Source organism: Ctenopharyngodon idella, chromosome 11 (genome assembly GCF_019924925.1).
Source record: "Ctenopharyngodon idella isolate HZGC_01 chromosome 11, HZGC01, whole genome shotgun sequence".
Classification (NCBI taxonomy): Eukaryota; Metazoa; Chordata; class Actinopteri; order Cypriniformes; family Xenocyprididae; genus Ctenopharyngodon; species Ctenopharyngodon idella.
Genome location: NC_067230.1, coordinates 1,657,864 through 1,925,411, shown reverse-complemented (window position 1 = coordinate 1,925,411; position 267,548 = coordinate 1,657,864). Strand labels below are relative to the sequence as shown.

The 267,548-nt window shown below is 36.8% G+C and overlaps 5 protein-coding genes and 4 long non-coding RNA genes across 16 annotated transcripts; 7 read left to right on the top strand and 2 right to left on the bottom strand.

Moving 5' to 3' along the window:
* The first annotated feature begins 4,681 nt into the window (after positions 1–4,681).
* On the top strand, positions 4,682–17,224 carry il12rb1 (interleukin 12 receptor subunit beta 1). Of its 2 annotated transcripts, none has more exons than XM_051912945.1 (15): positions 4,682–4,910; positions 5,951–6,077; positions 6,865–7,037; positions 7,299–7,435; positions 7,517–7,550; positions 9,438–9,578; positions 9,697–9,776; positions 9,873–10,092; positions 10,170–10,301; positions 10,394–10,492; positions 11,225–11,368; positions 11,511–11,660; positions 11,798–11,882; positions 16,364–16,439; positions 16,817–17,224. In XM_051912945.1, exons 1-15 carry the CDS (start codon positions 4,856–4,858, stop codon positions 17,165–17,167), a joined length of 2,004 nt encoding a protein of 667 aa, XP_051768905.1. In that variant the 5' UTR covers positions 4,682–4,855; the 3' UTR covers positions 17,168–17,224. The 2 variants fall into 2 exon arrangements, with proteins under 2 accessions (XP_051768905.1, XP_051768906.1); XM_051912946.1 differs by having other exon boundaries at positions 4,684–4,910; positions 5,954–6,077.
* Positions 17,225–20,353: 3,129 nt separating this feature from the next.
* Positions 20,354–21,518, top strand: LOC127522732 (uncharacterized). The gene is made up of 4 exons (XR_007932667.1): positions 20,354–20,465; positions 20,591–20,665; positions 20,758–20,964; positions 21,080–21,518. It is a non-coding gene; the product is annotated as an uncharacterized LOC127522732 (long non-coding RNA).
* LOC127522739 (uncharacterized) lies at positions 21,150–28,488 on the bottom strand. Of its 2 annotated transcripts, none has more exons than XR_007932676.1 (3): positions 28,147–28,488; positions 21,741–21,844; positions 21,150–21,285 (listed from the first exon to the last, which is right to left on the bottom strand). It is a non-coding gene; the product is annotated as an uncharacterized LOC127522739 (long non-coding RNA). The 2 variants fall into 2 exon arrangements; XR_007932675.1 differs by having other exon boundaries at positions 21,162–21,302.
* A 216-nt stretch (positions 28,489–28,704) lies between these two features.
* Positions 28,705–59,379, top strand: homer3b (homer scaffold protein 3b). Of its 3 annotated transcripts, none has more exons than XM_051912968.1 (10): positions 28,705–29,155; positions 35,684–35,840; positions 35,979–36,110; positions 43,411–43,518; positions 49,807–49,943; positions 50,570–50,726; positions 54,284–54,394; positions 54,843–54,935; positions 57,837–57,917; positions 58,034–59,379. In XM_051912968.1, exons 1-10 carry the CDS (start codon positions 29,151–29,153, stop codon positions 58,217–58,219), a joined length of 1,167 nt encoding a protein of 388 aa, XP_051768928.1. In that variant the 5' UTR covers positions 28,705–29,150; the 3' UTR covers positions 58,220–59,379. The 3 variants fall into 3 exon arrangements, with proteins under 3 accessions (XP_051768928.1, XP_051768930.1, XP_051768931.1); XM_051912970.1 differs by lacking the exon at positions 54,843–54,935 and adding an exon at positions 47,668–47,676 and having other exon boundaries at positions 28,709–29,155; XM_051912971.1 differs by lacking the exon at positions 54,843–54,935 and having other exon boundaries at positions 28,709–29,155.
* Positions 59,380–59,532: 153 nt separating this feature from the next.
* Positions 59,533–69,910, top strand: si:dkey-13m1.5 (uncharacterized). Of its 2 annotated transcripts, XM_051912962.1 has the most exons (8): positions 59,533–63,438; positions 63,514–63,626; positions 63,711–63,811; positions 65,171–65,295; positions 66,221–66,333; positions 66,419–66,608; positions 66,977–67,065; positions 67,965–69,910. In XM_051912962.1, exons 1-8 carry the CDS (start codon positions 62,949–62,951, stop codon positions 68,103–68,105), a joined length of 1,362 nt encoding a protein of 453 aa, XP_051768922.1. In that variant the 5' UTR covers positions 59,533–62,948; the 3' UTR covers positions 68,106–69,910. The 2 variants fall into 2 exon arrangements, with proteins under 2 accessions (XP_051768922.1, XP_051768921.1); XM_051912961.1 differs by having other exon boundaries at positions 63,514–63,811.
* Positions 69,911–73,341: 3,431 nt separating this feature from the next.
* On the top strand, positions 73,342–78,701 carry arrdc2 (arrestin domain containing 2). Its single transcript, XM_051912967.1, is given in 9 exon segments — positions 73,342–73,885; positions 73,887–74,049; positions 75,032–75,101; positions 75,208–75,355; positions 75,441–75,543; positions 75,629–75,885; positions 75,970–76,132; positions 76,240–76,394; positions 77,433–78,701. Coding segments are annotated over 9 exon segments (1,227 nt in total). The 5' UTR covers positions 73,342–73,774; the 3' UTR covers positions 77,490–78,701.
* A 33,108-nt stretch (positions 78,702–111,809) lies between these two features.
* Positions 111,810–143,665, top strand: LOC127522729 (uncharacterized). 2 transcript variants are annotated; one of them, XR_007932663.1, is made up of 6 exons: positions 111,810–111,824; positions 138,542–139,136; positions 139,788–139,884; positions 142,521–142,674; positions 142,898–143,034; positions 143,149–143,665. It is a non-coding gene; the product is annotated as an uncharacterized LOC127522729 (long non-coding RNA). The 2 variants fall into 2 exon arrangements; XR_007932662.1 differs by having other exon boundaries at positions 138,452–139,136.
* LOC127522735 (uncharacterized) lies at positions 143,481–161,856 on the bottom strand. Of its 2 annotated transcripts, none has more exons than XR_007932670.1 (5): positions 160,464–161,856; positions 151,597–151,737; positions 151,402–151,480; positions 145,999–151,305; positions 143,481–145,680 (listed from the first exon to the last, which is right to left on the bottom strand). It is a non-coding gene; the product is annotated as an uncharacterized LOC127522735 (long non-coding RNA). The 2 variants fall into 2 exon arrangements; XR_007932671.1 differs by having other exon boundaries at positions 143,481–150,179; positions 151,074–151,305; positions 160,464–161,850.
* On the top strand, positions 161,844–253,204 carry wdr18 (WD repeat domain 18). The gene is made up of 10 exons (XM_051912966.1): positions 161,844–162,098; positions 163,076–163,186; positions 163,914–164,047; positions 181,512–181,653; positions 203,732–203,875; positions 212,154–212,218; positions 213,432–213,556; positions 241,175–241,341; positions 247,847–247,915; positions 252,909–253,204. Exons 1-10 carry the CDS (start codon positions 161,889–161,891, stop codon positions 253,035–253,037), a joined length of 1,296 nt encoding a protein of 431 aa, XP_051768926.1. The 5' UTR covers positions 161,844–161,888; the 3' UTR covers positions 253,038–253,204.
* The last annotated feature ends 14,344 nt before the right edge of the window (positions 253,205–267,548 follow it).

The following is a 267,548-nucleotide window of genomic DNA, read 5'->3' as shown; positions in this document are numbered from 1 at the left end:
GTTCTGAATAATATACACTTGGCTTTGATATTTACATCAACAGGAATTATGGTAAATATTTTGGGGCTTTTCTTCTGCTCTCTTTCTCTTTGTGTTGAGGACTTGAACACCGCAAAATAAGAGAGAGCTGAGGTCTCTCAGTTACCATGGTGATGAGGACCTACCTTCTCCTCTCCCTTTCTTTTTTGCTGATTATAAATCGGTGAAAAACAAAAGTGAACTCAGCAAACACACACAGAATGACTGTCACAACAACTTTTGTTTTTGGATCAAAAATTAAATATATTGGTGGTGCAATACTGCAACAGTGGAATATGAGTAAGTGCAGCATGACCACAGATTTTTAAATCATTCACAGACATGCTTTTAATATTAATATAATCATGAAGAATCTTGAAACGAGAAAGTTTTCGCCTCTCAGCACAAGTACTAAATGTGAATCATATCACTGTTATGTTTTTACTCATTTAATTTTGCTTGTATCAAGAGAAATCATATTGTGATTACCTAGAATATTTTCATCTGGTTAACCTATAACATTCAGCAGGTGTTAAAGTTTTTTTATTTTTATTTTTTTATTGAGGTAGATAAGGTAAAAATAGAGATTTTAGATGCATGGTCAATACACATTTTGAACACGAGATGGCGACAAAATGTCTGAGAGTCATGAAAATCTTATTATTGATCATTAATTAACACTAAATGTAGTTTATTTTAAATAAAATAAATCAAGAGTCATTCATTTAATTTAGGTTATAATTTTTTATTAAGTTATGAATTTTCAGCAATGTGCAAAATATACAGAAAACAGGAATCCAATACATCAACACTAGCAACTTTTGAGAATTTGTTTTAGTTTACAAAGAAAAAAGGTTATAGACATGTTGTTCCCCACAGAATTTGTGATGTACATGTTAAACATTTCCAGCATAATGTAAACAAAACAGGGTACGTATACAGGCAGTGCAAAATGAACATGAGGAACAGATTGTGGGAACATACAGCTGCTAAATAAACAGGTAAATATGTCAAAAGTCCTCAAAACACAAGAGGCCTACTACATTTCTTCTAGGAATTAACAACACAAAGAGCAGGATAACTGAGACAGGAACAAGACTTCAGGTAAGAGTCGAATCCTTTTCACACTATACTTGAGCAATACTTATCTTTAATAGCTGAGGAGATATAACAATACAAGAGAAGCAAACACAAGTAAATCCTTCTGGGACGAAACATAAACGAGAAGGCGAGTCGGTAATCCTTCAACACTAACACAAACACAAACAAGGCCAGATAATGAGTGCGTCTCAATCAGCTCCATAGTTAAGTAGTCAGGGCACTGATCAGGGAGTAGGCCATTTTAAGGGCGGTCTCAATCGCAAAATCCTTCCAGTGTACTGGAACGTTCGCTATTTGAAAAATCCCACAATGCACTGCAAAAACCAGGGAGCATTGACGCTCGCTATGCTCCCTTACCGGAAATTACGTCACATCTCTGAAGCAAGAAACATAAGCATGAAGCCCAAAGTATACATACGCGAGGGTCAGCATACAGTGTGCATGAAGCGTGGATTTTTGTACACGCAGGTCGCACATGCGCATTTAATTACTTTATCCACAAGGTGGCAACCGTGCCCTGGGGGCGTTGATTCACAAGATAGTCGAAGAAAATCTGCATAAACAGAACAGACCGGAATACATGCAAGCTACAGAGAGGCCAACATAGATGAGTGATTGTGCGAAGAGGTTAGAAAATACCCTCATTTGTACAACTCTAGCATGAAAGAATACAAATATATTTACATGAGTTGTAACTCGTGGCGAGAGATTGCTCAAAACTGAGCATGCGTCGAACGCCTGTGTACACGTATGAGTCAAGCGAAGTATACTTTGCAAGGCTGTGCCTTGGACTGTGCATGTGTGTTATAGCATATGCATAAAAAAACGAAGTATACCCAGGGCTTGAGCCAACTCAATTATGACCATTGTTGGGGGTAACGTATTACAAGTAACTCGTAACTCTTATTTCAAATAAGTAATGCAAGTTACTTTGTTTTCCCATGTATTGACTGACAGCTCTCCTGTCCACATGTTGAGAGGAATTGTAAGTACAGAGGCGTCGTGTGTAAACATGATGGTTATTGTATTTCTAGACTAAATGTGAGCATGCATTTACTGATCTCACTTGCACAAAAAAGATTCGGTATTCCTCAAAATGAATAAAATCAGTAAAATGCAAAATCAGAGTATTACGCAAACCTCCAATAATTAAATGTGTTAAATAAAACAAATATTTTTATGCATTTAGTCTCACTTTATTGACCAATATACTTGCTGACCTTCGATGATTCAGTTAAACCGTAAGCAAAAATGACTTTTTTGTTTTTATTTATTAAGTAAGTGTTAAACTTTCTTCTGCATCCTATTGTTCTGCAATCCAGAATGGCAGCACAGCTGAAAGGTTTGTTTGAGCTCCGTCCTCTACATGTATGAATTTGCATTTCCTTCAGCCTTATTTAAATTTTGGTTTGAAAGGGCCTTTACATTTGGCCAAAAATAGAATTTTCTTATTATAAAAAAAAGCCCAGCCCAGGAAAGAAAAAGTAACGCAAAAGTAACATAACACATTCCTTTTTCTTAAAAAGTAACTAACACAGTTAACTAACTAAATGCTGTAAGTATACGTAACAGAATAATAATGTGTTTACACTGCATAACAAAAAATATCAAAAAGATCCTGTCTGTAGTTGATTAATACCAGCTGTGACGTTCTACATAGTCATGTCGCTGGAAACTGAGTAATCGCACTGTCCCAATGTGTAGTGAGCCAGGGTCCTTATCGGTACTTGGATTCGTATACACAATTTACTGATTCACGAGCTTGGGAGCTAGGGAGCTGATTGAGACGCACCCAATGGCTGGCTGCAACCGAAATCACATACTTCCCTACTATATAGTAGGCGAAAAACAGTATTTGACATCCAAATTTACAGTACTCATAAAAGAGTAGGCAAAAAGTACCCAGATGACCTACTATTTCCAGCAAGATTCTGAGTGTGCATACGATGGGCACTTTCCCATGAGCCCATGGGAGAGGATTTGTGAATGGTGGTGACGCAACACAACTGACGCTGCTCGGTCACGTCATAAGGGTAACATGGCGAATGTAGTATGTACAAATTACATTCATTATACACACATTCATACCTTTTTTAGTGGTTGTGAAGCTACTTATTCAAAATAAGTACCTAAGAGAGTATGCGATTTTAGATTCAGCCTGTGTGACTGAGTGCTGCTTAAATGGCAGTCCAAATGAGCAGGTGATAAGGTGCGGGTGTGTGATTAGAGTCCAGAGTGAGCATGTGAGAAGTATAAATAGTTGCTATGTTTTTCTGGGAATTGCTTTACTTTAATTGATTTACTTTAATTCATTTGATTACTTAATTCATTTTCTCAGTGGATATAACAGTGTTATAGAACACAGCTGATTGCAGTGCAAGCTGGGACTCTGTAATAACTGTGAAAGTGAAACAAAAAGTAGCCAGGAACTTGGTGTACATTTATATATATATATATATATATATATATACATATATATAAGAAATTTTTACAAGTGAATCACTTTTTTTTTTTTTTTTTTTGACATTTGAACAAGAGTCAACATCACAGGAAATGGATTTCACCATTTCCAAGAAACATTTCAGTGACCTTTTTAAAAAATGTGCAGTCATCATAAACAAGACATAAAAGCATTTTTTGTGATCTACTTTCAATCTAAATTTGCATAAGCTCTAAAAAACCGTCAGTGAAGTTGGAAAGTTCTCCTCTCACAAGAACACTCAAAGTACCGACACTGCTTACTATTAATAACTTAAGGAAGCAGTTGATATCACTGTAATAGTGGCCGCAGAGTGTGGTTGAATTGAAGCCTTCCTATTCACCTCACCCACAAGCACACCTATAAGAAGTGAAACCAAATTGCACTAATCATTTGACAGAAACCAGCATAGTTGACCAAGAACCGACACTTAAGAAACATAAAGACAGACTAAGCAGAGATCTCAGAGAACAGACAAAACAAAACAAATAGAACAAAACAAAACAAATAATAAAATGAAACAAAACAAAAAAACAAAACAAAGAACATTTAGGAGGTTTAATATTTGGCATGATACGTGTATTTGGCATCATCACAGGTTTCATTGCTCTGATGAATGAGTGAAAGGGGATTTTTGCCATTGTTTGGCTCAAGTGTAAATTATTTACATAGTTACAAGTAGCTACAAGTATTTAAATTCTGAGTTCATGAAAAGTTTTCAAGAATTTGTGTGTTAAGGAAAATGAAGTGTGCTACAAATGAAATGAGGATGTAAAAATGGAGTCAGTTTCAGGGGTCAAATCCTGATTACTCTAAAGCACCACTTGATTTACTAAAAGCCTCCCACGTCGGGTTAATGATGATTTTGTTGGAAAGCGATCTCAATAAGTTTGTACAATTAGGTTTATGATTTAATTTGTAAACAGAATGTAGCATCTTTGTCTAATGTGTTCACGTTTGAAAGTAAAGGCAAAACATAGTGGTGTAGCAGGCAACAAAACCTGCTTTTTCTCATGAAGTGAGATGAGCTTCCCCTGCTGCTCTCGTGTTGTGGTTTGTGGTGATGCAGTAGTTAGCACCTCATTCTGCCCCAGAAAGAACACGACTAGTGAGTACAGACTAACCCCTCATTTATCTAGTCTAGATGACTTTGAACACAACGACTGTTAATGTGAGCTCTGGCTACAATGATCGTCTTGAACTGCCGGTGTATTCGCTATGTCTTATGAGTGAGGACCTTTCTGAACACTTGAAGCGATGGGGATGAGAGTGGCTGTGCTGTTGTTTGTTGTTTCTGTCAGTTTGACTGAAGGTATGTTTTGCGACTCACTTTTGTCTGTCATGGCTGATGGTATCAGTGCAAATGGCACATATACAACACCGCAGAGGAAGATGATATTGAGATTAGCTTGACAGACTTTACGGAAGTAGTAATATAGATTTAAGATGATTGCAATGGTGTGTAGATTTTATCAGTTGTTTCCCAGGCGCCATTTGGCTAAACCACCATTAAACAACTATAAAACCACAGGATGTAAACAAATTAAAAGAACAGCTCTTTATTGCTGTTGTTTTTACTGTTACATCAGTCTGATTTAAAAAGTCAAATACTTATTGAAATGTAAATAGATAGCTTTGTATGAAGTCAAACGTTTGTGATAATTTCTTAATATTTTTTCAATGTCCTTTGCTCTCACAAAGCCTGCATTTCATCAAACATACAGTAAAAACAGTAATATTGTGAAATATTATTACAATGTAAAAAAAAACATTTTCTATTTGAATATATTTAAAATGTAATTTATTCCTGTGATGCAAAGCTGAATTTTCAGCATCATTACTCCAGTTTTCAGTGTCACATGATCATTCAGAAATCATTCTGATTAAAAATGCTAATTTGGTGCTCAATTATTATCAATTGTCATTGGTGATTGTATTAATAATGTTTATTATTATCAATGTTGAAAACTGTGAAGCAGCAAAACTCTTTTCAACATTGATAATCATATAAATGATTCTTGAGTAGCAAATCAGCATTTTAAAATTTCTGAAGGATCATGTGACACTGAAGACTGGAAAAATGATGATGAAAATTCAGCCTTGCTGTCACACAAATAAATTACATTATAAAATCAAAATAGAAATTAAAATAGAAAACAGTTGGTTTAAATTGTAATAGTATTTCACAATATTACTGTTTTTAATGTATTTTTGATCAAATAAATGCAGCCTTGGTGAACAACATAAACTTTTTTAACAAACTTATTTGGTGGGATCAGGTGAGTTACAACAGTCAAATTTACACAACAAACTTAAAGATTTTGTTTTTCCATGATGTAAATGTTCTTAAAGCAGCAGGATGTATACCTAAAACTAGTCCACGGTGTTACAAAAATTCAACTATCGAAGAAGAGGACTTTATTTGTGAATGGGATAAGATAAACTCTGAGGAGAACCAGACACACACTCTTTATATACGGTGAGTTCAACCAACACATTGAAAGTAAAACAAACTAATTACACTGTCTTTACAGTTATAAAACATTGTAAAACTAAAGAATGTGCCACATATGTGTAAAACATAATAGTACCATGGAGACCAGGGCTAGTTGTCAAACTTTTTTGTTTTTTAGGGTGGGATTATTTTTGAAAGTTAAATGGTTAGTTCACCCAAAAATGAAAAAATAAAAAAATGGCCATCAAGTACTCACCCTCATGTCGTTGCAAACCTGTAAGACTTACATTCATCTTTAAAACACAAATGAAGATGTTTTAAATGAAATCTGAGAGATTTCTGTCCCTCCATTGACAGTCTATGCAACTACCACTTTGACACTTCAAAAAGTTAATGAAGTCAAGATTGTTTCAAAGCAGCTTTAAAGTGATAACAGGAAAATTATGCATTTCAGATGTTGTTCAGCTGAAGTCAGTTCAGTGTTTATTCAGTTCTGTTGTAAAGATCAATTATTAAATGAGTTCATTAAATCTATAAGCAGCTCTGCAGAAAACAGTGATGTCATCCTCCAGCTCAGTTCAGTTAGCGTCAGTACAGTCAGATCAATAATTTAACATATAGAGATTATAAAATAATTGGGTGATTTAGTCCAAATTTTCTGAAGAGACTCGACTGCTTTATATGAGGAACATATCGAATTGAGTTGCCACAATGTGTTCATTTGGCTAAACTATACTAAATAACATAACCTGAGGCTTGATAATGTATGTCAGTCTGCATGAATGTAACTCTCATTTCCTGATGTGCACAGGGACAGTGAAAAGAAAAGTCTTATGTATGTGAACACTGGCAATGAAACATCTATATACATTCCCTTGGAGGAACTAGGAACCACAGGAAAAAAAATGGACATATGGGTACAGACACAAGTGGGCAACCTCACCTGCAATTCTAGCAAAATCTCAGCCATCTTTGAATGCTTGGGTAAGAACACAGTAGATCTATTCAAACTGCTTTTTTTCTGACAGTTTATATGGTGAGATCTTAAAGTTGTAGCATGTTTCTAATGAACTGGTATATTATATGGTAAATATGGCATATTATATTACATTATATTTAAATTTATAATTAATTAATGCATTATTTTAATAATTAGATAATTATATATTATAAATTTAATTGTAAATAATTATATTATCAGCATAACATTTTGCCCATAACATGTCACTCTCTTGTTGTCAACAGTCAAATACAGTACACCTCAGATTTTCAGCATGAAAAGGTCAGCTGGAATCCTGAATCTCACACTGAACAAAACAGAAGATAACAAAAGTGTTATATACGAGATCAGATGGAGCGAGATAGACTCCGAATGGCAGAATGTAAGACATTTCAGAAAATCTGATATTTTTATATCCTGAAGTGAATCTGTTATTTTGCTAACATGTGTTCTGCAATTATAGGCAACATTTGAAACTGAAGAAAGCGCTATCCAAGGTTAGAGTCCTCTAATACAAATTATACATGTGCAGAAATAAGGTCGTCTGTATGATACATTGATTTGTCCTTGTATTTATAAAAAATTAGTTGATGACTTAAATAACAAGGGTTTAAATAGGTCATGTCACAAGAAATCTAACTGTACTTCTCTTTTTAAATAAAAGAATTCAGTGTAAATATTCTGTAATTTTCAGAACTCAAGTATGTTGTTAATGGGGCTGTTGAGTGCTTGATTCTGATTGGTTGATGAACATTCTAAGGTGTGCAATTATTTTCCAGTAAAGGCACAGCTAAAGTAGTACCAGACAGACTTTACTGCATTACAGCTCCATGACTTCGCTGAATTATTTCAGTTATTTCAAAGGTCCTTACAGCCTACAGCAGCAAAAGAACCAAAATCCACGAAGACCATTGATCAAGCAAACAATATGTTGAAAATAACAAAAAAAAAAAAAAAAAAAAAAAAAACAGTCCATGTTTTCCCCACAACATTTTAATTATCTATGGAAAGCATGCTCTTTTTCTCCCTCTCTCCCATACAGATGCACACACATATAGTACAGACACACACACGGAAACATACACGTGCACAGACTCTTGCCAGCGCTGCCTTGAGTCTTTATCAGTAAAATAGTTTTGCAACTGAAAAGCTACACAATATTTCTCAATTGTGAGGTAGTGATGTTGCTGTTCTTGAAGCAGTTAAACTTACAGCTTCGTTATTAGTAAAGACTATATTTTATTAGTAGAGACTATTAGTAGAGCTTATTTTCTAATAATTCAACTGAAGGTCAATCAAGTGTATTGGATTATGGAATACACTGGATCATGCATTGCTGTATATACTGCACATTTCGGCACATATAGTATATAATAGGCCATTGAGGTATTCTATTCATGCAGAAAATGTGCATAATAAGTGCATACTAAATAATGGTATTAAGAATAGTATGGCAGCACTGTACGCTATTCCAAACACAGCTCATAATGCTAAAGATAAACAGTAAAATGTGGGAAAGTTTGTCAAATGTGGATTTGTGTAGCACCTACTACTCTGCAAATCCTTTTTATGCAGTCTCTGATTCTTTGAGCCTTTAACAGTTTGACATATACAGTGAGGGTGTTTACATGGATTCTTAAAGGTACAGCAGCAAACAACGGCTCTAAGGCCATGTGTCCACCACTTTTTATCCCGCCGCTAGCGTATTTTTCCAATTGTTTTCAATAGGAGGGCCTCATTTTTTAAATGCCAGGAGCGTAAAGAGGCGATGAGCGTCTATTTCACGCTGAAGTGCTGAGCTGAATGTTCAACTCTGGGTAAAACACAGCGCTCATCACTGTCACTTTGTACCCAGCCGTCCAATCACAGTGGAGGAGGGGCGGGACAAATACAACACCAACCAACCGCCACATTCTGCTAGTACTACGTCAACAGTTGACAACAACAAGCATAATAACGGAACAAAATAATTTAAAACAAGAGCCAGAGCATGTTTATGTAGAAACAGTCCAGAAACAAACTATCTGTCAAATGAGATACTAGTAGCCTAACACTTCGGCGGATATTCCGTATTTTAGCAAGCAAAGCTTCTCGATTCTCAGCTGAAAAAACGCTGCTCTGCCGCAGCACTCTCAAGCGCCCACAGGTAGGTGTTGTCAGCAGAGCGCCTAGCATTTTCAGCTGGCTAAAAACGCTTTGGTGGACATATGGCCTAAGGGTCATTGAAATGTTGGAAAGTAAAAACAGTAATGAAAAACTAAATTACTTTTAGTTATACTAAATACATTGTTTTTGGTGTGGAAAAAATGTAATGATTATGTATGACCCCTTTAAATAATTTGTGTCCAAAACATAAAAACTGACTGAGATGAATGTGTCTATAGATTTCTACAAGCTACATCTACAGAAACAGACCATCTACCAGATCCAACTGAGGCGGCAGGCTAGACTGCAGCCACATCTATGTAACGACTCACTACATACTCTCTGGAGTGACTGGAGCGAACCGGTGAATGTTTCCTTAGGTTCGATTTCAGCTGTATCTGTCAATGAATGCTGTAATTTCACTGTGCAAATAAGAAATTTTTAATAAGTAAAAGCATCTGAAAATATTTGGTTAAAAGATGTAACACCTTTCTGCAGAAATCAGCCTCCCACCTGTAATACGCTGGGCAGAAAAAAAATGGATGAATGGTACCAGGGAAATTAATCTCAGCTGGGATGTAAGTAAGAACAGAGGACATCAGAAATGTTTTTGTTTGTTGGTGCGAGATGAGTGTAATTTGATTTGAATGATGCTTCACTGTCATTTTCTTTAGGAACCACCTGCGGAAGAGTCTGCTGGGGGTGTGAAGTACAAGCTGAACATCACTGTTTGGCCTTGTAAAAAAAACAGTACAAAGGAAATCTTAACATCAAATCGAACCTATAAAACCTCAATTACATATTCAGAGGCCAGGATTTCCATTATTGCAATTAACAATGTTGGAAGTTCACCTCCAAAGGAGATCATCATTCCCGCTGTGAAACATCTGAGCAGTAAGTGTGCTGCAAGTGTGAACTGTGAGTGTGAAAAAAATAAAATGGAAACTCATTTGAATTTTTTGAATTTTCAGATTGTGACAAGCCCTCTAATATCACCAAAGGTAATAAAATCTGCTTAGAATGGTACAAGCTGGAAAACGGTGAGACCCGAACAAGTAAAGTAAACAGGTCAAGCAAAAACTCATTCAAGGACATTGAAAAAGGTAGAGATAAGTCATTCATCCAATGTAGAGCATGTGTCATATTAGCATGTGCTAACTTGTATGCTAACTCGTGTTTCTGGTTTTAATTACAGGGGTGGAGAAGTTTGTACGTCATTATTACTTTCTTCACACCATAAGCAAGAAACATCATATAACTGTTGAAATGTGTCCCTTTTACTCAGAACAGGGAGGTACGTTCAGACTAAGGATGCGGCAATAAAGTTAGCATCTTATCGACATCGATAAGATGCTAACTTTTTCTGTTATGACCAATAAATGGTGATATTAAAATTTTGTCTAAATAAATTCTTAAAATAAAACACTAAAAACTAAAATAAATCAGAAAATGATTCAAGTAAATCATAATCTACAGTATTTTAAGATTTGATAAAATTATATTCAAGTGTTGTTAATTATTTTTGTTTTATAAAGATTATCTTTAAGTATGTGTTAGATGACGGATAAATGTAAAATTATGGGAAATTGTACTACTAAATATCCAATAAATGGCAATATATACTGTATATACTATATAAAAAAAAAACTCATATCGGCCAATAACTACGAGATAAGTAAAATAACTAAAAAATATGAGATAAGAGGGAAAAAATATATTTCAATGCTTTTGTGTTCCCTGAGAAACTTTGCATTTGCTCACAAATCATTTGTTTTCTTTGTTAGCGAACGCAAAGTTTTTCGGGTGAACGTAAAATTTTTATGAGCAATCACAAAGATCCTCGTGGAACGCAAAACATTTGCGAGAGAACGCAAAAGTGTTGACATAATTTTTCCTCCCATCCCATATTTTTTTCCTTCACCATGTCCATTTAGGGGCTCCGTAAATAACCAATATGGTACCGATATGTTGTGCAAGACCAGAATGATCTCTAATTTTCACAATGGAATGTTTGCCTTTGTTTCAGCACCCAATAAAGGTCCAGGGAATATTACTATTTCTGAAGTGACACATGAATCAGCTTTGGTGAGTTGGCTTTCCATTCCTGTGGCGGAGCAACGAGGATTTCTACTGCATTATCTCGTTTGGATTTCAGGACAGGGAAATACGAGTAAGGCGAAAGTTTGTAGTTTTACTGATCATCTATTTGCTATGAAACCTTTATGTCACAAATGTAGTGTTTTTTCCTTGTATAACCAACAAAATAATCTATTATAAACATAGAGTTTATAATACCGTTCCGCTTGCTTCAGCACTCCATGAAGTCCCAGCAAATGAAACCAGCTTCAGGATCAAGAACCTCCACCCAGGGGCTTCATACACTATTTTTATTGCCGGAAAAACAATAGCTGGTGAAGGGCTGAAGTCAATGAAGTACTTTGAAACACTCTCAAAAGAAATGGGTACTAAAACAGTCATTTCAAAATGAAAAATGATGTTGCAGAACTGAAACCTTTATCTGCTTTTGTGTGAAGTACTGTAAATATGAGGCATGAGAATATACCTGCCAACAGCAAATGTGTTTTGCCCTTTCATTCAGGCTTATCATGGCAGGACCAGACCATCCTGACCGTCTGTGTGGTAGCCCTCTTGTGTACTATAATCTGCTCTGTAGCTGTCAGGAGGTGAGATTATCACAACCCAGATGAACTGAATGACGACCAAGATATGTTATTATGTTATATTGTACGTAACCTGTAGCTTGATCGTTAAAGCATTGAGCTAGCAAAACCAAGTTAATCACATTGAATCTTGAATTTTTTTTTAATCACATTGAACTTGAATCACATATTGTTATGACACTATTCTTGTAATTTTGACTTTATTCTCATAATACTATATCTTTGACTTTATTCTCAAAATATTACAACTTTAATCTCATATTGCTACGACTTTATTGTCATCATTTTCACTTTATTTTCAATCAGGGCTTGACATTAACACCCGCCAACCCGCCAAATGCGGGTGGATTTCAGCAGTGGCGTGTAACGTAGTCACTCCTACTAGCCATTTTTGTCGGGTTGAATATTATATATAATACATACATTTTTCAACTGTAGTCTTTTAAAAAAGGCATCTGAAAATGAAATACTAAACTAATTGAAATGTAGTGTTGTCAAAAATATCAATTTTTCGATACATATCAATACTGAAATATCTGAAAAGCTTCCAATACTCATTTTCTGCAGAATAGATACACGATACCAGCTGCGCTTTCTCACTCTCTCATCTCTCCGACAGCGAGTTGACACACAAACCTGCCTCCCCTCTCTAACTCGTTTCATTTGCTCCGGATGAATATTGTTGGTGTTACAGGGCTTTAATATCAACTGATATTAAAAATAAATACTCCCTCTGGTTTCCTTGAACTGTTGGAATGTGCTTTGTGGTGTTGGGTATACAAAATGTGTGTGTGTATATACAGTGGCAAGAAAAAGTATGTGAACCACTTGCAGAATCTGTGAAAATGTGCAAAATTTTAACAAAATAAGAGAGATCATACAAAATGCATGTTATTTTTTATTTAGTACTGTCCTAAGTAAGATATTTTACATAAAATATGTTTACATATAATCCATAAGACAAAAAAATAGCTGAATTTATTAAAATGACCCCATTCAAAAGTTTGTGAACCATTGATTCTTAATACTGTGTGTGGTTACCTGGATGATCTACGACTGTTTTTTTGTTTTGTGATGGTTGTTCAGGAGTCCCTTGTTTGTTCTGAGCAGTTAAACTGAGCTCTGTTCTTCAGAAAAAATCTCCAGGTCCCAAAAATTCTTCAGTTTTCCACCATCTTTTGCATATTTGAACGCTTTACAACAGTGACTGAATGATTCTGAGATCCATCTTTTCACATGGAGGACAACTGAGGGACTCAAACACAACTATTAAAAAAGGTTCAAACATTCACTGATGCTTCAGAAGGAAACACGATGCATTAAGAGTCGGGGGGTGAAAACTTTTGAACAGGATGAAGAGGTCCAAATTTTTCTTATTTTGCTTGAATATCATTTTCTTTCATTTAGTACTGCCCTTTGGACGCAACAGAAAATACTTGCATGTTTCCCGAAAGACAAATTAAATACAATTTACCTTGATCTTCAAATTCCAAATGTTTTCACCCCCCGACTCTTAATGCATCGTGTTTCCCCCATGTTTTTTTCTGGAACATCAGTGAATGTTTGAAACTTTGTGTTTGAGTCCCTCAGTTGTCCTCAGTGTGAAAAGATGGATCTCAAAATCATTCAGTCACTGCTGTAAAGGGTTCAAATATGCAAAAAATGCTGGAAAACTGAAGAATCTGCAGGACCTGGAGATTTTTTCTGAAGAACAGAGCTCAGTTTAACTGCTCCGGACAAACAAGGGACTCATGAACAACCATCACAAAACAAAAAAACAGTCGTAGATCATCCAGGTAACCACACACAGTATTAAGAATCAGTGGTTCACATACTTATGAATGGGGTTATTTTAATAAAAAAAAATTTTGTCTTGTGGATTATATGTAAACATCTTTTATGTAAAGCATCTTACTCAGGACAGTACTAAATAAAAAATAACATGCATTTTGTATTATCTCCCTTATTTTGTTAAAATTATTAACATTTTCACAGATTCTGCAAGTGGTTCACATACTTTTTCTTGCCACTGTATGTATATATATATATATATATATATATATATATATATATATATATATATATATATAATATTCTGAAAATATTACAACTTTAATGTAATACTATGACTTTGTTCTGGTAATTTTTAATTTATCCTCAAAATATTATGACTTTTATCACGTATTTCTGTGACTTTATTCTCGTGAATTTTCACTTTATTCTCAAAATATTTCAACTTTATAATCATAATGCTATAGATGTATTTTCGTAACTTAAAATTCATTTTGCTTCTACAAACCCGATTCCAAAAATGTTGGGACACTGTACAAATTGTGAATAAAAAAGGAATGCAATAATTTACAAATCTCATAAACTTATATTTTATTCACAATAGAACATAGATAACATATCAAATGTTGAAAGTGAGACATTTTGAAATGTCATGCCAAATATTGGCTCATTTTGGATTTCATGAGAGCTAAACATTCCAAAAAAGTTGGGACAGGTACCAATAAGAGGCCAGAAAAGTTGAATGTACATATAAGGAACAGCTGGAGGACCAATTTGCAACTTATTAGGTCAATTGGCAACATGATTGGGTATAAAAAGAGCCTCTCAGAGTGGCAGTGTCTCTCAGAAATCAAGATGGGCAGAGGATCACCAATTCCCCCGATGCTGCGGCGAAAAATAGTGGAACAATATCAGTAAGGAGTTTCTCAGAGAAAAATTGCAAAGAGTTTGAAGTTATCATCATCTACAGTGCATAATATCATCCAAAGATTCAGAGAATCTGGAACAATCTCTGTGCGTAAGGGTCAAGGCCGGAAAACCATACTGGATGCCCGTGATCTTCGGGCCCTTAGACGGCACTGCATCACATACAGGAATGCTACTGTAATGGAAATCACAACATGGGCTCAGGAATACTTCCAGAAAACATTGTCGGTGAACACAATCCACCGTGCCATTCGCCGTTGCCAGCTAAAACTCTATAGGTCAAAAAAGAAGCCATATCTAAACATGATCCAGAAGCGCAGGCGTTTTCTCTGGGCCAAGGCTCATTTAAAATGGACTGTGGCAAAGTGGAAAACTGTTCTGTGGTCAGACGAATCAAAATTTGAAGTTCTTTTTGGAAAACTGGGACACCATGTCATCCGGACTAAAGAGGACAAGGACAACCCAAGTTGTTATCAGCGCTCAGTTCAGAAGCCTGCATCTCTGACGGTATGGGGTTGCATGAGTGCGTGTGGCATGGGCAGCTTACACATCTGGAAAGGCACCATCAATGCTGAAAGGTATATCCAAGTTCTAGAACAACATATGCTCCCATCCAGACGTCGTCTCTTTCAGGGAAGACCTTGCATTTTCAATGCCAGACCACATACTGCATCAATTACAACATCATGGCTGCGTAGAAGAAGGATCCGGGTACTGAAATGGCCAGCCTGCAGTCCAGATCTTTCACCCATAGAAAACATTTGGCGCATCATAAAGAGGAAGATGCGACAAAGAAGACCTAAGACAGTTGAACAACTAGAAGCCTGTATTAGACAAGAATTCCTATTCCTAAACTTGAGTAACTTGTCTCCTCAGTCCCCAGACGTTTGCAGACTGTTATAAAAAGAAGAGGGGATGCCACACAGTGGTAAACATGGCCTTGTCCCAACTTTTTTGAGATGTGTTGATGCCATGAAATTTAAAATCAACTTATTTTTCCCTTAAAATGATACATTTTCTCAGTTTAAACATTTGATATGTCATCTATGTTGTATTCTGAAAAAAATATTGAAATTTGAAACTTCCACATCATTGCATTCCTTTTTTATTCACAATTTGTACAGTGTCCCAACTTTTTTGAAATCGGGTTTGTACTTTATTCTCATAATTTTGACCTTATTCTTGAAATATTATGACTTTGTTGTCGTAATTTTGACTTTATTCTAGGAATATTATGACTTTGTTGTCGGAATTTTGACTATTCTGAAAATATTACAACTAACAAATCTTATATTGCTGACTTTATTCTCATTTTCACTTTATTCTCAAAATATCACAATTTTATTCTCATAATTCAGTGACTGTTCTGGTAATTTTGACTTTATTCACAAAATATTACAACTTTAATCTCATATTGGTCATCATTTTGACATTATTTCAAAATATCACGACTTTTATCTTGTATTTCTGCAACTTTATTCTCGTAATTTTCACTTGATTCTCAAAATATTACAACGAGACAGCTTTTCACCTCAACGAGAAATCTCGTCACGTTTTAATCTTGCGATATCTCGTGGCACGAGATCTCATCACACCCCTACTATGTACAGCTTCAAAGCATATCCCTGTGATGATGATGATTCAATCTTTAATCAACTTTACAGATAAAAAAAACAAACATATAATATATACATAGACTTGCACCATCTGCTAAATATAAATGTATTTAACTATAAAATTTCTTTAACTGCCTATTTGTTTTGCAGATTTAGGAGTAAGTTGATACCTGAGGTACCCAGTCCTGTGATTGATACAGCAGAATTCATATGTCTGCCAAATCAGGTTAGCAACACAAACTGCTGAAGAATCGAAACCTATTTCCAACGAAACAACCTCAATATTTTAAAAGGGCAAGACTGATTATGCTACACATTATAATGACCCAAATTTAGAAATCTCCCATCACAGTCAACAGGAAAAAAAATCTCAACCACAACACATCACATCAGTGCATTTACAGTGACGTACCTAAAAACAGCTATCATACACAGAAAAGCATGAAGGAAAGCTATTTTGCAAAATCATCTCATTTACATAAACTATAGAGTTGACCTACTAATGAAAGGAAAGCCAAATAAATGGAGGGTATATTTTGCAATTAAATTGTGCATGATTCATCAGTGCATGATATTCCAAATGAGAAAATGTTTGTGTCGCAGAACCAGAGCCAGATGACGGAGGATGTGCATGAATTTGTTCTCTTGCTGCGTCAAGATCTCTGCAAACCTAGTGAAAACGATACCACTGAACAGAGCACTTTACTGCAAGGCTTTGGCCTTGTCGTCTTTGAAGAGGAAGATGAGGAAGACGAGGAGGGTGAAGTTGCTGACTTGAGCTCTATGAAATCATGTTGCTACCCAAATCCTAGTTACAGAGGACAGACGCTACACCTGCCAGAGCCTTTCCACATGACAGATAGCACATTAAAAGACAGTGACACAGAGTCCACATACAGAAATGGCCTGTTCTTTGAAACGAGAATCATTGAGAGTGATAAAACATCACTATAGTCTTGTCTGGTCTTGTTTGTGACGAGTTCTGACAAATAAACAACCCTAAACAAACTTCTATCTGCTGCATGTGTCTTTTGTACAACCAGGTGCAGTCAGTAATGGTGTCTTTTGCTTTTCTTTTCTTTTTTTTCCCTTTTCTTTAAACTGCACCTGAGACTCAATACTGGAAATAACCCAGTTCTGAGAACAGTGTATGATTCTCAGCAGTAACTGAGGTTGCAAACACATCCCCACTTTAAAGCTTTGTTGTGGTTACTGACGTCACATTCTGAATTCTCATTATGTCTATGTTTAAAGCCTACTGCTTATTGGTGTTTTTACTAATAGAGTTACGGTTAGTCTACTCAACACATACAGGTACACTACAGTTCAAAAATTTAGGTCAGTAAGATTTTTTTCAAAGAAATTAATACTTTTATTCAACAAGGATTCTACTAATCAAAAGTTTCAGTAAGACATTTCAGTGGGCTTCAGTGGGCAACCAGTCTTGGGCTACAGGGGGATATGGTTTTCAACAATGGTAATAAAAAAAATGTTTCTTGTTTACCAAAATATGAATATTAAAATGATTTATGAAGGATCATGCGACACTGAAAACTGGAGTAATGGCTGCTGAAAAACCAGCTTTGCCTTAACAGGAATAAATTACGTTATAAATAAACATTATATATAAACTGATGAGCCAAAACATCATGACCAGTCACAGGTGAAGCGAATATCACTGATTATCTCCTAACAAGGCCACATACAAGCTGGCTGCGTCCGAAACCGCCTACTTCTCTACTATTTAGTAGGGGAAAAGCAGTAGGCGAGCGAATAAGTATGTCCGAAGCAAAAAGAGTAGGCGAAAATTACCTGGGTGACGTATTAATTCTCGCGAGATGCGGACGTGCGTCTACTTAAAGTGCGTCCGAAACCGCCTACTTCTCTACTATACAGGTGCTGGTCATATAATTAGAATATCATCAAAAAGTTCATTTTTTTATTATAAATTATTTTTAAAAATGAAACTTTCATATATTCTAGATTCCCTACATGTAAAGTAAAACATTTCAAAAGTTTTTTTTTTTTTTAATTTTGATGATTAGAGCGTACAGCTCATGAAAGTCCAAAATCCAGTATTTCAAAATATTAGAATATTTCCTAAGATCAATCAAAAAATGGATTTGCAAAACAGAAAAGTTCAAGTTCTTTAAAGTATGTTCTTTTGTGCACTCAATATTTGATCGGCAGGACATATTACAGCAAATGACTTGCTCCTAGCACAAATTACTGCATCAGTGAAGTGTGGCATGGAAGTGATCAGCCTGTGGCACTGCTGAGGCACTATTGAGCCTTCAGATCATCTGTATATTGTTGGATGGACTGTTTCTCATCTTTCTCTTGAAAATATCCCATAGATTCAGGTCAGGCATATTGGCTGGCCAATAAAGCACAGTAATATCATGGTCAGCAAACCACTTGGAAGTGGTTTTTGCACTGTGGGCAGGTGCTAAAGTCCTGCTGGAAAAGGAAATCAGCATCTCCATAAAGCTTGTCAGCAGATGGAAGCATAAAGTGCTCCAAAATCTCCTGGAAGATGGCTGCATTGACTTTGCACTTGATAAAACACAATGGACCAATACCAGCAGACGTCACGGCCCCCCCAAATCATTATTGACTTCAGAAACTTCACACTAGACTTCAAGCAGCTTGGATTCTGTGCCTCTCCAGTCTTCCTTCAGACTCTGGGACCATGATTTCAACATGAAATGCAAAATTTACTTTTATCTGAAAAGAGGACTTTCGACCACTGTTCACTGTCTAGTTCTTTTTCTCCTTAGCCCAGGTAAGATGCTTCTGACGTTGTCTCTGGTTCAGAAGTGGCTTGGTAGTCCTTTTCCTGAAGATGTCTGAGTGTGGTGACTCTTGATGCGCTGACTCCGGCTTCATTCTACTCATTGTGAAGCTCTCCCAAGTGTTTGAATCGGCTTTACTTGACAGTATTCTCAAGCTTGCGGTCATCCCTGTTGCTTGTGCACCTTTGCCTACCCAATTTCTTCCTTCCAGTCAACTTTGCATTTAATATGCTTTGATACATCACTCTGTAAACAGTCACCCCATTCAGTAATGACCTTCTGTGACTTACTCTCTTTGTGGAGGGTGTCAATGATTGTCTCCTGGACCATTGCCAAGTCAGCAGTCTTCCCCATTAGTGTGGTTTCAAAGAACAAAAGATACCCGGAATTTATACTGTAGGGATGGTCATTTAATGAAACTCAAATGTAAATATTCTAATATTTTGAGATACTGGATTTTGGACTTTCATTAGCTGTACGCTCTAATCAACAAATTAAAAAAAAAAACTTTTGAAATGTTTTACTTTACATGTAGGGAATCTAGAATATATGAAAGTTTCATTTTTTAAAATAATTTACAATAAAAAAATGAACTTTTTCACGATATTCTAATTATATGACCAGCACCTGTATAATAGGGAAAAAGCAGTAGGCGAGCAATTAAGTATGTCAGAAACCTCAGTAATCATAAATGAGTAGTCGAGAAGTTCCTGGATGGCCTACTGCTTCCGCCCAGATTCTGAAGTGTTCCTCGAGCGATACTTTTCTATCCCAGAAGGCCACAGGAGAGGATACGTCATAATTGAACACGGAGGAGAAAAGCGGCGCGGATGCTTTCAAATGTGAGTATTGAAAACTAAAAACACGGTTCCTTGTAATAAAATAGCATTTGTTGAACTACTGTAGAGTAAACCGCTGAATGTGTAAAGATGCTAGACACTATAGTTGTGATTTTACAGTAAAAACACGATTTATTATGATAACAGGGGAGCTCTAGTAAACACACATAACTTAATTCTCCGAAGTGGATTTACATATTCTAAACCACATCTTAAAGGTGCTTATTAAATGTTCATTTAACATCTGACAGGAACATCTTCTTTAAGTATTATGGCTTATGAGTGATGGATTATGTATGAGTGATGTATGTGTGCTATTATGTAGAATTCACTGTTGTCAACACTGCTTACATTACATGAATGAAAATAACGTAAATAAATAAATCTACATAAAATAAACATAAGTTTAATCTATTTTATTTGTCCATTAGTACTGTTGGTAAATTAAGGAACATTTGTATTGGATAAAAAGAGAGTTAACACATCATCAACATGTAAATGTAGTATTGAGCACATAAATCTCAGAGGAAACTTGAATCTTGTCTGGATGTTACAGGGACAGATGATCACACGTGTGTTTATCCGGTGATGAAGGAATGCTGCCATCAAAGGCTTTGAGTGAGGATACTACAAAAATGAATAAGTCTATTTAAATCTAAAGTCTAGTTTATTTTAATTATTGTAATTTAAACAGAGTTATCACAGCACTTTTCTGAATCTTGATTTCTGTGCATTTGCTGCAGAGCTTTGTGGTGAAGCAGGACCTACAAGACAAGGTGACTGCAGCAAAAAAGGAAAACCTGAAACAAAAATATAAAGTAAGATCATTTTGTTACTTCTAATACAGAAATCAAATGACACTGTGCTGTTAAGATGACTGCTTTTGTATTATATTTGTGCATTATTGTAGGATGTGAAATGTCCTTAGACTGGTGTGAGCACTGAGGATGGAGAGCCACAGCAGATCCTGGAAATGGTGTAGAGCCATGGATGAGACCCTCCATCACTCCTCCTTCCAAGTGACTTGATCAAGGACACACTGGAGGTGATGCTGCAGAGATTGAACCAGCAACCTTCTGCTGACCAGCTCAGTGGTTTAGCCTACCACACCACAAAAGTAATGAATCTATGACAAAAATTAGCAAGTAATTGTAAAAATATTAATTGAAATACGGCAAGAAACAGAATGCTGACATTAATGAATTGTAAAATGTTTTAATCTGTTTATTTAGTCATGCTGATGGAGAGCACATGAATGTTTGCAGCAGACACAGCAGCAGCCAGATTGTCCTGCACACCTTCTCCCACTCTTGCTTCAAGGTTGTGGGGTTCAGGGGTCCATCATCATCATCTTCCTCATCCTCTGGATCAATGATGTCCCCATTGAGAAGAGCAGCAGTGAGGGACATGATGGATGAAGGTGTTCATCAGAATAAAGCTGCAGAATGGGCACAGCTGTGTGAGATGGCAGTAGGATTGTAAATGCGTGATTGTTAGATCAATAAATTTGAATAAAGCTTTGTTTCATGTTGTTGACTTGTATATGCGTTTATTTATTGTCATTATTACTTTTATTAATTCTTTTACTTTTTTATTAACTATGCTATTATTATCAGTAAATTTATATATTTTATTAAGCAATGAATTAATGCATGAATTGACTATAAATTGAGATGTATTCACATCAGCTGTATTTGTCTAGTGTGTATTCAGGCATAGCTATGTCATATGACAAAACATTACGTTTTGCTTGTTTTACTAAAGAAGTAAAATGAAAAGTAATATAATGAAGTATTGGTCAGCATTTATCAATATCATTGTGTGTAAGTGTTGGGGTGGGCTAGCAAAGCAGTTCATTCTGGGGTAATCTTAATTTTAAGTAGTTATACTTACATTTTTTTTGAGTATAAAATCAGTCTTCTCCAAAGGCGAGATCTTCAAGCAGCTGCTGATATCTTCTTTGGCTTCAGACATTGATAACACTGAAGAAAACCGAACTAGGTAACAATAAACAATAATAATGACAATGGTAACATTAAAATGTGTCCATATAAATATTATTTAAATGTCACATTGTCAATAAAATAGCCTAATTTCTGTACAGCTTATTTTTGTGATGTAAGTTAAAAATGAAATGCATAAGTTGTATACATTATATTTGTAATGTAATTTATTTGTAAATGAGCCAGAGTAATTTCTGTTAATTTTTTTTTAAGTATGTTCACATGTGTAAATAAAAGAGAATTGTTCTGTTCATTGTTTATTTCTTTTATGCAGCTTATAATTTTACATGAAACATTATACATATACAACATATACAATCATTTTTTCATCATGTAAATTAAATGTTTTTACATTAAAATACATTGTTCTATAGCTACATTACTTAAAGTACCTTTTACAACTATTTACAACAAAACTTAGGTTTAACATCAAAAAAACATTTTCAATTAACAGTACATAAAACAGAACAAAACATATTTGTGTACACTTTCATTCGGCTGAGCAGGGAGACCCTGGTGGAGTTGCTGGACCTGGATGGGCTTCAGAGACCCTGGTAAGGCCTCTCTGCCGGTGGGACATAAACTGGGACAAGTGCATATTTCCACTGTCCACTGCGTATCTACCAACAGGTTTGCAGGGCTGACTCAATCGACGGCTGCCATGTAACAGATATTTTCAGAAAGGGGAAAGAATAAAAGAAATTAACTCTCAAACTCAAATCAAACCATAAAATATTTGAACATACAAAACAGATCTATGGTCCATTCAAATTTTGTCTTGGTCATCGTAGCTTTAAAATTCTTGCTTGTTACAAATAGTCATGCTCAGCAGGTATATTTTAAGATATGTCAGTGCAAGTTTCTTTTAGTTAAAACAACTGACACAGTTAACATTTCATTTAACATAAAAAACAAACAAGGTTAACTAATAGTTGCTAACGATATAAAACTAACATTACATAGTTTAACCATACATAATTTACCTGTTCGTATAGTCCAGTGTCCCGTCGTCACCGGCAGTGAAAACTTTAAAATGCACACAGAAACGTCAACTGTCAGCTGTCACACAGCCGCTAGCCATGTAACAACGCTCGGCTCATTGTTGCCATGTCTGGGATTGGGATACTTTTACACTTGTGCTGTGATTACGCTACTTTTAGGATGGTTTTGTTGCGCAGACCTGGCAACCTTCCATTCCAAAGCCTCACCTCTTTCATGCACTCCGAAGTGCACAGCCCCTGAATTGGGGCACAGCTACAGTCTTAAGGTCTGGGTAGATTAGATGGTAAGCAAACAATCAGTTCCAACCAACATGTTGGATGCAGGAGAAATAGGGAGAAACAAAGATCTGAGCGAATTTGACAAGGGCCAAATTGTTATGGCAAGGCCACTGGGTCAGAGTATTCTGAAACACCAAGGCTTCAGCAGTGGTCTCAGGAGGGACAAACCACAAACGGGTGACAGAGTGTTGAGTGGCCAAGGCTTATCGATGCACGAGGGCAACGAAGGCTATCATATCTGGTCCGAGCCAACAGAAAGTCTACTGTGGCACAAGACACACCAAATTTTAATGATGGTTATGGGATGAATGTGTTACCACACATGGTGCATCGCATTCTGCTGCGTATGGGGCTGCGTAGCTGCAGACCAATCAGAGTGCCTATGATGATCCCTGTCCACCATCCAAAATGCCTACAATGGGCATGCGATTGTCGGAACTGGACCTTGGAGCAGTGGAAAAAGGTCACCTAGTCTGATGAGTCCCGTTTTCTTTTACATCACGTGGACGCCTGTGTACGTGTGCACCATTTACCTGGGGAAGTGATGGCACCAGGATGCACTCTGGGACGATGACAAGCCGATGGAGGGAGTGTGATGATCTGGGCAATGTTCTTCTGGGAAACCCTGGGTCTGGCCATTCATGTGGATGTAAATTTGACAGATGTTACCTACCTAAACATTGTTGCAGACCAGGTACACCCCTTCATGACAGTGGAGTTCCCTGGTGGACGTAGCCTCTTTCAGCAGAAAAATGCACCCTGCCACACTGCACACATTGTTCTCAATCCAACTGAGCATCTGTGGGATGTGCTGGACCAACATGTTCGAGCCACGGTGGCTCCACCTCGCAACCTACAGGACTTGAAGGATTTGCTGTTAACATCTTGGTGCCAGATACCACAGGACACCTTCAGGGCTCTTGTAGAGTCCATGCCTTGGCAGTATATTTGGACCAACAGCATATTAGGCAGGTGGTCATAATGTTTTGGCTCATTGGTGTATACATGTATTTAGACCATGGTCTGTCTGAATACTCGATTCTGATTGGCTGGAAGGTGTGCAATATGAGGACCCAAAGTCCTTATATTGTATTGTGTATTCAGGTTTTAGGCCACACCCCCTACATTATGAGGACATGCCAGTGTCCTTCTAATTCAAATCGCTAAATAAACAAACTAAACAAATTTGTATTAAAAATGTAAAAATGCAGAAAGTTTTCTTTGAAGGGTAGATTACATGTCACGCCTATGGAATGTTGTGTGTGTGTGTACAGGTTTAGCTTTAGTTGTGAGGGCCAAAGGTCCTCACTTATATAGTGAAATATTATGACAACCAACTAATGAGGACATTTCATTGTTCTTCACTATTTAAAAAGGCTTAAAAATCAGTCAAAACATGTTATTATTTATATCTAGTGTTTTGCACACGTTTCTGTGATGGGTAAGTGTAGGGGTTGGGTTAGGTGACAGAAAATATCCTTAACCTGTTATAAAATCAATGGAAGTCTACATGTAATGTGACTATGTAATATAGAGAAACAAACATATATGTCACGTGTGGCTGCTATAAAGAGCTCACGAAGAAGGAGATTATAACACAAAAAAGTCTTTTAATATATCCACATAAGAGAAACACAAGGAGAGCAGGCAAACGTATCCGCTTTACATAGACATCACCAGACCGAGAACAGAACCAAACAGGAAGCATAAATACGAAGAGGAACTAATAAGATAATTAATGGGACACCAGGTGAATGGAATATATTAATCAAAGAAACAATTTGAAACACACTAGGAAACTGGGTCATCAATCTTAGGCTGGCCACACACTTGAAGATTTTAAGCCCAATTTGCACCCCCGAACGATCAGGGGTGCGTGGACCGATTCGAGGCTTGTCGCAAATGATTTTTTGTCCAAAAAAATCCTCTATTGAGTGATGTCATTACGATTATTTAACTGCTCTCGATTGAGATGGAGCGTCCCCGATCTCAAAATGTAAATATCAAACATTTTTAATATTTACGACTCTTGATCGGGCTCCCCTGACGTGATACCCGTGATAGCCAATGAGAGTGAGCAAGCATCACCTACCGGACGTATTTAGCTGAAACTTGGCAGCCATAAACATGCCACGAAAATGGAGTATTGAGAAAGAAGATCACTCATATTATTTCTTTTCTACTTTGTTTTTTGTAAAACAGAACGCTCTCTTAGGAGAGCCAGCTGACAATGTTGATTGTCCTCCATTTGTTTTTTCTTCTCAAGTCACGTTTGATCTCATGAGTCTCCGTGAGATCTTGTCTCACTGTGAAATTGTTCCTGCAATCAACAGGTGTGTGGTCTTGCAGTTTGGTCGAATAATCTAGTGTGTGCATTCAGAGGATTATAATGCTAAAAATCGGTTGAAACTGTCATTATGTCTGTGGTTTCCCACAGTTTTAAAATCGGTTAAAGGGTTAGTTCACCCAAAAATGAAAATAATGTAATTTATTACTCACCCTCATGCCGTTCCACACTTGTAAGACCTTCATTAATCTTCGGAACGCAAATTAAGATATTTTTGTTGAAATCCGATGGCTCAGTGAGGCCTGCGTAGCCAGCAATGACATTTCCTCTCTCAAGATCCATTAATGTACTAAAAACATATTTAAATCAGTTCATGTGAGTACATTGGTTCAATATTAATATTATAAAGCGACGAGAATATTTTTGGTGCGCCAAAAAAACAAAATAACGACTTATATAGTGATGGCCGATTTCAAAACACTGCTTCATGAAGCTTCGGAGCGTTATGAATCTTTTGTGTTGAATCAGCATTTCGGAGCGCCAAAGTCACGTGATTTCCGCAGTTTGCTGGTTTGACATGCGCTCCGAATCATGATTCATAACGCTGATTCATAACGCTCCGAAGCTTCCTGAAGCAGTGTTTTGAAATCGGCCATCACTATACAAGTCGTTATTTAGTTTTTTTGGTGCATCAAAAATATTCTCGTCGCTTTATAATTTTAATATTGAACCAATGTACTCACATGAACTGATTTAAATATGTTTTTAGTACATTAATGGATCTTGAGAGAGGAAATGTCATTGCTGGCTATGCAGGCCTCACTGAGCCATCGGATTTCAACAAAAATATCTTAATTTGCGTTCTGAAGATTAACTAAGGTCTTACGGGTGTGGAACGGCATGAGAGTGAGTAATAAATGACATTATTTTCATTTTTGGGTGAACTAACCCTTTAAGATTTGAAAATCATCTAGTAGGCCTTAGAATGACAAAACTGAACATAATCCTGACAATATGTGTGTGTAGTAGTGTGTATGCATAATTAATGTGAAATCAGATTTGATATGTTTGATACCTTTACACTCTTGTCCACTAGGGAGAGCAATTCAATCTGTCTGAAAAGACACTGGAGTTTTTACAGCATTTTCATAAACATACATCACAAACCGAGTCTTGGGTTTCCCCATACCAACCATAGTAACTACAGTTAATATTGCTACTGTAAAACCAAGATAAACTGGTATGAAATCTACTTACATGGTTTAAGAAGTTGAGTATGAGTGAACTTTTTTTGTCATTTTTAAGTATCAGATAATACTGAAGACCAATTCTTGTATATTTAATTCACAAATATAATTTTTTTAGGGATAAATATTTACTGAAATTTTAATCTGTTATCAGGTGTTTAACAGCACTTATTCAACTACATACCCTAAATACACCGATCAGGCATAACATTATGACCACTGACAGGTGAAGTGAATAACACTGATTATCTCTTCATCACAGCACCTGTTAGTGGGTGGGATATATTAGGCAGCAAGTGAACATTTTGTCCTCAAAGTTGATGTGTTAGAAGCAGGAAAAATGGGCAAGCGTAAGGATTTGAGTGAGTTTGACAAGGGCCAAATTTTTATGGCTAGATGACTGGGTCAGAGCATGTCCAAAACTGCAGCTCTTGTGGGGTGTTCCCGGTCTGCAGTGGTCAGTATCTATCAAAAGTGGTCCAAGGAAAGAACAGTGGTGAACCAGCGACAGGGTCATGTTCAGCCAAGGCTCAGTGATGCACGTGGGGAGCGAAGGCTGGCCTGTGTGGTCCGATCCAACAGACGAGCTACTGTAGCTCAAATTGCTCAAGAAGTTAATCCTGGTTCTAATAGAAAGTTGTCAGAATACACAGTGCATCGCAGTTTGTTGCGTATGGGGCTGCATAGCTGCAGACCAGTGTGGGTGCCCATGCTGACCCCTGTCCACCACCACGGAGCAATGGAAGAAGGTGGCCTGGTCTGATTAATCACGTTTTCTTTTACATCACGTGGATGGCCAGATGCATCGCTTACCTGGGGAACACATGGCACCAGGATGCACTATGGGAAGAAGGCAAGCCGGCGGAGGCAGTGTGATGGACAATGTTCTGCTGGGAAACCTTGGGTCCTGCCATCCATGTGGATGTTACTTTGACACATACTAGCTTAGCCTCCATATTCCCCAGATCTCAATCCAATTAAGCATCTGTGTGATGTGCTGAACAAACAAGTCCGATTCATAGAGGCCCCACCTCGCAACTTACAGGACTTAAAGGATCTGCTGCTAACATCTTGGTGCCAGATACCACAGCACACCTTGAGGGGTCTAGTGGAGTCCATGCCTTGACGGGTCAGGGCAGTTTTGGCAGCAAAAGGGGGACCAACACAATATTAGGAAGGTGGTCATAATGTTATGCCTGATCGGTGTAAGTGGAAAATCACATAAAAACTAATTTTTTTTTTTTTTTTTTTTTGTATTGTATTGTATTAAATATTACTTAATTATTGTTTAATATTCAAACTGTATATTGTTTTTGTAAATTATTTTATTTTGTATTATCTGTATCAATTATTTGAGAGAGACAACCGTGTTGGTGACTGAATATAAAATGTTTGAATCTATCAGAATTGAGCAGTGTTTAGTTAGAACAGCATCCAGATACACAAGTGAAGTGCTGCTGCCCTCTGTCTTCACAAAAGTACCTTTGTTTCCAATTCTGTGTTGTGGCTGCCTGCTGCCTCTGTCTCTACTCCATGACTTCAGATTACTGTTCAGGATATACAGGAACAAAACACAAATGAAGATCTCCACCTCCTCAGAATCTATAAAGATTAGAAAAGAACCAAGTCACTTACAGGTACAAGTGTGAAATAAAACATAAAAAATTAGCATAAGAGCAAGCCTTCACGTTAGTAGTAGAATGACAACTCTTAAAGAGTTACCATGGTAATCATCATTTTCACAAACATATAAGTTACTAGAGTTATTGTATACTATATATCTTATAACTTGACATTAGCCACCACTGTCTCTGAGTGTAAGTTCAAAACATTAAATTTACTAAATGATCATTTTAATAATTTAACCAATGTTACAGTTCAAGAGACTAGAAGATAGATAGATAGATAGATAGATAGATAGATAGATAGATAGATAGATAGATTAGATTAGATTTGTTTCTGTCATGGAAAGATGGAGTCCGTGAAAATTTGATTGTTTTGTGGACAAGATCTACAGTAGCAGCCCAATCTGTCCATTATCTCCTGCGACCCGTGGCCAGTAGGGGGCAACAGATTTCATTAGCATGAAGGAGTGGGGTAGGTCAATGTGAGTGAACGTAGTATTCAGGGGGTGCAGATTACTTGAGAAATTTGACCATGAGGACTCTACGAAACGTAGCATCAGAAGTGCACGCTTACTTCGTGCTTTTCAACAGTGTGGAAATAGCGAGGCCAATGGAGAAAAACTAATAGGATTATGAGGACAAGAAACCGAGAGCCAACAGAGACACTAGACAAAGGAGAGCACCATTTCCATAAAACACTCCATAACGGAGCAAACAAAGCACAACAACTGTTTTGACACTTACATTGCTGTCTGGTTGTCGCCATATAAACAGGACAGACTGGACTGAAACCGACCCTCCGTGGATCCTTTGGGAAAGAAAGCTGGAGAGATCGAAATTCACTGATTTACTTCTGTAGAAATGGGGTAAGTTCTGTTTTTACTACAAATTTCAGAAAAGCGACGACGATTGGTCTTGAACAGCGCAAGTTACATCTTTTTAAACATTTAGACACTGACACTTAACGATGTGTGACAGTTGTAAATTCTGTGTAACTTTAGTTTGGATCAGTATTTTGGACGGCGTAAGTTTGGAAAAGGGCGAGCGCGAGCTCACATTCCGGCCGTTTCAAAATATACTGCGCTGTCTAACTAGACATCATAAGACGCGTTCCGAGTTTGCTGAAAAATGCTCAAAGTCATGCCTAGAAATGATGCACTTGCCTGCAATTCCCCAAAATGCTGTCTACTAGTTAGGCAGCTCACTGGATTTTGAGATGCAGTCTCTCAGCTCTGTTTTATGGGTAGATTTTCTCTAATTTTCCATCAGAATGTTTGTAATATATGTATAAATATGTGTGTGTGTGTGTGTGTATATGTGTATATATCTATCTCTCTCTCTCTCTCTCTCTATATATATATATATATATATATATATATATATATATACACACATTACATGCACAGATAAGCTGTTGTCTGACTAAATTTATGCATGTGACATTGTAAATGTCGTCATCTCCAGATTTTACTGTTTTCTTATGAGGTTTGCACTCAATTAAACTAGTACGCCAGAAGTATCTTCTCCTTTTTATGTATGTTAACCTTTTTGCATGACTATAAAGAATAACCTTGAAAGCCTGAAGCCAGATTATTTGTCACTATTCATGAATATGGTTACAAAACAAACAAACAAAAAATCTTTAGAAATATATGAAAAATGAGGTGTTCAGAAATTGTTGATGGTCAACTAATCATAAAAATGTATGTGAATTGTTTTATGTCGATGTGAAATGGAAATTCTTCCTGTCTATTTTCTAAATGCATCTAAATAATCTTATTGTGAACAATTAATGTATATGTTTCAGTTTTTTTATATAAAAAAGAAACCATGTTTTTAATCAGAATGTCATAACTGAATTTTTCAGTTCTTGTGATGACGTCTTCAATCATTACATCCACATTAACAAAATATTGATTTGTAGTTATTGATGAAATATATATTTCACATAAATTAATGAGAAATATGTGTTTGATAATTTTTCCTACAATAACGTAGATATGGTTGAGCTTGTTGTGTGCGTCAATTTAAATTTGATCAATTGCTCAAATAAAATTGATCAATTGTTTGCTTGTCTTTCCCAACATCTTGTTGATGTCTGGCAATGCAATCTTGTTTGACCTCATAGGTAAAGATGCTATGATATATAAAGAGCTCATGAAAGCATCATAGTGTATTCGTTTCACACAAGTACACTGTTTAAACATGTCTGTTTGAAGGTGCATGACAGGCTGGCTTTATTGACATGGATTCAAATACTCCTTTTCTGTGCAGGCGAGGAAAAATTGGCTGTTCTCAGATGGGCTCAAATGGCACTCTGTAAATACATTTGCTGCTATTGGAGATTTCCTGGTAATTGGGTCAGAGGATCTTATAAATCAGATGTGAAATTTTAGAACAGTGTGGTATTACCCAGCAGGTGACTTCTCCTTAATAGAAAGACTTGTCTCTTTCCATCCTGTTTATTGTGTGTTCTGCTGTTACTGGTTTCAGTATTTGTAGGATTTGATCCGGTCTTTGATCTTATTTGATCTTAGAGGTGTAAAGAGATGCTATGGAGTCTTGGGAACAATCCAGGAGGCTCAGTCTCTGAATGAAGGCCTTGGCTGTGGTGTGAAATTACTGTAGAAGTTGGAGTGGAGACCTTTTTTATATATCATACTGTGCAACAGAAGTGCTTGATAAACAGTTTCTGCATGGAGCACCTGCACTGCCTTTTCTGGAGGTGTTCTGTCCTAGATAACCTTCCCAGAATGCCAGAGTGATTAAGCATTACCAAAATGTCACTTTGGCCTCTGGAGGTTTAATTCAGGAAAGATTGATGGACCCAGAATTTGCTATGGAGCCACAACACTGATGACACAGGTGTGACCTTCAGCATTGTGTGGAAAGGGCTGATGTGCCAGAGCGAAGCCTGATATGAATCTGATCTCCTCACTGGACTGATGGGTAAAATTCGATGAGAGATTACTCACTGATTTGCCATTAGCATCAGACCATTACTTTCTGGCAGTGGAATTCTGGCTGGCAGGGAGAGGGTCAAGAGGGCACATAAGAGAGTGATGTGAATCTAGTGGTTTTAAAGGGATAGTTCACTTTCTTCTGCAAAACACAAAAGAAGATATTGTTTATTTTTTTTCGTCCATATAGTGAAAGTCAGTGGGGTCCAATGTTGTTTGGACCCCATTGACTTTTATTGTACAGACAAAAACAGTTCTTCAAAATATCTGTATTTGTATTCCACAAGAGATTTGGAGGTTTGGAACCTCATGAAGGTAAATAAATCGTGATAGAATTTGGTGAACCACCCCTTTAAAGATTTTTTCACATGCCCTTCTGATGATGGTAAGAATGCAGCATGTACTTTTGTCTTTTGAGTTGCATTTTGACACATTTCGGAAAGCAACATTGAGAAATTGAGCTTGCATAGCTAGAAAATTTGTTCTCATGCACTTGTGTAGAATGTTTCAAATCTTATGAATAGCATGTTAAACCGAATATGCATAATTAGTGGTGTTTGAGTTCACATACTTGCATATGTTTCAGGTCTTATGAATTGTGTTCTTACGGATTTCGGAAACCAAGCCCTCAAAAAAAAAAAAAAAAAGCTCGTTGTGTGTGATTTACAATGTGGAGATACACTACAGTTTAAAAGTTTGGGGTCAGTAAGATTTTCTTTTTTTCGTTAAATCAGTACTTTTATTTAGGAAGGGCACATTAAATGAATCAAAATTTACAGAAAAAGATGTATCTCAGTTTCCACAAAATATTAAGCAGCACGACTGTTTTCAACATTGATAATAATAAGAAATGTTTCTTGAGCACCAAATCAGCATATTAGAATGATTTCTTAATGATCATGTGACACTTAAAGGGGTGGTATCACACACAGTTTCTGCCAATCTCATGTTAATCTTGAGTACCTATAGAGTAGTAGTGCATCCTTCATTACTCAAAAAAGTCTTTAGTTTTATCATATTTATAAAAGATACATACGCTGTACCGAGTCTTTCCGAAAACAGCCGAGCGCCTGGAGGCGTGTCGTGTGAGTGGAGTTAAAGAGTGACGAGTACGCGCAGCTTTTGCGTAGCTATCAATGGTCAGCTAAACAACTGTATTTAAACACACACAATACATCATCGCATTATCCCTGGATAACTTTTGAATCACTATAATGAATATAGCGTATAGTGAATAATGAATTTATGAATTTACTACGTTCGTGTTGTTTACATTATATGCACTTAGGCGCCTATTGTCAACAAAGCAGACATTTGAAGCAGTTTTACTCACCACCTCATGATCGGGATCATTACCGCTGTGACCGCTCCATCTTTCAGTTTCAAACGATCTGTAAATCCAGCGTAGAACTGGGCCTTGTTTATGAAACCATAAGCGCCGATCCTGAGGGCTCGAGCAGCCACAGAAAAACACGAGATATTCTCCATTCATTTTAACCAATAAAAAAGTGATTGCAACTATCAGTTTCTATGGTTATTTTAATAACAAATATCCAGAGCGCATCAAAGTAATGCGTGAGCACAAAACTCTCAGCTTCACTTAACGCTAGGTTCTTTGGGAAGCAAGGTTATCTTTCCCTCACAATGTCACTTTGGTGACATTGTTGATTTCATGAAGTCCTGTGATCTGTGCAGCGCTGCCGACGACTTCCGTAAAGCCAAACACACGTTGATGGGCGTGCTCTTGCTCTCTCGCTCTGGTCGATGTGTGCACACGCGCTCTTCCGGGAGTGCCCGTACAAGGAATTCCGACCTTTCTGATGTCACACAGGCACATACTGCAAAGTTTATGAGGATTTGAAAGAGTATTTTTGGCACAGAAATACTCCATCATACGTCCAACTCGTGTTTTGAAACTTAGGCCATGTTTAGCATGAGAATCCAACTCTTTAACAGTGTAAATAAGTCAGAATACATGAAATAGCATTAGACCCCCCCTTTAATACTGAAGTAATGATGCTGAGAATTCAGCTTTGCCATCACAGGAATGCATGACATTTTTAAATATATTTAAATAGAAAACAGTTATATTGTGAAATACTATTACAATTTAAAATAACTGTTTTATTATATTTGTTATAAATGCAGTCATCAATGCAGCATAAGAGACTTCGTATAGAAACATGAAAAAAGATATGAACAACCCCAAACTTTTGAATAGTTTTTGCTTTTATCATAATGCGTTTGGTTTCGACAGGGTGTAACGTAAAAATTGCTGGATTACTCTGGATTACATATCTAGATTACATATTGTAGTAAGTAGTCTTTTAGGAGATGCTTCTATTGATGTTCTCAAGGGCATAATGCTGAGCTCCTTGCAGAGCTCAAACCAGCAACCATCTGGTTAGCAGATTCGAGTTTTATCCACTATTCCATGTCACTCCATACTTCGTGTTCCTTTGCTGTCTGTGTTGAACAGCCTGCAGTCTGAGCCATTCTCACGGGTCGGAAATATATCTTTGATTAATCCATCCATAATCATCTCCTGTTGATTTGACAAAAAGAGGATGTGGTGATGTGTCAGACAGTTCTGGTAGGGCCTTTCTCAGCCTGTTTGCATGGCTGTGCCCCTTCATAATCAGATCTGGCTTTGATGTCCCACACTTGACCTTGCATTAGGTGCTTCTCAGTCCCATCGCAAGCGCTGCTGTTTCTGTGATCACACTTCTTAAATAATATTGACCTACAAACCCGATTCCAAAAAAGTTGGGACACTGTACAAATTGTGAATAAAAAAGGAATGCAATAATTTACAAATCTCATAAACTTATATTTTATTCACAATAGAATATAGATAACATATCAAATGTTGAAAGTGAGACATTTTGAAATGTCATGCCAAATATTGGCTCATTTTGGATTTCATGAGAGCTACACATTCCAAAAAAGTTGGGACAGGTAGCAATAAGAGGCCGGAAAAGTTAAATGTACATATAAGGAACAGCTGGAGGACCAATTTGCAACTTATTAGATCAATTGGCAACATGATTGGGTATAAAAAGAGCCTCTCAGAGTGGCAGTGTCTCTCAGAAGTCAAGATGGGCAGAGGATCATCAATTCCCCCAATGCTGCGGCGAAAAATAGTGGAGCAATATCAGAAAGGAGTTTCTCAGAGAAAAATTGCAAAGAGTTTGAAGTTCTCATTATCTACAGTGCATAATATCATCCAAAGATTCTGAGAATCTGGAACAATCTCTGTGCGTAAGGGTCAAGGCCAGAAAACCATACTGGATGCTCGTGATCTTCGGGCCCTTAGATGGCACTGCATCACATACAGGAATGCTACTGTAATGGAAATCACAACATAGGCTCAGGAATACTTCCAGAAAACATTGTCGGTGAACACAATCCACCGTGCCATTCACCGTTGCCGGCTAAAACTCTATAGGTCAAAAAAGAAGCCATATCTAGACATGATCCAGAAGCGCAGGCGTTTTCTCTGGGCCAAGGCTCATTTAAAATGGACTGTGGCAAAGTGGAAAACTGTTCTGTGGTCAGACAAATCAAAATTTGAAGTTCTTTTTGGAAAACTGGGATGCCATGTCATCTGGACTAAAGAGGACAAGGACAACCCAAGTTGTTATCAGCGCTCAGTTCAGAAGCCTGCATCTCCGATGGTATGGAGTTGCATGAGTGCGTGTGGCATGGGCAGCTTACACATCTGGAAAGGCACCATCAATGCTGAAAGGTATACCCAAGTTCTAGAACAACATATGCTCCCATCCAGACGTCGTCTCTTTCAGGGAAGACCTTGCATTTTCCAACATGACAATGCCAGACCACATACTGCATCAATTACAACATCATGGCTGCGTAGAAGAAGGATCTGGGTACTGAAATGGCCAGCCTGCAGTCCAGATCTTTCACCCATAGAAAACATTTGGCGCATCATAAAGAGGAAGATGCGACAAAGAAGACCTAAGACAGTTGAGCAACTAGAAGCCTGTATTAGACAAGAATGGGACAACATTCCTATTCCTAAACTTGAGCAACTTGTCTCCTCAGTCCCCAGACATTTGCAGACTGTTATAAAAAGAAGAGGGGATGCCACACAGTGGTAAACATGGCCTTGTCCCAACTTTTTTGAGATGTATTGATGCCATGAAATTTAAAATCAACTTATTTTTCCCTTAAAATGATACATTTTCTCAGTTTAAACATTTGATATGTCATCTATGTTGTATTCTGAATAAAATATTGAAATTTGAAACTTCCACATCATTGCATTCCTTTTTTATTCACAATTTGTACAGTGTCCCAACGTTTTTGAAATCGGGTTTGTACATCAGCCCAAGAATAATGATGGCATCCTAATTTAGAATTAAATAATGCAGAGTATGTTATGAATATATTGTCTTGTTTTTTTCCTGAAAGGGAGCAGCCACTATTCAGCATGAAGGCTCACGTCTTCCAAATTGACCCAGACACTAAACGAAATTGGATTCCAGCCAGCAAACACGCCGTCACAGTCTCCTTCTTCTATGATGCTGGCAGGAGCGTGTATCGCATCATCAGCGTTGGGGGCACTAAGGTGAGAGACCTCGGCTATAGGTAGTCCAACTTTTTTGTCGTTGGTGCAAATTTATCAATAAAAAGTTGCGATTTTTGTTATTTGCACCTTGATTTTATTAATCAAACAGTGTTATTTTTGATATTTGCTCTACTTCAGGCGATTATCAACAGCACCATCACACCTAATATGACTTTCACCAAAACGTCACAGAAGTTTGGCCAGTGGGCGGACAGCAGGGCGAACACAGTGTATGGCCTTGGGTTTGCCACAGAGCAGCAGCTTCAGCAGGTAAATGCATATTGCAGAAGTTAATTTTAACTAATGCAGTTAACTAATGTTAACAAATGGCAGCTTTTGTAAAGTTTAATAATTTATTTGTATCTTTTTGCAATTTGAGGGATGATTTTAAATTAGTACCTGTTATAATTAGGCAATAACTTAATGACTTTAGCCTGGAATATTTGACCCAAATGCTGTGAGTGATTGACCAATCAGAGTTAAATATTCCAGATAGCCATGTCATAATGTATTAATCGGCACATAGCAGATTAGTTAATGGTATCCAAATCTTGCAAGTTAATTGGCTAGCAAAGATAGCATATTAATCTATTAGAATTATGCTGGCTAACTTGGCTAGAGGTATGGGTCAAAGTTTATATTAAGTGTCTTTAAAGGGTTAGTTCACCCAAAAATGAAAATTCTGTCATTAAGTACTCACCCTCATGTCGTTCCACACCAGTAAGACCTTTGTTCATCTTCAGAACACAAATTAAGATATTTTTGATGAAATCCGAGAGGTATATGACTCGTCCATAGACAGCATATAATATAATATGCAAGAACAAAGAAAAGACCAAAACAATACAATACAAAATATATATTCAAAACCCCAACTCCACCCACCCCACTACCCATCAGACAAAAAGTATTAATTACATAAAAAAAAACAAAAACAAAAAAAAACCCTGAGTTATACAAATTTGGGACTGTATCCCCTACTTGAGTTTTTCAACAAATGACAGAAAAGGTTGCCAGATTGCATAGAATCTCTGGGTAGACCCTTGAAGTGAATATCTTATTTTTTCCAGTTTAAGTTGTTGCATGATGTCCTTAATCCAGTGAGAAAAAGTAGGGGGACGACGGTCCTTCCATTTAAGCAATATTAATCTTCTGGCAAGTAAAGTGGAAAAGGCCAACATTTTACAGTTATAACCACTTAGGCGCATATTCTGTGCTGTGATGCCAAATATAGCAATAAAAGGAGATGGAGCTATTGGCAATTCTATAATTTCTGAAAAAGCATCAAAGATCAAATTCCAAAAATTATACAAAACTGGACATGTCCAAAACATATGTATAAGGCACGCAGGAGCCTGTCTACACCTATCACAAATCCAGTTATAGTCTGAATCTAGATAACCTAACCTTTGACAAATGTAGTCGGTGTACCACCTTGAATTGTATAACCACATGACGTTGACATATAGATGATGAGTAGATATGTTTAATAATATTCTGGCAAATTGTTTACAGGGTTTGTTCATTCAAATCTTCCTCCCATTCATTTTTCATATGGTCTAAATTTGCCAGGCTGTGCTGATTGAGGAGCTTATAAATTTTACCTATGTTTTGTTTTAAGTCTTGTCCTATCTTAAAAATAGAATCTAATAGAGATGTGGGAGGATATGAGGGAAAACAATCAGTATGTGAAACCAAAAAATTTCGTATTTGCAGGTATCTAAAGAAATGGGACCTAGGAATCTTAAATCTATTAACCAGTTTGTCAAAAGATACAAAAATGTTATTTATATAAAGATCTTGAAATGTACAAACCCCACTTTTAGCCCAAACATCAAAGGCTTTATCTAATATTGAAGGAGTAAACATGCAGTTATTGCTTAATGGGGCACATAAAGAGAGACTACGGAGAGCAAATCACTTTCTAAATTGATTCCAAATTTTTAGTGATTGTATCACCATAGGATTCGAGGAATAGTGAGAATCAGGTTTAAGCATTGGAAGTTCAGAGCACATTAAAGAAGATAGGGAAACAGATTTACATGAGGTTTTCTCCAATCTAAGCCATTTAGGGGCGCAAGGGCTATCACTGTCCCTCATCCAGTAAGTCAATCCTCTCATATTAGCCACCCAGTAATAAAGCATAAAATTGGGAAGTGCCATGCTGCCTAAGGCGCGGGGCTTTTGTAATACACTTTTACGAATCTGAGGATTTTTGTTGTTCCAGATAAATGCTGACATAAGATTCTCTATGGAGTTGAAAAAATATTTAGCTAGAAAAATAGGAAGATTTTTAAATAAATATAGGAACTTAAGCAATACATTCATCTTAATAGTATTAATTCTTCCACGTAAAGAGAGGGGCAGCAGATCCCAGCGTTTGATTTCCTGTTTCAGACCTTCTATCAAGGGCAGAAAATTAGCTTTATTTAGATCCTTGTAATTGCGTGTAGCCCAGATTCCCAAATATTTAATCTTTTTTATGGTAACTTTAAAAGGAATCGAATTGAAAGGAATACGTGTAGCTGCTGCATTGATTGGCATTAACTCACTTTTTTGAAGGTATATTTTGTAACCGGATATCTTGCTGAATCTTTCCAAAATATTCAATAATTTAGAGAGACCTGGCAAGGGATCTGATAAATACAATAATAAATCGTCCGCATAAAGCGAAATTTTACACTCCACATCCCCCCTACGAATCCCTTTAATAAAGATGTCTTGCCGTATGGCTATTGCCAGTGGCTCAATTGCAAAGGCAAATAAAAGTGGAGACAGCGGGCAAGACGTCGTGCTAGTAGTTTCGCAAGAATCTTGTCATCGAGTTTAGGAGGGAGATCGGGCGGTAGGAGCTACACTGAGAGGGATTCTTTCTTCAAAATAAGAGAAATAATTGCTTCACGCATAGTTGGGGGGAGAGAGTTTAAGGACAAAGATTCTTTAAATACAGTGAGAAGCAGAGGGGCAAGTGTGTCTGAAAATTTTTTAAAGAACTCAGATGGGAAGCCATCTGGCCCTGGTGATTTGCCACATTGCATACTTCTAATTGTGTCTGTGATCTCATCTACCGAAATGTCTTTTTCTAGATGCCAGATCTGGATCCAACCTGGGAATATCCAAACTTTGAAAGAATTTGTCTAGGGCAGATTTATCATTGGGTGGTTCTGAAGTGTAAAGGGCAGCGTAATAGCGATGAAAACATTAATTTATCTCCATATGATCTATGTTTTTGACCATGTTCATCACTAATCTCCAATATACTGATTAGCAGTCTTCTGGCGCAGCTGATGTGCTAAGATTTTTCCAGCCCTCTCCCCATATTCATAAGAAACGTGTCTAGATTTTAGTATAAGGTTTTCTGCTTGACATGTCAAGAGGAGATCAAACTCTGTCTTAAGCATCAGACGCTGTTTAAGTATCTCATCGGATGGTGAATGACTGTATCTAATATCTAATTTCAAAATAGCATCCGTTAGCTGCCTAAGACGTTCAGTAGTGGTCTTCCTTTGCATTGAACCATATGAAATGATCTGTCCCCGCAAATATGCTTTCAGTGATTCCCAGATTGTTAGAAAAGACATCCCCAGAGTTTTATTGTGAGATAGAAAGAGATCGATCTCTGATGTAATAAAATTCATAAAAACTTCAAAAAAGGAGGGGGTTGAACCTCCATGGGCGGTATCCAGGATTAAAGCCTGGAATGCATAGCTTCATTTTCAAGGGGGCATGATCCGATATGACTAGGGCTTGATATTCACAGTCAGAAACCATATGAAGAATTTTATCATCAATAAAAAAAAAATAATCAATTTGTGTAAATGAGTTCTCTAATGAGAACTGGGGAAAAAAAGGAATAACCCCTAGAGGTAGGATTTCTGAACCGCCGAATATCAGTCTTATATCCCCAGTTTATATCCCCCCCTAGAATGAGGTGGTGGGTGTCTATATTGGAAATTCGGGAGAAAGTGTGAGTAAAGAAAGTATTATCATCCCAGTTTGGGGCGTAAATATTCATTAAAATAACGGGGAGTCCATACAATCTTCCCATCACAATGATATAATGCCCCAAGGTATCTGAGTCTATATTAGACATTACGAATGGTATATTCTTACGTATTATGATTGCTGCCCCCCTCGTCTTGGAGTTAAAACTAGAATGAAATGATTGCCCTATCCAACCACCTGTTAGTCTAGTCTGGTCTGCCACCTGGAGATGAGTCTCCTGGAGAAATGCTATGTCAGCCTTTAGATAGTCAAGGTGTAAGAGTACCTTTTTCTGTTTCACAGGATGATTTAAGGATTTAATGTTTCAACTAAAAGTTGATCTTTCGCCCTGCATTTCCTATTGGACTGGTGTTAGCCATAAGGGGACTTAATGAGCGAAATACTGTGAACACAACCCAATAATTCGATACAATGAAATTTTCAAAAATAAAAACAAAACAAAACAAAAAAACCTTCAAACAAATTGTGTCTGATAGGGCCCCAACCCCCGCCACCTAAATGAACGTGGTGGCTATGACGTCTATTGCAAGATGTGCCATACATTGTTATATGGCAAGGGAGAACCACTTTAGTGTCCTATAAACCAGCTTCCGTCCAGCCTAGTAGGAAAAAAGAGAAAAAAAAAAAAAAAAAAAAAAGGGAAAGTGCTTATATCAACAGTGAGCAACATCAGTGGAACATTATGAATGTAATACGCATACATCCATAAGAACGCCAATTGACCATACTTAAACACTGCCGTTTAGTTAAGCACAAAAGTCCCAATGTCTCTTATAACTTAATGAGTGACATCTATGTGCTCTCAGCATCTAAAAAGGAGGAAGACTAAAATGTGTGCTGATAATTCTTTAAAGTGAGAACAGAGCATATGTATCGAAGCAATAAATTGCAAGGAGTCTCGTAACTTTAACGCAATGGACTCTGTCAAAGTCTGGGGGAGAACTGAGCAAAGTCCAGGAAAAAAAAAAAAAAGGCAGAAAAAAAACTTTGTAGAATGGGATGTTAAAGGGTTAGTTCACCCAAAAATGAAAATTCTGTCATTAATTACTCACCCTCGTGCCGTTCCACACCCGTAAGACCTTTGTTGATCTTCGGAACACAAATTAAGATATTTTTGTTTAAATCCGATGGCTCCATGAGGCCTACATAGGGAGCAATGACATTTCCTCTCTCAAGATCCATAAAGGTACTAAAAACATATTTAAATCAGTTCATGTGAGTACAGTGGTTCAATATTAATATTATAAAGCAATGAGAATATTTTCGGTGCTCCAAAAAGAACAAAATAACGACTTATGTAGTGATGGCTGATTTCAAAACACTGCTTCAGGAAGATTCGGATCGTTATGAATCAGCGTGTCGAATCATGATTCGGATCACGTGTCAAACCGCCAAACTGCTGAAATCACGTGACTTTGGCGCTCCGAACTGCGAATTCGACACGCTGATTCATTATGCTCCGAAGCTTCCTGAAGCAGTGTTTTGAAATCGGCCATCACTAAATAATTCGTTACTTTGTTTTTTTTGCCTGCACCAAAAATATTCTCGTCGCTTTATAATATTAATATTGAACCACTGTACTCACATGAACTGATTTAAATATGTTTTTAGTACCTTTATGAATCTTGAGAGAGGAAATGTCATTGCTCCCGTTGTAAGCCTCATGGAGCCATCGGATTTAAACTAAAATATCTCAATTTGCGTTCCGAAGATTAACAAAGGTCTTACGGGTCTGGAACGGCATGAGCGTAAGTAATAAATGACAGAATTTTCATTTTTGGGTGAACTAACCCTTTAAGATTCACTTTGCCATTTCCTCACCTTGAATCGTTGACTTCACATAAGACATTGCTTTCTCCGGGTTCAAGAATTCTTTGTTATCTCCCTTGTAAGAGATTTGGAGTCGAGCTGGGAACATTATCCCGTATCGAATGTCACGTCGGCCTCGGAGCAGATTTCGGACATCGTTGAAAGCGGCCCGTGCTCTGGCAACATTCGCAGTGTAATCTGGAAAGATGGCTATTGGCTCACCTCTGTATCGGAGAGGACCTTGTTCTCGGGCTCGGCACAGAACTTCAGCGCAGTCCTGGTAATAGTGGAGTTTAGCGACAATTACCCGGGGCTTTCTGTTAGGCTTTTTAGGTGTTAGTCCTCTGTGTGAGCGGTTGACCAGAATATTTTTCTCTAAGTTTAAAACTTCCTTCAGCAGCTTAGAGACTGCAGCGGTAGAGCTCGAACCGGTCTCTTCTGAAACCCCCGCGATGCGTACGTTACACCTCCATATCCTGCCTTCCAGATCATCGTTCTTTTCCTTCAAACTAGCCAGCTCTGTTTTTAGTTCTGCAACTGTAGTCTGTAATGAAGTGATCTCATCCAACCATGTTGACAGTCCTCCCTCCACATCACTGATAGCGGCCTTCATGTTGTCCATTTCGGAACGGATTGCCACCGTGTTGCTTGCAATTTCCGATTTAACTTCTTTTAGCTCATTCTTAAGGAAACTAATGTCTTCAAAGAGAGTGTTTTTGAGTTCCGCCCTGATAGCGACCGAGATGTCCTCCCACAGAGAGGCTAGAATATCGGCTTTCCATCGTCGATTCTTGTTCCGAAATAGGAGGCAGATCGCCAGAGGCGGCGGAAGCTTGAGTCGAGGACGTCTCTGGCCTAGTGTTCGCAGGGCCGCTGTATTTATATTTACGCAACTTAGTCACCATTTGAGTAAACGACACAGGTACTCGTTATTCAGAGGGGTCTTATGGGTATTAGGAAACGATGTCCACCATAAATTTGCCGGAAATGCACTATAAAATAATAATTTTAGCAAAAACTAGACAGGAGCTAAGTTCAACATGATTTACTCCATTGTATGCTCACTAGCACCCCATTCACATTGTCTATTTTAACAATGTCTTTAGTACTTTCCTGGATCTTGAATGACGGTAATTACGTTGTTTTCGATTGGAGATAAACAAACCTTGGATTTCATCAAAAATGTCTTAATTTGTGTTCCAAAGATGAATGAAAGTCTTAAAGGTGTGGAATGACATGAGGGTGAGTAATTTTTGACAGAAATTTCATTTTTGGGTGAACTAACCCTTTATTAGTTTCATGTCTTATTGATTATGCAACATATTAAAAGACATTTAGAGAATATTTTGTGGTCCACTGCGTGTCATGTCTAACTACGGCCTTTAAACCGCATGCTTTATAGCTGAATTGAACTCATTCCATAATTTATGAACTTCACAGTTATTGAACCAAACTGAATCAACACTGAACTGATTTCAGCTGATTAATGACTGTTTACTATTGTCTTTCTAGAAGCTGATTCACAGCAGAATTGAATTCTGTTTGCAACATTGAATCATTATTCTCCTGTTTATCTCTGTAAAGCTGCTTTGAAACAATCTCTACTGTATAAAGTGCTATATAATAAAGTCTTGACTTGACTTCACAATATTGCACAGCCTCTTGTAACTTATTGCTATAGTGTATTTTGCTAAAGTTTTGCTCAAAAAATGTTACTATGAAGCTTTTAATCATGTCACTGTAATTGTCTGTGCAGTTCTCAGAGCAGTTTAAAGAGCTTAAGGAGGCTGCACGGCTCGTCCGGGATAAATCACAGGAGAAGTTTGAGCTGCTGAGTCCTGGCCTAAACATCTCTGCTCCACAGGTAAACACAATAACTTGTAAATAACTTGAGTTAATCTTGAACCTTTTAGAAGTGTGACTGAAAAAGACACAGCAGCATAACGTAATGATTAAAATTTAGACAAGTAATAACTCATGTCATACTTTCTCAGCTGCTCGATTCAGATAACATGCCAGAGCATTTCATTCCATCAATATTAACCACACTAACAATAGCACAGAGGATCGACTGGCCTTCAGTGATATGATACCTAATGCGGCCATCTTTACACGTGGTACAGTGTATCAAAATGCTAATATCAGTCACATAAGAGAAGTGTTTTACTGTGTTTTTCTGAATTCTTAGGAAGTGCAATAAACAAAGCATGTCCTCACATGCCAGGAGGTGACACAGAGATACTGGTTGTAGCCTGTGTGGAGTTATGTAACGGTCACCCGGGGAATTCAAATGCCTTGTTAATTTTGCTTTACAGTTGGCTGACCTTTTTCATTCACCATTTGTGACGCACTCAGCCCTTAATTATCATGCCCATTACAGTCCTTTATAGCAGCCTGAGAGTATATCAAAGTCTACTTACACATAAGATTAGAATATGAGTTTATATAATTTGCATTTTTTTTTATTAAACCGCTCAGTCCAGTTTGACTTGTTTGCCACAAGAGCTGTGCAGTAAATTTAGTCAAGAATGTGTTCAGGTAATATTTCACCCCCAAATCAAAAATAGTAAATTAGAAATTGTATTATATTATATTAAGTGTATATATTATATATTTATGCTAATTTAAAAGGGTCATGAACTGAACTCAACAAATCAAAAAACACCCTAATTTAGAAATAAGCTATTTTCTATCCTGTTTTTAACCGTCTTTTTCGAACACTCCATTTTGATAGACATGCCGCATTCAAGACATTGAAGTAAAACGCTCACTGCTAAAAAATGTCTGTGATTTTAAAAGAATGTAAAAATGTTACAGTACAAAATTGTTAATTGATTAACAAAGTTTCCGTACTATATACAGTGAATAACTGTAATAGATCTAACTGTACATTTAATGTATAGTTAACAATAAAAAAAAAGTTACGTTTACATCTGCTGTTTTTTTTTTTTACTGTAAATTTAACTGAATTTTTTTTGGTGTATGATTGGGTAATAGTTTTGCATGGAGTTACCACAGTTATAATTGACAAAGGATGACTTATGGTGTTTTGTGTAAATGGAAATATGAATTAATGTACCATCGTTTGTCACAGTGTCGTTCTTATAGGCTATTCATAGTTCATCCTTTTCGATAAAGTGAAAAACATATTAATAGTAATTAAATAGTGTCATTATATAATATAAATGTAATAATAATAATTATTGTCATTTGCTGTGTCGTGTTTTAATTAAAATGAAACGTGTTGTAATGTCTTACTGATGACAAAACAGAAAATGTCTCTCACTGAAGCTTTTATTCAGGATTACAGAGAATGGCTTAGATCAAAACAATAACAAAAGCAGCGTTCTCTATGTGCTTTCTTCCATATCCGATAATCCAATGCATTAACCCCATAAATACTGAAGCAAAAAAAAAAAAAAAAAACTGCAAATCACAACTATCACAACTTAGATTTGACATTTTTTACATTTAGTTTGACTGCGGCATTACAGTATAAATACTCAGTACATGTCAAACGATCTGTATCAAACAAAGCAATAGTGAGACATGGTAAAAACACTGTTACTCACACTTGTGTGTAGCGACATTACTGTCAGACCCAATATAGTTGTCACTGCGTCACCTTTTATTTTCAGTCTCTTTGAAAAGCCTGCGTCGAACTGTGTCGTTTAAAAACAAATTCACAGTAAAATGAAGCGAATAAATGAACAGTGTCTCTCTGATGTGATCTGAGTGGAACTTTGTTAAAAATAAAGTTCATCCACACTTTCTTAACTTTAGGATCACAAGGATGGCAATGCAAAGGCTGTTTTTCCACAGCTTGGCACTTCAAAATGTCTTGTAATCCTCAGAGGCATCTCTATAATTTTGTTGCTGGAGTAACCCTGTGTTTGCGTCTGTCTCACATTTACTACTACATGATGTGTGAATTGGTGCGCGGGGCTAAAGAGGCAATGATGTACTGTAAGTAGGCATTGATCTTCTGCAGAGATGGTCTTTTATCACACTATGATGTAGTAATGTGACAAAATCCAAAACTAGTCTTTTCTGAGCTTGGTTTCAATAAAAGCTGTATTTGGACTAATGAGGAAGTTTTGAGTTTTTGAGTACAATGACCTCTTATATGTCAAAACATCAAGGAAAATTTGATTTCTTAATTCATGACACCATAAATTGTAGAGTATTTAATTAATTAAATTACTGTTACAGTAATGAGAATCACCTTTTAGAACAATGGGAATTTCAAAAAATTCAGTGCCCAGTGGTAATGAGAATTTGGAAGGGAAATGTGCTTAAAGGATTAGTTCACTTTCAAATTAAACCTAACCCAAGCTTTACTCACCCTCAAGCCATCCTAGGTGTATATGTCTTTCTTCTTTCTGATGAACACAATCGGAGTTATATTAATAAATATCCTGGCACAGCCAAGCTTTAAAATGGCAGTGAGCGGAATCAACGAGTATGAGCTGAAGAAAGTGCTTCCATCCACATCCATCCATCATAAACATACTCCACACGGCTCCGGGGGGGGTTAATAAAGTCCTTTTGAAGTGAAGCGATGCATTTGTGTAAAAAAAAAAATCCATATTTAACAAGTTAAAAAGTAAAATATCTAGCTTCTGCCAGACCGCCTTCCGTATTCAAATTACGAGAAAAGAAAAATGGAACTAGTGTTGCATCAGTTAAGCTTTTTCTGTAAGTTGAATAGGGAAGGCGTAGGATGTAGCGTAAGCTTTTTGAACTGCGAGAGTTTTACACTTTCTTCGTACGTTGAACACGGAAGGCGGTCTGGTGGAAGCTAGATATTTAACTACTACAGAAGGCCTTTATTAATGTTTATGATGGATGGATGTGGATGGATGCGCTTTCTTCAGCTCATACTCGTTGGTATCGTTCACTGCCATCATAAAGCTCGGATGCGTCATGATATCTATTAATATATCTCAGATTGTGTTCATCAGAAAGAAGAAAGTCATATACACCTAGGATGGCTTGAGAGTGAGTAAAGCTTTAACTGTCATGAAAAATCAAATGAAATAAATAAGAAATAATATTATATATACAGTTATAATATACCCTATCCCAACCCCCTTTCTCATTACTACATCCTGAAAAAAAAATCCTATTTTTATATATAGCTTTTATTCTTATTTAAATTTAAAAAAAAGCACATTACAGTATTTCTATACAGTAAAAATAACAAAAAAGTTGTCCAGATACATTATGGTAATGAGTATTCTGCTGGAAAATATGCTTCATTTTCATTAAAATAATCTCAAAATACAAAATATCTTAATAGTACTGCAGTATGTTTTGTGTTGTGTGCCCATATATACAGTATTCTGTAGTGGTTTAATGGCCATGACAGGCTTTTTCTTCCCATGAAGCCCATAAGCTCTTTTGCGTTCAAACGTGCCTCTGTAGAGCATATGAAACAGACCGCTGACTGAGAGCTATTCATTATTTAATCAAACCTGAGTGTTTAGAGTTCAAAACGGCAACAGTGTGCGCTGAATAATGCTGCCCTTATTAATTAATAAAGTGTTTTTTCGGGGTTCTGCATTAGACCAGGGGTGATGGGGGGGAAAATGGAAGTGTATAAATAAGTCAAACAGAGAGATGTGCTCTTTGATCACTGAATCTATATGTGTCTGCTTCTAAAAGCTTTCTGGTCAAATCCAGTGTTCTGTTTATATTACAGCTATTTTTACTGCGTAACATTAATGAACCTCTCTCACACGTCAAAAATGTTTTTAGCCAGACCGTTTTGTCAGAGTTTTGAATTTTTTGCAAGAAAGTGTGTGTGCTTGCCTGTGCAGAACTTGCCACAATTTAGTTTTTGTTCAGACTCTTAAGTAGGACTGTTAGTAATAGCAAGGTTTCCCTTGGCAAGCATCGCCTGTCTACATTCAGCCCACTTACTAAATGATATGTTAATTAATGAAATGCTTCTATCTTCTTTCTCTCCATGTCTCTTCTGTGGTGATGGAATTCTCTCTCTCTCTCTCAGCTGTCTCAGGTAAGCTGTCAAACTACCATCTGCATCTGTTTCCACATACAATGTCACACCTGTGTCTCCTTTGCAGCTGACACACCACCGCACATTCATTCCGCTCTTGTGACTGAGATCCTCAAACCCCTCAGGAAACTTTGGATATAAAACCCTGCCATGCAAGATGACATATTCGTGTTTTTGTCCCAGTTTGCACAGAAGCTATTTTTCTAGATCTCCTGACATCAAAATTGGCCATCTGTATGCAAATGCACTTATAAAAGTTGATGAAATTATCTTTTACGTGTGTAAAACAGTCTCTTTTTCCCCCCTGAGAAAATGTACTAAAAACATTATTGAAATCATCTTAAAGGATTAGTTCACTTTCAAATGAAAATTACCCCAAGCTTTACTCACCCTCAAGCCATCCTAGGTGTATGACTTTCTTGTTTCTGACGAACACAATCGTAGAAATATTAATAAATATCCTGACGCATCCGAGCTTTATAATGCAGTAAGCGTTACCAAATGAGTATGAGCTGAAGAATGTGTCTTCATCCACATCCATCCATCATAAACACATTTGAAATGTTGCCTTGGCAACTAACTTAAAATAAGTTGAAGTACTAATACTAAAACTAAAACAAAAATAAATTAAAGCTAAATAGAAATATTTAAAAAAAAAAGAAAGAAAAAAAAGAAAGACTAACTAAAAGGACAAAATCTCAATGTTAAACAAAAAAAACCCTTGAACTAAAATTATACTGAACATATAAAAATTAAAGCTAATTCAAAATATTAATAAATACTATAAAAGTGTATAAATAATACTAAAATAACACTGCTCCTACTAATAGCTGCTGAGTCTAACTAAACCGACTTCCTAAACTTTGGCCCGTTTTTCAACATGTCCTGCCCTTCTTCTGATTGTTTCAATAGGAATGATATTTGGGGGAAGATGGCGGTGGTTTAATTTGAGCTATTTCTTATAGTGTTGCTAAAGTTCAGTGTCATTTTATTTGGTTTGTGAAGCAAAAAACAAAACAAAATTTTCACTCATGATAGGAATATGCTGGAAATATGTGATCCCTCATTAAAAATGTAGAAATCTGCAAGATACATTATTGAAGCAATCGGGCACCCAAGCCATTGACTATGCAGTGGAGTTGTCATCTCTGATTCCTCTTGCTCTTCCTTTAAATATATTAAACACACAGAGAGCTCCATCTCAAGCTCCCTACGCCTGCCATGAACCACTATAGAGAAGGCAAACAAGTCATCGGCCTGAGTGGTCGGATTAGAAATAGAACGTCTTCCTTTGGGGAATGCATCTGAGATTGATGAATTATACAAGCTTTTCTGAGAGCAAGCATGCAGTGCTCCACAGAAACACTGTACATGTTTGAGAAACCAAGGCTGTGCTTGCTGTTATACAGTGTAAGCAAAATAGCCGAGTTTGTTCAGAAGTACTGTTCTGGTTTTCTCAAGTCATCATGAACAGCAGGTTGAAATAAACTGATGTCCTTTAAAATTTGAATCAAAGAACAATGCCATATGTTGCCTCATGCCCTGTTTAGTCACATGTGCAAACTCTTTTAGAGTTTCTTCATCAAACACACAGACTAAGAATGTGTTGTTTAAAGAAGTTCCTTTTTGAATTATCTAACTCTTACCATAGGATGGAAAATGTGAGCTCACTGGGAACTGTCGGTCATTTTAAATGTGGACATTTCCTGTAAAGCACCAAATTTAAGTGGCATTTAAGAGGAGAGATTTCATAAATATTGCATATATCTTGTAAATATACTCATTTATATTGCATAAAGCTAAATTTTCAGCATCATTACTCCAGTCTTCAGTGTCACACGATCCTACAGAAATCATTCTAATATGCAGATTTTGTTTTGCTTTCGTTTTGATTTTGTATTGCTTTAATATGTTTGTGGAAAACGTGATTCATTTTTTCAGGATTGTTTGAGTTCAAAAGAAAATTTATTGGAAATAGATTATTTTTGAAACAATGGAAAAGTCTTTACTGTCACTTTTGACCAATTTAATGTGTCCTTGCTAAATAAAAATATTAATTAAAAAAATTCTTACTGACTCCAAACCAAATATATATATGTTTTAATTGCCTGTCATGTGTCTGTAATACAGGCACTGTCGGTGGACCGTCAGTCTCCTCCACTGCTTGGTGTCAATGGCTCTAGTGAGGACAAGTTGTTTCGCAGCAAGAGTGCTGATATGGAGCAGTCCATGGAAAAAGAACAGATGAGGAAGATGCTTTCCGAAGGGTAAAACATTCAGATCTAATGTAATATCTAATTGCAACATTAATTTGGGACAAACTTTAAATTTGATGTATTTGGTCATTTAATTTGCTTCATATTTTTAATGGGGTACAGTAGCTTCACATGTTTTTTTCCTTGATATTTAACCACAACTGTCTCACTCAGATGCACGTGAATCTAATCAATCCGCCTGATGTACTCTTCCTCCTCAGTAGTTTTCTGGGGTAATTGGTAGTGAGTTTAACATCAAAAGTTTTACAGATTCAAGCATAAAGCACTTCATCATACAATCAAAACACCGAATATGCTAATGTTGAAAACAGGTTGAAAACCCACAGATTCAGAAAGTTAACCTGCAAATGGCTTACTTAAATCTGTCTCTGCAAAATAAGATGATTCTCCTTTAAATCTAAAATCTGACAGGGACATCAGAAATCGTTTGCACACCTTCTGTTTACAAAATATAAAGGTAACACAAAATAAATTACATTTCAAAACTCAGCCATGTGTCTAGTGTTTACCATCTGCTGCCATTGGAATAAAATTCTTTGATGAAATTTGTCTTTGCCTCAGGATCCAGAAGGAAAGACTCGAGTATAACTGAAACCCAGATGTTGGTTTGTTCACAGGTCGATATGTGAGAGAAACTCTGAAGCGGAGCTGTTTTCTCTTCGGGACAGCAACGCTAAGCTTGTGGCTGCTCTGCATGAAGCTAACAGCAGCATTGAACATTGGAAAAAACAATTAGCCGAGTATCAGGAAGAAACAGATCACCTCCGAGAACAGGTGAGGAATGAAGAAATAGTTCACCCAAAAATGAAAGTTTCCTGATTATTTACTCACCTTAAGGCCATCCAAGATGTGCTGTACATGACTTTCCTCAGCCGAAGAAACATTAGGTTTTTGGAGGAAAACATTCCAGGATTTTTCTCAATCAAATGCAAGTGAACGGTGCCTAACGTGGACCATTTTTGATGGTCTAAAATCCATATTTAGACAGCTTCAAAGGGCTTCACAGAACCCCAGCTGCCAAATAAGGGTCTTCTCTAGCAAAACAATTAGTTTCAGAAAAAGTAAAAAAAAAACAAAAAAAACTTTTTAACTACAAATGCTCGCCTTGGTCCAGCTCTGCAAAGTGTTCACGAGACAGTTGAGTTCGCAGCCTCTTGCATGACATATGCACGTTGGGAAGGTTTACAAGAGAAGTTTACATCCTGGATACACACATGAACAGACTATTTTTAACAATAAACAAATATTGAAGGGTTATAGTTCACCCAAAAATTTAAATTCTGTCATCATTTACTCACCCTCATGTCATTCCACACCCGTAAGACCTTTGATGAAAGCTCTCTAACCCCTCCATAGACAGCAATTTAATTACCTACTTTCAAGGCCCAGAAAGGTAGTAAAGACATCGTTAAAATAGTCTGTGTGACTATAGTGGTTCCACCTTAATTTTATGAAGCAACGAGAATACATTTGTGTGCAAAAACAAAACAAAAATAATGACTTTATTCAACCATTTCTTCTCTCCCCTGTCATTCTCCTACACTGTTCACGGTGTAGAGACAGTTCAGCGTTTCCAGGTTCTGTGTCAGAATCCCGACTCAGTATTGGCCGACGCTGTTCATGTGAGCAGCACGACGCATGTGTGTGATGCTGACGCAGGAGCCAGCCAATAAAGGGGCAGCATTCTGATGTAAAATCTGGAAGCTCTGCACTGTGTCTACAATGTAAACAGTGTAGGAGAATGTCAGGGAAGAGAAGAAATTTCCGTTATTAATGACAGAATTTTTATTTTTGAACTAATCCTTTAAAGGGGTGGTTCATTGTGATTTCACTTTTTTAACTTTAGTGTGTAATGTTGCTGCTTGAGCATAAACAATATCTGCAAAGTTACAGCTCTGAAAGTTCAATGCAAACGGAGATTTTGTCTTTTAAAGTTATGGCAATTTAATGCCTAGAATTACGACCGGTTTGGACTACAACAAGCTTCTTCCCGGGTTGGTGACATCATAAACCCTGCAATTAACATAAACCCTGCCTCCCTGAACACGCAACAAAGTGGGCGAGGCCATGTCGCTCGCATACAAGTCTTCTGTGTTTGGCCGTCCTAGGGACACTGGACTTAGGAAAAAATGGTTAAAATTTACGTTTAATTTTGTTCCTGACAATTATAAACCTAATTTAGCTGTCTGTGCTGCACATTTCACGGAAGACAGCTTCCAGAATCTACACGAGTTCAATGCTGGATTTGCATAAAGGCTATTACTGAAAGATGGAGCAGTTCCCACTTTAAAATTAGAAGCTGCTGTTTATGGGCCCGAACCTGTAAGTAGGTTATATTGTTTGTACATGTCTTTTAAATGTATAGTTTGTTGCTATTTTTGGTTGCATCAGTGACGTAAACAAAGCGGTTTGGCTTCGCTAGCCAGATAGCTAAATTCTATTTCATACTTCTCCAACAAACTAACTACTGTTGGTGTTTCTTGGCGTTGTTCATGCTATAAATTAAACAATACCTTTACAAAAATGCTACTACTCAGTCATGTATTCAGCTACGCTAAAGCTTTAATCAGGATAAAACCATATATCGAAAGCTAACATAAACAGCAGTAACATTTACAAGTGACAGCATATCTTTGACACAAATACAAACAGAGATACTTACCATTCAGAAACGCCCTTTAAAAGCCGTGCTTGAAGAGGTTCTGCTTGACCCTTTTCATCATTACTGCTCTCTGGGTCTGATTCGGGCTCAAATTGATATGGCAATATCGATGCCATTATTTACAGTTCCACTTAAGCACATGCAACGTAATGGTAAGGGGCGTGGTGTTTCCGGAGCGAATCACAATACACTGGGCCAGCTAACCAATCGGTGCCCTTTGCGTACTTTGGAGGGAGTGGTATCATAGAACCAGGAAGTCAACCGGCCGTTCAAATGACAATGGAGACAGCGGTGTAGAATAAAGGTAAAATATATGAAAAATACAGCGTTTTTTTTTATTTTTTAAACGAAGCATGAAGACATATTAATCTGCGCCCCATAAACACAATCAAGCCTAGAAAAAAACATTGAACCACCCCTTTAATATATAGCAATGACCATTTGTTTTGGACAGTGCTCCTCCTCCACACTTCTTCCTCCATACTAAACAATTCTTTCTGCCTGCTTGATGCTTGAACTTCCCAACATGCATTGGGCTGAGTAAATAATCAGGAAATTTTAGTTTTTGGGTGATCTATTCCTTTAAGGGCAATAAAAGTTCCATTTAGATAGTTCAACCAAAAATGAATGTTCTGTCATAATTTACTCACCACCATGTCATCCAAACCTGTATGACTTATTTATCATTTGCGGAACTCAAGAAGAAATTCTTTTTAAAATCAGTGGGGTTCAATGTTTTTTGGACTTCCACAGTGCTGGACATTTTTCAAAATATCTTCTTTTCTGTTCCACAGAAGAAAGAATGTCATACAGGTTTGGAACGATATCGGTTGTGTTAATTAATTGTTCATAAAGAGTTTTGGGAGATACAAGAAGAGGTTTTAGATAAAACAGTTTTTCCACACTGCTGTTTTTTAGGACCACATAAGGATAACATCCACATTTAAATGTTCTCATGTGTTAACAATTTGTTTTAGCAGTTGCTCAAGCAAACTGAATATTTTCCCTTAGGCAGTCTTTGGCAGTGTTTTTACATAATCATACATAAATGATTCCACAACACACTTTGAAGGTCTACTGAAGCAAACATCAACCAGGTGACGTATGTAGTTCAGGTCTTCGGAGAGCGTGCAGAGGGATATTTTTAGGAAAAGACAATACGCCTTCATTGCCCAGAACAGGGGGAAGACAAATGACCATGGGGAAAATGAGACAGCTAAGTTTCTCCCTAACTCAAACAGAAAAAAATGGCTCTGAGTTGTGACAGTGCTAAAAAGCTCCAGTGCAGTGATGGCCTGCTTTACTTTCCCTCAGGGGTGGGCATGAGTGTAATGTTGCCTGTGAATTATAATGACCTCTGAAGAAAAGACGCTCAGTCACAGAAACCATGGCTGTGTGGAAAGTAAGAGTGTGGTAGTGACTTCTGGACAGTGTGATAGATATTTTATTTTATTTTTCAGTGTGTTCCAAAACTCTGAGAATGCATTAAAGGGATAGTTCACCCAAAAGTAAAAATTCTGTCATCATTTACTTTTAAACTAGATTTTTATTGTACAACATGGCACGTTCTCAATTTTTCTAAGATTTTATAGATTTGGGGACCGATAGTTCAGCCAGAATTTGATGAGAGAACTTGGAATAGCTGTGGTCTGTTGGTTTCATATTTCAGGTTGCAGAGCTGGAGGCTCAGAGCAGGGTTTCTGCTTCCAGTGAGATGGGGAGCGAGGAGCTCACACAGTCTATGGCCGAGATGGAGGCTCTTATAAAAGCTAAAGATGAGGTAAAGATTACTTTATGTAATAACAGTACTAACTGACACAAGACAAGAGAGTCCAGTTTTTTCCTGAATGATACACTATACACTATGAACTTATACTATGCTTAGTGCCTTATACTCATCTAGTGTATAAATTTGATAAGATTGTTTTGTCATTTAGCATTAGAGTCTGATAGCCCCTCCCCCTCCGCTATGTAAGGAAAGATGCAACAGTTGAGTGCATGAATAGAGTGGTGGAACGATGACACATTTTTGTAGGCCAAAAACTGGAAGCGAGTTAGCATTATAGCACATTTCCGGTTCCATCGTCCCAAAGTCAATGGGTTTTTTGAATGGGTTTTTGGTTAAATGGCTGAAATAAGGTCTGTGGTTAACACAAGCTCAAGATACTTTCACGTTTTATTCTACGACATTAAATACATCAGTATTAACCTACCCATGATTTTTTAAGCTGTTACATGTCTTGAAAATGATGGTTGCTAACAAGTGGCAAAATCAGACTACAGAGGCTGTCAGCGACATTAAACGTCATCACGCCGAACAGGTAAGCTCAGTCAGCTTTTACAGCCTTGTTATGCTTGTAGCTGCGCTCTTACAAACTATTCTAATTCAAACTTTCAGGGAAAATGTCTTTAGATAAAGAAAGTGTTGTCGGAAGCTTAGTGGTGGTGACGTTGAAACTGTGCGACCGTGGTGTAGTTTGTTTATAGCCTACCTTTAGCTTTTTGCTTCTGCATTTAGGCATTAAAATTCATAAAAGTTGTTCCATCTGTGAAAATTATCTTGATCAGTGTTGGGGGTAACGCATCACAAGTAACTTGAGTTATGTAATCAGATTACTTTTTCAAGTAACTAGAAAAGTAACACTTTTTCAATTTACAACAAAATATCTGTTACTTTTTCAAATAAGTAACGCAAGTTACTTTTTCACATTTATTGACTGAGCTCTCCTGTCCCCATGTTGAGAGAAATAAAGTGCAGAGGTGTTGTGTGCGCTGTGTGAACATGATGATTATTGTAGTTCTAGACTAAATGTGAACATGCATTTACTCTTCTCACTTGCACGAAAACATTAAGTATTCCACAAAATGAATAAAAACAGTGAAATGCAATCTCAGAATTTTACGCGAACCTGTAATAATAAATTATATTAAATTACACACATATATTTTATGTATTTAATCCCACTTTATTAACTAATGTCTTTGCTGCTTACCTTCAATGATCTAATTCAACCATACTAATAAAGCAAAGATTACTTTAGATTTAGAAATAAGAGTGTTGAACTTCCTTCTCCTGTATCCTATTCTTCTTTAATCCAGAATGGCAGCACAGCTGAAAGGTTTGTTTGAGCTGCGCCCTCTACTGTACAGGTGTAAATATGCATTTTACTTTTGGTGTGAAAGGGCCTTAACATTTGCCAAAAAAAGAACTTTTTTTGTTATTAAAAAACAAGAAAGCCCTGCCCAGGGGCCTGATGTATAAACGTTGCGTACGCACAAAAAAAAGGCTCTGAAATGTGCGTACTCAATTTTCCACGCACATATCAGGATTTATAAAAAATAAACTTAGCATAAATATGTGCGCATAATATAGGAGCTCAAGACCGTGCGTACGCACTCTTTTACTGGAGTGAGCAAAATTATGAAGTAAACAGTATTATTTTAAACTGTTTTCCATTTAAACATTTCAGTTTCCACATTTAGATTAAATATATCACTATCCTTAATTGAGTTAAGCACCAAAATTACATGAAATCATTATCCAGAAGTTACAACATTTTATTTAATTGAAATAGAAATATTTGTAGTGAATGCACTGCTTTTGAACACTTTACCCGTTTCAGTGTTTTAACTACAGCGAGGATTGCTTTGGTGCATGAAGATTCCGCTTTATATTGTGTTCTAAATAGCAGAACTCATGTTCTGAGAAAATATTTTCGTGTGAATAATGATCAATGATGTGCACTTCATCTAAGCAGATAGCTTAGCAACATAATGGCATAATGACAGACACCGAAGGAATCGCTCAGTGGTCGTCCGACGAGTAGCTACTGTGCACAGTACTGTACAACGCAGGTGTGCTGCTGATGCCGTGCACAGAAAGACAGTAGCCTAAAGATAACCCATTTCATGGTCTTCCCAATATTATAAAAAAATGCTATTGCATTTGAAGGATAGAGTTTGAAGGAAACGGTAAGATATGCATTTTATTTTTAAAATGTTTTGTCAGTGATGGTCTGAGTCAGACAATAATTTACAATGCAAAAATAAGGCCACCTATCTGTTTCAATTAAAAATATATAAATATCCTTTTTATATTTCTAAGACAAGACAAGGATAGTGAATGATTTTTAGCAATGTAATGTGACACATTTATTGTCATTTTCCTAATGTCTTGTACAGTTAAACACGGTGTAATGTGGATGGGAATATGCATGGAAATGATATGCAGATGACGTAACGCATAGTGTAACTAGATGTTGTAAGCTCCATATATGGTGATTTCGGGGAGGAGACGGGGCGGAGATTCATGTACTCACAATCTTCCGTTGACTGGATTTTATAAAGGGAATTTTGTGCAGGTTCTGGCGTACGTTTTATAAATGGTTTTATGAATCTGTAAACTTTGTGTGTACGGAAAATCTGGCTTTTATGTGTGTACACACAAATCTACGGAAAGTTTTATACATTAGGCCCCTGGTGAGAAAAAGTAACACAAAAGTTATCTAATGCAAAATAAAAGTAACTAAATAACACAATTAGTTACTTTTTTAGGGAGTAACACGATATTGTAATGCATTACTTTTATAAGTAACTTTCCCCAGCACTGATCTTGCTGGACAAAACGTGCAAGTTTCATAAACTTTTGTTGATCACAGAACTTATTTTTTGCGTTCAATTGAAAAGCCTGTGGGAAAAACCTATTGGGTTTTTGTCGAGCGAGCCAGCGCGATGCTAACTTGGCCTACAAAGTGACGTCATAGTTCCACCACTCTATTATCCAACATTCCACACATAATTTTTTCGGTGCATCATTTGGGTATTTAAAGTGCACTTTTTCTTTTTGAAATTTTCAGTGTGAGCACACTACTCGCACAATTAATACTTCAAAACGGCACAGAATAGTTTATAAGTACACAAATTGAGAAGCACCTTCAAATTTTAGATTCACCATGTCTACACTGGACACTTATGACGTGTTGCGACGCATCAGAACTAGACTGATCCCATTATATTCAGTAGCGCTGTCTTTACACTGTAAGCTGCAAAGCTACTCCAGACATTGTATTTTCAACATCTGTTTCAAATAAAATGTTTTATTATAAAACAGCCCATTTAAATCCAATGAATTTCCATTGAAAATAAAATAGGACTCCTGTTTCGTTTCACTTGTAAGATGAAGTTAGTAAATAATATTTCTTATTTAACAATGGTTATTGCAGGAAATAAAGACTCTGCGGGGCAAGAAGCCAGATTTTAGTGAGCTGGAGAAAGAAAGGGAAGAAGCCAGTCAAAGGATGCAGGTACAGTTCTTTATTAACTTACAATAGAAGTATTTTCACTAGCTCTGGACTTCACTGTATAAATATGATTATGTTTTAGTGACCTAAGGATGAATGTTTATTTGTCTTGGCATTAGGACCTGGAAGTGAAGAACTCCGAGTTGGAGAAACGAGTGCAAACAGCAGAAAGCGCTTTAGCTTCCTCCCAGGATGCCCAGAACAGGGCGGAGAATGCGGTGCAGAAGGTCATCGAAACTTTAGACGTCAAGATCTACGACTTGAGTGACCTGCGACAAAACCTAGCCAAGCTCCTGGAGAAATGACTGGGGGTTGGACAAATATTGTATGGCAAAACCACCAATATGAGGTAGATGAGAACTTGTTCTCTACTGCAATATTCCCAAGCTGCACAACTCAACGGTTCATCAAAGTACTAGGCTGGTAGTAAAAACTAGAGAGGTGATAAGTAGCATGACAATACCTGAATTTAGGACAATATTTGCATCCACATTCCACATTTTCTTCCTGAGAGCTTAAAGCCATTAGTGTAACTTACCAGGTGTTTCACGCCCATAGAACAGGGCCTGTTTGATTAAAATAGTTAGGAGGAAGACCATTAAGAACTGTCCAAAAGTCTACAGCTTTTAGACCTGTTTATTGGTACTAGATATCAATATAGTTGAAATTGTTGTTGAGATCTGTGATTGGTTTTGACTAGGTTTCTAAACGAGTAATTAGAGAAAAACTTTGAACAGAACGTTCTGTAGATATAAGCTACCGTTCAATGTATTTACCAGTATTATTGTTAGATGCATAACTAGAACTGAAGAATGAAAATATCTCAATATTTACAGACACCAGCATGTCTCTGTTAGGACATTTAAGTGATTTGTTGAACTTACAGTTTCTCTTACATGCCTCATAAAGTTTGCTGAAGAGCAGCAGGGAAATCAAAGCACATAGCACTAACAAAACATGATATTTCTCTTAGTAACAAATGATAACAAAAGTGAATGGTTAACCTTAACTTCCCTTTTTCATTAACTAATTTATTCATCATTTTAACTAGTTTGCTGCAGTCTGTTTAAATATGTAGGTAGTTATAAATCTAATGCATTTCTGCAAGGATCAGCTGGTTTGCAGAATACTTCAATTCAATTTTCACTGATTCCATTAGTTCAGAATGGCACTTCTAACTGCAACAACCCTTTAGGAAAAACACTTTAGACTTTTTATAGACCACTATCGTTTTCAATATGTCAACATGCATCTTTATATCCACCTTTATACTATCCTCTTTTTAAAAACATGTCTTTAGCCTAAACATTCACTTTAACTGTTGATTTTTTTTTTTTTTTTTTTTCTTGCTTGGACATCTGCTCTATAACCTCAAAGACATTTGCACAAATACTATTTTTCTATTGTGCGCCTGTTGTTGTTGGTTTTATATGAATTCCCAATAAAAGTATTTGCTTTCTGTGTACATGTCCTTTAATTTAACTGTTGTCCCCCCACCCCACCCCACCCCACCCCACCCCTAGATAGCCTTTATGATACTTTATGAAGAATGGTACTTAGAAAATTGTTATTTATTAGGTTAAGTTGCATGACATAAATTACAAATTAATAAAGGAATAAAGTGCTGCACTGATTGCTTTACTATGTGTTTTGGTGTAATATTGAATTATGATAATTATGGTGCATTTTTGAAGCAGTGTTGCTGTTTTTTTAATAAAATGGGATCCAAAGTAGCTTTTTTTTTTCTTCTTCAGGATTTTATTAACAAGTAAGAAAAGTTGTGCTTCATTGTAGAATGATGCATGACACTTAGCAAAATATGATGGAAAATATAAACATGGATTCTTCTCCTCATGATCCCTGTCCTCAGGCGAAATATGAAACATGTTATTTTATTTATGTTTAGTGAAGCTGATAAAATTTCAGTCAGTACTCTTATATGATCCTTCACGATAATATTATTAATCATTTGTTTAATAATTTGGGCAAATTAAGGTCTAGTAACTCATCCTGTTACACAGTGGCCCCAAAAGTATTTGGTCATATTTAAAAATGTCTAATATCATTGCATTGTTAACAAAATATTAAACCAAGTGGCATCTGCAAACAAATATTGTTTTGCCATCTGAATTGATATTTTGTTATATAATGCAAATCCATTCATACATTTACATTCGATTTAAATAAATTTTTACATGTTAACTGTGAATATTATAAATAATAACCTGTAACTAAGGATTCTTATTAGCAACCTGTATGTGTAGCTTTGAGAATGACCATACATTTTATTTTTTTATTTATTATAATTTAATAATTTATTCATTATTTTTTATTATTATTATATTTTGTTACATTTCTCTGCTCTCTCCTTGCTTTTTATTCTTGTTTGATCTTATAAATGTCTGGTTTCAAGGAATGTTTGTCTTCATGAGAGAAAAGAGAATGTCTCCATTTCAATTTTTAAACAATTAAGTATTGCTTAGTGTTTATGTATAACATTTATACTTATTTATTATATAAATGTTAAACATAACATTTATTTATTCAATAACTACTGCTCTTTTTTTTTTTTTCATCCTCACTTCATCTCCGATTTCTGCTATTTCACGGCTTCCTCTGTCAACCTCTCAGTCAGTTATGGGTGTGAGACAAAACTGCTGACAGTTTTGAATACCAGACAAACCGGATGTCTTCTGACGGGATCTGGTAAATAGACTTGATCCAGTATTCCTGGAGTAAAGATTCGATCTAACATTTTATTTTGGTCAGCAGTATATCGACACGATCTAACAACTATACATATATACTTGTATATTTAAAAGTTAATTTTGTTACTGTTTTGGGATCACTATAAATGTGCCTGATTGCAGTTGACCCAATACTGCCACCTACTGAAGATTAAAAGTTCTCAATCATGCTCTAAATACTTAAAGGATTAGTCCACTTTCAAATAAAAATTTCCTGATAATTTACTCACCCCCATGTCATCCAAGATGTCCATGTCCTTCTTTCTTCAGTCCAAAAGAAATTAAGGTTTTTGATGAAAACATTCGAGGATTTTTCTCCTTATAGTGGACTTCACTGGTCTCCAAACAGTTGAAGGTCAAAATTACAGTTTTAGTGCAGCTTCAAAGGGCTTTAAACGATCCCAGACGAGGAATAAGGGTCTTATCTAGCTAAACGATTGGTCATTTTCTAAAAAAAAAAAAAAAAAAAAAATGTATATGCTCTATAGGCACAAATGATAGCATCACAAGTGCTTCCACCAGAACGCGATTCCGTATTGTTCAAAAAGCTTACGCTAAATGTCCTACGCCTTCCCTCACAGACATTATAATAAACACCTTCCCTATTCAACTTACGGAACGAACGCGGCGCCAGTTCCGTTTTTTCCGTAAGTTGAATAGGGAAGGCGTAGGACATTTAGTGTAAGCTTTTTAAAGAATACGGAATCGCGTTCTGTTGGAAGCACTTGTGATGCGATCATTTGTGCCTATAAAGATATATTTTGATTTTTTTTTTTTTTTTTTTTATTTAGAAAATGACCGATCGTTTCGCTAGATAAGACCCTTATTCCTCATCTGGTATTGTTTTGCCCTTTGAAGCTGCACTAAAACTGTAATTTTGACCTTCAACCGTTTGGAGACCTTTGAAGTCCAAATAAGGAGAAAAATCCTGGAATGTTTTCATTAAAAACCTTAATTTCTTTTCGACTGAAGAAAGAAGGACATGGACATCTTGGATGACATGGGGGTGAGTATATTATCAGGAATTTTTTTATTTGAAAGTGAACTATTCCTTTAATATCAAAAAAGATGTGGAGGGTTCAGTAAGCGTCCTAAAATGTGTTAAACCACTTTGACATCTCCAAATAACTTGAGTGAGCAACATAGAGACCCTGCTACAATGGTTGTCTTGGAAAACATTTAATAATTAATGTCTCCACAACAAATTGAAAAGTCCCTGACCCCCCTTTGCCTTTGTGTTTGGACAAGAACGTAGCAAGAATACAAGGTAAAATAATTGTATGATTTTATGTATAAAATACGTATGTATATATTACATAACTCAATGTAAAATAATATATCTTATACATCTATTAATTTGAACGATATTGGAGGGAATTATGGAGAGGCGCATTTCACCAGCATCATTATGACAAAAAAAAAAGAATTGTGACATCATAGATGCTTCGATGCAGGAGAGAGATTTGGTGAGTGAGCTGCTTTAACCCTTTGAGCGGTACGGTCCCACATATGGGATTTTTATTTCTGTGCCTCTGGGCATACGGTCCCACATAATGGGACATAATGTTTTTTTTTTTTTTTTTTTTTAAGGTTTCAGACATTTAAATACGCATAAGCACCAGTAAAACAATACATTTAGAATTTATAAAATACACACTGATGTCAGACATCAGTGGAAGCAGCAATAACAATCCATTCAAATATAATTTGCCGACATTTATTCATGTCAGACACACATAATGGGCCTAAGTAACTATAAAGTTTACTCTATTATTCTTCCAGTTCACCAGCCACTTACTTGCATGTACTTTGGGAGAAACTGATGAATTCACGTGCTGTAAATCCGACTGACAGGACTCTGCGAACTGCAGCGCAAACTAAGATGGCGGCGCCCATCTCGCATTATAGATCAAGATAAAGATCATTTATAAAGGTTTTAAAAAGACAAAACAAACTCACTTACACATATTTGAGAATCGGAATATCAGATAGTTGATGACATGGTAAGCAAGTCTGTGAATACTTTAAATAAAAAAGGATAAACAAAATAATAGCGATTCATCCGTCATACAGTGTTATTGTGGCTGCGTTCAGCGCACGTGACACGCATGACGCGTCGCCATGGAAACAGTAAGGGCAAACGTTCTAAAATAACGGTCGCCTTAAAAAAAACTCACTCTAGGGGGGTCAGTTAATATTTTAAACTTCACGCTCAATAGATTTCAATCGTACATTTTTGCTTTTTAAAATCTCCAAAAACGTTCTAGGTTTACTTGCTCGTGACGCTATGAAGATGATTCAGTCGAGGATTTCAAATGTACCATTTTTGGATGGAGCAAACGACATGTATATAACAACTAACAAGAGCAACTTTAAATTAGCGGACAACATCGCCATGCAGAAAAGAGATATTATCCGTCAGCCTGTCTCAGAACATTTACAGCGTGAAGACCACAATGACCTGGGAATGTACCAGACAGAGACAGCGCTGTCCTTCCCATCCCATTCACCAGTACATGTCATCCAGCAAGTGTTAACCCACCTCACGATGCAAAGCACCAACATTAAAATGCATTCTGGGAACAGCTGTGGAGACTTTGAGACCACTCAATCAGACTTCAAGACCCTGCCGATGTCTGCAGCCCAACTAATTCGTCCCACCACTGCAGTCAGGATAGCTCTGCCGGGGAGCAAATGTCCTGAAAGTACGTACAGATCCAGTTACACCGAACATGAAGTGTCCCCAGTCCTCAGGGCACAGGAAACGCTGAACACAGGTAGCCTACTGCATACTCACACGTACCTTTTGTATTTTGTGAGTAGATATAAGATGCTTTCTTTTTATCAATAAGGTGTCGGTTCAAGTCTGAACGAGGACAAAAGGGACCAATTCAGCTCCAGTTATCGTAAGCAGTTCAAGTACAGATGGTGTCCTACTCCTTCTCCTTCTGAGTCCTCGAAGAAGGTAATTCTACAGTGGCTTCAGAGAGTGCCAGTAATGTTGCAGTTCAAAAACATCTTTCTTCTTCTTTCATTTTCTTTTATTCAGCAACGAATCCAGTATTCATCTGTAGCAATGGGAGACCGAGAAAAGATACTGAACAAACAAACAACATACTCCACCTCTTTCAGTGAATCAGGTGCCCACAGGTAAACGTTACTGATTATCCATCGTGCTTCTGCACGCGGCATAAACACAAAACATGTATAAAACCTAACAGGAAAGCTCTATAATAGGGCTGGGCGATACAGCTAAAAAATGTATCACGATATAATATTTCATATTGACCGGTATCGATAATTATTGAACATTTTTTTATAACTTTTTTTTTTCTTTTTTTAAAAAGACCAGTACAAAATAAAAGTTTAAATTTAACCAATGCATTTTTTTAAATTAAGGCAAACAATAATTTTAAAACAAAACAAAATAAAAAAGTAAAATGTAAACAAATCTTTCTTATATTTATATGAAGATTATATAAATAAGTGTTAAAGAAACTTAGAGCTGCACAATTTTGGATAAACTGAGAAACACTTTTTGTTTGTTTCAAACTGAGATTCTGATTCTGAATGAAACTAAACGAAATAACATGTACTTTACCAGAGGTTCTGAGAAAATATTAATTGCTGCAGTCTATTTTAAAATTTTAAATTCATTTGAATTCATTATTTTTTTAAAAATCTGTGTATGATTTAATGACTCTAAATACTCTTGTGTCATTACTGGATGAATCTGTTGAATAAAGATTCAAATACATTTTTGTCTCACTTGTCGCCACCTGGTGGTGAAACAATATAATCGATAAATGCGTCATTTTCAGCGCCAAGTTTCTTTCTTTCTTTTTGATCGATAACATAGACATTACTATTTATATCTGAACTATAAACTTTTATCTCAGTACTTCTGTGATAATTTGAATATTTGTAACACAGAAATAAAGATACTGTGTGATTGAAAGAACTGTTTGTGCAGCTGTTAATACCGACATGACAACTGCTCTCTCAAGACGAACTTTGAAGCAGATCAACTGTAAGACGTAAGGAAACCATGAAACTGCCACACTGACGAGCTGATATGTCCTTTTTATTCACAATCTCTTCGTCGCCGGCTGGTACCGCATTCATTTTCATGTGTTTGTGTGATTTGATCTCACGTGCTGATTGAGCATCTGAACTCCACAGCAACTTGTTTGCGTGTCACTCGTAGCGCATCTGTTTGTGATCCAGGGACGGATCGAGCTAGAGAGTTGTTCATGCAACCGAACTAAATGTCTGTTTACATTTTAACGCATTTAAGTGAAACTATATCGAGAGTTATATCGAACATTTTTTCTATCGTTATCGATGAAGGCGTACCGTCGATAAATATAGATACCGTTTTATCGCCCAGGCCTACTCTATAAATAACATTTGATCACGTCTACTTTACAGTTTGTCATATTAGGTTGAGAGCAGTATGAGAAAAATCTAACAACATAATGTGGATAATCAGAAACTTTTTTTCAACAGCTTTGCTAAATTCAGGGAATATCTGCTTCCCAAGATAAATAAATCTCGGCCCTTCAACCTTCGGGAACTTGCTGATGAAAAATGGATAACAACCTCATCTGAGGAATTTCGTGCACATAAATGTGGTATGTACAATAATTGTATGCCATGTATTTTTTGTTATGCCATATAATGTTCTCAAGCTGTTTAAACCATAGACAGTTTAAAGCATTGCCTCAATATATTAAAAGATAGTTCACCCAAAAATAAAAATTCTGTAATCATTTACTCACTCTCAAGTTGTTCCAAACCTGTATGAATTTTAAGACAAAAAAAAAAAAGAGATATTTTTAAGAATATGGGCCCAATTGACTTCCATAGTTGAAAAAAAAAATACTCTGGAAGTCAATGGGACCCATCAACTGTTTGGTTACAGACATTCTTCAAAATATCTTATTTTGTGTTCAGCAGAAGAAAAAAATCATACAGGTTTGGAACAACTTGAGGGTGAGTAAATGATTTTTGGGTGAACTATTCCTTTAATTAAATGTAATATTTTATTGCTTTTTCAGATTTAATATTATTGTTTTTTAATTAATTAATTAATTTTATTTAATTATTTATTTATTTATTTATTATTATTATTTAATTCTGCTTTCTAAAGACTGAAAATCGTGATATTAATTCAGAAGATTTGTATTCTTTATTATTTTATTTTAAGGGCTTTATATATGAAAATCTATAGCTACCTTTACAGTATATTCCTCACAAGGGGATCATCATATTTGTGTTTACACATTCAGTGCATATATAGTATTAAGAGTTTGGGCTCTCTTTTCAAAAAATGCAAATCCGGTTTATCTGTTCACTGGGCTTTTTTTTCTCATCAAGTCGCAGCATTAGCCAGCAGGTGGTGCCATTTCAAACATTCCTGACTAACTTTTGTGAATTTCATGTAGACTCAATCATCAACATGCCTTCAGCTTCTGCTTTACATTCATCACACACTGGGCAAATCAAGTGAATCACTTTTTTTTTGTTAAACTTTACCTCGTGTTTTGTTTTCACCAGGCCCTATTCACCTAGAGCGCAGAAGTCCGACCCTCAGCTTTGTGTTCAAAGGAGAGATGCTTAAAGGCAACCAAGAAAGACTGTCAACAACAAACCAGAGCTTCTTCCCAAAGGTGTGACCTGTTGCATCTCGCCTCTTGCTTGAAGATGTAAAAACAAAGTGTGTGTTTCCTAACCGAGCGGTGTTTGCCTTATCAGATAGACCGCGCGCAGTTCCCAGTGCATGTGAATGGTGCCAGTATCAGGACTTTGAGCAATGTAAAATTCGGGTGGCCTGATCTGGCTGGAAGATTCTACAGCACAACATCACAGGAGCAGTTCCCATCAAAAGAGGTGGTCCGTCCCAAGCCACCCATCTACCCACCTAGCTATGTGCTGCTTGAGCAAGGTACTTTTGGTTTACTAACCTGCATTTTCATATTGAATAGTCACCTAAAATGACCTGCTCGCATTACTGCACATCATGTCCTTACTCTGTAAAAAGTGTGTATAGGCAGCTGTTACTTTAGACCTATTTCTACCTGATCTGACCCTTAAAACCAAATATTGTCAGGTTGGTTCATATATGTGTATATATATTATTTAAATGTTATTACATCGGGAATATTTTTAGGTTACCTACAACAAACAAAGATTAAATGTTCATTAAAAAAACTCCAAAAATAACATAAAATGTCAACATTTAAATATTTTTTTAATGATCTCTGCAATATATTTATTAATATCAAATATTTCTCTGATCTTCTTGTTTTTTAGCACCAGATCGGATGCTTACAACTGTGCAAAAAGATTTTGTCCCCTTGAACTCTAGAAGACAGGAATTGAGCCCTAGCCAGCTTCAGCAGGTAAAATATTTACATTTCACATCAGATAAACTCCAGTTCACTGGTTTCCCATTTATTCTGCAGTCCATGAAAAGTAAACATAGACATTGGTCTCTTTTTACACTGTCTTGAGCTGTGAGATGGGCCTTGGTGGTGTAAATGTTTAGTTTAAGCCATGTGATAAGTAGTTAACTTAAAAGTCTCCATAAAATTGCAGTGATTATGTCTAAATAGGGCATTTTGTCTGATGCTACCAAATATTTATGAACTGTTTTCCCCCTTTTGGAGGTTGTATAATAGGCCTATTTGTTCAGTTACCTTTGTTGGCTTTAGTCCGGCTAATTGATCATGTTGAAACGGGAAACAAGATCACTCTGATTGGCTTTGTAAACCAGCTCATGGGAAGAAAAACAAAAGTGACAAAGCATATGATGAAGACAAGAGAGCACACAAAGAAGGCGTTTATAATATTACCTTCATCTTCATCTTCACAAGAATATTTTCATAACGGCATAGCTGTATGTAGCCTAATTAATATAAGTGAAGACAAACTGATCAGCATGATTCATATTCAAAATGTTAAGCGAGCGCTGTTTTGTTTACGGTTTGTATATTCACACTTCTAGTTCATGTTCTTTTTTTTTGAATGACAAATACAGACTACTGTCATCTGCTGTTGTGGGCGGTTATTATCTCTCACACAGGCACAGAATGTACATGCTAGTTGGCCGTCGGGTAGTTTTTGCGGTGTGGTCAAGCTTAATTTTTTTGCCCAGATGCAGCCGACGTGAATCGACACCACCCTCGACATTTGTCGCTGATAGTTTTTTTATGTCGATTTGGTGTGTACCGGCCCTTAAGGTGTTATAAGTTTACTAAGTTTTAGAGTGGATCTTGACCTTGTGCTAATCTCTTTCTAGGTTAAAGACAGTCATATCAGGCCCCAGCACAGCAAACATGACTTCAGGACAACCCACAATGAAGCTTTTGTGCCCAAGCCCTGTTGCAAGGCATCCCTGGACAACCCACCCCTACAACACATCAGCCATATGCCGTTTTAAGTCGAAAAACATATAAATTAGAAAAAAAGGTCTCGCTCTAAACAAATGTTTAACGGTTTTAGCACAGGAAAATTAGCTGAAATCCTTCCTCAGCCTATATGCCAGTCTGTGAGTATTATCAGGTGTTTGACCTTAAACACAATCCACAAAATCCAGCTCAACTCCATCATACAATAAGAGCAAATAGAAACAAATACTATTTGTTATTATTTATTGATGAACTTGATTTTGTTGAAATATGTTTTTGATCGCAGACTACCATACAGGGATATTTGTTTAGAGTGCAGATCTTTTTTTGCTTTTGACTTTAAACATTAAAAACTTTTAAAGCATCACTTTTGTCTATGTATGCTCTTAAAAGACAAGGTTCTATATAGAACCTTAAAGGTTCTTGTCAGTTCCTTCATATATAGAACCTTTTTAGGATTCCCATTATGGAATCATTTTATTGATTTAGTTTAATTCATTTTAATTTTATTAGATTTTATGAATTATACAGCTCGTAAACACTTTATCACTAGAAAAAAAATAACCCATTGAATATAAAAGTATTATGAATTATTAAGTATTACTCTATAGGGTTCATTTTCTACATAGAACCTTTTCTTCTAAGAGTGATATGTCCTGTGAAAATCACATCAGAATTTGGCACACAACATCATTACCTCCATAACTATGAGTGAAAAATTCTTATCAGCATAAAAGAGCACTTTGAGGTGTGTTATGACAACAGAACATGTCCTATACAGATCAAATGTGTGTATGTGGAAGCTCAAGGTTAAATGGCAGTCTGGAGCTCATGGTATTAATGACTACAAGAAGTGTTTTGAAGAAGTGTTTTGGGGCAGTAATAGTTAGAGAGTCGAACTTGAAACCCAAAGGTTGTGAGTTCGAGTCTCAGTACCGGCAGGAAGTGAATGAACGGCGCTCATTGAGCAAGGCACCTAACCCACAATCGCTCTCTGGCCACAGCAAAAAACAAAACAAAATAGCTGCCCACTGCTCCTGGTGTGTGTGCACTTGGATGGGTGAAATGCAGAGCACAAATTTACCATACTTGGCTACACGTCACGTCACTAAGTGTGTCAGACGGTGACTAACTCACTGACCTCACACAGCACATTTGGACCATTTAAGGCATGTGCAAAATATCATGGTAGAGTGCCAGAGGTTACCCATTTAAACATAATGCTGTCTGCCAGTGCGTAGCCTCTCCATGCAGGTCTGTGTTTGTGTACTGAAGTGGCATGATCCTCTACCTGCACCTTATTTAAACAGAGCCTGTGTGTTATCAAACCATATGTTGGAGTAATGGTGCCGTGTCGAATTCAGCCTTGCATTCTCACACTCAAACACAAAATCTGCTCCTGTTACAAGTTGTAACCTTGAACTTAAGCTTTTTGGTGTTTATGCAAACACCAATTCAACATTTCATTTTGAGTGATGTTTGATCCTTTGACATGTCTGGTATTACATCTTATTGCCTTTGCAAATCAAAACAGTTAAGAATATTGTCATTATCATGTCATATCATGTATGTGTGGCGGCCGGGGTCCAAAATATTAAGACAATATTAAAAGGGTCCTTCTACTTTGTATGTTTATAATTTAGTAAAATTGTTTTCGTTATAAATTATATTATCAGCATAACAATTTAAATGTAAAAAGAATTTTACTGTTGTATTTGTTGTATGTGTATTTCAGTGTTTAGTAGGCTGTTTGATTTTGTCTCTCTACTCGTGCTGCTTTTTTTGTTTAGACTGAGACCTTTGAAATAGGGCAGAATATTAAATAGCCTATTTTTAACTTATTATGTTGTTTTCTTTGTTTTAAATTGGTTTATTTTCCGATTTAACTAAAAATCTATGTCGTCTCAGACGTTTGAACACCACTTAATCCTGCCCGGCAGGATTACAAAAATAATAATAAAAAAAAAACTGTTAAAATTACTTAGAAAGACAAATATATCGATTAACAACTTTACGTCTTTCCTATGGCTTCAAAAACGCAAGACCCGTTATACACCAAAACATCTGCTCGGAGGCATATTTACGTCAGCGAATGGGCGTGGTTAATACCACAAAAGGGCGTGTGTCTAGTTCTTATTGGCGCACAATCGAAAGTGGGCGGTCCCCTAACAACAGAGTACATTTAACTTTTACTCTCGTTTTGTTGTGGCTTACACGCAGTTTGTGGGTTTTTAAAAAAGTGAAAGGTACGTTCCTCTTGTTTTTGACCTTGCTGTAATGTCACCTATGTAACTTAGTAACGTTTTAACTGATTAACACGGAATTTTAATGACTGTAACCAGTCGACGTTTGAATTAAGCACTGTACTTGCATCTTGGTATATGCATATAACGTCTCTAATCACAAGAGATACATTGTTTATTTTTATGTCTTAAACTCCATATTTTGTGCGTCATAGTTATGGCTTTCCAAAGCTTTAAACTCTTTGCTCTTGAGCTGGACGGTCCGGATGATACTGTGTACAGCAGTGGAGAGATGATCACTGGCGTGGTGGTCCTGGAGCTCAACCGGGAAATCAAAGTCCGAGCCATGAGAGTGCTGGGAAGAGGGGTCGCCACAGCCCACTGGCTGGAAAACCGCAGTGTTGGAGTGAACACAGTCTATAACGACTACACATCCAAGATAACCTATTTCAGGAAGAGACAGCACCTTATCCGAGGTGGGTTTGCATGGATTTATCCACTTTCATTCAAATATTAAGAACCCGTTTGAGTTTCTTTTATCTGTGTAACACAAAAAGAAAAATTAACTTACAAATGGTAACTGATGTTTATCGCAAAAGCTGCCCAAAATCAACATAGGTATCTTAAAAATCATAAAACTCTTGCAGAATATTCCAAATCATCTGAAACATTTTTGTAGTTCGTAAAAACAAAAGTTTTATTTATTTATTGCTGTAACCGTATGGAACAGGAGAACCAGAGTCAGTCTAAATTGTGAACGAAAAATAAGTTTTGTAAACCGGATCAACCGATTCTGTGAACAGATTCGACTCGAACGAATCTTTCGTCCAAGAAAAAAGTCGACATTTCGCAAATACATGTATTTGAGGGAATCCTCTATGAGTTCTGTCAGATGAATAACTATCAATGAATAACCAGGCTACGTACGCAACACAATGGTGAGTTTCCAATCACCATCATATCATATATGGCTCCAAACTATCACTATCATATCATATATGGCTCCAAAAGGCACGCTGTCGTGAGTCATACAAAGATAACAATTTTTGGTTTGCAGAACGTTCTGGAATGTTATAGTTTCTGGTTCCCACAACAGACATCCTAACGTTTTATGTTGGTTAGCCAGGAACGTTTTCTTTACATAAATAGAACATTCCCTGTAGTTTTGGAGAAAGTTCCCCTAATATTCCCAGTACGTTCTTATTTGGTTCCCAAAAAATAACCATATGGGAAGCATATGTGAATGTTAGGGGAACGTTCTTTGTTTGCTTGGTAAGGACTGCTGGTACTTTTATGGTGATATTTATGCCAGTTTTTAGGCTTTACGTTTTCAGGTCACAATTTATTGTGAATACATGAAAATGATGATGAAAGAAAGCCATACAGGTTTGGAATAACACGAGGATGAGTACTTAATGACAAAATGGCGAACTGTCCCTTTAAGGCTTTAAAGCTCTTAAGTGTGAGTGCAGCCATGCTGTAGTTTTGTTGATCCGGCTTCTTCTTCCTGACCTTTAACAGCTGGCACAGGAGTGATAATGCTGAGCAAATGTGTGATGTGGTTAATTATTCAACTGTTTAGGTGGAATACACAAACCACCAACTGCACTTCACAAGCCAAATGCTTGTCAGAAAGGGGATAAAAGCACAGCTATTGTCATTAAAATGAAATCACAATAAAGGCCACTTATGGGTTGATGGGAAGTACTGATTTACAGGTAATCAGGTCATGTTTTACTTCTCTAATACTTAAAAACTTAACATCTTTAACTATCATGTTATATTATGACCTTGATTTCTCTCGATTGTATCTAACAATTCAAATTATACAACAATAACAATAAACAGTATAATTTTGACAACTGTCTGTAATGTTTTAAATATATATATTTTTTACATTATTCAATAATTTGTGACATTATTTTAGGCTACATTTATTTTTACACAAAAACCAAGCTCATCAATTAAATGTACCAAAGTTATTTTAAGAAAAATTATTGAAGAAATATTTCATTTTTAAAAAAAAATAAAACTTTGTTTATAAATAAATTGTACATTTATTAATTACCCAAGTTACCAAAGGTTATCAGAATATAAACAGACAGCACTAAAACTTTATTTTCAGTGATGAAGAGAAATGAGGCAGTGGATAGATAGATCAGCCATCACAGCCAATGTTTTGTCAGATATCACAACTGACAATGAAGAGTCCTTTAGGGAATATGATTATTAATATGCATTTCAGGCACTGCCTTATGTCTGCTCGTATTTGAGGGTAAATTAATTGGTCGATATTTATCTGTTTTGTATCTTCTGCAGATTAAAGTTGGTTCTTGTTTCAGTTTAAAAATAGATTGTCAACAATTTTCTGTTTTTATTTTTAAATATCATAAAATAGTAGTTTTTTTTCTTCCCTTTTTGTGTACATTTTAGTGGTATTATCTATCAATCATCTGTCGCCATGACTCTATATATCGCTACTGGCATCTGCTATGAACAACCATATTGGTCGACACTTTTGTGAGAGCAGTGATGCAGGCATCCAAACGGCACATGTTTTTTTTTTCCATACTTGTGGATATTGAGACCTAGTTTTGTTACGTGATTACATACCGCAGTGTCAGTTTAAGAAATTGTACGGCCTGGGTTGCTTATCGTTATCTAAATAAACAGCTTGTTTCTTGGCAGCACAGACGTGACAGTCCTCACGTTGTAATTTCAATTTAACACAACTAGGGGGAGAACGAACCACACTGACAACTGTAGGAGTCCCTAAAATCAGTGCCGCGAATCCGCCACAAGAGAGCGATACGTGAACTCTTTTTCGCTGGTAACAAAGAAGCAAGTTGTTTTGTTCTTTAACTGTCTTAGAAAAGTGTTTACACTTTTGTTCGACAACCTTTTTGGCAAACACTTTTTTGCAAGTTTGCAATTCATATTCTTTTTGCAGTGTCACTAATTTCTGGAGCTTGAGCTAAAATGGTTTGCGTTTAAATCCTTATTTGTATTATCGTATTATGCAAAGGAAGTTCACATATGCATATCTTTCATAAAAATGATTGACAAGAAAGTAGCACAACAGCGAAGAATGAACCAGTTTTTGTTTTTCTGAACTTCTTCACGGGGAGGTTCCTCTGGTTCGGGCATGCTCAGTCAGCTTGTTTTTGTCTAAGAACCTGTAAGCATCAATCATCCGAGCTCTCCATCCACACCCAGTTAAGATGTTTATGAGCAGGCAGCGATTCCTGCCATAGGCCTTACATAATAAAATCAGTAAGACCGCCCACAAGAGTTAAAGGCCGACCAGGGAACATGCACAGCTTCAGTTTTGTTTTGAAACTGAAGGAAGAACAGCTTCCTTGCACTCGAATGCACCCTCTCGCTCTTTGTTTGACTTTACACGTCTGAAGGCGACATATTTTAAGGGCTGCACTTGGAAAACTTTTGCAAGACCAAAGATGATTTTCGACAAGCTGAAAAAGTTCGATATCGTGTTTGATTCTCCGGAGATGGACAGTCCTCCGGTGTTCAGTAGTGGAGATGTTGTCTCAGGGAAGGTTGTGCTCGAGCCTCTCGGCGGAGAGTAAAGTCGAGTCGCTGAAGTTGCATGCAGAAGGTTTCGCTAAAGTTCACTGGACCGAGTCTCGCAGCGCTGGGTCCAGCACAGCGTACACGCAGAACTACAGCGATGAAGTGGAGTACCTGAACCGCAGAGAAGTGCTCCTGCAGGCAGGTCAGTCATTCACAGCCAGAGATAATCTAAAGCTAGTGGGCTGCCTTATTAGACAGTGCTGGGAGTCGAAGACGAGATGTTTTGCGCGTGCAAAAGTGTCCAAACATCCCAGTTAAACCCTTTTCCTCTGTTAGTCAATATGAGTAGACTCTTAAAGGAGTTCATCCCAAAATAAAAATAGAAATTTTGTTTTTACTCACCTTGTGGTGTTCTAAAACCGCATGACTTCATTTCTCACGTGGGACGTGATTTAAAAAACACATTAGCCATTCTTTTCAGTATAATGAAAGTGAAAGATGAATAAAGCTATCATAAAAACAGTCGACTCCTTTTATAGTCTTACCTTTAGTTAATGTTAATCATTAGACGATTGATTAAAAAGAACAGAACTCGATAACGAATCATTCAGAACCGTTTTTCAATTGGATTAATCGATTAGTTTAACATATTCGAATTAAACAATCGTTCACTAATCTGGTATCGTTGCATTCTTGTGAACGGTAGATGTCAAGATTGATAACGACTTAGATTTGTCTGTTCTTCACTCAAAACATACGATGTTTCTATATAACTTTATATAATACATTTTATTGTGTGTGGTGTGCGTTTAGTTTGAGTGAACTTGTACACTTAACATGCTTCGACAGCAGTTTGGTTAATGTGTAAACTAATCATTATGGTGAGCAGTATTTATGGCTGTTGAATAAACTAATTCAGTTATTATTCAAGAGGCTGTTGAATGAGAGAAATATTTTAGAGAAAGTTCTACCTTATGCCTTTTATAACTTACAAAATATTAACCTGAAGGTTAATGTTTTTGTGACAGACAAAGATACCATATTTCATAGTGATTTCTGGTATCAGCAGTTGGTGTCATGTTTTGTCATATCATTAAGCATTTTTGACACTAGTACTCTTGGTATTGTGTTTTTATGACTTATTGGTGGTGCAATTATCTTTCTTTACTTTTATTCCCCTCCAGATAATGGAGAATTGACAGTCCTGCCTGCCGGGAGACACGAGTACCCTTTCAGTTTTCAGCTACCAGAGGAGTAAGTGTTTGCTGCTTTTATTAGTCTTATATAAATGTTATCAGAGAGCTTTATTTGGAAAGTTTCACAAGGAAATAAGCTTTAATGTAAGTGTTTTGTCTGTCAGAACTCTAGTGACGTCCTTTGAAGGGAAGCATGGCAGCATTCGATACTGGGTGAAGGTTAAGCTGCATCGCCCATGGGCCACCGTCAAGAAGATCAAGAAAGAGTTCACGGTTATCGAGCCCATTGACATCAACACACCTAGTTTACTCGTAAGTGCTCAGATTATCTGTTGCTTTGTCATTTTCTCTTCATAATTTTGGTGGCATGTGCACTAAATTTGACATTTTACTTCAGGCACCTCAAGCTGGAACCAAAGAGAAGATGGCCCGCATCTGGTACCGCAACTGTGGGCAGGTGTCAATCACTGCAAAGATCGACCGAAAGGGCTACACACCAGGTGAGGATAGGAACCTACCATCACATATAAGACATACTCAAGTTCTCGCTGTGGAAACTCTTAACATGTGGTTATTACTCTCCAGGAGAAGTGATTCCAGTCTTCGCTGAATTCGATAACTCTACTTCTCGCTCCGTGGTGCCAAAAGCTTTAATCACCCAGACACAGACCTTCATTGCCAGAGGCACCATGAAGCAAAAACGAGCCGTGGTGGCCACACTTTGTGGGGACATAGTTGGCCCACACCGCAGGGAGACCTGGCATGGCCGAGCCATCAAAATCCCTCCTGTAGGCCCCTCCATTCTGCAGTGTCGCATCATCAAAGTAGAATATATGCTCAGGGTGAGTTTGTTGGACCTTCATACTACAGAACTTTTGACCAATCTTTTGAATCATCTTACTAAACATTGCTTATTATTTTTGTAGGTGTGTGTTGACGTTCCTGGGACGTCCAAGCTTTCCTTGGAACTTCCGCTGGTGATGGGCACAATCCCTCTGCATCCGTTCGGCAGTCGCACATCTAGCATCAGCAGCCAGTACAGCGTGAACATGGAGTGGCTTCGCATGGCCATCCCTGAGCAACCTGAGCGTAAGTAAATGCCCAACCCTAGGTTTCATTCTCTTTCATCCGACTGAAAGTGATGTCATACAGTGAAATATCTGTCACTCACCTTGAGTCTTGTTTTTTAACCACAGCTCCTCCAGAATATAGCTCTGTTGTCACAGAAGAGGAAGCAGTCCAGAATTCCACATCAGTCCAACCTGAAGAAGACCTCAGCGGCATACTGCAGCGCTCCCTCATGGCCTATGTACAGGAGTTCAGATTACGCCCACCTCCAGTGTACAGCGAGGTGAGCAGATGGTTACATTCAAGACAATATATATAAGACAGCAGTTCTCAATTGGTTTTACTTCAGAAGGGACCCAAAAATTGGTTATCGACCCAAAAAAAAAAAAAAAGTTTGGAAGCCTGTTTCTACCTCAGAGTAAAAAAAACCAAAGAACTTTTTTTTTTTTTTTTTTTTTTAGTTTAGTTTTTTCACACTTTTTTTTTTTTTTTTTTTTTTTTTTTTTTTTTAAATCTCACATTGTCACTGTATCTCGCAACTTTGTCTTGTGATTTTTCCATAATTGCAAATTATATACTGTATTTTCAGCTTTAAATCTCCCAATTTTGACTTTATTGCGATTTTAATACCACAATTGCGACTTTATTTCTCATAATTCCAACTTTAGCTCACAATTTAACTTTGTTTTCTAACATTCTCCTACAGTTAACTTTATTTTTTACTTTGAGGCAGAAACAGTGTTTCCTGCCTAAAATCAAATATTAAAATATATCAATATTTTACTACAAGCAATGACACAAAATAGGTGTCTTCCAAATTTGGCTAGTGACTGCAAAGTAACAAATTCATTTGCATCAAATGGCCTGTTCACACCTGGTATTAAGATGTGTTTTGGTTGATCGGATCACAAGTGGACGATGTTAAATACAAGTGTAAACGGGGTCTAAAACGTTTTGAGCTTGTCCACTTTCAACCACTTCCAGAGTAGTCGAAAACACATTGTTGTGGTCGAATGCGTTTGCCACAAAAGACCGCCTACTCTACGCCTACTGACCTAAACATTATGTGAAATGCGCTTACCAGATGGAATGTGTCTCCTTCATCTACTTGTGATCCAATTGACCAAAATACATCTTGATACCAGGGCCAGATATTGAGTTTGATTAGATGTGCAGTCTTTGACAACAACAAACAAGATACATGAAGCGTTTTGTTCTAATTTATTCTTTCCCTGCAACCCACTGGTATATGAATCTGGTATATTTTTCGAAAAGCATCATATTCCAAATGTTCTGATTTGTTTTGTTTTTCTCATCATAGGTGGACCCAAACCCTCAGCCCTTCACCAACATGCGTCCTCGTTGCATGACCTGTTGAACTCTCTGCCAGCTGAGCATCACTTGATGTTTGAAACAAAAGCCGAGATTTGATTCTCCTGGACGCCTCTCTGACTGAGACTGGTACTTGTTCCTCGTACGAGCCGTTCGCATCTGTGCTTCCTGCAGTGGGGCCGAGAGAGGAGGAGATGTCTGGACTAGGCGAGGCAGAGCGCTTTCAACAAACAAAGAGGACATTCAGTACCGGGGCGAACAAAGGTTCTGCCCATGTTTGTGTCTCAAAGAGCGATCAGACTCTGTTCTGTGCCTAGAATGATTCGTAGCCTGTTGCACCTGTACGTAGAATCAGGGAATTTTGGGCATGATCACTAGAGAATTATGGGTGGGAAGCCATTCAGAGATACTACCCATAGTGCCTTACTTTGCTGTGAATGAGGGCTGAGACCCTCTTAACCAGCTGCAGTCTGCCACCATAGATGTTAGCAGGCATATGTGATGCCGTCCTCTCCCACAACTGTATCATCACGTACAGCACGTTTGGTGTTGATATAAGCCAAAGAGATTGGTTTAATGTTCATGTGTGCACTGGTAATTCTATGCAAAAGGGAAAACTTAAAGCTTTAAAGAAATAATGAGGGGGAAATTTCAAATGTCAATCCTGAAAGTAGTAAATTGCATTCTTCGCCCCCCTCGGAGTGGGAAAGAACATCTCCGCTCCAACTTGTTGTTGGTATAAGTTTCATCTGGCTTGACAAAGGTCAAGTCTGTGACCTGGAATGTCTTAATGTCTTGCTGAATGTGTCTGTATAACCAAGGATAACTTTTCTTTGCGCAAAAACATTGTTTTTCTTTGTCATTTTTCTTGAGGTAACGAAATGTAGGGCTAGAACAGCCCCTGACAGTGAGCTTTACAAATAATGGGGAAAAAGACAGAGCCATGTGTATCCAAGGTGCCTTTTTTTTTTTTCTTTTTTTTTTTTTTAGAAATAACGATGAACAACTACAGGGATTATGTCACGTTAAGCTTTCCTAGTGTTACGACTCCCTGAAGTGTCCTTACAAACATTCCAAAAATACCACAGACTTGCTTCATTTCCAAATGATGAAAAAGTGTAACTTCAGGTTAAAGACAGTGATTGTTTATGGCACTCATTTCAAATGAATGTATTTTATAGATTTTGTTGTTGTTGAAATTTGTGACAAGTATATTTTTTGTTAACTACTTTTAAGTAAATAAAAAAAGAAAAACATATGAATATGGTGTTTTATTTCATATGAATTTGGAAATAATTATAATGGAATGTTTCATTACTTATAATATTATCATTTTTAATATTACACAAAGGATAGGTACAGTATAAGCAACATATTTGCTTCAGCTTATTTCAGCACAACAAAAGTTTTAGTTCAAAATACATTACTTGTAAGGTGCATTCAGAGTTCATCACTCATATACAATTATTTGACATGAAAAATTTGTTTTCCGTCCAAGAGAATGTCAGAGGACTACAGCAGTTTTCATGGGGGTTGTGCTTTTACTATATATAACATAAGTAGAGCCTGAGGCACAGAGTGTCCTTTTTCCTGCTGTGTTGTTTTCTGAAATGCTTCCATTCTTTCACAATCCCATAATTACTTATTCAAAATTGAACCTCATAAAAAAAAAAAAAAAAAAAAAAAATCTTACGGGAACGAGGTTAATAATGTATCTTGTATCATGATTCAAATCTATAAACACACAGCATCATAGAACTGCATTCTTTTGCCATTAATACACCTTTGTTTTGGAAGACATGAAAAGTTTTTATGATTTGAACATGGCATTGTATCAGGGTCACCTGATCCTGTAAGCATAACACATGGTGCTTTCATAAGTGACTCACAGTAAAATCACTTATCATAAAGAACCTGCCCTACAATAAAAGGTACCTCACAAAGGATCTTTATTTTTCCATTTATAACAATTTAAAGACCTTTGAGCTCATGACTAACAAAAGCAAATGAGACTGTGGAGCTACATGCCTTATTTTACAGTAGATAATGTTGTGTATAATGTATACCCGTGTGTGTTTGTGTAAAGTTTCAGCCCCAGCACTGCTGATTCATCTGTTGGTCTTCTTTTCTTCACAAAACAAAAAACTGGGTCAAATAAGATATTCAATGAAGAAAAATGTAGGTCTGATCTGATTTTATTGGTAATTTATTAGATTGTGAGGTAGATTATTATTACATTTTGATAAAGATTGTGAAAACATTTGAAATATCATGTGCTGATAAATCATACACAGTAAGACAAGACACGTGTGTAAAGTTCTCACAGAATGCGTTCTTGAATTTAAAGGGTTTGTTCACCCAAAAATGAAAATCGTCATCATTTACTCACCCTCATGTCATTCCAAACTCGTGAGACTTTCGTTCATCTTCAGAACACAAATGAAGATCTTTTTAATGCAATCTGAGAGATTTCTATCCCTCCACTGACATCTACATACCCACCACTTTGATGCTTCAAAAACGATCGTAAAACTAATCCATATGAATCGAACAGTTTTGTCCAAATTTTCTGAGACACGATCACTTCTTATGACGAAAAGGTTGAATTTACGCCTTTATTCACATATAAACATTCATCAGCAAACATTAACAGAAGCACAACTTGACGCGTGAGCCGTGAGAACAAACCTCATTGGTTCTTGCGGGAGCTCAAGCGTGCTGTGTAACACACAAGAATGAACCTCATTGGTTCTCACATGTCAAGCAAACATGCTTGAGCTTCTGTTTACCATCATTTATGTGTGCATTGATGAATGTTTATATGTGAACATAAGCCTGAATTAAACCTGTTCATTATTATAAAGCGATCAATCTCTTCAGAAAATACGGACTAAACCACTCAATTCATATGGATTAGTTTTATGACGTCTTTATGAACTTTTTGAAGTATCAAAGTGGTAGTTGCATAGACCGTCAATGGAGGGACAGAAATCTCTCAGATTTCATTAAAAATATTTTCATTTATGTTCTGAAGATGAACAAAAGTCTTACAGGTTTGGAACAACATGAGGGTGAGTAAATGATTTTTCAGAATTTTCATTTTGGGGTGAACTAACTCTTTAAAAATGAGAGAAGTCACTTGACGGAATAAAAAAGAATTCAGCTCTTGACACAGTTTTAAAAGTTGAACTACTTTTAACTTAAAATGGTGTTTAAAAAACATAGTGAATCGCAGTAAAACGTTCAAATACAGTGTGTCCGTCTAGCACAAGTTTACGCAGAAAAACAAAAAGCAGCTAAATGAAACTCAAAACGCATTCTAAATAAATTGTAGGCCAAATTTTATGTTGACTTTATCCTGTAAGATACTGGTGTGTGATTGACAACATAATAATTGAGTAAAGGACATATACAGAAAACAAAACAAAACAAAACAAAAATTCCCAAATCAAGATTAAGCACAGATTAGAGGTTTAGAAGTTAAACAAGTTTTAAAGCAAACAGAGAATTTGCTTCCTAAAATAGTTTTCTACAGATGAATCTGTAAACAGTATGTTTGGTATAAAATAAAACTCCAGTTAAACAGGTGTAGCGACACTCAAGAAATAACAATATTTTCGGCCTGAAAGCTTTACTAAAGATGATAAAACTTTAAGCATGCATAAATGCAATTTAATTATGTCTTAAATATGTTTTTGGCACATTCATCTTATGGTCTAAATATGTCTACAGGCACAAGAAAACATTTGAAATCAAAAAGAAGTCACTTCATTAAACTGCACAAACAATTCAGCAGTGATATTTGCGTCTATCTGTCCTTAGAGAGGCTTCCTTAAATGGAGACATGACGTTCAAGGCTGTGCATCTGGGTGTGAGACCCTTGTTGACTTCACACGGGCGGATCAGTTTGCTGTGAAGCCCGGGGACTTCATGGAAACCAAGGAAACTTAAGGGGCAGATCAAGAGGCTACTATTACAGTCAAGGAATCTCCAAAAATATCCAGACATTCACGCAGACGAAAAACAACACATTTCTTGACCTTGTTTATGCCCATTTATGACTTAAAACGCACTTGTTTTGGTTTGGTTTGTATCTCGAACACATTTGGAGGTTCTGAAGGCTGAGTTGTTTATTGCCTTTCCAGCTGCCTCTTCGCTTTGTTCTCTTTGGACAGCACTGAGCTTTGTCCGTTTCCCGAAAATTATGCTGAATCAAATTGCCAAATAGATTAAGTCAGATTTTTCCCACTGATGTGGTACTAGGAGGCGTTTAGCCCCAAACCAAAACACTTGTGTTATCATTATCATTGCAAAGGATAAAAAAACATAATAAAGCAAAACTTATGCTTGAACTATTTGCATTTAACATTCTGCACTTGGATCTTGGCACAATTATGAATCAAGAGAAGGGGCTAAGGCCAGGAATTAAGTGTCGTTGGTATATTCCTGCATGCACATGAGCAAACACTGTTGATATGGGCGACAATTGTTAAATGCGTCAAAAGCACATGCATGTTACTTCCCCCATCAGGCTGTGCTGCACGTGGCGACGTGTTCCACCTCCGCTCCTGGCTCGTGTCCAGGTCTCAGACAGAGCTGTGAAGCTATGGTAAATATTGTGAGGAATGTATGGAGGGGCTGAGAAGGAATGTATTTACCTCGGGTCAAAAGAAAGTTTCGTACATATCTTTCCTTGGTGAATTGAAAAAGCATAAACAAAATGTGTTTGCAGCTTTTGTACTGCAATTGCACAATTGCAATACTAGAGGAACAGGATGTTCTTCAAGATTATTTCTCCCTCTCTTTTGCTCTCAAAAGTGGTGGTCAAACTTCTCCAGAACCACAGTCTTCTAAAAAACAACCGCCATTTCCCTTCGGTAATTCATTATAGGTAGTATTCCATTGTACTCTAAGTTTTACAACCACTAAAGGGATCGGTTCACCGTCGTTTTGCCAAGTAAGACCAACGTCTTTGTTGTTCCTGGAACAACATTCCAATCAACCAATCAGATTTGAGGGACAAGTTTGCAGTTTATATCAAGTTTAGGCTTACAACCAGGCTTAGGTGCTTCTACACCAGCGTTATTGATATATCATTTCCCACTGGTTTTAGGGATAGGTTATTGGTAGGGTTAGATTTAGGGGTAGGATAGGGTTAGGGTTAGATTTTTAGATGGGAATGTTGTTCCAGGATCAACAAAATATGTTGATCCAGGAATATTTCATACTTGGCAAAATCACAGTGACTATATTGAGCAGAACATCCAATCTGCTCTCCATACAATGAAAGCATATGGACTCATTTCACAGACTGAGATGATGCGTTTCCATTGTTATTACCCGAAAATTGATCAATGTTTTTATATTTTCCTTTAAAAAAAAAAAAAAAACGATCGAAAAATCGAATGTAAATTTATAACACTATACTTTGTGTTATATTGGCATTCAATTTCAGAAAACTAGTTAATGCCGCTGTTTCTAATATAACTGCTGAGGGAGTGATGGCAAATTTGACATCTTTCTCTCTTCTGACCACCATAATCAATGTCTCAGTATTTATTTATTTATTTATTTTGCTATTCGACTAAATGGGAACGCAAAAATATATTTGTTAAACTTTCTGTTCACCACAATACACTTTCAGAAAAAAAGGTACAAAAGCTGTCAGTGGGGCAATACCTTTTCAAAAGGTGCACTTTTGTACCTAAAGCGTGCATATTGGTACCTTAAAGGTATATATTAGTACCTAAAGTGTACATATTAGTACCTAAAAGGAACAGAAGTGTACATTTTGAAAAGGTGTTGCCCCAGTGACAGCTTTTGTACCTTTTTTTTTTCCGAAAATGTAGGGTTTACCCAATTATCATGACTTCTGCTTTGGAGAACCCGGAAATGTGAAAAGGGTCCATGGAGTTCCACGGGTTTGAAACCACATTATGTTGAGTAATCGATCAAAGAACTTTTGGGTGGAAGATCCCTTAAACATCTCTCATGCTTTTTTAGAGAAATGTGTCTTCAGGGTGTAACTGTGACCAATGACTCTCCTTAACTCTCCTTAGTTCACTCAAAAATGCAAATTCTGTCACTTACTCTTCCTCAAGTGGTTTTGGACTGCATTGACTTTCATTGTATGGACAAAAACAACTCGTCAAAAATCTTTTATGTTCCACAGAAAGAAAGTCATACAGGTTTGGAACGACATGAAGGTGAGTAAATCATGACAAAGATCGTATTTTTTGGTGAACTACCTCTTTAAGAGCAACAAGTTGTATGCCATATGCTGTTCCAGCTTTGGCCATTAGGAGGAGTTGCCATTTCCCACACATGGTAATCCTGAGAGAGTGCTGAGAACCTATGCCTAGTTTAACAGTGCACTCTAAACACCTTCGGTTAAAAACGGAAGCTTCTTCTAAACTTTCGTCTGCGCATTTTGTTTCCAAAATGCTGAACTGTGAAGTACTGACTGAGTCATGTGCGTATACTAACATCAGTCAGACTTTCTGGTCAGCTCTTCCCTATTTTAAACTTTCCAAACAGTCATCATTATCCACAAACCCCCACTCAAAACAATGACACTGTGAGAAAGAGAACAATTTGGGTCATAATTGGTAGAATGCGATGCATACCAAACCACAAGACACACTCCCACTCGGCAGGAGCATGATAAGAAGGCTGCTGGATAAACAGGGAGGTTTGGGAATAATGTGATTTTCTTTTCATAGATCTCTCAGGAGACGAGTAGAGATCCTTGCTTCTCTGACGTCACACTTTATGTACAAGTAAACAACCAGCACTGAGGGGAATAACCAGACGTAAACACTCAAGTGGTGACTGTCAATAAGATTTAAAGTGTTGACAAGACCACAGATCTGATAAGGAAGGAAGAAAAAAAACGGGAAGAAAATTATGTTTGTGGCTGGCTTTGAAGGTAGGACGGTCAGGATTAAAAGATCGAAGGACAGAAAGAGTATGTAGGTCAGTGTATATTCTGGAAGTGACAGCAAACTCGATGACCTTTCAGCCATTAAATACCTCCCCTACCACTGTCAACTTTTGCTGACACTCAGTTTATTTGCAGCACACTGATTCGGGTTTCACTTATTACAATATTTGTTGTGTATTCTGCTTTAAAGTACTTGCTGTTCAGTACTGGCAGCAGTGAATGACGAAATTACTACAGCAGGCCACGTAAAACACCATTGAACCTGATATTGAAGGGATGAGGAAATCAGGATGACATGTTCACTATGCCTGTTCTTCAAAGCTAATGACAGATTTGGGATTTGCAATGTCCTGTTGAGCTTCGCGTCTTGCATCTCCTGATACTGCATATTGTTTTACAGCTAGTTCATTCAGTTTGTCTTCAAACAATGTCTAACAATGTACATACATGCAGAGGAATTCTGACATTTTTTGTCATTTTTTAGCCAAATTTGTTTTCCACAAATTTGCTGTATTATGACATTTATGGAACCAAAGGGCCAACTCATTTGTCTTTCAATGGCTGATTTCATAAATTTAATATTTTCATAATTTTCATATTTTTGTACATTTTCACAAAATTACAACTTTGATTTGAAATGACAATATAAATAAAAAAATCTGTTAAAATGTAACTTTTTTGTTTACATTACTTTTCACATCTGACAGAAAGTCATAATTTCAGTACAATGTAAATTTTCTTTTAAAGGATTCTCTGTTTAAGGACTACAACAAGCTTCCTCCCGGATTAGTGACATCACTAACCCTAAAATTTACATAAACCCCACCCCCGAGAACACGCAACAAAGGGGTGAGGCCAACACAAATGCAATAGCATGTCATAAATGCAAGATGAAAACATATAACCGTAATTAAACTAAACTATACCTGTTCTATCTTCATGCAGCATATATTCTCTGGCTCTGTAGGATCTTACAACATTTATCACACGAGCGATTTATAGATTATCATGACAGAATATGCTAATCAATGACTTTAAGATAGTTAACTCCACATCAGCTACATAAATTCATTAACTAACCATTCAGAAACGTCCTGTTGCATTCTACATGTTGACACATCTTCTTCAGTCTCTCCATCATTGTCCGACTTCGGATTGAACATAAAAGGCTGAACAGTTTCTGACATTTTCAGTGAGTCTGCAGGAGCTCTTGAAACTCCGCCCTTTTCTTGTGAGCAGCAGCTCATTTGCATTTAAAGGGACACACACAAAAACTGAGAATTTTGCTCACCCTCAAAAAGTGACAAATTTAACATGCTATAAAAAATTATCTGTGGGGTATTTTGAGCTAAAACTTCACATACACACTCTAAGGGACATCAGAGACTTATTTTACATCCTGTAAAAGTGCCATTATATGACCCCTTTAAAAATTAAAAGTCTTGGTTTGAGACAAGGGTAAAATAGTAGTTAAAATATGTATACATAAAAGTGCAGAGCGCCACACATAACATGTGGAAGAAAAAATAGATATCATGGCCAAGAACTAAGAATTAATTCCAACTTTTTCCCCTAAAACTGCTGCTTGTAGTTTTGAGCATGGAAAACACTGTGCTTTTTTTCAAAGTGCTTTGTTATCAAGTTATCACCCCTGTCCTGGCTGTACAATGAGAATGTACAGACCACTCTTTGGCTGTCTATGTAGGTCAATCTAGCATGCCTGCATCTTTAACTAACAGAGAACTTTTGGCTGCTGAAAGCTGCTAACCAAAACAAGACTACACCTTCTCCACTTACGGCCAGCCCTGAACAAACTAATGTTAAACAAAGCGTGGGCAGGGCAGCCAAACAGGACGGTCACATAATAATAAAGAACATCTTTTCCTACGTGATTTATCTCAGGTCCTGCTCTGAGTGAAGTGTCAAATAACCCTCTATAGACTGAGAATTTGTTTACGAATACAACCCTAGTTGAACTCATGTTATCATGGCTTAGTAGCCTAATCAAACCGTCTGGTTGGTTGGATATACAAAATATTTAAAATATTGACAAAAAATATAAAAATCCATTTTTGATAGTTCTTATACTCTTACTGTTTTTATCACTGTACTGTTTTAATTTCTCCTATAGAATTTCACTAGAAACATCTGAGACAAACATAACTGAGAAATAGAGTAAGGATGTGATTCTGAAGACCTAGCCAAGCAGCAAACTGACATTTCCATGAAAAAGGCCTGTTAGTCCTGTGGCCAGAGCTATGGTGGTTTGAAAACACACCCTTGGTGTGGATTTCCTGCTGCCATCCTAACGTGACATTCAGAAATTAAGTCTCAATCTCATATTTTTGCTGAGATATTTATCTTTGTCACCTGTGAAGGAAATCATGATGTTTTTGAGCTGAACAAATGTTTTGATGGTCTCCTTACCTTGTAAGAGGGTCTCATCTTACAAAAAAACAAGGCCTACGTTTCGCCCGTGCACATGAAATCAGAAGCTGTGGAGGCAGATCTAAAGGTAAATGCACTGAGAAGTTCATATACTGAATAAATACAAATGTGTTTTTACGTGAAACTATTTTTTTACATCTCAAATGCTCAATCCTTATCCCAGAAGTCCGTAAACAAAATGTGATTCCCTTAGTTCTCACGCAAACCTTTTCACATGAATTGTTGTGCAGTTTATGGGGTTTTCCCAATTTAGCTAATGAAAATTAATCTGAGTTACACCACTGTTACATCATTTTGTGACGCAGTTTACTCAGTTTACACTTGATATATTGTTGCCTGCAGTTAAACTGCACATATTTGTCATATTTTTTTTATTTACACCAGCAGGAATTAAATAATCTGCATCTACACTTTGAAAGAGCTGCAGTGTTTTTTTTTTTTAGTATCAGCTGATTGGTCCACATGCTTGGTCCTGTTCTGTGGCTCACTTTACATGACAGAAATATGTCTTTAGATAAAATGTGTTTTTAATGATGTCATAACTTGGCAAAAGCTTTCAGTCAACCATTGTAGACTAAACAAAGACAGACATGTGCAATAATAAGAGTGTACATTTAAAGGGATACTCCACCCAAAAATCAAAATTCTCTCATCATTTACTCACCCTCACATTTTCCCAAAGATTGTTGTTTTTTTTTTTTCTTTTTATCACTGCAAATCCATCACTGCAAGTCTATATTATACAAGTTTACATTACTCCCAAAGTTTAGGCTTAAAAAAATAAAATAAAATAAATACAAAAAAAAAAAAAATAACCACACACAAAGTGACCATGACAGAATACGAACCCAGTGAATGAATCAATGTCTTCTGAAGTGAAACAGTAGGTGTGTGTAAAATAATAGTAACATATGAAACATTTTTAACAAAAACATCCCTTTTGGCCAACTGTCATACAAGGGTTCATGAGTTCACGTTGTGAAATGTGATATAAGCCAAAGTCCCTTTCAAGGAAAGTCTGTTCACACGGCGACCATATTTGTAACGTCTCTGGGCAGCTATTTCGGGCATCCAAGACCAAGTCCTATCTATCTGAATAGGGGAATCCTGAAATCTCAAAAACTGCTTAGCGAACTTACAATTAAATAACATATTTCAAATAAACAAAAAAATCTGACATGACTTGTCCCATAAATGTTGTTTCTTATACTCAAATAGCATTTAAAAAGCACATTTTTCAGGCTAGACGAGCCAATGCGCATATGCAGTCATAAGCAAGGTCTCAGCTTTCTATGGGAACCGGAGCGTCTAACGGCAGCTACAATGACTTTATCAATCAGGGATTGGCTTTTTTACTTAGAACGCGGGACGTATTCCTCCATATTGCGCCTTGCAGTATCTCCCATTCATAAGTAGGCTAATAGGATTGAACCATCTTTCTTTATCTATAGGCTGCGTCCGAAACCACGTACTATTGAGTAGGTACTACATTTGAATTTAAATTTACTTCACCATCGTTGAAAAACTACGTTCTATATAGTACGAATGCGTGTAGTACAAATGAATTCGGACGTACTACATCCGTCATGTTGTTACTGTCACATGACCTACCAGAGTCAGTTACGTCCCTTCAACTCCATTCACAAATCCTTTCCCGTGGCCTCATGGGATAGTAAAGTGTCCATGATATGCGCCCTTCAGAATCTCGCCAGAAGTAGTAAGTCATCCGGGTACTTTTCGCATACTGTTTTTCACGTACTATATAGTAGAGAAGTATTAAATTGCGGATGCAGCGTAGTCTTTGTGTAAGCGCGCTTCACAACATGCTAACGTAGCGTTTTAGGGTGCTCTCATGAACCCCCGTGTGACAGTTGGGAGGCGATGGTTTATAGTTTGAAAAGTTTAACATATCAGTATTTTTCACACACACCTATTGTTTCACTTCAGAAGACACTGGTTTGTCCACTGGGTCTTTTTTTTTTTTTTTACAATAATTAGTTTCTCTTTACTTGGTCCAGAGAAATGAACAACAACAAACTACTGGAAACTGGGACAAAAAATAAACGCTTGCCTTGACATGCGCTTATATAAGGAGGTTGAGAGATACACGCAAATCTATTTTTTTTTATCACTTGTTTATCACTTTTTTTTAATCACTCCTTTATCACTTCTGGAGGGAAATAGCGCAGACACTGAACATGGATGAAACTTTATAGTGAGAGTCTGTTTGAGCACACCATCAAATGGAGTATACTTTAAAAGGCTATTTGGTTGTACGCATACGAAACCAAAGTACATTTTTGGGCTTTAGAAGCTGCTTCTACAACCGGGTTTCACTGTTTTTATCACTTTGCTTGTGTTTGTGGTGTTTGTAGTATGGAATGGAAGTTGGCCCAGAGTTGTGTGATTCTTTTGAAAGTTGGTACGTCTCTTGTCAGATGGTTACCGGGAGTTGGATTTCTCTTACAAGGGAAATGCAAAACATCGAATGGAGTGGATGAAGGGAAATTGTTGTCACTCTACTCCATTCATATACTATCCAGATTTGTCTGAAGCATAAGTTACTCAACATTAGTTCACAAAAAATGAAAATTCTGTCATCATTTACTTACTCTCATATGTGTGACATATGTGTTGTTTTTGGCTTTCACTGTATGGACACAGAAATGTTCTTCCTTGTGGGAAAAAAAAAGGTCATACAGGTTTGGAACAACAAGAGGGTGAGTAAGTCATGGTGAACTATCCCTTTTTATCTTAGTTCTGGTTCTCTAAACTGACCAACTTCTGAACTCAGTAAAGTTTCTTCAGCCAACTGCATAGAAGAGAAGAGACAACAAGCAACAAATTTCAGAGTTGGGCAGTGATGCTGAATTGTGTGGCTTAATAACCAGATCGACCTGACAGGCTGGTTTAGAATGAGAAGCAGGTGGAGAGAGGTCACTGGTGCCAAATCACAGAGAAAAAAAGCACATGAACCCAGTGCCAAACAAAAGAAAGCCAAGAATCTGAGTGGTACAAAAGCCCTATTGTGCCATACTTCACAAACATCAGGACCAGGAGCAGGAAACAGAGGGTCAAATATTACAGTAGAGCATAATCTCGGATAGACTTTCTGAATTTAGTTGCTACCAAAAATGTTTCAGCATGCTGTTGTTTGTTTGTGTGCTGGTGTGCAGTGACTTAACATTTGGCTGACTAACAGTAGTAGAGGCTCGTGAGGTCATTCTGCTGTGGGTAAGTGTATTATGGAGGAATAACACAAGCAGGGCCAAACTCATGGGAATTATGGGTCACCTTTAACGCAAAACAAGGGGAGAGGGCAGGAAAGGGCACAGCTGGCCTAGTGCACAGAGAGTTCTGTGTGACATGAGACATCCGGAGTAGCGCTGTGTGGTTGTTCAGGAAACCAGCTTGGTTCAACATATGGTGAAGCAGCCCCTACCTCGCTCTGCTCTGATTGGCTCTCCTGTCTCCGGGCATGTGCCTGCAGAGAACAAAACAGTATTTAGCCAATCAGACGAAGGCAAGAATTTCCCTTCTCTTGCTAAAAAAACTCAAACTGAACATCAGTGACATCACTGGCCCTTTAAACTAAACCACAAACATTTAAAAAGCAACGTGAGTGACAGGCTGCTTCTGGTGACAGGTACACCACATTGTCTAAGTGGAACATGACTTATGATCATGTTTTTGTTTTGTTTTGTTTTTTTCCCACAAAACATAATTGACATTTTATCCTGTCTTTTCTGCAAATACAAAATGCATTGTTATGAAAGAACAACATTCATGGATGATTTACTGATTCACCACTTTACTTTCTGAATTTATTATTATTTTTTTTTTTCATTTGTTTTTCCATTTTTCTACTTTTTCCATTTGGACAAATTCCATTTTAAATCTAGGTCATTTTCACACATTAAGGTACTAAAATATTTTCTCATCCCATTTTGACTGCAAAAAGTCTAAAACAAGATTGAAACAAGATATTAAAGCTTGTTTTTACAGATAGTATCTTAACAATGAGTGTATTTTTTCCACTAGTTTTTAACTCGTTTATACTTGAAACAAGTAAAAATAATAATAAAAAAAGGCTGAAAATGCATTCTGTGAAAACAAGTCTTAAAGGAGAAGAATTTTGAAAATTGTTGGTAACCAAACAATTGGTGGCCATTGACTTCCATTGTATGAAAATGCTGCAAAAAACTGCATTCTAAATCACATATACTGTCTAGTAGGTACTACATTTGGTTTAAAACTAACTTTGTGACCATTAAAAAATGATGTTCTATATAGTATGAATATGGGTAGCATGAATGAAATTCAGACGTACTACATCTGCCATGTTGGCACTGTCATGTGACCTACTGTGAAGCAGCCTCAGTTGCACTTCACTGCAATTCGCAACAGCAATTCCTGCAGCCTGATGGGATAGTAAAGTGTTTATCAGATGCAAACTTCAGAATCTCGCCAGAAGTATTAGGTCATCTGTGTACTTTTCTCCTGTTTTATGAATAATTCAGACATACTTACATTTTGTTTTTTTTTCACTACTATATAGTAGAGAAGTTGGCATGTTCAAACGCAGGGTGAGACATTTCTCAAAATATCTTCTTTTATGTTTTGCAGAAGAAAGTCATGTTTGGAACGACATGAGGATAAGTAAACGATGACAGAATTTTCACTTTTGGGTAAACTATTCCTCTTGCAGTGTTGCTTTTCAAGTAAATTTATCAATGATTTTTAGGTATTTCACCTGGAAAATTAATAAAGACAAAATGAATAATTAAGAATAGAAATTTTCACTTTTTGAAGTGTGCAGAAAAAAGTCCACACACTGCTCTTTGTCTGAGAATTCCGACCAGCCTGACATAGCAACAGTGGCTCAACCAATAGTGTGAGTTTGGGGCGGGGCTATTAGTTGTTTGGCCAATGCAGTATTTAGAAAAGTTGTCTGGGAACGATCATTGTTTTTGCCATTCTCTTCAATGATGCTGGTGGAACAGAAATGGTTTAATACTTCACGTTTGGATACATGCATTATGTTGCTTCCTCACAGTAAATATTTGCAAAGGTAATAAGTCAAGTCATATAATTATTGGAGGGAATGCGTTATGTATAACAAACTTTATCTGTCTGTATTCTTTTTGTTTGCTTCACTCTTTGAGGACTGTAAAGAAACAAAAAAAAAAAAATGCATGAGTGCGGGGGAAGTGCTCACTATCAGTCTGCTTTTCCTGTTTGTAAATGATTGGTCAAGTCCCCTGAAACTCCTACTGAGGAGGAAACAGAGACACTCTGCTGAGAACAGTGAACTGCACTGGCTTGTTTACACAGAACACAATGTATAAATCTCTTTGGGGAAGAGAGAACTACACACAAATTTGGTGTGTGAAATAGCATGCATGATTTATTCAGATCACAATAAGAATATTTCATCATCACCAGCAGAATTCCAGGACTGCTGGACACAACGGTCACTCCTCTCAGATGATATCTGATTACTAGGAAGAAAAAAACATAAACTGATGCCCTAGTGTTACATTGATTTGCCTCCACATTCGTTCCACAATGGAATGCATAAAGAAGTCATTGTTTATACTTTTATTAAAAGAAGTAGACATGTCTTCGAGCTTTCAAGGACACTGCTGGAAAAAATCAAGTCTTTCTCTGTATCAGAATGCCTAAACTTAAATTAAATATAATCCCTACTCTGACCTAAAATTACATGTCGTCATCCAAGCAAAAAATAAAATCAAGTGTTTCATGCAAGCTACTCTACTGGAATATATACAATTAATATCTACACTTTGTATTGTTTTCCAGTAAAAAAATAAATGCTTGTGTATAACAATAGTCCAAACCCACATTTCATATCATTCCTTCATCTGTGCTTCATACTTAATGACTGTATAAATGCAAAACGCCTTTTCCTTGCACAGCAGCTGAAATAGAAAAATATCTGTATAAGGTGGTGGATCACATGGATGACTTTAGTTTCACTGTGCCATTGGAAGTTGCTGTATAGTGTTGCAGGGCATTTGCATAAATTTGAACTCTGCTTAACTTTTCTATTAGTCATTGTCACTTACAGTATGTTGCATCAAATAACAAACTCAAATTGAAAACAAATGACTTCTGAACACTTTGTTGCTGGAACCTATAATGTGATAAGTACAAAGTATAGCCTATTGAACACACTGTACTTCTGTCCCTCACAGCCCCATTTTCATTCACATCAAATTAAATATGCCGTGTACCCTGACTAACCATATTAAAAAGTGAAGAATGACATTGGAAGATTAGTATTATGTTTATCCCAAAGGCTGGTTCACAGTACCTCAGCAAACACCAACAAGGTTAACACATTGATCCAACAAAATCCAACAGCTGTTGGAATTTGGTGTTTGTTGGGCACTGTTGGGGAAAGTTACTTTTAAAAGAAATGCATTACAATATCGTCTTACTCCCTAAAAAGTAACTATTTGTGTTACTTAGTTATTTTTATGGAAAGTAATGCACTATATTACTTTTCTCACATGGCCTGGGCTTGCTTGTTTGTTTTTTAATAACAAAAAAGTTCAATTTTCATGCCAAAAGTGAAATGAGTATGCTTCAGGCTGAAGGAAGTGCAAATTCACATCTTGCCAGTAGTGGGCGCAGTTCAAACAAACCTTTCAGCTGTGCTGCCGTTCTAGATCGCAGAAGAATAAGATGCAGGAGAAGAAAGTTCAACACTTACTTTTACTCAAGTTATTTTTGCCTATTCATATGGTTGAATTGAATCATCAAATGTCAGCAGCAAAGACATTGGTTAATAAAGTGAGATTAAATACATAAGGTATATTTGTTTTATTTAACATTTAATTATTGAAGGTTTGCGTAATATTCTGAGTTTGTATTTCACTGTTTTATTCATTAATGTGTTTTTGTACAAGTGAGATGAATAAATTCCTGCTTACATTTAGTCTAGAACTACAATAACCATCATTTTTACACAGCGCATACAATGCCTCTGCACTTACTCCTGATTTCTTTTAAAATAGGCACATGAGAGGTGTCGGTCAATAAATGGGAAAAGAAAGTAACTTGTGTTATTTGAAAAAGTAACTCAGATATTTTGTTGTAAATTTAAAAGTAATCTGTCATTTTAGTTACTTGAAAAAAGTAATCTGATTACGTAACTCATGTTACTTGTGTTACCCCCAACAATGTTGCTGGGCCAGTATGAACTACCAAACTACTGACTGGGTTATAGGTGAGACAGGAACAAAGCTTCGCCAAGGACAGTGCATCTGACCATCACTGATGTCTGTGGATGACACTATTTTCGGAGCCCTGGCAGTGGCTGTCCGTGGTGTAAGCAGAGGGTGGGGGTAAAGTCACTTACCAGAATAGAAGCTTGAAAAACAAACAAACAAACAAAAAAAAACAAGACGCCCAAAGTCACAGTTTTTTCCCGAATTGCAGCTAATATCCGCCTTGTCTTTCAATGACAGTCCATTACAGTGATGTTGTTTTCTAAAATGTGTTTAGAATTACCAAAGCTAGTTCAAAACAATGCAAAAAAGCATTTTAAATGTGTCTTTACCCTGAAGTGTTGCTCAGTTGCTATTCTTTTCCAGGAAAACATCCTAGTTACTCTAGCACGGAACCTGATTGAAAGCAGGTGTGACATCAGAGTTCCAGCCTACGAGAAAGAGGCACATGTGTGAGGCAAGACAAAAGACTGTAAACAGTTAATTTTCATATTTTCTTAGTTTCCAGGCAGGCCATTTCTGGGAACCAGCGAAGTGCAACGAAAGCATGACTATATTTATATGCTGAGCTATCTGAACAATCTGGCATTAATACAGGTTATTAACTTCAACTAGACAAACAGTGTTTGGGAATAACTAACTACAAGACAGCGATGCTACTAACTTCACTACAATTTTCAGAAGGCTACCATGAAAGGAGCTTGACTTATATATATATATATATATATATATATATATACATATATATATAGCATAGCTTTTCTAGTAATGCTTAACATTTCTAGTTTGCAAGACTAACGAGTGGCTGTGTAGTATGAGAAAATGCAACACTGCTATTTTTTTAGATGTTGTTTTTGTAACAGTTATGCTCTGTTATGTCCTGTTTTAGTTTCATTTTTACTCTGTTTTATCGTTTCCTGTTTTCCTGTGTTCCCTAGTTAGTTTCCCTGGCTGTTAATTAGTTCTTATACACCAGTTTCTGTTCTACTCATTATCTCCATGCTCCATGCTTTAAGTCAACGTCAATGCGGTTACATTATTCTCCGGCTGCACCTGCGTGTTCCCTTTTGGATTAACTAATCATTAAAAACTAAAATGTTTTGTTCCTATTTCTTCATCGTGTGCTTCTTTTTACAACCCACTGTGACATTATAAAAAGAATGGTTCATTGACTCGTTTGATTCCCTGCGATGTATTTTATATCACCTTTTGTAGTTAAATACTACTGTTCACCATTTTTATGTGAGATTTAGAAATTTAACATTTTTTGTTGTTGTAAATTTGCATGTATGAAATTTAATGTGGTATATATATTCAAGTCAAGTTAAACTTATTTATAGGACTGTTTACAATACACATCGTTTCAAAGCAGCTTTATGTCATGATGTTATTGTTTATAATATCTTCATACCTTATAGTTGCATTTAGCAGATTAGAGTTGGGTGATATAGGCCCGGTTTCACAGACAGGGTTTAGCCTAAGCCAGGATTAAGCCTTAGTTCAATTAGGGCATTTAAGTAACTTTTATAAACGTGTCTTAGAAAAAAATATTAGTGATGTGCATCTTGAGACAAAACAATTGCACTGACATATTTTGAGATATCTCAGAGCAAGTTTCTTTCAGTTGAAACAGTTCAAACATGCATTTTAGTCTAGGACTAAGCATTGTTTGTGAAACTGGGGGATAGTTTACAATTTGTGACGATACATGCAATCAAACAGCTGAGATAATCTACATAGTATATATTGCTTTACACAAGTATTATGTATGTGTGCAGATAAAGTTGGACATACTTATATATCAACCTTTATATAAAAAGCTGGATGATAATAGTTACATTTTACGTCAAAATAAAAATTTTTAGAGTTGATATTTGCATCGCTTTATGTGAATATACTGTGTGTATGGGGAAAAAGTTGGATATAATATATCCAGCATTATATATGGAGCTTTGCGTTAATACATATTTTGTGGTTAATATTCTTTAAAAGTTATTATCCCCTAAAATAGCATCAGTGTAGTTAGCTACTTATTGTAACTTGTAACTTTGGAAGCACAGGAAACAGCAAGAAAAGCATGTAATATTTATGTTCAGAACTAGAAATGACATAAGAGAAAAGGAGAGAGAATGAGACTGAAACAGAAACCAGAAAAAAACAAGCATGTGTCCATGAGTGTGTTTGAGGGTGTCTGGAATGGTCAGAGGGGTTTGAGTAGTAGTGTCTGGGAGGGGTGGGAGGTTATAGGGATCTCTGTCATACTGGCTTACTCTGGTTTGCTCCGCATTTGCTTGGCTGTGCTCCAGGTGAGGGGCTCAAGGCAGAGATGGCGAAGACGGCTCAGCTCACACCTTGTTTGTCCTTTCATGTAACAGTCTTGATGGGGGGAAACTTCGCTTGGTCCATATTGTCCTCAATTTGGACCCCTGAGTCTTTCCTTCCCATTTTGAATGTCACGTCAGACTCTGGATTTCATAATATGTTCTTAGGGTATTTTTAAACAGCCAGTACCGACAGAGTACTGCAATTATACTTAATTTACTCTGTCAAAGATTTACATGGAAAAGCCAAAAATAGTATACACCTGAATGATAACATGAGAATTTACTGGCAAAAAAAAAAAAAAAAAAAAATGGTGGGCAAGATGGTGGGGGGGTCAAAGAAAGTAGTCTACCCATAGTATGAAGCTTTCCCAGTAAATATGAAGATTCTAGCTCTGACTGATTTTAAATCATAATTTTGCCCATCCCTGAAATGGGTCATAGAATTAACTTTATCTGAGCTGTTGAATTAAATAAGCTATAAAACCATTTATTGCATAGATGAAGAACGTAATGTGTTTAAAATGCATATACACAGTTCATAACAAACCCTCTTTAATGCTGTTAAACTGAATGTATGAAATAAACTGTTTGCTGAAAATATACACTAACTTAACAACACTGAAATGGGAGCATGCACTCTTGTGACTCTCTGTCTATGCCGCAAACTATACAAACTTCACATGCTTTTGAAAATCCAGCATTTAGTTGATCCTGATAAGCGTTCATTGTCACAGTTGTAAACATAATGCTGGCTTCTTCCATAAGGGGGTTTGGCATCATGGCATCATGGCATCTTTGTTTCCAGGCAGACTTTGTTTTAAAGAACGCAACAAACACGTCTCCCGGAAATCATGTAGAATTCAACCGATCAGATGACAACTTCAAAACTCTAGAAGTGTTTCCAATTTTGTGTGCCATATGCATCAGACGTTCAGCCAACGGTTCGTTAGGGGTAGTGTCTCTGGTTTCTCTCGTAACCTTGGTTCCCTGAGAGGAGGGAACGAGACATTATGTAGCTACGCTATGGGGTTATTCTCTTCCTTCCTCAAATATTGAAGCCTGATTGCATCGTGCCGGGAAAACTGGCCAATGGCGCTCAAGCACACAAGTTATGGGTGGAGCCCTCCACTATATAGCTCGGTGCTCACCGTCATTGACTCAGAATCTTTCGGATGCTAGAACAGGCATACAAGACTCTGGGAGTAAAACGCAGCAGCGTGCACAATGTCTCATTCCCTTCTCTCAGGAAACCAAGGTTATTAAAGTAATCAGAGATGTTCCCTTTCGAGTCGTTTTCTCAACATTGCGTAGCTACGCTATGGGGATCACGTACAATCCCAATGTGTTGTGAGCTAACATAGTGAGAAGAGTACATGAGCGAGACTAAATAGAGCCACGCCTGTTGACCATTTCAAATCCACTATAGCACCTAGAAGAAAAGATAGTAAGGAGACAAATAAGTGCCCTCCAGCTCATAGCAGAGTGGGAATAAGCAACAATATAGGTGTATAGTCATGACAACTTCACATGAACTGGCAGCTGCATCGCTGGTGCCACGCACATTTGCAGCATATAAACAAATGAGTCGAGAATGAACGAAAGGATTCCATTCAGTCAGCATATTCAGGATATGAAAGCACACCAGATCTGGTCAAACCACCTTGCTCATGAAGGGGGCGTGGCCAGGTGCAGACGAACAACTGATCCGGAATGGCTGCCATCTCAATGCACAGACAGAACAAGCGGTGCAAAAGATGGAACCTCAAGGTAGTAAAATCTAGCTAAAGGGATTTGTAAAGACCAACCTGCCGCCAGACAAATATCCTGAATCGACATTCCTCTAGCCCAAGCCCATGAAGAAGCCACACTCCTCGTGGAGTGAGCGTGAACTCCAAAAGGACAGGTCTCATACTTAGAAGCATATGCCAGTGCGATCGCTTCTACAATCCAATGGGACAACCGCTGTTCTGAAACTGGCAGCCCCTTAGTGCGGCCTCCAAAACAGACAAACAGCTGCTCAGACAGTCTAAAGTGACTGGACCTATCCAGATAAGCATGCAAAGCTCGGACTGGGCATAGTGTTGTAAGCATTTTAGGCACATAAAATGCTTACAACCCCTTCGGGGCTGTAGTCTGACCATACTGTAATCTGACCATACAGTCATCCTTTCCGAACTATATACAAGCAGCATCTGTAGACAGTGTGTGCAAATCACCCACACTCTTACTACATGCTAAAATGAGCAAAAGCACCCTCTTGAATAAGAGCTTTCCAACCCAGCGGCCATCGATGGGTAAATGGAAAGCCGAAATAGCAGCCACATACACCAATCAGGCATAACATCATGACCACTGACAGATGAAGTGAATAAGTCTGATTATCTCTTCATCACGGCACCTGTTAGTGGGTGGGATATATTAGGCAGCAAGTGAACATTTTCCAAGGAAGGCACAGTGGTGAACCAGCGACAGGGTCATGGGCTCACTGATGCACGTGGGGAGCGAAGGCTGGCCCGTGTGGTTCGATCCAACAAATGAGCTACTGTAGCTAAAATTGCTCAAGAAGTTAATGCTGGTTCTGATAGAAAGATGTCAGAAACGAAAACCTTCCATTTCCATACATACCAGCATCAAGTCGAAGGAGCTCTTGCTTCCGCGATTGTATCCAAAACCCACTGAGATACACTTAGTGCCTGTCCCTCGCGCTGACCTGCCAAACATGCAGGCAACATAGCTCCGACCTGGTTTCCTCCTCTCCTTGCCTTTCGCCTGAGATAAAAGATACCTCCACAACAGAATTAGCCACGGAGGAGCCGTAAGGTGCTCCTCTAGCTCCGGAAACCATAGGTGGTTGGGCCAGTTTGGTGCAACCAGAAGCACAGTCTCCTGTTCCTTCTGCAGCACCGGCGGCATGATCTTTACTGGGGAAAACTCATACTTGCGCTTCCTGGGCCATTGACTCGTAAGCGCATCCCCATCCAGGGGAACGCTCATCAGCGAGAAGAACAGTGGGCAATGCGTGTTCTCCTCCGAGGCAAACAAGTCGACCTCTGTCATCCCAAACAGACTCCAGATCAGATAAATCATTTGCGGATGCAACCTCCACTCCCTGCTGCCTCTGGACAGCAGTTCTGACAGGGGTGCATGCCGGGGGTGCATTCTTGAAGGCAGCAGAATCCGGGCCCTGTTGATCGTGCGCCTGCAACATTTTGGCCCGAAAGACCTGGAGAACTGCCATAGTGAGGATTGCAGAGGCCTGCCTGCCCCGCCGCCATGTATGCTTTTTCAGCAATGTGAGCAGTGGTGCAACACGGCTTAGATGGAAGTGATTGCGATGATTTCCATCCATGTGCAGTCAGACATAGATAGGCTGCAATGGCCTCCTTGATGGGCGGCGGCTTAGTATACCCCAAGTGGTCGGTTCCGTCGACAGAGGAGGGCAAACGCAATCCCTTGGCTCGGACTTGGGGGAAGACCGCGAGATCTCATCATGGACCTCAGGGAAGAATAGAGTGGGTCTCTGGGGGGTGGCAGCATGGCGACCCGACTGCGGAAACCACATATCCATTCTATTTCTGGTTGGTTGCTCAATGGGTGACCAGTCAAGGCCCAGATCCTGAACGACCTCAGTCAGGATCCTCAGCAGCTCCTCATCTACTGGAGCCGGAGGCTCACACACTTTACTGTGGGAAGCCTCAGACTCCAGGCAGGTGGACCAGTTTCTAGACTCGGAGGCCGCAGTCGACATGACGTTGTCATCTTCGCATCATTATCCACTGCTGCACCAAAAGAGACCAGTTTGCGGGCAAGCTGGACTCGGTAAAAGACACGGACGCCCTCCTAGAACAATGAGCATGCTGGAGCTGAGTCGAAATGCGTTCATCAGAGGGGCCTGCTTCATGTGGCTGCCTCTGCCTTTTCCTCCGTGGCTCAGCGGTGACGGGGGATGAAGGCAAGGGGGCAGCCGGTGCGCAGCTTAGGATCATGGAAATCCTGGCACAGAGGGCTTTGTCATCTGTCATCTGCTCACAGAAGGGACAGTCAGACCCATCCAGCGTGGCCTCTGTGTGGGCTTGGCCCAGACAGAAGATGCATGCATCGTGCACGTCAGAGACACTTCTTAAGCGACATCTACGTCTTCTTTCCGGATCACATGTGGGGAACGGCGAGTGAAAATGTCCTCTTAAGGCGTAGTCAACGGCGAGAAGTATTCGATGCTTGCTTCGTGAAGGAGAAAGATTCTGAAGATTATTGCAACATTGTAAATAAAAATCTCATTTATAGTTACTGCAGTAAAATATAATAAATTAATATGGGATCTTTAAACGCTGTAGGAAGAAGCTTTAAGATCACAATCACAATAATGGCTAAAACCAAGTTACCACAGTTTTATTGTCATGTGGTACATAATTGTAAGGGATAGTTTTTGTTTGCAATAATGTTCTTTATGGCACCACAGAACAACAAACCCCAGTAAATGTGAAAACTAGTGCACACAGTGCCACAGTATTCCAGAAGCTTCTAGCTGGCACAGTAAGCAGGACATGGGCATCTTTCTTCAGTTAGCGAGGGCAATATTCCAGACGTGTCTGTCCTGTGACCCTGCCTGCATTCTGGCTGTGGCTGCAGCAGCTCTTTGTATGTGCATTGTGTCAGCTGGGGGAAACAGGAGCTTGTGAAAGAGAATCCCAGCAGGAAGCAGTGCGCAGCTGTTCAGGGGAACACAGGGTGTTTATTCTAAAAACTTGAGTGTGGGTTAACAGTTCTGCTAACATTTAAATTATTCTTATTTCTAAAAATTGGCTCTGGTGAAAATGCAGGGTGTTGATTGGGTCAAAGTTCTAATAAATTCCAGTTATTGTTTTGTTTTGTTGTGTGTTTTGTTTTGTTTTGCTATAGTTAGTTGTTTTGTTTTGTGGCAAGAAAGGAAAACAAAATGTCCAAAAATGCAACATGATTGCAGTCAAAAGCATGTAATGGAAAAATAGTTGGTCAAACTCTGCCATGCATTTGGAAGTGATTTTTTTTAAATGAACCAAAACCACATTTTTCCCTTACCTTTTGGACATCTTTGATTCTTTTAAAAATGAAAAAGCAGCTCGGCCAAATGGCCAAAGGCTATAAATTAATTTGACGTACAGAAGAAGCACAAATGAATGGCACCTCCAGGAACACTGGGTTGAAAAATGACCTCTGCACCTGGATGTGCTTATGATGACTTATTGAAGGAGGTCAGAGGTCCTGACCACCTCCCCAGCACAACTTTAGATAACAGGCAATCTGTATAGAGCACCTTCATTTGCTCAAATGAGGGTTATTAAAGGGCTGCTCATGAAAATGTAATACATGTAAAGGATGTCTGATTTAATACTAGTAATCATTAAACACAAATTTGCTTGTTAAACCTTTATTTGACTATTAGGTAGATTCATGTGGCCAAGCTGATTTACTGTGGGGAGCTGTAATCTGTATGTGAAGTCTGAATCATTTTAACTGTATCACCAAGTAGTTTTAGACTCCATTTTATGTGGTATTTTTTGTAGTGAAATAATTGAGTTACATACTACTTCGTATGACTATGTTTTACATTGTTATGCAGATCATCTGAAACGTTTATGGTCCCACCAGTTTTACACCGTTCTGTCATGAAGGGTGTTGCAAACACATAAATAAAAGGCAGTATCTTCTTTAATTCTCTTGAACTCAAAGCATCAATGCGCATGACGTCACTGTTTTCACAAATTCAAGTTTTTCTAGTTTACACAGAGACGATCATCCCTTACGGAACAAAAATATATGGGAATATACAGCAAAATATATTGTGAAAAATTACATAATACATTTCCATATATGGGAAACTAGTGCTTATATTTTTCAATATACTGCAATATATTCACTGACCATGTATGGCTATATATTGATACATATAAAATATTTAGAAATGAAGACAAAAATAGCATTACATGTAATATTCATAAAAATTCCTTATGTATTATTCAATATATTGTAATATATTAACACAATATATTATTATGTATATTTACAAATATACCATTAAATCTTTTAATATATTGATCATTCATATATATGGAAATATATTTTCTTTTCATAAGGGATGGTTAGGTCCCCAAAATGTTGTTGTTGAGTAAATGAACGGCCATAAAAAGTTCACCCAAAAATGAAAAGTGTGTCATTTATTACTCACCCTCATGTCGTTCCACACCCGTAAGACCTTCGTTCATCTTCGGAACTCAAATTAAGATATTTTTGATGAAATCCAATGGCTCAGTGAGGCCTGCATTGCCAGCAATGTCACCAAACCTCTCAAGATCCAGAAAAGGTACTCAAAACATATTTAAAACAGTTCATGTGAGTACAGTGGTTCAACCTTAATATTATAAACTGATTCGAAAAAAAAAGATTCGTAAAGCTTCGAAGCAGTGTTTTGAAATCGGCCATCACTAGATATTGTTGAATAGTCGTTATTTTGGGTTTTTTTGGCGCACAAAAAGTATTCTCGTCATTTTATAATATTAAGGTTGAACCACTGTACTTACATGAACTGTTTTAAATATGTTTTGAGTACCTTTTCTGGATCTTGAGAAGTTCGGTGACATTGCTGGCAATAGAGGCCTCACTGCGCCGTCGGATTTCATCAAAAATATCTTAATTTGAGTTCCGAAGATGAAGGAAGGTCTTACGGGTGTAGAACGACATGAGGGTGAGTAATAAATGACATTATTTTCATTTTTGGGTGAACTAACCCTTTAATTGAAAACTGTGTAATTTAAATGGCCCCTGAGACCAGTGCGAAAACTAAACTCAGACCCCTTACAAGTTATAGATTTTTTATAGATTTTAGGATTATATGGAGAATTTTATTAGAAGGAAAATTTGTATTGTTTTATGTTGGATGATTTTGACATTTGTATATAAACTAGGCTATAATTTCAAGGAAAATTTAAATACATTTTTATTTTTACTTTTTATATATACTCTGTATATTTTTGCTTATTATTGTATTACTTTTTATCATTTTTTTTTATTTTAGGAAAAATATACATATTCAACATTTTTTCATGTTCATAAGAAGAAATGGTCAGACCAAGTTTAATACTTCCATAAAATACAGCACTTGTTTGAAAAGCTTCATTAAAGCAAATCAATTTGACCAAATCATTAAAAGGAACTGATTCAAAAGAGTGATTCATTCTCAGTTCGGACATCACTGGTATCTTGGACAGCACAAGTGTATTCTATCCCTGTCTCATGTCAGCAGCATATAGTTGGTGACGCTAAAATACCAAAAGTGATAGTCTGGAATATTTCTTCCTTTCCTGACATGGACATGACTGCAAATTCTGAGTCATGCAATCTCAGAAATGTTTGTCAGACGTGCGCATGCTAATCAAGACCTGTGACATCCCCATGACACGTTATATATTACGCAACGTGAAAAGACACCTGGACTCTGCAACCCTTCGGTCAGCTGGGATTAAATGGGGGTCCTCTTACATTTCCTAGTAATCTGTTCCATAGACCCTTCCAGGAGACGGAATGTCACCAGAGTGCTTGAGGGAAGTTCATGAGGTCCTACATTTGAATCAATGACAGAGAGAGAGAGTGAACAGTCTTCTGGAAAGGCCCTTGCGAGTCGGTATGCACTGGTTCAGACCGGTTTCTCTTCCACAGTGCAGACATGTAAATAGCGGCCTGGAAATACGCCAGCATTACTCACCATTCTCTCTTAAGGGCTAGAGAGAGAGAGAGAGAGAGAGAGAGAGAGAGGGGAAGTGAGTGAGTGTGGGCGGGCTGACACTTCCCAGAGTCTATCAGTTTGTCTCTGTTTCAGCACACTCATGCTGTCAGATGCTAGTATGTCTGTGTGCTGAGATGAGCTCATGAAGAGGACTGATTTGATCTGTTATAGCTTTGCCTTTTTTTTTTCTTTTCTTTTTTGAAGAAAACTTGATTTCAAAACTGATAACACAAATTAAGATATTTTTCATAAAATCCAATGGCTCAGTGAGGTCTCCATTACCAGCAAGAAAGCTACTATAGACATATTTAAAACAGTTCATGTGACTACAGTGCGCCAAAAAAAACAAATAACGACTTTACTCAACAATATCTAGTGATGTCCGATTTCAAAACACTGCTTCATGAAGCTTCGAAGCTTAAGGAATCTTTTGTTTCGAATCAGTGGTTCGAATGTGTATCAAACTGCTAAAGTCACGCCCCCCACTGGTGAACCATTAGTTGCGTCCCAAATGACGCACTATACACTATGTACTTATACACTATGTACTTATGCACTATGTACTCATCCATGTAGTGCATGAATTTTATAAGGTTATTTTGTCATTTAACAACGGAGTCTGATCCTCCCTCCCCCTCCACAATGTAATTAAAGCTGCGACAGTTAAGTGCATGAAGTGTCCAACATTCCACACTTAGTTTTTTTAAATTAAGTGTGTTTAAATTTAGTGCATCATCCGGGTATTTAAAGTGTACTTTTTCTTTTTGGAATTTTCAGTGTGAACACACTTCTTGTACTATTTATACTTGCACTATACTAAAACGTCATGGAATAGTGCATAAGTACGCGAATTTCGAAACACTTATCAAAGCCACTGGAAGGCAAAACTGCAGCCAAAAAAGCGTAACGGCTAATGCTAACGCTCCGCCTCTGGCGGTATGCAGGGAAGGAGACCAGAGGCTGTTTTTTGAATGGATGTCAATGGATGAGAGGCTTCACTATGCTGATTAAACAGCTTTTGTGGGGAAATAGCTAATCATTTAATTAATCGACAGTCTGTTTGCTAATCTTCAGCATGTTTTACACTAAACAATACTTTTGTTGGGAACTATATGTAGATTTTAGCTTGATAAAAATGTATTTTTTTAAGAGAAGGCAGACTAGGGAATGTTGCGACTGATGTCAATGCCATTACACGATAGGCTGAGAGGTGAGCATGTGATTAAGTTAGCCATTACGCTTTCTCCAATGGTAAGAGATACAGACCCTCTCATCTCCCTATAATATACAATCTCTGACACTTATGATGTAACGAAGCCCCGTTTACTGAAATCACGTGACTTTGGCAGTTTGATACGCACTCCGAACCACTGATTCAAAACAAAAGATTCGTTAAGCTTCGAAGCTTCATGAAGCAGTTTATATCACTCATCACTCTATATTTTTGAATATAGTCGTTATTTGTTTTTTTGGCGCACAAAAAGTATTCTCATCGCTTCATAACATTAAGGTTGAACCACTTTAGTCACATGAACTGTTTTAAATATGTCTTTAGTAGCTTTCTGGGCATTGGAAGTGTTAATTGTCTTGCTGGCAATGCAGGCCTCACTGAGCCATCGGATTTTATGAAAAATATCTTAATTTGTGTTCCGAAGATGAACGAAGGTCTTACGTGTGTGGAACGACTTGAGGGTGAGTAATTAATGACAGAATTTTCATTTTTGGGTGAGCTAACCCTTTATTACCAAAAATACAAAAAAACAAAATAACAACAAAAACCAAACAAACAATACACTTAGTGATTTATATACGTAAATGAAATATCAAACAGCCCTTTTTGTAGTGTATTGCCAGATGGTGAGCTAAAAATCATGTTTTTGTCATTCCAGTGATACAGGTTTCTGTTTGACATAATGATGTTGAAATAAGGAATGATTTGGTGTACAAGTCAGATTTAATCTGTAGGTTAACCTGTCTTCACCTGTGAGGCATGTTGAGGCATGTTTGTTATACAGAGAGATGAACCTGTTTAACAGGACCTCTGCTGCACTGCTGATTCTCCACTTCTCAGGCAACATTTCTGAAAGGCCACTGATGGTCTGTAGATTAGTCAGTTAGGCTGTAAACAAGTACCAGAAGCTATTGTTCCTGTAGCCATGCAAATATTTAAACCCTGTCCTAGTTTGTACAGTTTGTACAGTAAGCATTTCCCCATGTGATCTGTAAAAAGCACTCAAGAACAAACATATGCACACAGCAGCACGTAACTGATGTCAGTGTCAAAAAAATGGGTTAATTAACTTTTATTCACATGCTCAAAGTTAAAAACGTCAAGAAAAGTTTGCAACTTTTAGCAGTCTCTTTTTGTTCTTTATGATTCACGTGGAGTGCCAGTACACAAGTCTCCATGTGCACACAAGCCGGTCTAAAGTGTGCCGTGCCCGTGTCACACTTCAGTGTAGTCAGCAGAACTGTCTATAGCTGCATACTCAGAACTGTCGCCCGACTCCTCCCATCAACCTCCATTGGATATGAGAAGTTTGGCCTTAATTCATTCCAATGGGATTCCTCAACCCCATATGCTACATATCTATTAGATATTCCCCTAGGACATTGATGCATTCATTTATGTCTCAAAATAAAATTGATGATGGGACAAGGTATTTTTTGTTACATATTGCGCTATTGTGCTATATTAATTTTCCAGCTTTGATTATATATATATATATATATATATATATATATATATATATATATATATATATATATAATTTATCAACAAGGGCTGTACTCATGACCTCAGATTTTCAACAAAAGCATACTGACGTATGTTGTTTTCCATTTTAAACAAATGTAATTGGACAATTGATTACAAACCCATTCAAAAGAATAAACCTCAAAAAATGTTTGTGTTATCCAGCTCACATTAGAAACATTTTTGCCATTGGAGTCAAAAGAGAAACTGATTAAGCCTGTATTATTGTATTAATGTTCCAGTTAGAATGGAACAAGTGTCATGCCAACTGTTTCTGAAAGTTAGGTGTCTGTGTCTGTCTGTCTGTACTGCCCTTCTCATGACCTTTTATTGAGGGTTTCAGTAAACAGCTCTTACATTAAACCTTTAGCGCCCCCTTGTGATTCTTCAGTTGCAGTTACATTGATGTCTGCAAATCGTTGAATAGGTACTCTATAATAAAAACTCATATTTTGTGTGTATCACATAAAAGCAGAAAAACGTGTCTAGCTAACCAAAGTTGTGCAAAACTAAACAAAAACAAAAAAGTATATACAGTTTTCATGGCAATTTAAAGGAAACAATAATCACGATAATAATAATTTGCTTAAAGAAAATTAATTTTATTTTTTTATTATATACGGTCATGTTTTGTTTGCATCACATAAAAGAAAAATGTGTGTAGCTAACCAAAGGATAGGTGCAAAACAAAACAAAACAAACAAAACAGTATATACATCAGTTTTCATGGCAATTTAAAGGAAACAACAACAACAACAACATTAATATAATAATAATTATTTGCTTAAAGAAAATGAATTTTTATTTTCTAATAAACCATATTTTGTTTGCATTATAAAAGCATAAAAATGTGTCTAACTAACCAAAGAAAAGGTGCAAAACAAAACAAAGCAAAACAAAGCAAAAAACAACAACAACAAAAAACAGTATATACATCAGTTTTCAAGGCAATTTAAAGGAAACAACAACACTAATATAATAATAATAACAATAATAATTTGCTTAAAGAAAATGAATTATTATTTGTATAATAAACCATATTTTGTTTGCATTATAAAAGCAGAAAAATGTGTCTAGCTAACCAAAGAAAAGGTTCAAAACAAAACAAAACAAAACAAAAAGTGTATATGGTTTACATGGCAATTTAAAGGAAATAATAATAATAATAATAATAATAATAATAATAATAATAGTTTGTCTAAAGAAAATAAAGACTATTTTGGAAACATTATATGTTTATATATCATTGTAGTATTTTGTTTTACTGCCTTTAATTTATGATGATTCAATTAAAGAGAATCATCATTTTAAACAGTAAAACATCCTAATGCATCAGCTATACTGAGAATTTGGCAGCAAAATGCAATGAAAATACTGTGACAATTTTATTAGGACACAATTACAGTCCCTCAGGAGGAATGCAGAGAGACGACTCTACCTTATCATAGTAAAATGGTCCTTTGTATGTCACCTCACACCTGTACATATTCTCACGACTCCATTTATGAGCAAGAACTGAGTACAGTCCCACAGCAGAGAATGTACCTCCAGGCTCTCTTTGCACTTGTGGAGAGCTGCCATATTTTTTGAGGCCTGTTGCTCCATTCACCTTCCATGTGATCCTCACCATTGTAGACTGTAACCCAGTGATAACACACGCAAGTGTCACTCTCTCGAGCGCTGCTTCTGAACTCCAACAGGAATTAGAACATGCACCTGCGGGGTTACCGGGCGCTCAACATGGACATGTGGAACTAAAAAAACATGGCAATAATATAATGATTAGTATGAAATGAACAACCAGGAGCAAAACTACATTTATAGACTTCCTATAGGGGCCGTTCACAAAGAACGTGTTTTTCTATTCCACTGCACTACTTTTCCATTATTTTCCTGTATAAACACATGCTGGATGGACGTGTTTGTCCGTTGTGCCCGTGTCTTGCTCCTTTTGCATCGTCTTGTTCATAACATGGCGTTCTAAAAATGCGGCGCTCAAGTTTAAATAAGTTGAACCTTTAACCCTCTGGGCCTCTTTGGTAAAAAATGACTGAAAAATTTTACATTTTGAAATGTTTAATTCTTTTGCTTTATTGGAATGGGATGACACTTGATGACTTTTGTCATATTAGTTATGTGAACACACACAAAAAAAATCATGGACATGATTCAGATATGTTGTAGAAGTGTAGTATTCGCAAAAATTACGGTGGATTTGCTCGGCCGCCTATGACGGTCGCTTCAAGCGGAGTGATACAAACGGTGAAAAGGTAAGAGTGCTGTTATCACTAGAATATCGCACGGCTATCAGCCAATCAGATTCGAGAACCAGAAAGAATATATATATATATATATATATATATATATATGAACTAATGTGACTATAACAGAGTAAGTTATTGCAAATGTGTGAAATAAAATCAATAATTCAGCCACAATGCAGTAAAAAAAAAAAAAGAACAGCAAGGAAGAGGTTACACAAAGTACAAAACAGACACACCCACTCAAACACACACAACACATTATTATACACAAATGAACTGGTGTGGCTGTAACAATATGGTTACATGTTACATTTTTATTGAATTTTGATGTTTTGTGTAACAAAATGTCCTCCTCTGTGTTCAGGTTTGACTGTAGTAAAATTAATGCAAAACCTGACTCTTCAAATCAACATTTAAAAAAAAAAAAACCTTGACAAAAAGTAGTCTTTAAGAATGTCTAAGTATAAATCCAAACCCTAACTTAATAAAAATAAGTATTTATGTCTAAAAAACACTAGAGAATTTATAAGCCACTTTTTATAGAACTATATAGGAATCTAGTGGTTACACTATGGCATTGCATAAGTTTTACTCCCACCAGATGGCACTAATCTACCTTCAAAAATTGGATTTTAAATGCCTTGTCTCTATTTTAACATGGAATACTGCTTTAACTAAACAAAATATTTAAAAATTGATTAACATTTTAATCAATTATTTTTTAGTGTTGTTTTCAATGGGGAAAAATAGCTAATAAAAATTGTATAAATATTGCATAGTATCATAAAATTCCCTCAAAATTCTTAATAATAATTAAAAAATATTATTAAACAAAACTATATTACATTAGTTTTCCTGAAAAAAAAAAAAAAAAGGCTTCGGTCAACCTTGCGGTTTTTCCCCATTTTTCAAAAGCAAAAACTCGTTCTGTGTGAACCAGCCCTAAGGTATTCTACTTTCTAGGATATTTAGCTGAAAGCACCTCTTACCCTCCACAACAAGTCGAAGTCCTCTGCTAAACATCTGGCTCATTCCGTCCTTCTTGCCTGAGGCAATGCTGTAATAGAAAAGCTGCTGTGAGCCACACGATCAAGACATTGAATGATTTAATTGATTTTGTCTTTAAAATCTCACCTTAACAGAAGAAGAGAGATAACAATGATAATCACACCCGGTGCCTTTGCATTCAAATTCATTTCTGTTCTGTTTCATTTGCTTCCTTATATATCATATTTATTGTGTGCTACTGCAATGTAATTTCCCTCCAGAGCTAGTGAAGCTTGATTTGTTTCAGTGTTGGCTCTTATAAAGTTGACACAGAGGAAGACGGTTAAGGGAAGAACGTCCCATGTGCTCAAATGCCGCGTGCAGATGGTCCATTTGAAAACAATCAACCATTACACTGCTGAATCCTTCGCAGGATAAACGAATTGGGTTTCAGGGAATTATTTGAATTATTCATATTGTTGGATTTTATTTTCATATAGTATTTAGTTATTTTGTTGCCTTAAAGGATTATTTCACTTCTGAATGAAAATTTCCTGATAATTTACTCACCCCCATGTCATCCAAGATGTACATGTCTTTCTTTCTTCAGCTGAAAAGAAATTAAGGTTTTTGAGTAAAACATTCCAGAATTATTCTCCATATAGTGGACTTCAGTGGGGTACAATGGGTTAAAAGGTCCAAATTGTAGCTTCAAAGGGCTCTACATGATCCCAGACAAGGAATAAGGGTCTTATTTAGCGAAACGATCGGTCATTTTTTTTAAAAAAAATAAAAAATGTATATACTTTTTAAACACAAATGCTTGTCTTGCACTGCTCTGCGATGCGCCACGCATTACGTTGAAAGTTCATGCTTGACGTAGGCGTAAGTACCGCGGTAGGGCAAAAAACTTAATCTAATTTTCTCTTCCAATTTCAAAATCGTCTGATATAGTTGTTTTACCTTTTTTTGTAAAGGGCGTTTGGCTTAATCTTTGCGCGTTCGCTTTGTAGACACTGGATCGGTAGTTTTGCCTACTTCACGTGCCTACCCTTCAGGGAACATTCAGGACGTTCTGGGAATGTTTAGGGGACTATTACTATTGGACGTTCTGTTAACTTCCCAAATGTCCTCTTTGTAACGTTCTCGCGCAACCATAAAATAACCAAAATAGAACGTCCCCCTAAACTCATATCGGGAACGTTATTAAATGACCAACAGAGGACCGTGTGGGAATGTTCTATTAATGTCCCAAATATCCTCGTTGTAACGTTCTTATGTGACCATAAAATTAACCAAATTGGAATGTCCCCCTAAAGTCATATAAGGAACCTTGAACTGCAGCACTTTCATTACCAAAAGAAGACGTTTTAGGAATGTCCCTAATGTTCTGTAAAGGTTCCTTAATTTTGTCACCTTTAGAGAACTTTTAGACAACGTTGCGCAAGGTCACAAGAATGTCACCTTCTACGTGGGTAGAGACCTTTGAAGCTGCACCGAAACTGCAGTTTGGACCTTCCACCCTGTGAAGCGCACTGAAGTCCACTAACTTATATGGAGAAAAATCCTGGAATGTTTTCCTCAAAAGCCTTAATTTCTTTTTGACTAAAGAAAGAAAGACATGAACATCTTGGAAGAAATGGTGGTGAGTAAATTATCAGGAAATTTTCATTCAGAAGTGATCTAATCCTTTAACAACACGCTGGAATATTATAAATTTATTTTAGTTAACAATAATAGCCATTACGGGCAGGTTGTATGTTATTTTATGCTGTTTATTTTATGCAATATTTTACACTTTTGAAAATCACATTGAATCATTTATATTTCATCGATCATGCCACATGTGTGAGGATCAGTGGGCCTTTTCTTTTTTGAAGTGCAAAAAGATATAGTACACACTTGCTATTGTGTTTTATTAACATTTTTGCATGATAAACCTGATACATGAATATTGTTTTTCTTATGATATACAGCATAGAGTAGCTGTGTGTTAAAAACATATTTGACTGTTATTCGGTTAAGAGGGACACAAAAACAGGAAAGAGCCGTTTACTGGCAGAGACAGATGCACATTCTATCACAACACAGCAGCACTTCTGCACACATCTCCTGGGAACCAACTAATCCAATTAGAACAAAGTTTGCAAGTTTTGCAATGCAAGACAGAAATATTTGAACATTAAAAAGACAGCTTTCATGATGGAAAATAGAACGCCTGATATAGTGTAAAAAAAAAAAAAAAAAAAAATGCATGTTTATTTTTCCCATAAACACTGTATAGTTCATTTGCACAGATATGCATTTAAGATATGTAAAATATCTAAAACATAATGGCCCGGTTTTAAGGACAGGGCTTAGATGAAACCAGGAAAAGGCCTTAGATCAATTAGGGTATTTAAGTAGCTTTTATAAACATGTCTTAAAAAACATTATTTGTCTGCATCTTGAGACAAAACAATGGCACAGACATATTTTAAGATATGCCAGTGCAAGTTGCTTTTAGTTAAAACAGCTCAAACTTACATTTTAGTTTCAAGCCTTTTCTGTGAAACAGGGAGAATACAGCATTCAAGCATTTGCATTCAATTGCGTCAGGTTTTTTTCTGAAAACCCGCAATAATAAGTGCCAGTGTCATTTTGCAAGGTTCTGAAGATTTGTAAGAGGTGACGGAGCTTTAACCCTTCCCTGGTTAAGATGGCATATCTGCTCTGTTCCAGTCCTGTGCCATAGCGCACCTCTGAAGTGTCGGTCACATTGTAGGAGAGGATCAACTGTGGCCCCTGCCCGGGAGTCTGTTTGTACCAGCTCAAAACCCCCTCGCTGCTGTTGGGCATCAGTGGGCAGCTCAGTGTGACATTTTGACCCTGCAGCACAGAGACGTTTAATGAAGTCTTCCAGAAAAAGCCTGAAATTACATGCACAGTGAAATATTTAGTCAAAGTGTAAATGAAATTATCATGAATGTTTTCAATATTGTTAGTGTTTTAATAGTTTTTTTCCAAATATACTCATTAACATTATAATGGAAAAAAAACAAAAAAAACACATAAAAATAAATAAGCAATATGTTTAAGTTTATCTAAACTTCAAATAACAAACTAAGTATATATATATATATATATATATATATATATATATGAGGAGAAGATATGATTTTGAAACACTTACAGTGCAGTGCAAGACACAGAAGTGAAAACAGCTTTATGTTGCAGCTTGTTTGAAGATCCATTGTTTTATTATCTATATAAGAGAACTTAGCTGAGTGCTGTTGAAATTTGGCTGTCTATATGACTATGATGCCACTTCCTGTAGGATGTTGAGTTCAGTCCTTAAAGTCACAAGAGTCTCTCAGGAGAAACGAAACCGCTGAAGGGAGGTTTCAGCGCACGTCAATATCTGCCTATGCTTTATTTGCGTTAGATGTGTGAATCTCTCTGTACATATTAAACTTATAACAGAGCCACAAACCTTTATCCAGTGCAGTGGTTCTCAACTGGGGGTCATGACCCCAAAATTATACAGTACATGTAATTTAAAATAAGGCAATACAATCATGCATAGTTTGAAGGGGAAATAACTAGGCTTATTAACTTATTAAAAGTGATGATAAACACTTCTTATGCAGTACTGTATCTTTTAATTTTAGACTTTTAAGGCTGTGCATCCAATCAACTATATTTTTGTATAAAATAAACAATATTTAATAACATAAATGTAAAAAAGAATATTGTCATGGTTTTTATAATACAAACCCGATTCCAAAAAAGTTGGGACACTGTACAAATTGTGAATAAAAAAGGAATGCAATGATGTGGAAATTTCAAATTTCAATATTTTATTCAGAATACAACATAGATGACATATCAAATGTTTAAACTGAGAAAATGTATCATTTTAAGGGAAAAATAAGTTGATTTTAAATTTCATGGCATCAACACATCTCAAAAAAGTTGGGACAAGGCCATGTTTACCACTGTGTGGCATCCCCTCTTCTTTTTATAACAGTCTGCAAACGTCTGGGGACTGAGGAGACAAGTTGCTCAAGTTTAGGAATAGGAATGTTGTCCCATTCTTGTCTAATACAGGCTTCTAGTTACTCAACTGTCTTAGGTCTTCTTTGTCGCATCTTCCTCTTTATGATGCGCCAAATGTTTTCTATGGGTGAAAGATCTGGACTGCAGTCTGGCCATTTCAGTACCCGGATCCTTCTTCTACACAGCCATGATGTTGTAATTGATGCAATATGTGGTCTGGCATTGTCATGTTGGAAAATGCAAGGTCTTCCCTGAAAGAGACGACGTCTGGATGGGAGCATATGTTGTTCTAGAACTTGGATATACCTTTCAGCATTGATGGTGCCTTTCCAGATGTGTAAGCTGCCCATGCCACACGCACTCATGCAACCCCATACCATCAGAGATGCAGGCTTCTGAACTGAGCGCTGATAACAACTTGGGTTGTCCTTGTCCTCTTTAGTTCAGATGACATGGCGTCCCAGTTTTCCAAAAAGAACTTAAAATTTTGATTTGTCTGACCACAGAACAGTTTTCCACTTTGCCACAGTCCATTTTAAATGAGCCTTGGCCCAGAGAAAACACCTGCGCTTCTGGATCATGTTTAGATATGGCTTCTTTTTTGACCTATAGAGTTTTAGCCGGCAACGGCGAATGGCACGGTGGATTGTGTTCACCGACAATGTTTTCTGGAAGTATTCCTGAGCCCATGTTGTGATTTCCATTACAGTAGTATTCCTGTATGTGATGCACTGCCGTCTAAGGGCCCAAAGATCACGGGCATCCAGTATGGTTTTCCGGCCTTGACCCTTACGCACAGAGATTGTTCCAGATTCTCTGAATCTCTGGATGATATTATGCACTGTAGATGATGATAACTTCAAACTCTTTGCAATTTTTCTCTGAGAAACTCCTTTCTGATATTGCTCCACTATTTTTCGCCACAGCATTGGGGGAATTGGTGATCCTCTGCCCATCTTGACTTCTGAGAGACACTGCCACTCTGAGAGGCTCTTTTTATGCCAAATCATGTTGCCAATTGACCTAATAAGTTGCAAATTGGTCTTCCAGCTGTTCCTTATATGTACATTTAACTTTTCCGGCCTCTTATTGCTACCTGTCCTAACTTTTTTGGAATGTGTAGCTCTCATGAAATCCAAAATGAGCCAATATTTGGCATGACATTTCAAAATGTCTCACTTTCAACATTTGATCTGTTATCTATATTCTATTGTGAATAAAGTATAAGTTTATGAGATTTGTCAATTGTTGCATTCCTTTTTTATTCACAATTTGTACAGTGTCCCAACTTTTTTGGAATCGGGTTTGTACAACTAAACACTTGTGATTTCAACAGTTGCTTTTGAATGTCTATCAGTCCTTCCAGGGTTTCGTGGGACGTTTTTCTGATTTTTGCGGCCTAAAAGGACTGAATTTGTGGCGGCTTTTCTAAAAATTTGCGGCAATATTTACAGCATTTCTTGTTGTTTTGCAGTGAAAATATACAATAGACAACATTCTTTTAACATTGTTATTACTTTTCTGACCTTGAGAACCATTGCAGGGCAGTAGCACCGGTGCCATTAAGTTCTAAGGTAGCACCAGCCCCTGATTTGGCAGCGCTGTGAGGGCTGACAGAAAAGCACTGAGCTTGAGTTGAGATGCAGATAATATTAACTTTTATTTTATTACTATATTTAATAAATATTAAAACTATATACTAGGGTGTGGAAATGGCTAATAAGCCAATATGTGCTCCTCTGCAGCATCTACTACAGTGGTAATTTATTGTATTTTTTATTTCTAAATAAGTATTTGCTTTCCCTCATCGTGAAACTTTTAGTTTTACAAATGGGGACAAACTATGAAGGATGAACAAGTAATGTTTTGAACATCACATTAAAAATAACATTCAAATTGGGCAATATTTAAAGCTGCAGTCTGTAAGTTTTGCCTCTTTGTCGCCATCTCTGTTTGAAACCTGGAATTGCAGTTATTTGTGGAATTATCATTTTTACGTGGGTTGTGGATTGGCACGACTCCTCAGCGTGGATGAATCTAATGTTTGCTGTCAGTCACCACACCTGTGTGGATACTGTACTTCAGAATCACAGATTCTATGTCTGAAGTATGACCAAAATAAGAATTATCACTGGAAAATGTCATCTGAAGGAGTATGTAACAATTCTGCCACTTTTGTTCTGACCAACTGAGAAAAAGCATAAATAGATTTCTGTAACCACTCTGCAGTCTTTTGCTTTTGACTACGGGTGAATCTCCAGTTGTCACTGACAATTGTCATTTGGACATTTCTGGATTACAATCCACCATCAAAATGATAAGTTTAATTATTTCAGCTGCTGTGAGAAAAGGCTATAAATGATCCGCTACCAGTAGCATCCTCTCATATAGCCTACTAGCTGGGACTCCTTCTTTCTGTTTACAGACGTGATGTAATGACGCAAAGACGAACGACTGCATGCTCGAATTTCCCGCGGAAACCCACCAGTGTGATAATAAAATAATAAAACATTATTACAAGCTTTATAGTAAAACATTATTACAAGCTTACTGTTGTGAATTGGGCTAAGGTAAGGAGATAGCTTTGAACACTGGCTGGTTATGTAGGCTACTTGCTCAAAAATTGATTTTGGATCATTTTTAACCAAGTTACGGACAGCAGTGCAGGGAAAAAGCTGTGAAAAGTGCTGGGAAAAGTTGTGTGACGCAGGTAAAAAACCTGCGTGAAGTTGGCCCCACACCCAATGCAAAACGTCGGCAAAATAGTCTCAATCGTTTGTGCTCCGTTTGTGCTGTAAAAATTTTCTTGTGCTGCTTTGGTTTTTTTTATATATTAAAAAATATTTATAGGTCATTCTTTATATATATACCCGTCAGGCATAACATTATGACCACTGTCAGGTGAAGTGAATAATCAAAAATCAACATTTATTTATACAGCCTATTACAACACTCAAGGTGAACCAAAGTGCTTTCCAATAAAAACAAAACAATAAAAACAAAAATTAAAAGGCAACAACAAAAAAATACATAAAATACACAAAAATGTCACAACAATTGCTATATATTAAAAGCCAGTCTAAATAAATAAGTTTTAAGCTTAGCTTTAAAAAGGCCCAGGTTAGTAATGGTGCGCATATCAGCGGGAAGCTTATTCTAGAGTCTAGACCCAGCTACAGAAAAAGCCCGGTCACCCCAGTGTTTGTACCGTGACCTTGGGACTTCTTTAAAAACAAACAATAAAATCTTAAAATCAACTCTAAAAGAAACTGGAAGCCAGTTGAGCGAATAAAGAATTGGGGTTATGTGCTCACGTTTGCATGTGTTGGTTAAAAGACGGGCTGCAGCATTCTGCACCCGCTGAGGGCGCCTGAGGGACGACTGTGAGACACCAGCATAAAGCAGATTACAATAATCTAATCTTGAACTGATAAAAGCACGAATAGCTTTCTCAAGGTCAGAGCGATTCAAAAATGATTTGACCTTGGCCAAAAGACGTAGCTTAAAAAAACTAGCTTTAACCACGCTGTCAATTTGTTTATCAAATTTCAGGCTACTATCAAAAGTCACACTGAGATTTCTGATAGTTGGTCTAAGCTTTGAAGTCAGCACATCAAAGTCAGAAGTTACAGACTCTCCAAATAAAATATATTCAGTCTTTTCTTCATTTAAATGAAGGAAATTTTGCTCTAACCATAGTTTAATGTCATAAATGCAATCAATTAGAGACCCAACAGCGTCAGCATTTTTTGGACTCATAGGCAAATAAATTTGCAAATCATCCGCATAGCAGTGAAAAGCTATATTATGCCTGGCTATGATGGACCCAAGAGGCAGCATGTAAATTGAAAATAAAACAGGCCCGAGAACAGAGCCTTGTGGCACCCCGCAAGAGAGAGAAGTGGTGGAGGAGGACGAGTCCCCAATCACTACAGAAAAGGTTCTATTGGTCAAATATGACGAGAACCACAGAATTGTGGTACCCTGAATGCCAACAAAGTAATTAAGGTGAGACAGAAGGACTTCATGGTCCACTGTATCAAAGAACAAGTAGCACTAGAATAACAGGGCTCTTGGCATCAACAAACCGAGCAATATTGTTGTGCACCTTTAACAGTGCAGATTCAGTGCTATGTTGCGATCTGAGTCCAGACTGGAATTTCTCAAAAATAGAGTTATTTTATAAAAAAGAATGTAATTGTATAAAAATGACTTTTTCTAATATTTTTAAAAGAAAGGGCAGGTGGGAAACTGGTCTGAAATTAGACAAGACTGAGGGATCCAGATTTGTTTTTTTTAAGAAGAGGCTTAACCACAGCATGTTTGAAAGCAGCAGGGACAGATCCTGAGCTAAGACATATATTAATGAAAAGCAACAGAAAAGGCCCTACAGTGGTAAAAACCTCTTTTAGCAATTTGGTTGGAACAAGGTCCAAGGGGCAATTTGTAATTTTCATTTGTTGCACTACGTCATTAAGGAATGATAGTGAGACCGGTTCAAACTGTTGAAACACCACAGAATGTGCTGCAGCGACAGCTAAATCAGTTCCAGAGCTCTTAGTCGTGAGTTGTCTGACAGACTCCACTTTATTAATAAAAAAGTGAAGAAAATTCTCACAAGTGGAGACTGAGGCATCAGTCAGAGGACAGGTATGTGGGTTCACAACAGAATTAATTGTGTTAAACATCACCCTGGGACAATGCCCACTATTGGTGATAATATTTTACAAATATTTCAACTTTGCACTGATAATCTCTTCATCACGACACCTGTTAGTGGCTGGGATATATTAGGCAGCAGGTGAACATTTTGTCCTCAAAGTTGATGTGTTAGAAGCAGGAAAAATGGGCAAGTGTAAGGATTTCAGCGAGTTTGACAAGGGACAAATTGACGACAGGGTCAGAGCATCTCCAAAACTGCAGCTCTTGTGAGGTGTTCCCTGTCTGCAGTGGTCAGTATCTATCAAAAGTGGTCCAAGGAAGGAACAGTGGTGAACCGGCGACAGGGTCATGGGCGGCCAAGGCACAATGATGCACTAAGGGAGCGAAGGCTGGCCCGTGTGGTCCGATGCAACAGACAAGCTACTGTAGCTCAAATTGCTCAAGAAGTTAATGATGGTTCTGCTAGAAAGGTGTCAGAATACACAATGCATCGCAGTTTGTTGCATATGGAGCTGCATAGCCGCAGACCAGTCTGGGTGCCCATGCTGACCCCTGTCCACCTCCGAAAGCACCAACAGTGGGCACGTGAGCATCAGAACTGGACCATGGAGCAATGGAAGAAGGTGGCCTGGTCTGATGAATCACGTTTTCTTTTACATCATGTGGATGGCCGGGTGCGTGTGTGCATTGTTTACCTGGGGAACACATGGCACCATGAATGCACTATGGGAAGAAGGCAAGCCAGTGGAGGCAGTGTGGTGCTTTGGGCAATGTTCTGCTTGGAAACCTTGGGTCCTGCCATCCATGTGGATGTTACTTTGACATGTACCACCTACTTAAGCATTGTTGCAGACCATGTACACTCTTTCATGGAAATGGTATTCCCTGGTTTCTGTGACCTCTTTTAGCAGGATAATGCTCCCTGCCACAAAGCAAAAATGGTTCAGGAATGGTTTGAGGAGCACAACAAGTTTGAGGTGTTGACTTGGCCTCCAAATTCCCTAGATCTCAATCCAATCGAGCATCTGTGGGATGTGCTGAACAAAGAAGTCTGATCCATGGAGGCTCCACCTCACAACTTACAGGACTTAAAGGATCTGCTGCTAACATCTTGGTGTGACGAGAATACTTTTTGTGCGCCAAAAAAAAAAACAAAATAATGACTTTTCAACAATATCTAGTGATAGCTGATTTCAAAATACTGCTTTTGTTTCGAATCAGTGGTTCGGATCGCGTGTCAAACTGCCAAACTGCTGAAATCATGTGACTTTGGCGCTCTGAACCACTAATTTGAAACAAAAGATTCTAAGCAGTGTTTTAAAATTGCCCATCACTAGATATTGTTGAAAAGTTATTTTGTTTTTTTGGTGCACAAAAAGTATTCTTGTCACTTTATTATATTAAGGTAGAACCACTGTACTCACATGAACTGTTTTAAATATGTTTTGACTACCTTTCTGGATCTTGAGAGGTTTGGTGACATTGCTGACAATAGAGGCCTCACTGAGCCATCGGATTTCATCGAAAATATCTTAATTTGTGTTCCGAAGATGAATGAAGGTCTTATGGGTGTAGAACGACATTAGGGTGAGTAATAAATGACATTATTTTCATTTTTGTGTGAATTAACCCTTTAAGTAGAAAATCAAATTAGCCTACCAGGTACACGGACCCCAATAAAACATACAATATAGTTATTTCATTATTTCTTTACAAACAAAAACGAAAAAAACAAATAAAGAATTATCATCAATTAATTATGTGATCATGATCAATTATCATTCAGGAAACATACAATATTATATAAACCTTTCAACAACGTTGATTTGTGTACTGGGAGTATTTTCTGTGATGATTCCATATTTCTTTTAAACATGAAACTGTTATTCTTGGTTTTACATATTATGAGAGAAAAGAGTTGGATGTTTTTTATTTAATCAATCTTATTTGTTTTTGGCTAAATATTTTATATACACAAGTGTAAAGTTAGTAGGCTAAGAGTAAACATTTCTTTAACCTTTTACTTGAAGACTTAAAATAGATTATATAATTTCTGATTCTTCAAATAATTTTCTAATAAGTAAGCTGTGAAAACTATAAAGGTGGAGCAGCGCTAACAGCATGAACTAAGACAGATAGATAATCATATTTGAAAAGACAAGCAGCAAGATTATAGGCTAAGGATGAAGGTGCTGCAGATCCGGACAGCTGATAGCATGACAAGGACATTGAGTGAGCATACATGAGCGGAGTGAAGCAGCACAAAGAAAATTTCACCGACACAAACCAGCACAAACGAAGCACAAATGACTGAGCCTATTTGGAGTCAAATGGGAGCATGTAGGGGGCTGGTGACATCATTGCTTATAATTCAATGTCTAATATTTTAAAAACCGAAGCAGCACAAACCAAAATTTTACCGGCACAAACAAAGCACAAACAAACAAGACTATTTGGAGCATGTTGGGGGCTGAGTGACCTCAGAATGACCTAAAAAATGTTCTTTTGATATTTTAAAAACTAAAGCAGCACAAATGAAACTTTTACCGGTACAAACCAGCACAAACAAAGCACAAACAAACAAGACTATCTGGGGTGAATTTGGAGCATGTGGGGGGCTGAGTGACGTCATCACCTATAATTCAAAGTTTAATATTTTAAAATCGGAAGCAGCACAAACGAAACTTTTACCGGCACAAACCAGCACAAATGATTGTGACTGTTTGGGGTGGGGTGGGGTGGGGTGGGTGGTGACCTCAGAATGACCTATAAATATTCTTTTAGTATCTAAAAAATCAAAGCAGCACAAACAAAAATTTTTACGGCACAAACCAGCACAAATAGAACACAAACGGTTGAGACTGTTTTGCTGACGTTTCGCGTTGGGTGGGGGTACTTAAAATCTCTCAAAAAAATTTGACCATTTCTGCCACAAGTTATTTCTGTTAGTGTTAGTGGCACAATGTCTCTCATGGTTTCCAGACTGCACAGCGCTGGGAAGAAAGCTCTTGAATTCACCGCAGAATTAACATCGCTGTGAAATCTTGTGAGAAGCATTCATCACAGAATTCTATGTTAAACCACAGATATCAGATCAAACAGTTTCCACGTCGACACTGTTTCACTAGTTCACATATCCATATAATTAAATAAAGTTATGCGTATTTGGTGTGCTGTCCGGGGGGAGGGCTCCGAGCTCGGAATTTTGGCCCAAACCCAGAGTACTCCCCCCGATGTGGTAATAATAGATAGAAATATAAGTGAGGAGGTGGGGTGGTGGAGGGATGCTGATAAACTGTCAACGAACAAAGGTAAGTCTGCAGCAGTGGCACAAAGAAAAAAAAAAGAAAAAAAAAAAAAGAATTAGAGATGCAGAATGGGTTAATTGTTAAATAATGTGATGTAATGTATCACTACTGCTTATCTAAAACATGGAAAATTCAGTATTTAAAGCATGCCATAGGGCATTGTTTGTAATATTTTTCTACAAACAATGTTTGTATTGAAGGCTATGAAAACAAACATGAATGTAACCATGTAGTCTATGTTATATTATGCGCAAAAAAAGGGGTCAAATTACATGAGGCCTACATTCTAACATTGTGACACTACAATCTAAAAACAAAATAATGCTTTTTAAAGCAGAAGTTACATTCACTAAACTAAAAATAAAAATAAAAAAAGCACAGACTAATTTTTAGTCTATTATGATTACCCTACAATAATCACTTTACAGTTACTGCTATCATAAAAATACACTTAGGTGTAAGTTCGAAATTCTACATATGGCACATTTATGTTCGCAAACAAAAACAAATAATCAACAACAAATATTTTAGCTAAATGTATATTTTAGTCAGAATTCTTGCGCTCCGTCTGTTTGGAGCGCACAGCGGCGCTCGTTCACGGAAGTTTGTGTTTCCACTCCTGTCTCCTGGACAGCAAAATGGAAATATTTTCTCAACTTTCTAACATTTACAGATGGAGAAAATGTCTGTGAAATGTAAGTTATGCACTAAGGAAATTATTGGATGTCACTTTAGCTTAGGGATTTAAAAATAGAGACATTTCCACCAATCGCTGCACAAGTTAAGGTTACGTATGATGACGAAAGCATGTTAGTGCCAGTCCTCCCGGAACCCATAGAGAATGCATTGCAGTGCCTGCAGTTCAAAAAAAAAGTTTTTTGAATGGAAGTCTATGGGAGCACTCGGGGAAAATCTCGGCCAGAGTGAAATCGCCCAAAAAGAGGCGGTGCTCTACAGAACGTGATTGACGCTGATTAGACTATAGCCTATATCCAGAGGCAGAACAAAACAGCCTAGCAGTGACAGCTAGCGTAACACTGTGGTTGAAAAAAATCCGTCCCTTTCTCATTTGGTGGTGCGTCACCCTATTGCCCTAATGAAGAAACCGCCCTGTTCTGCAGTATATATACCTCTTGTTGTTGGTTGAATTGATTAGCTGAATGCTTTCCACTTGTGCTAATTAGGTTAATTATCTGAACCTGCTCCTCCCGAACTTTGTTAATAAAACATCATTTTAACTGACCTGTGGTTTAACAGAATTCTGCAACGAATGTGAGTTTCCTTTCTGTCAAGTTAAATTTCACCTTAAACAAAGCAGCACAATATTTTGTAATTATGAAATAATTTATCATTATGGATACCTGACTTCAGTTGTCCTGTGATGCACCAAAATGAAAATTCTTGAATGAAACTGATAACCGTACCTCTGGACACCCTGAAACTGACAATGATTATCTTAAATTGTACAATGTGATTTTCTTATTATATTTTGTGTTTGTTTGGATTTCTACAAGAGTCTGTCCATGTTTGTTGGCTTTCCATGTTTTATGGGGACATACCAGAGACAAAATGATTTTTATACTGTACAAACTGCATGTTATATCCCCTAACCCTAAACCTACCCATCACAGAAAACTTTCTGCATTTTTACATTTTCAAAAAACATCATTTAGTGTGATTTATAAGCTGTTTTCCTCATGGGGACCAAAAATTTAACGTAGGGTTTACCTTAATCACACACACACACACACACACACACACACACACACACACACACACACACACAGACAAAGGTGCGCGTCTCTCTCAACTGTAAACAAGCACAACCTTGTTGCCGTCAACATATCAACCATCATCAGTCGTCGTTTAGATCAAATGTAATTAAACCTGGATCATTCACAACATTTTAGATCTGGCTTACTTTAGCTTTATTGCAGTTCACTTAAATATTTATGAATTCTGCCTTCTCTGTCTTACTGTGAATGAAGCACTTGTTATATTTTTCATATTCTCAGTTGTGTAGTTAATAATCATTAACAGAACATTAAATAAGAATGTGTGTACATAAAACTCACTCTTGGTTTCTCTATCTGGAATCTGAACCTGATATTTTTTGCCCAGAATAGTCACAAATGGAATCTAGAGCTCTTCTGGAGTTCAAATTCATTAGGTTAGTGAGTGAGTCAGAGCACTGGTGCAAAATGCTTGTCAGAGTGCTTTATTATTGCTGGCTGGGTTTACTGCATAGGGTAGATCTTGACATTGTCAATATACACAAGCAAATTTTCAGGGCAAACAAAGAACAAGAGTAATGTGGAAAGCCTGTTTGGTGTTAAGAGACTGCCAACATTCAATACCATGTAAAGTCTGACATATGAAACTTTTTGAAATGGAACAGTTTATTGAACCTTTAGACAAAACCTAAAAAAAATCCATATGTGTTTTTCTGTATCATATTTAATACATTAAACTCAAGGAGAGGAAAAAATTATATAAAGGACCAAACTTAGCAAAAATATGCAATGTGGTGCATTTGCAGATATTTAAATGGCCAAATCAATGAGATCTTTGTTAGGGTTTTTTTTTTTTTTCTTCAAGTCACCTTTTTTTCTTTAGCGCTTTTTTCTATTATGACTTAGGCAGCATTACAGGTCAGACGTGAGATTGGGACTGGATCCATATTTAATCCGGTTCCATCTGGTTGAAGATCGGGTTCATCACGCTGGTATGGAGACAGATTTGTTGAGGATCTGTGTCATTGGCTGTCGTGCCGATGAGGCTATAGCAATTAGTGCATCATCAAAACAGCTGGTTAATCTGGGGGAGTGGCACTCCTACTAGACAAAAGACAACATAGTAACTTCTAATACTAAAACAACAACAACACACATGTGTTTATATGCTGTAATATATATAGTATCTCACAGAAGTGAGTACACCCTTCACATTTTTGTAAATATTTTCTTATATCTTTTCATGTGACAACACTGAAGAAATGACACTGCTACAATGTAAAGTAGTGAGTGTACAGCTTGTATAACAGTGTAAATTTGCTGTCCCCTCAAAATAACTCCACATACAGCAAATAATGTCAAAACCGCTGGCCACAAAAGTGAGTACACCCCTAAGTGAAAATGTCCAAATTGGGCCCAAAGTGTCAATATTTTGTGTGGCGACATTATTTTCCAGCACTGCCTTAACCCTCTTGGGCATGGAGTTCACCAGAGCTTCACAGGTTGCCACTGGAGTCCTCTTCCACTCCTCCGTGATGACATCACGGAGCTGGTGGATGTTAGAGACCTTGCGCTCCTCCACCTTCCATTTGAGGATGACCCACAGATGCTCAATGGGGTTTAGGTCTGGAGACATTCTTTAGCAAGGCAGTGGTCATCTTGGGTGTGTGTGTGGGGTCGTTATCATGTTGGGATACTGCCCTGTGGCCCAGTCTCTGAAGGGAGGGGATCATGCTCTGCTTCAGTATGTCACAGTACATGTTGGCATTCATGGTTCCCTAATGAACTGTAGCTCCCCAGTGCCGGCAGCACTCATGCAGCCCCAGACCATGACACTCCCACCACCATGCTTGACTGTAGGCAAGACACACTTGTCTTTGTACTCCTCACCTGGTTGCCGCCACATGCTTGACACCATCTGAACCAAATAAGTTTATCTTGGTCTCATCAGACCACAGGACATGGTTCCAGTAATCCATGTCCTTAGTCTGCTTGTCTTCAGCAAACTGTTTGTGGGCTTTCTTGCGGGGCTTTCCTCTTTAGAAGAAGCTTCCTTCTGGGACGACAGTCATGCAGACCAATTTGATGCAGTGTGCGGCGTATGGTCTGAGCACTGACAGGCTGACCCCCCACCCCTTCAACCTCTGCAGCAATGCTGGCAGCACTCATACGTCTATTTCCCAAACACAAATCCTCTGGATATGACGCTGAGCATGTGCACTCAGCTTCTTTGGTCGACCATGGCGAGGCCTGTTCTGAGTGGAACCTGTCCTGTTAAACCGCTATATGGTCTAGGCCACCGTGCTGCAGCTCAGTTTCAGGGTCTTGGCAATCTTCTTATAGCCTATGCCATCTTTATGTAGAGCAACAATTCTTTTTTTAAGATCCTCAGAAAGTTCTTTGCCTTGAGGTGCCATGTTGAACTTCCAGTGACCAATATGAGAGAGTGAGAGCAATAACACCAAATTTAACACACCTGCTTCCCGTTCACACCTGAGACCTTGTAACACTAACGAGTCACATGACACCGGGGAGAGAAAATGGCTAATTAGGCCCAATTTGGACATTTTTACTTAGGGGTGTACTCACTTTTGTGGCCAGCGGGTTAGACATTAATGGCTGTGTGTTGAGTTATTTAGAGGGGACAGCAAATTTACACTGTTATACAAGCTGTACACTCACTACTTTACATTGTAGCAAAGTGTCATTTCTTCAGTGTTGTCACATGAAAAGATATAATAAAATATTTACAAAAATGTGAGGGGTGTACTCACTTCTGTGAGATACTGTATATACACACACACTATATTGCCAAAAGTATTGGGACACCCCTCCAAATCATTGAATTCAGGTGTTCCAATCACTTCTATGGCCACAGGTGTATAAAATCAAGCACCTAGGCATGCAGACTGCTTCTACAAACATTTGTGAAAGAATGGGTCGCTCTCAGGAGCTCAGTGAATTCAAGCGTGGTAAAGTGATAGGTTGCCACCTGTGCAATAAGTCCATTCGTGAAATTTCCTCACTACTAAATATTCCACGGTCAATCATTCCACGGTGGTATCATAACAAAGTGGAAGCAATTGGGAACAACAGCAACTGAATCACGAAGTGGTGAGCCATAAAATCACAGAGCGGGGTCAGCGCATGCTGAGACGCACAGTGTGCAGAAGTGTAGCATCTGGACCAATCAGACACACAATTATTCATTATATTTAATGAATAATCCAGAAACTCACTCTCTCAAAGTTCTGTGAACCCATCCCCCTAAACTGCAACTAGCATCCCACATGAAGCTAACACACAGACAGAACTAGGAGTCCTGTTACAGGACACAAGAAAACTGATAAGAACTTTTTATGACCATCAGGAATTTGTGACTCTGATTTCATTCTTTCTGAGAAGGACAAATAAACCCTCTTAATCCTATATATAACCGCATGAGAAATGTATAAACGTGTATCCAATTTTCCCCTCTCATGATTTTCCTTTTATAGGGTTTATTCTATGTATTAATTCTCTCTTTTGAACTATTTTGGTATTAATGTTTCAGAGTTGCAAATTTATTTAATTAATGTTACATGTTGCTAACTCTGTGACACATTAGTATTATAAGAATCTAGAAGGTTCTTCTCTCATACATCCAATCCAATGTCTTATGCTAATATCTTGCTACAGAACAAAGACTCGTAAAACCTCCCTCTAAAGGACAACTCCTTATTGGCTCAGACACCTCAAGAGGGTGTGACATCTTCACCCTTTAAAATTACTGATCACAAGATCACACTCTCTCTTTTCCTTTACTGAAAACGCTGATGTGAGGATGATGGTGTATTAGAAGCTTCTAAGGAACCCCAAGCTTGTGCCAGGCTTCGGCCTAGACCTTCCATTCACCAAAGATCCTCTGAATCCAACTGGTTCTCTTTCATCAAGACAATATCAGCAAAGATTCAACGGGAGCCTCCACAAATTGCATCAGGACAGTTTTAATTCAAATGGGCGAGACATGCAAGTATCAAACTTAGTCTCATTATTTGATACATTAAGTATCCTTATCCCTTTTAAAGAAGGGCCTGTTAAAACTAAACTGATGGTTTGCTCAAGGCTGTTGATCTGCTGAATTTCAAACAATGCTGTAACTTCTTGCTTTCCTGTATTCTGCTTCAGCTGTCTCTTTCCCTTGGTAAACTGTATGCATGTATGTGTGTGTTTGTAAGTTTAGTTATGTGTTTGTGATTTAGTTAAATAAAACTTGTGTGCACATTCTTGCGAGTTGATTCTGATCTGCTTATAAAACCAATGCTCCTGATAATGATTACGATCACAGCTACATACTAAGAAAGCAATATTTTTCTGTGGCCACGGAAAATATCTTTTTTGAAAAGTTGATAGATGATCAATACTGAGTGTTCGCTGGCCGAACCGATTAATTGATTGTAATATTAATTCAGCTACATTAAGTTAATTTGATTAACTGATTCATATATTTATAATTAAGTAAAACGAGTTATGCTTAATTATTCATATTTCTTTTGAGCTAATTTGCTTACAGAAGTCCCCAACTTTCTGCAGAGTCAATAGCTACAGACCTACAAACTTCGTGTGGCCTTCAGATTAGCTCAAGAACAGTGTGTAGAGAGCTTCATGGAATGGGTTTCCATGGCCGAGCAGCTGCATCCAAGCCTTACATCACCAAGTGCAATGCAAAACGTCAGATGCAGTGGTGTAAAGCACACCGCTACTGGACTCTAGAGCAGTGGAGATGTGTTCTCTGGAGTGACGAATCACGCTTCTCTGTCTGGCAATCCAATGGACGAGTCTGGGTACTTGCCTGACTGCAATGTACCAAGTGTAAAGTTTGGTGGAGGGGGGATTATGGTGTGGGGTTGTTTTTCAGGGGTAGGGGTTGGGCTTGGCCCCTTAGTTCCAGTGAAAGGAACTCTTAATGCTTCAGCATACCAAGACATTTTGGACAATTTCATGCTCCCAACTTTGTGGTAACAGTTTGGGGATGGCCCCTTCCTGTTCCAACATGTCTGCGCACCAGTGCACAAAGCAAGGTCCATAAAGACATGGATGAGCAAGTTTGGTGTGGAGGAACTTGACTGGCCTGCACAGAGTCCTAACCTCAACCCGATAGAACACCTTTGAGATGAATTAGAGCGTGGACTGCGAGCCAGGCCTTCTCCCCAACATCAATGCCTGACCTCACAAATGCGCTTCTAGAAGAATGGTCAAAAATTCCCATAAACACATTCTTAAACCTTGTTGAAAGCCTTCCCAGAAGAGTTGAGGCCGTTATAGCTGCAAAGTCAGGGCTCCAGACTACGCCTAAAATGGTCGCATTTGCGACTAAAAATATTAATTTGCGAGTGATATTTTTGCTGAGGTCGCCGTTGACGACCATACAAATTCACATGTTATGACTGTAAAATTTGCATGTTATTTGCGTGTTCCATGACCAATAGTCTATCCCATCATTTGCTGTGTTGACATAATTAAATGAGATACTGCTTCACTGAGTTAGAGCACCGAATAATAAACAGGTAGGGAAAAATTTCATACACCAAACAGACGCCAAAGAACTAGAGCTGATGAAAGCCGACTATGTTGTTGCCTCGCGTCAATGCAAAACACAACGTTCTGCTCCTGCATAAAGGAGACAACTGCCTATTTCTTCATATAAATTCATCTAAATTCGTCATTCAAAAGGGAAAACCGGCTCTACAGACTGCAGATACACACACAATGCATCGCATGTTTACCGTTTTGAATATCAATCATGCTGATCATTTTCATTATTTCACTCCGCTCATGCTCATCAGATAAATTTAAGGTCATTAAAAGTCTTCAGTGCCTTAAACAGTATAACAAGAGTATAAACGATCATTTTAAGGCGTCTTATATTTTGTGGATAGAAAAACAAATCGCGATACTCCCTAATGTGATTATTATTAATTTCATTAAATAAATGTTAGTGGTGCATGTTTTAGAGTCAACAGATGGCACTGTTGCGCATTCTTCAGAGCAGCTCGCATTCAATGATTAGCGCACATTTGTCAACCGACTGATTATGAACTAATGCTGATCAATTATCACTAAGTTTACTTTATATTATTTATATTATATTGTGTTGTAAACGGTGGTAGCAACGTAATTTTTTAATCCTCATCTGAACTTGAATGAGCAGCAAAAGTAAAGCACAGACATTTCAAAATAAGAGTCCCGCTGTATTTCAAAGTAATCAAAGTCAAGCAGTATGTATATCAATTGCCACTGTTTGTTATTTGGTTACACAAACCAAATTTTATATATTCATATATTTATTTCAATATATTTACATTTATTTTTATGTGATTCAAAGTAAACTGTTGTAGCTTCAGGAAGGAAGGACTAAGAACATTATTTGACACATATTATTCAATATGAAGATTTTACTAGCATCAGGGTTATTATAGTTAACTAAAACCATTAAAAACATTTTTTACAGCTTGAAATAAATGTTAATACTAAAATAAAAATCTGTACAAACTAAACAGACATGTTTAAAAACAACAAAAAATTAAAACTTAACAAAAAATGAAAGCAGAAAATATAAAAATCTAATCAGATTCAAAATATTAACAAAAACTATAATAGTATTAAGTGAAAATAGTGACATTAATTTCCTAGAAAAGTCACAAGATGAAAAAGCTGAAACTGTAAAGGGGACATATATAAACACAACAGGATGACTAAAAGTAAGTGATTTAAAATTTTAAGTTCATTGTTGTGTGGCTCTTAAAAAAAATATTTGGCGCCTGTTTTTTCCCTCTATAGGAGCCAATGGCTCCTTAATGATTTTTTTTTGTCTGGAGCCCTGAAAGGGTGGGCCAACTCCATATTAAACCCTACGGATTAAGAATGGGATGTCATTAAAGATTATGTGCACGTAAAGGCAGGCGTCCCAAAACTTTTGGAAATATAGTGTGTGTGTGTGTGTATATATATATATATACATACACACACACACACAGTCAAACCAAAAATTATTCAGACATTTTTTATATTTTTAATATATTTGTACTAGTGGGTGCAGGACACTATAGTTCATTTATGTAAGTGAGGATAGCAAAATAAAGTAAACTGTGACATATTATACCCAAAAATTCTTCATACAGTGGACTACCAGTAAAATTTACAAAGATTTGGAACCAAAAATTATTCAGGCACTTTGACCTGACCATGTTTTGCTGAAGTGTTATCTGACATAATTAAGATTATTTTTTTCTGACACAGTTTAACACTGAGATCTTGTCATACTTTATTACCATTTTTTTAAACTATAGTGAATAAATTATAGTGAATAAATTATATTATTTTTACCAAAAATGATAAAAAATCAATTTCCTCATTCACTCCAGGTAACTTGGTACCCTTGAGAGTATAGATCCAAAATGTCTCACATTGTAGAAGACATTTCAAACTATTTCCTCTTATGGTACATGGAACAGATTCAATTCCAATCACTTTAAGGGAGCTCTCACTACCATGACCCACCTCATTATAATCAAAAAATATTGAGAAGGAGTGCACATCCCAAAACCCCAAATTGGGCTCAGGTGCAGGACAACAACAAAAAAAAAAGAACAGTGATGAAAAAAGTCTGCACACTGAAAATAACTGCTCCAATAAATTATTAATTCAATGCAACTAACATTTCGACCAACAGATCTTCATCAGGCACAATATCCATGTGGAATACAATCAGCTCTTTATAGACAACAGGTGTTCAGCTTAATCAAACTGACTCAAGAAGCAGGTGACACATAAAATAACTAAATAATACGAACGAAATAAAAAAATATATACATTGCACAGCATAAATGAGTATACCCCCTCTGAAACTTCTGAAAGTCAGCAATTACTCAATTACTTAGAAGACATGTTAGGGTTCTTCAGAGATATAATGTTCCAGAAAGTCTGCTTAATCAATTACCAAAGAAGCATGTCAAAATTATTCAGGAAAATTAGCTATATTATGTGTCATCTGTTTCTTGAGTCGGTTTGATTAAGCTGAACACCTGTTGTCTATAAAGAGCTGATTGTATTCCACATATTGTGCCTGGGGCACGTTCAAGCTCAAAACGATGCGCAACGTTTTGCTACGGTTTCCGGGTTGAACGACATGTTTCCTGGAAACGGTGTGCAATGGTGTGCAACAGGTTTGAGATACGTATTCTCTTGTTTGGTGGGTGTGTCAAAAATGTTAGCCCAATCAGCAACAACATGTATATAAACCACGCGGTATTGAAGAGACAGCTCGCACAATGGGTCCATGTAAAGTGACTACTGTAACATAAAAATACTATACATATTTATATATTTTGCTATTGACACTTTCATAAACTTTTCTATTCTCATCTGATTATATAATGGTAACGTTAAATATTACAATATCATAGCACAACAATAGTGATAATCAATAATGATAAGCCTAATACTCACAATAAAAATAATAAGGTCATATAGATCATAACACAGTCTCGGATGTAAGAAGTGGATTATCCTTCAATGTTTGTCTTTTCATCCTGAAATGCGAGGTTGGATCACAGTTTCCACAAATCCCTTCACTCGATTGGAATGTTCTCTTTTATTCTGGACAGCAAGGGCAGTGACTGTAACATTGAGCGTATTTTGCAGTATTTAACTTGTATTTATACCGATTTCATCAGGCTCCGAAAATTCTTCAAAAAGAACACAAAGATTGGCCTTCTCAGCTGCCATAGTTGCAACTCTTGCGTCATCAGAACATCCATTGTTCACTCAAGCATTCTTTAACTATTAGCAAATAGTGAGTCATCAAAACAACTGGTTAACCTAGGGGAGTGTTAACGGTACAAATCAGAATTTGAAATTGAGCCTTGAGTATTCAATGTCTGAAATTATTTTTATATTTTTAAAAATTACTAATGTTAAAGGTGATTTACTTACTTCAATTTTCCGGAAATTAACAGATTGTAATACCATTCAGAGCTAATGGTTTTCATCCACCTTGGTTGATTAAAATGTTCCTTATGGGCAGTTTCATATTAAAGGCTTTTTAGTTTAACCATTTAAGTGCCTTGGAATATTTTGTTTCATCAAATGTTTTGATCATGTACATAATCAGTGTTGAGAAAAGTTACTTTTAAAAATAATGCGTTACAATATTGCATTACTCCCTAAAAAGTAACTAATTACATTACCTAGTTACTTTTTATGTAAAGTAATGAGTTATGTTACATTACTTTTTCTCACCTGGGCTTGCTTGTTTGTTTTTAATAACAAAAAACAAAAAGAAGTTATATTTATGGCAAATGTAAAGGCTCTTTTTTTATACAGAGCCCCGCACATGACATGCAGGAAAAAAAAAAAAATAGTAGGCTAAATCGTGCGCATGATTTACTAATTCGTTCCCTCGATTTGCTAAATCATGCGCACAACCTATAAATGGAGGGAACGAATTAGTAAATCGTGTGCACAATTAACTTTTTTTCCTGCATGTCATGTGCGGGGCTCCGAACTTTCTCATAAGTGAAATGAATAAGCAAATGCAATGCAAAGGAACTGCAAATTCACATCTGTACAGTTAGAGGGTGCAGCTCAAACAAACATTTCAGCCAAGCTGCCATTCTGGATTGCAGAAGAATAGGACGCAGGGGAAGTTCAACACTCTTACTTCAGCAAAATGTAATGTTTATATGGATCATAGGTCAGCAGCAAAGACATTGGTTAATAATGATTAAATACATGAAGGATATTTAATTATTGAAGGTTTGTGTAATATTCTGAGTTTGCATTTCACTGTTTTTATTAATTTTGAGGAGTACTGAATTGAAATGAAATGAGTAAATGCGTGCTTAAATTTAATCTTGAACTAAAATAACCATCATGTTCACACAGTGCACACCTCTGCACTTAAATTTCTCTCAACATAGGGACAGAAGAGGTGTCTGTAAATGGGAAATTGGAAAACAAGGTATATTATCTCTGAGTCAGTTGTTTGAAAAATTAAGTCAGATATTTTGTTGTAAATTTAAATGTAATGCATTACCTTCCTAGTTACTTAAAGCTGCTGTCCCTAACTTGTTTTGGTTAAAAATGATCCAAAATCAATTTTTGAACATGTACATAACCAGCCAGTGTTCAAAACTATCTCCTTACCTTAGCCCGATTCACAATAAGCTTGTAATAATGTTTTATAATTCGGGTGGTACTGGGGCGTTTCCGTGGGAAATTCGAGCATATCATTGCGTCACATAAAGAACGAGTCCCAGCTAGTACACTACATCACGTGAGAAGGATCATTTATAGTCTTTTCTCACAGCAGCTGCAATAATTAAACTTATCATTTTGATGGCGGATTGTATGGTATGACAAATTAATGTTAGAGATTAGATCTATAGGTAACGCTAATACACACTACACATAGTCACACAATGCTGATGTTGTTAACATTAACAATTTGAGAAAGTATAACAATAATAATAATTTGCACAGTTTGACGTGATCCGAGCTAAGCGATCGTTAGATTTAATCACCTTGTTTTTTCCCCTCTCAATTGGTCAGAACAAAAATGGCAGACATATTACTTGTTCAGAAGACAGTTTCCGTTGAAAATTCTTACGTTGGTCATACTTCAAGACTACAATCTGTGATTCCAAAAAACAGTATCCACACCAATGTGGTGACTGACACCAAACATTAGATTAATCCGCGCTGAGGAGCCATGCCGAGGCACAATGCACACAGAGATAATAATTCCGCAAACAACTGCAATTGCAGGTTTCAAACAGAGATGGCGACAAAGTGGCAAAACTACAGACTGCAGCTTTAAAAAAGTAATCTAATTACATAACTCACGTTACTTGTAATGCATTACCCCCAACACTGCTGATAATTTAATGGCCTTAGGAATTTGCATATTAAAGCTGCAGTCCATAAGTTTTGCCTCTTTGTCGCCATCTCTGTTTGAAACCTGCAATAGGTTGTTTGCAATCACGTGGTTCTGGTGACGCGTGAAATTAATGTGGAGGGCAAGCAGTAAAAATTAGAATGGAAGAGATGGGGAAAAGTCTGTACTGTGCTGGTTTAGAAAGGTATAAACAGAAAATCACAACATATTTTGGACGGGAACCTTATGTTATGAAAAGGAGCGATTTTTCTACTGAATTGAATTGACTTGACTGCCATCGAGGAGGTAGATATAGAAAATGTAAAGCTGCCGTCACACCATCTTCAGGTCTGGGTTTGTTTATATTGTGCTGCCTTTCTGCTAGCGAAGTTAGGGCAGTATTTTTGATTTTCTGTCATGATTGTGAAAAATGTTGCCATTGTAGGTCATTTATGCTGAATCGAGAATTGCAGCAGGAGCTCACATCATCGTTCAGGGAAAAAACTGGACGGTGTAATACAATTTTCGCCTTTTCTATGTGTAAAAACACACTAAGGGAAGCAGGTTGAGGTGGTGACGGGAAGACGCCGTATAGCAAATCTAATAATGTCACTGATTGAACCCACTCCCTATCACTCAATAAAATAATCACAGCTGAGTGTTTTTGAAAGTGTTGTATTTTGTTTGGTTTAATAATTAACATTACATTTGCGAGTATGACTCTCACTCGTCTTGTGAATGAGTAGCCTATAACTTGCACGCAGCCACTTCAAAACTGTTCACGAGTTTCTATGGGTTTGATTTTGGTTGTCATTTGTTGAAATAAATACAAAAAATAAATAAATAAATAGTGTGTCTGTGTTTGTCATAGACTGTGAAAACGGTGTCTGTCCGCTGAATGCCCCTCCGATTCTCCTCCGTGGCTATATGGGAAAGTGAATATTTACAAAGAAAACATTAAAACTACAGTTACATTTACACCCTTCCAACAAAGAAATTGATCAACTTCTGTCAGCTTGTTGAACACATTTTTTTATTTGGACATTTTCTAAAATATTATGATGGCTGAAGCAGCAGCACGTGCCCAGCGCGTGACACTGTTTTCACGGTAACCAGATCAACATTGTAAACGGAATTCTACAAAACTAAAGTGAAAACACAAAATTATCATGCAATGGGATAAAATATCTTCTCTTCCCTAAGAACGATGCCATGAAGAACGTGAATATTTAACCAAGTCAAAAACAAAAAAGGAAAGCAGGTATCCATATTCATTTCAGTATCAGCAGACGCAAAACGCTATAAAAGGTGACAACTTTTAAAATTAAAAAACAATATAAGTTACGTAAACGATAAAAGCTCATTTAGGTTTCTCGATTTGATAGATTTGAGAAACCATAAACAACGCAAAACATATGAATTTTGAGTTTGTGATAGGATTCCTATATAGAAAAATCACTCCTTGCCCTCCAGCCGCATTTCGCGTGCAACAATGAGGTCATGTGCAAACAACCTATAGACCTTATGCGCCAGAGAAACAAGCGCGCCGCCATCTTTATAATATTGTCTTTGAACTTCCGTTTTCGCGGTAGCTCTGTATATTTCTATGGCATCGCTGTCAAAGAATAATTAGCTGGTGAAGTGGATTTTAAAGCGAGCACTTCATTCATAAATACGTAAGATCGCTGTGGAAATACAAACTGGAAGTCAAAAGACAACGAGCGCAGCGCTGAAAAGGGGCGGAGCTACATAAGGTCTATTGCAGTTGGAATTATCATTTTTACATGGTGTAATGATGGGTCGGCAGAGCGGGGATCCATTTGCAAGCTTTATTAAGAACAGTATTTACACAGGTAGACAGGGGCAAAGGCAGGAACATAAACAGGGACAGGCAAGGGTCGAGGCAGGCAGCAAACAATCACAGTCCAGGAAACAGGCAAAGATCAGGGCAGGCAGCAAGGGTCACAGAGAATAAACAATCCAACGGTAACAGGGAAAACAGTCCACAAGGAAACGCTCAGAGTTGATCACCGGGGCAAATCAAGACTTCGCCAAGGGTGTGTGTGTGTGTGTGTGTGTGTGTGTGTGTCTTAAATAGTCCAGGTAATGATCTGCAGGTGTGTGTGGCAATTGGTGATTGGTGCATGTGATTGGAAGGGAGGATTATGGGAAGTGGAGTCCAGGAACTGACAGGAACAGACAGTGATCGTGACACATGGGTTGAGCATCAGCACGGCTCCTCAGCGCGGATGAATGAATGTTTTGAGGAGAATGTGTGGCTGTCCGCACCGGTGGACAGCACCAGTGGATACTGTACTTCAGAATCACAGACTGTAGTCTTAGAAGTATGACCAAAATAAGAAATTTCACTGGAAAATGTCATCTGAGCAAGTAAATAACAAATTTGCCACTTTAAATCACGCTACCAATGGTGATTAAATCTAACAATCGCTTAGCTCATATCACATCAAACAGTGCAAATTATTATTTTTGTTATACTTCGTTTTCAAATTGTTAATGTTAACAACATGAGTATTGCGTGAAATTTAGTGTGTATTAGTGTTACCCGTAGATATCAATTTCTGTACAGTCTAATCTCTAACGATACAATCTGCTATCAAAATGATAAGTTTAATTATTCCAGCTGCTATCAATGATTCGTCACCTGCAGCATCCTTACATGTGATATAGCCTACTGGGACTCCTTCTTTATGTAAACAGACGTGATGTAATGACGCAAAGACTAATGGAGGCATGCTCGAATTTTCCTGCGGAAACCTACCAGTACCATTCGAATTAGAAAACATTATTAAGTTTACCGTTGTGAATTGGGCCAAGTTAAAGAGATAGTTTTGAACACTGGCTGGTTATGTACTTGCTCAAAAATTGATTTTGGGTCATTTTTAACCAAAAATAGTTACGGACTGCAGCTTTAAATATGATACAATAGGCTTTAAATGTTTACTTTTTTCCATTAAATTAAATCAGAAATAACCCCGACCCTCCACAGAACAAGTGTTTTGGAAAATGGATGGATGGATGACACGACACAATAAATAATCTTCCACCACCAGAACTGTGCAAAACCACCAGATGCTATTAATCTTCCCAAGTCTGACAAAATCTATTTCAAAATGCACCAGAATCTTGCAAAAGTTTATAATTCAAACACAGGAATTCAATACAAGGGGGGCCGTGGCCCATGGAAACAGCCGCAACCCTTCAGCATACTGTAATCACCCCATCGCCGATGACTCATCACTCACAGGAAATATTGAGCAGCAGAATTTCGAAGGTCTGTTCTAACTCAAACCAGCACGCACCGCTCAGAACTGCTGATGTTTAATGAGCATGACTCTCGAGCTTTTATGTGCAGTGTATGAAGATTCAATATCTAGATACCAGTATATATATCTTTATAAAGAGGAAGTGAGCGACAGATATTATTTATATAGAGAAAAATAGATGATTTCCTAAGGTCAGTTCTAACTCCGAAAAGCTGCTGTATGTGTTTGTGTGACTAAAAGGGGAATGGACACTTCATGCTTGGCAAAAGTTCAGGAAACACTGAGTTGCTTCTGTACCGAGCCTCTTAACATTTTTTTTTTAAAAAAAGGTAACGCTCTGCCAAGAGCTGGGAACCCTGCCAAAACACTCCCCAGAACCGAGGAATGGAAACTGAAACACACTCTTTCACTAAAAACAGGAGGGAGGTGACTTTTGGTTTTCCTAGTAACGGCAAGGATAACCTCTAGCTGTCACGTTGCAGCAAGCTGTGTGTTTGGAGTGTGGAGGAACTGGACGGCAGGTCCCAACATCAGGAGCAGAGCCACTCCCCTTTCCTGAGCTGAGCTTGGAGGGGAAACCCACGCTTTAAAAGTTTCATTTCACTTAGAAGAGAGTCTCTCGCTGGACTCACACCCACCAGCCTATTCTTTTCGGACATCTCCAACCTGAAAGTGACCGTGTGCCTCAGGATGGCAAACTCCAAATCTTCTCAGACTACTCGTAACATTGTGATCGCCTGCCTGGCCCTGTGGTCGATCATCTCGATTATTATTATTGTGGTATGGGCCACTTCGCCTGATATGAAAGAAGCCAGTCAGTGTCGCAAGGAGATGCAAACTCTAACGGTGAAGCATGACAAGGAAAAAGTCGTGTGGGTCAAAAACCAAAGAGCCCTCGAGGAGCTGGTGAGACAGGGATGGAGGAACCAGACTACCCTACAGAAGCAAATCGACCAGAACAAGGAGCAAATACAGAATCTGAATTTGTCTTTGAATGACAGGTTGCAAGAAATTGTGAGTTCATCTCCTTGTTTTGTTTGTTTTAAAAACTCTTTCTTCTAGTCTCAACCTCAGTATAAGATAACAGATTGTGGAGTTATAATAACCGAGATGTTTTACTCTGAAAAACCAAACAAAACAAAAAAAACAAAAACAAAAAAACCACATGCCTTTTAAGTTTCATTTTTGAACATTTTATGAAACTCAAACATGAAACTGGCTTTGTTTTACATAATGAGCCCCAACGGGAAGTTGTGAACAGGTCAGGTTGAGTTAAATCAGAACAGTTATGCAAATATCTGCCAAATCAAATGATCTGAAGATTAAACGCAGCTTTTGACCAATGAGGGGGCAGGATATTAATCACAGCTCTTCCTGGAAAAACTTTCCTGATAATGTTCACATTGTCTCTGGGGTTATTATGTTTGTGCCAAAATATTTTTCTTTTATTTAAGGGCGTTATATTGTAATAAAAGAGGTTCTGTCTTGATTTTTTTGTGGCCATGTTTATGTCAAATGCCGTTTTTGACCTCTGAAGGTGATGGCGTTCACTCACACGCCCGTGAGATCTGACAGCCACACCTTAATGTCTTAGTGCGAACATCCATGGCCGAACCTCACCCTGGTTATGAACTTATGTTTAATTAACCCTCTGTTTCTCCACAGACCATTCTGACTGGAAACATCACAATTTTGGAGAGCAAGATTGAGGAATACAAACTCATCGAGGGAAACCTCACTACAGAAATCAGCCTGCAGAAAGGTAGGAAAATTCACATCAGAGTTTTTCCTCTCATCAGAGAAGCCATGAAAGGAGCGCTCTCTCCCTCTGACGATATTCTTAGATGCATTTTCCCATGTAACCATAGAAACTCGGAAGAGACAACAAATAGGCAGGACTTGTTTGTGAGATGGAATTATCTACGGTGGCTGCTATAATAACATTAAGAGAGCTAACTAGCGGTACCATTCCTATAAAACTCTTCTATTTTTGGTTAGATTACTTTTTATATATACTTCAAATGTGCATTTAAGTATTATGTTCACAGAAAACTTTGTCAAGTTCAATATAATTAAAAATTACACTGCTGTTCAAAGGTTTGGGGTCAGTAATATTTTTAAAGATGTTTTTGATAGAAGTCTCTTATATTTGATTAAAAATAGAGTAAAAAAGTAATATTTTGAAATATTGTTACAATTTAAAGTAACTTTTACTTTATTTTAAAGTACTTTCACTCTATTTTAATATATTTTAAAATGTAATTTATTAATGTGGTGGAAAAGCTGAATTTTCAGCAGCCATTACTGCAGTCTAAATCATTCTAATATGCTGATTTGGTGCTCAAGAAACATTTCTTATTATTACCAATGAAATTATAATGAAAACAGTTGTGCTGGAAACCATGATGCATTTTTTCCCCCCAGAAATTTCTGATGAATAGAACATTTAAAAGGACAGCATTTACTTAAAATATATATTTTTTGTGAAAATGTAAAAGTCCATAATGTCACGATTGATCAATTAAATACACTCTTGCTAAATAAAAATATTAATTTCTTTCAAACAAACAAACAAACAAAAAAATTACTGGCCCCAAACGTTTGAATGGTAGTGTACATGTATTCTACAATTGTGTCAGGATAACAAAATTTAAAGGATTTTGCTGCTCCTTCTATCATTATTTTGGTATAACCCCTCTGAAAACCCAACTTAATCCAGCCTAAGCTAGTTTGCTGGCCTTAACTAGTCTCAAAGACTTTTGTTTTCAGCTGGTCAGAATGGGAGACCAGCTGGCCGCCCAGTTAAACCAGCTAAAACCCCTGCTTGACCTGACTCGGACAACATCTAGACCAGCTTGACCAGGGTGGGAACTGTCTACAACCAGACCAGGCTGGGAGACCGTCTTAAACTAGTTAAAGGGTTAGTTCACCCAAAAATGAAAATAATGTCATTTATTACTCACCCTCATGTCGTTCTACACCCATAAGACTTTTGTTCATCTTCGGAACACAAATTAAGATATTTTGATTAAATCCGATAGCTCAGTGAGGCCTGCATTCACAGCAATGGTACTTCCTCTTTCAAGATCCATAAAGGTACTAAAAACATATTTAAAACAGTTCATGTGAGTTCGGTGGTTCTATTTCAATAATATAAAGCGACGAGAATACTTTTTGTGTGCCAAAAAAACAAAATAATGACTTTTCAGCAATATAGTGATGGGCCGATTTCAAAACACTGCTTCGGAGCTTTACGAATCGAATCAGTGATTTGGATCGCCTATCAATCACGTGACTTTGGCGCTCCGAATCACTGATTCGATTCGTAAAGCTCTGAAGCAGTGTTTTGAAATCGGCCCATCACTATATTGCTGAAAAGTCATTATTTAGTTTTTTTTGGCGCACAAAAAGTATTGTTGTCCCTTTATAATATTGGGGTAGAACCACTAAACTCACATGAACTGTTTTACATATGTTTTTAGTACCTTTATTGGATCTTAATGGAAGTACCATTGCTGTTAATGCAGGCCTCACTGAGCCATCAGATTTAATCAAAATATCTTAATTTGTGTTCCGAAGATGAACGAAGGCCTTACGGGTGTAGAATGACATGAGGGTGAGCAATAAATGACATTATTTTCATTTTTGGGTGAACTAACCCTTTAAGAACATCATAAACTGATTTAGAAGTTAGCTACGATCAACTCAAACTAACTTGGACCATTACATATTTGTTAAGACCAGAAAACCATCTAAGGTTGTTTTTCTCAGCAGGGAACAGTCCTGTTTATCAAAATTTATATTAAGAATTTCAAGTCCAGAATATTGTTTAATTTGGAAAGGATTTCCTAGCCCACTAAACAACTGCAGGAAACGACTCCTGAATGCATGAGATATGAAAATAACAGGGAATACAAAAGTGAGAGAGACTGCACTGATTAAAATCGCCTTGCTCAACCCTTTTACATGCTTGATAAAGTTGTTATCTGGAAAAAGTTATTTGGCTTTGGAAAAACTTTTCACAAAACAGGATAGGTGTGATGTCTAAAAAAACGTTTCACACCAAGGCCATAATTTAACACCAGTGTCAAATTTGAGACAAAGCAGCAAGTGAACAACATCAGCCAGCTACAAGCTACAACTCAAAATAGTGCTCTGACATCATCAAGGCCCCTTTTAAGAAACAAACTGATAAGTTACACCGTGCCTAGACATTGCCTTATAAGCCAATGGATTTTTTTTCGAAGAATGTTTGGCATATTGTTTGAGGAATGTTTGAAGAGGAGTGCTAAATTTGTGAGGAGCTACGTACTATTGGCATTACATAAAAGAATTGAGTACAAAACATTATGAGTTGCAGCCTAATGTCTGAAGAGAGTTTTTCCATTATCATTTTAGACCAGATTGACGCCCTGGAGCACAATTTGACCCTGAAGGCCCAGGAGTTGGCATCTTGTGAGGCTTTACGCCTCGCTTCCAAACAGCTCCAAACTGCCGCAGAGAGACAGACACAGGCCTGCGAGACCACCAAGCAATATTTACAGAAGCAACTGTAAGTCATACAGCATCTCTTCCATTGCTTCAAACTTCATTTCATCACTCTTGAAAGAATTCTTGTTTTATTAAAGCATTTGTTAAATGTCTAAATCAGAATATAAAGCATGCAGTGTGAAAATACCCTGGAAAAATCTTGCATTACAGCACATATATTGTTGCTGATGAGATTAAACTACCACATTTTGTTGCTGAAATGTTTTTTTGTCATTTGATCACAGCGCAAAGTGCAAAAATATTGACCACCTTGAACATGAATATGTTCATGTTGAACTCAATGAGAACGGAGTCCAAGGAATCACCGCAAGTCGTGTTACACTGGCCATAATTGTTTGCATCAGTCTGCTTTTGGTACCATGTAAGTTTAAATGAGTCATATTCAGAATATTTGACTTGATTACAGTCTCTGTTGTGTCTGTGTTGATAAGGAATCAGTATCCTGTGTGTTAATGAGACTCTGGTTTATTCTCAGAGACGAGAGGAAGGCTGGATTATGGATTATTTGGGTACATGTTTTGGTGCAACACTGTTCTGAGGACACTGCTCAGGTGCACTTGTAACCCTGGACTTGAAGCACATTTTATCTACATTTGGAATGCGAAGTGCCGATGCAAAATTGATAAAAAATTGATGATAATATGTAGTCAATGAAGGTATTTGTGTTGCAAAAATGTTTGGTGGCATGTAAAAATTATTGGTTGACCACATGGACAATTTATTCACCTTATTCAACAAATGTATGCTGTACTTCATTGTTGGTAACTTTTTTCTTTAGTTATTTTTTATTACAAAAAAATATATGGATTTTACGGTCTAGATGTTTCAGAACTGTATTTATTTTAGTTTGAAGTAACCAGGCTAATATGCCAAAGAGCTATTTGGAAATTTGATCACACTGTTTTACCACTGTCTGTTTTTTTTTTTTTAATGAAAAATTCATGACTTTTTGAAAGCTATTTTTGAATAAAATTACAATGTTGACTCTTTAATTTTGACTTGATAAAAGACAGCCTTTAATGTGAGTAACCTTTCAGTCGTCACTATGTCAACCTGTTTAACAAAAATCTGATGAAAGAGCTTCTAGAACATACTGACTAGAGAGGGAGGGGAAAAAAATAAGAGAGACACATACACAGAAGTTACACACGACTTTCAAACAAACAATCAATCCAAAAAAAAAAAAAAAAAAAAAATACAGTCTACCTCCAAACTTAACCATAAATACTAATACAATGCTATATCAGATATGTACAATAATTAATGTTCAATTACAATACTTTGAATTTTATTTATTGACATAGAAGTCATGTCAATAAATCCTTAAAAATAAAATCTGCTATAATACAATATATTGCTAGTCCCGAGATTCTTCTTGTAAGTGAATAAATAGGCTAAATAAATAAATCTGCTTTAACGATCGTGTGCCCTAGATCTGGTGGTAAAACTTTTGTTAAGTGTGTCAAAGGTTCTAATAGGTTCTAGGTTCTAATCCGCCCTCGTATAAATGTATTTTTTTCTCATTAAATTCAAAGATGTTCATCAGTGATTATATATCAAGAGCAGTGACACGTCTGTGTGCATTTTGTTTTGTGATTTCACTGTTATGAATAGAGAGCCTCCGCAATGTTGTTAAGCGATAGACTGAAGCACTCATCTGTGTAAAGACAGTGCACAAGCCATAACAGCGGCAACGAACACTCAGCATGATTTCAAAAACAACACATTCCAGTACAAGACTGCCTCTTGTTTAAAGCTGCAGTCCTTAACTTTTTTTTGGTTATAAATCAGGGCTTGACATTAACTTTTTTGCTCACCAGCCACTGTGGCTAGTGGTTTTTCCAGAGTTACTAGCCACTCAGTATTTTCACTGGCCACAATTTTGCTGTTGGGAAATTACATTTTATATGATTAAAGCTGACTTTGGCATGCTAAAATTACTTGATTTTGAGTCATTTTACATGATTAGCTAGATTTAAAACCCTTTCAAATGCAGACTGACCACCCAAATCAAGACTAGGCCTACATGGTATATCAGCTGGTACAGGTGGGCAAGGGGTGGATAATATGACCACCATATGATAAATTTTATAAGTTATTTTTGTTAGGCTATATAAAAAGCAAAACAGAAAAAATGCCTGACTGCACACTGAATCCAAAAAGACTGAAGTACACAATTTATTTTAGAAATTGCATGGTGCAATAAAGTGCAAAGTGCAAGTGAGTTAAAAACAGAGGAACATGAGCAGACGTTTCAGCAGATTGCTATCCTCAGTGCTCAATATGCAACAATCACCCTATTTCTAGAAAGACAAGCAATTCAAAGCCATCAGCTGAATCCAATTGTCACAATCATCAATTAACACCAATATCAATCAATTATCACAAGTGTCACTACAAGAGAGTCTAAAAAGTAACAAACATGGCACAAACTGTAGGAAATATACATTCAAAGTAATGAAAATAACAATAATGTTGCAGAAAATAGTTACAGAAAACAAGAAAGTTCAAGTTCTTCATTCATGCCATCAGGAAATAAAGATTTAAGTTCAAAAATCCAAAAGGCCTCCCTTTGCAACAATTTCTTGTCTCTATCTCCGCCTCTTCTATGAGGTAGAATCCTCTCGATGCCCAGGAACTTCATGTCAGACAAAGAATGTTTAGCAAGATTGAAGTGACGATAAATAGGAGATGTATCATCCCATCTACGAATTGCACTTGTATGTTCAATTATTCTAGTGCGTAATGCACGTGTGGTTTTACCAACATATAACAGAGAACATGAACAAATGATAATATAAATCACATATGTACTCTTGCAAATTATCGATTGTTTGACCTTATATATTTTTTTGTGTTACGAGGATGTATAAATGATTGACATTTGACATATTTTGTGCAAGAAGTACACCTATAGCATGGAAAATTACCCTGGGCATCAACTAGGGTGGTCGGAGAAGAGACATGAGTGTCTGCATGAACAAGCTTATCCCTCAGACTAGAACTCCTAGAAGAGACAAAGAGTGGTGGATCATTAAATACATTCAATAACTGAGGATCACTTTGAATGATGTGCCAGTGACTCTTAATAATCCTCCTAATATCATTACTGAATGGACTAAATGTAGATTTAAAAACACATGAATAGCTTTTCTTGCTTTTATTTGCAATCAAGTTACTTTCTTCCCATTCCTGTAAACTAGCCACTTATTGGGATATCCACATGATTTAAAATATGTGTATAGATTCTGGGCTTTAACATCAAAATCCTCCTTCCTAGAGCAGATACGATGAAGTCTTAAAAATTGACTATAGGGTAACCCACGTTTTAAAGGAGCTGGATGGGCACTAGTAGCATGAAGGAGACTGTTCTTCGCTGTATCTTTTCTATAAAGAGAAGAGACGATTTGTTTGTCAACAATTGATATACAAGTATCCAAGAAATTGACATTTGTAATTCCAACATTATGTGTGAACTCAAATCAAAGGTCTTAAACAATTCATATATAAAACAAATGCTTCAAAATCACTTGCAGAACCTTTGTAAATAACAAAACAATCATCAATGTATCTCTTAAACAGAATGATATTGTCAAAAAAAGGATTGTTATTGAAGACATATTTATCCTCCAAAAAGCCCAGATATAAATTGGCATAATCGGGAGCCATAGTGGTCTCAGAACAAAATCAACAAAATTCGAGAGTGGTTCAGTAAGACTATTGTTACCGGCTACTATAGGCCATCCTGGTGGATTAATCAAGCTTTTATGTACCTTGGGTAGAATGTAAAAAAACTGGCCTACTTGGAGAACGATTGAGCAAGTATTGCATCTCTTTATCAGAGATCAATAGATGAGCATGTGCTAAAGTCCACTTTGACACTTTCTGAAAAAGAGGCTCTTGACAAACTGTGTCGAAATAAAGATATTGTAATCAAACCTGCAGATAAAGGAGGTGGATTGGTGATCCTGCCTCGAGCTCTCTATAATCAGGAGGCTCTTCATCAATTAGAAAATACCTCCTACTATCAAGTCTTACCATCAGATCCAACTGCCCAGTTTCAGAGAGAGATTGAGATGCTCCTTCAGGAAGCACATACTCATCTATTGATCTCTGATAAAGAGATGCAATACTTGTTCAATCGGTATTATTTAGCCTAATGTGAGGATGCTGCATGTGGTGGATCATTTATAGCCTTTTCTCACAGCAGCTAGAATAATTAAACTTATCATTTTGATGGTGGATTGTAATGCAGAAAGGTCCAAATGACAATCATCAGTGACAACAGGAGATTAACCCATAGTCAAATGCAAAAGACTTCGGAGGACTGCGGAGTGGCTAAATTGAAATCTACAGGTAACGCTAATACACACTGAATACACAGTCATGCAATGCTGATGTTGTTAACATTAACAATTTGAGAACAAAGTATAACAATAATAATAATTTGCACGGTTTGACTTGATCCGAGCTAAGCGATCGTTAGATTTAATCACCATTGGCAGCGTGTTTGTAATGCTTTTTTTCTCAGTCAAAACAAAAGTGGCAGACATTTTCTGGTGAAAATTCTTATTTTGGTCATACTTCAGACGTAGAATCTGTGATTCTGGAGTACAGTATCTGCACCGATGTGGCGACTGACAGCAAACATTAGATTCATCTGTGCTAAGGAGCCGTGTCGATCCACAACCCACGTAAAGATGATAATTCCGCAAATAACTTCAATTGCAGCTTTCAAACAGAGATGGCAACAAAGAGGCAAAACTTACAGACTGCAGCTTTAACAAATGAACAAAATGAATATTGTGCTAGTCAACTTGTCACGAATGTGGCTCCTGCGCCTCCTCCTCCGCACCACCGGAGGGAGCCATCACCTGAATATTGACTGTTCCCATTCGGACTACGTTTCCCATAGGCCCTCATTCCTGGGACTGATTGCGCACACACCTGCACCTCATCACACTCACACTATTTAAGCCACACACTCACCGCGAAGTCTTGATTTGCCCCGGTGATCATTACTGAGCGTTTTCTTGTGGACTGTTTACTCTGTTACCGTTGGACTGTTTATTCTCTGTGATTCTCTGCTGCCTGCCCTGATCTTTGCCTGTGTACTGGACTGTGTTTGCTTGCCGCCTGCCCTGATCTCCGCCTGTGACCCGACACTGTTTGTCTGCCGCCTGCCTCGACCATTGCCTGTCCCTGTTTATGTCTTTGCCTTTGCCCCTGTCTGCCTTGGTGATTGTTCTAATAAAAGCTGCAAATGGATCCCCATTCTGCCGACCCTTCATTACACAACTGGTGTTTCAGAGACATTAAAAAATGCAATAAACATTAATGTAACAACATTAGACGTAACATAAAACCTTAATGTACACAACTGATTAGAAAAAAACTAAGAAGAAACAGTTATTTCAATGAAAATACATAAAATGTGAAGTATAACGCAGGGAATTCTGGGAATGTCAATTTATGTTTTTTCACTTTAAATTAAACAATGACTTGTTCTTTTTCACTTCCAAAAACATTAAATCTAACATATTCTTGCACTGCTCTGCTGCACTTCATTACCCAGCACTCTGTATGTTAGGATGACAAAAAGGCTTAAAGTTTTAGTTTGGTCTGCCTCAGCGGTCTAACAACGTTTGAGATGGCCAATCAAATCAAAGTAGGTGGGGTTTACATTCTCTTTTGACTTGTGCACGGTCTTCACATAGACGAGCGCATCAATCTATTGCTTAATGCCGTTGCGATGATTCTATTCTTTCCAGTGAAATCACAAAACAAAATGCACCAAACATGTTCCTGCTCTCGATATACAATCATTGATGAATATCTTATAAAAAAACCTATACAAGGGTGGATTAGATCACAGAACCTTTGACACGGTTAACAAAACTTCTACCACTAGACCATTTATGCATTTATTCACTAACATGAATCATCTTGGGACTAACAACATATTTAATGCAAATTAATGCAAATAGTTCCAAAATGATTATTTCCCAACTAGAATTAGACCTAAAATTTCCTTCACTGTTCTGTTTCTTTATACTTTATTACAAAAAAAAAAAAATCAGTCCCCCCAATGTTTAAGACATGGTTACAGCCTTGGTATACAGAAACTGTTAAATTAATTTTTTTTTTTTTTTTTTTTTTACCATAGCATTTTTACAGTCTTTTACCATTAAAATCATGATAATTTTTTTACAGTGTTCGTTTCCTTTTTTCTATTTTTAGAGAAAAAAAAATCTGTAAAATATTAATCAACATTTTATGTAAAATTACACATTACTCTGTAAAAATACAGAAAATTTCCTTTAAAAAAAAAAGAAATTTGATGTAATAATAAAAAAAATACAAGCAATTGTATGTAAAGTTAAGAGTAGAAATTTAAATTACAGCAAAACAACAGGTATTTTATTGTATAATGATAAAACAGGAAAATTCTGTAAAAAAAAATACAGACCATTACCTATAAAATTGCATTTATTTTTATCAGTGTACACGCAGACAAACACATTTGACGGGATACCTATGATCATTAAAGTTGTAATATTTTGAGAATAAAGTCAAAATTATGAGAATAAATTTGTAGCATTATGAAAATAACATTGTAATATTTTGAGAATAAAGTTGTAATATTTGAGAATCAAGTCAAAATTACAGGAATAGTGTTGCAACAATATGTGATTCAAGTTAAATTTGGATTTAAAAAAAATTCAAGATTCAATGTGATTCAAAAAAGAAAATAAAGTCAGAATTTTTTTTTTTTTTTTTTTAAATAGTGTTCTCAAAACCATGAACTTGGTTTTGCTAGCTCAAATGCTCTACCAATCAAAGCTACAGTTTGTGTGCAATATAACATAATTACAAATCCTGGACTTCAGTCAGTTCATCTGTGATAATCTCACCTCCTGACAGCTACAGAGCAGATTATAGTACACAAGAGGGCAACCACACATGTGGTAAGCCTGAATGAAAGGGCAGAACACATTTGCTGTTGGCAGGTACACCTCACACCTCATTGCAATTACTTCACACAAAAGCAGATAAAAGTTTCTGTTCTGCATAATCATTTCTAATTTCAAAATGATTGTTTCAATTTCTATTGATTGTTTTAAAGTTCACTGTTGAGTTCGGTCCTTTACCAGCTATTGTTTTTCTGGCTATAGAAATGGTGTTTAATTTGGTTTAATTTGCTTCGACTCCATGGAGTGCTGAAGCAAGAGGAACAGTATTATAATTGATATGTTTATAATGGATTATTTTGTTGGTTATTATACAAGTAAAAAACTTTTATCTACAGTTGTGACAAAGATTTCATAGCAAATAGATGATCAGTAAAACTACAAACTTTGGACTTTTTTCCCTGTCCTGAAATCCAAATGAGATAATGCAGTAGAAATCCTCGCTGCTCCTTCACAGGAATGGAAAGCCAACTCACCAAAGCTGATTCATGTGTCACTTCAGAAATAGTCACATTCCCTGGACCTTTAATTGGTGCTGAAACAAATGCAAACATTCCATTGTGAAAATTAGAGATCATTCTGGATTATATCTTATATTGTGGACTTTGTGTTTCAATAACCTGACATGATATGGATTTCGTTAAGCTGTAGTGTATCTTTTATCATACCTTGAGATGTTCATTCATGTTTATTTCGCGCTGTAACTGGTAACTTAAAGCGGAGAGAGGATCAGTTCACGTGCGCGTCAGGCTGCCGCTTCTCTTGAACTGCTACTGCGATCTGTCACGATCACATTAAAGAGCGCCAAAACGGTATTTATGGTTTTTTTAATTTTTTTTTTTTATTCCGAAGTAAAACGGGCAAAATATGAAACTTGAAACTTTGGGAAATATGAGACTTTTTTTTCGTCAAAAGCAACAAACCACAAATCATATTTTGTGATTTATTGGATGGTTACGTATCCTCACGCTTTTTTAAGTGGGTATACGGAAATCCTTGAACAGTGGGTATACGGCGTATACCTGCGTATCACGTAGACTAGCCTACACCACTGGACACAAGAACATAGTGCTCTACATTGGATGAATTACTTATCTCTACCTTTTTCAATGTCCTTGAATGAGTTTTTGTTTGACCTGTTTACTTTACTTGTTTACTTTGGTGATATTAGAGGGCTTGTCACAATCTGAAAATTCAAAAATTCAAATGAGTTTCCATTTTATTTTTTTCCTCAAGGTTATTATTAGGGTTTTCACATTTTTGTAATGAGTAATTTATGACTTGACACTTTAAGACCCTCGTCACCAAAAACCCCACACCTTTTTGCCTTGCTTCCTGCTGTAAGCGTACACACTCAAACATTCATTCACATATAGTACATGAAAACCCAAGCTAACACACTCACAGTTCACACTTGCAGCACACTTACTGCTCAGATGTTTCACAGCGGGAATGATGATCTCCTGTTGGGGTGAACTTCCAACATTGTTAATTGCAATAATTGAAATCCTGGCCTCTGAATATGTAATTGAGGTTTTATAGGTTTGATTTGATGTTGAGGTTTTCTTTGTACTGTTTTTTTTTTTTTTTTTTTTACAAGGCCAAACAGTGATGTTCAGCTTGTACTCCACACCCCCAGCAGACTCTTTTGCAGGTGGTTCCTAAAGAAAATGACAGTGAAGCATCATTCAAATCAAATTACACTCATCTCGCACCAACAAACAGAAACATTTCTGATGTCCTCTGTTCTTACTTACATCCCAAATGAGATTAATTTCCCTGGTACCATTCGTCCATTTTTTTCTGCCCAGCGTATTACAGGTGGGAGGCTGATTTCTGCAGAAAGGTGTTACATCTTTTAACCAAATATTTTCAGATGCTTTTGCTTATTAAACTTCTTATTTGCACAGTGAAATTGCAGAATTCATTGACAGATACAGCTGAAATCGAACCTAAGGGAACATCCACCACTGGGCTCCAGTCACTCCAGAGAATATGTAGTGAGTCTTTACATAGACGTGGCTGCAGTTTAGCCTGCCGTCTCAGTTGGATCTGGTAGATGGTCTGTTTCTGTAGATGTAGCTTGTAGAAATCTATAGACACATTCATCTCATTCAGTTTTTATGTTTTGGACACAAATCATTTAAAGGGGTCATACATAATAATTACATTTTTTCCACACCAAAAATTTAGTATTTAGTATAACTAAAAGTAATTTAGTTTTTCACTTCTATTTTCCAACATTTCTATGACCATTAGAGCCTGCTGTACCTTTAAGAACCCATGTAAACACCCTCACTGCATTCGTTAAATTGTTAAAGACTCAAAGAATCAGAGACTGTCTTCTTATAGTGTTTCCTAGTTCCTCCAAGGGAATGTATATTGTTAAATGACTGCCAGTGTTCACACGCATAATGAGACTTTTCTTTTTACTTGTCCCTGTGCACATCAGGAATTGAGAGTTAGATTCATGCAGACTGACATACATTATCAAGCCTCTGTATCTGTTATTTAGTATAGTATAGCCGATAATAGAAACATGGTGGCAACTCAATTCAATCTGTTCTTCATATAAAGCAATTGAGTCTCTTCAGAAAATTTGGACTAAACCACTCAATTCATATGGATTAGTTTTACGATCTCTTTATGAGCTTTTTGAAGCGTCAAAGTGGTAGTTGCGTAGACTGTCAATGGAGGGACAGAAATCTCTCACATTTAATTTAAAATATCTTAATTTGTGTTTCGAAGATTAAAAAAAAAATCTTACAGGTTTGGAACGACATGAGGGGGAGTAGCCTACTCGATGGCCATTTTTCATTTTTGGGTGAACTAACCCTTTAATTTTCAAAAATAATCCCACTCTAAGAAATATTCACTGTTCAAAAGTTTGACATCTACTGTAGCCCCGGTCTCCACGGTACTATTATGTTTTATACATATGTGGCACATTCTTTAACTCTGAGTTTTACAGTGTTTTATAACTGTAAAGACAATGAGAATTGTTCATTTTACTTTCAATGTGCTGGTTGAACTCACTGTATATTATTTGTGTTTGATTCTCCTTAGAGTTTTTCTCTAATCCCATTCACAAATAAAGTCCTCTTCTTGGTTAGTTGAATTTTTGTAACACCATGGACTAGTATACATCCTACTGCTTTAAGAACATTTACATCATGGAAAACCAAAATCTTTAAGTTTGTTGTGTAAAATTGACTATTGTAACTCACCTGATCCCACCAAATAAGTTTGTTAAAGAAGTTTATGTTCACCAAGGCTGCATTTAATTAATCAAAAATACATTAAAAACAGTAATGTAGTGAAATACTATTACAATTTAAACAAACTGTTTTCTATTTTAATCTTGATTTCTATTTTGATTTTAAAATGTAATTTATTTGTGTGACAGCAAGGCTGAATTTATCATCATTTAGTGTCACATGATCCTTAAAAATTCTAAAATGCTGATTTTGGTGCTCAAGAAACATTTATATTATTATCAATGTTGAAAAGAATTTTTGCTGCCTAATATTTTTGTGAAAACCATGATACACTATATAAAAGGTTTGGGGTAAATCATTTTTTAAAGGAAGTAATATTAGTCAAGGATGCATTAAATCGATCAAAAGTGACAATAAAGACATTTACAATGTTACAAAAGATTTCTATTTAAAATAAATGTTCATTTAAATTTTCTATTCATCAAAGACTCCTCATGGTTTTCACAAAAATATTAAGCAGCAAAAACTTGTTTTCAACATTGATAATAATACACTGATAATAATACATTGATAATAATACACTTTATTAATACAATCACCAATAACAATTCATAATAATTGAGCACCAAATCAGCATTTTAGAATGATTTCTGAAGGATCATGTGACACTGAAGACTGGAGTAATGATGCTATTAATTCAGCTTTGCAATCACAGCAATAAATTACATTTTTATATTCGAATAGAAAACAGTTATTTTCACAATATTACATTTTTTACTGTAATACTGATTTCCACTGATACCTTTATCCATGACAGACAAAAATGAGTGGCAATACATACCTTCAGTCAAACTGACAGAAACAACAAGCAACAGCACAGCCACTCTCATCCCCATTGCTTCTAGTGTTCAGAAAGGTCCTCACTCATAAAATAATAATAAATAATAATAATAATAATAATAATAATAAAAAACAACAATAAACATATACTAGATATTCATACTAAATTCTCTCACTTATCCCAGTACTTTTCAGATAATTTATTAGGAGACTGTGCACTTTTCCAGATGTTTTTCCCAACAAATTTTCTAGTCTCATGCTTGCTTTCCAATTTGCATCTCTAACTCCGTTCTTTCTTCCTCATATCTTTTGCAATATACCAGAATGTGTTTTACCATCTCTTGTGTATTGCAGTGGGTGCAAAGTCCAGTGGGGTGTTCTCCTATTCTATGTAATGTTAGATTTAAGCCAGCATGACCTATTTTAAGATGCATAATTATCATCTCTTCCCTTGGGTTCCTGCCCTGCCTCATATTCTTCATGCCTACTTGTTTTTGTGTACAATATATATTTGTCAGCTATGTCCCAGTATTCTTGCCGTATTTTATGTGTGTGTCCCTTTATAATGGTTTTAATCTCTGCTCTACTTAATGGTACTTGCATATCAACTATTTCATGCTTTATCGATATTTTGGCAAAATTATCCAGTCTCATTTCCTTCCATCCCTAGATGGACAGGAAGACATCCAGCCCCCTACCATGGAGTATGAGAAGCAGATGAAGTATTTGAAAAATCTGCATGTTTTCCCAGATTGTATATTTAACAATGCAGATAAGCTGTCAGAAGCTATGTCTACATTTTGGTTCTGATTATTTTCTTCCAACCACTGCAATGCCAATAAGATTCCTAATAGTTCTACAGTGTACACTGATAAGCAGGGCTTGGTTTTCCAAAGTTACTAGCCACTCAGCATTTTCACTGGCCACAACTTTGACATCGATACCATGGGGAAAAAGTACCATATAGATTTTTAATATTATCTCATAATTTGTAGCAGGAATATTAGGGTTCTGTCACTTTAGGACCTGACACACAGATCCATTATTATGTTACACATCCGTTTTCTTACTGAACTGTTTACGTTCACTTAAAACACAACTGATTGTGTTTACGTGAATACTCACCATGACTGGCATTTTGACATTATTTTGATTCCATTTGACTATTTATGCACAATAAGAGAGAACTTCTTGAGATAATTTTATTTAAATGTCCCGTTTTCTCGATCGTACTATGTTCCATACACTCTAGATTATCTTATTATTAGGAGATGAGAGTGTCTGCAGCTCTTACCATTGGAACAAAGCGTAACAGCTAACTTGGATCATGTAAGGCACCTCAGCCTATAATGGCAGTGATGTCAGTGGCCAGCGTTCAAAGTGTTGTGACAGTCAGTTACAGGGCAAATTCCAAGTGAGCATCTCTATGCCCTACTCACTCTGAAGGGCAGAGCCATTCACATTAACAGTCACTGTGTTTGAAATCATCTAGACTAGATACATGAGGGGTTAGTCTGTGTCTTTCTGGGGCAGAATGAGGTGCTGACTACTGCATGACTACAAACCACAACACGAGAGTAGCAGGCGAAGCTCATCTTACTTCATGAAAAAAAGCAGGTTTGGTTGCCTGCTACACTGTGTTTTGCCTTCATTTTCAAATGTGAATCTTCTAAGAAATATTGGAAAATATTGCCAAAAAGTAATGTTGTCAACTATGTTAGAGGAATTGATTACACTGATTCCTAAGCCAGGTAAAGATTTATTTAATGTAGAGAATTGGAGGCCTATAACTTTAGCCAATAATGATACTAAATTACTTTCACATATATTTGCAAATCGACTACAGTTATTATTACTCTTTCCCTGCCAGCATTTTTGTTGAATGAATATCTGAACATGCAATACATCAAAATAAAGAACAGAACCTCTACTTTTAAACAAACAAAAAATCTAGCATCAAGCATTTTTTTAATCAACACTTGAATATAGCTAAGTTTAATAAAAAAAGCGAAATTTTGAGCAAAAAGCTGAGAAAATCGCGTTTTTATCAAACACTACATATTCAGTAGGATGATCAAAGCATAGATGAAATAGATAAAGTAGCTTCCGTCAACACTCACAAAGCTAGCACAGTCCTATACCACTTCCTGCAGCAGGGTTGCCAACTCTCCGGCTGGTTTCACACTGCACGCGTCAGCATTTGCCGTTTCAGGCTCTGCCTCATACTCTCACTCTGCCCAAGTAGGCTAAATCTCAAATTGTCAACCCTGCTTTTGATATCAAACAAAGTCTCAGCTTTCAAATTTTGCAAGTTTTAATAAGAAATTCAAAAAATAAACACCGTTTTGGCGCACTTAATATGGCCTAACAGATCGCTGTAGCACCTCAGTTAAAGCCAGGGCCATTGAAAAGAGAGTTGCGACATGCTTTGATCTCGCCGGCGTCACCGCAATAAGTTTACATCACCTGGTTCATTACAAACCAGCGCTGTCAATACATTTAAATGGAAGACAACAACATACACCTTAATTTTTTCAATTAAATAAATGTTCTATATTTTAGTTCAGTAGTATTTATTTAATATTTTGAGGAGATCTTTTGGTAGGCTTACTAAATACTAGGCCATTTGTGCAAAAATAATGGCCAACTAATGACCACTTAAAATATATTTTTAATATTTTTTTATTATTTATATTACAATTAGTTAAAGGTTAAATTTAAGAAAAGGGTTTTAAATTCCAGTGCAAAAAATTAGAGTTATTAGAGGAAAATTAGAGTTATTTTGTGGCTGGAGAATAATAATTTTCATTTGTAATGCCATTTACCCACTAGGTGCCTGAATGGCTCTTTAATATATATATATATATATATATATATATATATATATATATATAAATAAATAAATAAATAAATAAATAAATAAATAAATAAATAAATAAACAAACAAACAAACAAACAAACAAACAAACAAACATGCATCTACTAATCTAGTTGCTCAAAAGAGTATTGCTGGTCATAACTGCTTATTTTTAGGTTTTGCATTTGAATAAATATTTAGACATCATCAAACACTAGATTTTTTTTAAATGTGAAATTTAAAAAAGGTAATAACTTGCATCCTAATATTTTTTAATGATACTCGTACAGAATATCAACCAAAAAATCCAGAAAAAACACATTACATAAAGGTTATAAATTGATTAGCATTTGATCAAGTGAAATAAGTATTTGATCCCCTACCAACCAGCAAGAATTCTGCCTCCTACAGATTGTTTATGTGCCCATGTTGAACACAGATTAGACCCGTCACTTTAAGAAAGTACTCCTAATGTCAGCTCGTTATGTGTATAAAAGACACCTGTCCAAAGAATCTGTATCTTCCATTCAAACCTCTCCACCACCATGGGCAAGAGCTGTCAAAGGACGTCAGGGACACTAAACACGTAAATGAATGGCAAGAACGCATTAAAAGTCTTCTGTTGAGACAACTGTTGGTGCGATTATTCGGAAATGGAAGAAATACAAAATAACCATCAATTGCCCTCTGTCTGGAGCTCCATGCAAGATCTCACCAAATGGGGCAAGGATGATGATGAGAAAGGTGAGGGATCAGCCCAGAACTACACGGGAGGAGCTTGTAAATGATCTCAAGGCAGTTGGGACCACAGTCACCAAGAAAACCATTGGTAATACTCTACGGCGCAATGGATTGAAATCCTGTTGTGCCCACAAGGTCCCCCTGCTCAAAAAGGCATGTACAAGCCTGTCTGAAGTTTGCCAATGAACATCCAAATGATTCAGAGAAGGCTTGGGAGAAAGTGCTGTGGTCAGATGAGACAAAAATTGAGCTTTTTGGCATCAACTCAACTCACTGTGTTTGGAGGGAGAGGAATGCTGACTATTACCCCAAGAACATCATCCCTACCGTCAAGCATGGAGGTGGAAACATTATGCTTTGGGGCGGTTTCTCTGCTAAGGGTACAGGACAACTTCACTGCATTGAGGGGCCAATGGACGGGGCCATGTACCATTAAATCTTGGACGAGAACCTCCTTCCCTCAGCCAGAACACTGAGTGGACCAAAATTCCTCATGAGATGTGTGCAAACCTGGTGACCAACTACAAGAAACGTCTTACCTCTGTGCTTGCCAACAAGGGTTTCTCCACCAAGTACTAAGTCATGTTTTGCTTGGGGATCACATACTTATTTCACTCACTGAAATGCAAATCAATTTATAACCTTTAAATAATGTGTTTTTTTCTGGATTTTTTGGTTGATATTCTGTCTCTATCCATTAAAATAAACCTACCATAAAAATTAGACCCCTCATTTCTTTATAAGTTGGCAAACTAACAAAATCAGCAGGGGACCAAATAATTATTTTCCCCACTGTATAAGCACACACAAGTGAATATTAATGAATGCAAGCAAAAACTGAATTTAACCCAAGAAAAGTTTAAAATAGTAGTAAAAAAAAGGCAAAATGCATTCAACAAAAGATTTTTTTTTCTTTATACAAACCCGATTCCAAAAAAGTTAGCAATAATTTACAAATCTCATAAACTTATATTTTATTCACAATCTGGAAAGGCACCATCAATGCTGAAAGGTATATCCAAGTTCTAGAACAACATATGCTCCCATCCAGATGTCGTCTCTTTCAGGGAAGACCTTGCATTTTCCAGCATGACAATGCCAGACCACATACTGCATCAATTACAACATCATGGCTGCGTAGAAGAAGGATCCGGGTACTGAAATGGCCAGCCTGCAGTCCAGATCTTTCACCCATAGAAAACATTTGGCGCATCATAAAGAGGAAGATGCGACAAAGAAGACCTAAGACAGTTGAACAACTAGAAGCCTGTATTAGACAAGAATGGGACAACATTCCTATTCCTAAACTTGAGCAACTTGTCTCCAGACGTTTGCAGACTGTTATAAAAAGAAGAGGGGATGCCACACAGTGGTAAACATGGCCTTGTTCCAACTTTTCTGAGCTGTGTTGATGCCATGAAATTCAAAATCAACTTATTTTTCCCTTAAAATGATACATTTTCTCAGTTTAAACATTTGATGTCATCTATGTTGTATTCTGAACACAATATTGAAATTTGAAACTTCCACATCATTGCATTCCTTTTTTATTCACAATTTGTACAGTGTCCCAACTTTTTTGGAATCGGGTTTGTATGTACAGTAGGCTGAATTGATACTGAATTAAGAATCGTTCGGGAGATTCTCACTCATTCGCCCCCATGTGTATAACAGTGAAAGCATGGAAACCCGGAAAATTCAGTGTTTGACAGGGATGCGTTTTCTCATAAATAACAGAAAATTCTGTGTTTGGCAGGGAAAGAGTTAGATGAAATCATAGATGATTGTCAATATGGCTTAATATTTGGAAGATATATTGCCAATAATATTTGATTAATATTACATTTGATTGACTACAATTTTCTTTACAAAAAGATACATTCTCTTTATAGATTATTATAAAGCACTTGATACTGTAAACCACAAGTAATTAAAATTGGCTATTGAGTCTCTTAATGAATTCTATTTAGTATCAGTGTTATCTGTGATTTATTTGCGTTAAAAGAAAGACCCAGTAACCCAGAATTATGTGGCATTCCAATTGGACCAAATTTCTTATTTAGGAATTAAGATATGCAAAAAAACAAAAAAAAACAAACAAAAAAAAACAAACCTTAATTACACCCCATTAATTAATAAAATTCAAAAGAAATTAACATATGACTGAGAGACGTATCTTTAAACAGGAGAGTTTTATTATCAATCTAAAGGGGTATCTAGACTAGTTTACACCACAATGACCATAATATTCCAACACGTATCATTAATGAGATAATGTATATTTGGAAAAATAAACATTATTTGAATAATAATAATAATAATAATAATAATAATAATAAAACACTTTGTAATTCGACTAACCAAGGTGGTGTCATGAAGGTTAAGTGTTGTGTAGGTAGAACAGACAATGATGATTTCACAAAAGGACTTGATTAAAAGAAACCAAAGCAGACCATGCGTTAATGACAACCGTCAAACAGACAAGGTTAATTAATGACAAACAGCTGAACAGAATGATTTTTCATATCAGTTACCAAAGATACTAAAGACTGCCAGGAACTAGAACAAAGGAGACAGGATACTGAAATAAAAACCATCCAAGTCCATGAAAGTGAAACTTAGACAACAATGACAGAATATGTGTTACAGGTGGGCTAAATGAAATATCTAATATTTAAAGTTAAGATACAAAAATATATATTTCTTCAAAAGATAAATTATGGTATTACATCACTAATATTATTTTTGGAAAAGTAGGTGGTATTTAATTTCTCCTTAATTGTAATTTTAATATTAACTAACAAGCTTCTCATAAAACTTTACAATTTTCATAAACAGGCACTGCTATCGTAGATGATAGTTTATAAAACACAATTTCTCCCCTCACAAATGCATAATTTGGAATAATAAATAACACCAAAGTAAATCTCTCTTTTTAGCTCATGTTTAGAATAAAAATATTTTGGTTTCACAACTTTTGAATAGTAATGGTCATTTAGGCCCTGTCCACACAAACACGGGTATTTTCAAAACCACAGCTTTTTCTATGCGGTTTGGCCGTTTGTCCACATGCAAACACAGTATCCGGTCACTGAAACTTAACTTAAAAAAAAAAAAAGAAAAAAGAAAAAAGAAACCAAACTTTTTTTTTGAAAACTCCTACCAGGGTGAAGATTTTTAGAAACTCTAGTTTGCAGTGTTGTCTTGTAGATGTTGAAACCGGAGATTTTGGTTTGTGACGTTGGAACTGGTAATAACCTTTTTTTCCAGACTTTTGATTGGCCAACATGGCTTTATGGTTAGGGTTATATCGCCACCTGTTGGTTTGGCAATGCTCTTGACAGCGCTTCATAGCATGTTTTTGTGTTTTCAAGTGCTTTCATTTTTTAAAACGGAGGAAAAACTAGTTTAGTATAAAAATACCCGTGTACGTGTGGACTCAGCCTCATTTATATTTCAGAATTTTTAGGAAAATTTCTATTTTATATACCTGTCAAGGAGTATATGATGGTAATCAATGCCATTCCCTCAGAACTTATGAAATTGCTAGGAAATTATATAGATGAAAAACCAAACTTAGATATTAGTCTTAAACTGGAAGGTATACATTTAAAAGACAAAAAATTAAATGATAATTATCTCAATTTGCCAAATTTCCACTGTTCCTTTAGCTATTTGATTTTGGAGATCACAATTTCAAGATGTCAATTAGAAAGAAATACTGATAATACTGGCAACTTCAAAATTTGGTATATTGTGAATTTACTCATTATATATGGAAAATTCATTATCCACAAATGTAAATGAGAGTGAAAAAATTTGGGACAGGAGTGAACAAAAATTTTACTCATTTTAAAATAGAAATAAGTCACTAGCTACTTGTACATGTTAAAAGAAACAATAAAGCGGAAAAAAAACTGTATATTATATTTTGATTCCATTCTTTGAATAATTTGTAACTCTTTGTACTTGTTTATAGACGTATTTTGTACTTGTTTAGACGTAAATTGCTTACTGCTTTCTCTTCTTTTATTTTTATTATGGGCCTATTTGTTTATCATAGTATTTGATTTGAAGTAGCCTAATTGATATGTTATTGGCCTTGTATGTTCATTGTTCAAGAGATTGCATAAAATAAAACAAACAAACAAACAAACAAAAAACAAACAAACAAACAAAAAAAACAACAACTTGAACATGCAAGACGGAGATACTATGAAACAAGGTCATCATTAATTCGACGTGGGTGGCTTTTAGTAAAGTGGTGCTTTAGAGTAATCATTTGACTCCTGAAGCTGATTCCATTTTTACATTCTCATTTCATTTGTAGCACACTTCATTTTCCTTAACACACAAATCCTTAAAACTTTTCATGAACTCAGAATATAAATACGTAAATACTTTACAGTTGAGTCAGACAACAGCAAAAATTCTCTTTCACTCACGGCCATAGACTGTAAATAAAGCTCACGACTTTTAGAACCTTGATAAAACAGAAATACCCAGAGTCTCTTACATCATCGGAAATGACGTTTCGCAAACCCGCCCCTCGCCGCCTTCCAAAATAATCGCGCTTTGTCTATCCAACATGGCGGCGCCCGCAGAGATAGTTCTATCCGCAGATTCAGCGGGACAGCTGTTTAACTGTGCTGTTTTCGACCCTCATTCCGGGGCAGAGTTCTTGTCCTATCGCGGGGGTAACACCTCCTCCAGGTCTTTAACAGTCTTGAACGGAGAATACATATTAGGAGCTCAACTCTGCAAGAACTTCATAAACGTGTGGGAGATCCAGAGAAAGGTGGGTCTAGCTGCAGCATGTTACTGAAAATAAACATCACTGGTATTATACTCAACAAATAAGTAATACAAACAGAATTGTTCATAACAAGTCTTCAGTGTAATTTTAAAAAGAGCTTTATGTATTAATGGACAGCTGACATGTCAAGCCGTGACAGCGGAGACTCGAGTGTGATACAGGGTTGCCAGGTCTGCACAACAAAAGCAGTCAATTGCTAATTAAAACTAGCCCAATCACGGCCAAAAGTAGCCTAATCGCGTTTTATTTATTTATTTTTTAAAAAACGTTTTATTAATTTTTGTATAATTATTATACATGTGATGCAGTGAAGTCCAGGCAGACATCAATGATTATGTCAGAGACCAAAGTTTGAGAAAGGAATAACAAATTTATTAAGTGAAAATGTAAAATTATAAAGACGTATATGAACATGTGAGTACAACACATTCTGGAGAATACTACATATGAATATCAATCAAACAGAATAAAAGATAATATAATGAGTAGCAATAATGAGTAATTAGTAATAAATAATATTTGATGGAGGTTAATATATGAAGTATGAATATCTGAATACATGAATTCAAAGATAAAATTAATAAGGAACAAATAATAAATTAATAATATGGATAGGAAAAATATGAATTAAGAAAATCATTACAAACATTGAACGTTTTGATACACCAACATGCATTTTCTGAGCTTATTATTTTAAATTACAGGAAAGGCTTTGTACTTTTTAAAAACTAAAACTTGCTCTTCATTACAAAATATGTGATATTTGTAACAAAAATAAATAATAAACCTGAAATATAGTTATTTTCAAAGGCTGTGACTTTGAATCTGTGACAAACTGTGATGGTCAATAGTCATTGTTAATTTCATATTGAACATATTGCAACAGTTGTTCTAAATGCCCCAAACAAAGCTTTTCTGCTCTGAATAACTTTTTGATTCTGCCCATCACTACCTTTCAGGACCAGCTCCAGCAGAAGATTGTGTGTCCTGGGATTGTTACGTGTCTCTGTGCATCTCCTAATGGTCTCTATGTACTGGCCGGCATTGCTGAAGCTATATACCTGTGGGAGGTGAGGAGATTTGTTTTGGTTATCAACAAATATTACACCATTTTACTCTGTTTTGACATGATTCTCATTCAGTTTATTTATTAAAAAAGGCATTGAAAATTCATGCTTTTCTATCTCTTAAAATTCACAAAATATTTTTGGTGGCATGTCAGGGTGGTGCAACTGTCCTGATATCATAATAAAAGAAAGAATGACTGTGATTGTGTGTCAAGGTCACTAGGTCTTTTAAAATATCAAATATTTCAAGACATGTTAGTTCAGGTTGTAAAGTGTCATATGGTGCGACTCCCTAAAACGTAATAATATTTCTAAATTAATTAACATTATTTGTGGAAAAGAAAACAAAAAAACATTTACCTTGAAAATATATTTAAAAACCTTTTTGAAAATAATGAATAAGATGTGTGCGCACACATATTTAAGGCCTAAGGAAAATATGGGCATTTTACTCGATGGTTGGTTAAGCCACATGACATTTGTAATTAAAGTAATTCAATTAAAATTTCTGTTAAAAATGGCATAATTTTTTGCAAAGAGACAGAGTACGTTTCTATGAACTTCACACATTTTAAACATGGTCTTTTAAACTAGATTTTTCCTTCATTGTGGACACACTTTTTTGTCATTAACTCTTGTGACAAGTGACTTACAGTTGTCTCTGCATATTAAACTGGGACCGGAGTCATATATTTTATCATCAACTTTACCATTTAATACTTTCTGATAGGTGTCAACAGGAAATTTGCTGGCTATTTTGAGTCGACACTATCAGGACCTGAGCTGCATCCATTTCACTGATGACAGCAGTCATTTTGTATCAGGAGGGAAAGACAATCTTGCTCTCATATGGAATCTCTCCAGGTGTGTTAAAAGCTTTACTAATTCTCTTTTGTTTACAACATAAATTGTGGGTACGAGTGAAGTCTTGACCTCAGTAAGTGACACCAAATCTACAGAGGTTTCCTCAGTTATCAGTTACACATGCAGGGTAGTTACACATGCAGCGTGTCTCAAAATTTCTGGTAATAGAGAACAGATTCTCTGGCTACTTTGATGTGTGTATGGTGGGGGGGAGTGCCATAGGTTAGTTCTCACAATGAGCGAGAAAGTTGACATGGAGCACGCTATATCTCCAACCTCCGGAGAGTCACACCAGGGCACCAGACCACGATTAAATGGTTGCATTTTGCGACCTTTTTTCTGCCAGAGCGACTACATTTTGTTAGTTTGTTAGTCAGTTGTGCAAATTTTGTTGCACAACTGATAAGAGCTGCTATTTTGTTTCATATGAGAAACATCAAACGAGAAATGAAACTGCTCTACTCATTTGAGCTGTGCAGCACGGACCGTTTATCAGCACTGAGCAATAAAAGATTTTGATCATGTGACACTGTTTACGACACACCGCTGGGAGATCCAACAAGAAAGCGTTTGAGTTCACCGCAAAATTAGTAACATCACTACGAGATCTAGTGGGAAGCATTCAAATTCAGCGGCAACGCAGAATTCTCTGCTTTAGACCATATCAGATGAAATAGCGCTGACGTGGAAACCAGGAGAAACACTGTGCCACGAACAAGTTAAGGCTTCCCAGTCCACAAATCTACATGGATTTAATGTAGTAATGCTTACTGAAACTATGGTATTGTGGCAGAAGTACTCAAATGCTTTTACATTATTAATTTCATGGTTCATGCAAACTTTTGAGAGTGAAATTCATGCACTTTGCAAGGACTTTTTAAAGTGCTTCACACTTTTTCCAGCACTTAAAAGCTCTAAATATTATCCAGATTTAATGTTATTTTTAATGTGATGATTTGTAAAACTGAAAGTTTAAAGATGAAAGAAAAATAACACTTCTAGGCAAACAAACTTTTGGTGGCAGAGAAGCACTTATTGACTCCCTAATATATGGAAAAGTAGGAAAAGTCTCATGAAAAACAAAAACTTCTTCAAACTGTGACTGAATTACACAAAGCAAGTAAAGAGTGCTCCTTTTATAATCACTGAAGCTGTCAGTCAGTTCAGTATGGTACATTTAAGAGTAGAATATTTACATTTTTTCCTATAAAAATGTTTTTGCACGTTACTTTTAATAAGTTAATTTTATATGCATATCAATTCAAGCTCAGAGCTTTACTGTCAAATTTCCAATGAATAAACATGTAATATTATTAGTAATTGCACTTATTAATGCAAAACAATAGTAATATGATTAAATTACCTTTTATGATTTAAAAAAAAACAAAAAAAAAACAGCACCAACTTCTGTAGAACTTAATGTCACCAGCACCACTGCTCTCAAATGTTAGTCTGGAGCCCTGCACACATTTTAAAAAATCACCGAACATTGGAGAGTGCTGGCCAAAAGAGAACGTGACACATCTCGTTATAAAACAAGAACCAACACTGATATGGCTTATTGGAGATGGCGAGAACTGAGGGATTTGAAATGTTGTAAAATTTGGTTGCGTTTTTATTACTCAACAGATGATTAAGGAATTGTATTGAACAGATTAATTGCCATATGTAGCTCTCTAACAGAGTTCATTGTATAGCATTATCTATTGCGAATGGCCATTTCATTATGGGTTGTTGTAGTGCTGTGCTGAATTTTTTTTTTTTTTTTTTCAAAGTACCGTGTCTATTAATAGGTATAGCTACAGTAATGTCTTCAGCTAGTCAGCTTGAGATCCTTTCCATCTAAACTGGTCTAAACTATCTCTTAAGACTAGTAGTGAATGTTTTATGAGCAGTAGGATAATCTTTCTCTCTCTCTTTTTTAGTTATTCATATTCATCCGCACAGTCACGCAGAGCCGAAGCACAACCAAAAAAATGTTCTTCAGCAAAATGCATGCAGTTTTGTTTTTTAACCACTAGAGTGCCAAAAGTTACATAGTGTGCCTTTAAACTTAAATTAAACAATATAACACGATACAACATTTGTGAACAGCTGGAAACCAGCAGACCAATAATATGCTTACATACTCGTAGATCATGCCAAAATGTTAGTTCGGATGGATCTTCACGTCAGAAATATCATATTCAGCCCCAGACGTTGAATCCTTGTCAGAAGATATGTCTTCTATCAGCCTGAGAGTTGAGTGAGAAAGCCAGGGAAGAACAGAAGCAGGAGACGAAGTGATGATAATAAAAAGAGCAGAGTTTATTGAATAATCTTAGTTGCGTATGTTTCAAAGCTACTACTCAATGTTACTACTAAATACTCTGGCTTCATCTGGATGTCTCAATGTTCTGACTTTGTCTGACCAGTACAATTCAATTCAATTCAATATAATAACAAATGTTATTATACCAAGGGAAAAACAATGGAAAATTACTGCTTCACAACATCGTCATGTGACGTTAAAAACCTTGAAATGGAGACATCCTCTTATCTCCTGCTCATGAAGACAAACATCCCTTCAAAACACACAATCATAAGATTAAACAACAATAGCAAGCATTGCAAGAGCAGGGCAATAAGTAATATAAAACATAAAAACATAAAATGACAAATTAATAATAATAAAATGATTAAATGATAAATGTAAATCAAATAATAATAATAAGTTAAATAAATGATAAATCAAATGCCAACTACATAAATGACTAATGATTATAAATGATTATGAAATTAATATAAAAACAAAGAAAATAATACAATGCTAAAATAAATTTAAATAAAATGCATGGGTTGTTTTTTATTGAAAACCCTTAGATCCTTCAATACATCATATACAAACATATAGACATACACATGTACAGATGGTTACTGTGGTCGACTGACAGTAGGGTAACACACTAAACCATCACCTGGACAAGATTTGACGGATTATCTTACGTGACTCCGTGAGCTTGTCTCTATTTCTTAGAGATAAGCTGCATAAACTAGCTACATTTCAGGCATTTATGTAACACATCCAATTTGTGCATTAATGGCTGTTATGTTAAATAAAGTTTACTAATTACAGCAAAGCAGGTAAGTATACTTTACCTGTGCACGCCGTTGTCTCGTCTCCCTTCAGATGCGCTGTAATGGCGAGCCTGTGCGCAATTCTCAAAACACCCACAAGATGGTGGTGTTTATCGGTAAATCCGATATTACAAAACCGATATCCGATTATGGTAAAATGCTTAAATATCGGGGGAAATATCGGTAAATCGATATATCGGTCGATCTCTAATTATATATATATATATATATATATATATATATATATATATATATATATATATATATATACATACATATACAGGTGCTGGTCACATAATTAGAATATCATCAAAAAGTCGATTTATTTCACTAATTCCATTCAAAAAGTGAAGCTTGTATATTATATTCATTCATTACACACAGACTGATATATTTCAAATGTTTATTTCTTTTAATTTTGATGATTATAACTGACAACTAAGGAAAATCCCAAATTCAGTATCTCAGAAAATTAGAATATTACTTAAGACCAATACAAAGAAAGGATTTTTAGAAATCTTGGCCAACTGAAAAGTATGAGCATGTACAGCACTCAATACTTAGTTGGGGCTCCTTTTGCCTGAATTACTGCAGCAATGCGGCGTGGCATGGAGTCGATCAGTCTGTGGCACTGCTCAGGTGTTATAAGAGCCCAGGTTGCTCTGATAGTGGCCTTCAGCTCTTCTGCATTGTTGGGTCTGGCATATCGCATCTTCCTCTTCACAATACCCCATAGATTTTCTATGCGGTTAAGGTCAGGCGAGTTTGCTGGCCAATTAAGAACAGGGATACCATGGTCCTTAAACCAGGTACTGGTAGCTTTGGCACTGTGTGCAGGTGCCAAGTCCTGTTGGAAAATGAAATCTGCATCTCCATAAAGTTGGTCAGCAGCAGGAAGCATGAAGTGCTCTAAAACTTCCTGGTATATGGCTGCGTTGACCTTGGACCTCAGAAAACACAGTGGACCAACACCAACAGATGACATGGCACCCCAAACCATCACTGACTGTGGAAACTTTACATTGGACCTCAAGCAACGTGGATTGTGTGCCTCTCCTCTCTTCCTCCAGACTCTGGGACCCTGATTTCCAAAGGAAATGCAAAATTTACTTTCATCAGAGAACATAACTTTGGACCACTCAGCAGCAGTCCAGTCCTTTTTGTCTTTAGCCCAGGCGAGACGCTTCTGACACTGTCTGTTGTTCAAGAGTGGCTTGACACATGGAATGCGACAGCTGAAACCCATGTCTTGCATACGTCTGTGCGTAGTGGTTCTTGAAGCACTGACTCCAGCTGCAGTCCACTCTTTGTGAAGCTCCCCCACATTTTTGAATGGGTTTTGTTTCACAATCCTCTCCAGGGTGCGGTTATCCCTATTGCTTGTACACTTTTTTCTACCACATCTTTTCCTTCCCTTTGCCTCTCTATTAATGTGCTTGGACACAGAGCTCTGTGAACAGCCAGCCTCATTTGCAATGACCTTTTGTGTCTTGCCCTCCTTGTGCAAGGTGTCAATGGTCATCTTTTGGACAACTGTCAAGTCAGCAGTCTTCCCCATGATTGTGTAGCCTACAGAACTAGACTGAGAGACCATTTAAAGGCCTTTGCAGGTGTTTTGAGTTAATTAGCTGATTAGAGTGTGGCACCAGGTGTCTTCAATATTGAACCTTTTCACAATATTCTAATTTTCTGAGATACTGAATTTGGGATTTTCCTTAGTTGTCAGTTATAATCATCAAAATTAAAAGAAATAAACATATGAAATATATCATTCTGTGTGTAATGAATGAATATAATATACAAGTTTCACTTTTTGAATGGAATTAGTGAAATAAATCAACTTTTTGATGATATTCTAATTATATGACCAGCACCTGTGTGTGTGTGTGTGTGTGTATAATATATATATATATATATATATATATATATATGAGTGTTGGGGAAAGTTACTTTTAAAAGTAATGCATTACAATATTGCGTTACTCCCTAAAAAATTAATTGTATTACTTTTTATGGAAAGTAATGTGTTATGTTACTTTTGCATTATTTTTTATTATCTGGGAATGATGGAGTATTTTATCCATCCTATAGAAAACAATTGTAGAATTAGTTTGCTTACTATAAAAGCTAGAAGTGTTTTGAGGCCTCTTGGCCTATGTGACTATAAGGGTCAGATGTGTCTGAGAAGTTAACTTGGCCACTAAGCATATTTTGTTGGTAATTTTCCACCAGACAACAAGTGGCTGTGAAATGAATAAGACCATTGTTAAGTGTGTCATGTGAAGGCTTCTTGCCTCCGAGGAGTATTGACTGGTTTGATACAATGTTTCATTTGGCCCATGGGAAAAGGGTTGACCATCAATTGGCAGAAGGCCCATGAGAGATTAAGTCAAAAGATGTACAGTAGTTGGCAGTCGACCACCCTTACTAAGAATATTACCTCTTACATAAGCAACACCTGCAGTTTAATTGGTGAAGTGACTGGTAAAAATGTTGGGGAGTACTTGGGAGACTCCAAGAAGAGAAAGGGAGGAGAGCACCTGTAAATGAGATCATGGAAAATAACTGTAGGGGTGGATCTCACACTGTAACAGATAAGAAAAATGTATAAAAACTGTGCCCTGGCTAGAGAGATTCAGATGAACAGCTGGCATCTCACTTTGTTGCTTGACAATAAAGTTAAATACCTCTGAGACCTGGAACTTCGACTCTGTGAGGTTTTTCTTCAAGACCAGAACTGAAGGGACACAGAGACATCGAATTTGCCACAACAGGAACAACAAAAGAACAAAACTAAAGTTCTATTACAACAAAAATAACAACAAAAACGTTATATTTTTGGCAAATGTAAAGGCCCTTTCATGCCAAATGTTAAATTAATAGGCCTCAGGCTGAGGGAAATGTAAATTCACATCTGTACAGTAGAGGGCGTAGTTCAAACAAGCAAACATTTCAGCTGTGCTGCCATTCTGGAATACAGAATAGGATGCAGGAAAAGTAGTAAATGAGTAAATATACACTCACATTTAGTCTAGAACTAGTCTAGAATAACCATCATGTTTACAGAGCGCACACAACTGCACTTACTACTTATTTCTTTCAACATTGGACAGGAGAGCTGTCATTTATAAGTTAACTTATAAATTGACAATGATAATTGCAATGTTTTTTTTGTGTGTGTGTGTGTGTTTTTTTTTTTTTTTTCTGTAGCCTATACAAATTATATGATAATGGATGTTCACATTATTTTCTTCACACAGCTTATAAATCACAATGTTTTTTGAAAATTTAAAAATGCAGAAAGTTTTATGGTTAGGGGATAGAATATACAGATTGTATACAGTAAAATATACAGTATATAGTACAATATACAGTAAAAAAAAAAAATGTTTATAGAGTGTCCCCATAAAACATGAAAACTCAACGTGTGTGTGTGTGTGTGTGTGTGTGTGTGTGTGTGTGTGTGTGTGTGTGTGATTTGAATGTAATTCAGTTAGTAAGTCGGGTCAGGTTAGTCTGTAAAATTTAGCACTGATAGTACATGAGCCATGGCTTCCCATTCACTACTGTTAATCAGATAATGAAATGAGTGAGATGAATGATTTCAGCTAAGCTGTATTTACTCTGCTGGTTTATTTAATGGCTAGTCATACTTTAAATTTCAATTTTTAAATTAATTCTGTCCTGCAGTGTGACATGCTATATTCCATCTTTAATATTTATAAAATAAAAAAACTAATTCTTTTGTAATTATGCATGCGATTTTCATGACCTCATATTCTTTTAGAAAATTGATATTTTTACTTAAAAAATGGTCATACTGCAGGAGCAACGAAAATGAATTAGTGAAGTCGAAAACTGGTTGTTATAATGTGTTTTTTGTATGTTTTAATATTGGGGTTGGTTATAGTCTGGACTTTAATATATGAAAATCAGACACAATCTTGTCCAGACACAATGATTTTTTAAAAAATATATATATATTTATTAATAATTTACATTTCTGTTTTATAAATATTAATAACATGACTTAAAGACAGTACAACAAATTTGTTGGTAACACTTTACAATAAGGTTTGTTAGTTAACATTAGTTAACTACATTATTTAACATGAACTAATAATGAACTGCACTTATACAGCATTTATTAATCTTTGTTAATGTTAATATCAACATTTACTAATACATTATTAAAATCAAGAGTTGTATTTGTTAACATTAGTTAATGCACTGTGAACTAACATGAACAAACAATGCTGTATTTTTATTAACTAACGTTAACAAAAATTAACAAATACAGTAACAAATGTATTGCTCATGGCTAGTTCATGTTAGTTAATACAATAACTAATTTTAACAAATGAAACCTATTGTAAAGTGTTACCAGTTCGTCTTACAGAAACAAAAATATCACAATGCAAAATAAATAAATAAATAAAATGAATAAACTAGCCATTTTCACTTTTTTTGATTTTTAAATATGATGTTCAGTCTTTCTTTACCCGGATATATCCTCAGTATCTCAGGGTTACTTCCACTTTATGGCCAGTAGATGGCATCATGAGTGTTTTCAATGTATTACAACAGGAGCAGATGGTGATAGAAATCTAGATAAACAACCATACAGCTCCACTTTGTTTCAAAATGGCTTTAAGAACATCTCAACCAGAGTAATTATGATATAAAACATGTGAAAATTGACTTTCAAACAGCCAAAACCTGCAACTCTCCTTCCTATAACCTCAGGTGTTTATTTTCACTTCTGTCAGATATGTTGTGGCAGTTCATCTTCCAAGCTGTCTGTGTTCAGCGGATATGTCCATCTCTATTATGCTGTGCTGTTTTTGTTATCGATCTGAAAAAAACATACTTTTGAAGCCGTAGAGGTGAGATTGATAAGCAAAGACATTCACCTCAAAGCTCTCTGGGCATTATTAATTATGAGGGATTCCCAAACTTGTGATGTTTTTGAAGACTTGCATCTTTAGGCTTTCTGCTGTTTTTTTTTTTTTACTGACGTAACTGCTGGTTTTGAACTGAAGGTTGAAGGAGAAGACCAGCGATTTTCTCTCAGTGAGAGACACATAGGAATCCTAAATGAAAGTCCAGAGCACGCCATGTTTGTTTGATGGCATTAGCTAAGGTAAACTAGGCCCATGGGCTTCAATATATGAAAGAAGAAGGCAGGAGAGACCCGCACAGCCATCAAACCAGGATGAATAATTCAGCATCTGTCTCCGAGTTTTGAAAGGAGATGACGCGCATCTATTATTCTGTATCGCTCGACAGAATAACCTCTCAGCCATCACGATAATCAACATTCCCTGACCCTCACATGCTGCTGAGAGGTCTCGACTTCAAAAATCACATACAGACGTGAGTTCACCGCGCTTTGTTTCGCCTAGTGAGCTGCTTATCTACATGGCATTTTAGTGCCCACAAATGCTTCGAACGTTTTTGAACAACTAAATACTGATTTATTCCAACATACAGTAAATATGCAATCCATATGCACAGTGACCTGAATATACCTTTTCTGTGATGAGCATATTTTCAATTAAAATTCTCTTATTTTAAAGGGGTATAAACTCAAAAATGCAGTGTGGTACAACTGTCCTGATATCATAATGAAGAAAAAGCCTCTTATTAAAAGAGACTTGATATGATTTTCTTTTCAAGAATTTAAGTAGTTTGGCATAATCTTTTATCATTTAAACTTGTGTCTTTTAATCAGATAATTTGACAATTTTATGACACAGCAAGGTTAGTTCAGGTTGTAAAATGCCATTCAGTGATGTTATTGTGAACTAAAACGGTAACGTAAACGGGAAATAAGGTTTCCTTAGTTAACATTGGTAAATTACATTAGTTAACATGAACTAAAAATGAACAATACTTCTATAGTGTTTATTAATCTTAGTTCATGTTTATCTCAGGATTTACTAATACTTTTTAAGGTTAAAAGTTCTATTAATGCACTGTGTACAAACATGAACATTTTTTAACTAACATTAAGAAAGGTTAATAAATGCTGTGAGAATATATTTCTCATTGTTCATGTTAGTTAATGCATTAACTAATGTTAACAATTGAGACCTTTTATTGTATATTGTAAAGTGTTACCAATAAAACTATTACAGTTTCCAGTCAGTTATCAGATGACAAACCTAAACAAAATAAAAATTAAAACTTAAATAAAAATAAAGCTAAACAGAAATATAAAAACCCCAAAATAACTAATAAAAATGACAAAAGCATATAACAAAAAGAAAAAAAAAAACTAAAATTAGAATGAAAACTGAAAATATAAAAATAAAAGCTAATCCAAAATAGTAATATTATAATAATATAATAATAATAATAATAATACTAAAATTAATACTGGACTATGCAAAAATGTAATGATAATTTTGAATCTTTAAAAAATAATGATTACGATGTGTTATTACTTTTTAACTACACCACATGACATTACATTTAAAACATGTCTTGAAAATGATATAAATCTTTATCAAAATATGAAAAACACAAATACAAATAGGACACTTATAAGAACCTGGGACACGTGTTTTCTTTTTCTTTATTGTGGACACTCACACTCTTAAAGCGATATTTCAAAAACGCTGTTTGGACCGACACAACAACAAACGTGTAGCCAATCAGCATTAGTATGACGGTCGAGGAGGGAGAACGAGCAAGAGGGAGATTTTAAGAAAGACTGATGAGACACAATACAAAAGGAATATCACTGGAATAAAGGTTTATGACTGGGCAAGAGCCTTAGGACCCGCGTTAATATTAGACAAGCTTTCCAGCGCTGGAGAGAGCTAAGCGGGAAGGCCTGAAAACTGGAGGCTGCTTTGATTCCACTTCACATGCGAGTAACGCTGGGTTTGCGTGTCATTGATTGTCTGGAGCTGCTGTGTTGTTGGCGACTAACAACAAAATCTTGTTGGTATTTACTATTGTGTACTGTACGTTCATTTTTTTGTGATTCCTTCGTTTGTTCCATCATCTGCGCTTTATTTTTTGTGAAACATTATTTTGTTGCACAGCAGCTGTGATAAACAGACACCCACTCTTGCATTGCATGTGTAACAGTGGCCAGCTAGTGAGAGTTGTGCAGATAAACCTATCTCAAGAGGCGCACTAACGGCCGCTAGCGTCATTGTTAGTGCACTCACCTCACATGCCAGCGAGTGGGGTTTTACACCGACTCGGAGCAGGGTGGTTAGGATTGGAGGGTTGGTTTTGGAAGCTGATCAATGAAGAGAGGGAGGTGTTTGTTTGAGTTGATTTCAAATATCAACAATGTCCAACAGCGTTTTTGAAATATCGCTTACCCCACCTTTAAATATCATTGACCCTATTACCTGGAAAGAGCTTCTCCCACTCAATGGCGGTTATTCAGCTGGCGCATGCATCTCTGGAACTGCATGACTTCATTTGGATCACGTTTTGTTGTTTGCCGGAGGCATTCATGTTTTTTCTTAGCAACACTGGTCAAGGCTCTTATTGATTCCTTAAGACCGTGTTGTCACCAGCTTAATTGTGTTTGCCCGTAAACGTCGCCCCTGTTCTGCACTCAGGTTTCTGCTGTAAGTTGAATCGTGCCATTTGTGTTGTCTGTGACCTTGCTGCTGAGCGAACAACGGCAAGTGCAGCGCAGCATGAAGAATGAAGCGCTGTGAAGAACGAGGGGAATCTAAAGTGTGATGGGGGACACGGGCTCACCGACAGATGTGAGAGAGCTTAAAGTGATTGCAGTGGTCACACCTTTTTCCTGTTTTTTTCAGTTTTTACAAGTTATGTCGACCCAAAGTCACAGAGCATCTTACATCTTTGTTCTCATTATCATGTTTTTGCTTATTTTGCTTACGTACAATATATGCTATACAGAGCATATAGGCTATGTAATCATATCATATGATTTTCTTAAAAAAATGTTGATAACTATATCTTCTACACAAAATATCACAATATACATATTTTTTTTTTTAGAAAAAGTTCAGTTTAGAAAGCGAGTCAGAGAGTTGATTCAGTAACTGAACTGATTCAGTGAGATCATTTAGCAAAGGGATTTGTCAGACTGTTTCAAACGGATAACTGAGTTTGTGTCTTTATGAACTCTTGATTATAAAAACATAGTTACATTATAAATATAATTTCTAGCTTGTTAAATTTTTAAAGAAAAAAAATTAAATGTATGTATTTCTAACAAATATAAAAATGCATTATAAAAACTGATCATTACTCTTTACCATCTCACAAGGTTCTTTATGGTGTCATAATGCCCATTATGATGTTATAATTGTAACATATTAATTGTGACATATTATCCTTTATAAAATGGTTAGCTCATGTCCTTGATTCTGATTGGTCAATAGCTGTGTTTTATTCACGATAAAACAAGGCTATGACTGCTCACCCAACGGTTCTGTGTATCACTACACAACACCCTTAGCAACCACTCTTAGCAATGTAAACTGTATGTTCTCAATTTATATTGTTCATTGAAGCTTACTGTATTATGTAGAAGAGTATTGTGGGAAAGAGATAGAGTGAACGATTACCTGCATTCAGATTTAGCATTTTCCTTCAGGTCAGTCCTATGTTCATAATAAAAAATGTTTAAATGTCTGATGTATTATCTTGACCTTTTAACAGTTAAGGGGTTTTCCTGTGACTGACAGCGCTAGTCAAAGCATTTATCAGTTGCGTCTTGTTCCGTGTTCACAACAATTCAGTCTTTTCAATGTAAAAGTCTTTGCTACTGACTGACACACTCATAAAGACAGTCTTTGCCACCATCTAATGGCGTAATAATGTAACTTCTGTTCACGGTCAGGGACTATTTTTTCCAGCGGAAGGAAGGCTTTTATTGAAAGTTTACTTCATGAAAGTTGCATTGATACATATTTTTGCCTTTAATATTTCTATTGTGTGGTAACCGTTTTATAAAAGCAATAAGGTACTCGAGGCTAGTGCTGTATTGCTTGCTTAAGTCACGATGGCCATTATGATTTATACATATATTTTTTCTCTGGTAAAACAGTACATGTAGAGACCAGGGTCAAGGGTGAGCTCTTTTGACATTAGGTCATTAGACATTTTTTTTTTTTAAACTGGGAGTGTTGATGTATATTAACCCAGATTATTTTTGTTAGAAATTTAAAGAACTCTTTGTTCTTTAAAGGGGGGACCTATTATGTAGTGCTGGGTGGTATACCGGTTCATATGGTATACCGGTTTCAATTTCGAGACCGATATGTTTTTTTCAAAAACCGCCATACCGGTGCGTAGATGAAACAGCTGCCGTCTCTATTTAATGGCCATGAAGCGCTATGTAGAGTGTATAGAGAGTATAGAGACTTCTGTTAACTGCACACCCTTCTTACACTGATGGAAACAACTTTATAACACTACAATAAATAGCCCACAAAACCAACTCTCTTTAATACTGCAAATACCATGTAGAGCCATATGATTTCCAGGATGGAGAAAACATGGATAAAATCACGGAATCCAGTCACAAATAGAATTTACTGTATAAAGTGGAACGTCACGGAATTTGGCAATTTTTGGATAAATAAATCAAAAGTAGGGTTTTACAATGAATCAGATATTGATACGGACTAGTGTCTGTGAATATTAAAGCTAAAAAAGACTGCTATTGAAATCTGAAGTCTGTATGAATGAGCACTGCATTTTCGTCTACTACTACACATACTGAAGCACGCATGACGCTCGCTATGATTTCACTGTCTGCTGTCTCACTCACTATACATGAACTTCATCTGCAGAGCTGCTCTTAGAGTCACTTTATGAACATTTCACCATTAAATTCGATAAAACTATCGACATTTGTCATATCATATACACAGGAAGTCAAAGTTCTTCACCACCCTGCAGGGCTCAACGCTAAGGATTTTTTCTACTGGCCCGATCGGGCCAGTGGTTTAAATTTTTACTTGCCCCACCAAAATTTTCATTGGCCCCACAACAAAAAATTAATAAAGTAAAAGAAAAGAAAATGGGCCTATAAAATAAGCCTAGTTATTGTTTTCGTTGTCTTTGTTACATTTAACCTTAATAAATAGGGTCATGACACCAAAAGCTACTAGATTAACTCACTTAAATTTTAAATTTTGTTAGACAAATAAACAGTAAGTAATAAAATAGTAACAAATAATCAAATTATGAGTAATAGCACAAATAAATACAACAGAACAAACATATAAATTAAATAAACAGTGCTTTTCAAGTTTTTCATATAGGTTTAAACAAGATTTCCAGGTACAGAAATTGTAATCTAATGTATAACTATATAACTATAGATTAAACATTATTAGTTAATCAGTCAAGAACAGTTACAGATGCATAAATAATGTTTTGCAATGTTGAAAAATTCAAAACGTTAAACACTGTTATTTGAAATTATTTAAAAAATCAAAACACTTTAAATATGAAATTAAGCCCGCCAGTAGGTGGCAGCGAATCACTTTTAATGAGCGAGTCATTGAAATTCAATCGATTCATTCAGGAAGTGTTGCTCAGTGACGCAAAACAATGCTGCAGACTTTCGTTGGCGAAATAGAGTGAAAAAGGCGATTTGTTGTCTAAAATGTAAGCCACTTGATATTAAGTTCTTGTTCATTAAACTATACGTTGTATAAAATCAATATCACATTTGAAATCATGCTGATATTTGGAGAAAAACGGCGCTCTGTGTAATATTGGTTAACTATATTAAATGATATAAATATAAAAGACATACAGGGGCATTTTTGCCCCTTATCTTTAATTCTAGGGGCTTTCTAAATGCATTTTAATAGACTAAATCATGCAGTGAAAGCGTACACTCTAAATATGCACGCGCACTAGTCTAACCTACGTCACGTAGTGTATGCGTGCACTCAAGGGGTGTGTTTTTGTTTGGTTTTTGTAAAGTGAGGGACATACTCGATCATTTCAGATCGTTAAATCAACAATTACGATATCATAGACGATATATATCGCACACACTACAGCACTGGCCCGATCGGGCAAGTGACAGTTCCATCAACTGTCCCGAGCGTCGTTCACACTGGCCCCGGGCCATCGGGCAGTCCTTATTGTCGAGCCCTGCCCTGTCAAATTAAAAGTTCGGTATAACTTGAAATAACAGAAATATACTATTGTACAATTGAGTATACTTTAATTAATAGAGATGATAATAATAATAATAATAATAATAATAATAATAACACTGTTTATTAAAACACAATCTCAGAGGTCTTCTTTGAAATGACAGAAATTACACAGTAAAAATGTAGCCTACTTATTAATATTATTAGTTTAATCAAATAATTAAATTATTTGATTACATTTTAAACTAAATTGTTAGTTTTATGTACTGATTTGATTACATTTTTAAATAAAATTTGATTTGTCCTTACAGTGTTTATATAATATATTCCCTGTGCTCCTGACAGTAAAATATGCCAAAATAAAGGTCCAGTGCAAATAAACGTGACATACCGTGAAACCGCCAGAATCTTAAAAAAAACCATGATGCAGATTTTTGGTCAAACCGCCCAGCACTACTATTATGCCCTATTACACTACTATTATACTATTATTTTTACAAGATGTAATATAAGTCTGAGGTGGACATGTGTTTGTGAAGTTGCAGCTCAAAATACCCCACAGATAATTTATGTATCGTCATGTTGTAAATGCCCATTCTTGAGTGGAAGGAAAAACATGCTGTTTTCGTGCATGTATCTTTAAATGCAAATTAGCTGCTGCTCCCCACCCCGCTTTCCAGAAGAGGGCGGAGCCTACAGCTTGTGTGTCAGATACTCTGCCAAAAACTAATAAAAGATCTGTTTGGTTTCCGTCATGCTCACGTGACATTCCAGTTCTTCATCATCGTGAAAGTTTATTATCTGAATGCGTTTAAAGACATATCAGTCTAAACTTCTGACATATGGTTTTCTGAGCGCACGCATCTGAAGCGCGCGCACAGAAAGCTGGCTTTTAGATGGCGCGTCCTGTGGGTATTAAACTAAGTTCTCTTTCACGTCTTATTGCTTTAAACTGTCAAATACACACAAGGTTATTTCAAATACACACAAAGTTCACATAAACAGTCATTATGTCTGTGAACGTAAACGGCAAGTAAATAAATCGCATGTGTATATTAGATCTGTATATTAAAGTGAAAGCAGCGTAATATACAATACCTACTGCTATACAAGCTGTTAATATGAATCAAACAACAAAATAAGCACAGAAAATCACTCACTGCTCTTGACCGAATAACTTAGTAGCTTTAATAAGGATGAATTTCTTACTTGAATGCTGCTGTTAAATGCTCTGGCGAGGAGAAAAACATGGTGGACTGTGTACAGCTCACTCAGGGTGGGGTCTATGCTAATAGGGCAGAGTCTGTCAGCAGTCGTGGGTGGGGCCTAAGCATTTGTGACGTCACACTACCGAGACACATTTATGTTCAAACACCATGTAAAAGTGAATTTTGCATAATAGGTCACCTTTAATAAAAATTGGGCTGCACGAGGACGGTGTGCACGGACGTCCGCAGGCCCTCCTGATGAGGACAACTGACAAAAATTACATCACGCGGACAGTGTGCGAAGTATACTTTGAGCTTTAGACTACTATTAAAATTTGCATGAAAACAGCAGAAGTGAGCTGTGGATAGAAGGAGAGACATTAACGCTCACTCTGGAATATGAAACTCAATTAATGCAAATGTTAAATTCAGTACAGATCAGAAATTATCCACACTCTCTCACACATAAAAACTCAGATGTGTATCACAGATGTTGTTTAAGACAGGTCGGCCCCTGAGTTTACCCAGCGGTGCTGCGTCATGCAGTGGTGCTGACAGAATGGGGTTCAATTCTGTCTCATATCACTTTATCTGTCCTTGTGTTTCCATCTGGATCTTATCTCTTCTCTCCATTTCTTTTATTCAATCAATCATCTTTTTCTTTAAGCTAATCATTTGACCAGGTAGGAGCTAAATCAGTATTGAAAAAAATAACATAGGCTTATTAGAAAAACATGCTCAAAATACGTACATATAAATCATTGCAGTTTACAGCTGAAATTAACACTAGAGGCAGCAAAAACAGCAACACTTTTTTTTCCCCTTTTCACGCAAAATTATGATTACAAAAGCAGATTATCAATTAATAAGGACTTATTTTTTTTACGTGGTTGCTTGCACAGTACCATGCTATGACCTCAAAACGCTTTTAACATTGTGCATCATTTCTAAACTAATTTATTTTGTCATTTTCATCACATAACCAGGTCCATATGTGTGGGTTTTTTTTATAGTAAACCAAAGTCCCTTTAAGACAAGTCATTTCACTCGGTGGCCATCTTTGAAACGCCTCTCGGGCATGCAAGTGCAGCTCCGATCTCTTTGAATGGGGAAACATCAAATTCTCTCCAAAGCTGTTTGCCAAGCTTTCGATTAAATTTCGTATTTGAAATTACCAATGAAATCTGACAACAACTGTCTCATAAATTTTGTTTCTAAACGCTCGATTCATGACAAAAAAAACAGTATCTTTCAGGTTGGATCAAGAAGACTTGAACGAGAACTCAATTCAGTATTTGTGTGCAGTCAGACGTGGCTTTCTGGCCAGGTACCAAATTAAGTTAAAGTTAAATTAGGCACTTGAATGTTTAAATTGGTAAGGCTTAAAAACACATGCAAATGATAAACATCTGGCCCGATCTGGACAGTGGCAGTTCCATCAATTCTTGGCCGTTGGGCAGTCCTTATTGTTGAGCCCTGTATTTAGATCTAGCGCGTCAGTTCTCGTTACATGGCATGTGTAAGCCTATCTCTAAAGCGACAGAGGGTGCTCTTAGCCAAGCGACTGTGCATAAAGCTCAGTGGGCAATGAAATTACATGTGCTTTAAACTTATTTTCTGCCTCTTACTCAATCACAAGCGAGTGAAATCGTACAATTTACTAGCCATTGGCTAATTAAACTTTTTTTTGTCGCCTAGTGTGAAATTTAGTTACATATGTGAGTGATTTACTTGTATTGTAGAGAGTTGTTATAAACAAGTACTTGCAAGGTCACACAACAAGCTTGTGAGGTCATTGATGTGTTTGAATATCAATCTTATTAGTACACTTACACCCAGTATATCATATTTTAATATTTCACATTTATCAATTTTTAATTAACTCATCACACACATAATTTGTGATAGGATTGATGACACTTATAATTAATTATTGTTGTCCTGAGCGTGTCATTTATAATAAAGACTTCATAATGGTGAGTTAATGAAAGATTGTGTATTATGTTTCAGTGTTGTTCAAATGGATTCGTCCCGCACACCAGAGCCTCGTCACATTCTTTCCCGCCACTCCCTCCCCATCACCGACATACACTGTGGCCTGATGGGACCACAAGCCCGTGTTGCCACCGCATCCCTGGACCAAACCGTTAAGGTGAGTTTTGCCCGATTTCTCCTCATACGACCATAAGGGGCCGTTCACACAGAACGCGTTTTTCTATTCCAGTGCGCTACTTTTCCATTGTTTTTCTATGTAAACACGCACTAGACGGACGTGCATGACCGTTATGCTCACGTCTCGCGTCTTTTGCAGTGCCTCGTGCATGAGCGCCTCGTTTTTAAGACGCTGTGTCATGTTAAAAGAATTTCAACTTTTACACGCAGCGCCGCTCTTCAATGTCAGTACCAAAACAGTGGACCAATCAGAAGAACTTGGAGGTGGGGCAAGCTTTCCAAGCTTCTGTTTACAGTAGCAAGTTGGCGTGGCAGCTGTTTTATTTGTTCATTATTGCCATTATTGCATCACATCTCAAAAGCGCATCTCGAGACCCTCGCGTTCTGTGCTGCGCTTTTTTAAAAACCATTCCTGAGTGCTGCGTTTTTAGACGCAAAGACGCGTTCTGTGTGAACGAGCCCTAAAGGATGTAAATTGCATACATCATGATATCTGAAATTAATGTTTATATTATTATAATTATAATCCTATAACAGGGACCCTGGTGTCCTAAATTCAGTTTTATCAAATTTAAGATCACCAAATGTCTTAAATATCTTAAATGCAGAGGTGTAAAAAGAACTTGAAAATTATACTTAAGTGAAATTATGGATACTGAGTTTTTAAAATTTTACTCAATTAAAAGTCCAAATATCTGGCCAAAAACATCACTTATAAGTAAATGTAAAAAAGTACAGCTTTAAATTGTAATTAAGTATTAAAAAAATAGAAGTAACCTAGCATAAAATTGAGAGAGGAGTTTCTTGTTGAAGCACTTAATCATTTTCTCAGTGCAAAGTAAAATTTAACATTTTATAAATGCTAATTTTTTTTTAGATTTATAACACATAATAAATAAACATTCAATAGTGGCCATCAAAATATGACTTTTTAAATATCAAAACTTGCTGAATTTATTGTCATTCGCAATGTAGTGGACAGTTACTACTGACCAATGGATTTTGATGTTAAAAAAAAAAAAAGTGAAACCTTAAAACACCACTTCAAAAATGTAACAAGTACTTTCCAGGTCAAAATAAAATTGTAAGGAGTAGGTACGGAAATGTAATTAAGTAGAAGTACAAGTATTCAGATTAATGTGACCTTGAGTAAATGGTTCAAAATAATATGTAAGTATAGTAATCAAGTAAAATTACTTAAACTCAAATATTTTACACCCCTGCTTAAATGTTATGTCATAAGTCTTAATTTTCATTTAAGAGGTCTTAAATTTAGGGAAATATATAAATACAGCCTTAAATATCAAAAGCAATAATTTAAATAAATGCGAGCACTGCATGTATAAAGTCAAAACTCTTCATGATGTTTTGTTTGTAGATTAGTTGTAAGAATGCATATTTTATCGCTCATATTGTTTTGGTAAAACCTGTTTAAATAAAATATAACAGAACATAATATATTGTAATATATTAAGAGTATTGTGTGTCAGCTCAACCAGAAGTTTTAATTTTCTGGTGAAAGAAATACATAAATGAAGAAGTATTGGGTGTCTGGGGTTGTGGGATGACTTTACAATGATGGCAGCATCATTATTTTATTTTTGCACAGATATTGGTAAGGTAAAATCTGATGACTTTAGCAATCCTTGTTGCATTATATGCCAATAGTGACAGTTCAAAAATGGGACAACGTTTTCATGCCTGACTCTTAGGGAGTAATAAAGATTTCTCAGTATCCTTTTTTAATTGTGGTTCTAAAACCAGAGATATGGGGATCTCAATGTACCTCCATTTACAAATGGTTGAATTTCACCCATTTTCAAAGTTCGAAAACTGAAAGTTTCTGAAATTTGGTTGATTTGACACAAAATGACCAAATTAAAAAAATAATGTACAGATATTTCCTTTTTCTGTGTTAAATTAGGGACTTTGTCAAAGAAACAATGATTGATGGTGCAGGCTGTTGAAACAAATATTTTTTTCTTGCCGGGAAAGCCTTAATTTAATTGCGTAGCAAAGTTTTCCTAAATTTAATTCATTGTTGTTTTGTTTTTTGGTACTGTATAAATCAATCATAGATCAATAAATGAAATATATGCAACACTGTGTATCTTAACATAGTTGTGACAGATACATCTGTCTGTGTCTATTTGTTGTTACAAATAACATTTACTATAAATGTCAGACCACTTTTTAAAATGCATCTCCACATCCTTATAGTGTGCATGTGCCACTCACTCATCTTTGTGTTTTTCTAATGCCATCTCCCAACATTGTTTTTCTATGGAAAGCCCATTATATCTTGTGTAGAAGACTAATTTAATATGCTGATGTCTTAATCGGTTCTATTCAGGTTTTGAAAAATCACTTGAAAAGCATAAATATTTATGAATTCATATTTCTCTGTCATATGCACCTAAAGCGGTCTCACTTGTAATCCAGTTTGTAGCTTATTTAACTTGCTAAACTGTCATAATGACATCAAGAAATCGGGTCATGAATGGGGTACTTGGCTTGATGATGTGCTGTCTTTTCTTCCGTGTTTTTTGTGGGAAGATGCTCTTAAATTAATGTTTGCTGTGATGAGACCTTGGATTGTCATTCAGGGGAAGTTTGCATCCCATTTGCTCTTGTTCTCTGTTGATGCGCACTTTTTATAGACCTTGTTAGGCATTTACAAGCATCCTGTCTTCCAGCTGAAACACTTAAAAGGTGTAATTTTGTTTTAAACGCACAATAATGCGTGCTTCACCTTCCTCAAGTTCGAAACTTTGCTGAAATTTGATTTTCCTGCTAATGAATATGACATAGGGTCAGTAAGTGTCTGGCCAAGAAGCAAACTGCATAAGCAGCAAGTAGCAGTCCCTGTGCTGCTGTTCACTGCTCAGGGCTGTTTCTCCTGGATGGCTTCAGGCGACATGGTTGATTTGACTGAGAAGACTATGTGATGATCAATGGTAGAGAGAATGATGTCCCTGAGGGAGGGCTGGAGCCCAGTGTGATGGACAGTATGGGCAAGATCATACTGTTCCACCTGCTCTATGAACAAAACTGTTGACATCAGAGATTTATACAATATTAGACGCATCTGATCATTCCCACAAGTTTAAACCTATCCTTTGGTTGACTAATAAATTTTAGCCGCTGCATCTTGAGTTGCTGTTTACTTAGTGCCTTGCACCATGCACACATTTTTAAAACCACATGTTAAAATACTGTAAAAACAATATATAATTTTTACAAAACATGTCTTGAGGCCCCTGCTTTCTTTCCTTGCTTATATAAACATACATACATAATACATACATACAGGGGCTGGACAATGAAACTGACAAGAGGACAAATTAGTGTTAAATGTTAGTGTGCGTCTTGCCGGCTCATCTGTGACCAGGAAAGTCTTTGTGGTGTATCGAGAGCTATGGTATCAGGGTAATGTCGGCATACCACCACGTAGCAAAAAAAAACACATCCAACAGGGGTAACTGTTAATGCAAGAGGAAGCTGTCTAAAAGAGATGTCCGGGTACTAACCCGCATTGTATCCAAAAAACATAAAACCACAGCTGCCCAACTCACTGCAGAATTAAATTCCGATGTTTGTCGGGAGCTCCACAGAGTCAATATTCATGGTTGGGCTGTGGACAATGTGAAACATGTTCTCTGATGAGTCCATCTTCACTGTCTTTCCCACATCCGTGGGAGTTACAGTGTGGAGAAACCCCAAAGAGGCTTAACACCCTGAATGTTGCTGCCCAGAGTGAAGCACAGGGGTGGATCAGTGATGGTTTGGGCTGCAATATCATGGCATTCCCTACTGTGCTTGATGGGCGCATCACTGCCAAGGACTACAGAACCATTCTGGAGGACCATGTGCACCTAATGGTTCAAACATTGTACCCTGAATGAACCAATACACACAGCAAGACTTGTGACAGAATGATTTGATGAACATGAAAGTGAAGTTGAACATCTCTCCTGGCCTGCACAGTCAACCAGATCTAATATCTTTTGTATTTTGAAGGAGCAAGTCAGAAAACCTTTTCCTCCACCAGCATCACGTAGTGACCTGGCCACTGTTCTGGAAGAGGAATGGCACAAAATCCCTCTAGTCACTGTGCAGGACTTGTAGCTGTCATTTACAAGACAAACTGATGCTGTATTGGCCACAAAAGGAGGGCCTACACCATACCAACAAATTATTGTGGTCTAAAGCCAGGTTTCAGTTTCATTGTCTAACCCCTGTGTGTGTGTATATATATACACTACTGTTCAAAAGTTTGGGATTGGTAAGATTTTTAATGTTTTTAAAAGCTGCTCACCAAGGCTCCATTTCTTTAATTAAAAATACAGTAAAAACAGTAATATTGTGAAATATTATTACAATTTAAAGTAACTGTTTTCTATTTGAATATATTTTACAAAGTAATTTATTCCTGTGAGTGCAAAGCTGAATTTTCAGCATCATTAGTCCAGTCTTCAGTGTCACATCCTTCAGAAATCATTCTAATATGCGGATTTGCTACTCAAGAAACATTTCTTATTATTATCAATGTTGAAAACAGTTGTGTACTTTTTTTTCAGGATTCCTTGATAAATAGAAAGTTCAAAATAACAGCATTTATCTGAAATACAAAGCTTTTGTAACATTATACACTACCGTTCAAAAGTTTGGGGTCAATAAGAATTTATTTTTTTATTTTTTGGAAAGAAATGAAGGAAATTAATACTTTTATTCAGCAAGAATGCGTTAAATTGATCAAAAGTGACAGTAAAGACATTTATAATGTTACAAAAGATTATATTTCAAATAAATGCCATTCTATTCACCAAAGAATCCTGAAGAAAAAAAATATATTGCACAAATATTTTGTTCAATTGTACACATTAAATGTTTCTTGAACGGCAAATCAGCATGTTAGAATGATTTCTGAAGATCATGTGACGCTGAAGACTGGAGTAATAATGCTGAAAATTCAGCTTTGCCAACACAAGAATAAATTACATTTTAAAATATTTTCAAGTAGAAAACAGTTATTTTAAATTGTAATAATATTTCACAATATTATTTTTTTTATTTTTGTTTATTCATTTATTTTTTGGTGTATTTTTAATCAAATAAATAAAGTCTTGAAGAGCATAAGAGACTTCTTTTAAAAACATTAAAAATCTTACTGATCCCAAAATTATGAATGGCAGTGTGTGTGTGTGTGTGTGTGTGTGTATGTATGTATATATATATATATATATATAATATCAAATGTAGATATTTAAATATTTATTTAATTTAATATGCGCAATATTTACTCAATCAACCAATTAATCGCTCTAACTTATAAAATAATCATACATGGATTATGGAACCCTCACAGAGAGTGATTAAATCCAGAGTATAAACTGCACTTTTTGATAAAACTCAAAGATGAGAAACTCCAAACCTTAAGCATCAAAATATCAAAGGATGTAGCAGCAACAGCATCCCTCCAAGGTCAGCCAGAGATCGCCCTGTGGACTCACTTTGAGTGTGATCATTGAACCTCAGCGATGAATAATTTCCAGTCCTTTATATTGATAAACTGTGAAGAAGTGGAGGAGTTATTTGATCTTTCATGTTTTAAGCCTGAGTAACACTTCAGCTCTCAAAGCTGGTCTATTTTTCACATCTAATGATATTCCGGTACGATTTTGGTTGTCATTGACATTGCTTTGACAGGATTACGCCAATAATCAAGCCCATTATAAAGAAGCCACAGGCATGACTGATCTACAGAGTACATGCTCTGAGGATCTGTCATGAACGACTGGCTGCTTAGTCTTTGTTTAAGCTGGAGGTGTGCCCGTGGCGGCGTGGTACACCGGGGTTCAGTGTTACACTGAGTGCACTCTCTCATTACCTACAATCCCCCATGGGGCTTTTGCAGGACCGGTTGCTGTCATTGCAGAGCTCTAGTGAGGAGATATGGGAGAACGAGGTGTGAGTGGCTGTGGTAATAAAGGGGAGTTTACCTCAGGGTGACTCACCCCTCTCTTTCTCTGGACTGTGACTGCCACGCCATCACGGCTGCAGAATGTAGAAGTTTCCGCGAACGCCCCGAGATTGTTGTAGGAATGAATGTCCTGACAAAACATGCTCATGGCTCCCGTATAATCAGCCTCGTCTCACGCTGTTGAAAGCCATTTGAACGCTGTGGCTCCTGTCAGGGTCTCAGGACCTATCTATATCAAAATCAATCAACCCCCATACCTAAGGAGTCAGCGATTTTAAAAATTTGTTTGTGGTGTCCGTGGGCATGCGGCTCATGCTGTTTAATTGGGCCAAGGCTGTGACACGTTCTGCTCTTGACTGTTTTGAATGATGCTTGTGTCATGGGCTTTCTATGCAGGTATTGTCATGGCTGGTTTAAGACTGATCCTTATTGACTCACAGACGGCTCTGCTTCCACATGCCTCCAATCACTTTTGGCAGATAGCAGGGGGTTCATTCGACGATATTTTGACATTGATGCATATTCGCCAGCCGTTGTCTTATTTTAGACAGCTGGATTTGAACACATCCAGAAATGAGCGTAATACCCCCAACATCTATAAATAATATATCACAATAAACATTTCTTCTGCCAAGTAATGTAGTTCATTAGTCTAATTGTGGACTGTCAGCAGTTACCAAACAACTTGGTGCATTAATATAGAATTCAACTGCTGTGCGGTCATAGGTTCAAGGGGTCCAAAATAAAAAGATCTTATATCAAAAGATCTTAAAGACCCAAACTTTTGAACAGTAGTATATTATAAAAAAAAAAAACAGAAAAAAATATGGTAACACTTTATTTTAGGGTCTCTTAACTAGTTGCTTATTAGCATGCATATTACTAGAATATTGGCTATTTATTAGTACTTATTAAGCACATATTAATGCTTTATTCTGCATGACCTTATTTTACATTCTTAATCCTACCCAATACCTAAACTTAACAACTACCTTACTAACTTTTAATAAGCGGTAAATTAGGAGTTTATTGAGGGAAAAGTCATAGTTAATAGTGAATATGTGTTCCCTATACTGAAGTGTTACCAAAAATATTTATCTGATTATTAAGATGTTTTCCTCTAATTTTAGTTTTGATGAAAGGAATATTCCAAACATTTGGAGTTTTGGAGGATAAAAAACAAGGGATGGACAATATGAATTATCGAATTAACGAATTATCGGCTGATATCTGCATTTTTTTTAATCATATCAACCAATATTGCATATTTTATTGATTTTAAGATTTAGAAGACTTAATCCTTTGTCTAGCACTAATTTAAAAAGATAGCAATAGATTACGGCAACAATTTAAGCCTTAAATTGTTACAGTAACATTATATATATAATATACAGTACTGTGCGAAAGTCTTAGGCATGTAAGTGTTTTACAAAAAAAAAAAAGTTTTTAAGCCAGTTATTTATATCTTTTGCTGTAGTGTGTCAGTAGGAAATGTCAGTTTACATTTCCAATCATTACTTTTGCCATTAATTGTAATAATCCAGCGAGATTTTAATATGTAAAAGGCGTCTGACCGCAGCCGGTATGCTCCACACAGAGTTCTGATCTCACCATCATCGAGTCTGCTATTGCATGAAGAAACAGAAAAAACTGAGACAGTCTAAATCCAGAAGAAGTGCGGCAACATCTCCAAGACGCTTGAAGAAATCTACCTGCAAAACTACCTAAAAAACTATGTGCAAGTGTACCTAGGAAAAAAGCTGTTTTAAATGCAAAGGTTGGTCACACTAAATATTGATTTGATTTAGTTAATAGAAGTTAACTGATAAATAAAATTTATTTATGACATTATTTTTGAGAGCAACTTCATTTTACAGCATTTTTAGTGCCTAAAACTTTTCACAGTACTGTAGCTTTGGAGGTAGATTTTTCAAGCGTCTTGGAGACGTTGGCACAGTTCTTCTGGATTTAGCCTGTCTCAGTTTTTTCTGTTTCTTCATGTAATCCCAGATGGATTTGATGATGGTGAGATCAGATCTCCGTGTGGAGCTGTTGTCAGACTCCTTGTGCAAAAAGCTACAATTACTTTCCATGTTGTGCAGTAGTCAAGTCATCTTTATTTTTATAGTGCTTTATACAATAGAGTGTTTCAAAGCAGCTTTACAGTGACAAACAGGAGAATAATGATTCAGTGATGCATACAGAATTCAGTTCTGCTGTAAAGCAGCTCTATTAAAGACAGTGAACTGATTTCAGCTAATTAATGACTATTTACCAGTGTTGAATCAGTGCATGAGTGTGTGAGATGATCTGAGTCCACACCAAGCCTCTGAGAGTTCATGAGCATTGCAAATACAACATAAGGCTGCAAGGTGCTGAGAGGACTCAAAACTTGAACTTCATCATATCTGCCCATAGTCCTGTCTGTATGCTTCCCCATCCAGCACTTTACCGGATGACATGGAAACCTTTCTGTTAACTGAACCAAAGAGCTCTGAAGATCCCTTTTAAATTAGATTGAAATGCAGCCAAAATCTCCCTGGAAAGTGTTCAAATCCAGTAGTCCTTCATTTGATTTTGGGATAGTTTCATTTGCACTTGAAGTGGTTTTGCACCAACTTTGATTATTGTCATTGCTCACTATACACATATGCCTATACAGGTGCTGGTCATATAATTAGAATATCATCAAAAAGTTGATTTATTTCACTAATTCCATTCAAAAAGTGAAACTTGTATATTATATTCATTCATTACACACAGACTGATATATTTCAAATGGTTATTTCTTTTAATTTTGATGATTATAACTGACAACTAAGGAAAATCCCAAATTCAGTATCTCAGAAAATTAGAATATTACTTAAGACTAATACAAAGAAAGGATTTTTAGAAATCTTGGCTGACTGAAAAGTATGAACATGAAAAGTATGAGCATGTACAGCACTCAATACTTAGTTGGGGCTCCTTTTGCCTGAATTACTGCAGCAATGCGGCGTGGCATGGAGTCGATCAGTCTGTGGCACTGCTCAGGTATTATAAGAGCCCAGGTTGCTCTGATAGTGGCCTTCAGCTCTTCTGCATTGTTGGGTCTGGCATATCGCATCTTCCTCTTCACAATACCCCATAGATTTTCTATGGGGTTAAGGTCAGGCGAGTTTGCTGGCCAATTAAGAACAGGGATACCATGGTCCTTAAACCAGGTACTGGTAGCTTTGGCACTGTGTGCAGGTGCCAAGTCCTGTTGGAAAATGAAATCTGCATCTCCATAAAGTTGGTCAGCAGCAAGAAGCATGAAGTGCTCTAAAACTTCCTGGTATATGGCTGCGTTGACCTTGGACCTCAGAAAACACAGTGGACCAACACCAGCAGATGACATGGCACCCCAATCCATCACTGACTGTGGAAACTTTACACTGGACCTCAAGCAACGTGGATTGTGTGCCTCTCCTCTCTTCCTCCAGACTCTGGGACCCTGATTTCCAAAGGAAATGCAAAATTTACTTTCATCAGAGAACATAACTTTGGACCACTCAGCAGCAGTCCAGTCCTTTTTGTCTTTAGCCCAGGTGAGACGCTTCTGACGCTGTCTGTTGTTCAAGAGTGGCTTGACACATGGAATGCGACAGCTGAAACCCATGTCTTGCATACGTCTGTGCGTAGTGGTTCTTGAAGCACTGACTCCAGCTGCAGTCCACTCTTTGTGAATCTCCCTCACATTTTTGAATGGGTTTTGTTTCACAATCCTCTCCAGGGTGCGGTTATCCCTATTGCTTGTACACGTTTTTCTACCACATCTTTTCCTTCCCTTCGCCTCTCTATTAATGTGCTTGGACACAGAGCTCTGTGAACAGCCAGCCTCTTTTGCAATGACCTTTTGTGTCTTGCCCTCCTTGTGCAAGGTGTCAATGGTCATCTTTTGGACAACTGTCAAGTCAGCAGTCTTCCCCATGATTGTGTAGCCTACAGAACTAGACTGAGAGACCATTTAAAGGCCTTTGCAGGTGTTTTGAGTTAATTAGCTGATTAGAGTGTGGCACCAGGTGTCTTCAATATTTCAATATTAATGAATGAATATAATATACAAGTTTCACTTTTTGAATGGAATTAGTGAAATAAATCAACTTTTTGATGATATTCTAATTATATGACCAGCACCTGTATGTCTGTCAAATGTTTTTATGGTTAATATAAAATAAAATAATTATTTATAAAATAAAAACTGAAAGTAGTAGGCCTAATGCTCTTTTTCAAGACAAAGGTAAAATTAAAAATACCCCTTTTATTCTCAAATAAATTGACTTAAATTTAAATTGAAAACAAAATTAGAAAATGGTGCTATTAGAAAATTAACTAGTGGAATTTTCAAAGATATAAAAACTATAATTTCTGTGTCTCCTTCTGCAGTTCTTGTTCGTACAACAACCTGAAATCACTACATTTCTATCTGCTGTAAGAAAGAGATGGGGTGAAGCTTGTTGATCAGGTTCGATGTCAAAATCGTTTTGCTTTCAAGTCAAATGTCTGAGTCCTGCCCTGGCTTCCTTCTCCATTTCAACCGAGTCTGTTTATGAATTTTATATAGGTTTATATGAGGTCAGAAACTGATTTCAGTCAGCTTTTCAAGCTACAGATCCGCTGGCCTTGAATGGACTTCATCTTCATTATAATGGATAGTGGATTGAGTGAGTCATTGCAGTATATTGCATTTTATATATAAATAAATACTGCCTAAAGGTATGTGAAATGAATAAGCTATATGAAAAGTTCAGGAAATAGCACTAAAAATGCAGTCATGACAATTTAAAGGACATTTCTTTTAATGTGTCAACTAGTAAGTGGGCTTTTTGTTTCTTTATGGGAGTTTCTTCAAGTATCGGCACTGTAATTGAACCAATTTCAGTGGAAAATGCTGTTTTTCAAGAGTGGAGATGAACAGACATCATTTATCAATGACAAAATATGTCTTAACCATTTTAACCACAAATCAGTGGTCAGGAAATTAGCAAGAATTGCACAAATACTGTAGATAAAGTAACTTGGAAGAGCCTTCCCCTTTGTTTTCTTAAAATGTTTATGCTGTGTGGGTAAAGTTGCAGACAGCTTTTTACAGGACGAAGAGTCAGTGTTGCTCCACTCAATGTTGATGGCTTAAAACAGTTCATAAGCAGCTGAAAAATGTCTCCATTTATTAATATATTTCTCTCCAGATTTTCAAAGATGCCACTCTGGAGCATCACCGTGCAACTTGTGTTTTATTGTGATTAATCACTACACACAACTCTGCTGAACCACTCTGAATCAGACTTCCCATATTCTGCCAAAAATTTCATTCTGACTTTGATGTTTTTCTGAGACAGCAATGGCTTTTTAAGTAGTGCATTTTCTTAAATTTTGCTAATTTCCTGACCAGTAATTTGTGGTTAAGACTAGGGATGCTAACGATTAATTGACGATCATTTAATTGTCGATAATAATTTAATCGATAAAACTTACCGATGGTCGATTAAGCAAGGTCATCCTTAGAGTGAGTAGTTTTGAGGTGTGTGCGGCTCACGCGCAAAACACATACATCAGACACACAAGGAAAAATGAATCGAGCCCGCCGTAGTTATGTATTCAAAGTGTATTAATGTCTTCATGCAATGGATTAGGTAGGCTAGCCGTTTATTTTGAAACATAATTATCCAAGTGTCCAAAAAAACGTCCAAAAAGTGATTTTACTGAACATAAGAACTACTTACTTGTAAATGAACTCCACAGTAAAAGAACAAAGAATAAATGAATAATAAAGTCATCTATACACTGCAAGATAATGAATTTAGGCCCACATTTTCCCTTCTGACAATCCTAGGTAAAGTCTCGATTATCTTCATGCTTCTACAGATTATCTTACCAGATTTTCCTGTGGTGTGAAGTGTGTTAAGAGTGATTGAATCTGCTCCGAAGAAGGTCGGGGCCGCACCTATCTCAAATCGTAAATATCCGACATGTCCCGAGGACAAACACTCATGCACTCTGTAGATTGTCATGTAGAATGAAATGATACCAAATCAGAAAATGAGCTAATGGAAGATGGAAGGAAAACACAACTTCATCCAAACCTTTTTCTTTTTTTCCCTCGAATCTTCTGTAAAAAGCAGTCCAAACACTCTTATCACCATTTCTTCTTGCCCATCCTCCGCCATGTTTGTTTACTCTAAAGTCACGCTTGACTGTAAGAGATTTTGTGTGATTTCCCATGTTCAGAGTCAGGAATCTGGTTGTTTGTGAATGGAATCTGTTAGTGTGTGGTGTGCTGTCTCACACCGCAGCACTCCACACACTATAGGAACAGAACTGTTAAATCTATGATTATTTTTATTGTCCTGTTTGTGGTCTCTCAGATTTTGAAAATCTGGTAAGATTTTAAAAATCTTTTAGTGTGGGCCAGCCTTAAGTTCCTGGTTGATGAGTGATCTTCCAGCGCTGTTTCAGCTGTGCGCTCTTATTCCGTGGTGCATGGTAAATCAAGACCTGTCAATCTGAGCAGTCAAACCAGTCCAAGCATGGTCAGTGTAAAACAGTGTCCGATTGGTCTTGACACATCGTCCCTACCCACTATAGTCACCCACGATACCCGAGATCCAGTTTCCATTGGTTGAACTTTCAAATGATGTTGGAAAACATATTTGTTACATATGTAACCCTCGTTCCCTTAAGAAATGGGCCGCCTTCCAGTGCCCTGCATAAGCCACCAAATCCCTCTGCACTTGCTGGGGCGGACAAAGGAAAGGGCTTAGACAGAGAAGTGTGTCTAGCACTGCTGTTCCATACAGTGAGACATTCTGGATAACACTGGGAAAGCGTACTCCCGAAAGGGACGCTATGGAAACCACATCCTGCATGTAGGAGGTATCATGTGGAAATCACACACATGGACTGGCCAATTAGGGCAGTACTACATATGGAAAGGTCTCTGTGGTAGAATCAGCCTAGCTAGGGTGAGTCAGTACCAGGCAGAGATGGCAGAGCAGTTCTGCCAGGGGAAGACACGGGCTTGCAGTGAGGGAAGCCTTACCGTAGAAGAATACACATGTGGGATCACCTGTAGGGGAATCACAAGACATGGGCACCTAGCCTAACACAGGGGTTGACCTTGGGCATACTCACAAATGCTGGGCCTGGAGGACACAGGCTCTACACAGAGATTGTAAAATCTCGCAAACGTGTTAGGTGTCGCCCAGCCTGCAGCTCCACAGATATCTGCTAAGGAAGCACCGTGAGCCAACGTCCAAGAGGATGCTACACTCCTCGTAGAGTGAGCCCTCACTCCCAGGGGGGCACGGCTGCCATTGAGCTGGCCTTCTCCTTCTGCTGTCCCCCATAGCAGACAAAGAGCTTGTCTAAGGTCCTGAAGATCCATGTTCTGTCCACATAAAAGCGCAAAGGTGCGAACGGGACAGAGCAGAGCAAGGGTTGGGTCTGCCTCCTCCAAGGGCAATGCTTGCAGGTTCACCACCTGATCCTTGAAAGGCATGTGGGCTTAAAAGGTGTGTGCCTGCAGGTTCCCCCACCCTCTTGACTGAAGCCAGTGCAGTCAGGAGCGCTGTCTTTAGAGACAGGATTTTGAGATCAACTGACTGCAGGTGTTCGAAGGGTTCTGCTTGTGAGGCCGTAAGGACCAAAGAGAAATCCCAAGAGGGTATGAGATGAGGGCGAGGTGGATTTAATCTTCTCGCACCCCTAAGGAACCTGATGATCAGGTTATGCTTCCCCAGCGACTTACCGTCTACTGCATCGTGATGTGCGGCGATAGCGGCAACATACACTTTTAGGGTGGAGGGAGACAGCCTTAGCTCCGACCCTTCCTGCAGAAAAAAAAGCATGACTCTGATTGGGCATCTCCGGGGGTCTTCTCAGAGAAGAACACCACTCGATTAACAGGTTCCACTTCAAAGCATAGGCGCACATTGAAGAGGGCACTCTCGCTGAAGTGATGGTGTCTACCACCAGTGGAAGTAGATCACCTAAGACCTCCACGTCCCTCAGAGACCACACATGAAGGTTCCAGAGGTCTGGAGGCGGGTGCCAAAGGGTGCCCTGTCTCTGAGAAAGCAGATCCTTCCTCAGAGGAAAGAGATCCTCTGCATGGGAGAGTTTGTTCTTTTCTCAGTTGACTCAGTTGACCCGAAGCCCCAGAGGGCTGAGTCGAGTCAAGACAAGTCACGTCAAGTCACCTCTACTTATATAGCGCTTTTTATAATGCAGATTGTGTCAAAGCAGCTTTACAGTGATAACTGTTATATAATTTTGGCTGCACAGCAGCTCTTAAATAAAATGATGACATTGTCCATCTTAAGTAAATTCAGTATTGATTCATTTGGTTGTAAGAATCAATAGTTATTAATTTAGTTAATTTATCTGTATCAGCACTGGAGTGAACAGTGATGTCATCGTCCAGCTCAGTTCAGTTCGCATACAATGGTGTCAATGCAGGCAGATCAAAACACTGTTGAATATGAAATGTCAAGTGTCCACAACTAAGCAAGCCAAAGGCGACAACGGCAAGGAACCCAAACTCCAACAGGTGACATCAGGTGGCATGTTTTCGCTGTCAGAGCGGTGCGTATCCACTGGCGTGAAGAGAGTAGAGCAGAGCGAGCGTTTTCAGTTCATTCCTATAGAAGTTCACAGGCGAGCGTGAAGCTCAACTTCCTTAGGAATGAAATGAGAACGGTTGTTTTGCTCTGCGCAAGCTGTCAATGATGCTGTGTTTGAATTTTCGCACCAGTGATGTTCTTACGCTGACGTTACCTTGACAACACTCTTTGACATTAGCGCCTTTTGATGGCCCTGCTCTACATACTCTATTGGTCCCATTCACTGCCATTATAAAGCTTGGATGCATCAGGATATTTATTAATATAACTCTGATTGTGTTCATCAGAAAGAAGAAAGTCATATACTGTAGACCTAGGAAGGCTTGAGCGTGAGTAAAGCTTTTCATTTTAAACTGAAATAATCCTTTAAGACAATAAAAAGCGTAGTGTTTAGACATTTTGGGCTTGGCTCCAGTCACTCCCTCCCATTTGTGTTCTGTCCCCTTTAGACAAAGTGGTCGCCATCAGATTTCCATCAGTCAAGTTGATCATTTTGATGTTTAATCTGTCCCACTGTTGTTCATTAGTCATCTGAGCTCAATAGCATGAGCTACAGTGGATTACAGCCTGTCAGTCACCATAGATGAATTATTCTGTCTGTCATTGCCGTGAGGGGATTCTGGGAGGTCACGTCGCACAAAGAGCTGGTCTTGTTAGCACAAGAGGGATGGAGAGGTGTCTCTGTGTCAAACTGCAGACCGATCACTTTTGGGTGTTTAATGATGTGGTTAAAAACGTCTGATGTCTGCATGGTTTGACAAACTAGAACAGAGTTCAGGCAGGAAATGGCCACCCAGATGCATCGCATGACCTTTGACCAGAGCATTGGACAGCCTGATTTATTATGGCCAGTTAATTTTGTTGAACATTACATGACCTTTGCTCTACATGTTTAGAAGTAATCTTTTATGCCTACGGTTTCTCATAAGGGCTCACACAGTTTTCATTTTAATTATCTCTGGTGCAAGTCATAGACTGATATACTGGCTGGGCATATTAATTGGCTGATATTTGACCATTTTAGAAAAGCAACACTGGACGATAACCATACCAGTAGGCAGATTAATAATAGTCATTCTACTTGGTGTTTTGAAAAATTTTTCATTATTTTTTTTATTATTTCATTTTAAGTTTTGCTTAAAATATTAGTTTTGCTATTGTCATTTGTATTAGTTTATTTTTTATATTTATAAATGGCTTTCTAAAGTTTTTTTTTTTTTCTCTGTTTTTAGGTTTAGTAAATTTAGTTGTCAGTAAGTTGTCAAAGTTTGTCATACATATGTGTGTGTGTGTCTGTCTTAATTTTTATATAAAATAACACAATAAAAATATAATTTTTGTTTATGTATTTATATATATTTTATATATCTTTTTAATTTTAATTCAGTTGATTGTGTGAACTTAGCATTCATTTAAATTCACAAACTTGCTATTTTTACATTCTATAATTCTAATAATTATAAATAAGTATACTATAATAAGTATCTATAATTTTAATCATATTTATAAAATTATAAGTAATATAATAAAATTATATTCTAAGTGTAATATTAAATTTAATTATTGCAATTATTGTTATTATAGATTTGTACTTATACTGTTCCGCATGTCTTTTCTCAGCCAGTAAATGTGACTATCCGATAATGGGCAGTTTCCTTTCGCTCTTGACATTTTATGACAGGGTCATGGGCATTGATCCTTTTCAGCCAAAATTATTTTACGGTCAGTTTGTCTTCTTTATGATGAGACATCAATCAAGCTAGACTCGTGCAGCAAAGGGTATCGGAGCTCCTCTGTTAAATTCTCATTGTACAAGCTCACACACGGTATGTTTTTGCTCACTAAGTAGAAAACTTCTACTTTAATTTTATATTTCCATTGATTGAAGATCCTTTAAAAAGCAGCTGTAAATTAGAGAATAATGGTTATTCTCTAGCTCTGCAAGAATAGACCTTTCACTTGGACTAAAAGTTTGTGTTGTTGGCTCAGCAAACTCACTGCAGAGAACTTGAGCTTTCCAGTTCTGAGCTGTCTAATGTCCACTTCAGCACTTTCTCTGAGACGATAACACTGCATTACCCCTGAACCAATTAGAGACCATCAGACTTTTTGGCAAAAGTGTTGCCATTACGCTGGAAGTTGGAACAGAAAGGTGTAGATGTTGGAGAGATGGAGATCTTTTGTGGATTATATCATCCTGAGGGAAGCACAGTCCTGACATACACAGAGTGATGGTTAAGTCTTTGTCTTTTGTATTCACTCTTATCTGTGTCTCTTTATTTTTTTCTCTGTCTGCCTCTCATGATTCGTTTTCTAGATTGATCAATGCAAACATCAAAAACCTAATGATTTAACAGTTTTTTTTTTTTTTTTTTTTATCCATCTGAATCACATTGAAAGATCTGATGCAAAAGAACAGTTCGTTCACAAATCAGATATCACAATTTCTCTTGTGAACTCTCACAAAGGTCAAGATTTTAATTGCATTTCTTAAATTTTGGACCATTTCTATCATAAAACTTAAGACTTCAGAAGGTTGCGTACAAGTCTTATGGTCCACATTCTACTTTTAGACAGGTATGTAGAGACAAACAAAAGAATGAAATGTTGTGCCTCACAGCAACACTGTTACATGTATAAATAGACACAACCTATATAAAAAAGAGGTAATCTAACTAAACTTATAAACAACAAAAACAATTTCCAAAATGTTTAATATAACATCTGTTTAACTTATAACATGAAAGGTTAATAATATAACTTAATTACACATTTTTAATTACATTAGCATCTTCTCTTTCAGTATAGAGCAGTACATCTGTGAATTCATGATGCCATCAATGAAATGCAGCTCCCCGACACCAGCAGCACTCATGCAGCCCCACATAAGGACACTGCCACCACCATGTTTCACTGTAGGCACCATGCATTTTTCTTTGTATTCCTCACCTTTGCGACGCCATACAGTTTTGAAGCCATCAGTTCCAAAAACATTTATCTTGGTCTCATCACTCCAGAGTGTAGAGTCCCAGTAGTCTTCATCTTTGTCAGCATGGGCCCTGGCAAACTCTAGGCGGGCTTTTTTGTGCCTGGGCTTTAGGAGAGGCTTCTTTCGTGGACGGCACCCATGCATGCCATTCCTCTGCAGTGTACGCCGTATTGTGTCACGGGAAATAGTCACCCCAATTTGGCTTTCTACTTCTTTAGATAACTGCAGTGAACTTGCATGCCAATTTTCTTCAACCCTTCTCATCAGAAGACGCTCCTGTCGAGATGTTAACTTCCGTGGACGACCTGGACGTCTCTGTGAGATGGTTGCAGTTCCTTTTTTTAAATTTTTGTACCACTTTTGCTACAGTATTCTGACTGATAAATAAAGCTTTGCTGATCTTCTTGTAGCCTTCACCTTTCTGGTGTAAAGAAATTATTTTCTTTCTTAGGTCTTGTGACATTTCTCTTCCATGTGGTGCCATTGCTGACAGCATGAAATGGGAAGGGGTTTTAACACCCTTTTATTGTCAACTGTCTGCTGGACACCTGTGTAATGCATAATTAAACTCACCTGTGGTTGAATTCATGTTAAATTAGACATTTGTAGTCTAAAATTTAGCTTTGCTCCAGAGACTTTCAGTGGGGTGTACTCATTTTTGCGTCACCCTAATTTGAGTAAAACTGAAAATTTTGTTCTCTAAGCTATATTATTAAACTTACTTTCATGTTATAAGTTAAACAGATGTTATATAAAACTCAGTCTTGTAAACATTGGAAATTGTTTTTGTGTACATTAAGATATTGTTTAAAATGTTACTTTTCAAAGGGGGTGTACTCATTGGAGCAAGTGGAGGCACTGCTTAGAGAATGATGTAATGTGTAGGTTGTCAACAGAGGTGGTCAAGGTGTGCACCTCCAGGGATTTAGTGATGCTGACTCACTCCATGGTCGAGCCGTTGATAGTCAGTGGGAAGTGGTCAACAACGTTTCAGCTGAAATCAATCACAGCATCTTTTTCCTTCCCTACATTGAAGGACAGGTTATTTGCACCATACCATTGAACAAGTTTTGCCACTTCCTCTCTGTAGAGTGTTTCTTCATTGTTTTTGATGAGGCCTACCACAGTTGTGTCATACGGAAACTTGATGATGGGATTAGTGCTGAACTTAGCAGTGCAGTTGTGTGTCAGCAGTATGAAGAGCACCAGGATGAGCACAGAGACTTGAGGGTAGTGCTAGAGGTGTTTTAGCCGACACGGACTGACTGAGGTCTTCTAATTAAGAAGTCCAGGGTACAGTTACAGAGTAAGGAGTGGATGCCCACCAAGTTCAGGTTATTGATGAGCTTTTGTAGAGGGAGGAGGATATTGCATTGTCCGTAGAACTGTTTGGATGGTAAGCAACCTGGAGCAGGTAGAGTTTGTTAGGGAGACTGCACTTGATGTGATGCATGACTAACCTCTCAAAGTACTTCATGATCCGGTTCAGTGCTATGGGAAGGTAGTTATTCAGGGAGGTCATGGATGACTTCTTTGGTACCGGTGGTGGTAATGAGACATGGGGATGACTGCCTGGCTCAGTGAGGTGTTGAAGATGTCTGTTAGGACATCTGTCAGCTGTTTGGCACAGTCTCTTAGTACATGTCCAGGTATGTTGTCAGGACTCCCAGTTTTGCATAGGTTAATCCTAGATACATCCAGTTTAATACCAGTTAAAGCGCAAAATAAACATGACTAAACATCTGGAGGTATGTTAAAATATACAGAACAACTTACCGAAATCCGTATCATGTCTCTTGTAATAGCTCAATGTGTTGTTAACAAGTTGACATGTTGGTAGAACTTTGGCAAAACTGTGTTTAAGTTTGCATGGTTGAAGTTAACAGATACAGTAAAAAGCAGTCACAGTTGTTGGTTTGTACATCACTGATAGAGCTGTACAGTTCACAAAAAGTATTCCCTAGCATTGGCTCTCAGGTAGGGCTGGACGATTATGGCCTAAAATCAAAACCTCGATTAATTTAACATTTTACCTCTATTACGATTAATGATTATTTTGTTTGTTTGTTTTTTGTTTTGTTTTTTTGCCCTCATAGTTCAAGGTTTGACAAGGTTTGTACTGTAAATGTGATTGACTATTAAAGGTAGGATATTTTTTCCTATTGAAAGAGTGATCTGACATAACAGCTCACTTTCAGCAGTTATTTTATCTATGGTTTGTAACATTTCTTACAGATTTCTGCTCGTTGTAAATCAGATAAAGATAAATTAGCACAGTACCAGTACGTAATGAGAGCGACTGCGTGTGTGAATTAGTCATACCTATTAATTGTGTCCTATTAAAAGTCTCTCTATTAATTGTGAAGCTGTGGGTTGTAAATAGTTCCTTCCAAAGTAGAAAAATATATGCCATAATAAGTTTTGAGTTTCTAAGCTACTTTAGTGATAAATCACAGGACAGCGCTGACAACTAGTTTCTGCGTTCCTCTCTGTGCGCGTTTTGTGTAGCTACTGTTTGTATGAGTGTTCGTGCCACAGTGCAGCTGCTCGAGCATGGTAGCTCGAAATAATATACATCCAATCGTCTAAAATCACTTGAATGTCCAAACTGGCAAACCTTAAAACAAATGCAACTGATAAAGTTTAGTGAAGACGCAAGGCTCACCACTCGCGCGCCATCACTATGTGTTGAACCGGCGTTCACCTCCGTGTTGCTTTTATGCCACTGACTGGACGGGGCGGAGTCACGTGGCTACACACGCGGTAGTATGTTTATAAGGGGGAAGTATTAACAGGATTAAAAAAACGAAATAACCGACATGAGCAAATTACGTCGGTTAGAGGTTCTAAATTACGGTTTCGACTACTTTCCGATTAATCGTCCAGCCCTACTCTCAGGGGAATATCCCTCACCTCATGTTCTGTGACTTGACAGAGTTGAATAAAGGCCACTTTTCATATGGTACTTTTATGGTTCTTTTGTACCCTTTTTGAAGCTTGAAAGTCTCACTCCCCATTTTTTTCTAATGGAAAAGAATGACCAGTATCATATCATAAAATTTGACATTTTTATAGTAAACTTCATATAAAAAGCAATATTTAGGATTAAAAAATTAATGTTATTTGTAAAAAGTCTTTTCACCATAAAATGTTTAAAATTAAAACAATATATATGATTATGATTTATACTCTAACGTAATCAAGGTGTACGGAAAATATATACGCTTCACGTTTTAACACCAGTTTCACACTGTGTGTGATCCGTACGGACCAAGCCCCACGGTTCGGCACGCATGTGATTCGCTGATGTTTAACCGCAATAGAGTGAAAGGTTATCATTTGGACGTGTTTTGTCTTGCTAGTTTACACATTAAATAGATATAAAACCATTCCAGCGCTAGAAGTGGCAAAAGAGGATTTCATTCGGCAGGCTATCGCACACCACGCTGTTATCGGTGTGCACAGACGCACATACATACAAGGCTCGCGCGCACACACAGAGAGAGAGAGGTGCGTTTCAGATAGCTTTTTTTTGTGCTGATCCGAAAAATGATCCGATCCGTGACTTAATAACCGTGATATGATCTGAACCGTGAGTTTTGTGATCCGTTGAACCACTAGAATAAACATGTCTAGTGTGTTTTAACAAAAATTTGAGTATGTCTGTGAAAAGAAAATTAAGAATCAAAAATATTTATAGAAGATTCACCATTTAAACTTGTTTTTAATTATTAAGTTTGGGTTAAAGTATGGCGTATTATAAAAAAAAAAAAAAACTAGCCAGAAAGTACGATATAGAAACATTCTTTTAGTTATTACACAGGCAGATATTTAGGCTGCAGCATACCCAAATCAAACTCGAGTTTGCTGTCTTTTTTCACCGAGTTTACTGTCTTGTAAACGTGCACGCGGCAGATGATGTAAAACACAAAGCTTACCTCATTCGTATGCAGCAATGGATGACACAAGGCTTTTATTTATTTATTTTTATTTATTTATTTTTTTTACGTTGATATGCGAATGTTGTACACCTCCCAACGTTAACAAACTTTCAAGACTATCAAGTTTATAAATGACCAACTTATAAAAACAAATTTATAGCTATCTTTGTAAAGAACACAAAAAGCGTCACAGCAGCAGCTCGAAGCTACATATAAAGTGAAGATTACTTTATATGTAGCTTCAAGCTGCTGCTGTGACACTGTACAAACGCTTCCAGTGTGAATACTTGCGCGTCTCTGTAGCTGCACTGACGATGTAGTTACGCTCATGCACTGCTCACGCGCCGCTCAAGCTTGCAGTGTGAAATGGGCGTAAGAAGTCTAAAAGGAACATAAAATAATTCTTCGAAATAGCCTCGTATTTAAAAAAAGATTGTCGTTTTAATAATCTTGTACATCCTTATTTTCTATTGACCTGATGTTTTTTTCTCTCCTCATCATAGGTTTGGGAAATTTCCTCAGGGGAGATGCTCTTGTCCGTCCTCTTCGATGTTGGCATCATGTCAGTGACCTTTGACCCCTGCGAGTATTTCCTATTCTGTGGAGGCAGTGACGGCACTATTTTTCAGGTGTCTCTCTGCAGCATGGTAAGCACTTTGAACACCGGCATTTCCTGATCGTTGGCATTTATTCTGAAAGCATGTCCAATGAGACCTTTGTAATAGAGTTTTTGACACCGTTGTGAAGTTGTTTATGAGACATTTAATTGGCCCATAGCACATCGACAAGCAGCCTGTTGTGGTTTCATAAGCAGTAGTGCACCCTGTCTTATCTTCACTGCATTAGATGGAGAAGATTACAGTTATTTTAACAGGACTACTGCTTGGCAGCGATTAGATATAAATAATGTTGAGTCATTTTCCATCAAATCTTCATTTCTTTTCTTTTACATAGACCTCAGAGTAAACTTAGTCAATTTAGATTTCTAGTGTGAAACATTTATATGCTGATATTTGTGATCCTCTGTCCTGATCCTTCAAATGTCTCCTCAGCATTGCTGAGAACTAAAGTGAGTGATTTTTAAGTGTTATTCTGTTGAGCTGTCCGTTTCGGTCCAGGTCAGGGCATTTTAGAGAAAGCACTCGGTGCTGGAAGGCAAAAATGGATGTGAAACGAATGTATTTCCTCTCATTCTCACCTCACTTCACCTTTACACCAGAGGACTAATTTTAAAGGGAATTTCAGATGAAACGTATGCAGGTGTCATGGCCATTGTCAGTTTCACTTAAAGCCCATGTAGTTTTTGTTGGATTGTTGGAAGTAGGTTATTCCCAGCAGGTGCTTTTGGCTTTGAGAGGATATGAGGACCTGGATGAGCTCAACCAGCAGAAAAATCTGCTTACAGAGAACATTGGTATTGAGCATTTTGTGGCTTGTGGAAATGACTGTTTAAAGGGATAGTTCAAAAAAATTTCTTACCATCATGTTGTTCCAAACCTGTATGACTTTCTTCTGTGGAACATAAATGGAGTTTAGCAGAATGTTTATGCTGCTGTTTTCCATGTAATGTAAGTGAATGGTGACCAGGGGCTGTCAAGCTTCAAAAGTGACCACCATAAAAGTTGCCCATATGATTTCTGCACTATATTATAAATCTTATGAAGTCATATGATATAAATGTATGTTTTAATTTACTAATAAAGTCTCCTTTGCTGCAGCTCTATATATACACATATATGTATATATATACACACATACATCATATATATACTGTGGCTTATCATTAGTTGTTTATGATTTTTGTGGGGATGTATCAATATTAAAATTCCAGGGTCCCACTTTATATTAAGTGGCCTTAACTACTATGTACTTTCATCAAAAAATAAGTACAATGTACTTATTGGGTTCATATTGAATTGCAAAACACTTTTGCTGCTATTGAGGTGGGATACGGGTAAGGTTAGTGACATGTTTGGTGGTATGGGTAGGTTTAAGGGTAGGGGTAAGGTGTAAGGGATGGGTCAACAGTGTAATTATAAATGTAATTACAGAAATTAATTACAGATGTAATTACATGCAGGTGTTTTTAAAATATAAGTACAATGTAAAACATGTATGTACACAATAAGTGCATTGTATCAAATTATTAATTTAAATGTAAGTACATAGTAGCTAAGGCCACTTAATATAAAGTGGGACCAATTCCAGTACTGACCAATACCAGTAAGCCATTATTTTCTTTGTTATGGCCAATAGCTGATAAATAGCTGACATTTAAATTATTTTGTCTAAAAAATTAAAAATGTGAAAAAATAATTTTAAATGCATTAAATGTTGAATTTAGGTATCACAACATTATAATGTACTAAATAAAAAAATGTTTTTTTTTTTTTTAGAATGCTGTAAACTACATTTAACAGAAATGAGCATGCACAATTAATATCCCATATCGGCCGATACTGACAAATAATAATAATAATAATAATAATAATAATAAAAAATATAATACTGTCCAAGAACCAATATGGTACAGGGCTCCACAGTGCGACAATTTCAGTCGCATATTTCTAAATTCAAAAAATTATATTTACCAATGAGCTGCATGAAGCAGTCTATGTAAATGTGTCTAAATAATACCACTTCAGATGGAGCTTCTGTGCCACTTCTGCAGTGCAAAGATGGATTTTTTGATGATTTCTTTTGATTGGTAACAGTCTCATTGGGTTTTATTGTTCTAACTGAATTTATTGTTTAACATTTAAAAACGAATTTTCTATTTTAATTTAAGAAATTGACGAAATATGATGCATACATTTCATAAGTTTAGAAAAAAAATGCTCTTATAATGGTAAAAATGCCCCTGGAAATTAATTTAAAGGGGAATATGTCGCCCTGTAATTGGAAAGTTAATGTATGTTATTGATCAGAAAGTGCTCCTAAATTTTTGACTTTGCTCCTAAATTTTTTTCATTAGGAGCACAAGTCCTCCTAAAGAAATATGTTAGCGTAGAGCCCTGTGGTACTAATACAATATATCGTACATCCTTTGATTTTTACCTTGTAAACATCAATAGTTGAAAAACTACCTTAGATGATAAGAGTAGATGGAAGAAAGAAACATTTGGAGGAACCAACACTTGGCAGTGTGATCCCATCCTTTCCTAGTCAGCACTTAATGAAAAGATTTATTTTATAGCACTCGCCATATTATAATTAAAATATTCCTGAACTCATATTGAAAAGCCACAAATCTAACAGGAGATGCTTGAGGCAGAATTTTTTATGAATAAACATGTTTCTTCTTGAGGCAGTATTTAAGTTTTTTTATTTATTTTTTTTTAATATGCATGTCTTAAACCAATGTATGAATGAGAGAAAGCATGTGTTTCTGCATGTTTCTAAACATTTTTAAACTGAGGTGAATCTGTGTGCGATTCATTCCCAATCTGTCCAGATACATTCGTCATCATTCTTAAACTTTAATCAAGGCATTAATGAGCTGGTAATGATGTGCTTGTTCAGCCTCTCGGTTTTTTATTTTGTTCCTCGCATCTGGAATCTCAGCCAGCCTTAGTAGTCTACAGGGTTTCCTGATTTATTTATTTTGTCTCTAAAACCTTTCAAGATGTTCAAAGGCTATTTATTGATAGACTCATCTCTTTGACTTCTAAAGCTGGTTTTTACATTCTTAATAATTTTGATCTACTGTCTTAAAGTTAATTGCACAGTGCGATTAATTGGTGGAGTCTTAGGAGTCTTGGAAGTCTGACTTCATTCCAAAACATCAGCCTCAATCTTCTCATTCTGATTGGGTTAGACATTTTCCTTTGAACAAAATACAATCACTTGCCAGTAAAATTTGTGGAAAACAAAAAATTCTCCCGTCAGGGCTAGAAGATGTGCCTTATGGTTTTATGGTGTATTAGATTTCATGTCAAAAATGATTATTTATTATGCAGTTGTGACCTTATACTGTTCTGTTAACCTTCTCTTCTCAGTCCAGTAGTTTCAATGACCTCTTCACCCCTACACTGAAAGTGCTTACTCAGCTCAGTTTTCTTTCCCCTTGTTTCTCAGATTGTTTTTTAGTGTTGAACGAGGGTTGAATTTGTCATATTTAGATAGAAAAAGGCTTTCTGACAAGAAAGCGTAGAATTCCCTACCTGCTTGTAGACGAAAGACACAGAGGGAAAATAAAGAGATGTGAAGAGAAAAATACAAAAAGAGAAAGTGTTACTGCTGAAGGTTTTTAAAATCTAATCCTGTCAAGGCTTTCTGCATCAGAAAGACATCTGTTTAACTTAAACTCATGCTCTCAACAGCCCTGCTGTATAAAAACGCTTGACTGTAGTGGCTATACTTGCTTTTAGATTTTATTTTCCTCATCAACATTTGATTAAAGAACAGTTCAACATGAAAATCCTGTCATTATTTACTTACCCTCATGTTGTTGCAAACTCAAATAGCTTTTTTTCTTCTGTGGAACACCAATTGAAAAATTTTGAATAAAATTAATTTGAACTGGAGAAAAAGCAGAAGTGTCATATATATAAAAGGAACTGGATAATATGTTTTAGTTAAATCATAAATTTAGTTAATTAGTATAACATGGCCACGGTTTAACTAAAACAGGAAACAAATTAATAAAACATGACTATGAATTAATTAGGCGTGGAAACATTTTATTTCATGGCCATGCTATCTATTTTTTTTTTTCTCCATACATATAAGTGTCAGTAACACACAGTAATTTTGTTGTTACACGTTACATATAGTCAATAATAATAATTTTCCATCTAATAATTATTCACCTTTTTCCTACGCCCAGTGACGCTTTGCGCAAATTATGGGAATAACTTCTGTTAAACTGTGAACATGAACGATTTATGAACACAATGATAAGCATTTTAAAAAACTGGGTACAATGAGATGACATTATTCTACTCACCTTTTAACCAAGACATTTTCACTTTTAAAAGGAAATTTAAACGTGCAAAAGCATTAACAAATTAACAAATAACAGATGTATTAAATATCACTGTAGTAAGATATGTCTGTATTATGTAACATACGTTGCCTTTCATCAAACATTTTCATTAACTGGAACATTGAGTGATAATATTTCAAAGTGATTTCCATCATTTTGACAGCCAATAAATATTGTATTTACCTGCTTTAGAAACATTCCAGTAAACACAACCTGGAAAGAGACGTGAGGATTTGGGGAGAAAAATGAGAGATTCTTTGTGCATTCCAGTGATTTATTCACGGGGTGTATCGTAAATTAAATCGGGAGTGCAGAACACAAATGCGCAGTATATGTTGTCTATTTTAATACTGTTACAGCAGAATACAAAGGGGAAAAAAGAAAATAATCAGGAGGAAAGGAATGCAGTGACTATAAAGAGCTCTTGTCATAGATATTCTTGTTGTACCATGTCACATTAAAATACCAAGCGTTATATTATTCTCCTGACGTCTGAAAATAAAGGACGTTTTACAGCTCATTCAGTCAATATTATTTGATAAGATTATTATCTGATAAGATTATTTATAGCGCAACCTTATTATTTTAAATTATTTGTTTCATTATTTTAGATTGTAACTTCCCCAAACCGGAAGTGCCTCCCATTATCTAAAACGCAGTATTTTCGTTAGGAAAAAGGTGAATAAATTATACATGCATGCAAATAACCCTAAACCTTGTTCCTAACCATAACCCTATCATAGGCTAAGTACTATAGTAAGCTTTGCCATCACAGGAATAAATTGCATTTCAAAATATATTTAAGTTGAAAACTGTAATAATATTTCACAATGTTACAGTTTTTACATTATTTTTGATCAAATAAATGCAGACTTGGTGAGCATAAGAGTCATCTTTCTAAAAAGAAAAAAACCTTTTGAACAGTGTAAGTTGCTATATATGGACAACATCGGTTGTCCATAAAGGCCTGCTGAAGTGTCTTGGAACGCGCAGCATTATTCAGTGTGTTGACGTAATTTCAATTGAAACAGGAAGACAGGGTGATATATCGAACAGCCCCGCCCCTTTTTTAAAATAGCCAATAGCGTTTTGTTTATATCACAGCTCGGCCAGTGCCGTTAAACTCAGTAAAACATCTGTTTCCTTTTAATATCTAACCTTTTATCCTCCTAATCTCCTCTATATCACTTCAAAATATAGCATTCTGTACAGAATTTAAATGGGTCCGATACCTTCCGTGGTCTGAGCCGACTTGCGGATATGATCCGCTCTGTGCTCTCGTGTCCCTGGGCCAGAGCAGACTGTGCTCGCGCTGCGGCGGTTCACGTTATATTAATGTGACATGGTACAACAAGAATATCTATCTATGAATCTTAGAATATCTAAGATATGTGACTTCAGTCGTGTCAATAGAAAGCATATTTACACTGTCTGAATCGTTCCCTATCCTCTATATAGTGTGCCATTCACCATGTAGAAACTAGTAAGTGTGTGAACAAATGACCGATTTCAGCCACAGCTTCAGTGTCTGTTGATAGTGTTGGGGGGGCGGGACTTCAGATTCTAGAGAGCATTTAATTGGACAGAAGATTTGATGAGAAGCTGAAGTGCGATGTGATGTCATGAAAATCCGTGATCCATTTTAGCGGAAGTGAGAGACTGTAAGTTTTGAATGCTTATATCTCCTAAATGCGAATTTTGTCATTGTTTTGGAGCACACCAGCTTATTCATAACATTAAGGATAACATATTCATAGTAAAAGCTAAAATGACTTAAATTTTGATTTCAGAGGGACTTTAATCACATGAACTCAAATCCTTGTGGTAGCACGTAGCAATTTTTTATTATGTTTTATTGCACACAGTGATCTCAAATATGTTTTAGTACAACGTTTAAGGCAGGGGTCTCAAACTCAAATTGGCCGTTGCTGTGATTGACACCTTATAGGAGGGCCATTTTAACATTCAAGCACAAGAAAGCGCAAAATTTCTGAAAATTTCCTTTCCTTTGCATTATTTCTCATTTACTTCAATTTACTAAAATATTTTTGCCATACCAAAAAATTTAAACAGCAGTGTTTATATCATTGTTACATACAGTATAGTTTTTAACAGTGCAAATATTTTCCCTTACTTTATTTTAGTTTAAATAACATCAAAATCTTAAACAGAACAACACTGTACTGAACAAATGCACTCCCTCAATACATTTGTACACTATTCTATTTCTTGCCAGACACCTGGCAGCAGCGCTTCTGCTCACACATAATTTAGGCAAGCGCGCTCATATTAGAAGTGACGCGGTCGCGACACGCTAGTTTTTCAGGCGCGCCTATGCCGTGGCGAGATGAAAACATCTCAACTTTTCAGAATGCCGCAAGCGTGCACCCCAGGTCATGTGACAAGGACCAACCGATGAGTTTCGGCCTTTTCTTAACTTCGAAAGCTCAGCCAAACAGCTGATCATAGCTGTACAGGGCGGGTTTTTATTTCTTATCTCTGTAAATATATCTAGTAGTAGAGCTAATGCAAGGACTAGAAATCAATCTTTCTTTTGCTGAAACTTCCTCGTCATCGTGGAGAGCACAGTTCATGGCTGCATAGCAATGACAGACGCCGGCGCGGCCGGCCACTTATGCGACGCGATATGTGAGTGGCCCCTTAGAACGGTGACTTTTTCTTTGCAAATCAGACAGGTAGCATTTCCATTAAACTCCACGAAAAAATACTGCAATGTCCATCTTGAAACTGTCTGTGTTCCTCATCCACTTTCCTTTTCGGTCTGGAAAAAAACATATATTATTCGCACTTTGCAGCCATACAACAAATAAACTACGAAAGCCCCGAACCAGCTCTCATCAAATCTGCCTGCACGCTTTTTTTTTTTTTTTATATATATATATATATATATATAGAATCAGGTCATTCTTTTGAATATGGAATATGGTATGAGACAACTAGAGAATAATAATAATAATAATTTAGCGGGCCGGACTATGTTTTATTTTTGAGATCAGTTGCGGGCTGGGTGGAGGGGGAGGGGGGCCGTAAATGGCCCGCAGGCCGGTAGTTTGAGACCACTGGTTTAAGGTATAATGTTTTTTAATTGACTTTGTTGAACACATTGTGTAAGTCTCTTCAAGTAATTTTAACCACAGACCTCCTTTTAATCATAAATCAAAAACTGCTATTCTAAAAACCCATTAGATATTCTAGAGGGAATTCATGGCTTGAAATTGCCAATTCTCTTCTGGGTTTCAGGACTACAAACTGAACAGCTCTATTATTTGAATTATAACAAGGTCTCTCAAAACTGTTTCCTCCTCCTAATCACATGGATTTTATTTCCGTTCCAATGCGATGTCTGTCTGTATTAATGTGCAAAACTGAATATGAAAGACATGCGTTTCCTTCCAGAATGGCCAGAGATTTCCTCTTGGCTTTAACTCTTCCTGTCATGTATTATTGATGCTCCCTATTGCCAGTCTTTAGAGAGGTGATGTAATGATTTGAGTCAGCAATGGTCCAGTCCAGGCCACCATACTTCTCCTACAGCCTCTTCCTTAATTAATGCCATTAAGTTAATCGATCAGACCGTTCAGGAGACAGTCGGGGCTAAACCCCCTGGTATCTAATGGAGGCTGCAGGCCGGCGCGTGATTGTGTACCAGAACTGTAAACTAATTGACTCTGGTGGAACAAATTCTTAGCAAGTGCTCAACATTAAGGTTTTTTCTATTCAGCTATCCCAGTTGGCATAAAAACATGTACATGATCAACGAGTTTAAGATGAAGCGAGACCTGTAACTCTAACACTGACCCCAAGCCAGCAGGCTGTCGTTATTATTGACCCATGTTAGCATATGGATTGTTTTCTCCACATTGAACATAAATGTTTCTCCTTCCCCTCTTTTTCTCTCTTTCTTTCCTGCTTGGCAGAGTTTAAGCCGGGATAAAACCTTCCAGTCGGACAGCGACGGCAATCAGGTGTTCAAAGGACACGGGTGAGGTTTTCTGCTCTTTGGTGTGACCCATGTGTCTGTCCTCAGTCATTACTTCAGGAAAAGTCTTGGTTTTTTTGTGCTGGAGTACGAAGTTCAGTCAGTGAAAGGAAGAAAGGTGAAAGTTTCTGGCTTCTACTCTGGAGCCGTCTCATTTTGGATTAAATTCCTTCTTTCTGTCCTTTGTGCTGAAGCTCTGCCTGTAAGATGGTGCAGGCAGGAGGTGTAATCACAGCCTCCATTTGCTGTGCGGTTTTCAGGTTACGCACAGCGAGAATTGCAGAATTGGTGGCTGCTGGTGGCAGAAAGGGTGTCATTTGGCATTGTACTTTGTATCTTTAACAAACACATGTTCATTTATTTGAAAATACACATTTTAATGTGGCTTTGACTAAGTCTATATACTTTATACTATATTTATATATATATATATATTTTGTGGGTTTATTTATTTTTAAATAAGAAGATATATAGACCACTGTTCAAAAGTTTTGTATAATTATCACAGGATCCTAAAGAAATCATTCTAATATGCTGATTTGGTGCTCAAGAAACATTTCTTCTTATTATCAATGTTGAAAACTATTTTTGGGGGGTTTTAAAAAAGTAATTAATACTTTTAGTCAGCAAGGATGCATTAAATTGATCAAAAATGACAGTAAAGACATTTATAAGTTTACAAATGATTTCTATTTCAAATAAATGCTGTTTGTTTGAACTTTCTATTCAGTAAAGTTTCCTGGAAAAAATGTCACCGTTTCCACAAAGATTTTAAACAGCATGACTGTTTTCAACATTGATAATAATAACCATTATTAATAGTTGAGTACCAATATTAATTGATGATAATTGAGCACCAAATCAGCATATTAAAATGATTTCTGAAGGATCATGTGACACTGAAAACTGAAGTAATGATGCTGAAATGTAGCTCTGCCAACAGAGGAATAAGCTGTTTAAGTATTTCACAATTTTACAGTTTTTAATCTGTTTTTGATCAAATAAATGCAGCCTTGGTGAACATAAGGGTCTCCGTTCAAAAACATTTAAAAAAATCTTACGGACACAAAACTTTTGATTGAATGGTTTTATACATTTTGTGTGTGTATGCGTGTGTTGGATTGGAACCTGCTTCTAGGCAGACTTGTAGAGCACATAAAACCTGTATAAATCTGCACCTAGTCTTCACTATAACAGTCTTTTTCCTCCTGGACAGAAATCTGGTGACATGTCTGTCTGTGTCCATGGATGGCACACTCCTGCTGTCTGGCTCCAATGACGAGACTGTCAGAATGTGGGACGTTCAGAGCAAGCAGTGCATATGGTCCATCAACCATAAGGGTAAGCAACAAGCTCTCTCTCTCTGTCTTTCTCTCAGCTTGATTTCCTTGTCTACTGGCAATATCTGCTCCTATGTACAATCACCCTTCAACCATCCCAGCATCCTTCAGTGCTCAGCCAGGCTTGCTGACTCTTCCGTCCTCCCTGGCAGCTTGACCAGTCTGCTTCTAGCTCACTCCAAGCTGACGTGCCATTAGACACCTGCGTCTTCTTCAGTTTGGGTGTCTGATCTCTCGCGTTTTGGCCGTGACTGGCTGGCAGTAGCACAGGAATGATGAGATTCTGCAGTGATAGTGACACAGTGTGCTCTGTTGTGGTTCTGATCCGTGAATACGTTCTGTCAGCGCCGTTCTGGTTTGACAGTAGTTCACCCTCCACGGAACATAAAACAACCTAATTTTCCTGTTTGGGTTCCCTGGGTTAGATTTTTCTCTCTCTTCTTTCTGTCAATTATGGAAACAAAATGGATTGTGGATTATGGAAGAATTCTAGGACATTTGTATAACCAATTTGTATAACCAATTTAGCCAATTTTAAATTCAACATGATTTCACAATTTGAGCCTGTTACAGGGATAGTTCACCCAAAAATTCTGTCATCATTTGCTCACCCTCAAGTTGTTCCAAACTTGTATTAATTTCTTTCTTCTGCTGAACACAAAAGAAGATATTTTGAAGAATATGGGTAACAACAGTTGATGGGCCCCATTGAGTATTTTTTTCCCCCCATACTATGGAAGTCAATGGGGGCCCATCAGCTGTTTGGTTACCGACATTCTTCAAAATATCTTCTTTTGTGTTCAGCAGAAGAAAGAAATTAATACAGGTTTGGAACAACTTTAGGGTGAGTAAATGACAGAATTTTCATTTTTGGGTGAACTATCCCTTTAACTTTTTTTTAAGACATATTCCTGGTCTTCTTGTGCACAGTTCACTAGTGCACATTATTTCTTCCAAATGAAAAACAAACTTCTTCCCCTGAGACGACATTACTTTTTAGCTAATATTTGGCTAATGCCAAATAGACCAGTGTTTCCCAACCCTGTTCCTTGAGACACACTCCAATACACATTTTCGAACTCTTCCTAATCAAACACACCTGATTCATCAGCTTATTAATAGAGATTCCAAAACCAGAAATAGATTGGTCCGATAAGGGAGACATCCAAAATGTGCAGTATTGGTGTGCCTCCAGGAACAGGAGTGGGAAACACTGCAATAGGCATTTAGGCTTTTTTTTAAATAGGTCAGTGACATATAAAAGTATATATATATTACTATTTTTTTTTTTTTTACATTTTTTCACTGATATCAGGACAGTTAGACACAATGACACAATGACTTTTTGAATTTTGACTTTATGCCTCCAAAACATAATTTATGACAAGATATTCATCATAGAACAGATGTATTCATTGTATGTGTGAATTGCCTTATTAATATATTTTTGAATAAATTAACAAATATGGACAAAAAATTGCATAATGTCACTTGTTGACGCTCATGTTTTTATTCAATATTTTAAGACCCCAAAACTTGGGCACTGGCAAAAGAGATGCTATAATTTAATGTACATGATAAAAAAAATTATGTTAAAAAAAAAATCCCTCTGTACAGTTGTTTTATTACTTAATACCCAGGTCACTAGAAAACACCATGTTACAAAAGTAAAATGTATTACATATGCTATTTCATGTTGACTTCAAATTCTTATATTTTCATTTGAATTTATTTTTTGACTTTAATGACTGAATAATTGTGTGAATCTGTATTCCTGGTACTGTATCAATAACAACCCTTCAGTACTCCAAATATCCTTCAGCCTTTGAATGAGTCAGTGTGAAGACCTTGGCAGTTCTGATGGACTACTGAATTCTCTCTCATTTTTCTCCCGTGAGGTGAAATCACTAATTAGCTCGCTTCACTCTTTCAACATACAGATGAGCTTTGGTCGTCCTGGGTTACGGGCAGGAGGATGAAAGAATTTTTCCATTAATTTCATTCCGGCAGACTCCCGAGAAACTCACATTGCCAGATTGCATTGCATGTCCACCAGTCCTCAACACGTTGTGTTATTTCCAGTAGTGATGCACCAGTCATGATTTTTCATGGCTGATTCCGATTCCATTTTTTTTTTTTTTACAAGTAAATCTCCTGATTCTGATAACAGTTGCTGTTTTTTTTCTTTAAGCAAATGTATTTGTTGTTTATTTGCTCTATAACAGGCAAACTGGCCTTAAACAAAAAATATCTGTAGCCATTTGACATGAGAGGCAACCACTACATTTTAATCACAATCCAACAAAGATGCTACACACATGTAGTAGTTCTTTATGACTTGAATTAGATGGTATAATTTCAAGATTTAAAGCAAAAAGACACTTGCACAAAACAAACAGCAGATGGACTGAATAAAAATGCAAGTTCACTCTCTGACAGTGGGTGGTACACAAAGCAGTGCTGTGCTTATAAACACAACTTTATACAGAGCTAAGATGAAAAGAAAATGCCGTAAAAACTTCTGAGGACAGTCAATTCCCTTCAGAGATGCATTCATATAAACCCCATCCCCCAATTTAATATTTATATTCTTCCTATATTTTGAGTATCGCAACCATTGAGCTTGCTGGTACAGTATTTGCTCTGTTGGCATCTGTGTTCTCTTCTTTGTGTCCGTCTTCAGTGTGTCCCATCTCTGGCCTGTGCTAGCGTCCGTTTACAGACTTTATAATATTTCTACACAAATGACATTTTGCAGTTTGTGTGCAAGCCCAGAAGAGAGATTGCCCAAAATAAAGCTAAAAAATTGGTTCCGATTTATGGCCGGTCGACCAATGCATCTCTAATTTCCACTATTGTTATTGAGCTGTTTTTGAACACAATTGCTTCATGCTCTATGATTTTCTTTCCCTGATAACTTACTTTGGTTGAAGGAAAAAAAATCTACCACTGGAAAACTCTAAGGTAATTTGTCAAATGTAGAGGTGAAGGGCAAGCGGTATTGCAATGAGAGAAATCAAGCTGATGAATTAGTTTTCATTCAAGCCATTGCTGCCCTGGTGGTCAATGAGTGCTAAAGGACCACAGATGTCGGATCCCTTTGAGCAGGCTAGAGCATTTTAAAGGTCATTGAGTTCTCTTGAATTGAACAAATTAGCACCAAATTATTGTGATAACCTTTAGCCTCTAGTTCATTATCTGTCCTCTCAACTTAGAGAAAAAGAGAGAGCGAGTGAGTGAGGCTGTGGGGTTGCAGCAGATTTTGTTCATATATTCTCAGATTGATGCAGGCTGAATTACCCTGTTGACTTTGAGGGCCTTTGATCAAATACCTGCTGTAATTAAACAGCTCTGAGAGGTTTAAAGGTTTTAGCTAATAACCAATGCGCTATGTGTCAGACTGACTCTCCAATTCTGAGAATTCTGTGTTGTTAAAAATGCTTTTTCTGAGAAATAGACGACCTCATGGGGGTTCAAGGGTTTTGTGCATTTTGTTATAAATCTTTCCAAATCCTTGGGCCATGATGGCCAGTTATTTGAGTAGTTGTCCAATCTAGTAGTGAGTAGTCCAGTCTAGCTGTTGTTGAACAGTGTCTTATAAAAGAAGCATGTCCCACTGGGATAAAGTGAACTGTGAAACCAGCCCATAATACATCCTGCTTTACCAGTTAGCACCATTTATCGGTTAACACACACACACACACACACACACACACACACACACACACACACACACACACACACACACACACACACACACACACACACACACACACAACATTTGTTTTTGTGAATTGTGGGGACATTCCATAGACGTAATGGTTTTTATACTGTACAAACCAACCATATTTTCTATCGCCCTACACTACCCCTAACCCTAAACCTGGGAGGGAACTGTCAGGAGACTTTTTTCTTAGCACAAAAGAAGACAGTGGTACAAGAGGATTACCAAATCATTGTTTTAAGTGTGAAAATATAGCAAAAGTAACACAGAAATTCAAAAACAATGGACTTGTGACAAGGCCCCTGAAATAATCAGGCCTTCATTTTAAGCTTTCATTTAGTGATGAGGGATTTTTTGGCTAGACAAAGAGCAGGAGAAATACCAAGTGAGTGTCTCAGAGCCAGCAAAAGCTATGAAAAGAGTGACTGTTTATCTCACAGAGTAAGATGCAGCCTGCAGAAATTACATGCATGGTTGTTGTTCTCACTGGAACTACCTACTGTAGCCAAAGCACAATAAAGTCAGTTAGCCATTTCCAAAGCCCATATTTACCAAATATAGATATAGACACAAACTTGAAACAGAAGATGTTACCCTTTCCTCATTCCCTGCATTGTTGGGCATTTTTTCCAACATGACAATGAGGATATGAATTCTCCCAAGGTGAAAAACCTTCTGTGGACATGTATTGCACTCTTAACACTCTTGAGCACCTGTGGGGGATTCTGTAGAGAAGACTTGAGCAACACTCCCCATTAAAGATCAGGGCATTTAAGGAGCTCATCATCCAAGAGTTAAACAGGACAGATGTGACAATTTGTCATGAACTTGTACACTCCATGCCAAGAAGGGTCAGAGCAGTATATTCAAAATTATGGAGGGCATACTAAGTACTAAGTACTTTTACTATATATATATATATATATATATATATATATATATGTATGTGTATGTGTATGTGTATGTATATGTATATAAAATTTGGATTTCATACATTCACTTCTTACTCAAACTAAATCCTGTCATCCAGCCATCTCCTCACTTCCTCTTTCATCCTAATCCTTTTCACCAAAAATGTATTTTAGGTGGACAGATCAATACAGTAAAATGTAAATTTTTTTGCAAAGATAAAGGACAAAATATATTTCCAATTACATATTAACAAGGTCATAGTCCGGGATATTTAATAAAAACGAGTAGCACAAAAAATTTAGCTTGTATTGTTGTTACTTTTGACCCACCTGTGTTACTTTCGTCCCAACAGACGGGGGCAAAAGTAACCATGTGCAACATAGTTCAAAGTGATATTATACTGAAGTCGTTTTACATTTGTGCAAAATACCACCTGGTATTGATAGACCACACTTGTGAGTTATTGACCACAGCAAAAAATATATCTCTAAAACGTTATCTTTTAAAATTATGTTTTTCTGAAAAAAATGGTACTTTCGCCCCTGCTCTCCCCTACAAAGAACACCGGACACCACATGGGAAAAAAAACAAACCTGTGGTCTCAGGATAAGCCAGGCAGGGTCTGCTAAAATTGTAGGATGTTGAAAAATGACAATGTCTTTTCTGTTAACTTTTTCTGTATCGCCACATTATGATGTTTTTTGTTTTTTAAATCTTCACTATTGCTTCAATGCAAGTGAACAAGGGTGCCGTTATTTGTTGCTTGGTGACGTGTATGTTCAAGAAAGCTATGCGCAAATACTGCGCAATACGCTGTACTAAATATATCATGATGACTCAGGAGTTGAGTATTTGCGCTAAATCTGCGCAGTGTTAATTTCAAACCCTATATATATATATATATATAGTGGTATAGATAATATATATATTTTGTACGAATTTGAAACACTGTTTTAATTGGCACCACATATCATTAAAAATAAAATAACGGCCAAATACCTGGAATTGTGCATTAATTTGAAGCACTGTTTTTGGTGGCACCAACTTTTTAAGAAACGATAACCAATTATGCAGAAAAGTCGTAATATCGCAAAAAAAAAAATAAAAATAAGGTCAAGTCGATTATCTCTTTACTAATGTGTATCAATTTGAAACACTGTTTTAGCACCATTTGTGGTTAAACCCAATATTTAAGAACCAACCTAAAATTTAAGTGTAAATACTGATAACAGATTATGCGGAAAAATGTTAATATAGATAACAAATAGTCGACAAACCGATTATCGTCTGCCTCTACTGTGTACAAATTTGATACATACCTTTAGATGGCATGATTAATAGGCAAACTTAATATTTAAGAACCGTTATCAATTACAAGGAATACTGGTATTATAAATTTAAAAGATGCCATCATGCAGTGAATAAGTAGAGAGTAAAAAATTAGAAGCGTTAATATCAGTAAAAAATGTAGGTCAAACCAGTTATCGGTTTATTTCTAGTAATTTATATGAATTTGAAACACTGTTTCTGTTGCATTTGACCATAAATTTAATGTATTTTAGTTTTACATTTAATGACTCTTTATTTGAGTTTGTGACAGAAATCCAGTCTCCTGGGTCTGTTAGCGTCCAGGACAGGGTGCAAGCATGTCGCAAGGAGATGTGTCTCGAAGTGGGTGCTGTGTACTCGCAGTAGCTGGACAAGGGGCAACGAATCTCTCCTCAAGGCTCTTGATCATGAAGGCAATTAAACCCAGTTTCACGCCTCATCCCCAGACGTAGCTGATACCCCACTCCTCCTTTTATCTGTCTTCATTAAAGCCAGCAGGCGGCCTGTGAAATGACAGAATGAAAAGAGAGCGACCCAAACAAACGCCTTAGCCAAAACTGCTAGAACTGAAGTGTCATTTACAGACATATCATGTTCAGAGGGCTAAAGGACATGATTGTTCAGTTTCCTTTATGTCCAGAGCAAAATGGACAAAGATACAGTTTGTAACATGCAGGAATTATTTATTTTTTATTTAGACTTTATTCTCAACCTTACTTTTGTGAATGGGTGGTGTTGTAGTGGTTAAGGTGCAGAAGGTAATTGAAAGCTGCTGGTTCAATACCTGCAAGGTGGCTCACTGTTGTGCCCTTGAGCAAGGCACTTATCTCAGGTTGCTCCATGGGGCTTTTCCCTGTAATAAGTTATGGGGAACGTTCTATTGTGAAAATTGCTTCAACAGATTCCACTGGCCCTGGTTGTTTGATTGTGAGACAGGGAGTTTTGGTTTGGCACCCAAAGTCTATTAACTGACTGTCTGATATAGATTGCTGAATATACTCTGGCTAGACCATGATTGGCTGATTTTACGTAATTCCTGGCAGTAAGAGTGCACAGGGCTTTTTTCAGTCCTCCATGAAACAATGTTGTGTTTACAAGCTACCATGTCAAGTCAAATGATTACTGTATTTGCCAAGCTTTTGCCAGGTTACTGGCTTCAAGGAGTTTTGATTTCTTGAAGTATTTGAAGGCTACAACATTTAATCGTTCACTTGCTGTTAAGTTGTGCTGTTTTGCATTATGGAAACACTCTCATTACTTTGAATTTCTATCACTTACAGATGAGAATATTACAGCAAAAGGTAGTGTCTTGCTGATAAATTGCTCTCAACCTCATTAAACAGCACTAGCAATCTGTCAAACAACTTGACATGACAATCGTAGCACATGAAACTATTTGCTTATGACTTAATTTGAAGTATTCAGTGCTCTTATGCATTGGACAACTTGGGTACTCCCCATCTGCTGTTCAAATAAATGCTGCTTTCTATTTCTCAAAGAATCCTGAAAAAAAAAAAAAAAATCTTATGGTTTCCACAAAAATATTAAGGAGAAATGTTACTTGAGCAGCAAATCAGCATATTAGAATGATTTCTGAAGTATCATGTGACTGAAGATTGGACTAATCGCTGTTGAAAATTTAGCTTTGCAGTATAAATTTACAATAAATTAAAATATAAAAGTTATTTTAAATTGCAGTACTATTTTGCAATATTACTGTTTTGATCAAATAAATGCCTCCTTGGTGAACATAAGAGACTTATGTTTCAAAAACATAAATCTTCAACCACAAATTTTTGAACAATAGTCTAAGTAATGATTTTTACTATAATAAAATGACAAGCAACAGTACGTTTTAACTGGATTGAAATGTTATGAATCACTGCAGTCTTTTGAGAGAGAGGACAGTTTTGGAGAATGCATTTGATTAGTTTGCTCAACTGTAAAGCTGGAAAGTTGCATACAAACACCATTTGAATTTAAAAACCATGTGAATTTAGTGTTTTGTCTACAAGAAATGTCACGCGAAAGCTACGTTTTAGTTAGTTACTTCCCAGGCATTGATTGATTAGTTCAAAAGTCATTGTGTCATGCAGAAGAGGTCAGGTTTTTTGACCCCTGTGTTAATTATACAGCACTGGCAATTAACTACTACTCATCTAATCTCTTAATCCCATCTGACCCAAAAGACAAGAGCACTCCAAAAGAAAAGAGGGTTTAGAGAACACTCAGACAGCTAAAAACCAACTGGAGATGTCAGAACAGCTCCATTCCCATCCTGTCTCCTGTTCTTTGGCCATCTGACTGGCACTAGATTATCAGATGGGATGTACTTTTCAGATTTTATTAGACACGGTCTCAAATTGAGTTCATGTTTCCTGACATGCTGACTAAGCTTATATATATATATAAGCAGTGACTTTGTTAACCGGGTATGCTGGGTGGCACGTCACTTGATAACTGACTGTATACTAGGATACTCGCCAGGTATTTTGACATAATTTTGTGTGAATCTGTCCGTTCAAACGCAAGACATGAAAGAGAACTCAATTGAGTATTCGTGTGCTGTCTGAGAGGCATTCTGTGCGAGCGTTACGGATGTTTGCGCACAGAAAATTTCTCACACAGCGCATGAGTACCGAATTGAGTTCTCTCCAAATGGAGTTCTCTTGTGTATTCTTGCACTTGAATATTTAAATTGGCAAGGCTTAATCTTAAAACACATGCAAAAACTCACCCAATTGGGTAGTGACAATTTCGTAAACTGTCGCAAGCGTTGTTCACATTGACCCCTGGCCATCAGGCAGTCCTTATTGTCGAGCCCTGCAGTATATTTCTGTAAAAATTCATACGGTTCATCGCTAGGCTTTTTGCTACTCCTTTGGTTCCATTTCCCTACTTCTAACATGAACAGCTGACAATTTATGAAAAAATTTTCCGTTGGGAAAGTTTGAACAGGAGTCGCGTGAAAGGGCTACTATAGTAATGCAGTTTGAAAAGTACCATTTAAATCAGGTTGGGTTCAAAGCAAGAGTAAAGAAAAAGCTCAAAGTCTTTGGAAGGGAGACCTTTTGGACATTTGGCAGAATTACGGCCACAAATATTGCATCCATTCCACTTCAATCCCTCTGGGGTGTTATCGTGCCAGGAGACTCTGCAGTGAGCTGGCAGAGTGTGCATGTTACCCACCTCCTTGCGCTTCTCCCTGTCACTCCCAACCGCCGTGTTATGTGACCCGGGAAGCCGGCACACAGGACTTATGACCGCGTGTTGGAGTAGCCTGCACCATTAGTGTAATTCTAGGAGTGGAGCCAGTATCCCGTGAATCAATTGCCGTGATTGAGTGGGAGATAATTAGCCAGCCCTGATTGCCCAAAACAAAGAATAATACTTTCGCCTAAGTACGCAGCACACAAACTACATTTCATGACTCAGTGAAGTTTAATTTGGGAGTGTTTATTGCTCTAAAACATAGTGAGCTGCCTTCTAAGGCAGCATTCTAACTGACAAAGAAATTAAGTGACCGATTTGGAACAAATTATGCTCCTCAGACAAAACACATAAATTAATTCAGCAGAGTTTAACGTTAGCATGGGTGATAAGCTGATAACATGATACTGATGCATAGTACACACATATTGGGTAAAATAGACTATTTTAAGTTAGATTTTATGGTAACATTTTGTAGTAAGGTAATTTGTTAACATTAGTTAATGCATTATCTAACATGAAATAATGAACAGTATATTTTTTACAACATGTATTAATCCTTGTTAAAGCCACAATATGTAAGATTTTTTGACTAAAATATCCAAAAACCACTAGAACAGTGTTATATATTTTGACTTGTGTACTTACATTATCCTAGATGTTTCCAAGAATCTATAAATTGGTACGTGCGTGTACGTGCGTCGCCTATTAATGACATCATACCTGCGCTACCCTCGATTTCCAGTTTTATTTTGTAGAAACCATAGAAACACTAAAGATGCTTTAATATATTGCATGTTTTTTAGACAAGGGTACAACTGTTTGGTTACATTTATAGACAGAAAAGTATTTATTGTTATATAGCTCAACACATTTAGTCTTATTGTTTAAATCACGTTTTCTTGATTTTCCGTGACTGCATGTTTTCACCATGCCTCAGAGAAAAACACTATTTTGTCAACATAGCATAATCAGATGCAGCTTTATATTTAGTAACAGTAATACAGCATTTTCTTCGTCATACAATATGTTTTAAAATTAATTGCATGCCATTTATCAACACAAGCCATCCAGCATTTATTAATATGATATTCTAAAATCGATCTAACTTACTGCAGTGTCTAACAAGTGTCTCATAGCAGCCGCCGAGCAAACGCTTAGAGTGACGTTATAACATTATTTTCAACATACTTGGGTGATTCTCACAAAAACTTAGTTTTAAAAATTTCAAAAATGAAAATTAAAAAATGCTTTAATTAACATTTTTTTTCCAGACATTAGAAACAAAATCTGGAGTATTTGTGAACATTAATTTAAAAATATTTACTTACAATTTAAGACCTTTTTGAACACAATTTCCAAAACAAGTCCTAAAAAATCTCATTACCACAACAGTCTGAAAACATCAACACTGTTAGAAAAGCAAATTCATGTTCACATTTTTAAAAATGGATTATTAACAGTCATGGAGAGTTACTTGAAATTCTGAAATAATATTTATTTTTTAAATGAACAGTTTTTTTTTAAATTTTGATTGATTTCTCTCATTACCGCAACACCTTCCACAATTTAAAACCTATTTTTTATATATATATATATATATATATATATATATATATATATATATATATATATTTCATTGAAACCTGACATATTTTCAAAATGATGTGGCAAACCTGAAAGAACATATTGTATATATTCTGCACATGCATTTAAAAGCAAACTACTATTTTTCCATCTATTAAATAAATACTAAATAAACACCTGTTGCGGTAATTATACATAGGTTATGGAAATGAGGTTGCTGATTTTGGTAATGATAATAAGTATACTAAGAATGAGGTATATTTAAAAATATAAACTTTAATGTAGAAAATAAATTAGATAATATTGGCACAATCATGGATTTAAGTTCAATCAGTTTGATTTTGCAGTGCTCCAAAAATATAGGCTTACATAGGCTAAAAATGTGCATTTAACAATACAACATACACCACCCATTTACCAGATTACTTTAAAAAATTTAAGAGAATAGTGGAGTCCACACCACAACAATAATGGCAAAGAAAAACAATATTGCTGGAATCACTTTCAAAACAATTTTCTTCCAGCTGATGAACAACAAACATTGATAACCAATCAGATTTTACCAAATTTAAAGAGCTCAAACATTCCGCATTGATATGCAATGCGCATATAATTCCGCATCTTATTTATCGTACATCATGTCTGCCAAAATTCTGTATATTGTAATCATGATCACAATTTGTAATAATTAAGTAGTTCATTGTTTCTGCCTAAAATTAGTACGTTAGCTAACATGATTTCTATTATCTTAATCTTAATCTAATTTCTGAAATGGACATTACTTTCAGTCACCTCTGATAACAGATCACTTTAAATTGTAATGTAGACACATGCATTTTCTGTAAAGCTGCTTTGAAATAATATGCATTGTGACAAGCGCTAATACAAATAAATGTGAATTAAGTTGAAATACATATCGTGAGCACACAGAACTCAACTCTGAACAAAAACTTGCTTTTCAAGGGGTGAGTGGATTCTAACTTAAACACCTCTGATCGGCCATTGCGTTCAAGAAAGCAATAGATATGTCTGTGATTGGCTACTGAGCTCAATGCTGCAAAACGCATTGTAAATAGAAACCTTTAATACTCTCCAAAGCTCAAACACAAATACGCACTGGAGTATTTGCCCAAAAAGTTTTGCCATCAATGGGCCCCCCTGATTCCCTGGGGCCCTAAGCAGCCGCTTACCTCACTTATTGGTTAAAGTCCAGCTTGCTCGCTATTTTAAAATGCTCATAAATTGCCCAAATCATGTTATGTTTAAATCTAGGGATGCACCGATACCAATACCAGTATCGGTATTGGGCCCGATACCAAGCTTGTGTACTTGTACTCGTACTCGTAAAAATACCTGCGATACCAAAGACCGATACCTCATCGTGTGGAGTATCTCACGTAAATACAGTCGATCATGGCTTAAGTCGATTAAACATTTGGGTGAAAACAGGATATGTCAGTACCCATGGATTCAGTCTTAAAGGGACCAGTAGCCTATATTTGTCATTAATGTTAATAAAACAACAAAAGATGTTAAATAAATGTATACATGGTAAATAAACCTTCTGTATCTGAAAAACAAGTTTATTTAATTTGTATTTCTATAGTATTTGTTGTATTGTTTGTAATTTGTTTGTAAATTTCTTTTTATATAACAATTATTTATATATATATATATATATATATATATATATATATATATATATATATATAGGTAATCATGCCCTTTGAAGGTTATTGGACACTGTGAAATTTTTGTTCTTTAAGTTTATGACAAGCACATAAAAATTATTACTTTTTTCATTAGAGTAATAATAAAGAAGCTGTCCTACATTCATTAGCCTGACTGTGTTGTGCTTGGAAAACTGCAACATCACAAAAAAAAAAAAAAGAGAGAGAGAGAGAGAGAGAGAAATAAATAAATGTATAGGCATCGGTATCGGTATCGGCGAGTACCAGAAAAAAAGTATCGGTACTTGTACTCGATCCTTAAAAAATGGTATCGGTGCATCCCTATTTAAATCTAATGATTTACACAACTTTCTATGAGGGTTAGGTGTCAGGTTAGGACATAACATCACTGTTCTCACTAATATAGTGCAGCAAACCTGTGTGTATACTGTTTTGACTTGCTTTGTGAAGACTAACATTGTCTTCATAATGTAGTGTCTCTACCACTACATTATGAGCTGTCCTCGTAAACCAAATGGCAAAATAAACATAAAATGTTTTATTAAAACTGTAAAATGGCCAAAAGTATTCTGTGAGAGTTGTGTTTAGAGGTTAGGGGATAGAAAATATGAGCTTAGTATACAAAATAATTATGCCTGTGGAAAGTCTTCATAATGATAGATGTGCCAACATGTGTGTGAACATCCACATTTGTGTAGACTTCCCGACACTGTAGATTTCTTTTTTTGTAAACCTTTTCTCTGAAATTTGTCACCCTAGCCTTTGCAAAAGTTTTCCAACAGTTAGTAAATATTATTTAACTTAATATCTTATAATATATATTTAAAAATAGCCTGTATGATCAAATTCTCATTACCGAAACAGAAGTTCTCTCTACCGCAACTGGCCTTAAATTGTTGCGGTAAGTGAGAATGGTGCTGCGGAGGATGAGGTACCTTTATCAAATTCAGAGAAGCCATGATGATTTAGCCAACTTTTATTCAATGTACATAATTAGACATTAATGAAGTACATTTTAACAGAAAATTGTTAATTTAAAGTTTTTCTAAATAAGGAAAATCACCTGTTACAGTAATGATAATCAAACTGTCGAGTACATGGTCTGACGAGTTTTTTTTTTAACTTTTAACTGGATTAATATAAAGAGATCTGCCTACCTGGTAGCCATCTTTGAGGTTCTAGCGCATGTGTTGCTTAATTCAAAATCAAGATTTTTTTTCAGTTTTGTGTGTGTGTAAAGAGTCCTTAAATGTTGCGGAGGATGAGAACATCAGTCATGGACACTTCATTTTTCCACTATTATTTCATTATTATTATATATTATACATTAATATTTTTTTCTGTCATTTGAAAACATCTATTAGAACATCCGTATATAATTTTTTTTTAGAATATTTTCATTTTTTTTCTGTTTAAATTAGAACACAATATACATTCAGACATACCTGGACGCATTGCGGTAATGAGAATTTCAGCTGAAAATATTGCAAAATACAAAAATAATTCATTTATATGTTGAAATTACTCTTTGTTCAGTGTAGAGAATAATACTGTCTTTATTATGATGTTTTTATATATTACTAAAATGCATGTTTAATAGTTAAAATCATTAGTGCTGTGGTGTTTTAATGGTTTTGTGAATTTAAATGTATCTAAGATGATAAAGCAGCACTGCTTTACCCTTTACTCTTGACCAGAAGAAGCGGAAGCGACTGTGTTATAATAAAAGTTCCACTGCTCTAGAGCCGTGTGTTGCGCTCGTTTCTCATTAGCAATTACTCCAGCAGCCTCGTTGCACTCCCACAATACTTGGCGCTACTCTGCTTCATATTACAGTAACCTTAATAATTTCATCCATGAACATGATTTCTTCCCGAGTCTCATCCTGATTCTTTTCCACTGGCTGTGAGGTGAAGATGACAAGATTCCACTCTCAATCTCTGAGTCATTAAGCTACGCCTTTGTTTTGAATAGGCGACATCTAGCAGTGAAAACCTAGTGTGCCTTTTAATATTTGATAATACAAATCGAGTTGTTCATTGTTTGTTCATGTTAGTTCATAGAGTTTTTACTAATGTTAACACAAACTTTTGAATTTAAATATAGTATTAGTAAAAATTTTTGAAATTAACTAAGATTAATAAATGCTGTAGAAATGTGCTTCAATGTTCAAAGAGCATTAACTACTGTGAACATATAATTTCTTTGTTTATTTAATGAAAATTTTAAGATTTAGCAGATTGACTTTTCTGGTAAATATACAAATGTTCTGTTCACACAAGCAATGTCTTTTCACCAATAGAATACCTTTCACACATAAATACCAAAATACCGGTGAACACTTTGATGCCAATCATCGGAAATTACCTTTAAAATCTGTGCCGTTTTCTTCTTTCACCTGGATAAGAAGTACTTTAGTTTCACAATCTGTCCAATTTGACATGTGTAAGGTGTTTTTGCTCTTAATAGTTAATATAGTACTGCAATTACTATAGCACACAACAGGAACTGCAGAGCCACAGTGTTGATGAATGGAAAAGAAGGCAGAGTTTTGAGTGCATTCTGACCTTGTACATGCTCATACCAATAATCTAATGCTTTGTTTACACATAGCATCATAACGTCTCGAGTACCATTGTAACCTCCAGTCTCTGATGGAGGGAACAAGATGTGGTGTCGATGACTGACACTAGGGGTCATACTTGGGATCCCCAATCACCTCTTATACTTTGAGAAGAGGCCTATGAAAATTGGCGAGTGAAATTTGCATATGCCACTCCCCGGACATAGAGGTATAAAAGGAGTTGGCATGCATCCACTCATTCAGGTGTGAGACAGTGTCCTGGCCATTTAAGCGGGCAGTTCAGTGTTGTGGCAGGAGACACCACGTCTCGTTCCCTCCATTTCTATCTAGTGTCGATGACTGACACTAGGGGTCCCCCAGGGAAAATGCCACAACAGCTGAACCGTGTTACAAGGTTTTGGTGGTGCAGTTGTTGGCAAGCCCCCACGTGCCGTGTAACAAGAGTACTTGAATCATCGTAATCTACCCCATGCCTCACGTAAGACGTGTAGTCCTTCGTACCACGCAGGGACAGAGAGGACAGTACTTACCATGGGAATAAGATACATACACCCGGCCAGTTGACCCTAACTTACCTGTTCATACCCAGTAGCATACGGGACGAAACTGGCTCACAAGATTGTAAAATCTTGTGAAGGTATTGGGTGTAGCCCAGTCTGCTCCTCTACAGATGTCTGTTAGAGAGGCACTATTCACTAGAGCCCCTGAAAATGCAGCTTTTCTCGTGGACTGTGTCCCCATCCGGACCAACACATGCTTGCCCTGGATCAATGGTCGAAACCTCCACAGGGCCAGCAATATTGCCAAAAACTCAAGACAGTTGATGTGCCACTGCAGTCGAGGTCCCGTCCAGGAGCCCGACACAGTGTGCCTATTGCACACGGCACCCTGGCCAGTCTTGGATGCGTCTTTTGTGACAGCATGCCTGGACACTTGTTCTAGGGGAACCCCTGCCTGTAGAAATGTAAGATTTGTCCAAGGGCTGAATAAGCGGCGACAAATAGGCTTGATGGCCATGCGATGTGTGCCGCTGTGCCATGCCTATCTTGGGACTCGAGTATGTAGCCAATGCTGAAGCAGTCTCATATGCATCAACCTGAGCGACGTAACCACCGCTGAGGATGGTTGGAAGATCGATCTGAGGGCTAGCAGCCACGGTCTTGTGCATTGCAAAAGGACCAGGATGAGGAGCAGCTAAGGTAACTCCTTTTACTAGAAAAGAGAGTTGCGATAACAAAGTTGCCATGGTCATGTTCTCGCAGTGAGGACATGATCCACCCACGAATGCTGTCTCAGCATGGGTGCGACCCAAACATGTGAGACAAAGATCGTGGCCATCCTAAGACCACGAATTCGACCACACCCATAAACTCACAAGCAGAAAAGCATCTTTAAAAAGATGCTCGAAACATTCTTTCCGTCTGTGCTTGCTCAGGGGAAGCTCTTTCTGCACTTATCCATGTGAGGCGTGGAGAGAGACTGCTGTACTGCACTGTAACACCAGCAATCCTTCTTAAACGAGGCAAATAGAATGAGGTCATATAGAAAACACTTCACTCAGCTCCGAAGAACAAATCTGAATGAGTGTATGCACACCGGCTCCTTTTATACCCGTATGTTCGGGGGAGTGGCGTATGCAAATTCGACTTCGCAATTTTCATTGGCCTTTTCTCAAAGACTCAGAGTTGATTGGCGCTCCCAAGTATGTCCCCTAGTGTCAGTCATTGACACCACATCGAAGTGACTGACAGATAGGTAATGGTAATTTACTGGTAATGTTACAACTTCTATTGTAACTACTGTTACAACCAGAAAATTGGTATGAGATAAAAGGTCCTGTTCACACTTGAATTTACATGTAATTTACCATTTAAAAACTATGTGTGAAAGGTGCTAATGTACCAAATGGATTTTTTTTTTAATCTTTTTTATTTTGGTATTGGGTGATATTTATAATCAGTATTTGTCACCTTGTCCACCATCTTGGATTTTTTTGCATTGTATCTTTGTGAATTCTAAAGTAGATATAAATATTTATCTATAAAAATATGTTTTAAAAAATATTTAAAAACTGACTAAATTTGTGTTAAGTGTGCATTTATTTGAAACAGAGCTACTTTCTCTCTGAGTTCATGATTATTCATTAGCTATTTGTTCTTCAAATACTATCTTGGCTTAGCAGATTGCATTTATTAGCACAACAAAAACAACCTCTGTGCTAGACCGATCGAAGTATATTACGTAGATGTGCATATCTGTGCTTATTTTTCATTTTCTCTTTCTCTCATCCCTCTCTTTTCTCTTTCTAGCACACGCAAACAAACAAAAAATTCTTCTTGTTATTCTTGAGATTCCTCCTGATTTGGATGCATTATTCAACTCCCTTGTCAAAACAAAAAAGAAAAAGAAAAAAGAAATTGGCACATTTATCTTGATTCTTCAGATCTAGCGTCCGTAAGCAGTTTTGTGGAGGTTGTGTACTTTTCACCGGTCGCCATTTGATGGGGTTTAAAATGTTATAAAAACATTCATGCCTTTGTAGCAGTGATATATTTCTCTCTTATTTTGCTAATGACAACTTTCGAAGATTCTTTGAAATGTCACTTCCAGTCTGGTACTTTCTCCGAGACAGACGTTTATGGCATTACTTACAAAGTTGCCTCGCCACGCTTTCTTCAGCCAACCTGCTTCCAGGTGATTTTCTTAAAAGGCTTTTCACAGTATTCGAGCAGATGAGACTGAACGGACTGCATGGCTGAATGGCTAGTAACATAATGCAATGCATTATTACAAGGCCATCAACAGACATTGCCATCATGTCTTCAGTGGTGTGTATAATTTATAAAATGCTTCATAAATGGGGCTGAGGCCGTTCACGCATTCAGACCCCTGCTACGGTGCTGCTCATTCTGCTGCCGCCTCGTTGTCGTTAAAGTAAAGCTGAAAATTCTGAAGGATTCATCCACAAAACTCACTGATTGATCCAGTAAATGGAGAGTAAGGTTATCAGTTAATTTGATATACATTATAATAACAGAGTCATATATTTATACCATAAATATATGACCATACCATGTGGTCACTTTGGCACATAGGTATGTGTATTTAACCGTTGAAGCCCAATTAGGTGTCGAAAAGCACTCAGTTCAGTCCTCATAGACTTATGTCTAAAGAAACGTTGAAATGTCAGGTTTTAAATCATGTAAGTCAAATCGAAAACAAAAATTCTCTGTTTATGTAATCTGAATGGGCCATGCCCACGGAGCGAGCGCTATTCAGATGCAAATTCTGAGACAATACATGTATACATCGTCGCAATCGTGTATTTATTATCTTTAAAACTGTTTATCTGCATGTTATAGCGATCTCTGGAAGCCTCTGTTAGTTCCTGGAATGTCACATGATATGCCTCTTCTTTTACTGAGATATTTGTGGACTAAAGGTGTACAGAGCGCCCTCCGGCTGCAAGTATGAATTGAAAACACAGTTATCCAGCGCTCATAGTGATGACAATAAATATTGAATGAATATTACTCCTCTGTATAGAAAATTGGCATAAACATATGAGAATCCATCAATATTTCTCCAAATGTGCATGCTTTTAAGCATATTAAGAAATTACGGTCAGTATAAGATTTTAAGAGTCAAAATGTGAAGCTTGAGTCTTAGATCTTTTTAATGATGTATAGTTTGTCAACTGCACATGAACATTTAGGCTATATAATATAACAAATATATTAGCCTATATGAAATGCCATAGAGGTAGGAATGTTCAGACGCTTTGCATCACAGAAATACATTATATTTTAAAGTATATTAAAATAGAAAACCATTATTTGGTTAGAGACTTAAGACTTCTTTTAAAAAAATGTGTCCAATCTTTTGACTGGTACTGTAATTTAACATAGGCCTATAAAAAATTTTCTTCACATGATGTGCAATAATACGTGCATGCATGAGATCTCAAAAATCATGGTTTTTTTTGTTGTCAAGAGTGGACATTAATCCTCTTATCAGCATGATCACAGAGGGTTTTTTCACAGCCTACCTGACTGAAAGAGCTCATTATGCGGCTCATTATGCAAATCTTTTGTCTTCTCAGGTGTGAATCACGGCATTATTCATGAAGATTCACGCCTCCATGCATACTGTTTCTTGACAAAAAATGTCTTACAAAATTTAAATCTCTCTTTTGTTTTATATGAACGAGTAGGCAGGATAATTTTTACATCATTTTGAAGCAAAAACTCTAGTCTACAACCTCCAATACCCAGAAGTCTTGTGAACACAGATTTAATATATTTTTTTTGGCCTTATTTCAGTGACTTAAGTTTTTTGTTTTTTCAATAACCACGCATAAACGTTATTCCTTCAAAAACACAAACATGTACATACATGTTCCTAACATATTATTGTAGCCTAGTTCGTGCTGAATACAGTGTAATGACACTTGTCATTAATATGTTTATGAACAGCTGAAAAGACAAATGTCAGGGCATGTCAAAACTTCTCCAGGGCCCCAAAAATCCGCAGACCCCAGAGGGTTAAACCATTTAAAACCACTTGTTTTCTAAACCACAATGCTTAAAAACTCATGCAAATTATAAGCTTTCGTGACCGCGCAGCATAGCAACCTCGCGCAACAGAGACAGTCGTCCAAAATCTCTATCATTTGACAAATTGCTACCAGCTAATCGTGTCTACCAGTATATTGCCCACCCCTACTTATTGTGCTTAATACACTTTAACATCGAGCACGTGTCTAATTCGTGATCGCCTTCTGAGAGAGGCAGCTTTCATGTGCGCACTTTGGCAGTGTGCCAGTCAGCACGAGTGCTGCACCGAGTTCCTTTTCAGGATATATATCCTGCTTATAACTCTTTTAACATCAAGCACATCCTGCTCTTTATATTCTCATTCATGCATTTCATCACTCTGAAGTGTCAATAGTGCAATATATTTACATACTAAGATATATACGATATAGCATAATCTCTAACGATAGACATTTTATTTTGTGGTAACAATATATATCGTCATATCACATAGCCCTAAGATATGCTGTACCGAGTCTTTCCGAAAACAGCTGAGATCTTGGAGGCGTGCCGTGGGCAAAGCTAAAGAGTCACGAGCATGCGCAGCTTTTGCGTAGCGAAGTTATCAACGGTTATCTAAACAAATGTATTTAAACACACACAATACACCATCGCATTATCCCCGAAAGTGCTTCGTTCAGCACTTTCGTAACCTGAACGAAGCACGTTTATGGGTGTGCTCTTGCTCTCGCTCTGGTTGGTGTGTGCGCGCGCTCTTCCGGGAGAAGTGCCCATACAAGGAATTCGACCCTTTATTATGTAATACAGGGCCATACTTGAAAAAAATTTTCCGAAACAAGGAGTGTATTTGGCACAGAAATACTCCATCATATGTCCAACTTGTTTTTTGAAACTTTGACCATGTTTAGCAAGAGAATCCAACTCTTTAACAGTGTAAATAAGTCAGAATGCATGAAATAGCGTTAGCCCCCACCCCCCTCCCCCTCCCTTTAAAATCTAAAAAATTCAAACAAATGAAGTGACTAGGTGAATACAGACCCATATGTTTGGAACAACATGAGGGTGAGCAAATGATGACAGAATTTACTCATCCTCAGTACAGTTTAGCTGTGACTGCTTTGACATCTCTCTCGATGTGGTTTGGAATTGGTAAAATGTGCTTGGAAAAAAAAATATGATCAGAATATCGACTTGCCTAATAATTATGCCAGCAGCCATGCACTGTAAAATGATTCTGATGTTTATTCGAGTTGTGCCAAGGGAAAATATGATGTGGGGAGTTCCCTCACCATTTCCATGTTTGAGTGCTGTAAATCCACCCACAGGCATCCTTAATTTTACTACAGGAGGTCTTAAAACCTTGATTAACATTCATGTGATGCCTCCCGCATACTCTACCATAAAATAATGAAATATCAGCCAGGCTCACCCTGTGTGTAGGACACTGCTTGGTTTGAAATGTCTTCTGCGTGTATGTTATCTTTTAGACTTGATCCAGCAGAGTGATATTGAACATAATTCAGCGTGACACAAGATGTGGGATGCACCAAACAATCTTTTTCATCTCTAGTATTGTTATTTTAAAATATTAATCCAATGTTAATTGAATATGCCAGCAAAATCTCTGGATGAAAATCATTCCTTTCACCTTTAGATCATCTCTCTCACACGTTTGTTTGTACTCCTGTTCAGTGCACTAATGTGCCAAACACACACATTCTGTTATCTTTCTTTGATTGTGTGTGTGTGTGTGATTAAACCTGTGTTTGCTTTTACATTTGTCATAGCATTTAGTGATTTATTTTTTTATTTTATTTTTTATTTTTTAACCTTAGTTTTTGCATTTGTTGAACAGTCACTCAGAAAAGCTTTTTGGAGGTCATCACATTTTCCCCTTCTGATTACTCAAACACACAAGAGATGAAAAATGGGAAGCGGACTAAATATAAATCAAAGTCTCAAACAAATGAATAATTAAAATTTGAAGGGAATCAATCATTTCCCAAATCCCATCTGAACAAAACATTGTTGTATGTTCCTGAAAGTCTGAAAAACCAAACAATCATGGAGCTTCACTGTATTTCAGAACATTCAAATATGCCAGACATTCTCACAGGGGTCTTTCAAAGGAGATTTACTTGATTTTAAATGTTTGTCATTATTAAATTTGAGATGACTGCTGTCGTTACATCAAACTCATTTCTTCACAGCATATTATGTGCACCTTCTGTGGAATTCCTGTCGGCTAGTGAAATTCATTGCATTCATTTGTTATGTACTTAGCAGACTGACATGGAATCTGCACCCACAGATTTTCATTCAGTTTAAAGGGTTAGTTCACCCAAAAATGAAATTTATGTCATTAATTACTCACCCTCATGTCGTTCCACACCCGTAAGACCTTCGTTCATCTTCGGAACACAAATTAAGATATTTTTGATGAAATCCGAGGGTATCTGATCCACACATAGGCAGCAACGTCATTGCACCTTTTGACATCCAGAAAGGTAGTTGAAAATATGGTTAAAATAGTCAACGCGACTACAGTGGTTCAACCTTAATGTTATTACGAAGCATTGAGAATACTTTTTGTGCGCAAAAAAAAACAAAACAAAAATAATAACTTTATTCAACAATTTGAACCGTTGTCATACGTAGTGAACTCAATGCAGGCTTCCTTGTTTATGTCCGAACGCCAACTCAGTATTGGCCGAAGCTGAACACGTGAGCAGCACAACGCATGCATGTGATGCTGACACAGGATCCGACCAATAATGAGCCTGCATTCGGATGTAAACAAGGAAGACTGCACTGAGTTTACTACGTATGACAACGGTTCAAATTGTTGAATAAAGTTGTTATTTTTGTTTTGTTTTTGTGCACAAAAAGTATTTATGTCGCTGTAAGTCAGTTAAACTCCTGGGATATTGATCTGGTCAGTTAAGTAGCAGAGGGGGTATGTTAATCAGTTTCAGCTGCTTTAGTGTTAATGAAATTAACAAGATGTGCACAAGATGGGAAACAATGAGAAGAACCCCAAAACGGGAATGGTTTTACAGGTGGAGGCCACTGACATTTTTTTCCCTACTCACCTTTTCTGGCTGTTTTTCACTAGTTTTGCATGTGGCTAGGGTCAGTGTCACTACTGGTAGCATGAGGCGATACCTGGACTCTACAGAGGTTGCACAGGCAGTCCAACTCCTCCAGCATGGCACATCAATACGTGCTATTGCCAGAAGGTTTGCTGTGTCTCCCAGCACAGTCTCAAGAGCATGGAGGAGATTCCAAGGGACAGGCAGTTACTCTAGGAGAGCTGGACAGGGCTGTAGAAGGTCCTTAACCCATCAGCAGGACCGGTATCTGCTCCTTTGTGCAAGGAGGAACAGTGGGATGAGCACTGCCAGAGCCCTACAAAATGACCTTGAATGGCCCCCACACTCACCTGACCTAAATCCAATAGAACACCTCTGGGACATTATGTTTCAGTTCATCTGACACCGTCAGGTTGCACCTCAGACTGTCCAAGAGCTCAGTGATGCCCTGGTCCAGATCTGGGAGGAAATACCCCAGGACACCATCCGTCGTCTTATTAGGAGGAGCATGCCCCGACGCTGTCAGGTGTGCATACAAGCACGTGGGGGCCATACAAACTACCGAGGACCATTTTGAGTTGCTGCAATGAAATTTCAGCATAATGGACTAGCCTGCTGCATCATTTTTCACTTTGATTTTCGAGGTGTCTTTGAATTCAGTCCTCTGTAGGTTGATAATTTTCATTTCCATCAGATGATGTGGCATCCTTTCGTTCCTAACACATTACCCAGTCCATATCAGTATAGATATCTCCAGAATGATATTTTTCCCTATTGAGATCTGATGTGTTTTCAAAGTGTTCCTTTAATTTTTTTGAGCAGTGTATATAGAAAAATCTATACACACACACATATATATATATATAATTTGTAACTAAAAATGTAGTTTTATATATATGACTTCTATGTAGTAAAATATATACAATTTCATTGTAGCATGTACTCAACACATTCTATTCTATCTTAAGTAAATCCATTCCACATAATACCCCCCAAAAAAGGGCAGAAAATGTGAAAGAAGACTGGAGATTTCATCTGGGCCTAGTTAGTGGACACATTATTTACACAAGCAAGATGCTGGTATTGTAGGCCTTAAAGAGAGCTTGTATAAAATGTGGGCTCTGCATTCTCTCTGAACAATTCTGGTCCAGGTTGAATTGATGAAAAGACCCATATAATTTAATTGCATTTGGAGAGGAGCAGCTTGTTTCTCCCGCCAAATCCGCACTGCCGAGAGACCAGCGCGTCCTCTGGGCGTCTGCCGCTGCATCACTGCTTACCTGTTTTATCATAATTGTTTTGGCATCGTTCAGAAACGGGGATTAATGTACACATGGTTCACTGAGCCACTGCTCTGCAAAAAACCTATTTATCACCGTCTTTTTTTGCAGAAAGCAGAGGGCCGCCTCGGAAGCTCCGATTGTGAAAAACCTTTGTGTTAATTTGACTGGCCTCAATAAATCAACAATTCTAAATCGAAAGGCTTGAGAGAAAATAGTGGAGACAAGTGACTTTTTTTAATGGCTTCAAAACAAAAATGAAGGCAAATGAACGCAGCCTGAAGTTGATCTCCATATCAGTTTTCATGCTTACAGCAGAGCCCAGCTTTTAATTAGACCACATGGGCACACACTCATGCATTTTATTTCTTTAATTATTATCATTTTATTATCTTATTTTTATCTAATGATGTCCTGCAACTTTTGCCAGGGGAAATGAAAATCCCTTAACAAACAATTCCAGTCTGGCGAGATACTTCCCGTGCGGCCAGTTTTAACTTTTGATGTCATCAGCGTCTGGAATGTCTTAGACCGTGTGAGTGATGGAGCTCATTTTTTAATTTTTCTATAAAACGCCAACACAGTTTATGAGTCTAATCTAATCTGCCAACTGATTCTTCTGTGTGATAGATCTCCTCACTGTCTCTTTCTGTGAAATTATGCAATGATTAATCTTTAGGGAATATCAGGGTGACAAGACAAAATTGTGCTGTTGAAAACAGTTACTCCACAGCGTCTTTGAAGTGTGGATACTTACCTTAATTATGTTTGCTGGGGTTTCATCTGTTTTTGATGGAAAATCACTGGCATTTTCGGGGCTGTTATGGAAATGTTTGAGCTCTTGTTGGTGCATGTCTGATCTTACGCATGGCATGATTCCGTTTTTTGATTCTTAATCATTTTAGACTGATAAATTGGTTCAAAATTTGTTGCCGATTTTAATACAGCATTTAAATAAAGCATGTTTGTACACATCCTATTTTCCCTAAATCAGCTCCAAAAGGCCCTATTGGAAATCTGGGATTCACAATCTAATGCAGATTGTGCATAAAACGGTTAGTTCCTGTCCTTGATTTTGATTGGTTAATAGCTGTGTTTTATTCACGATAAAACACAGCTACGACCACCCAACGTGTTGTGTATCACTACACAACACCCTTAGCAACCACTCTTAGCAACGTAAACTGTTTGTTCTCAATTTATATTGTTCATTGAAGATTACTGTACTAGTCCTATATTCATAATAAAAATCTGTTTAAATGTCTGATATATTATCTTGTCCTTTTAACAGTTAAGGGGTTTTCCCGTGACTGACAGCGCTAGTCAGAGCATTTGTCAGTTGCGTATTGTTCCGTGTTCACAACAATTCAGTCTTTTCAATATAAAATTCTTCGCTACTGACTGACAAACTCATAAAGACAGTCTTTGCCGCCATCTAATGGCATAATAATGTAATTTTGTTGCTGTTCACGTTCAGGGACTATTTTCTTCCGGTGGAAGAAAGGCTTTTATTGAAAGTTTACTTCATGAAAGTTGCATTGATATATATTTTTGGCTTTAATATTTGTATTGTGTGGTAACCGTTTTATAAAAGCAATAAGGTACTTGAGGCTAGTGCTGTATCGTGAATAAGTCATGGCTGAAGGGGTTGCAGGCCTTAACAACGCCCTTCAGCTGTGACTTATTCATGATACAGCACAGCCTCTATCTTATTGCTTACATATATACATTTTAAAATGTAATTTATTCAAACTGAATTTTCAGCATCATTACTCCAGTCTTCAGTGTCACATGATCCCTCAGAAAATCATTTTGATATGCTAATTTGGTGCTAAAAATTTTTTATTATCATTGTCAATGTTGAAAACAGCTGAGAGAAATTTCACATTTTTCATCTTTATAACATTCTAATTATCTTTACAGTCATTTCTTTTGATGACTGTAAAGATACCAAAAGATGGCATCTTTTGGTATCTCTTGTCGAGTGTTTGTATTAGTCTTAAGAAGCCGTCTTTACTGACGATGTACGCAGGCACTGTCTTTGCATATATGTTAGGTGATCGCGTCTGTAATTTCTTTGTGCCGTTTTGATCCTTTCTCATAAGGTGTGATGCTTGCAAATGCTTGAACAGCGGATACTTGTTCAGTCGGTTCAGGCTGGCTTTGAGGTGTGCTTTCGATGGACTTTGTCAACATGCATTGATCATACAGTTTTCTATGGCGCTGTTTTAAGTGCTGGAACAGGTTTGTTGTATTGCCCTGTTTCGTTGCAATAATCTCACAGGTCTTGCAAATTCCCTTGCTCTCTGACACATCCTCTCTCCTGAATCCAAAATATTACAAAATATTCTGAATTAAAATATAAATAAATTAATAAATAAAATTGCAGTCTTATGCGATTTTAGAAATTGCATGTGCTCAAATCGCGATTGTTTTGCAATTGCGATTAATTGCACAGCCCTAATAAATATATATATAGTGATGTTTAGTACACAAGCCAATGTAGTTCAGTTGAGTCTGCCACAGTTCTCACTGGTGCACATGATTTGTATCTAGCTCTTTTAAAGAGGACAGTAGACAGCAGATGCCAGAAGCTCAGTTGGACCTGGTTGTTGTTAATTAATCTCAGGTGAACTGCGGGAACATTGTTTTATTCCTGAGAGTGTAGACACTGTCTCAGCTCAATAAAAACAAACAAACTTTCTCCTGCCAGTGTGTTTTGGTCAGTATGAAAGAGGTTTGAGACGGATTTTAGTGATTTGGTGCTAGCATGTTCTACACAGACAGTAATGGGCAAATAAAAATGTCTGACATTGTAAGCTGGAGGTGAAGAGCTCTGTAGTGCTTTAGAGTGCTGTAGTTGTAAAAGATTATCTGCCGGTTTTATCTCTTCAGTTTCCAATCCATTTCCACTCAGTAGGGGGGATAACGGAAGTGGAAAAATCATGAAGTTCATAACTTTGAGATTTTTTTGGGAATTAGATGGATAGTTGACTAGTCGCCCAATACACACACACACATATATATACTTTCCAAAACATACAAAAAATCATTACCAATCCCAAATTCACAAGGTTTTATTTATATATATATATATATATATATATAATATATTATACAGTAATTAGAGTTGAATTACCAGCTTTAAAAGATATCTATAGATCACGTTGTATGGCAACATCATATGTTTGAACTACTTCCGTCTGGTAGGCGTTATAAGACATTTTATGCCCGTATTTCACGTCTGTGGAACAGTTTTGTTCCAAGAGCCATTATTATTTTGAATCAAATCAAGCTTCCTTTTTTAAAGGGTGTTGTCATTTTTTAATGAGCTTTGTTTTGGACATTGATTTATTGTACTGCAATATTAAAAAATTACATATTTTATGATGTCATCAATCATCAATTTAGCCTTCTTTTAGAACCTCTGATTGTGTGAACACATGAGATGCAGAGTATTTGCAGAGAGATTTGTTTATCTCTTTCACAACATAATGTTCTTGCATGTTTCATTGTTTTCAGGGCTGACTGAGAAAATGCTTGGTGTTAAAATGGACCGTTTTTACTTGAGGATTTCAGTATTCACAAACCTTTGCTAAACTGCTACAGTTTTCAGAGAGAACTGATATTTTTTCCACCTTGTCTCCCCAACAGGTCCTGTGACCAATGCTGCTATCATACCAGCACCTGCCAACATGTTCCTTTCTGACAGTCGTCCAGCCATCCCACTGCCACGGTTCAGTCGCCACCTGAACCCCTCCGAGCAGGGTGACAGCACGGGCACCGGAGGCATGTGTCTGAGGCTGGGAGCCAACACACAGGTAACATCTGAAACATTGGTTCCAGTTTAACGGAGATATATACTAGAAAATAGGATTAGGTCCTCTGAGACTATTTATGAAATGCCAGAATTGCTCATTTAGAGCAATGATATTAACATTTACTTATCAATTCGTATTCAGTATGCAGCAACTTGGCCTAACCTGATAAATGCAAAAGGTCAAATGCAAAAATGTAGCCAAGACCAGAGGTCATTTACATATAAAAGTCTTAAAGATGTGCTAACAATAACCATTCTTATTTCACAAAGCTCTACTTCTATAAATCTACATCTAGTATATACAATATACTGTATATAGACTGCCTTGCCAAAAAAAAAAAAAAAAAAATCGCTGTTTGGATTTAAATATCTATGACTGGATCGTTATTGCAGTGATTATTATGTTTCTAGCATGTTATAAGTTTGGGAACAGTTCTTTTAACACTAATTGATGGAGTGTGTAGCTCTTCATTTCTTAAACAACCATGTAGTAAGGCGCATCATGGCCATATTCCAGGATGACAATGTCAAGATTCATCAGACTCCAATTGTGAATGAAAAGTTTGGGGGGAGCATGAACTGGCACCTCTGAAAGTCTTTGGGTTGTGCTGAAGTAGACATTACAGAGTGCTCACCTCTTGCATTGTCAATACAAGATCTTGACCCAAAAAATGATGCACCTCTTGATGGAAATAACATCACAACATTTATTTCCATCAAGAGGTGCATCAATTTTTGGTCAAGATCAGAGATGTCTATCTTATTCAGCATGAAATTAAAATGTGTCAAAATCTCAAAATTCTGGTGAAATATGCCATAGTTATGCCAGACTTTTCCAATCATTTAATCCGCTTAAACCCTGCTCCTTTCATACATACAATCGACTGCAAGCTCGCATTCAGATATGACTCCATCCAATCAACAACTAATGAATCTAACCAAGTACCCTTCTGACATTTATTTCTTTTTGAGAGAGTTCAAAGTTAGCCCAATGACACGCTCTTTAGAAGACTCACTTTAGATAAATACATCTATAAATGTCAACAAAAACATTGAATCTTTCATGAAAATTCAGTGTCATCAAGCCCTATTATATACCATCCTCAAATGGGTAAATAGGTGGATGTTCTTTTTCATTAGTTCAGATGTTTTAGTTTTAAAGACACTCATATACTATGAGGTGTAACAGCTGCATGTGGGTGATATGATTGGGTCAAAGATGTTTAATGCAAGTTGCACATATGGATCTGTTTCCTCACTACCAGCAGTGTTCAAACATAATGAATGTTTACAGCTGTTAGTGCGTGACTGTAATTCCTCCCATGTCAAAATCAATTATAGACATATAAATTAAATGCTTATACAAAATCTTAAATTTGCCCACCACCTGCTCTGTGGGTCCAACCTTGCATTTTTTATCTTTCCTTTTTTCTGCATATCTGCTGTTTTCCCTCTTCCTCCCCCTCCCCCTTAGCTTGTTTACGGAGCGGCTAATCTTCCAGCCTCTGGGAGAGCACATCCTATCTGGAAAACATGCTTCTTTCACCTCTGCACAGCGAGAGGGAACCTAAAACAAATGTTTTGATAAGTGCATTAATACTTTTACCATGAACCAAAATAACACATTCCAACTGCGACCCAGAGGCTGCTCCCAACATCACACATTCGGCATGACTGGCGTGCCACACAGCGTGTAAATTAAAGCTGCTCTGAGAAAATTAATTTCTCTTTCGGAATTGTTTCTGTTATTCCCTTGGAAGGTGAAGCGACGATGGGGCACACTGCGAAACTCTGAATTGAACCGTGTGTCTATTAATAACCTGGCTGACTAAATTCAGATGGAGGTCAGCAGCATGGTTTCATCAGATCTGTTGCCATACTGAAGGAGCTCAGGTCTGCTCCGCTATGTGCTAATGGAGCGAAGTTTAAGGATAGATGGATTATGGCCCTTAACTTTACATAAATATAGGTAAGCTATTATTTGGACCTGAATTAGGCAGCTCAGTGGTGGGCTAAAGGCTGTTGGAGGTTCTGCAGAGGTTGACTGCTTGGCTTTCATAGCGAATTGTTAGACTTTTGTTTTCACTTGAACTCCGTTCTAATTCACTTCCTTTTATGTGATTTGGTGTTTCTTTAATTTTGGCACCTGGACTTTTAGGAAAAACACTTGTCACACTGACTCTGATAAGTTTGTTTAATTTGTCCACTAACTATGTACCACCACAGTGTCATTTCCACCTCATCTCAAATGATGTTTTGTGTTCAGTAGCATTCTGTGGTGGAAAAAGTGATAATGGAAATTACATTGTAAACATACAGTGCTCAGCGTAAATGAGTACACCCCATTTGAAAAGTAACATTTTAAACAATATCTCAATGAACACAAAAACAATTTCCAAAATGTTGACAAGACTAAGTTTAATATAACATCTGTTTAACTTATAACATGTAAGGTTAATAATATAACATAGATTACACATTTTTAAGTTTTACTCAAATTAGGGTGATGCAAAAATGAGCACACCCCACAACAAAAACTACTACATCTAGTACTTTGTATGGCCTCCATGATTTTTAATGACAGCACCAAGTCTTCTAGGCATGGAATGAACAAGTTGGTGACATTTTGCAACATTTATCTTTTCCATTCTTCAAGAATTACCTCTTTTAGAGACTTGGATGCTGGATGGAGAGTGATGCTCAACTTGTCTCTTCAGAATTCCCCATAGGTGTTCGATTGGGTTCAGATCAGGAGCCAATGAATCACTTTCACCCTGTTCTTCTTCAGAAATCCAACACTGGCCTTAGATGTGTGTTTAGGATCATTGTCATGTTGTAAAAGTGCACGACGACCAAGGGCACGGAGTGATGGTAGAATCTTCTCTTTCAGTATAGAGCAGTACATCTGTGAATTCATGATGCCATCAATGAAATCCAGCTCCCCGACACCAGCAGCACTCATGTAGCCCCACATAAGGACACTGCCACCACCATGTTTCACTGTAGGCACCATGCATTTTTCTTTGTATTCCTCACCTTTGCGACGCCATACAGTTTTGAAGCCATCAGTTCCAAAAACATTTATCTTGGTCTCATCACTCCAGAGTATAGAGTCCCAGTAGTCTTCATCTTTGTCAGCATGGGCCCTGGCAAACTCTAGGCGGGCTTTTCTGTGCCTGGGCTTTAGGAAAGGCTTCTTTCATGGACGCAACACATGCATGCCATTCCTCTGCAGTGTACGCCGTATTGTGTCACGGGAAATAGTCAACCCAGTTTGGCTTTCTACTTCTTTAGATAACTGCAGTGAACTTGCATGCCGATTTTCTTCAGCCCTTCTCATCAGAAGACGCTCCTGTCGAGAGCCACTTCCGTGGACGCCCTGGACGTCTCTGTGAGATGGTTGCAGTTTCATCTTTTTTAAATTTTTGTACCACTTTTGCTACAGTATTCTGACTGATAAATAAAGCTTTGCTGATCTTCTTGTAGCCTTCATCTTTCTGGTGTAAAGAAATTATTTTCTTTCTCAGGTCTTGTGGTATTTCTCTTCCATGTGGTGCCATTGCTGACAGCATGAAATGGGAAGGGGGTTTAACACCCTTTTATAGTCAACTGTCTGCTGGACACCTGTGTATTGAATAATTAGACTCACCTGTGGTTGAATTCTTGTTAAATTAGACATTTGTAGTCTAAAATTTAGCTTTGCTCCAGAGACTTTCAGTGGGGTGTACTCATTTTTGCATCACCCTAATTTGAGTAAAACTGAAAATTTTGTTCTCCAAGTTATATTATTAACCTTACTTTCATGTTATAAGTTAAACAGATGTTATATAAAACTTAGTCTTGTCAGCATATTGGAAATTGTTTTTGTGTTCATTGAGATATTGTTTAAAATGTTACTTTTCAAAGGGGGTGTACTCATTTACGCTGAGCACTGTATTTGCAATAAAATGGTTGACGCAAGACTAATTTCACACTTTATCCTACATACACTCAAATAAATAATATTTTCACACTTTTACATGGTTTAATGGAACTACAATAACATCGTTATTTTTTTTTACACAGAGATTGGTAGGTTTATTGGTAAAATTCTTTTACTTTAGCCATCTTTGTTTCATTATATGCCAACAGTAGCCACATTTCCATTACAGATTTGTGCAAAACCTTTGCGATATTTTCTAAATATCGATAAAAAACTATTGCAAAATTTCCATTAACTGATGTTATGCGACTAAAACGTCTTTTTTTCCTCTCATTCCAGAAATCATGACATGGATGTTAGTAGGTTTAAGTATATCGCAGCCACTGCGCTAGCCATTATTTTTAATCAAAGGAGACGTAGGTGTGTTATCCAAGCATTTATGGCAAGGAAAGCCCTTTATACTTGGGAGCGGCCACTTATGAGGTGTTTTTGCATGTTTCTCCCTTCTAACTGCTTCAAGGTCTTGATAAATTCAAATTGTGGCATTTCTTTGTTGTTTAGAATCCAGTATTCCCGTAATACTTTTGTCTTTTATGAGTTTAATGAAGAACTATCGTCTTCCGTCTAAACATACTGCGCCCTCTTTGAAGAATAATTGACTTTTACATATGGCAGTTGACCTGTAAATGTGAAAAAACTGTTTCCATTGCATTTTTGCGAAATATTCCTTTTTCGAATTGCCTGAAAAATCACCTCATGTGAGCGTAAAAACTTTTTTGCGATAAATGGGAGTTTTTGCGAAATTTACGTGTTTCCATTGGGTGTATTTTCAATTCGCAATTTCAATTTGTGCAGTTTAAAGGGTAATGGAAACGCTAGTGACAGTTCAAAAATGGCAAAAAGCACTTGTTTTTTTTTTTGTTTTGTTTTTGTTTTTGTTTTTTTCCTCAAGTTTGCATGCCTGTAACTCAAGAAGTATTAAAGATATCTTTTGGTATAAAGTAAGAATGAGAATCTAGAAGGATATTAAGATATCTTATGCACTTTTAGAGTTACAGGCATGACAACTTCAGCAAAAGAATATTTATGGCACTCAGACAGGTATATTCTATGCTAGATAATAGAAAAAAATGAGATACATTTCTAGTTTTAACATTATTTGTTCTTTAGATATTCCTCTTTAAAAGAAAAAGTATCAGCTGTATACAAAGTGACCCACATTTGATTTTTGACCACTGAAAATGTGTACAGTTTACCAGTTTACTCATGGAGCCACATTAACATGTCCATATCTCTGGGATTGAACCATCGAGAGCCTTTAAAATGAAGATACCAAAAGGAAAGTTTGTTAAGAACCAGAATCTAAAAGGATATTAAGATATCTTTAATACTTCTTGAGTTACTGGCATGCAAACTTGAGGCAAAAAAAACACAAGTGCTGTTTGCCATTTTTGAACTGTCACTGTTGGCATATAATGAAACAAAGATAGCTAAAGTAAACAGATCTTACTAATAGACTTCCAATCTCTGTGTAAAAATAAAATAATGATGCTGCCATTTTTCTAAAGTCATTTTTACACTCCTCTTATTTGGCTCCAAATCTCAGGTGAAAATTGCCATGTTGATCCCCTTCTACAAAATAGTGAATTGCTCAGTAAATATCTCTGACATTTAATATTTTGACTTTCATCACTATTTATGTTTGTCTTTCTACAGAAAAAATATGAACAAAATCAAAAATTTGAGCCGAGAACATCTAGTTGAGTTGACACAGAATGACCCAGTATGAATGTTGAAAATAGCTGTGCTGCTTAATATTTTTGTGAAAACCATGGCATTTTTTGCATTTTCCAACAGCATTTATTAAAAAAATAAATCTTTTGTAATATTTTTAAATGTCTTTACTCTCACTTTTGATCAATTTAATGCATCCTTGCTGAATAAAAATATTAATTTCCTTTAAAAAATATTTTACTGACTCCGTACTTCTGAACAGTATTGTAAACAATAAAAAAAATAAATCAATTTAGCCTCCACATTAGGAAATTATGTACCATTATAGTGTTACGAGTACAATATTTCAAATTTGTGAGCGTATGTGGGAATCGTGAGCAGAATCAAAATACTGTGCTGGGCACCAGCACCAGCTTTACTCATCTTCCTGTGAAATCAGCAGACTCACTGTATCCATCGAGGCAGGAATAGTAAATTTCCGCAGATGGGCACTGATGGTCCGTAAATCAGCAGAGTAAGATGGCAGAATCTGGGAAGAGCTGTTAAAAAGAGATTGACCTTGCTGGGATTTTCATTGTCAGCCTTAATAATCTCGTTGGACCCTTGAAACAACGTCATCCCCTCCACAAACCCCCGGCCACTTACTCACTGTCAGTAGTGATCAGTCTGCAGGAGACAGCCATGATTAGACCTTGTTTGTAACTGACCCCCTCACACTCTTCAGGACACTTGCATCATGGGAAATGCCTACACACAAATACCTTATTGGCACACTCAGTCTTTTTTTGTAGCTTAACATACTATTGTGTTGATGTTTAAAGTGTTTTGTTTTGTCTTTTCACACTCTCAGGAGCCGGAGGGGACGTATTTGGAGAAAGCAGATGAGCTCTACTCTCTGATGTGTGCCGTCACAGACAAGGTAAGCATGGAAGCTCACTGCTGCTGTCGGAATTCAGTCATTACTGTGAGCTGAATTTTACCAAGGTTTTCATGAGCGGAGACGGTTTGTAGCCTGTTGGCTTTGATTCTTCTATTGATCAGCATGAAGAGAGCAGAGACGGAGCATTCATCGACTAGTGTTGACTAGTGCTTGGCCAGGCAGAGTAATCAACCCATAATTACCATTTTAAGATGGCTAATAACTTTGCCCACCTGGGTAATTAACAGAACTTCCTATTTTTTGACAAATTTTGATAAAACATTGCTTAAATTGAATGTCCAGTAATTGATATTTGTTAATTTAATTTAGCGCCAATTTAATTTGCTAGAAGTGTTTGCAGCCATCACTATTTCTATTTCTCAAATTTAAGACTAGGTATTTTTCAAACTAAACTTAATTTTCTAAGGGATCAAACTTCGATTGACTGGTAGTCCGTAAAATGAGCAAAAAGCACATAGATTTACATTAAATGATGGATCTGAGCAATATCTATGGTCCATAATATTATAGAGACATATTGGCCAATAGGGGCACTACAGTGATAAAGAGAAGAAAGTCACTCATTCGTTTATCACAGACTCAAGTGATGGCCACTTTCATTTTAACTCTTGAACTGAATAAAATATTTCCACCAAACTTGGCTCTCATATGTATGGGTTCAATCTGAGGTCATGTTCTGAGGTCATGAGCTGGTGAGCAGTACCCAGATGATACTGTAATGCCAGCCAAAAGAAGCCAGAAAGGGATAAAACGGATGCTGCAATAATTAAATATTTTGAATGTGTTAAACAGAACATATTAATTGCAGAAATTAACGTGTTATTTTCGACAGTCCTAAATATAATATAATATAATACAATACAATACAATATAATATAATATAATATAATATAATATAATATAATATAATATAATATAATATAATATATAGGGGTGTAACGATACATCGTTATATTGAGATATTGCGATATAAAATGCAATATGTATCATTGATATAAATGATATGATTCGCGATAGTTAGTTTTATCCAAGCTTACTGTATAATTCACCCCCCAAAAAAAAGTAAATTGTCATCATGTAGTCACCCTCATGTCGTTTCAAACCTATAAGATTTTCGTTCAACTTCCAAACACAAAATATTTATGAAACCTAAGAGATTTCTGTCCCTCTATTTAAAGTCCATTTCTCTAAAACTTAAAAGATCCAAAAAATGTCATAATTGAGTGGTCTAATCAAAATCCAAGTCTTCTGAAGAAACACGATGGCTTTATATTATGAACAGATTTACAACACGCATATACTTAAGTAAACACGGACATTCAGGTGCTTGCGTGATGCATAAATAAATAATAAAGTTCTCAAATAATAAATAAAACTCTTCTTTATTTTGGCTTAAAATATTGCGATGGTATCGTATCGTGAGTTCAGTATCGTGATTTGTATCGAATCGACACGAGTGTATCGTTACACCCCTAATAATTTAATATAATGTAAAATGAATAATGACTTGAAATTAATTCATTATGTGCGAAGGAACTGCAGAGATTTAGGAATGGGTTGTCTGCGTCAACAGTCAATTATACAAAATATTTGACCGCAGCATGCTGTGATTTACAGAGGGGATCGATTCAATAATATAATCTTTAATATAGAGCATCTCACTCCCTTCCTTCTACAGGAAATGAGCCACTTGCACATCTCTGTCAGAGACTTCACTGATTTATACTGCTGATAGAGCAGCTCCACTGGGCTGTTCTTATCCAAGAGTTCGGACTTTCTCCATGGGATGTTGAAAGTGTAGTCAAGAGGTATTTGAGAGCCAGCAGAGGAGAACACGATTAGACTGGGCTTGAAGCTGAACTGATTAACACATAAAGCCTAAGAGTTTATTTTTATTGAACTCATCACTCATAAAAAGGAAGCCTTTAGAGTAGAGGTGGGGTCTTTGGTACCTCATTTTACTGAAAATGCGAGACTGAATTGCTGTATACTTGGTTTTATGCGCCCCCTTAATTAAAAGAGGGTGTCGACATACTTTCGGCCAATTGAACATCAGTTGTTTAGAGAATTAGTTACAGGGAGCTGCAAGCAAAGCACAGGCTGTGTACCTCATAACTCTGTCCAAATACATTATTTTAGGCTCTTTAAAATGTCAAAGTACAGTGAGTCCAGATGGTCCCCGCAGTCCCGTCCATCTGGAGGGACTGAGGGGTGTTTTGGGGTTTGTTGCCATTATCCGTCTATGAACACGTTCAGGTCACCATAGAGGTTGTTCCCTCTTTCTCATGGATCTCCTGACGCTTTTAAACTGAGTCCAGCTCTGGCAGGACCATTAAGTGGATTAGTTTCACTCACTCAAAAGGGAGTTGGATCCTGCCGGCAAGCTCAGAGCCCGCTGTGTTTATTCAGGAGATGTATGTAAATAAATATATAACTGGAGAGCAAGAGATTTTTTTTTTTTTACCCCCCCTCCAGCTCTCCCCCCACCCACTTAATCTGGGGGAAATGTGCATCGCTGTCACTCGGCGTTTGCCTGCACGGGGGAATCGAGCACAAAGGGAATGTCAATATTTTCTCCACTAGATTAGGGATGTTCTAAAACGGGATTTGATTACCTCAGCGAAAATCTATGATGGAACTTGACTTCCTAAACCCAGGTGCAGGGTTTTTTATATTGAAAAAAACCTCACCTCCTCATTTACACAGTTCATCTTCTGGCTTGTATATGCTTGCAATTTAGCTCTTTTAGATTAAAGGAATGTTCTGGGTTCAATTCAAGTTAAGCACAATTGACATCTGTGACATTTTGTCGATAACCACATAAAATAATTAGACTCTTCACCTAGATATTAAAAACAAACACCAAGTTTTATAGTAATACTCTCACAGTTGAAGAACTATTATTATATTATATTATATTATAAAACGGTTAGTTCCTGTTCTTGATTCTGATTGGTCAATAGCTGTTTTATTCACGATAAAACACTGCTATGACCGCTTCACCCAACAGTTGTGTGTATCACCCTTAGCAACCACACTTAGCAACGTAAACTGTTAGTTCTCAATTGATAATGTTCATTGAATCTTACTGTATTATGTAGAAAAGTATCGTGAGAAAGAGATTGAGTAAGCAGGTTTATTACCTGCGTTCAGATTTAGCATTTTCCTTCAGGTTAGTCCTATGTTCATAATAAAAAATCTGTTTAAATGGCCGCTGCAATATCTTGTCCTTTTAACAGGGATTTTCCCGTGACTGACAGCGCTAATCAAAGCATTTGGCAGTTGCGTCTTGTTCCGTGTTCACAACAATTCAGTCTTTTCAATGTAAAAGTCTTCGCTACTGACTGACACACTCATAAAGACAGTCTTTGCCACCATCTAATGGCATATTAATGTAACTTCTGTTGCTGTTCACGGTCAGGGACTATTTTTTTCTGGCGGAACGAAGGCTTTAGTGAAAGTTTACTTCATGAAAGTTGCATTGATACATATTTTTGGCTTTAATATTTTTATTGTGTGGTTACCCTTTTATAAAAGCAATAAGGTACTCGAGGCTAGTGCTGTATCGTGAATAAGTCACGGCTGAAGGGTGTTGTTAGGGGCGTTGTCTGCAACCCCTTCAGCCGTGACTTATTCACGATACAGCACAGCCTCTCGTACCTTATTGCTTACTTATAGTATATTATATTAAATACAGTAGTGGCCAAAAATGATGTCTGACTTGGAAAAATTGGCTTCTTCTAACTTTTTAAAAATATTTGTATGCATATTGTGCCTGGAGTGTAAAACTAATGTACGTGTTGTATTATTTGTCACGACGCAATGAAACATACCAAATTGTGAAATGTTGTTAGATGTTATTTTGTGGGTTTTTGTAAAAATAGCCAGATGGAAGGAGCTGTCCTCTGCAACCAAGGAGGATCTTGTTAAAATGACTAAATTTGGTAAATCGGTTTTGGATATTGATCATGTGCTATATGTGAATGGTCACAATGTCCACAGAATTATTTTGAAGCACCGCCAGACCATTAATATGTAGAATGTAAAGGGCTGTGGCTGGTCAAGGAAGACTAGTCAGGAGGATGAAAATCACCTGAATGTGGGACCACCTCAAAACAGCTTCCAAAGACTGGATGAGACCTCCAACCTCCAAATTCATATAGAACTGTAAGCCAATGGCTACAAGAGGCTGGATTGAGAGGTTGTGTACCAGTAAAGAAACCATTTATTAGGTTTTATCTACTGCAAAAAACGCCTTGCATTTGCTAAAGAACATAAGGACTAGAGTGTGGAAGGTGTGTGTTCTGCAGTCTGACAAGTTAAAATTTAAGAACATTTTCAGGTATGTTAGTAGGAAATGACTGGAGTGTTTTAATACCAAATGAATGCGTGACACCATTAAGCACAGCAGGGGAGACATAATGGTATTGGGGACGCGTGTCTGCAGCAGTTGTTGGAAGGATCTACAAAGTTCCTGGCACTTGAAATGAACCAATAATTGGGAATCCAAGTATGGGAATCCAACAATGTAGCCAAGTATGGAGGATCTGTTTGGACAAGATTATGATCCCAAACACACTACGCATGTGACAACGTTTTGCAAAATGAGTGTTCGCGCTCAGCATTTTGAAGTCTTTAAGTGGCCTTTTCAGTCCATCAAACAGCAATTTGTCTGTTGAGAGTGTTATTTGAGACATTTGTACAATAATATGTTTGTTTAAATCTATTCATTCTGAAGATTAGTGTGTCACATACAAATGAATGTCCACCCTAACAGTCACTAAAAAATATAATAATATAAAAATCCTTCTCCTGTAATCGTGAACGACTGGAAAGGGCATGTATAAGAAATGAAAAGTCATTGCTCAAAAAGTGTTGGAACTCTGTGTCTGTCAAAAACATGTCATGATAACTCATGATTTTTTTTTTTCCTCTCTGTCTCTTTCTCTCTCTCTCTCTGTGGTGTTGTCAGAGCGTGTTTGGTGATGGGGAAAACACTAAGGTACGAGTGTGTGAACTGGAGGAGGAGGTGAGGACCCTGAAGAAGATCAATAAAGATCTGTACGAGTTCTCCACTCAGCTTCTGACCAAACCCAACTAGAAGAGCTTTCAGCTGCAGAGGTCCTCCATCAGAATAATCGTGTCAGTTCAAGAACAACGAGAGAGAAAAATGCTGAAAAAAATGTAACCCTTTGCAATGGACTGAAAAATGCCAACTGTTTTTCCTGCCCTATTTTTATGTCCTAAGGGCAAGATTTTTTTTTTTTTTCAATCTCAACACAAGCTGTGGTATGTTTATGTGATGACATTTAGTTTTTTGTATTATTGTAGGCCTGTAAAAAGTATCTGAGCTTGAAGTATTTGCTGTTTGTTATAAAAGATTTTGACCTGTACACTTCATTAAAAAAAAGTAAAAAAAATCATTCGCCCCATGACCATTTTTCAGCCTCTTTGTTAGGTTTCTAAATACTGCCATTCCAATCATCATTTAAGGTTCAGATCTATAAAAAAATAAAGTTTTAATAATCTACTTAGAGGATTTTTTTTTTCTTATTTAATATAATAAAAGACATATGGGGGATGTCTTCAAAGATTTTGATAATAAATTGCTACAGTACAGTTTATTTATTTATACCTTTTTTATTTAGTTACTAACCTTTAAGTGCTACTTTAATTCAACCCCATCATGGTAAGTTTGAAAAATATATATTTAAAATTTGATTGATAACTGCAGTGTCACTCAGTTTTGGTATGGTTTGTAAAATGTGAATGACACATTATACACAGTAATATCCAATAATATTCCTCTTATTATCTAAGGAGAAAATGTCAGAGCATAACAGGGTTAAACAAAGACAAATTAAGAATTTTCTCACAAATTGCAATATATATATATATATATATATATATCAGTCAAACCAAAATGTATTCAGATACCTTGAACAGTTCATTTATTAATACAGTTTATTCACTATAATTTAAAAAATGCTAATAAAATATGACAAGTTAAACTGTGTCAGAAAAAAATAATCTTAATTATGTCAGATAACACTTAAGCAAAACATGGTCAAAGTGTCTGAATAATTTTTGGTTCCAAATTTTTTATCAGTTTTACTGGTAGTCCACTGTATGAAGAATTTTTGGATATAATATGTCACAGTTTACTTTATTTTGATATCCTCACTCACATAAATGAACTATAGTGTCCTGGACCCACTAGTAAAAATATATCAAAACTATAAAAAATGTCGGAATAATTTTTGGTTTGACTGTATATTATATATACTAGCCATGAAGTGCTACTTTATTTGAACCCCATCACGATAAATTTGAAAATTATATACTTATAATTTGATGGATAACTGCAGTATCGCTCAGATTTGGTGTGCTTTGTAAAATGTATATCACATATTATATATATTAATATTAACATTTCTCTTATTTTTAAAGGAAAAATGTCAGTGTAACAGGGCTGAACAAAACATAAAGCATTTTATATATATATATATATATATATATATATATATATAATTTTTATTTTATTTTACTTTTTTTTTTCTGCACCAAATAAATTTAATAAATAATGTGAGCAAGTTTAGTATCCTGTTAATTTTATCAGTATTAAGTAATAGAAATGCAAATTCAAATTCCCATAGATTTAATCACCAGAAAACACAATCTATGTGATCTTGTCAATCCCACCTGTTACCAAACATGGATCATTCTCTGTTAATCTGCACAGTGTGCCCTGCTGTACATCTAGCAGCTGTCAGCAAAGTTATTGTCTTGTAATTTGAAGCTGGCCAGAAAGATCAGATTAGCCGTGTTCATACAGCCTCACACCATATACTTGTTCAAATGACGCTTTCGATCTCACTCCCTGCACGTGTGCCTCCTTTCTGCTTCGCAGTGCAATCTAAAACTTTATAAACACCATTCCACTGCACAGCGGCTTATTTTCATTCCTTGTTACAGGAGAGTAAAGCTGCCCTCGCTGTGACCCTCACAGACGTCTCGCAGGATTTAACATTCTGGAAACATCCACAGAATTTTAAAGAGGAAATATTCTAGCCTTTAAAAACTCAAAAGAAATAAATCAACAAAAAAAAAGAGTCATCAACATTCCAATGGCATACTGTGTTGAATGCAGAGAATGCTTGATTTCAATCTAGTTAACTCATTTAGGCCTTGTGATGTAGATAAGACCCATCTGAGTATCATCGTCTTAAGATGGAGAGAGAGAGGGGAAGCAGCTCTGATAACATTTACAACTACCTCTCAGCACTTCCTCTTTGAAGATTGTTCTACTTCAGCTGTTCCTGCTCACAAGAGGGAGAAACAGTTCCTTACCCACACACACACACACTCACACTCCAATCACCGTATGGAAACTCATTCCCTCACCTTGACAGAGTCATTCTCTACCCCTCAGCTGTGGGAAGCATTGCAAGCAAGCAGACAGGGCTCATAGAGGAACAGCTTATTTTATTTCACTGGCTGAAAGGGAAAGTTGTACTTTGAGAGTGAGACGTGAAATAGCTGGTCCCATTGCTGTATGTGGGTGTTTCTTCAACTACGTGTTTGTTTGTTTTTTTGGACCTCTGGACTTTACAAAATAAACCCTTAAAACACTTTTTTACCCTCTCACGACCCACTCAAAATGTACAAAATATATCAAGTGATATATTGTGTTTTACAGTTTTCCTCAGTCGCTTTCGTACATTTCTTAGATCAAAAATACGTGTTCAACCTTCACATAATCTAGTCACTTGTGCTCATCGTAAAAGCAGTTTCTCGTTCTTTTGAACAAGTTGCAAATGCTTTGGTGCATTCATGCAGTTGATTATGTACAGTTGTCTGCTGCTTCCTACATTATCAATTGCCAATTGCTAATGTCATGTTCCTCGAAATGTATTATACTGGTTCTCGAATAGTCTTAACTCTCAAAATGCAAAAGGGTTGAACTAGTTACCATAATGCGTCAAGTATATTTTCTATACATTTCTATTAGACTTTTTTGTTAAAGTGTGCTGAATTGATGAATTGCACAAATCTTGATTTTCACTAATGAAGGGGAATGTAAAGCATTAGATCAACCCTTTTAGAAAATGAACCATCGTTTCGCTAGATAAGACCCCTATTCCTCGTCTCGGCTCATGTAGAGCCCTTTGAAGCTACACTGAAACTGCGATTTGGTTCTTCCACCCGTTGTACCCCACTGAAGTCCACCATATGAAAATCCTGGAATGTTTTCCTCAAAAACCTTAATTTCTATGTGACTGAAGAAAGACATGAACATCTTGGATGACATAGGGGTGAATAAATTATCAGGAAATTTTAATTCAGAAGTGAACTAATCCTTTAACAAAGATTAATAAATGCTGTAGAAGTGCAGAGTTATTAGTTATTAGTTCATGTTAACTAATGTAGTTAACTAATGAACCTTATTGTACAGTGTTACCAAAATACTTTTGAGAGATGAACTAAGAATTTTGAGCAAGTTACAGGCTTTTGCAGGTACATTGTGTGTTGCTGTTTGCACAAATTGTTTCAAGAAATTAACTTACTTATGTATTGCTTGTTAATGCAAATATCTAATCAGCCAATCACATGGCTGCAACTGCATTTAGGTACACTATATTGCCAAAGTATTGGGACACCCTTCCAAATCACTGAATTCAGGTGTTCCAATCACTTCCATGGCCACAGGTGTATAAAATCAAGCACATAGGCATGCAGACTGCTTCTACAAACGTGTGGAAGAATGGGTCGCTCTCAGGAGCTCAGTGAATTCAAGCGTGGTACCGTGATAGGTTGCCACCTGTGCAGTAAGTCCATTCGTGAAATTTCCTCACTACTAAATATTCCACGGTCAACTGTTAGTGGTATCATAACAAAGTGGAAGCAACTGGGAACAACAGCAACTCAGCCACAAAGTGGTAGGCCACGTAAAATCACAGAGCGGGGTCAGCGCATGCTGAGGCGCACAGTGCACAAAAGTCACAAACTTTCTGGAGAGTCAATAGCTACAGAACTCCAAACTTTGTGTGGCCTTCAGATTAGCTCAACAACAGTGCATAGAGAGCTTCATGGAATGGGTTTCCATAGCCGAGCAGCTGCATCCAAGCCTTACATCACCAAGTGCGATGCAAAGCGTTGGATGCAGTGGTGTAAAGCACGCCACCACTGGACTCTAGAGCAGTGGAGACATGTTCTCTGGAGTGACGAATCACGCTTCTCAATCCGATGGACGAGTCTGGGTTTGGCGGTTGCCAGGAGAATGGTACTTGCCTGACTGCAATGTGCCAAGTGTAAAGTTTGGTGGAGGGGGGATTATGGTGTGGGGTTGTTTTTCAGGGGTTGCGCTTGGCCCCTTAGTTCCAGTGAAAGGAACTCTTAATGCTTCAGCATTCCAAGTCATTTTGGACAATTTCATGTTCCCAACTTTGTGGGAACAGTTTGGGGATGGCCCCTTCCTGTTCCAACATGACTGCGCATCAGTGCACAAAGCAAGGTCCATAAAGACATGGATGAGCGAGTTTAGTGTGGAGGAACTTGACTGGCCTGCACAGAGTCCTAACTTCAACCCGATAGAACACCTTTGGGATGGAATTAGAGCGGAGACTGCGAGTTATTCCTTCTCGCCAACATCACTGCCTGACCTCACATTCTTTAAAAGAGCAGTATGCAAAGAAACAAGTCTTGATTACAATATCGCTCAAACATTATAGCAGTCAAATCTGTGTTGATTGCCGTGGCGCTCCACACAGCTGTCATTTGGACTTTTTGTCATCAGCGCTGCAGAATATACAGTAGCCTACTTAAATTCTCTTTGGTCTCCACTGGTTTCTGCATGCTGACCAAATCAAATGTTTTTTTGAATGTCCTATGCAAATATAGCCCTCGAATTCCAACATGTTCTCAAGAAGGATGTGAATAATTTAAATAGCCTCTGTTAAACTGCTAATATTGCGAAGAGATGACCCATCTGGGCTGCTGGGAAATTTGTCACAGCAGCATATGAAGGCTGAAGACTGTGTGAGGCGAAAACAGTCAGCGCTTATGTTTACCACTGAGGGCTGTTTCCCTTTCAAGCAGAGCTCTCATTTCAATGCCAGCTTGTGTACTTATTTACAACTTTGCTTATTTAATGTCAAGAGATTTAGCGGATTTACTGCCATGTGTTAAGAAGAATTCTGTCTTGTGCTCTTTCTTTGAAACACTAAATGTCATGTAGTCTCCGAATCCATATATCCATGTTTTCTCGGAAACAAATGAGCAAAAAACCTCAAAAGGTAATGGATCCGATGTCCTTTTGGTTAGCTTACTTTCAAATGTCAATTGCTAAGGGCTGGCTCCTCATGCAGTAAATAAATACAAGTTATCATTGATTCTTTCATTTTTAAGTCTTGATAAAACATTTTTCATACCCTTGAATGTTGATACATCAAATACATTTAGAAATGTGGGGCTAATAGTGCTTTTATTGCACTGTCCACTTCACTCATTCTGCAATATTTTTCCCAACTGTTTTTCTTCAAATAAGTTTAAAGCCTTCAACCAAACCAACCAGCTCCAAAATGAATCACAACATTGCAATATTTGATTTAAAGCAGATTTTTTTTTTTTTTTTTTTTTTTGATTCTCAATAGAGGGTATGCATTGACATCACTTTCCCGCCAAAACACGCTCCCTCAGCTGGACTGAGTGGCAAAAGAGCCTGTTGAGTGACTGGATTTAATAGGGGAAACTGCGAAAACACAAGTAAAATAAACGATTACACTAAAGGTTGGACTCGATACTGTCCCTTACCACTTTTCAAAAGAAACCTAATCCATTGATATTGACATGAAGCCAGGAATCGTGTTTCCTGACATTTAGATGTGCCTGATTGACACAAAATAACTGCAAATCCATGTATCTCTGCCTGGAGTCCAGTTGTTTCTGTGAATTGCAACGATCCATTTGCTTTTCTTTTCTGTAGCTTTTGGCAGACTGTAAAAATATACCTCAGATTTCTTGTCAAATCTATTTGTACAGGCAATCGCAAAGCTCTTTCCCATTTTGGATGTGTTTTGTTTGTTTTTCATGGCATTCACGCTGAAAACCAATGCTGCCACTCAGTCTTTTTGCCCCTTAGTTGGCGTAACCGCAGTCACAACGGCCGTGAGTGACGTCACATGCCTTTGAGCAAGCCTTGAGTACCCGACCCTTGAGTACCCAATTGCTCCTTGGACACTGCATCAAAATGGATGCTTTGCTTGGGGTGTGTTTACGGTGTGTGTGTCCACTATTCACTGCTCCTAATGTGTGTGCACAAGACTTGGATGGGTTAACGGCATAGGATAAATTCCGAGTATGGGTATCCATACCTGGCCTACATACATCACTTTCACTTTCAATATGAACAGTTTAGGCTTATGAAGGGTGTTTAGTAAGAGAGACCCTGCCACTGGCCCTCTTTTGCTTTCATTTACCAATAAGTGGAGGTACTCATTAATGTTTATCAGTTATGGAGAATATTCCTTAGGATGCATAAAAGATTTTTTTTTTCCTCTAAGAGTATGAAATACAGTCAGCACCAGAGGAGCACCAACATACTGTCCCATCAGACCTTTTTTTTTTTTTTTTGCATTTGTAAGGGTATTTCAGGGGAATATTTAATCACAGAATTTCAGATGTCTGTGTCTTATTTCTGACTCTTAAAAAAAAAAAAAAAAAAAAACTTACATAAAGTGGATTATGCATAGCCGGTGTGGACCAAATTACCCATGAGGCTTGGCTAATGGTCTCATGATGCATCTGAGACTCTTGTTGTTAAAACTAAAAGCGTTTGAAGAGCTGTAAACTCACAGATACCATCAAATAGCAAATAAAAACTTGGTCTCTTTTATTCAGGTATTCAATGCATACAATGCATACCTCAACAATCGCTCCTTGCTGTCAGTGAATATACAACAAATCCAAAAAATCCCGAAAAAAAGTTTCCACAAAAATACTAAGCAGCACAACCTTTTTTGTCAACATTGCTAATAATGAGAAATGTTTCTTTAGCACCAAATCAGCATATTACAATGATTTCTAAAGGGACATGTGACTGAAAATTCAGCTTTGCCATCACAAGAATAAATTACATTTTAAAATATATTTAAAATACTTTTAAATAAATGCAGCTTTGGTAAGACTTTTGAAAATATGGGGAAAAAAAAATTCTGAACGGTAGTATATACATATAAACATATATTCTCATTTGTGAATCAAGCTTTGGATGGACAATAAATGAAAAAAAAATGTAATTGTATGTGGAATGAAGTGTAGTGTTCTCCCGCAGTGTGTACACTGGAGGAATTTCAACGCATGGTAAGTTTACTTGTTGGGCAAAGCAGTGGTGTGTGAATATATAATAAAGGGGTTAATCCAGAATTATCTAGAGCTCACACAAAAGTAACAAAATCCACCTGTTCTACTTCGCTTTGGTTCAATTTCATACTGCGTAGCCTGACTGTGATGGGAATTCTACAGACTGAATCCTTACTCTGACATTTACAAGAGGCCGATGAAGAGAGTGAATGTGGTTTTGTTGCTGATCAGATTTCTTTCAAAGCACAGGGAGTGAGTGGAATATGTCTGCAAGAATCAGGGAATGTTTTAAATGTACTTGTTGATTGAAGTTCCAATTTCATGATATTTCATGAAGACTACATTGACATTTGGCTTTGACTATAAGCATTTCTGAAGATTAATATTTTATTCAATGGGTCATGTGACATGTTTTTCTGTTCTTGTAGTAGCTGGAATGTTGCATTCCTACATGAGCCATTCTGAATTAAATTACAGAAATACTGTACCTGTCATCATAATTAAATGATAGACTCGATATATTTGAATATAGTGTTTCTGAACTGAAGTCTTTCCTGCAGAAAAAAACAGAATGAATCAGAGAAATTAAAAATAAGTGTGCCATAGTGTAATATAAAAAGGAAGATGAAAGTAGAAAGAGACTAAAATGGAGGCAAAGAAAATTATATGCCCTCCGTAAAATTTTTATTAGATTTCTCAGATTTACTCTGAAAAAAGTGAGTCTAAAGGCTGAACCAGCTATAATGAAGAAGACAAATGCTTTGAATAAAAAAAGATTTTTCACTTTTTGCAACAACTGCATTGATATTTCAGAGGCTGGTCTTATTTGTGCTAACTTTGTTTCCCACATGGCTCATTATTTTGGGTTCACCCTTTACCTCCGCAGGGTCTCACCGCAGTCACGTGTGTCCAGGTGTCTAGACCTTTTTGGTCTTGTGTTTTTTTGTCTTGTTAGTCTCCCATGTAATGAGGCAGAGAATTAGGAAGGAAAGATTGGCAACAAGTTCACATTACCGAGATCTGCCTCAGGCACATCTGGCCCTGATCCAGTTTCACTGAGAACAGAAATCCGATTTTTAGGTGATTTGATGGAAACAAAAGAGTGAGAGGGGGGAGCTTTATGTTTTAAGGGTAAAAGGTTTTGGTGACTAAATGAAGCGTATGGCCAAAGGACAAGAAATATTGTTTCTCACTGTTGTTTTTTAATAAACGGCCGAAGGGAGCAGGCACAGTGAACTTATAAATGAGCTACTGCATCAACACAAACAAAGGGACTTTTCTGAAATTACCTCAACAGTAAGGAGATATTAGAGTTCTGATCATGAAAAGATATATTCGAGATGGATTGCAATAAATAGCCTGCTAATAAAATTGGTTATGTTTACTACATGACTGTAGTAAACAACTCTGGGGATTGTAATATGTGACATATTTAAGCAGCATCACAAGCAAGAGTGGTGTTGTTCACAAATATCAGTAAAAAAAAATAAATAAATAAAAAAAATAAATATATATATATATATTACCAGTACAATTATGATTGGAACCAGCACGTAATCGGACGTTTCTGTTATTCCTATAACAGCACCATTGCTGATATTTAATAAACAAGAAGTTAATATTGAGTAACTCACATTTAAGACAATAGGCTACTGACACTAATGAAGAGAGATCTAAACAAAGCCACAGTATAGCTTTTTCGCATCACACTTTTTCTTCTTGAATGATGTGAAAGAATCCATTAAAGTCTTCATGAAATTGACAATTCAATTTTTTGTGGAATATTGCAGTATTTATTCTTCAGATCAAGTGGGAAACACTGCCATTTAAATGCCACAATCATTTCCCTATTACCTACACCCAATGATCATGTCTGAAAACACATATCAATTGATCACTTTGAAATCAAAACTCAGTGTTTTTAGAAATAAAGAAATTATTTTTACCCTCGTGGATTTCTGTTTATAGTGTAAATATACCTAATTTGATCACTTAGAAATTAAAACTCAATGTTTTGAGAAACAAATACATTTTTCACCCTTGCATTTCTGTTGATTTTGTAAATATATAAAGAATGTGCATGTCAAGTCACCTTTATTTATATACTGTAGTGTTTTATACAATAAAGATGCTTTCAAAGCAGCTTCACAATATCAACATATTCAAATTCTGCTTTAAAGCAGCTCTAATAAGCCAATAGTATCATTAGGCTATACAGCCAGTTCAGTGTTGATTCAGTTCAGTTCAATATCTGTAAAGTTCATCATTTGTGCATACATACTATATGTTCAGTGTATTTGTGCACATACATGTATGTTTGACAAACTCCTGTACACTCCACTGCATACTGAACAACCAAATAACAGAAGACAGTGTTTTACATTTTTCACTTCTGTGTGTTGTTTGATGTGTATATGGCTGATCATTTAAAAAGTTAAAATAGTTTTAAAGCTGCAGTCCGTAAGTTTTGCCTCTTTGTCGCCATCTCTCTCTCTTTGTCTCCTTACCTTATCCAATTGGGATAAGGTAAGGAGATAGTTTTGAACACTGGCTGGTTATGTACTTAACCAAAAACTTTTTAACCAAAAAATTTTACAGATTGCAGCTTTAAGATGTGTGACATTTTGCATCTTGTGTTGGTGGTTTGTGGTTTTGTGTGTAGAGTTTTGAGAAAATGAGCCATAATTTCAGAAAATGTGTGTAAGCAATTTTCCAACTGGCAATCGGATGGTTGGATGAATTTCTGACATATCAGAAATTTTATTGCACAATTGAAGCAGAGCTACGAAACTCAATGTGCCTGTGCCTGTGCGAAAACAGAAATGAAACCATTTCATCTTTAATGCGGCAAGAAAGAAAATGAAAAGAGGGAGAGCTAAAAGACTCTTAGCTTTCAAACTAGCTGCAAATTAGCAAACTGCTTACCTCTGCTTACCCACGCCTTCCGAGCCACCTACAGGAGCTGTTTAGATATGCAATGTTGGAGTGTTGAGAAAACACTTAAAATTTAAATGATTTCTGTAAATCCAGTGATCAAATGCTGTGTGGATCTCAGTTTTCAGTGATAGGCACATGACTAGTGGCTGGTCTGTGTTTCCATTTCCTCAAACCTGAAGACCTTTTAAACGTATATAAGCAGTAGGCTTTGTTAGAAAGGAAAATTTAGTGAAGTTCCTAAACGTAATTTAGGGAGGAGAGAGCCCATCTAATCTTCCAATCAACAGCCAGAGCATATAGTGTAAGCAGCTGCTTACCTCTCTTCAGTCTCAGCTGTTCCAGCATCCCAACTCCACCTTCATCTTAGGTACCTTGCCCTATGTAATATATCCTTTATTTATTATACTATATTTATTCACTGTGTGGGTATATCAGAGCTTGAGCTGAATGTGCTTTATCGAGCCCCTCATCAGTGGGCAGCAAGCCAAATAAATTAACCTAATACCTTAAATTATTATATCTTAAAATGAACTTGTTAAAAAGATAAAAAGTATTAGGGAGAATCAATGAATTATGAATAATTTACTGCCATTGCGAGAATAATATGTAATCAATTAAAAAGTAACTGTAGCCTGATTATTTTTATTTTAATATGTAAAATAATCTAATTATTACAAGTACTTGTACTTTTTGGAATCTGATTACTTAATCCAGATTACTTGAAATCAGTTATTACCAAGCACTGCGCTTGACAACCACAAATTGGCCGTATTTGTTAAATATCTATGTCTTTGTTTCCAATAATCCCATTTGTTTTGATATTTTGTACTGACATTCATGTATTCTCTAAATACATTTCAGGGCATTTTCAGAAGCAAGCCATATGCTAATACTGAATAACTCAGCTTGTAGGTTATAGCATATTCATGATTGCTTGCCAAATTCTCAAGGCTCTTAAATACCTGAGGTAGTTCCACCATCTGACAGGTTGTTTATAAAGGATGGAAGAATCTGACAGATGCACAGTGAATGAGAGTTTTCAAACAGAGAGCGAAAGAGAGAAAGAAACATTCACTGTTATCTGAGAGGATAATGAATAGGCTGCGAGCGACACTCATTTGGCATAGGCGACTCAGCACAAGCAATGTGTTTTCTTCTTGCAGAGGTATATGACAATAGTGAAATCCCTTACTGTATTTTGAATCATTCATACTGTACATTATGAATGATAAATTGACCCTGACATTTCACACTTTGATGGGCCTACCAGTGATGCAGACAAACTCACTGCATTCTAAAGTGATAAAAAGGGTATTTCCCTGTCAACTTATTTAAAAACCATCATCTACATCTGTCGTCCCCAAAAAACAGCTCAGGTAATTTACACACTATGGCATTTGTGGAAAATCCACTTTCTTTTCATAAGCTTTGAAGATTTGTGATTCTCCTTGCTTTAGTCACCTGGCTTGAAGAGTGTACAAAGCACCCTCCTTCATACCCTGTTACATTTCACGCTCATGTGGAACTGCGGACGTCTCAGGAATGTTGAAACGGCACCATGACATTTAAAAGCTGACCGCCTTATTGCATTGTCACGATTCTCTGACAGAAAACAGAAGGGTAAGACAGAAGGGTAAGACTTCTAAAAGTGACTGACCATTCAACCTTTAGATTCTGGTAATTCATTTCTGCCACCAGTTGATGATTTTACAGTGATACTGAAATTCAAATAAAAATGTTTTCACAGCAATGCCATAGAATAACCATTTTAGTTTTTCACAAAAGAACTTTTCAGTTAACAGTTCTTAAAGGGAACCCTGGGTATTAAGACTTGTATGGCTTAATATAATGTAAATGATGTCTCTTACTGAAATATTTAGTAGAAAACCCATGAAAGATTTACGTTATTTAAAAAAATCAATGACATATTTGGACAATAGGGGGCACCATCTGCAAAGTTATGACGCTCAAAGTTCAATGCAAAGGGAGATATTTTCTTTTACAGAAATCGCTTTTTAAGGACTACAACAAACAGCTGGTAGGGACTACAACGAGCTTCTTTCTGGGTTGGTGACATCACAAACCCCAAAATTTACATAAACCCTGTCCCCGGGAATACGCAACAAAGGGGGTGAGTGTTGTTGCCATGCCATCATTTTACACCGGACTGCTTCACAAACGAGGGTCAATTCAATGTTGGATTTGCACAAAAGATTAACATGACAACACATGCTAGTCAACGAGTTGAATCAACTCCACAGCAACTACATACATTTATCCACTAACCATTCAGAAACATTTTGGCAGTGTGAGATTCTCCAGCTTTGTTGTTGTTGAGCAACCAAAGCACAAGCTGTTAAAGCTCTGCCCTCTTTTGGAAAGCGGGCTGGGAGCAGCAGCTCATTTGAATTTAAAGGGACACACACAAAAACGGTGTGTTTTTGCTCAATTTGACAAGCTATATTGAATGATCTGTGGGGTATTTTGAGCTGAAACTTCACAGACACATTCTGGGGACACCAGACTTATATTACATCTTGTGAAAAGGGGCATAAAAGGTCCCCTTTAATAAAATGTATATACAATAAGGAAAATGTATTATTACTTTTTACATTCAGTTTAGACTTTTCTTAAAAACAGAGTAAACGTTTTTCAAAAAATTTGAAACCAAAATGAATACAAAGAGTACAATTCTAAGTACTTGACATTTTTTTTAAATAAAAGATTTTCCTTTTTTTTTTTGCAAATTTTTTTTTTAAAGATTTACACATTTCATCCTCACTCTTGTGTCACCTTCTAAAAGTTACATTCTTACAGGTCATTCATAACACTCATTCTTTTAGGAATTAACACACCCTCCTGAGCCTCTTGAGACTGCTTATGTTCTCTGCTGAGCATCAAATGTTTGTGAAATTGACAATGAACAAGGGCACTTCACAGCCAGGGAGTTATCTGTTAGGTGCAGACATGATTTAAACAATGACAAATTCTGCATATTTTCTCTGGCTCTCTTTTTTTCATCTTGGAGAGATAAAGTCTTTCATTTAATTGGTGTTGTCCTGTGTTGGCTTTTGTATCACAGCACAGCCTCCCTGCTAATCTCACCACTAATTTCCTCTGCTGCTAAAACACACAGCACCGTTGAAAGGACAGTGGATGTTCACCTATTATCAGAACACCTTTAGAGACAAGGATACCCCTCTGCTGTGTATTACCCATAAACAGAGCTCCAGAGGGAAGCTCAGATCAGTTGATCACGCACACTGATCAATATATGGTCTCGAGGAAATTGGCTGGGGTAGTTGTGCTACAGAAAAAGGTTCAGCTGACAGCTGTGACTGAGGGGTTCCTAATGAGGCTGAGTGTTCGTGCAAGCTGGGTGATGTTTCACACCAACCCAATTATATACTTCAGGGAAGCCTTATTGAAAAAAAAAAGCTGTAATAGTTTGTGCATTATCACTTTCCAGGAGTTTCTCATGTTCTTGAAGCTCAAGTTTTGTTCAACCAATGCTTTTCGTTTTGCCTTACAGTTCTTCTCAAAGATGCTGTGGTTATGATATGTGGAAATTTAAAGCTAAACTATTCTCTTTTATATTTGTTGGCATGTATAATGTTTTATGCTTTCTTATTGACTGAAGTAGGATAAGGATTTTTTTTTTTTTTTTTTTTTTTTAAATCAAAAGCTTATTATTATGAATTTATCTCTTCAGTTATGAGGGTGAGTGTGATATATGTTTTATGTTTGCTGAATGAATGAATCAGCAGTCTTATTGTAATGTTCTGTGAGAAATGCAATATGCTAATTGTGGCATTCCATAGCGCTGACAAGTATTAACTGCATTGCATAGTGATTACATACCTTCAACTACACAGCTTTTACGTACAGTTTCAATACAGCTGATGAGGGAGTGACAGTAAATTTGCACCTTCCTCTCCTATGACTGATATCCATATTTCATCATTTTTCCTTTCTGCGGGAAGGTTGTAGAATCTTAATAGTGGATTTTTTCCCCTTGCTGTTGGAGAAAAATATCTGTATACCAGCTGCATTTACCCTGCTATTGTTTACTTCAGCGCATCAAACTCAGAAATATGAAAAGGGTCCAGCTTCAAACAATTGAGCATATTTGCTGACTCAGTTTTTTGTTACTTTAAATCCAAAAAATGTATTCTGACATTTCATTCACCACACCTAAGGAATAACAAGCATAGAAATATGAACAGTGACTTCGGCTTCTAGAGCTTAATATTATAATTAAGGGGAATTCTGCATTAGTCTCACATTCCATCCTACTCGTTCTAAATAGCGTATA

What these genes read in the sequence shown, in the direction of transcription:
- il12rb1 (XM_051912945.1), top strand. Translation starts at nt 4,856, where the DNA reads ATGGGGATGAGAGTGGCTGTGCTGTTGTTTGTTGTTTCTGTCAGTTTG. An exon ending in AGCCATCTTTGAATGCTTGG is followed by an intron (nt 7,038 to 7,298) that starts GTAAGAACACAG and finishes TGTTGTCAACAG; the next exon opens with TCAAATACAGTACACCTCAG. An exon ending in TCATATGTCTGCCAAATCAG is followed by an intron (nt 16,440 to 16,816) that starts GTTAGCAACACA and finishes TTTGTGTCGCAG; the next exon opens with AACCAGAGCCAGATGACGGA.
- homer3b (XM_051912968.1), top strand. An exon ending in CAGAGCAGCAGCTTCAGCAG is followed by an intron (nt 36,111 to 43,410) that starts GTAAATGCATAT and finishes TTGTCTGTGCAG; the next exon opens with TTCTCAGAGCAGTTTAAAGA. An exon ending in AACGTCATCACGCCGAACAG is followed by an intron (nt 54,936 to 57,836) that starts GTAAGCTCAGTC and finishes TGGTTATTGCAG; the next exon opens with GAAATAAAGACTCTGCGGGG.
- si:dkey-13m1.5 (XM_051912961.1), top strand. Translation starts at nt 62,949, where the DNA reads ATGAAGATGATTCAGTCGAGGATTTCAAATGTACCATTTTTGGATGGA. An exon ending in AGTGAATCAGGTGCCCACAG is followed by an intron (nt 63,812 to 65,170) that starts GTAAACGTTACT and finishes TTTTTTCAACAG; the next exon opens with CTTTGCTAAATTCAGGGAAT. An exon ending in ACCAGAGCTTCTTCCCAAAG is followed by an intron (nt 66,334 to 66,418) that starts GTGTGACCTGTT and finishes TTGCCTTATCAG; the next exon opens with ATAGACCGCGCGCAGTTCCC.
- wdr18 (XM_051912966.1), top strand. Translation starts at nt 161,889, where the DNA reads ATGGCGGCGCCCGCAGAGATAGTTCTATCCGCAGATTCAGCGGGACAG. An exon ending in GGCTGGGAGCCAACACACAG is followed by an intron (nt 241,342 to 247,846) that starts GTAACATCTGAA and finishes TCACACTCTCAG; the next exon opens with GAGCCGGAGGGGACGTATTT. An exon ending in TGTGTGCCGTCACAGACAAG is followed by an intron (nt 247,916 to 252,908) that starts GTAAGCATGGAA and finishes TGGTGTTGTCAG; the next exon opens with AGCGTGTTTGGTGATGGGGA.